The sequence below is a fragment of the Diceros bicornis genome, chromosome 2, assembly GCF_020826845.1.
Source record: "Diceros bicornis minor isolate mBicDic1 chromosome 2, mDicBic1.mat.cur, whole genome shotgun sequence".
Classification (NCBI taxonomy): Eukaryota; Metazoa; Chordata; class Mammalia; order Perissodactyla; family Rhinocerotidae; genus Diceros; species Diceros bicornis.
Genome location: NC_080741.1, coordinates 63,672,024 through 63,960,381, shown reverse-complemented (window position 1 = coordinate 63,960,381; position 288,358 = coordinate 63,672,024). Strand labels below are relative to the sequence as shown.

Below are 288,358 nucleotides of genomic sequence, written 5' to 3'. Positions count from 1 at the left end.
GTTCCTTAGCCAAGATAGTGGACATTTGTAGCGTTTGCTTTCATAGCATCTATTCCCCCTTCTTTGGGTGTCAGCGTCCTGAGTTTCCTTTGGAGAATGACTCCTCCCCCACTCTCCTTCTCTGGGTTACTTTGGAGCCATCTCTATTGCAACTCCAGGAGTGCCCATGTGACTCAGGCTTAGCCAATCAGAGTACCCCCTCCTCCCGGACTCAGTGATTGGCTTGGGAATGGGCCCATGACCAATCATAGCCCATCAAGGCTCATCCTTGGACTTTTGCTGAAATGAGCAAGAGAAATGAGTTGGTGGGGAAGAGGAGGAGAGTCTTTCTTTTCCTTTTATTTTTTAGATTTGAATCAGATAATATAAAATCTGAAGCCACCATGTAGAGAAAGCCTGTAGTAGTGAAGTAGCCACAGATGAAATTGGAGGAAAAAGATGCAAAGAGGCCAAATCCTGATGATATTTGCTTGAACTGCTTGGTGTAGCCAGCTCTGCTCCAGGTTTTCCAAGTATACCAGCTGATACATTTAAGTTTTCAGATACTTGCAACCAAAAAATCCTAACTATAACTACCTAACAGAGCATCTGATATACTGGAAATGCTTAGAAAACATTCATTGAACTATTTAAATGGAATCTTTGCAAACTGATATTTGTCCATGTGTCAAAGTGCTAAAACTCAAATCAAGAAGATGATCAGGTTTCACTCTCTTCCCTTCAGTTTTAAGACAGTACTTGGCACGTGTTTGCTAAAGACAGACAGAACTTGACGTTCTTCTCTAGCACATAACACAATCGGGGGAAGATGCATTGTGGCTGAATAATGCATGAGGTAGCCAGGGCCAAGCCTGATCTTTTCAAGGTGTTGAAAACTTATGATGAGCCTGCTGATTTTTTTCAACCCATCTGCTAAGCTGCTCCTGAGGATCATTTGACAGTTTCTGTGAAGAGGAAATGTCTGGAATACTGTTTCCTACTCTGCAGGAAAATGAGATTCCTTTCTAGTATCCTGTTATTTTCCCTTATCCATACCCATCTGTCCCCAGGCATTCTAGTAGACACTTTTTGGCGTTTCTGAACTGCTCACCATCATTCCCTTAGGTTTCACTTAATCCAAAGCAATGGGCTGACAAAAGCCATGGTTGGGAATTTCACAGCCAACTGGACCAGGGGTGGGGAGCCTGAAGTGAGCTACGTCAGTTTTTCCTGGGAATCTGGAATTAGAGCAGAGAGATAGAGAATGGAATTGATTCATCATTCCATGTGCCTGGGATACAACATGTGGCCTTAGGAGCTGTGCATGGGCATCTTTCTCCAACCATGTGGAATGAGGAGCAGAGGTGAGTCTGCTGAGACAAAAAAATGAAGCAGATGTGCAGATATAAGCAGAGATGGAGAGTGTGTACTTCCTGGTTCCTGCCATCTCTCTAGCTCACTATTCTAGTCTTTTCTGAGCCTTCACTGCATTCCTGATCATAATTCCATTGCAATACCTCTGCATCTTTATACTAAACACTCATTTTTTGATTAAGCTAACCCAAGTTTATGTCTGTTCCAAGCAAAAAAAAAAAAACACCTCATACATTAGCCAAAAAGTTCTTAAGATGGAGAATTACCTAGGCAAGAAGAAATATCCCAGTTGAGAGAAACAAAACAAAAATCATCAAGCTGAGTTGGCAATAGTTATTCCAATATCATTTAAGAGACATCTTTCAGCTCAGCTTCAGAAGAGAAAAAGAAAGATTCTGTGCAGAACTGAAATAGAACGGGCCTACTGCATGGATTCAGATAGTTGCTGAAAGTGAATTCCTTTCTGCAGTCTTTAGCCTGCAGCTGAGCCATGAAATGTATTCCCAGTTAAAAATCCCTTCCCAAGTCCTATCCCATGACTTCACAAACTTGTCTGCACACAAGAGCAACTCTCAAGCTAAGAGATGTCATGTTTGCATCATCGCTGACATGTAGGCAAGTGTTTAGATAGTCCATTAAGTAAATGCCCCTTACAAGTATGGGGCACATCTGGTGGTTTGACAGCCCTACCCTGCCTCCATATGGCTGGAAATTCCCAGCTTGACTCATTAAGGAGAAACAGGCATGATTATTGTGTTGAAACACATTAGTGTATTTTATTACGCCATTGCAGTTGCCTATTGGCATTTGATGAAGCTAAAGAGATTTTAGGTTATGAAATCTGCGTTTCCTCCTTGTCTTTGTTTTGAAAATATGTGTGGCATAATGTGAATGACGACTATCACCTAAGCTTTGGGCCAATTCTCCCCAACCAACAAACGGATTGGCGACCTCATCAAAAAATCTATCCGTGTTCCTTTTTTCTTGTCTGTTTTCTGAGCAAACGAGCTATTAAAAACAACAGAAAGCATGTTCCTTTTCATCCTCAAAAAAAAAAAAGAAATTACCTTTCCCTTACTTTAATTGTAAGGTGATTATCCATATTATTGGATAGCCTTTGGAAATATCTGGACAAAAATACAAACAGTATGTTAATGAAATCTGCAGATGATACTAAACTGGGAAATGCTGTTTTCATTATTAATGACAATGGATCAGGCAGCCAGACTCAACAACAGCATCAGCGAGAGGGGAAGGATGCAGTAGAGAAAGTTACATTTGTGAAAAAGGCAAAAGGAGCTATGAAAAATTAAAATGAATCTGAAACCCAGATGCAGTATGAGTGGTGGGCGAGTGAGCCTTGAAAATTCACTTGTCAAGACAACGGGGACATGAGTGGACAGTCAATTAGAGATCCCTGGATTCTGGAGAGTGAGAGCTGAGCTATTTTTAGTTCCACAAATAGAGGCATTGTGTCTCAAAACAGATAGCCTTTTCTTCCAAAACTTTAATAAGACCGCACCTGGCATAGGGTGTTCACTTCTGGAACTGCACCAGAATGATGTTAAAAAAAAAAATCTCTTATATGTAAAATTTCAGACTTTTTTTTTTTTTTCCAAGAAAGAAATGCAGCCACCTTTGTTTTTTAGCAATTCCTAACAATACATCAACTGCTTTTATTGATTGGGATCATCCTTGAGTGTATCTGTAAGACATGTGGATGCCTAGGAGGCATCCCAAAATTAACATATTCAAACCTGAGCACTGGTCTCCTCCCACCACTCCCACCACACCTGCCCTTTCCGCAGTCTTCTTTGTCTCAGTTATTGGAATTCCATCCCTCCAGTTATTCAGGGTTTAGAGCAATCCTGGACTCTACTCTTTCTCTCAAACTACATTCTGTACATCACCAAATGCTATTGGCTCCAGCTTCAAAATAGATCCGGAATCTGACCACGTGTTACCACCTCCATTGCTACCAACCTGACCCAAGCCACCAGGATCTCTCACCATGTTTACTGCAATAATATCCTAGCTGGTTTCTCTGATTTCATTAAAATGAAGGTCAGATGATGTCATTTCCCTTCTCAGAAGTCTCCAGTGGCTTCCTAAATCAGTGTGTAAAGGCCAACAAGACCCTTTGTGGTTTGGCATCTCTTCTCTTTCTGATCACATCTTCTTCTACTCTTGCCTTGCCCACTCAACTCCAGCCACATTGGCCTCCTTGCTGTTCCTGTAACACATCAGGAAGATTCCTGTTATGTCTTTGCACCTGCAATTCCCTGTGTCTGGAATTTTCCTGCCCAGATATCTACATGGTTCACTCCTTCAGGTCTTTATTCCAAAATCACCTCTGCAGTGAGGCCTTTCCTGACGACCCTAATGAAAACTGCAACCCACATTCCCATCACATGCCTTCTCCTCTCTCCCTGCTTTACCTTTCTTCATTGTACCTATTATCGACCAACATGCTATATATTTTTATTTATTGTTTGTTTGTTTTTCCCCTGATAGACACATCCAAAACATACATTCCTTCTATAGTTTTCTTTTGTCTGTTTTATTTCCACACCTAGAAGAGAGCTGATCACACAGAAGGGGCTCCATAAACATTTACTGGAAAACGGAATGCAACTTGATACCTGTTGGCATGTTGGCAATGCTAACTTTCATAATCAAAATAGTTGATCAGAGTCAGTCAATTCTAAAAATTATCTAAGTTCAAATCCAAAGAGCACCTCTAAATCTAGAGCAGAGCTAGGTATGCTTTTAAAATAACTTCCTTTGTCTACACAGTGCATGAAACCTCCACTCAGAGGCTAAATAGCATTGTTTTCTAAACTGGCACCTTTTCTAGCTAGAAAGCTGCGGTATTTTACTTTTAATCAGTAGGGAATATATTTGTAAAAGCATGCAATGGCTAAGCTAAGGGACTTTAAAAATAAATCTCAGAAATAAGGGAAGTGATGCTCAGAAAAGTGAATCAGGTAGAAAGAACACTGACTCTGCAATCAGACAAGAGCCAGCACTGTCAGGCAGTGTTCTCAGAACTTATCTGTATTAACTTGCTTAGCATTCACAACAACCCTAGGAGATACGAACTATTGTTTTTATTCTCATTATAGAGATGGGAAAACTGAGGCAGAGAAAGTGGGAATAATTTTCCCAAGGCCCTTCATCTCTTAGGAGATGGAGGTTAGGATTTAAATTCAGGTAGTTCTGGCCCCAGAGTCCATGTTCTTATACACTGTGCCAGTGTTACGCAAACTTTTTGGTCTCAGGACCCCCTGACACTACTAAAATATATTGAGGACCCCAAAAACCCTTGTTTACGTATGTTATATCTATCAATATTTATTGTGTTCAAAATCAAAACTGACAATTTACAAATATTTCTTTATTTCTTTGTTAACTCATTTAAAAATAACAATAACATTCATTATATATTAACATAAATAACATATCTTCAGAGAAATAATTATATTTTCTAAAACATCTGTCAAAAAGAGTAGCATTGTTTTACATTTAATGTCTGACTTAATAGAAGACAGTTTGATGATCATATCTGTTTCTGCCTTCAATCTGTTATATGTTGTTTTGATTGAGGTATACAAAGAAAATCCAGCTTCACACAGATACGTAACTAGAAATACTTTAATAGCTTTTTCGGATAATTGTAGCTTTTCTTTGATAGTACACAAAACTCAACACATGTTATTTTTGTAAAGGTTAGTTGTGATGTGGAATCTGAAACCCTATCCATGAACTTTTCATCCTCTGTTATAATCAAATCCATGGGTCCACTTTGTATTTTCATTGGTTCTTTTACCCACGTGTGATTTTTTTTTTTTTTTTTTTTTGTTTGTGAGGAGATCAGCCCTGAGCTAACATCTGCCAATCCTCTTCTTTTTGCTGAGGAAGACTGGCCCTGGGCTAACATCCGTGCCCATCTTCCTCCACTTTATATGGGACGCCGCCACAGCATGGCTTGCCAAGTGGTGCGTCGGTGCGCGCCTGGGATCCGAACTGGCGAAGGCCGGGCCGCTGCAGTGGAGTGTGCACACTTAACTGCTTGCACCACCGGGCCGGTCCCCATGTGTGATTTTTTAATAGTATGCATTGGACACTTGGAAGATACTAGTTCAGTGAGTTTTACAGATCTTCCAAAAAAATTTTTTTAAAAACAGGTTCATCAATGTCACCACTCTCCTTTCAAAAAGGCTTTAACCTGACAAGCTCATGGTGACAGACACAAGTTTTCCAAAATTCTAATTTTTGCTTGAAATTATTGGCAACAAATTATTGGCAACAGATACGTTCAGGTTATTGTCCCAGAGGCCTTTATGATCATTGATATAGGATATATTTCTAGGGATTAGCTTCCAGTTATGTTTTTATCTTCTGAAAATTTATTGATTTATGTGAGTGTGTTTATCAGAAGTCCTCATATAATATCTCTAGGGAAACAGTTACATTAACTTATACAATTAACATCACTAATAAAAATTTAATATTTTGCTAAGACACCAACAGCTTTCCTCACCATTGCTTTTGAGCTATCTGTGCAAATGTCAACACAATAAAAAAGGTAAATAATGTGTTGGTGTAATTATGCAAATAGTTTTGACCACACAGCCCCCTGAAGAGGCCTTAGACACGATGAGCAGTCCAGAGACCACACTTTGAGAACTGTTGCACTAGGCTGACCAGTCTTTCATATCCAAGCCCTACCTCTTACAAATTGTGCCACTTTAGCTTCTCCAGCTTCCATTTCCTCACCTGTAAAATGCATATATTAATACACAACTCTGATCTTACACAATTATCTTGACAATGTGAGATAAGCATATGGCAAAATATCTGGCATACAGTAGGTGCTTGAAAAGTGGTAGCTGCCATGACCATCGTCCAAGCCCACAGCAAGTTATTGACAAAGCTAAAACCCAAACATATTTTCTGATTCCTGCCCAGAGCTTTCCCTGCTACATCACATCAACAGGAGCAGAACACATCCCTCTGTGGTGGTTACAAGAAGCAAAGTAGTCGATTCGTTGATGCAATTGATTCAGTGGTCTCCCTGGTTAATGTCCTTGATGATAAACGGAAGCAGTTAAGTGGAGTCGTTAAAAATATGTATGACCTGCGATTGGGTCACGAATTAGCTGTGTACTAGCTGAGTGACCTTGTGCAAGTTCTCCAAGCCTCAGGTTTCTCTTTCCTATTATTGGATAATAATAGCACCTAGCTTATGAGACTGCTATGAGAATTAAATGAGATAATGCACAGAAATAGTAAAGTACCAGCCCAATGTAAATGCTCGATAATGGTTAGCTGCTTGGTACCATAATAATAATGACTATTGCTATTATCTTCCTCAGCTCAGATATTGACTTCCTCAGGGAAGCCTCTACAGACCCTCTAATGAAGACACCCCATTTTCAGATCTCATCACTCCTGCACCTCTCCTTCATTGGACTTAATATCATTGCAAAATTATATTTTAATATGTGATTATTTGATTAATGTTTATCATACACACTAGGCTCTAAGCTCAGTAAGACAGGGATGGAGGTCTGTTATGCTCATTTTATCCCCAGCACCTGGCTCAGTGCCCAGCACAAAGCAGGTTTCTATAATTACTTATTGAAGAAATGAATGAAATAATTAATTTACCAGCTTGGAAAACATAGTTTTACTCCATTATATAATATATATAATTTATCTGACTTTCCTCTAGCACTTGTTACTCAAAGTATGATCTGTGGACCAGGAAAGCAGCCTAACCTGGAAGCCTGTCGGAAATGCAGAATCTCAGGCCTCACTCTAGACCTACAGAACCTAAATGTGCACTTTAACAAAATCCCCAGGTAATTCACATGCTCATCAAATTTTTAGAAGTACTGACCTCTGCCTACTCTTCCCCAATCCCTATGAGAGCAAGCGAGAGAGAAGGGAAGAGGAGGGGAGGGTTGGGAGAAGAGACAGGGAGAGGGAAGGAGGGGGAGGGGAGGGAGAGGGGACAGGGAAGGGAGGAGAGGGACGGAATGAAAAAAAACCACAATCACTAAATTTCCTGGATAAAGCAGTGTTCCCTTCCACAATTCCAGATCTCATTACATTCCCAATACAAACATTATTACAAATATTACCATTTCTAAAATCAGCTGCATTCTTATTTTTTTCAGCCCCAGCCTGGCTGCTCTTATTTCCTGTTCACATATGATTTTTTCCAGAAGACTATTTTGGCCTCAGTTGAATAATTTGTTTCAGAAACTTTACATCCTAAAATATTCTCTGGTGGAGACAGAAACACCATCTGTGCCCACTCCTGGAAAAACAGCCCCAAACCATGAAGTAGGAGCATCACTTTAGCGACAGAGTTGCAAAATTTGAATGGCTGCTTGTCCACCACAGCTTCAGAAAGAGGAGAGAAAAACACACATCAAAATCCCTCATCAAAATCCTATAATAGCACCAAACCAGTCCCACTCCAGCAGTCCAGAGAGATTATAAAAATATGCCTGGTACCCAGCTGACCCCTGGAAAAATTACAGTCTAGCTTTTTAATAAAAAGGTTATTAGTTTTTGAATTGATTTCCCCCTTCGAATGGTAAAGCACATTCATCATTGGAAAATGATACAAGAACTCAGAGATTCAACGAATGGTTCATTTGCCTGTGTTTAATCTTACACATTTTGTGGGACCCGACTTCAAAATTCTCTTTGCTGCAGTGTCCTCTGCTCCCAAGGGAGGAAATGGGCCTGGCCGGAAGCAACACACATTTTGCTCAGTTGGGTCCTCCCTCCCATCAGTGCATGAACCTGGCAAGACCTGAACCTGAGAGCTGATGATTATCAAATGGCATTTGAATTTGCTGCTGCATGTTCTCCCATAGCTTCTTGCTTGCCTGGGACTCCCCTCTCTCTGACTCTCTCCCTTCTGTCTCCTACAGATGTAAGAAATGCCTGCCCTGAGAAATAAACAGGCTGCAGAATCTAGAGCATTAACCCCTAGAGTAAGTCTGCCCCTGTGGTCATGGATCCCCTCCCCTAATTCTTCATTTGGTTTCCTCCAGGGTCACAGGCACGGACACATGTTGAGAAGAGGATGACAGGAGTTAGGGTACAAGACAGAGATCTAAGCTGAAATGATAACTGTCCCGTGGGTCTAGTCTAACGAGATGAGCCAAAGGGCCCAAATAGGGACTTTTTCCCCATCCGTAGACACACCAAACATAAGTACCATTGATTACTTGGAAAGGGGCAGTTACTAACCCACCCCAGCCCAGCCCAGCCCAGTGTAATGTAAAGAAATTGGGCTTTGGAATCATAAAGCTTAGAGTTTGAATCCTGGCTCTCACATTTGCTAGCTATGTGTCCTTGGGAAAATTGTATTTTATTATTTGACCCTCATTTTCTTCATCGTTAAAACTAAATAGGTATGTAATATCCCTTTATGGGGTTTTGTGGGGATCAAAGGAGAATTTGTTACATAATGCTCCTGGCATGTTGGCAACTCTCAAGAAGTGTTAGCTGCCCTCTCTCTCTTTTACATTCTCTGCAGAATGTACCATGAGATATGTCCTTGACCCTGAAAATGCTCACGGGAGAAGAGCAAGGGAAAAGGAGAAAAGGAAGAGAAGAGTGAGTGAGCTAGTACTCATCTACAAGCGTGACTTAAAGAAAACTTGGTTGTCAAATAACCGTAGTTCTTGAAGTCATGGTTAAGAGGAAATCTCTTTTCAACATAAAGTCTACCATAAGCTTGTTTATTGTTTATTTTTTCCCATTAGCTATTCCCATTAGCATTATTCACATTTTAAAAGCTATTGGTGCCTCTCGTTATTGAAATAAACTCTTTATGCCACCCAGACACTTCATTATTGGGCTTAATCAAAGTTTGGGAAGAGGATTAACGTGCATCTCAGTCAAAGCTTTGAGCCTTGCCCTGGTGGCACTGGGACCTGATCCCCTTCTTGCCATCGTACTTGGGCTTCTTTATGAGAGGAGAAATGTGGAGGAAAGGGAAACACTTGGAGACTGATGGGGAGTAAGGAGAAGGAGTCTTAATCCATGGAGCTCTTGGTGCCAGGCATAAGACAATCTCTGAATCGTAGCAGAGAGAATAGCAGCTGCATGTCTGTTGGATGTTTCTGCAGCTAAGTCTAGGCTGACATGAAGGGAATCCTACAGTCCTTTTGGGGGTTGTTGATGGATGAAGCTGGTTTGTCTAGAGTGAGGGCATAAGGGGTGAGACTAAATTGAAAGTTAAGGGCAGTTCAGCAACTACGAGCACCATCGATGTGCTATTCCTGATGCCTGCTGATTTAGGCATCACTCTATTCCAGAAGTTTCTACCCACCTTGAATGTTATGTTACTTAAAACATTTCTGTAGATCCTTCACTTGTTTTACTACCCTCACACCACCAGCGGCAGTCTCATCATACTTTATGAAAAATGGCCAAACCTTTATAGTTACTTAACTATTATTCACTATGAACCACAGTTGACTTTCTCTGTAAGATTTCTGACAGATGGTTAGAAACTGTGGCGGCACGTTGGAATCCACCTAGGAGTCCCGATGCCCAGGCCATACCTCATATCAGTTAAATCTGAGTCTTTGGGAGCTAGACATAGGCATCAGGATTGTTTTTTAAAAGCTCCCCAGGTGATTCTAATGTGAAATCAAGTCTGAGAACCAGTTCATAGTTTAAAGGTGCTGTGAGTGGAGGCAGGGGGCAGTTGAACAGATCTAACTTGACCTTGAAATAACTCAAGCAAGACACTCGGTATTGTGATCTATCCTTACACTGGTCAACTTAGGAAGGCAGTGCAAAAGTTCTCTGCACCTTTTTGCATACCTTGTGAAACATTTTATGTAAAGTCAGATTTGCTGATGATGAGTGTCAAGTTCCCCAGGAAGTAGAGTAGATAAGCCTAGAACCCTGATCTTTTAAAAATCTTCATAAACATTTACCCCCACATTCTCTGTATCAGGCACAATGCAAGTTGCTAGGGATGTGATGATGACAATGATGATGATATTAATATTACTATAACTAGCAATAACAACTAACATTCACTGAGTGCCTACTCTGGCCAGGTACCATGCTAAGTGCTGTACACGTATTGCTAAGTTAATCATCCCATAGACACTGAGGTACATACTATTCCCATTTCCTTACTCCGGATGGGATTCATAGAGGTTAAATAATTTTCCCAAGATTACACAGCTAGCATGTGTCAGGGTGAGACTTGAAGCCAGGGATTTAAACCTCATTTGGCATGCAACGATGAATTAGGTAAATGCGGCAGCATCCCACTTTTTAATTAAGATTTTCATTATTTTATTTTGGCATCACCAAAGCAAACACAATGGTAGGCCCATGATATTTTGCATAAAATATTTGCTGAATTAGACATTTTTCTGCCCTCTCGGCCTGGTATGGAAAACGAGTATATGATGATTGTAATATAATGCATTAGTGGATGCCTGAAGTTTTGTCGGAACACAAATAAGGGGCAATTAATTCTGCTTAGGTTGAGAGGATGGTGTCAGGGGAGGCTTACAAATAGGACAGAGTATTTATTGGAGGGCTTTAAAGACTGAATAGGAGCCTGCTAGGGCAGAAGAGAAAGAAGCATGCCAAATGGAGGGAATAGAGGACCAAAAAGGCATAAAAATGTGAGGAATTCTGGAGAAATGATCAGCCTATACCTGTGGTTCTCAAAATTAAGTGCGCATTGGAATTACCCAGAGGCTTGTTAAAACGCAGATTGCTGGGCCCAATCCCAGGAGCTTCTGATTCAGCAGGACTGTGTGCAATCAAGAATTTGCATTTCTAATGAGCTCTCAGGGGATGCTGATCCTTCTAGTCCAGGGACCACACTTGGTTGGGAGCCCTGGTCTACAGGGAAGGATCATCTGGAAACCCCTACAGCTTGTGCATGTATGAGAGGCATGCCAAAGTCAGCAAGACTTGCACCAAAAGAAAATTCCCTGAAGAGATGAGGATTTCTTCTTTTCCTGCATGGAGTGGTGGTTAAATTTTACTGTTGGTTTTGGGAGCAATTCATACTGAAGCAGTCCAGTGGGAGGAAGCAAAGAAACCACAACTTGGGACTGAAACGGGGAAACCTGGGATTTTATTGCATTTCTGCCCCATTGGTGCCCCTATTCACGCGTTAGTGAGGGCCTGCAGCTAGAGGAGTGAAGCACACTAGCTCTTTTGTTGGCGAGCAAGTGTTAGTGTCCAATTCACAGGGAAGATGGCATTTTGCTCAGCTCTTCCTCCAGTTTTGGCCATGTCTGCTGACCACAGATGAGTTCCTGTGTTTATCACCAAGATGATCTGTTGACCGCCAGCGGCCACAAGGGGAGAGGGGACGCACACGTGCTCTCACACGCAGAGGATAAACAGGGTGCTGGAATGCCAGGCTCAGTTGAATGGGGCTGGGACAGATGATATTCTTGTGAAATTCTTCCTTTCCCTCCACTTCTAATTCAATTATCAGCTTTGCTTCTCTCATTTTCCAGGACGGAAAAACCTAGGTTGCATCTGCCATTGCTCTCCAACCCCTTCAAATGGGGTGAGCAACTCTGAAAGGCCTGCCTCCCATACTACTAGGCTCTCTCTCTCAACTCCTGACCTACTTAGGGCAGATACCAGCTAGATGTGGAGGTCATATTTGTCCAATAATTGGGGAACATGAGGCATCTAGCTCCAATCCCTGCTTTTTTCACTAGGCTGCTTTGCCAGCTGACGGCCAACAGCTGTGTGTGTTACATTCCTGGCAGGGGTCTTTCTAAACCTCACCATTACTGCCAGGATTGACAGAGAGGAGTGGGAATCGCCTGCCAGAGAAAGAGAAAAGAAACAAAATCGTGTTGTTTGGATTCTGTGTTCCATGTTTGTTTTCATTTCTAACACAATTACCCATTACTCTATTGCAATCTTCTGGAAACTTCTAGAAGCCTACTTAGTAGTCTACTTAGTTACTGGCCAATATGGTGCTAGAGACACTCAGTTTTCATTTCAGGATTTTATTTTCTTGCTGTTGACCAGGAAGGAGGAGAAAGAGAATGATGGTCTAAAAGACAAATATTACCTGAGCCAGGGTGAGCCTGGTGTCAGGGGTCACACCGGAGGCCCATGCTCCATTTCTTTGGGGGACAGGAGCTTTATTATCAGAATTATTGATGAGACTCTGGCTTCTTTTCTAGAAATGAAGTATTTTTGTCATCATGTCTATTATTCTTCACAGGAACCCAATTAGGGGAGATTGCCTCAACAGAAGAGGCTGATTAAATTCACAGATTTATTGCAAAACCACTTTGGGAGTTGTGCAAAATGAGTTTCACTGCTGAGTTTCCTTGGGTTAAAAAAAAAAAAATAACCAAGCTGCAAGCCTGTACCTTGGATTATCCATCTATAACAGATCATAAAACACCATAACCTTGCATGCAGTTTATTCTCCTCCAGAGAAGCTCAAGATGCTTCTTCCAGGCTCACAGTACCTCCCCAAGGGGTAGGTGATGACTTCTGTGTTCATGGGACACCAGGGGAAATTTGGACCCAGAGCAGGAAGGGGAGACAAAGGCCTGCTGCCAGGATATAGGTCAAAAGAGAAGACTTTCCTTTGCAAAGCTTGCTACCAATTTGGGCAGGCAGTCCTTGTTCCTATCTGGGTCCCAGAAAAGCTGCTGTCAGTAGAAATGATGTAAATGAAATCTGATTTTCCATAGAATGAAGATAGCATTGAGGATGCATTCCTGACCCCAAACCTGATGCCCCAAATGTTATAGAAATAACCACAAGAACCACTTTAAAACTTTTAACTTTCTAATGAGGATATTCAAGACAAACATTGCCCAATCCACCCCCAAAGTCTTACATTTTTTTATTTAAGTCAGTATTTTCCAAATTGTTTTCTGCAGAACATTAACCTCACAAGATGCCCTGGAATAAAAGGTTTTATGGTGGTAAAACTGGGCAATACTGCCTGCATCGTGTCTCTTTATTCACAATCCTTATTAACGTATTTAAAATAACAGCTAACTCTGATTGAAAGTCTACCCGAGCAAAGCAGATCGAGCACTTTTATATATTTTATTTCATCAAGTCTTCAAAAAATAATCCTCTGAGGTAGACACTAGTTTATCCCATTTTGCACACGAGGAAAGTGAAGTTTGAGGTAGTTAAATGGGTTGCCCAGTTATAGGTAAAAAGGTAAAAGGTGGGGCCAGGATTCAAATCCAGTCTCACTCCTAAGTTAAGGCTCTTAACCACTAACCTTCATCACTTTCCCATTAACTATATAGACACTTTCTCACATTGCCATTACTGTACTTTTTTCATTATTGCTTTTTTACACAATTGAGTCTATTCCTAACTGTAACAGTTGGTCATCTTTTGTTGGTTTCTTTAATTCTTATTCATGTCATCACATAGTGCCAGCTTGGTATCATTTTAGGCAACATCTTCCCCTAACATCAAGCTTTTATGCTGTGATCTCATTTGGCCTTCATGTAACTGCTTCAAGCACGCTTTAGTGGATTTTCATCTGCATCTTTGACAGTTTATGGATAAACAAAGATGTAAGAGAGACAGGATGTGTCTGAGTTTATTTACCATGCCTTTGGCAAGGGAGTCTTTGTCCGCACAATGAAAATGAGTAAAAAGTAAAAGCAGGATAAAAAATGATGCCCACGGTGTATAATTAGCTCTCTTGTTGTGTGAGATTGAGATTTCTTGCACCATATTGGCATCTTAATAACTATTAGAAGATCATTTATTTTATCGGAGAGGTGTAGCGGGGTGAGGAGAGGGAGAGACAGAGAATGATTCTGTACCATGCAGTTTCACCTAAAGAAATTGTTCATTAAACTTGGGAACCAGATTGTCTGCTAATCACCCTACCAAAGCATGCCCTTGCTCAGGAAATGGGTTTTCTGAGGGTGGAGAAGAGAAGAATGTGTGTTATTAGCAGTGGCCCTATCTCAGCAGAGGCAGAGCCAAAAGGTACTAGAAGTGATGTCCTTGGTTCCATAAGATTGCACAGGGTACCTAATCTCCTCCATCACGCTTGACCCCAATTAAGCATCCTTCTATGTGTTTGTGTTCTCTGAGAGCCCACATGTAATAGGATTTACCCTCCCTTTGCCCCCTTGATCAGTCAGGAATAATTTAATGAGCACCTACACTGTACTCTGCATTTCCTTTATACACAGGCCAGTTGCCTGGTGTGGCCAGGATGATGTCTGAGGAAATTTTTTGTTGAAACTGTGCTTAATGGACTATCTCCATGGATAATCTCCTTCCATATTCATAACAGTCTTATAAGGGAGAGCCTATTATTGGTTGTGGTTTACAAAGTAGAAAACTGAGGCCAGAAGAGGAGAAATGACTTGTTAACAGACACACATCTAGTGAGGGACAGAGCCAGGACACTAACCTGGAATTTTAAAGCCTGTACCTTTTACAACCATCCATGCCAGATATATGAATGGAAACTCCTCCACTACCATTCTTCACGTGGTGGGTTCTGTTTAGGAAATGTAAATAAAGAAAAAAATGCTTGATTCATGTATTAAAAATAAATTATTACTAATCAGGTAAGTGGGACCTCTGATGGTGATAGGAGAAAAAAAAAATCAGGAGATCATTTATTTTAGGGAAAACACTAATTATATGGATATAAATTCTTCTGGGTAAAAATGCCAAGAACACCAATGTTGCCTGCAGCCTAAACAGACCACCTCTAGTTTGGCTGTGATTGATATATTAGAATTTGCTCTTTATTTCTCCAGCCTTACAAAAGGTACTTGAAATTGTTCTGAAATGTTATTTAGTTCTTCCAAATAACACATATAATAAGCTCACTTTTTAAAACTTAGGTGATGACTACTAATAGCTCATGATTGTGAAAATGCCAGTGAAGGGGGAAGTGAGAGATGGGGACAATTATACCACTCTTGTATATGGAAAGCTTAAATATTAAATAGAAGCTATTCAGCAATAAAAAGAAATGAATGAGCTATCAAGCCACGAAAAGACACGGAGGAAACTTAAATGCATATTGCTAAGAGAAAGACAATATGCAAGTGAAAAGGCTACATACTGTACAATTCCCGGTATATGACATTCTGGAAAAGGCAAAACTATGGAGACAGTAAGCAGATGGGCAGTTGCCAGGGATTGGAGGGGAGGGAGGGATGCACAGGAGGAGCGTGGAGAATTTTTAGGGCAGTGAAACTATTATGTATGATACGACAATGGTGAATATGGGTTATTATACTTTTGTCAAAACCCATAGAATGTATAATGCAAGGAGTAAATCCTAATGATGATGGATTTTAGTTAATAATAATGTATCAATATTGGCTCATCAGTTATAACAAATGTATCACACTAATGCAAGATGCTAATAATAGGAGAATCTGGGAGAGGGCAGGGGGAGAGAGTAGATGGGAACTCAGTACTTTCTGCTCAATTTTTCTATAAACTTAAAACCACTCAAAAAAAGTTTTAATTTTTTATAAGCAGAAGAGAATCATGCTGTTTATCATCATCATAGCATCTCTGTAGATGATAGTGCCCTTGTGGAAAAAAAAATGATAATCTTCTCAATGTTTAATACTAACTCAGTACTCAGGTTGTGACAACAGAGGACTATATATGAAAGGTCAATTTAAACGTCTCAGTGGGTTGGAAAGACAAAGCGGACTTTGTGTCACAATAGAACTCGTCCCATGGAACCGTGGAGACGGCAGGAGATAAAACAATACTCTTTATCACCAGCAGATTAACCAGCAAGGACGTGTTTTTTCTATTTATCCTATAGGCTCCTAAGGACAATGGGTCTTTTGTCCTTACACCTGTTGAAGGGGAAGGAGCCCTTGACAGAGACCTGGTGAGGTTTATGTGAGGCCATGCAGTTCAGATTTCTTACCTGCGTCTCTGATGATACATCCCATTTCACAATATGCCTTCTAGCAAAGGAACTTGGAGACCGAGCCCTCAGTGTTCAAAGGGAAAGAAGCAGGTCCAAGCTTTACTTGAGAAGAATGACAGAATACAGAAATCCCATGCTTTTTGTTGTTAGTGCCCATCGAGTTGATTCCGACTCCAGAGACCCTGTGTACAGAAATCCGTGTGGGAGAGCAACATAACAAAGTTGTGGCATTTTTCAGCTCTCAACTACACACCAGCCACAAGTTCCATGAGGGTCCTGCTCTTCCTTTGTCTTCAGCTTCTAGCTCAGCATGAGGCACAGAGTCAAGGCTCAACAGAGGCGAGGCTCGCTGGAAGAATGAACCTCCAGGACTTTGCTAAAGACAAGAGAACAGCAAAATGATTCATTAAGATAGACAGCTGATTTTTCCAGCTACTTCACTAAAGTTTCCAGATAAACATCTGTCTGTGGGCACGTGTGTGTTGATGGCTTTTTTCCATTCTAAATCCTTGCTTATAATGGGATCTGTTGGTTTTGACTGCCTTCTTTTGGGAACAACACTCAAATTTTCTTTGGGGTAACCAATCTTTCCCTAATTCTTAGTATGAAAAGTTTGAATTTAATACTTCCTTTTGCCTTGAGAGAATTGTGTGTGGCCTGAGTCTAGCCAGTCAGAGCACTGTTTCTCCTTGGTCTCATTGGAATTCAGAGAAGGATGCATAACTCAAGCTGGACCCATGAGAATCCCACCTTGGTTTTTGCTGGCATGATTTGAAAATAAGTGCTCTTTATCTGCTGCGGTTGAGAAACAGGTAAAATGCAAGCCTGGAGTTACTAGTGGACTTCTTAGCCTCCACTTGGGAAAAATCTCCTTGAAAATAAAGCCTAAATAGAGGAAAAGTGAGCTGAAAGATGGAGAGAGAACAAGTCCTGGTGAAAATATATGAGCAACTTGAACCAGCCAAGTCTGGAATCAATATATTTCCCAGACCCTTCAGTGAAATGGGCCACTAAATTCCCAGGATTTCAACCACCTTATAACCTATTACAGTTCACCAATGTATCCATTTTCCCCCTTATATTGAAATTTCTGAGTCACTGCTGTTCTTTTATATGTCCATGTCCTTCAGATTAGAATTTAATAGGAAAACTGACTGGGAGATGTTCTACCCGAAGCCTCTACCACTTCTCTCAACCTAATCATACCTCCAGATGGAAAAAGATGATGTTGGAAATGAAGAGTCCTTGAAATAGCACTTCCAAATTCCAACAAAAGGTAGAATTCTCCTTTGTTGAACATCTCACTTCACCATAAACTCTAAATCTTTTGGCAGCTTAGCAAAAGTTGGCATGTGGCAGAGTCCTGCTAAACAGATTGAGACATCAGAGAATCGGCCCTTGGCCATGCCTGGCATAAGTTCTGAAGACATGGCCCCATGCCACCACTCCCCCTCACACTCAATGTGCCATTAACTCTGGGGGGGGGGGGCTCCAAGAGCTAGGACAGCTCGGACTTGAAAAATAACCTGAACTTCATGGATGGGTTTGAAGGATGAAGACAAATGCTCTACAGCTCTTCACCCTAATCCAGCCATTAAATATAATAAGAGCTAACATCTACTGAGTACTGCTGTACCAAGCATGGCACTAAATACCCTGCTTGCATAGTCCCTTTTAACCCTCATCTACTACAATCCTGTGTGGTAGACCCTATTATAATCTCCACTTTCCAGTTGAAGAAATGGGACCTAGAAAACTTACGAAACCTGCTCTGGATCACTGAGCAGGATTCAGACCCAAGTAGCAGGACCCAGGCTCTGCATCACAACATGATGTTGTGTGTTCAGAATAAAGCCTGAATCATGGCTTTAAAATTGTGAAAATGAATGTTATGACTGGAAGGAAGCTTAGACATCATTTAGCCTGATAGAAAAACTGAGGGTGAGGGAGAGAAGTGACTTTCCCAAAGTCACATAGTAAGTTAAAGAACCAGGCACTGAAATCTAGCCCTGATGCACCAGTTCTTCTGCAGTGTCACTTCAGGATGATACACACCGCCACACAGAGCAAGTAAGTCAACAGGCACCACCATTACAGATGCACCAGTTACTTAACATTCTAACATATGTACAGACCAGTTAGCAAATTGCACCATTCTAAGACTATTTCCCTCTCCCCTTAGGACTCCTGAACCTCTCCATAATTTAGAAATTAAAGGGCAAATGTCCGTCCCTATGGCCAGCTTCCATTCTGATTAGTCAATCCCCTCCCCCTCAGTGAAGTATTTTTAATATGAGCCCTTCAATAACACAAAAGCCAGCACACAGACTGTTCTCCCTCCAGACAATGTGAACTTCATGGGTGAATTGCAGGCCGCATCTCAGTCATTTGGGAGAATAGTGTTATCTCAAATATAAGAGGTAGCCAAAAGCTAATCATGCCAACTGTGCCCCCATGCCAACATGGGGGGGCCATAGAGGAGAGAGTTCAGCCCCGGCATTTGGGGACTCTAAAGAGGCCATCTCATCCCCTTCCAGTTGTGGGTTAAGACATACTCCAGCCCCCCACCTTGAAAGGAAGAGTTCAAGTCAGCTGAATTGTCTCTAGGAGGCAGGAAGGGTCATGTCCCTGTCTCTCACCTTACTTGTTTCTTTTTGGAATGGCACAGCCATCCCTCAAATCATGGAAGCCCTACTGACAACTAGTGGGAAATACAAGGAAAGTAAACCTTGCCAGCTGCAGAGACCCCAGGCTCAGGCTCCTTTTGAAGTCAATGGGAGGTAAGCTGTTCTTTTTGACTCTTCTCAGCTGCAGAGATGGAGAAACGAATTGCTCATGGAAGGGAGGCCCTGATGCATAGACTGCCCAGCAGGAGTCAACCTCTTGCACTGCTAGCCAGTCTGAAAACCATCTAGATCCCAATGGCCTGCCTTCACGAGATGACAGTTTGCAGAGGACTGCCTCAGGCCATTTAAATATCTGTTCTCTGGTTATGCCTTACTAGGATTTGCAGGTGACCAAATAATTCTTAAATATGAATCGACAGGCATATTCATATTGCATGCACCCCTTAACAACATTGTTTTATGGATCAGAAATCTATTTCAGTGGTAGCCACAACTTTCTCGTGTAATGTTTGAAGCATGAGATATTATACAGTGTTTGAAAGTCAATATACAAAAAGCTAAACAACTCCTCACCCATCTCCCCTTCATCTGGTGATCTCCTTCTCATTCTCTGGATGTTAGCTTCCATGTCATTCCCTGTTCCAGCCTCCGCCCCCACACTAAGTTAGCATTCCATAGCACTTTATGATTTCCTTTTTGCAGCATTTATTACATTTATAATTATTTGCTCAATGCTTGTCTTCCCTACTAGACCCATAATACCCCAGAGAACTGAGACAGCATTCCTCTTACTCACATATCCCCAGTACCTAGAAGAGTGTTTTGCTTAATAGTGAATATTTACTGAGTAATGAATGAATACTGCAAGATCGCGGCATCAAGTCCTTGCTATTTACGGAGTGGGCCTCTTAACCATCATTAGAACGTGTGGGAAAGGCATTTAAAAGGACATAAAGTCAGGGCGGAGTCAAGATGGCAGCGTAAGCAGACTCTGAACTCACCTCCTCCCGTGGACACAGCCAATTTACAACTACTCGTGGAAAAATTACCCCTGAGACAGAACTGAAAACTGGATAAGAGGAACTCCTGCAACAACGGACAATCCTAACTGAGGTGGAAGAGGCAGAGACTCCCTTCTGGAGAGGAAAAACGCCGCCTTCACAAGCCGCCAGCTTCACGGCCGCCGGGAGCAGCTCACAGGTACGCAGCCTCCCTGGAGGCGCGGGGCCCTGAGCCAGGGAGCAGCCCCGCTGCGGGCATATTGTGGACCCAGCACAATCGAGACCAGCGGCATAATATCTGACTTTGCAGCTACTAAAGCATTGGGGAGTACCCCCAGAAAACCCAGTTCACAAAGAAACTAAAACTGGCTCCTAAAGGGCCCCCGCGCAAACTCACCCGTTTCAGAAAGCATCCTAAAATCACCAGAAAGAAAGGTGCACAGTGCTTTGGTGACAAGAAACTCACCTAATAGGCCCTGAGTGCATCTCGGTGAGGGGTGAGACCTCTCCAGGGACTGGGACACTGGCGGCAGCCATTGTTGTGGCCTGGTGTGGGCATGCTGACACAGACGCCATTGGAGTTCTCCCTGAGGCCTGCTAGCGCAGGGTCTGCCCCACCTACTAGAGCACCGATTTAATCCAGCTCAGCCAGGGCAGGCAGCCCACCCTAGAGACTGGCCCCACCCAACAACAAGCCCTCAGGCAACTTGTGGGCCTGCATAGATTGGTGACTGGATTCTCTGCAGCCTGGCAACTGAGCCGACTTGAGCGGGGCAGGGTGTGCACAAAGAGCGGGTGGAGAGTGTGGGGCTCCCGCCGTGGAGAGACTGGGTCCTCTTGGGGAGGTCTGGGCGCTCACAAGGGTCAGGACTGTGTTGACCGTGTGTGTGGACCCGTGGGCGGCAGGGCTTGTCAGCTGCAGAAGACTTGTACTTCTCAAAGACCCACATAGGAGGTTTGCCCCACCTTCCAAAGCCTGAAACAATTGGGTGCTCCTGTGCCTGAGGCCAGCCCCACCCAGCTGCAATCCTCAGAGAGCTGACAAGAGACCTAATAGGCTAGAGGCTTACAGCAATTGTAAGGCCCTGAGCCTAACAACCTGCCACGCTGGGGGCCTACTCACTTAAAAGAAATACTGCAACACAAATGTGGTACTAGAACTTGCAGCCAACTGTGCTGGGGCTCCCCACACCTGATAAAGAGACTGAAGGGCCCACAACAACTACAAGCAGCTGAGCATTACAACAGCTGACCAGGAGCATAACTCAGCCTCCCTGGGCGCCTACAGGGAAAGCAAACAGGTCACAATAGAAGGACACACGTAGCCCACATAGGGGTCACCCCTGGAACATTGAGAACTGAGGAAAGCACACTGGAAGCCTCCTAAGACATCACTTACATAAGGTCACCTATCCAAGAGCAGGAGACGTAGCTGACCTACCTAATACGTAGACACAAGCACAGGGAAAGAGGCAAAATGAGGAGGCAAAAGAATACATTCCAAGTAAGGGAACAGGACAAAACCCCAGAAAAGGAACTAAGTGAAACAGAAATGAGCAACCTACCTGATAGTTCAAACTAAGAGTGTTAAGGATGCTTACTGATCCGGGGAGAAGAATAGATGAACTCAGTGAGAATGTCAACAAAGAAATGGAAGATATAAAAAAGAACCAATCAGAAATGAAGAATACAATACTGGAAATGAAAAATTCATTAGAGGGACTCAAAAGCAGAGTAGAGGATACAGAAGAACGGATCTGTGAGCTGGACGAAAGACTAGAAGAAATTACCCAAGGTGAACAGGTAAAAGAGAAAAGAATTAAAAAGAGTGAGGACAGTCTAAGGGACCTCTGGGACAACATCAAGCACACTAACATCCGTGTTATAGGTGTCCCGGAAGGAGAAGAGCGAGACAAGGGGTCAGAGAATCTATTTCAAGAAATAATAGATGAAAACTTCCCTAACCTAAGGAAGGAAACAGACATCCAGGTACAGGAAGCACAGAGAGCCCCAAACAAGATAAACCCAAAGAGGCCCACACCAAGACACATCATAATCAAAATGTCCAGAATTAAAGATAAAGAGAGAATCCTAAAAGCCGCAAGAGAATGTCAAGTTACGTACAAAGGAAACCCCATAAGGCTATCAGATGACTTCTCAGCAGAAACCTTACAGGCTAGAAGAGAATGGCACGATATATTTAAAGTGCTAAAAGGAAAAAACTTACAGCCAAGAATACTCTACCCAGGGAGGTTATCATTCAAAATGGAAGGAGAGATCAAAATTTTCCCAGATAAGCAAAAATTAAAGGAGTGTGTCACCAAGAAACCAGTGCTACAAGAAATGTTAAAGGGACTGATTTAAGGGGAAAAGAGAAGACCACAAATAGGAAAAATTATCTATTTCTATGATTAGAACGTAATGGATACAAATGCACAAAAAAGAGGTTAGATATGATATCAAAAACATAAAAGGAGGGAGGAGGGGAGTTAAAGAGTACAGCTTTCAGACAGAGGTCAAACTAAAGTGACCATCAATTCTGTATAGAATAAGAAAGGAACAGAGAAGGACTACTAAAACTCTAAGAAAGAAAAAAAAAAAGTTAAAAAATGGCAGTAAGTACATACTTATCAATAGCTACTTTAAATGTCAATGGACTAAATGCTCCAATTAAAAGGCATAGGGTGGCTGACTGCATAAAAAAACAAGACCCATATATATGCTGCATACAAGAGACACACTTCAGACCTAAAGACACTCACAAACTGAAAGTGAAGGGATGGAAAAAGATACTCCACGCAAATGGCAATGAAAAGAAAGCTGGGGTAGCAGTACTCATATCAGACAAAATAGACTTTAAAACAAAAACTGTAAAAAGAGACAAGGGCATTACATAATGATCAAGGGAACAATCCAACAAGAGGATATAACACTTGTAAATATCTATGCACCCAATGTAGGTGCACCTAAATATATAAAGCAATTATTAACAGACATAAAAACAGAAATAGACAGTAACACAATAATAGTAGGGGACTTTAACACTTCACTTACACCAATGGATAGATCATCCAAACAGAAGATCAATAAGGAAACATTGGCCTTAAATGACACACTAGAACAGATAGACCTAGTAGATATATACAGAGCATTCCATCCAAAAACCGAAGAATATACGTTCTTTTCAAATGCACATGGAACATTCTCCAGGATTGATCACATATTAGGCCACAAAACAAGTCTCCATAAATTTAAGAAGATTGAAATAATACCAAGCATCTTTTCTGACCACAACGGTATGAAACTAGAAATCAACTATAGGAAGAAAATCAGAAAAGCCACAAATACGTGGAGATTAAACAAAATGCTACTGAACAACAACTGGGTTAATGAAGAAATCAAAGAAGAAATCAAAAAATACCTGGAGACAAATGAAAATGAAAATACAACATGCCAGAATTTATGGGATACAGCAAAAGCGGTTCTAAGAGGGAAGTTTATAGTGATACAGGCCTATCTCAACAAACAAGAAAAATCTCTAATAAACAATCTAACAATGCACCTAAAGGAGCTGGAAAAAGAAGAACAAACAAAGCCCAAAATCAGTAGAAGAAGGGAAATAATAAAAATCAGAGCAGAAATAAATGAAATAGAGACCAAAAAAACAATAGAAAAAATTAATAAAACCAAGAGCTGGTTCTTTGAAAAGATAAACAAAATTGACAAATTTTAGCTAGACTCACCAAGAAAAAAAGAGAGAAGGCACAAATAAGTAAAATCAGAAATGAAAGAGGAGAGGTTACAACAGACACCTCAGAAATACAAAAGATTATAAGAGAATACTATGAAAAGCTATATGCCAACCAATTCGACAATCTGGAAGAAATGGATAAATTCTTAGAATCATACAACCTTCCAAAACTGGATCAAGAAGAAGTAGAGAATTTGAATAGACCAATCACCAGTAAGGAGATCGAAACAGTAATCACAAACCTCCCCAAAAATAAAAGTCCAGGACCAGACGGCTTCCCTGGTGAATTCTACCAAACATTCAAAGAAGACTTAATACCTATCCTTCTGAAACTCTTCCAAAAAACTGAGGAGGGGGGGAAGCTCTCTAACTCATTCTACGAAGCTGACATTACCCTGATACCAAAACCAGACAAGGACAACACACACACAAAAAAGAAAATTACAGGCCAATATCACTGATGAACATCGATGCAAAAATCCTCAACAAATTACTAGCAAATCGCATACGAGAATACGTTAAAAAGATTATACACCATGATCAAGTGGGATTTATTCCAGGTATGCAGGGATGGTTTAACATTTGCAAATCAATCAACGTAATACACCACATTAATAAAATGAAGAATAAAAATCACATGATCATCTCAATAGATGCAGAGAAAGCATTTGACAAGATACAGCATCCATTTATGATAAAAACTCTGAATAAAATGGGTATAGAAGGAAAGTATCTCAACATAATAAAGACCATATATGAGAAACCCACAGCTAATATCACCCTCAATGGTGAAAAACTGAAAGCCATCCCTCTAAGAACAGGAACCAGACAAGGATGCCCACTGTCACCACTCCTATTTAACATAGTACTGGAAGTCCTAGCCAGAGCAATCAGGCAAGAGAAAGAAATAAAAGGGATCCAAATTGGAAAGGAAGAAGTGAAACTGTCACTATTTGCAGATGACATGATTTTAGAAAACCCTAAAGAATCCACCAGAAAACTTTTAGAAGTAATAAACGAATATGGTAAAGTTGCAGGATACAAAATCAACATACAAAAATCAGTTGCATTTCTGTACACTAACAACGAAGTAGCAGAAAGAGAAATTAAGAATACCATCCCATTTACAATTGCAACAAAAAGAATAAAATACCTAGGAATAAACTTAACCAAAGAGGTGAAAGATCTGTACACCGAAAACTATAAAACATTTCTGAAAGAAATTGAAGAAGACACAAAGAAATGGAAAGATATTCCGTGCTCTTGGATTGGAAGAATTAACATAGTTAAGATGTCCATACTTCCTAAAGCCATCTATAGATTCAATGCAATCCCTATCAAAGTTCCAACAACATTTTTCACAGAAATAGAACAAAGAATCCTAAAATTTATATGGAACAACAAAAGACCCCGAATAGCTAAAGGAATCCTGAGAAAAAAGAACAAAGCTGGAGGTATCACACTCCCTGATTTCAAAATATACTACAAAGCTATAGTAACAAAAACAGCATGGTACTGGCACAAAAACAGACACACAGATCAATGGAATAGAATCGAAAGCCCAGAAATAAACCCACGCATCTATGGACAGCTAATCTTTGACAAAGGAGCCAAGAACATACAATGGGGAAAAGAAAGTCTCTTCAACAAATGGTGTGGGGAAAACTGGATAGCCACATGCAAAAAAATGAAAGTAGACCCTTACCTTACACCATACACAAAAATTAACTCCAAATGGATTAAAGACTTGAATGTAAGACCTGAAACTGTGAAACTTCTAGAAGAAAACATAGGCAGTAGGCTCTTCGACATCGGTCTTAGCAACATCTTTTCAAACACCACGTCTGACCAGGCAAGAGAAACAATAGAAAAAATAAACAAATGGGACTACATCAAACTAAAAAGCTTCTGCACAGCAAAGGAAACCATCAACAAAATGAAAAGACAACCTAACAATTGGGAGAAGATATTTGCAAATCATACTTCTGATAAGGGCTTAATCTCCAAAATATACAAAGAACTGATGCATCTCAACAACAAAAAAACTACCAACCCAATTAAAAAATGGGCAAAAGACCTGAACAGACATTTCTCCAAAGAAGATATACAGATGGCCAACAGACACATGAAAAGATGTTCAAAATCACTAACTATCAGGGAAATGCAAATCAAAACTACAATGAGATATCACCTCACGCCTGTCAGAATGGCTATAATTAACAAGACAGGAAACAACATGTGTTGGAGAGGATGTGGAGAGAAGGGAACTCTCCTACACTGCTGGTGGGAGTGCAAACTGGTGCAATCACTATGGAAAACAGTATGGAGATTCCTCAAAAAATCAAGGATAGAACCACCATATGATCCAGCTATTCCACTGTTGGGTATTTATCCAAAGAACTTGAAAACACCAATTTGTAAAGGTACATGCACCCCTGTGTTCATTGCAGCGTTATTCACAATAGCCAAGACATGGAAGCAACCTAAGTGCCCATCAAGGGACGAATGGATAAAGAAGATGTGGTATATATACACAATGGAATACTACTCAGCCATAAGAAACGATGAAATCCAGCCATTTGTGACAACATGGATGGACATTGAGGGTATAATGCAAAGTGAAATAAGTCAGAGGGAGAAGGTCAAATACCGTATGATTTCCTTCATTAAGTAGTAGATAATAACAACAATAAACAAACACATAGGGACAGAGATTGGATTGGTGGTTACCAGAGGGGAAGGGGGGAGGAGGAGGGTGAAAGGGATAATTTGGTACGTGTGTGGTGATGGGTTGTAATTAGTATTTTGGTGGTGAACATGATGTAATCTATGCAGAAATAGAAGTACAATGATGTACACCTGAAATTTTTACAATGTTATAAACCAATGTTACTCCAATAAACAAAAAATTAGGAAAAAAAAAAGACATAAAGTCATCCATGCATATACATCAAGCTCTTTAGCTTCACCAATTCACAAAATATTTTCTAGTTTGTCTTATCTTCTCTTCCTATTTCTTTAAGTCCATTCTCTCCTACACTATGATTTCAGAAAACCTCCATTCCATGTTATCATAATTGGTGCATAACTGAATTTTTCTCAAACCAGGGGCCACAGACCCGTGGGTGTTGGCTTACCTTGTCTTAGGGGTCTGTGAATTCCCTATGAGATCTATAAAGAGATGAAAGCATATACTGAATCATGCAGATGAACATTTTAAAATTGAATATGGCCACAATTTCAATATCATTTTTAAACATATTGGAGGTTTTTAAATATATTGCAAAATCTCTCACACTCCTCCCTTCAAAAAGTGGAGTCTAATTTCCCTTCCCTTGAATGCAGGACTTAGTCAATTGTCTAATGAACAGAGTGAGGTAATGTGACCTTTCATGACTTCCTAAGCTAGGTTAGAAAAGGAGATATGGCTTCCACCTGGCCTTCTCTCTTGGAGCATGCACCTGGGAAGCCCTGAGCTACCATATGAGAAATCGGGCTCTCCTGAAACTGTCAGGCTGCAGAGACCAAATGGAGAGATTGAACACAGATTGCTAGAGGAGCCCCAGCTGTTCAAGTCTTCCTAGCCCAGCTACCAGGCATGTGAGTGATGAAGGCTTCGAGGCTCAGCCACCATCTGACTTCAACCTCATGAAAGACCCCAAGCCAGAACTACCAAGCTGAGCCACTCGTGGATTCCTGACCCAAAGAAACCATGAAAGATAAATGATTATGGGTGTTTTAAGTCACTGAGTTTTTGGTATTTGTTACAAAGCAAAAGATAATTACTATGGTGTCCTTATTTTCAGTTGGGTTTATGATTGCATTGGAACCACATATTTATCAGAGGCGAATGAGAGGAGAAGGCAGAAAGACTTAATAAATGCATGTCAAGCAAGGGATAAGGTTCTGCAGTAGTTCAAACAGAGAAAAGTGACAGGAAAATGGCTCATCACACCCAACTTGGTGTTTCCGGTGGGCTGAACTCAAAGGAATCTTTGTTCAGTCAATACCATACTCATGTTGCAAGCAGTTACCGGGTTGCAAAACAACTTCAGCAATTACATTTAACAAATGTGATCAATTTTAATTGTATTGGCTCTATTTTGCTTTTATTTTTTCTATGATTCTATTTAACTTTATAATTGCTTATACCTAGTTTTATATGTATACGTTTGAGTAACATTATAATAAAGTAATTTAAGTCAACACCAGAGAATCACGACTATTTTCTTTAAAAATTTTTTTTATTTTAAATTTGAAAATCAGTGAAGGAGGATCTTCAGAAAGGCATATATATCTATAACACACTATCATCTCATTAACTGTTGTCAAATGAAGTAATAGCTACTACTATTTACCCTAGAGCATTCCTCATACTTGTCTATACATCTAACAGTTTAATTGTAAGGTTAGTGTATCTGCCTTTAAGTCTTCCAGTTTAAGCCTTGTGTTTGAAACCCCTGTTGATGATAATGATGTTTTCAGTCCATGTATTCTTAGCACACATGGCCTGACTTTTTTGATCAGCAATCGCTTAGTCCTCCTGCTGATCAGTTTCAGCTGGAAGATGGCCACCTGCCTTTGTGGTGCCCTCAACCTCCCCAACATAAATTTTTGAATAGGCACTTAAATTATATTTTAAATCAAACCATTATAAAAGTACCTTTCAAATCTGGTGAATAGTCATTCATTCATTCATTTTTATATTATGCTTAAACAAAAATACAGAAGCTTAATTTATAACTTACGTTAATATATTTAAATGTATATTTTTATGTGGGTGACAGATATAACACATAGCTTTCCATTATATGCTGTGACATTATATGCTGGAAGTAGTTTGATTTTTTAAAATAAAACAATAGGTTACTAATTATCATAATAACAATAATCATCATCTATTGCAGTCTTGAAGTACTTGCACAGTATGGTGTTAATCATTTTGTCTACATTATTTCCTTTAATCCACACAGTATTACCTAATGATTTAGGTAATACTGTCATTCTGCAGAGGCTCAGAGGGATGGTCATTTGTTCAAAGATAACATACCTGGAAATGGAGGAGCTAAGATGTGAACCCACATAGATCTGCCTTTATCAACCTTTCTAAATTCTCTTGACTGTTCGTACTTTCTTCTTTACCATATTCCTGTAAAGCTAAGTTGTCTTGTCATCAGTTGTAAGATGTTCCATTATTTATGTGCCAATATGACAAAGACTGACAAACTAAAACACAATGCTTTATCACTAGAATTTTTATTTTATATTGATTTGAAAGGGCTCTATTTAAGAAGTAGACCTAGTTAGACATATATTTTTATCTAACATTACTGTTGTATAGATATAAAACAGAAAGCATAATCAAAATAAATGGAAGTAGGTATGTTCTAGAATTTCCCAGAGTCTGGCTCTTCTGAATCGTTTTGCAGATGAGGGTCATCAGTGTCTGTGTTTTTCCACCATGTGATCCTCCATCAACGAGAGCATTGATGATGTAGCATTTCTTAAAAGAATGCTCTATTATTGGGTCTGGATTTTTCTTCCAAGCTGCTGTCATCCTTTCCACAACTTTTGATATGTATGTAGAGGCAGAGCCAATGCCTCTAATTTAAATATTTTGAAAAGCACATCTTAGAGTCAATGGATATGATATTATGTTTCCTGTAGAGTATGTTAAAAAATCAACCATCCAGAAATTTAAGTATTTTACAATGTTTTAGTTACACTAGGCATAAAGGTCTAATATCAAACTTCAGTCTGCTATGGATCATTAGTATACATTTATGTTGCTTTACTTACATTATCTCCATTTGTTGAATGCTTATGATGATCAGGTACTGGTCTAGATGCTTTGCATGTGTTAACTTATTAAACCCAAGGAAGCAGCATATTGTCCCATTATATCAATGAAGAAACTAAGATTTTGAGAGTTTAAATAATTTGTTCAAAGTCACATTGCTTCTTAATGTGGCAATTCAATGGCAAAGCCACGATCTGACTTCAATCTGACACCAAATTTCATTCTGCTAACTACTTTGCCATATTACCATCCACAGAAATACACGCACTGGCAATGTGAGAACTGGTAACTAACATTAATGATCCTTGTTAGGTGCTATGCAAACTATTTCTACTTCCCTTAGCCTTTTCTCTGCCTGCACATGAGTACCACAAACATAGATCTTTATTCACTCCTCTCCCCAAGGCCAGATATTAACAGAAACCCTCCAGAGACTGATTTGGAGGTAATGGGACAATATTTCTTAAAGTGGGGCAATGCGTCACTCCCATGGCTGTCTTGCTTTAGAGGTTTCTGGGAGAATTATCTATAAAATTGACCACAGTACTGGCTGTTTCACAGGACTCTCACACAATGCAAGTCCATGCATTCCTATTTTACCACTGATCAGAAAATTGCATCTTGGCAATCACTCTATAGGAAATTAATGTTGCTTCCTTTCATTGTTTATAGCCTACTGTATGAAGGGAAAGAATATGTGCAATTGTTTTATGTTGTATTTGAAGCAAAATATTTTATTATTTAGCTGCTTCCCAGTATAGCCATGGTAATTATGTTGCTTTCAAAAAGAAGGAAAATAATCTCAGAGAAACTCTCATTTTATAATCTGGAGGTGAGTGGCACAAATAGTTAGCAATACTCTTAAACTTCATGCCGTGCAAGTAACTAATCCAGGAATTACAAAATAAAATGAAGCAGCTTTTATAATGTGAGGCCATGGATTTTGGAAACCTTCCTTTAAAGATACCTCCCATGATACCTTGAGACAGTGTCTTTACCAACTCAAGCCAGGTGTTTGGAAACGAGAAGATCTCGGTCGTTTCTAGAGCTTGTGAGCCATCCTTTGTTAGAGAAATCTCAGCTTCATTTGAAAAGGCTTGTGCAACACTGAACCAGTGCCAAACCAAGTGGGATGAATTGTACAAGATATCCATGTGCTTTCTCCCATTTTCTCAAGTCGCAGCCTCCGGCTCCACCATCTTCCCAGCTATCCAAAGTCAGAATGATTCCTGACTCGCCCCTCTTATTTGGTCCCTATATCTAAGAAGGCTTTTGAGACCTACTTATTCCACCTCCTCAATAACTCCCTAATCTGCCTGCTTCTCTCTATCCTAACTGCCATTACTTCCATTCAGCACCATGGCCCACATGGACACCTGCCTCAGCCTCTCCCTAATCTAACTGATTCTTTCTGTCTCCGGTTCTGCTGTTGAGAAAATGAAAAGTCTACACATATCACTCTCTGGCTTAAACTTTTGATGGCTCCCCGTGGCTCCTGAGATAAGACCCCAAGCTCGTTGTCTAGCTTACAAGGTCCCTCATGATGAGGCCTCTGTTGATTTCCCAAGGCCCATCTCTCTCCCTCTCTCCAGCCCTCCCCCATTTCTCTGCTTCAGTCAAATAGAACAACTTTCAGCAGCTCAATTGTCCCACCTTCAGGGACACAAGGGATTTCTCTGCCTAAAATATCCTGCCCTTTCAAGTACAAAGTTAGATTTTACATCCTCTTAGGATGACTTCCACCATGCCCATGCTGGCTTCATGCCCCCCCACCCTGTGCTCTCTTACTTCTTTATGATTATCTTATCACTTACTTATCTCTGTTTTAATTATCCATTTGTTTACTTTCTCTACCAACCATGAATTCCTTGAGAACAGAAACTGTCTCTTGTTCACTGGTATATGTCAGGGCAGTGGTTTCCATACTGTGTATAGCACTGGTGGTACCAAGAATGATTTGAAGTGGTACACTGATGTTCTTTTTTTTAAAGTTGTAAATATTGTTCTACATTTTTTATGTTTATCTTCTCTTTATAGCAAGCAGTTTGTTTTCTTTGTTACGAGCCTCAGATGCACAGAACTGGATTAATTATAATCCTTGTTTCATGACACAGTCATCATTGATCCTTGCACGATGTACTTATATTTATTTGGCTAGTTATTTTATACCATAATAAGCCCCAAATTCACCGTGCAAAATAAAAGCTAAGATCTTCACAGTAGCCAACATCTGTGTATGGTACACAGATGCTACACCAGTTCTGTTCTTCTGCAACCTTCCACCCTGCATACCATGATCACTATTCTCTTGCTTTCTATTTAAATAGTTTAATTGCCTATTTCTAAATTTTATTTTTAATATTTTAATATTGTGGGAGATATTTAATAATTCAATTGTTTTGTAAGTTGTACTTTCCTTTTTAATAAGTATATACAATCATATATCAAAACAGAGTAAAAGACCATATTTCCTTTTTTTATTGAAATATAATTGACATATAAGATTATATTAGTTGCAGGTATACAACATAATAATTCAATATTTGTATATATTGTGAAATGATCACCATAAGTCTAGTTAACATCTGTCACCATACAGAGTTACTATTTTTTTCTTGTGACAATAACTTTTAAGATCTACTCTCTTAGCAGTTTTCAAATATGTAATACAGTATTGTTAACTATAGTCATCATGCTGTACACTCTAAACTTTATTTTCTTACGTTGATTGTTTTTAACCTTATAAAAAGGATATCATGCTTACACAATATTTGGGGACTTTTTTCACTTAATATCATGCTGCTGAGAGTCATCCATATTGTTGTATGCTGCTGTAGTTTATTTGGTTTGACTGCTATATTATAGTCCATTGATGAATATAACACAGTTTAACCATCCACTCACCCATTGATGGGCACTTGGGTTGTCTCCAGGTTTTTGTTATTGTGCACAGTGGTGCTCTGAACATTCGCGTACATGTCTGCTGTTGGACATGTGCAAGCATTTCACTGGAGTAGAACTGCTGGGTCATAGAATATGTGAATCTTCAACTCTCGGAGATAATGCCAAGCTAGGAGTCAATGAGATGGCACCAATTTACACTCCTACCAAAAATGTATATGAAACCCTATGGATCTACATCCTCTGTAATACTTGGTATTGTCAGCCTTCTTCATTTTGGCCACTCAACTATCAGTAAAATGGTATCTCATTGTGATCTTGATTTGTATTTCCCTGATCACTAATAATACTGAACATTTCTTCATGCATCTCTTGTGCATATGTGTTTTCTCTTCTGAAATGTTTATTCCTGTTTTCTATCCGTTTTTCTCTTGGATTGTTTGTGTTGTTCTGATTGATCTGTAGGCATTTTAACATATTTTGATACCAATTCTTTGTTAATCATGTGTACTTATTGCAGAATATCTTACTGAAGTTGGTAATTTTTCTTTGTAATATCTTTAAGGTATCCTAATGAATAAAAGTTCTTAAGATAATATGCACATTGCATTCAACAAAACCAAAGTAGACTTCTGGATAACACAGCAGGGAATGAAATTACCCAGTTTCTTAAGTCATGAAGTGGGTTGGGGTAGAGGTTTTGCTCTGGATTTGAGTTGTTTTTGAACTAGAACCTACTGATGTCCACACTTCCATTAGGTGCTAGGCATATCATAGGCTCTCAGTCAGAACTTGCTGGAATGAACTAAAATACGAACTAAAATACTCTGTGGAAACTGACACACTGAGAAGAACATTCACCCTCCAAATTGTTTAAACAGACGGCTTGTTTTTAAAATACAAAAAAAAATTGGTAAAAGAAACTGAAGAATAGGATTTATCTTCATTTGATCCTCGTGGTGTTAGGGAAATGGTATTTTTGGCAGACTACGTACGTCATGTGGTTAGATTGGGCAATTTTCCCCTTTTCTAAGACTGTATTTTGGAGATGCCTTGGTATAGATATTTTTTACTGACTCATCTAAAAGAGACTTTTGCATATATTGTGAAAATTCTCTTTGGAGCTAAAGAAAGGAAAGAAATAAGAATTAAATACTACTCATTGTTAAAAGCCATCCATGACCTCAAATCCCTCCCACTCAAATGGACCTACCTCTCTCTTTTTCTTCTCCACTCCTTAGCTTTCACATGGGCACAAAGCAGGACATACCAACATGGCCATTTTGATGTGAAATCATAACGTAAAAATGCTGATTTGTAATCTGCTTCTTTTTACCTGAAATAGGGGGACAACCAACCTGAGACTCTTCCTGTGACTACCACTCACCCTATACCCAGCGCTCCCACCCACCTCCCATGAGGCCCAAGGTAGAGGCAGCAATAAGTTAGGTCTGAGGGATGGGATGAGGATGTCTGTTTTATACCTCACCTGTAGTGTTTCTCAATACGAAAATTCAGTAGGGTATTTTTTAACTTTAAACTATATTATGTTATATTTCATAATACAGAAGACTGCATATTCATATGTACATATATAGTATAAGGACTATTGTTACACACACCCTGTGTACCCATCGTCCAGCTTAAGTAACATAACTTTACCAGTCCTACAGCAACTCCCATAGCAATCCCTCTCTCTCCATTTATTGTTTATTCAAAAATATTTATTTTGGGGCGAGCCTGGTGGCTGAGTGGTTGAAGTTCCATGCGCTCTGCTGCGGCGGCCCAGGGTCACGGGTTTGGATCCCAGCTATAGACCTATACCACTCATCAGCCATGCTGTGGAGGCATCCCACATACAAAAAATAGAGGAAGACTGGCACAGATGTTAGCTCAGGGCTAATCTTCCTCAAGCAAAAAAAAAAAAAAAAAGAGGAAGATTAGCAATGGATATGATGTTAGCTCAGGGCAAATCTTCCTCACCAAAAAAAAAAAATTTATTTGAGTGATTATTATGTGTCAAGCACTGTTCTAGGTACTGCAAAACAGTAAAATGAAAATACAGACAAAAAGCCCTGACTCATGAAGCTTACATTTTATAAAAGGAAACTACTATTTTGAATTTGGGGTTCATCATTCCCTTGTTCCCTCCTCATAGTTGTACTATATATATATATACATATGAATCTCCAAACAATATATTAGTTAGTTTACTATCTTCTAAGCCTTGCTTTTTTCACTTTATATTTTTGTGCATGAAATGCTAGTTCATTCATTTTCACTATTTGTGGGCTTCTATTACATGAATACTTCACAGTGTATCCATTTTCCTGTTTATGGATATTCGGATTGTCTTTAGATTTTTGCTATTACAAACAAAGCTACTTGAAATAGCATCATACGGCACATAATTTTGTATCTGGATTCTTTTGCTTAACCTTATGTTTGTGAGATTAATTTCTATTGTGTGTAGCAATAATTCATTACTGTTCATTGGTGTATAGTTTTCCACTGTATGTATATACCCAATTTATTTATAATTCTGTATTTCAACATTTCAGTTATTTCTGGTATTTGTTTAATGTCATGTTTACATACATGCCTTTGAAGCACATATTTGTGTTGGGCATTGCCAGGTCTTAAGATACACGTACGCCCAATCTTAGTAGATCCTGCCAAACAATTATGGGAAGTAGTTACACGATTTGCACTCCTACAGCAATGTATGAGAGGAACCATTCTGGTGGCTGTGTATCACATTGTGATTTAAATTTCCATTTTCCTGATAATTAATGAAGATGAGCATTTCTACAAAAGTTTGTTGTTTGCTTAATATCATATTTTATGAAATACCAGTTTAACACTTTTGCCCTTTTTTTCCTGTGTATTTCTTATTGATTTGAAGAAAATATATACATAAATACTCCCAAACGTATACAGGATAGGACCACTGGTACATCATGAAATAGAAGTGATAATAATAGGCAAATTTGTCTCACTCCCAATCTCAGAGGTAAAAATTCAACATTTCACTTAAATATGACATTACTGTAGGTTTTAAAAAAATGGTTTATCAGATTAGGAAAGTTCCTTTCCATTCCCAGCTTGCAAAGTTTTATCATGAAAGCATGTTGAATTTATCAAATGCTTTTTCTGCAACTATTGAGATAATCACATGAATTATCTTCTTTATTCTACTAATATGATGAGTTGCATTGATTAATTTTTGAATGTTAACCCAATCATGTATTCATTCCTAGAATAAATTCAGCTGTGTTGTAGTGTAGTACCCTTTTTAAATATTGCTGGATTCAGTATGCTAATATTTTGCTTAGAATTTTTTTGTCTATTTTCATGGGAAATGTTGGCGTATATGTTTACTTTCTCATAATATCCTTGTCAGTTTTTGGTACTAAGGTTACGCTGCCCTCAAAAACACACTGGAAAATGATACCTTTTCATTCTAGATATTTTCTTCAGATCCATCTCCCCCTTCACTAATTCTTTCTTCATCTGTATCTAATCAATCAAGCCCATCGATTGAGTTCTTCAATTCAGTTATTATATTTTTAAATTCTCAAGTTGCCAGTTGATCCCATTATATAATATTCAGTTTTCCACCAAAATTCTCCATCTATTTAATATTTTCACATGTTAATCTTGATTATTTTAATATCCATGTGTATTAACAAAAATATCTGGATATCTTATGGGTCTGTTTCTACTATTTATTATTTTCTATTAGATAGTCAATTCTTATCTTTTTGTGTGTCTCATTTTTTTTGTTTGAATGCTAAACATTGACTTTGAAAAACTGTAGAAATAGAGGTTCTCAACTGTTCCTTTAATATTATCAAATTCTCTAAGGAAAAAAGCAGGTCAGGTTTTGGGCCCACCTCTTTGGGATTCCGCCATCCCCCCAATCCTAGAATTGCAAGTTCTCACTGTAGTAGTATTATCATGTCAATGCTTTCAAAGAGATTTTTAAAAAATATTTTGTCAAGCTTGTCTAGTTATTCTTAGAGGAAGAGTTTGTCTAAAATAAGCTAGTGTGCTATTGCCAGAAGTAGCACTGTCTATCTTATTGGATTTTAATTTGAATTTTCCATATTTCAAATGAGCTGACCATTTTTTAGAAGCTTATCAGCCACTAGTGTTTTCACTTATGTCAAGTTTTCTATTTAATTATTAATTTTGGCTTATTGATCTGTAGAAATTCTTTATATCATTTAGATTTTTATTCATGTTATTATATATATTTAAATTATTCTTTATTTATTTTGATGAGCTCATATATTATTTTTTTTAATTTAATTTTTTTTTCCCCCCAAAGCCCCCCGTAGATAGTTGTGTGTCATAGCTGCACATCCTTCTAGTTGCTGTATGTGGGACGCCGCCTCAGCATGGCCAGAGAAGCGGTGCATTGGTGCACGCGCAGGATCCCAACCCGGGCCGCCAGCAGCGGAGCGTGCACACTTAACCGCTAAGCCATGGGGCCGGCCCTGATATATTATTTTTAATGTGGTCATATTCATCAATCTTTTTTGGTCTGTGCCTTTTTTCTTATTTAGGAACTCGTTCTCTATCTCTGTGTCAACGATAATCTCCTATATTTTTCCCTAATCATTTTAAAGTTTTTCTTTTAACTTTTGTCTTTAACCCATCTGAAATTTGTGTTTGTGTGTGGAGTGAAGTAGGGATTCAATTTCATTTTTTTCCACATGGATAAGAAGTTCTCCCACAACCATTTATTGAAATGAGGAACTGACTCCATATAAAAAGCACTTTAATTTCAGAACAACATTGTTTCAGGAAACTATGCTCCAAATATGGGTGGTCCTTATTATCTTAGTATTCATTATCTGTGTCCCCCAAAGAAACAACCTCTTTAAAAGCTAGTCTTCCCTCAAACAACCCTTTGACTAATTTTAGCTTCTCTACCCTCATTGTGTCAACAGTATTTGCTAGTCACTGTCTCAGGTTGTTAGCTGTTTTAAAATCCCCCAAATACAGTGCAAAAACAATGCAAATAGATGGCAAAGTAAAATTACAAATCTTGCAAAAGATGTGGGATTTTACCAACTGAGCGTAATTGCTCTAATCATCCCCAAAGGCAATGACAGATGGGGATGTGGCAGAATTAGACAAGTTAGTAACAAAAGAACAGAATATAAGCAAGTGAGATGACACTACAGATGCCTCAAAAGAAAATGACTTCAATATCAAAACTTAGGAGCCATCCTGGAGAAAAATGTATAAAGACCTTGTGTATTTTTGCAAATTGATCTTTATGATTATGATGCAAAGGTAAAATTAACAATGTCTTATAGCTCAATTTTTAAAAGTAGAATTATACACACACACCCATACAAGTAACAACGCTTGATTCTTGCTTTGATTGTTGTAAGACTATCTCACGGTTGGAATTATGACCTAAATTCTCTTAAACATAAAATAAGATTGTCTTCATAAGTTATATTTTTCAAGATAAATTCCCAATCAAACGTTTTTCACTGCTATTTATTATAAAACTTTGATGACAAGATTATGAACAATAAACAGGATGGGAAGAGTAGGGAGGCTTCAAACCTAATTTTTGACAAGAACCTACTTCTCCATGGACTTATTTCAGAGGACAAATTTAAATGATTATCAGGGCCAGTAGTAGGGTAAGGTGACTGAGGTGCCTAAGGCAAAAAATTTTAAAAAGCATTAACTCTCAGGATCATACAAGTGCAAACACTGATCTGATTTCTATCACTATACATTAGTTTGCCTACTCTAGGACTTGGAAAGAAATCACATAGTATGTTCTCTTTTGTGTCTGGTTTCTTTCACTCAGCATGCTTTTGAGATTAATCTATATTGTTGTTGCATCAGTAGTTCATTCCCCCTTATTGCTCAGTATTCTGTTTTATAAATTTTCATTTTATAATATACTGCATTTTATAAACATAGTATTTTATATTTTATAATAAACCTCTTTATATAACATTTCATAAATATACCATAGTGTGTTTATCTATTCATCTATTGATGGGCATTTGAGCTGTTTCTAGTTGTTGCCTATTATGAATAAAGCCATTGTGACACTAGCGTCCAGTTCTTTTTGTGGGCATATGTTTTCGTTTCTTTTGGGTAAATGCCTAAGAGTGAAATTACTGGGTAAAACGGTAGGTGTTTGTTTAACTTCATAAAAAAACTGCCAAAACGTTTTCCCAAAAAATTGTACCATTTTACACAACTGTCTGCAATGTATGAGAGTTCCAGTTGTTCCACATCCTTGCCAATACTTGCTATTGTTAGTCATTTTAATTTTAGCCATTCTATTGCTGTGAAGTGGTATCTCATTGTGTTTTAATGTGCATTCTCCTGCAGACTAATATGAGGTTGAGTATCTTTTCATGTGTTTATTAGCTATATATCTTCTTTTATAAAATGCTTTTTCAAGTCTTTAGCCTGTTTTTTAATTGAATTGTTTTTTATCTTATTATTGAGTTTAAGAGCTCTTTATATATTCTGGATTATGTATTCTAGACTCAAGAGCTCTGTCAGAGTCATGTATGGATAATATTTTCTCCCAATCTATGGCTTGCCTTTTGGTTTTCCTGTTGGTGTCCTTTGAATAGCAAAAGGTTTTAATTTTGATAAAGTCCAATTTATCATTTTTTTCTTTTACATTTAGTCTAAGAAATCTTTGCCTACCCCAAAGTCACAAAAATTTTCTCCCATGTTTTATTCTAAAAATATTGTAGTTTTGGCTTTTACATTTAGACCTAGGATTTATTTTGAATTTAATTTTGGTTTATGGCATGAGATAGACATCAAAATTCATTTTTTAATGTGAATGTCCAGTTGTTCCCACATCACTTATCAAAAACAACTTTACTTTCCCATTTAATTACTTTAGAATGTTTCCAAAATTCGATTGACCATAGGTGTGTGGGTCTATTTCTAGACAGTCTTCTAGTCCATTGTTCTATATGTCAATACTTTTGTCAATACTACCTTGTCATGATTACTGGAGCTTTATAATAAGCCTTGAAATCGGGTAATGTAACTCTCCCAACTCTGTTCCTTTTCAAAATTGTTTTGGCTATTCTTGGTCATCTGTATTTCCATATAAATTCTAAAATTAATTTGTCAATTTCTTCAAAAACATTTGCTGGGATTTTGACTAGGATGCCATTAAATCTATAAACAAATTTGATAGAACTGAAATCTTAACAATACTGAGTCTGCCAATCCATGAACATGATATATCTCACTAAGTCTTTTTAAATTTCTCTCAGCAGTGTTCAGTAGTTTTCAGTGTAGAGATCTTGCACATCTTTCATTAGGCTTGTTCCTAGATAATGCAATTGTTTTTGATGCTATCAATTTACCTTTTTTTAATAACTTTTTTATTTTAAAAGAGTTTTAGATTTACAGAAAAATTGTGAAGCTAGGACAAAGAGTTTCCATAAACCCCATACCCAGTTTCTCCTATAGTTAGTATCTTATTTTAGTATGGTACATTTTGTCACAATTAGTGAACCAAGATTGATCCACTATTATTTACTAACATTCATACTTTATTCAGATATCCTTAGTTTTTACCTAGTGTCTTTTTTTTGTCCCAGGATCTCACCCAGGATAACATAGTACATTTAGTTGACATGTTTCCTTAGGGAGCCGCTCCTCTTGGCTCTGATAGTGCCAATTTACTTTTTACTATGGTCATGATATTATGTGGGTTTTTTCTCCAAAATGGTAGATACCTTGGATATTCATATGCAAAAGAGTGAGGTTGTACCCCTACCTCATATCATGTACAAAAAATAACTCAAAATGAATCAATTACCTAAATATAAGAGCTAAAACCATAAAATTCTTAGAAGAAAACATAAAGATCAATCTTCATGACCTCGGATTTGGGTATGGATTCTTAGATATGACATAGCAACAAAAAAAACGTAGATAAACTGGACTTCCTTAAAATTAGAAACTTTTGTACATCAAAGGACATTACCAAGAAAGAGAAAAGATAACGTACAGAATGGGATAAAATGCTTGCTATTATATCTGCAAACAAAATATTATATCTCATAAGGGTCTACTATCCAGAATATATAAGGAGCTCTTACAACTCAACAACAAAAAGGCAAACAAACCAATTTAAAAATGGGCAAAGGATTTAAACAGACATTTCTCCAAAGAAGATACAACCAAAGAAGAAGAAATGGCCAACAAGCACATAAAAAGATGCTCCACATCATTAGTCACGAGAGAAATGCAAACCAAATCCACAATGAGGCACCACCTCGTACCCACTGTGATGGCTATAATGGAAAATAACAAGTGTTGACAAGGATGTGGAGAAATTGAAACCTTCATACATTGTTGGTGGGAACATAAAGTGGTTCAGCCAGTTTGGAAAACGGTTTGACGGTTCCTCAAAAAGTTAAACATAGAATTATCATATGATCCAGCAATTCCATTCCTAGGTATATACCCAAAAGAATCAAAAACAAGTACATGTACACGCATGTCCATAGCAGTACTATTCACAAGAGCCCAAAGGTGGAAACAGCCCAAATGTCCATTAACGGATGAATGGATAAACAAAATGTGGTATATACATACAATGGAATGTTATTCAGCCTTTAAAAAGAAGGAAGTGCTCACACATGCTACAACAGAGGTGAACCTTGAAAACACTATGCTAAGCGAAAAAGGCCAGACACAAAAGGTCACATATTGTATGATTCCATTTATATGAAAAATCCATAGAGAAAAAACACAGATTAGTGGTTATCAGAGGCAGGGTTCGGGAAGGTGGGGAGCAATTGCTTAACAGGTATAATTTTCCTTTCAGGTGATGAAAACGTTTTGGAACTAGACAGAGGTGGTGGTTGCACAACGTTGTGAATGTGCCAAATGCCTCTGAATTTTTCACTTTTAAATGATTGATTTTATGTTACAAGAATTTCACCGCAATTTTAAAAAGAGAGACTTAAAAAACGGTAGGGATATTTGTTTTGTCACTGCTGTATCTCTGGCTACTTTAGGAGTATGTGGCTTGCAGTAGGTGCTCAATAAAAAAAAAATTTCATTGAATACGTGAAAAACAGCACCTCTCTCAAGCCCAGGAATTGTCTTTCTTACCTGTAGCTGGAAAAATATGTCTAAATTTGCCTCCAAAAAATAATTTCTGAACCCAGCCACGGCATTAGTAGAAATTTACCAGCCACAATTTCCCCAAAAGATAGAAGATAGGCCCAGGTCCCAGAAAACAACATTCTCCATTCTCTGTTATCCTTACTTTTTCTATAAAGCTGAAATTGCTGACTGTGGCTAACCAAGACCCCTGACATCCCCTGCCTCCCTACCCAGTACACCCCAGCAAGAGTAAACTTTATTCACTGTGTTTACCTGACTATTTACTATAAAAAACACAACGTGCAGCAAAGCTGAGCTGTTATGTAAGCCACAATGAGTGCTGTAGGTTAACTTGGCCAAGAACTTCATGAATAAAATAAGGCAGAGCACAGCAAGATGGTTATTCAAATATGTAGAGATAAATACAACAGGAGTCTTAATTAGCCTCCATTCTTTTTTGGTTTTTCAGTATTTACGATGTATCAGGGACTCCAAATGGTACTTTTAATGCATTATGTAACTGAATTCTTATCCTGGTATTCCTATTTTCGGATGAGGAAACTAAGGCCCATAGAAGTGATGTAAGTACCCCAGAGTCACACAAGAAGAGGCAGAGCAAGCATCTGAACTTGCTCTGTGACAAGTTCACATGACACTCAGTGACACTCGAACACTGATGTTGGCTTCATTCAGTTTTTTGCCAGTGCGCTTCTTCACAAAGAGGAGCTCCTGGTAACTAGCAGCCCCCCTGCTCTTATACTATTGGTTCCTTAATCAGAGCGAAAAAGACTTCAAGTTTAAACAAATCTCAGCGAAGGTCTATGATTACATTAGCACGGGTCACATGTCAACCTCCAGGCCAGGAGTCACAGTACCGAGATTGTAAACTCTCATTTCCCAAAAGAAAGGGGGGACATTTCCCAAAAAACAAAAACATTATACTATCTACACGAGTTTCAGGCCAAGGTTTAAAAGACATCTGCGAAATAAGGTCATCCATTAAAAACACAATACAATAAGCATAAAAGAGAGGTAGTCAGCCTGTTGGTCAATACTTGTGTAATGAGGGGGGCACCATTCTGCTTGCAGGCAACATGTTGGAATGGGCTGAAAGTCAGGATGTCTTGGTTCTAAGTCCCAGCTCAGCACACCTCTCTCTTTCTCTCTCTCTTTCTGCCTCTGCATTCTCGGGTAAAGCCTACTTGAGTCTTGATTTTCTACCTATAAATGCAGCAATTGTCATAAATAGTTCCCAAAGGCCTTTCCAATTCTAGGTAGCTATGATTTTCTCAGTCTAATCTCAAATTTTGGAGAAAAATTCCTAGATAGCCATGTATGGTCAAAGAGAAGCATTTTATTGCTGTTTTCAATCCAAATATCTCTTTTCTAATCTTTGTTTGGCCTTGCAGTGCTGGTTTTACTTCTAGGACCATAAATCCTCTAGTTTTAAGGTCTGATTTTCACAGTGATTGCAGGGAATGTGTATATTCCGTGCAATGCCCAGCTTAACCCAGCCAGAACTTAACAGAAGGAAAATGAAAGACCTAGTCATTGCTCAGTGAGTTGACCCTATATAATGGAAACCAGAATAAAAATACAACTTTTAGCTTTTTCTGGGTCAACATAACTTTAAAGTAGTAGAAATTTGATAATTTTCTGTTTCGTTTGATTGGTGTAGACGAAAGTTTCTCAATCTTTACAACTCATGACCCCTCTTTCGATGAACCTAAATATGCCACACCAACCCCCAGCGTTTCTGAAATACACCCTTGGTTGGGGGGCAGGACCCACCACTTCCTCCCTCTCACCATTAAGAGTCACTGAAACTCAAAATATAGACTCTGTCTTCTGTATATGACCACATGGCAACATTTGTCAAACTTGACTTTCCTTCAACTATATTCTAAAAATTGTAAGTTGTTTTTAAATTTCCAACTATTAAATTACAATATTGACTATGCTTTTTTTTTAATTGATTATGCTTTTATAACCTCCCCATCCACTCTATCATCCCCCCCGGAGGAGAGGTTCTGATATGCTGCCCTAGGAAGAAATGTCGTCTAGTTGAGGACCACAGGTAGACCACACTTACTGATAATCCTCACTTATTGCAAACTCTCCTTTTTTTGTGATATGTTATCTTGGTCTAACTTCCTCAAGGTTGTTTCTGAACCTCAGTTCCCTCATGTGTAAAAGACACACAGTGAAACTTCAAAAGGTTGTTATGAAAATTCCTGAGATCATTTATGGAAAGTGCTTGGCACAGTGCCTAGAATATACTAAGTGCTAATGAATGTTAGACAATGGCAATCAGGGCTGCTGTGTACAGTCGTATAGGATGTGCACCACATAACTCCATTAATTTACAAATCAAACTATGATGTGAAAGATGGCCCCTGGAATTATGATATGTAGGAAAAATAGATAAATAGACACAAATATATATATATAGATTATATAATATATATAAAATATTATGTATCTATAGCTATCTATCTATTCCCAAGGAAGCCCATAAATTGCCCAAGCACGGAGTGTCTGATTTACCAGGACTCCTTTTCTGCTCCTGCTGTGTAGTATCACCAGCAGAGCCAGGAAGTTCCGGCCAGCCAAGTATGCAGTATCAGTCCAGCAGGATCAAATCCAACTGATCTCCCAAGCCAGCTCTTGAAAAGGAACAGCATTTGTGACCCAAAATGAAGGGGGGTATAGAACTGAAGCATTCAAGAAGGGCCATGTGAGGTCTTCTGCAAACTTTCCAGGCTCCCCAAGAAAAGGTTTATGTCATTTTAAATATTGGTTGTTTAGATTGGGATTACCCTGAGAGCAACATGCTGCTATTATTGTAAAGACCAATGCCCAGAGAGGAGAAGCTCTATCTCTGTTTGTTTGGACTTGAAGCAAATGCCTGCCCTGCAGCCTGTGGGCTGTAAGTGTTTCGTAACTGGGAGATGCTTCAGTTCGTGCCAGAGATGTGTGACCACGAAAACAATTTGAAAAGATGAAACGAGTTGAGGAAGTAGAGTCTGGAGAACTTTCAATTTGTCACAGGCTCCCTAACCATGTGTTTTATGGCATGAAACACTCAAGGCAGAATGTGACATTAAAGAAAATAAAGAGAATCTGTGACAAAATAATATTAGTGTGGACAATTCTAATTGGGCTACCTAAAGAAGATCAAATATCTCCAACTAGCAGGAAGAGTATTTCCCAGATGCATCACTCTATCCCCAAATTGACCTCAGGTAAAATGATACTGTTCATTTCTCTTTCCTACTCATCTAATTTGTTGCTACCCAAGGATCGGCAAGGTTGGCCTTTCTCACCAGGGAATTCCTAAACCATTCAATTGCATTTCAAAGGACGTTTATTGCTTACCTACTATGTGCTAGGTAAAGGGACAGGAAGAGGACAAAAGTAAAAAGAAGTCGATCCTCCCTAGAAGAGCACACTGTCCAGTCAGAAAACGACCAGAAAAGGGAATGATTGCAAAACGGGAACTATGTACCCTAATAGTGATGCTAATGTAGTCCTGCCAGAGTGATGGGCGATAATAGAGAGAAAATAAAACACAAATGACCACTTTATAGTTCTATTAAATTTAGACTGAAGAACCTGATAATACCAAGAAATTTTAGATTAAAGCAGAATCCTATTTGTTCAGAGAAAAGATATTCAAGGCATTTCCAAGGGAGATGATCATCAGTTGTTTTAAAATAGTGTTTTTCACTTGCAAAAAAGCAATTTGCATCTTGTAGTAAAATCACTTTGCCTCAGTCATTGCATCCCTGATTAATTAATTGATGAATTAGAAAATCACACTTTAGTGAGATCTAATTTATTTAGTAAGATCAACTTATTTGGGAGGAAATGTGTCCAAATGGAACCATTTTAAAAATCTTTCCCCAAATCTTATTCTCTAGCCACTCAATTGTTTCGTCCTTCAAAAATAATCACCAGTTTCAAATGAGAATAGCAAAAATGGCTGAATTCGGACCTGAGTAAATGAAAGGTTATCCTCTTACTTTAATATGCCTGCCATATTTTAAATGATCTAGTTGGAAAGACAAGGTTGGAAACTTAAAAATAAATCTACCAATTCCAGGTTTGGATAAGGAACTGAAAGCATAGCTCCTTTGTGCCTCCAGGACATTCATTGATTTGGCCTGTTTTGTAGACGATCCCTTGGTTCTCAACTATGGCCCCCAAATGGTCCTGAGAAGTCTGGGTACAGTTTATCCACATACTCTCAGAGCTTGCTTCCTTTTACCTGGACAGAATAGCAGAACCTAGTTCCTTCTCTGTGAACTCAATTTTGTACTTTGTGATCTGAAGAGATCAGAGTGAACCTCAGGAAATCAAACCTTCAGCTGGCCACTTTAAATAAAAATGATTACAGTAGGTATTTATCAAGTACCTACTGTAGGCCAAGAAGTTTTACTCATTTAGTCCTCAGGTAAAGCTGTGGAGTATGACTAAGTCCATTTTACAGATAAAGACACTAACTTGCACAAAGTCAGATGGTCAATAAATGGCAGAGCAGGATTGAAAGCCATGTCTGCTAACTTCATGAAAACATAATTAAACAGGTGAAAGCAACAGGATTTAGATCTAGGTCTTTTTCACCCAAAAGCCTGGCACCTGAAGGAAATAAACACCTCAACTGCATTGAGTCCCTTCAAGATGCTACTTAATAGAAAATATTTGCTTAGAACAAGACTTTTCTGTTATATGATAGCGAAGACTCTCCACTAACATCTACACGCTATCTATTAAGTACAAGGTCTCATGCCGGGAAATATGGGATACAGAGATGAGGGCTCCATGGCTCATAATCTAGTCAAAAAATGAAATAATCATAGACCAATGGCTGGGTATCCACATACACATACATCAGAGATGGGTATATTCATTTACTCATTCAACAAATATTCATTGAGGGCTACTTTTTGAGCATCTAAGCCTGTGTTCACTCATCTGAAAAATAAGGACAATAATTTCCTTGCCTGCTTCCCCAGGCTGTTGCAAGAATTCAGTTAAGGAATGTGTGAAATCATCTGGATAGCTGTAAACTGCCCCACTGCCACACACTTATTATTACTGTGAGGCAATACCACACAAGGGTTCAGAACTTCCAGAGTTTGAATTCCACTTCTGGGTGATTTAGGGCAATGTGTGCCCTTGCTGTAAACCCCCATCTCTTAAGCTAACCTGAGTGAATGCTTGTTCCTTAACAACAAAAGTGCCTTATCAACACTATCATCATGGGGTGTATGGGCTCTGGACCCAAATACAGCACCAAAAGTGTCCTTCTTAAGATGAAAGTCCCCCGGGGTACAATGAAAAGAGCATGCACTTGGACATCCAGTAGACTAAATCCTGGCTCTGCCACTCACTGGCGTGAGACTATGGGTATATCATTTAAACTCTCTGAACATTGTTTTTTTCACCTGCAAAATGGGTGTATTAATATCAATCTCATAAAGTTGTCATAATAATCAAATGAGAACATGGATATCATGCTCTGGTCTATTGGAACTGCTCAATAAGTAATGTTAGTGGTAAGTTAGAAAAGCATAGCTCCTGACGTTAATAAAACACAATTCTATTTCAGTTTTTCACTGTCTCTTTAAACTTGAATCAGTAAAGGTAATCTTGGGAAAGCTGGAGAAAATGGACAAGGCATGGCTAGCTTTCATCGCCTCTCACCTTCCCTGTCACCCTCTCTTCGTTAAGTGCTGTCTCATAGCAGGAAAGAAAGGCTTGTACTTGGCTGGGCAACTCCTGGGCTGGCAGAAAAGCAAAGTGTTGGTGATTTCAGATGGTCTCTTGTGACCCCTTCCTCACACCCTAGGCCTCCAGCTGAGCACATCCAACCACTTCCTACTGAAGTCCCCTCCAGGCAGCCAAGAAGAGTCCATACCAGCTCTCTCTCAATATGTCTCATGTGTGATGCTTGGGAAATGCTCATACATCCATTCCCCAACATATTCTGGAAATACAGGCCCGAGCCAGCACAGCAGCACTCTCCCAGAGCTAGCACCAGAGCAGCTGGTTGACCCTTCTCTGGCATTCAGTTTCCCTGGAAAGAGGAGGCCCCTGGGCCACAGTCCCCTTAGTCAGGATTTTTCAGGCCTGAATCACACACTGGTCATCTGTTTCCCAAGCACAGGAGACACATTTCAAAGTTCTCCAAGTGCCTCTCGAAACTTCTTTTCACCAGGCTTGTAGTTAGACTAGGGGTCGGCAAACTTCCTCTGTAAAGACCAAGATGATAAATATTTCAGGCTTTGCAAGCCAGTCTCTGTCGCAACTCGCAACTCTCCTTTGTAGCGCCAAAGCAGCCACAGATGATATGTGAATAAAGGGGCATGGCTATATTCAATAGTATTTTATTTATGGACACTGAAATTTGAATTACAGTTAATTTTCATATGTCACAAGATATTTTTTTATTTCTCCCCAGATTTTACATTTTACAAATGTAAAAACCATTCTGAGCTCACGGCTGTATAAAAACAGCCAGCTGGCCGGATCAGACCTACAGGCTGTAGTTTCCTGACCCCTGGGTTAGTTGGTAGTATCCCCCAACCCCAGCAAAAAAAAAAAGCAAAATAAGGAATCGCACAGGACGCTTCAACTCTCACCCAAAAAACCTCTTCACCAACCTGTTCACACAATCCCACACTCCACACTCTGGCCTCTTTTGATGTCCTCAAAGGCGGGGCTTGAGGTGGGGGTGGAGAGCAGTCTGTCAAGAGTACTAGATCAGTTTATTGGACATTCTCTTTAAAAATCTGTGTACGTGCATTTGTCTTACTTGCCTTATTATTTTGAATCTGTCATATTGACACCTCAATTGAAACTGAGACAGAAAGAGTTCTGTTCTAAAATCTCATTGTAATAGCCATTACCATTATTCTCATCATTACTGCCTAGAATCTATGGTTAAGAGGCAAAGAAAGAAATATAGCCAAATGGAGTAAGTGGTGGCAAATTCTTTTTTCTTCCATTTCTATGCTAAAGTGCTTGACCCAAGCGATCAGGAAGAAGCAAATTTATTCTATTTACCTATCTTGGCTTATCTTCTCTGTCCTAGAAGTATGTCCAAGGTGAGAGCTGGGCCACTTTTCCCATTGTCGATTCAGTCATTCTTTGGAATGTTGGCTTTGGGGAATGACATGACATCTTTCAAGTTCTGACTTTGTCCACAGGAATAGAATCTGGCACTAGGATCAATTGTCATAACGATTTATGGGGCCAAGATATTTCAACTTCATGTGGACTCATTTTTGCATATTTCCAACAGCAAGTTGGTTTTAAGTGTACTTAAGTAGTTTACGTATATATACTCCTGTAGATCTATATTCCTGGGGAGGCCATTTTTGCCAAGTGGACTATGTCTACCTCAACACCAAGCTTCTTTCAGCTTTGATCATGTTTTAACCCTGGAGACTATAGGATTTACACTAAGGAAAAGGAAAGCTCAACTTGAAAATGATAAAGTCTAGGGACTTTTAACCAATCTTTTTCCTTCTGGCAGCATTACTCTGTTGCAATAAAGCTGAGGTACATCAAATGGATATTAACTTGCATCACATCAGGGGTGCAATTTCTGGGCCACATTTTTTTTTTTTTTTTGGTGAGGAAGATTGGCCCTGAGCTAACATCTGTTGTCCATCTTCTTCTACTTCATCTGTAGGACGCCGCCACAGCATGGCTTGATGAGCAGGTCTGCGCCTGGGATCTGAACCTGCGGACCCCAGGCCACTGAAGCAGAGTGCGTGAACCTAACCCCTACACCATCAGGCCATGGGCCACATTTTTATACGAACACTCATACTTTAGAGTCACATAAGATCTGCCTTCTGACAGGTTCAGAGCTCTGAGGAAGTATGACCTCATTAATGTGCTCCACATCTCAGAGAGTCAGGAGGAGACAGAAATAATTTTACTTCCATTTTTGAGGTGATGAAACTGAGGCCCAGAGAGGTTTTGACTGAAATAGGAGCACATAGCAGGTAAGAGAAGGCCTCAAACAATGCTTCATTTACTGACCTACGTACCCTTTCACTTAGGTGATGGTGGGTGTTCTTCAAAACAGGGCCATAGGACAAGTTCTCATATGTCAATGTACTTAATACAAAATGTTTTTAAAAAATTTATTAACATTCCAAACCTGTGAAGCAGTGAATGTTTTCCAGATTAGCATCAGAATTTTAAGACTCAAAGAGATCTTAGAAATCATAAAATTCTGCTCATTCATTCTACATTGGGGAAAATGAGGCTCAGAGGGAATAAAAGATGTTCCCAAGTTATCCAGCTAATTGGAGGCAGCAAGACCAGGTCTCCTGACATTTTGTGACCTTTTCACTAGACTCAGGATGGTAAATGCACTCCCTAATTTGGTGCCAGTAGTAGACATCAATAATCGATCTCACTCTTTCCTGTCAATCGCAGTCACCGTCTCACAGTCATTCTAAACATAGCACTCCAGGCAGTCATAACTAATTACTTAAAGCTGACACTGGAAATAAAACCTATTTGCCATCCATGATATTAAAATCCTGAATATACTTTTTAAAGCTACAGATTATTGATATGCTTATAGTATATACCAGGCACAGTACACACAGTATTTAATTGCAACTTCACAACAACTCCATGAAGTTGGCACTATTGGAGATACGGAAACTGATGTTCAGAGAGATTATATAACTTACTCAAGGTCATACAGCTAGCAGGTAGCAGATTGAAGATTTGAATCTAGGTCTTTAAAAAATTCATATGTATATGTAGATAGATAGATAGATACACATACATATACAAATTTCACTTAAAGGTTCTCTATATCCCATATCACTCACTCCCTTTTTAATTATTTTTTAATAAAAATTGTATATATTCAAGGTATACAACATGATGATCTGATATACATATACATGGGGAAATGATTGCTACAGTCATGCTAATTAACATATCTCCTCACATAGCTAACATTTTTTGTGTGTGATGAGTGCCCCTGAGTCTATTCTCTTAGCATATTTCTATTGTTCAATACAGTATTAAGTATAGTCACGACTCTACATTAGACCTCTGGATTTATTCATCCTACATAGCTGCAAATTTATACCCTTTGACCAACATTTCCCCCGCCCTTCCCAGCCCCTAGTAAACACTGTTCTACTCTCCGCTTCTATGAGTTCGATCTTTTTTTTTTTTTAGATTCCACATATAAGTGAGATCATACAGTATTTGTCTTTCTCTCTCTGGCTTATTTCACTTAGCATAATGTCTTCCCAGTTCATCCATGTTGTTGCAAATGGCAGGATTTCCTTCCTTCTCATGGCTGAATAATATTCTGTTATATATATGCCAAATTTTCTCTATCCATTCATTCATCAACAGATAGTTGGATTGTTGCCATGTCTTGGCTATTGTGAATAATGCCACAATGAACGTGGGAGTGCAGATATATCTTTGAGACACTGATTTCATTTCCTTCCTATATATACCCACACGTGGGATTGCTGGATCATTTGGTAGTTCTATTTTTAATTTTTTGAGGTATCTCCATACTGTTTTCCATAGTGGCTGCACTAATTTATACTCCCCCCAACAGTACACAAGGGTTCCTTTTTCTCCACATCCTGACCAACACTGGTTATCTTTTGTTTTTTTGATAATAGCCATTCTAACAGGTGTGAGGTGATATCTCCTTGTAGTTTTCATTTGCATTTCCCTGATGATTAGTGACGTTGAGCACGTTTTCATATAACTGTAGGCCATTTATATGTCTTTTGAGAAATGTTTATTTAGGTCCTTGGCCCATTTTTTAATTGGGTTATTTTCTTGCTGAGTTGTTTGGGTTCCTTACATATTTTGGATGTATCATATGTATGGATTGCAAATACGTTTTTATCATACGTATGGTTTGCAAATAGGTTCTTCCATTCCACAGGTCGTCTTTTCACTCTGTTGTTTCCTTTACTATCAGAAGCTTTTTGGTTCAAGGTAATCCATTTGTCTATTATTTCTTTTGTGGCTTGTGCTTCTGGGGTCATATCCAAAAAATTACTGCCCAGACCAATGTCAAGGCTATTTTTCCTTGTGTTTTCTTTTAATAGTTTTATGGTTTTAGGTCTTAACATGTAAGTTTTTATTCCATTTTGAGTTGATTTTTGTAAGGGTCCAATTTCATTCTTCTGCATCATATCACTTCCCTTTGAATACAATTTTTATATCATCTTCATCCTATTTTTTCTCCTTCAATTATCTTAATTTTGGATAGGTGGATTTCTTTTTCCTTGCTGAATTTAACAGTAAGATCAGATGCTCCAAGTTCACTGAATTAGAAATGCAAAGCAATTCCCTATCTTTGCAATCTCCCCTCAGTTATAACTTGCTGCAGGTTAGAAATGGCCTTTTCCTAAAAGGCATACTTGGTAGAACAAATAAACCCCCTTTTGTTAGGGATCTGTTGTGGCCCTCTGCCGCGCCACACTCATCACCGCATCCATTTCCAAACCCCTTACACAACTTCCTCTGCCTCCCTGTCCTCAAATGAACATGAACAAATTCAGTTCTGCTGTGTCTGGCATTTTAAATGGAGCTGGGCCAGGCCAAAATAAAGTATTCTAGTATTTTCTAACAATTCACCAGCAAAAAGATTAAGAAGGATTTATAGCAATTTTCAGTTATATGTAAATACCACCAGGGTAGCTTAAGAAACTATGCATAAATTCTAGAAACTTTTGCCTTTATCTTGCTAAATCAAAAAACAAAACCAAGAAAAAAAACAAAGACCCAGGAGAAGTGAAGGCTATACTGCCTATATAGTTTTTCAGCTGTCTCTAAATTAGTTAATGGTCCACTCAAGTCTACAAGGGTAAAGTTCAGGGAAAATCACAACAAAATGTCCTTTTCTGGACACAGAAATAAATCCACTAAGATGATCTTTCCTCATCAAACATGGCCAGCCTCTGGTGACCCAGCCTGGCTTCTAGATTAGAACCTGGGAATTCCCATTAATGCCTCACAACATCAGCACACGGCCTTAAGCCTGCTTACTAACAAATTGGAGCCAGTTTTTAAACACCGTTGGTCTCTCTCTGTAGCTTCTATTTGAAGTCAAGGGAAATAAATGGCCTCAAATGATCCTCTTGAAAGAATAAATTACATTTATCTTCCTGGTAAAGAGGATGAAAACAAACATCCTTAGTGTTTGCAATATTGAGAGCTGAGATTCTAGTCCTGCTGGCAGAGGCCAAACACTTGGCCTGTTTCTGGACTGTATTTGAACAGTTTCAGATGCCTGGTTGTACCTGGTTTCTTAGAAAGATAAACGGACTCCAGGCCCCCAAGGGTGATGGCTGTGATTGCTTGCTTTGCCAATGTAAGCTACTGAGAAGAGTTCATCCCAGCTGAAGGCGTAGGTTTCGTCAGTAAACAGTTTATTCTGCACCTTGTTAATACTGAGAGGTATTTAATGTAAACTCTGAATTATTCAAACCCTGTGAGGCATTTAGAAACACAGCTGCACCTCCTGGTGTCATGTTCAAGTTCCCTTTTTGGTCTCCATCAAAATCATGTAGCAGCAATGTGTTGGGAAGAAAAGGTAAATAGTTTTTCATTTCATAATTTATATACAGCTGTGTTTGTAAGCACATGGTTGTTGGAGTAGGCGAATGCCATTTGAGATTCTCTGGTTCCACTGCACGGCTGCCATCACTCAAGAAGCGCTGAGTCCACACAGACAAACTGCAAGTGACATCTGATCGACATAGACAGCCCATCTAAATAATCAAAGTAGTTTATAATAAGTGCCATAGGAATCCTACACAGACAATGTATTAACACTTACGAGAGAGAGCGATCCCTTCTGTCTGCCTTCGACGATGCTGAAAGACTTCTCAGAGGATGCGGCATTGGAGGTGGTTATTGGATAGTATTTCACCAGGCAAAAATGACATAGAGAACATTCCAGGCAGGATATTTTATAAGCAAGGCCTGATGTCTAACTGTACGTAATTTATATGCCTGCATCTCTATCTGCTCCATCCTAGTTTTTATCTGGCTTTTCTTTCTATATCTGAGTATCTTTCCTACACTCTCATATCTTTCCTAAATCCTAATTATAAGAGTTCTGTCTTTGTGGGCAGGGGTCATATGTGTGTCCTCCATGACTTTTTACACACTATCATTGTGTCTGGAGTATGGTATGAGTTTAGTAAATATTTATTGAATTAAAATTCAGTCCACAGTCTACTTCTCTTCCCTTCCTTTCCCTTCCATTCCCACACTGTGAACTATTCATGTCTGCCTCCTCTCTGCTGTCATTCACCACAGCTTATACGTGAGAGGTGGTCCACCAACACTTGATGGAGGGATGGATGGAGCCACTTGATGACACTGGTGGCAGGAACAGTGCCCATAGCTCTGTAAACATGCTCACCTTGTTATATCAAGAATTGTTGTATGCAAGGTATTTGATTTTTGGCATAGAATTACATACAATACCTAGGCACCTGGCTGAACCCTTCCTGAGTTTTATCTGATTGGATCATCTCAACAACACTATGAAGTCAGGACCATCACCTCATCATGCTCTCCATGAGAAAAGTCAGGCTCAGAGAGGGGATATCACTTGCCCAAGGTCCACTGAGATCATACGCAAGGGACTCGGGAGTTGCCCCTCTTCACGTCTCCCTTCAGATCCTGAGTTCTTAAGTCTGTTCAACAATGAAGCCATTATTTCATTCCATGGCAAACAACAAAGTACTGGCTAGACCTCTCCTTAGAGATACCCCCAACCCCAACATAGTATAGAGGAGGAGGAGCAGAAGAAAGAAGGTAGAGGCAAGGGGAACAGAAAACAACCCTCAGTCAAGGGCTGAAATGGGCCCACATATGCATTAATTTTCTCTGGGCCATGCTGTTCCTACTTGGATTGCTTCCTTACACTTCCAGCTACTTAGTGAATAAATAGTGCAGGAAATGTAAGTTTATTAAGTGAAATCTAAAAGGGAAGGCAAAAGCTGCTGGGAATGTATTATAGAGTCATCTCTGAAGGACTATTGCTGATCTGCTGTGTGTGGTTATTCCCGCCACTGCCTGCCAACCTCTGAGCATATAATTGAGAACTGACTATAAAATACCTTCCCTCTCTCAGTTTCTAATAGGGCAGTGGTACCACCAACAGTGCTGTGAAAATAGGCTTAGCGAATAACAAGTTTTGGCCTCAAGTGTCAGCCAGGTATGCAGCCAACTATGATTTAATCCCCTCTGAATGCCCATTTCTTGGAAACTGGACCATCTTCTATCTTCAGGAGTGGGTTCAACTCCATATTTGCTAATACCTTGGTTATCATGGAACACTGTCAGGGGTTATTATCAGAACCAGATAGCTGGGTGGAAGGCCTGGCTTGTAACAAAGAGGGAGGGAAGGAGAGACGGGAAGGTGCCACATACCTGTCTGGACCAGGCTTTGCTGCAAAGGCCTGCCTGCAATTAGAAACTCAGGTTTTTGAGGTCTCTGTCTGGGGAGACGAGGATTTTAAAAGTCTCAAAGAAGTAATTTTCATGAATTTAAGTTTGGAAATTTTTTAGTAAATTTTCAATTTAGTAACTTTATAAATGAAGGGACCAAAAATATGCCTCTAGCAAGAATGTTTTGTTATTTTAAATAAGGAAGAGGAAATAAAGCCCAAAATACATTAAGGAATGATCTAATTCCAACTTGGAAATAGGAGATAACTATTAATTATTTTGGAAAGATACATCTCACTTTCAGAAACAGAGAATGCATCTTTTTCCCCTTCTGCTTCCCTTTGACTTCCCCCACCCCAGGCCTCATCTATCTCTACCATTTCCGTGTTCCTTTCATAGCACGACTATTAGAATTGCTGCTTACAGTCTGACCTTCTTGCCAAGCAAAATCAATCCCTTGTATTTCTCTGCATCCCCAACGGCCTTGCTACATCATAATGCAGAGAAAGGAAAGTCGCTTTGAGAAAAGGGGAATGAGATTCCTTGCACTGGGCCCAGTCCTTCTGTTACTATTAGATTAAACCATTTATCCAATTACTGCCACTCAAATTTCTGTCTGGAGGCTGAGGGGGCTGCAAGCACCATGTGGAGAAATGGCCTCCTAAGTCTCCCACTTCCCCTACTCCTTCTACATTATACTGCAGGAGAAGGCAGCCTGGAGAGGAAAAGGCCCAGGTCGTCACAGAATGGAGGGGCCATGAGGTCATGTGGGCATCTCAAGGTCACCAGGGCAAAGACTAGATGGTTTTGGACATTTATGCTGGCCTGCTTTCAAGAGGTTACATATTTGGAGAGGTAGAGGAGGGGAGGAAAGGAAGCAGTTCTAGTTCAACCCATCTGCTACGCTACTGCAGAGCGAACTTCCAAAAAAGCAAACCTGATCAGCTCCTCCCCTGCTTAAAACTTTCAAGGCTCCCCTTGACTTCTGAATAATCATAATGTGGCCACAGCCTACATCTCTAGTCTGGCCATTCTTGCAGTTCTGCACACCCGTAGTTTACCAGGACTCACTGTGCTCTCTCTTATCTCCCTGTCTTGACATAAAGAGTCCTTCTGCCTTGGCTTCCCCAGACTTCTCAGCCTTGTTTGGTTAACTCCTAGGCACCACTCATGTCTCAGCTCTGAGACTGTCTTCCCCGGGGTTACCTCCCCAGATCCAACACCCTCGTATCTGGGATAGGTACTACGGTCTATGTCAGAGATTGGAAAACATTCTATAAAGATCCAGATAGCAAATATTTTAGGCTACTCAATTCTGCCATTGGAGCAAGAAAGCCTACACAAATGAGCAAGTCTATGTTCCAGTAAATCTTTAGTGACCAAACAGATGGTGGGTAGATTTGGCCCATGGGCTGTAGTTTGCCAACCCCAAATCTATATTCCCATAGTTTCTTAAGCTTTAGTCTATCAAGACCCTAATCAGAGACCATGAGCACCTTGGCGATAAGGAGTAGGTCTTTCATCTCTGCAATGCCAGTGCCTGACACAGGGCCTAAGCCGTGGATGATATACAATGACAGCTGAGAAGATCCATGTGTGGATAAAGGAATGGGGAAGGTCCAATCAATCAATCTTCTGTGACTACTTCACTCTTCCACAATCAGACTTTTCTCTGTAACACATGATATAAGATGTTTTCTAAAACATTAAGTTGTCTTTCGATTATGAGGGGAATTATGAAGGGGGGAATAGATTAGTTAGTACGAAGCTTGTGTTTTAGTGTCTTCTGAGGGGGAAACAAGGATACAGGAAATTTCTTCCTTTCAAATCTTTGGCCCTGAATAACTGGCTCTTCCAAAGATTCCAGATTATAACTGGTAAGCCTTCCAGCTCCCAGAATGCTGGCAGGATCTGTTGAGCATCATCCCCTGGGCCTGCACACTAGGGCCATCAGCATCTGACCCCTTGAATATCTTGCTGAGACACATTTCTGTCCATCGCATCCTGCTACATTTCCAGCAAGCCTGGGCAGCAACTAGGCAAGCATTGCTGGCTGTTTCTCTAAAGCAGTGACAACTAGCTGTGGTGTTTGGACCGCTCTGGGTATCTCAAGGGACCTGACGGGGAGTGAGGGAATTCCCTCCCCCTCCCAGTAGTTCGCAACCAAATGAATTTTAAAATGCTCTAATTCTTCAACCACCACCACAAGAACAAAATCCATATCCTGCAGCTGTTTGGAGAGGTAGAGGGAAGAAGGGGGATTGGCAAAAAGACAGTGAACTTTTGTTCTTTTGTCCTGCCCAGTCCACACCCCCTTTCTTCTAGTTTAAGCATCTTTGTTTTCATGTCTAGAATCTCCCCTTTCTCTCTCTCAGTTCATATCATCTGGATGAGATAAGACCAAGCACTGTGATGCAGGCCCTGGCAGTCTGTGTTCCCTGTCTCCCTGGCTGTAGAGACTATCTCAGAGGGATGCGCCTCGGACTCAGGTCAGGCCAATCAGAACCACTGCTGGTACTTCTGATGGAAATCCTGGGAGACTTGGGTGAGCTGAGTGGATAATATAAAAGTCAGGAGCAACTGGCATCCACTTTGTCAACAGAGAGATGCAGAGCTGAGAGACAGAGTTCTAATGACTTTGCTTGAGCCTCTGATCCAGCCTTAACTGGTGCTTAGCATCCCCCCAAAATTTTCAGGATTGTGAGCCAATAAACTCCCATTTTTGCATAAGTCAGTTAAAGTCAGGTTTCCAGCTCCTGTGGCTAAAAGAATCCTGACTAATAGAAGGAGTGTTTACACACTCAGACAAAATACCTAGGACAGAATGTTACAATTCACAAAAGCTTGGGATTCCCCACTCCAAGAATGGGATTTTCTGCCACCAGTTTAGCTAGCACTTCATCCTGACACCTTCTCTTGTGATAAGCAGACATGTAGGTAATGACCCACTTCCTTGCATTGGGGGTTCTTTAAAGCCAAAGACAGACTGGAGACAATTTGGGTTCACGAATTTAAATGTGATAGAGTTGGCCTCCACCGATGGAGAGCATCTGTTATCAATGGTGAATACTTCCCTTTAAGATCATCGAATAGCAAAGCTGGAAGAGACCTCAGACCACCAGGTCTGGCCTCCTCATTTGATAAAGGGGGAAACTGAGGCCCACAGAGAGAACATTTACTGAAGCTGCATATGCGAGTTAGTGGTCAAGCCAGCATTAGAATTCAGTCTTCTGACTCCTATCTTTTTAAGCCACGGAGTCCCTGGCCCAAATGTTGCAACCTGTCTTATTTCTCCACTGATGAGGGAATATGACAATTTCCTTGAAGAAAGGTGGAGCCTGTAACTGTGTCCTTAGAGAGGTGCCGAGTGAGGTGGAAAGAAAGCTGGACTTGGAGTCAGAACAGGTATGCATGACCTTGGGTAAGTCACTGATCCTTTGAAGACTCAGTTTCCTTATTTGGATGATGAGGGACAGAACCAGCCCTTGTCACCTCACAGGGATGTTGTGATGACCAAATGATAAGATGCATGTAGATGCTTTATATACCGGAAATATGAGTCATTCATGTGACAAATTATTGGAGGCCTACTCTGCACTCAGTACACATATAACAGTTAACAAAACATTAATCCATGCTCATATGAAGCTTATGTTTTAGCATGCGGAGACAGAATAAGGAAAACAGAAAAATATTTAGTAAGTCAGAGGGGATAAGTGTTATGGAGAAAAACAAAGCAAAGAAGAAGTGCAAAGGATACAGTCATAACCTGGCTGAGCAGGGAAGCCTCAGTGAGGAGGCGACAGCTGAGCAACAACCAACTAAGGGAGAAGAAAGGACTGATCCCACAAAGGGGAGAAGTGAACTCCAACAGAGCAAACAACAATTGTTTGAGCCCAGAGGTGGAAGCCATCCAACACTGCTTTGTAAAACAAATCTTCCTTCTGTGAAACCATAGTTTCTTCAAATACATTCCAACCTCCAATCTACTTGGTCAACTAGTAAGCTGTGCTCAAATATCTATCTGGTTGCACTTACCAAGGTGGCAAAAAATAGCAGGTAGAGGTGAACCAAAAGAGAGACTTGAAGAGTGGGGGAGCATAAATTGGCATACTCTCTCTTGAGGGAAGTTTAGCAACATATCATTTATATCCTTCCACCCAGAATTTCTACTTCTAGGTACTTATACTAAGAAAATACTGTAATTAAGGATGTGTGCAATGACTTGGCTACAAACATGTTAATTTATCGCAACATTATTTACAACAGTTCAAAATCTGAAACATTCTAAACATCCATCTGTGTGGAATTGGCAATAAAGTGTGGTATTTCCACCAGAAATTCCAGGAATGGCTCAGTTTGGGCTGACTTGGTTCATGGACCTATCCTTGAACTAGTCTCTATGACCAGGAAGACAGAAATCATTGTTTAAATAAGGAGTAGTTCTATGCAGCTGTTAAAAATAATATTGTAGGGCTGGCCCAGTGGCGTAGCAGCTAAGTTCACGCACTCTGCTTCGGTAGCCCGGGGTTCACAGGTTCAGATCCCAGGCCCAGACTATGCACCACTTATCAAGCCATGCTGTGGTGGCATCCCATAATCAAGTAGAGAAAGATGGGCACGGATGTTAGCCCAGGGCCAATCTTCCTCAGCAAAAAAGAGGAGGATTGGCAACAGATGTTACCTCTGGGCTAATCTTCCTCAAAAAAAAAAAAAACCAGATATTGTACACATTTGTCCATATTTGTCAAAACACTATGCACTTAAAGTGGGTGCATTTTATTGTCTTTGTATTTTATTGTCAATAAAGTTTATTAAAGCAAAACAAAAAAGAAGTATATTTATTAACATGAGAGATTTTTATTGGGGAAAGAAATGAATCACAAAATGGCTGTACTACATTATCTAACATATGACATATAGGAGCAAAAGTAAAGTCTAAAAGAATATACTCCAAAATATTAAATCATTTTTTGAGTAGTGGGCTTACAGATGATTCTTACTGTCTTTTTATTAAGTAACTTTTTACTGGAAAAATTAAAACATGCTCCTAGTTTCAAAAAAATCACAGTACAATGGAATACAAAATAAAACAAGTCTATCTCCTTCAAATAACCAGTTTTTTTTTTTTTACAGTTTCTTGGGTATTCTTCCAAAAATGTTTTTGCATACACAAGCACGTTTGTGGGTATCTGGGTTTTTCTTGGTATAAGTAAGCCTTTTTTTTTTTTTTTTTTTTTTGCGGAGGAAGATTAGCCGTGAGCTAACATCTGTGGCCAATCTTCCTCTATTTCATATGTGAGCCGCCATCACAGCATGGCCACTAACAAGTGGTGTAGGTCTGCACCCAAGAACCAAACCTGGGTAGCCGAAGCAGAACATGCTGAACTTAACCACTAGGACACCAGGACTGGCCCAAGTAAGCCTTCTGAGAACACAAATAGAAGCAAAATAAATATACTGTTCTGCACCTTGCTTTTTTTTCCCCTTAATTCATCTAAATATCATTCAGTATCAGCACTTATAAATCTGTGCCATCTTTTTAAATGACTGCAAATCATTCTAATATAAGGATGTCCTATAATTAATTTAAGCAGTCCCCCTACAAATGAACATTTAGATGGCCTTAACTCTTTTGCAAATCTCAAATGCTGGCATTGTATTTCTTTAATGTGCCTCTTTGGGCACATATGTAAATATTTTTTCATGATCGATGCCTGAAAATGGAATTGCTAGGTCATAGGATAAATACATTATCTTCATTGCACATTCCTATATTTAATATTTTCTAAAATTACATGCTACATGAGTATCTTTTAAAAATAAGTTACTTTAAAATGGCATTGGTGAGCCCACAGTTCTTTCAAAAATCTTCATTAGGCTCAACTATTGTTCATTCAACTCTGAGGGAGAAGGGGCCACGTGCTGGACTTACTGTGGTGCCGTGCCCAAAGGACACATTCTTATTAGGTTGCCAGAGTTGAGAAGATGATGGCTAGGATCTGAAACAACAGCCTCCATATATAGCCCATCTTATCGTGCCAGAAAATCTTAGGGCTCCTTCCCAACGGTGTACATCCATTTAACAAAGCGGCTGGCAAAGACAAGCCATTGGCTGAAGGAAATGGTATCTCTGATATCTTTGGCATCAAAATGCCCTGAGAGAGGCAAAACGGTCAAAAACCCATAAAACTTTCATAGCCTATTAAGAGTGGCGTGGCAGGCTTGGCGGAGGCTAAGAACAGAAGAGGTAAACTTACCCGAAAAAGAAAAAAATGGTTAGACTGACATTCCATAGAGTTCATTGCTCAGATAGAACAGCTTAAAGTTATTATAGAATCTGATTGCCAAGCAATGTAAGTGAGGCAGGGTTGAAGTAACATACAAGCGACAGAGACAATTCTCATTGCAGGCAGCATCTTAGTTGAGATCTGTTAATTGTGTGTTCAGGGATAACATCAGAAAAGGTTATTAAAACAACTGTCTAAACAGAATGAAACGAAAGCATATTTGGCATGTTTCCTCAAAGGACAGGAGGGCAAATGTTGGCAACTTTCTCCAAATGGCAGGAGATGAGTTTGCTTAGAACACCCAGACATGGGATTAAAATAATGTGATCCAACTAATTATTTTCCACTCTCTGGTATGCTTCTTAGGCTGATAACCATTTTCAGCTTGTTTAAAAATATATTGTTTTGCTCTGTGATTCCACCTTTAAAAATTGTTTGGTTTGTAGTATGTTTACATTGAGACCAGACACTAATCTCAGAAGATTAATTTACATGAGGAAATAACCCAGATATTGGATAAAATACACTTAGAAGTCAAGGAGTAGGACAGAAGTAAAGTTTTCAAAACAACTGACAGAATGAAAAACTTCAGATATGTCTACATTTTCTGTGCTGTCCAATACAAGAGCCACTGGCTACATGTAGCTATCAATACTCAAAGTAATTAAAATTAAATTTAAAATTCAGTTCCTCAATCACACTAATCACATTGCAAGTGTTCAGTAGTCATATTGATGGTTACTGGCTATCATATTGGACAGTGCAGATGTAAAACATTTGTTTGATCATAGAAAGTTCTACTGGACAGCACTGGATTAGACCTTGGAAATAATTCTCAAAGACCACTCTTTGGCCTGCCCAATTTCCACTGGTTCCACCCATATTTTTGAATGCTACCACTAGTCAACTCTATCTTATTTTCTTGCTTTGCATGTCACCTGGTGAAACAATAGGAACAGCAATCATTTGACTAGCTGGAAGTTCTTGGAGCACAGAGATGATGTCTTATCTTCCATGCCTGACAAATGCCTGGAACATAGTTGGTGCTCACTAAATGTTTTTGACTGACTGAGTTAATAAAGAATGGAGAAAGCATCTTATACTGGAACTAAGTTTAAATTTCTAGATAAAACATCTTGTTGAAGGACACCAAATGATAAATCAGAGTTCAAGCAAGGGAATTGGACATTAAAGACAGTGTTGCTGTTAAGCCTTGGCATAGCCTGTTTAATTACACTCCTGTTTTCCAAAGGCTTTTCTATCTAAAAACTGGATAATTCTTCCCCCAGGGAAAGGAAGAAATATCAGCCCAGGAGGCTGCTCTGAATCTCCTTTTTTACCATCATCCTATTTTATTTTGTCCTTGCTATCAGCCTTCTTCACTTCAGCATACTTTCATAAGACAATATAATCTCCCCAAATTCCAGATTCTAGGTGGCATCTATGGAATCACCTTAATTTTATCATAAAATACTCTCCAAATCGCCTAATTAGGCAGGTTGCATTTACAATGCTGTCCTATACATAGATAATCCCATGCATGCTCTGTGGGTTTTCCCAGCAAGGAGGAAGCATGTGGTTCTGGAAATAACACAGGCCTTGCACTGTCCAGACATGGGTTTGAATTTTGGCTCTGTCACTAGCACCTGTGCAAGTTATTAAACTTAATCAGTGTTTCAGTTTCCTCTTTGGTGAAACTCATTTTGGAGAACTGTTAAAACTCAAAATAATGCCAGCAATGCACTGCCACCTTTAAAACTGGCTAACCCAGAGTAGGCCCTTAATAATTGATAGCTACTCTTATGATTGTGATTGATACATAACTTGGCTCAAAGAACATGGCCTTCCTCACATGAACATCTTTTTTCTAACCTTGTACTTAATTTTTAATTTTTTAATTCCCCCCCCGAAAGCCCCAGTAGATAGTTGTATGTCATAGTTGCACATTCTTCTAGTTGCTGTATGTGGGATGCGGCCTCAGCATGGCCGGAGAAGCAGTGCGTCGGTGCACGCCAGGGATCCGAACCCGGGCTGCCAGCAGCGGAGCGCATGCACTTAACCGCCAAGCCACGGGGCCGGCCCTAACCTTGTACTTAGATTTTAAGTGTCAACTTACTTTTAAACAATCCCATTGCCTACAAATGTATGAAATTACTAACTTTCATTTGTCTCTTATCCACTCTTTCTCATTAGATTTAGTAGCAGGGTGTGGTAGGAAAATTCTAAGGTGGCCCCAATGATTATAGATAAAGAGATAGGTCTTCGACCCCTAGTGTTACTCCCATGATTACATGGTAAAAGAGATTTTGTAGATGTGATTAAGGTTACTAATCAGTTGACCTTGAAATAGGGAAATTATCTGCAAGGTTCTAACCCAATTACCTGAATTCTTTAAAAGACTTTTTTTCCAGCTGGTGGCAGAAGGGGAAATCAGAGAGATTCAAAGTGTGAGAAGGATTCAATGCAAGGAAGATATTCTGTTGCTGGCTTTGAAGTTTGTGGGGGGCCATGTGGAAGGGACCTGGGAGCAGCCTCCAGGAGCTGAGAGCAAATCCTGAGATGACAACCAGCAAGAAAAATGTGACCTTGGTGCCACAGCTGCAAGGAACTGGATTCTGCCAACAACTGGAATGACCTTAGAAGTAGATTCTTCCCAGAGTCTCCAGATAGAACCCCAGTCTGGCTGACACCTTGATTTTATCCTTGTGAACCCCTAAGGAGAGGACCTAGCCGAAACTTCTGAACTATAGAACTGTGAGCTAACAAATTGAGTGTTAAGACGGTAAGTTTGTGGTATTTTGTTATACAGCAGTAGAAAAGCAATACACATGAGGTGGAGGTGGGACTTGGGAAGAAGGAATAGAAAGAAAGAAGCCTGGGGCCAGCTCAGAAATGAGTAAGGAGAGAAGAGAAGAGACTGAGACAGGGCAAGAGGGAATAACAATGATGCTGTAAAGTCTACATAGTAAATGAAAAAGTGTGCAAGTGCAGAGAAGCAGACCTGAGGAGGCCTGATATTGCCTTAGATTTGCCTAAGGAAAGAAAGAAAGTTAAGAAGTTTTCTTTATTTCCTAACATACAAAAGGAAAAGAGGTGAAGACATGAGGAGAACACCATGTGAACACAAAGACAACCATCTACATGCCAAGGAGAGACGCCTGGAACAGATCCTTCCTTGACAGCCCTCAGAGGGAACCAATTTCGCCAACATCTTGATTTTGTACTTCTGGAGACAAGATTCTAGGCTGAGAGACAATAAATTTCTGTGAAGCCACCCCGTCTGTGATATTTTTTTTTTTTTGTGAGGAGATCAGCCCTGAGCTAATATCCGCCAATCCTCCTCTTTTTTTTTTTGCTGAGGAAGACAGCCCTGAGCTAACATCGGTGCCCATCTTCCTCCACTTTATATGGGACGCCGCCACAGCATGGCTTACCAAGCAGTGCGTCGGTGCGCGCCCGGGATCCGAACCAGCGAACCCCGGGCCGCCGCAGCGGAGCGCGCGCACTTAACCGCTTGCGCCACCGGGCCGGTCCCCCGTCTGTGATATTTTTTACGTCAGTCCTAGGAAACTAATACCAAAGTTCTGTTTTAGTTTTCTAGGGCTGCTGTAACAAAGTACCACAGACTGGGTGGCTTAAACAACAGAAATTTCCTGTCTCACAGTTCTGGAGACTAGAAGTCCAAAATCAAGGTGCTGGCAGGGTTGGTTCCTTCTGAGGGCTGTGAGGGAAGGATCTGTTCCTGGCCTCTGTTCTTGGCTTGTAGATGGCTGTCTTCTCCCTACAATTGTTCACATCACCTTCCCTCTATGCATGTCTCTGTGTCCAAATTTCCCCTTTATACAAGGACACTAGTCATAATGGATTAGGGTCCACTCTAATGACCTCATTTTAACTTGATTACCTCTGTAAGGACCCTATCTCCAAATAAGATCACATTCTAAGGTACTGAAGATTAGAATTTCAACATATGAATTTTGGGTAACATATGAATTTTAAGAGTAATATGTCACCCTTAAAAATATTTGTGGCTATAAATGAAGGTTGTGCTGGGAAGAGCCTCATATTGGTATGGCATGACCTGAAGGCAGTCCCCAGAGTTCTGACTCTGTGACCTTGGACCAAGCTACATCTCCTCTCCATACCTGTCTCCTCATCTTTAAAATGATATCCTTTCTAACACCCAATTATTTTATGATATTTTATCTTATTCTATTCCTGCATTTACTCAGGTACCTACAGCTATGCAGAAATAAGACAACTTAATTCAACAATCACTTAATGCACACCTTCTATGAGCCAAGCACTGTGCAAAGTGACAAGGACACAGAAATGAGCCTGAAACAGCATCTGACTTCAAGAAGCTCCCTGTCTGGCAGAGGCTAGGTGTCAGATTTTTAAACTGACAAATAAGAGAAAGTCACCCAATTAATTGTGGGAACTGGGTATATATTAGCTCTCTTTCTCACTCTAAACTCAAATCATGAGTTTGGAAGGATTCTAAACCTTCTAAAATCAAAAAAATAAAAACATAGCTGAACTGTAAAAGTGGGAAGGGAACTGAAATGTATCAATGACTGACTATACATCAGGTGCTTTACTTCCATCCTCTTCTAAATCTCAAAATTATTCCAGGCAGAATTTGTCTAAGAAAAACCAAGTCCAAGAGCAAAACGCAAGGGGGAAAATCCAACTCCCTCAGCAGTAGTATTATGAGGAATTCCTGTAGAGCATTTTTACCTTATATCTCAGCATACTGGACCACCTATACCAAAATGACAGTGAAAAAAATACTTTTAAAACCTCCATCCGTGAACATAAAAGCTATGAGAAACCTGAATACATAATAACACCAATTGTGGCTTTACACTCTGTGAGTCAAAGTTTAAAGGCAAATCCTAAGCAGACACATAAATAAGAGCAGAACAACCACTGGAGAAGATCAAGATTAGATCTAGAACTGGAAGGGCTGAAATCTGCCTTGGACATTGCTAATAACTGCTGAACAGAAGATAAGTGATCTGTGTCTTAGTTACAGACTTGAAGGTACATTGGACCCATTAAAGGATAATTTGGGAAATAATAGTGATGATGATAATGTTAATGCAATAATTACAGCACTCCACTCTGACGTTGGGCTAGGTTGTGGTTCCAGCCAGCTTCTTCCAAGCCCAGCCATTTAGCTTGCACTAGCTTTCAACTGCTGATCATCATAGCATCTGTACTCATTCCTGGGGCTGACAGGCAACCTCCTACCTTTGAACTGAGTAAATAAACATGACAGGGAGCCCTTCAACAAATGCCCACCCATGGGTATTAGGAAGGCTTTGGGCCAGTCTGTTTTAAAACTGCAGACAGATTTAAGGGGCCTTTGCCATTTACTGGAAATCCATGTTGAACGGGAAGACTTATTGGGGCCAGTGATTCTAAAACAATAAATACAAAAGACATGGGAGTCAAGTCCAAACCCACACAAAACCGCCTGGCAGGTTGTAGAGCAAATCTAAACACACAACCTTCTACAGGAGCAAACGTAGAGAAAAACCACCAAGCTCTTGTCATCCAAGCCCAACTATTTATAAACACTCTTTTAGCCAAGGTTTGGTTTTAGCCCAGTCTCATGCCGATGTCTACAGTTACCTAGAAGTAAAAACAAAAAATGACCTATCAATGCATACAGACAAAACTTAGGGTCATTTTTTCACTGCCTAGGAACAAACCTGGGGTCAGAAGTTTAGAAATAATTTGAGTGGCAGTCATTTCATGGATGAGAAATATGACATAATAATGGCTATTTCTGAGTAGGAGAGAAATACAGCACTCACCCTTTCTTATCTTCTTTCTCTATTCCTGATTGTCTTCATTTTTCCCTTTATAAGACTTATTATTTGGGGTTGCATTCAAACAGATAACTGCTTACTGTCATATGCTATTTATCTTTGGTGAGAGGTTGAAAAAAGTAGAAAACACACCCTCCACAGCTGTATTTGCCAATAATTTCTGGATCTGTTTGGGGCTGATCTCATCCTTGTCCTCCCTCCAGCACCCATCAAAATAATGGATGGTGTAATGTCTCTCTAGCCATGCCGGTATGAACAGTAACGTGCTGTGGCAGGGATTTTTTTGCTTCTCTCTGATTAATAGGTATTCAGGGATCACAACCCTTTCACTGTTTTCTTTAGATTAGGGGGGAAACTTGGTGCATAGGGTTGAGTCTGAGAAGGAAGAAGAGGGCTTTTCAGATCATTGTGGAAAGAGTTGCCATAGTTTACTTTTCTCTTGCAATTTCACCTAATAGACAGTATGACGGGGCTGTTGAGAGCTTGGGCTTCAAGTCAGACTGGTCTAGACTGAATTCTTGCTTGGCAAAGAGGGAAAGCCACTTATCCTCTTCTCAGGCTCCATTCCCTCACCAGAGAATAGGAGTAATAGTAATCCCTATCCACAGGGGCAATAAATGCCATAATGCTGGAAGAGCCATTAGCAAAGTGCCAGCCACCTGTAGACCAGTCCGCTCATCAGATATTGCCAGGATGATTCTTACAATCCCCAGGGAGCTCGGTCAGTTCCCAAAGTGAGCTCTTCAATCCAGCTGTGGTTAACTGGACACTAAGAGAAGGGCAAAGAAGAGTTTCCAATTGCTTAAGGAAGGAGGGGGCATATATAGGTTTTAATACAGGCACAATTAAGAAAACACTTGGGTACATAGACATAAAAATGATCACGGGGGGCCGGCCCGGTGGCGCAAGCGGTTAAGTGCGCGCGCTCTGCTGCGGCGGCCCAGGGTTCGCTGGTTCGGATCCCGGGCGCGCACCGACGCACTGCTTGGTAAGCCATGCTGTGGCGGCGTCCCATATAAAGTGGAGGAAGATAGGCACAGATGTTAGCCCAGGGCCGTCTTCCTCAGCAAAAAAAGAGGAGGATTGGCGGATGTTAGCTCAGGGCTGATCTCCTCACAAAAAAAAAAAAAAAAAAAATGATCACGGAATTGCTGTCCTGGATTGAAATGATAACAGTGTTTTCAAATTTAGGGTCAGATTTTCAAAAGGGAACAAGATAAGATTTGGATGAATCCTATTCCCCACCCCCAAATTGTCAAACGAGATCATTGTGGTTCAGCGGTTCTCTGGTCTCTGCAGCAGCGGCAGTACCTAGGAACTGGTCAGAAATGCAGATTCCTAGGCCCTGTCCCTGACCTAATAAATCAAAAATTATGGGAACGGAGGCCAAGAATCTGCTTAACGAGTCGAGGTGAATGTGCTGCATGTAAGAGAACACTTACCTTTTCCTCTCCAAATGCGGTCCCTTCTCACTGATATTCTTAACTTAAAAAAAAAACTAAAAACCTCACTTTTCTAATTCTATAGTTGGTGGGATTGAGCCATTCTTGGAAAGAAGTTTTTAAAGTAAGTGTAAGTAAGCAGAGTTTCATATGTCTGCATGCTAGAAGTGATCAGTTCTCAAAAGGAGCTAATAAACCTAATCATTCGTCTTATTGTGATGGGCCTTCTAGATACAGGTGCTAAATGCAGTTCAACAAACTTAACAGCATGTTTATTCACCCTATGGTAGCCTTACTTTATTAGAGATCAGCTCTAGGAATTACTAGAGTATAGAGTCCCAGCAAACACTATAGCCAAAAATCAAAGATCCTGAAGTGAAGGGTGTTATTTTGCTTACTCTCAAAATCTGAGATAAGCACCGATGTTCAAGCCACGCACTGTCATGAGCAAACTTTCCCACTAGATTTGATTAAAGGGATACCTGAGCAAAGCATGGCTGCAAGAGACAAGGTTTTGATGTCCTTACCAGCGATCCCATCCATCTCCTATTGGGTAGTAGCCACAGAGTCAGATGTGGTCCACACCTAGCTCCAGGGATGGGCCCCAAGAAATGAAACGCAGGGTAATCCTCTCCCCCTTACCATAGCAATTGGCTTGGAAACCTAGCCTGGCCAATTAGAACAGGCATTCCCCTGGCCATGAGGATCAGGGTAGTCCACGCAGGGGTTTTCGCTAGGATACAGAAGCTCCTTGTTAACAGCGGGGGGAGCCCTTTGCCCCAGTGCAGGACCAGCACCTACAGACAAGGCTGATCCACAGGACCATAAATGTCAGTTGCTATTAATATCAATATTATCCTTCCTCTCCTCACCTCCCCAATTCTTGAAGATAATAAGATGTCTACAAGAGCTTCTGAACAGGGTGACCTAGAAGGAAGAAATAACTTGCAGCAGAGACCAAAGATAGAGAAATACTCAAGAATTGCCAAGAAAAAACATCAAGAAGAAAAATGGGTGGGAAATGACTATCATATGCCTCGTAGTGAAAAACATAAAAATAAAAAACCTTGAGATGTTAACTCCCAAGTAAACACCCCCATTCCTCTGAGAGGGAAGGCTTAGGAAAGGCTTTAGGAGGATATGAGGCTCTTGAGGTGAGATCCAAATAATCTAGACAAAGGTGGAAGAAAAAAATCTTCTAGACATGTGCAGAGATACTGTAATAAGCAGAAACACGTTGAGTATAAGGACCTGAAAAAAAAGCCAGAGTGACTGGAATAGAGAGATCAAGGAGAAACATACAAGACACTTGGGCACAAAGACACTAAAAATGATCCTGGAATTGCCCTCCTGGATTGAAATGATAATGGCTCAAGAGGTAGCTGAGGACTAGATCACACAGGTCTTTTAGGCCACATTAAAAGTTTTGGTCTTTATCCTAAGAGTAATAGGAAGCTACAGTTGAAGGGTACATATGGTATCATGATGAGTTTTGCAGGGAGACGAGTCATATACCTAGTTCTCATATACCTAGTTCTCAATCACAGCCTATTAGAAAAGGGATGAAGACTTGACAATATTCCATCCTCTTCGCAGAGTTCAAGGGTGCTTGCCATGGCTATGATGATTCTTTAGGCTAACCGAGGAAGATAAGAGACAAGTTAGCCTATCTTGGTTGGCATGGAAAGCCCAAAACAAAGCCCCACACCCCAAAATTTGATACCGGTCTTCCTTAACACCCAGACACTGCCTTGGGCATAAGATGCTCCCCATCTAAGGGAAAAAACTTTCCCAACTGAAATTTCCTCTCTGGGGCTCTAGTCCAGATGCATGCAGCTAGCTCACCAACCCTATGTTATGTCATCTAACAATACCCAAGTAATTCACTTCCGTTACGGCAAAAAAATTGAGGTTCTCTTGCCCAATGGGCATAAACAAGCCAATTAATTACAGCATCAGCCTTTGAGAAAAGAGATCAGCTTTATTCTGTGAGATCAATCTGCAGGGAGACAGGGGGCATGCGGCCTGAGATCTGTCTTCTTGATTCAGGATTTGGGGCAACATTTAACAGGTTAGGGAGAACAGGCTGGCATGAAGAAATGCTGGCAGGACAGGTTTTGATTGGTGGGCTTCTAAACATTTATGATGAGGTTCCAAACATTTATGATGAGGTTCTAAACATTTATGATAGGGTCTAAACATTTATGATGAGGTGGGGAAGGAATTTTAACATCAGATCTTCCTGAATGAGGGACCCCTCGCTTCTGATAAGAGTCCGACTTGTAAGTTCTGGTCGTGTCCCGGTCCTAGGGTTCCGTGGGGAGGAGAATCTTTGGTTCCGCAGTCATTTCAGGTCAAGATTTCTCAACCTGCACATGCTCTGGCTACATGACTTTGCAAATTTTCTGAAAAGGAATTCTTAATGACTCTGTTGATAAGAGATAGGGTCAGTTGAACAGGTCCTGGAGGGCCCGGGGTTACACTACCTCCGATGACTATTTTCCTCAATTGTTAGACAAGCCTCCATTTTTCTTGACATAGTCATGTTTCTGAGACTAAAATAGGTCTTAGAATTATTACATACATTTAATGTATTATTTCTTTTTACTTTGCCCCAGTGAAAAAGCTGACGTTAAAGGATGCATTGTGATGTCTTAATCAAGGAAATGCCACAGACTTGATGTCCTTATTGTAACTCTCTTCATTTTAATAACACTCTATACTTTTCATTTTTCTCACTGGAACATAATTATGTATTTAGTTCTTTTCTCTTCCACTAAGCAATGAATTCCTTTAGACATAGGACCTGTTTTATTCATCTTCGTATATTTCCTGCACCCTCCAGCAAATAGTACCTACTAAGGCCTGGCACATAGTAGGAGCCAAATAATTGTTGAATTTATGGATGAACCAAGAAACGAATAAATAAATATCATCAATATGATTCAAGGATATCCCTAAAAAGTTCCTTTGAAAGAAGTAAAGTTGTTTTTTTTAACCTGTAGTATGGGCTGAATTGGTAACATCCAGCATTTTTTGAGTACTTACAATGGACCAGGCTCTGTGCTAAGAGCTTTACATGCAATGTCTCATTTAATTTTCAAATGAACCCTCAATTGATGGTATGTTCTCTCCACATAACTGGTATATATATTGAAATCAGTGATTATCTGTCCAAAAGTACCAAGTTTGTAAGTAGAAACGTCATTTCTCAGCTCTGGCCTAGAAAGCCTATCCTCCTAGCCAGCATATTGAAACATGTTAACCCTACGCATTTCAGACCTAAATTTTGAAAGTAAGGAATAGAGTCCTCTGAAAGTCCGGTGTTTGTGCCCTTTCCCGTTCCTTCAGCAGTAATGACGGCATCAGGAGTTGCTGAGCCAGGAACACTCAAGGGTGAGGGGTGGGTTACTTCCAATTCGTTTGTTGCCTAAAGATTCAGCAGAGGAAAAGGTCCATATGTTAATAGAACTGTTTGCATATTTCCCTCTATTCAGAGGATTTTCTTTTATCCTATTTCAAGTGTGTGAGATTTATCTTCACATTTCAACTTTGAATGCAGAAATGCATTCTTGCTAAATCAGACACCTCTCTTTTTTTGGAAAGAAAAGTGGAAAGAATTACAAGACACCATAATGAGATGTTGGTGCAAAATATTCAGCCTAGATTAAATTTAGTGGGGAGGTACCATTACATATTTAGATACGTCAAGTCACAGTCCCTGTAACATGCTGTGTTAGGAACTGCTAGTTGTTCCCTAATACTCTCCCCTTACTCTGTAGAAAGAGACCTCTGATTTTTAGCTAGGTATCTGGCCACCTAAAACAAAGACTAAATTTATCAGTGTTGGGGCCATATGTCTAAATTCTGGCCAATACTCTGTCAGTAGAAGTATCATGTGGCAGCTCTGGAATCTTCTGGAAAAGTGTGCTTCTGTGCTTCCTTTGCTCCATCATCTTCATTCCTTCTTTCCTGATGGCTGGAATTTAATGTGTTGGCTGGAGGTAAAGTAACCATCTTGGACCATGAGGTAACCTTCAGAATAGAGGCCGTATACAGTGGAACAATAAGATAGAACAAGTCTGGGTCCCTGAGGTCTTCATGGAATAGAACCTTCATAATAACCCCACCCTGTCCACCTCCAGATTTTGACACGAGAGAAAATAAATTTCTATCTATAAGCCATTGTTATAAGTTTATTCATTTAAAGCAAACCTAATCCTAACCAACATGCCAATAGCATTCAGTTAAACCCCAACAGTAATATGATAGTAATAATAGCTAGCCTACAAATATGAATGTCAACCTTACACCAACCTTGAAACAATATCCAGTAATCTTTCTATTAAGATACGGGTATTTTATACAACTGCCACTTGGAATTATGATGAAAACGGTGGTCAATTTCTTGGGGCTGGGGAGTTACAGCATCAATAGAAATTAAGGGAAACACACACACACACACACACACACACATACACACACACACACAAATCAATAGACAGTTCAACTGCTGATTAAAAGACAAGAAAGAGAGTCACCTAAGAACTAGAGAAATAAGTGAACAGATAAAAATTTATATTGAACAGTTCCATTAGAAGTAGAATTTGTAAGCAAGCTTGGGTTGGCCCTTTGAGATCTGTCTAGAACAACTCACTCCTATACCTGAGAAGAGAGCGAGGTTGGGGCTTGTGAAATGATTCTTTCTTGCCCTACTCCATCCATTCTCTACAAGAGCACTTCTCAAACAGATGCTGCTTCAAGAGACCTGGGTGGTGCCCAAGACTCTGCATTTCTGACAAGCTCCCAAATGATGCTGATGCTGCTGGTCCATGGACCAGCTTTGAGTAGAAAGGCTCTACACAACTGCCAAAGAGATCTTTTTAAAACCTAAATCTGATTGTGTCAATCCCAAGCTTAAAATCCTCCAATGGCTTCCCACTACGATTAGAGTAAAATCCAAACTCCTTTTTGCATCCCTTGATACCCACCATAATCTAGCCCCTGCCCACATTGCTGGTCACATTCCAACCCACTCCCTGCCTTGTTCACTCTCCTTCAGTCACACTGGATGTATTTCTGCCTCTCAAATATGCCATCCTTATCTCAAGACCTTGTTTCATTTTTTTAATGGCACTTATCAATATCCAGAATTCCGATTTATCCTAAGCCTGTAGAATATGAGCTCCTGGAACTTAGTTTATAGTATGTACCACTGTATAGTCATGTGTCACATAACAACATTTGGGCCAACGACGGACCGCAAATATGACAGTGGTCCCATAAGATTAGTACCATATAGCCTAGGGTGTAGTAAGCTGTACCATCTAGGTTTGTGCAAATACACCCTATGATGTTCGCACAAGGACAAAATCGCCTAATGATGCATTTCTTAGAATGTATCCCCACTGTATTCTCAGCACCTAACAGAATGCCTGCTACAACTTAGGTGCTCAATGCAAACAACTGATAAAAACTAAAGGTTGGACCGCAAAAATAATTGATTATGGGGCACAAAAATCTTGTGGACGAGAGGAGCTGGAGGACTGAATGATAATGCCATTCTCTGCAATGCGCACACACATAGCCTAGTGTCCTAGAGGAACTGATTCCAATTTAAGTCAAATCCCTACAGCAAATAGCACCAGAACCAAAATCCCAGAGCCCCAGCAGATAGTTCATCCCCAGCAATGTCTGACACAACAACAGCCCATGACAACAAGTGCAGTTGGGCACTGCCTTGGTGTTTGTTGCAAGAGCCGGCCTTTAGGCTCCAGAGAAATGTTTTTCTGACATGGATAATTCCTGTGGCAAAGGAGATTGAGCCCAGGGTCACCCCAACTGAGACAAATCTCTGAATGTGACACCATTTCACAGCAAAGGCCTCCAGAAGAATGAGTACACCCATCTCTTTCTCCCAGTCTCTGCTTGCCACGCTATAAAATCTGAACAACATGTACACTCCAGAAAGGTTAGCCATCTCGTGCCATGGAAAACAACCATCTTGTGTTTCCTTTCAACTCACTCCTGATTCCCTCCCCAAGGGTGGAAATAAAACTCTGAAGGTCTGAGAACATTCTAAATAAGCCATCACTTAGAAGTAACGGCCGCTCGTGCTATGCACATAAATAAAAATCCACACTAAACTTAAACACATTTATAAGGTCTTTGTAAAGACTTTGCTTTTTCTCTATAAATGTCCAAAAAGATTAATTAAGAGCAGGATGACTCATCCATCTGGATTGATTAAACGTATATTTAAGGGTCAGACTGGAAACAATGCCTAGATACATTAACATGCAATCTGCCCACAGTGATTAGTCTATTTATTTTATTTGCTGACAATATTTCTGGAATTAAGTCATTGTTAATCTGCGTCCGGAAGGAGAGACAGGACCACCCTACTCCCCAACCAAGAAGCCATCTTCTCTCACCTCCCAATATTAGCATCCTGCCCCCCAAGTTCAAGACTCCTTTAAAGCTTGAGAAGGCGCCAAGACACCACAGTATACAAGGAGTGCTGCTAAAAGCTTTACCCAAACTCAGCCCACTGCTTCCCCCATTAGCCCTCTGAACAATGTCTCTGTCCTCTCAGAATTTCTTTCTCCTTTTTTACACCTTCTTTTTGCATCTGGGGACATTCTCCAAAAACCTTTTGGGAAGTGATGTACTCTTTCCACAAACAAAGCATCAAAATTATATACTGATGTCCAGGCCTAAAGAGTAATAGCTAACGTTGGGTGCTAACCATGAGCAGTATACTGTCTTACTTGTGTTGTGCTTTTTATTTCAATTAATATTCACAAAAAGTCTGCTAGACGTTTGGGATATAAGTATTCATATCCCCATCTCACAGGTAAGTGAAACTGGGATTCAGAGACACGGAAAATGTTGGCTAGGTTCACTGAGCTAGAAACGATGACAGTAGGCTTCACAGCCTGGTAAGTTGGAGCATCAAGCCTGTGCGCCTAGCTCTTGGGCCACGTAATCTCACAAACGTCATGTTGAATCTGTCAGTTCTGCTGCTCTGAAGTAGGACTCCTGGGCCTCAGTGTGAGCAGTGGAAGACTGAGACTAAATTTTGTTCCTGAGTCCCATCACCATCCATGTCCCTGGTAGAAGTCACACTCATCGTGTGCCCCAGACACAACTGTTGATAGAATGCAAATTATGTTGGTAATTTTCCTTTGGCTGTTCTTTGGTTATGGTGGCCAATTCTCTGGCACTCATCTAAGCCATGTTTATTAATATAACTGCTAGGAAGTTTTCAAAGAGCTGATCATACTTCCAAACTGACTACCTAGTTCTAAAAAGAGTCTACCAACACAGCTGTAAAGAAAACAAGGCACTTTGAGTGGAAAGTAAAAGGAAGCAGGATCCAATCTTCCGCACAAAGTGGTGCAAGATTTCGTTTGGTGGAATCGCCACACTACCACTGTTCTTGGGCAGGGTAGTTACCCTCTCTGAGCCTCCTTCATCTGCAAAAGAGAGTGATTAACCTATAAGGTCATTGATAATATTAAATGAGATAATAAAAGCAAAGCAAGAAGTATGATGACTGTCACATAATACACGCTTAATCATTGAGAACTATTATTAAGCCCTGCCTTAGGTTCCATATAACATAAATAATAATGATAATTATTGCTAGCCATCTATGGAAGATTATGTGTCAGGCACTGTTCGAAGCATCTTATATACCTTAACTCCTTTAAGGCTCACAATAGCTCTACGAGGAAGTGCTGTGTTATTCCCCTTTTATAGATGGGTATACTGAGGTCCAGAGAGGTTAACTTATTTGCCCAAGGTCACACTACCAGTCATTCTCCTTTGGACGTAGGCACTTTGGCTCCAGAGAATACTCTCTTAACCATAACGCTACATGGGCAGTAGTTACACATCCACAAATCCAGTGGAAGTCCTACATGAACTACTAAAACAGAAGAGGCGGGTTGCCTTAAGATAGTTTCCAGGGCCCTGCTTGTCTCTTCTTCCCCACTCTTCCCCCGCTCCCCTACCCCACTGTTTGATTTTTTCAGCCAATGTGTAGCTAAGGAGAAAACAGAGGAGAGGTTTGTTCCACCAGAGTTCATCCTACAAAGTGGAGCCTCTCCACAATTTTTAAGATAATATGATGATGTCATGGTTGTTAAGACAACCAGGAAAAATAACAGAGAAGCACTATGAAAGTAAAAGTGTTACACACAACGAACAGTGGCTCAGGCCCTGCATTTCTCCTAGGCTCCGGTAGCATCCCTCATAGTTTTGTAAGTGCTTAGTGCCTTTTCTGTGTCTCTCAATGGTCTGGAAACTCCCAGAGGGACGGATCCAGATCCAGCCGGTATTCCTCTACATCCCCAGAGTCCAGCACTGTGCCTGATATATACAGTAGTCCCCCCCTTACTTGTGGTTTTGTTTTCGGTGGTTTCAGTTATCCCCAGCCAATCCTGGTCTGAAAATAACACTACATCACAAGGCCTACATCATTCACCTCACTTCATCTCATCATGTAGGCAATGTATCATCTCACATCACCACAAGAAGGGTGAGTACAGCACAATAAGATATTTTGAGAGAGAGAGAGAGACCACATTCACATAACTTTTATTACAGTTTATTTTATAACTGATCTATTTTATTATTAGTTATTGTTGTTAATATCTTACTGTACCTAATTTGTAAATTAAACTTTATCATAGGTGTGTATATATAGGTAAAAACATAGTATATATAGGGTTCGGTACTATCTGCAGTTTCAGGCATCCACTGGGAGTCTTAGAACATATCCCCCACGGATAAGGGGTAACTACAGTCATTAGACACCTCGGCACATGTATGTCGAACGGGACCTTTGAGAACTACAAAGCATGCCACTTCTTTCAAGGTTCAGAATCATGTAATAAAATTCTTAAAGATCAAGTCTTTCATGACTTGAAGGGGATATAAACAATTTCAGAAAAGCAATAGGCAGTCTATTTTCTTAGGTCACTCAACAATCTGGAAACGTGCAGAAAGTTTAACAGTACTTATACAGGAACATTCTTTCCTAAAGGGACCCCAAATCCCTCCTTCTTTCTTTTAAGCTCATTCTACTTCATTTGGTCCCCTGTGAAGTCAATGTTCAGAAGCTTCATGATAATTATGATATTTCTCTTTAGCTTTCTCTTTTCTGAATTTAATGTCAGCTCCTTAAATTTTTCCCTATAAAAATCTATTAATAATTTTCATTGCTTTCCCACTTTCCCATATTACTCATATCTTAACTCTTATTGTTAAATCTCATAAAGAAAGAAAATAAGTTTCAGGTTCATTTTCTTACCTTTGTTCTCTGAGGCTTAAAGACAAAAAGTAAACACTCATTGATTATATCTACAAAGTGAGGAGTAAGATATGGGTTTAGTTAATGGTCATTTGGTCTCAGTCTACCTGATTTTTTTTTTCTATTTGAGGCTCATATTTTGAAACATGTTCTACAAAGTTCTACAAGATGGAGATGATGTGAAGTCCATGGTTTACTAAAAGTATATACATTAAGACATTAGAAATCATTCCACAGTTTTCAGAATAGTCCCATTTCAAATATTCAGACCTGCTTTTCCATGAGTAGAACTCATAAGTGTTCTGTTTCCTAATGTGGGGCTCAAAAACCACGGTCAACCTATATACGGCATATAATCTCTAGGTAACAATGCTAATATCAGCAGAAACATTGACTGCAGCCTCCCTCTGCAGCTTGTGCTATGCTAGTCATTCATAGGCATTTTCTCTTTTAATCATTAAAACATCTTTATGAAATTGCTGTTTTTATCTCCATTTTACAGATGAGGAAACCGAGGGTCAGAAAGACTTACACAGAATCACCTCCCAGTAAGTGGCAGGGCAGGGAACGCAACAAGCCTGTCTGACAGTGTACTCTAAGCTCTAGACACACTGCTTAAAGCTCTGGAAGTATTGATCTTTGGTTTTTGTTTGTCTGTTTGTTTTTTCGTAAATTACCTGATCCAGCATAATGCACACGGTAGCTTCATAGTAATTCTTTGATTTTTGACATGCGGAAACAGGAACTTTCATACTTTGTTGGCAAGAGGGTAAACTGGTTCAACCACTTTGGAGATCACTTTGGCAATACCTAGGAGTGTTGAAGATGTATATATCCTAGGGCCCAGTCATGATTCCCTGAGCAATATGGCAGATACAAATGGTCAACTGACCCAACCGCCTTCAACAGCCCCATGCCATCCAGAAATGTTCCTGTAATTGGCTGGGGGGTAAACCATCTGATCCTGTTGTAGCCAATGAGGTATAAGTAAAACTCTCTGAGTGGGGTTTCTAGGAAAATTTGTTTACAAGAACAGTGTGACTAGACTGCTTTATCAGACTTTTGCTCCTTTCCCTTCTTCCTGACTTGGAAGATGACATGATGCCTGGAGTTGCTATAACTATTTTGTGACCATGAAACAACAAACCTGAGGATAAAAGTGCATCCTCAAAGGATGGCAGAGCAGAGAGATGGAACAAACCTGGATCCCCTTGGCATCACTTAACTGCCCTGGCAGTCCTGGAATGCTTGCTGGCAGGCTTATTGTTACATTAGGAAGAATAACCTCCCGTGCCATTAATTCACTGCTAGTTGGATTTCCTTTCATAGTTCTCTAGAGAAACTCTCACATATATGCACAAGATAATACGCAAAAGTTTGTAATGTGAAAAATTACAAACAAAGCTTAATGTCCATCAAAAGGGAAATGGATAAATTTTAGCATATTCATGCAAGGAAACACCATATAGAAATTAAAAAGAAGTGAACTAGATTGACACATATCAACATAGATAATTCTTGAAACCAAAATGTAAAGTGAAAAAGAAAACTTGCTGAGTGACGTTATATTTTTTTAAAACACATGGAATAATTCTATATATTTTATGGATATAGGCATGTATACTGAACATGTTACAACATGGAAATGAAGGAAACACACGAACTTCAGGGAGGGAGGAAGGGATGACACTGGGAAGTGGTGTAGAAGGCACTTCAACTAAACCTGTAGTGTTTTATTTCATAAAAGTAATCTGAATCAAATATGGCAGAAATCTTAACATTAGTTAAATCTGAATGGTGGATTCATGGGTATTTGCCAAATAGTTCTCCGTATTTTTCTATAAATTTAAAATGCTTTACACATTTTTAAAAATTGGATAAAGAAAGGAAAGAGACAGTTTCAAAAAACAGTTGGATATTTACATAAAAAGTACTCTGCCAAATGTGAAATGACGTGTGAAGCAGTGTGCTTCATTATTATCATTACCATTGACCAGGAAGGCTGTGCGGAGGAGTGAACTTCCCATGAGCCATGAAGAAAGGGTAGGATGAGAAGATTAGTTAGCCAGTGGGCGTGAAGGGGTGCTATGGACTGAATTGTGTCTCCCCAAAATTCATATGTTGAAACCCTAACCCTCAATGTGACTGTATTTGGAGATGGGGCCTTTAAGGAAGTAATTAAGGTTAAATGAGGTCATAAGAGTGGGGCACTAATCTAATAGGATTGATGTCCTTATAAGAAAAGAAAGAGACACCAGGAGCACACAGAGAGAAAAAGCCATGCGAAGACAGAGTGAGAAGGCGGCTATCTGCAAGTCAAGGAGGTAGGCCCCAGGAGAAACCAGGCCTGTTGATGCCTATATCTTGGACATCTAGCTTCCAAAACTGTGAGAAAACAAATTTCTGCTGTTTAAGTAGCCCAGTCTGTAGCATCCTGTTAAGGCAGCCCAAGCAGACTAAGACAGGCAGTATCTCTAGAACTATGGTTCTCAGTACTGAGTGGTACTATGGGGAGAATTTAAGAAATTGAGGGGAGGGGCTCATTTTTGGTGGTCACAAAGCCTGGGGAGCACAAGAGCCATTTAACAGGCAGCAGCCAGGGAGGCAAAACCTTTCCCAGTGCCCAGGTCAATCCTCACAACAAAAAATAGTTCTGCATCCCAAATGCCTTTAAAATACCCCACAGGATGCATGTAGAGGAGAAACCTGTTTATAATTATCTAAAGCTACATAAAAACTAAAAAAAAAATTTTTTTGGCCAGATAATATTTTACACTGAATTTTCCAAGAAAGTAACTACTGTGTAGATTAAGGGAGGATTATACTTTGTTTTCATCAGAACTTTGCCAAAAGGTACTCAACAGCATTTTGGAAAATCATATCACTGACAGTAACGCCCCTAATGATGTTTGAATTGTCCACACAACATATACTTATCAGTCTTCGTTCACAGCTGTTGTGTATGCCAAGGGTCAACAAACTACAGTGAGCTGGCCAGAACCAGCCTGCCACCTGTTTTTGTAAATAAAGTTTCATTGGAATACAACAACGCTCATTAATTTACATATTGTCTATGGCTGCTTTCACAGTACAATAGCAGAGTTGAGAATGGCCTGCAAAACCTAAAATATTTACTATCTTAACCCTTACAGAAATGTTTGGCAACCACTGGTATAAACGTGATTCTGTGTCTAGTATTACCATTCAATTACTTCAGTACCTAACCTAGTTTAACCCTAGAATATTTACCTATTGAAATATGCATTATTTTATTATGTTACCTCCCCTTTAATTTCTATTAATTATAGTTAATGCATTATGTAGATTCTTTTGAAATCTATGTATCTGTGAAATTCATTTCATGAAAGAAATGGAATTAATTTCAATAAACATGGGAGAGTATTTCTAAATATTCTCAAAGAGCTAAGAACAACTATTCTAGACCTAGCAGAATAAAGACCATAAAGAACAAGAGTTATGTGACCAAGAAGAAAATTAAAAACAGGTACCATGCTGAAGATGAACTGACCATAAGATCCATGAGAGAAGCTCCTGGGTTTATTTGTACATCACTTAACTCAGGCACCGATACACCAGAGGAGCTCAGTAAACACTTGGCTGAATGATTTGATGAATAGAGGTATGGATGAGACACACAAGTGACTGGAGAAAAAAGGACTGGAGCAGTGAGCTTCCTGTGTCCAGGGGTCATTGAGCAGAAGTTCAATGGTCATTTGCTGGGCAATTTGCAGAAGGGATTCTTTCATACAAGGGGTAAGTGAGTGGACTAGAGAACTCTCTGGGTCCCTAAAACTCAATTTCTAATGTTGAGATCTAACACATCAAAGATGCAAAGCTCATAACCTGGAACAGCAAAGACCTTGTTAAAATTTTGGACTGAATATGATCTAAAGCTGTCAAGCTCTGCCTAGTCTCCTGATGTCATCCCTCAACCAGTTCCATAAGGCAATATAGAGAGTGAGTAGAGGGTGGTAGTTAAGTCTAGAGGACTCTGGAATCAGACAGACCTTGGGGTTGGAGGGTAGACTCTTGGAAAAGATGGACATAAAAAATCTTCCCATCCTTGAAGGCACTTCCCTTCGCAAAATGATGTTGCAGAGCCTTCCATCAAAAGGTGAAGTCTATTGCCCTACCCTTGGATGTGAGCTGGCCTGGTGACTTGCTTGGGTCAACAGAATGCAACAAAAGGGATGCTGTGTGACTTTTGAGCCTAGGTCACAAGAGGCCTTGTAGCTTCTGCCTTAATTCTCTCAAATCGTGCAGCCCCATGTGGAAGTTTGGCCTAGTTCAGGGACAGGCAGAGTATGGCCCATGTGCCAAATCCACCCCACCACCTGTTTTGGTAAATAAAGTTTTACTGGAACACAGCCACATCTATTTGTTTATGTATTGTCTATGACTGCCTTCACATTATAATAGCAGAGTTGAATAGTTGCATCAGAGATTGAATGCCCCACAAAGCCAAAAATACTTACTATCCGGCCCTTTACGGAAAAAGTTTGCTCACCCTCGGTCTAGCTGCTGGAGGATGAGACTGCATAGAACACAGAGGCGCTGTCCCAGCTGAGGTCTCTCTAGAACAAGCATCCCCCAGTTAAGCCACCAGATGAGTACAACCATATGAGTGACCCTAGGTGCAACTAGCAGAAGAACAGCCCAGCTGAACTCAGCCCAGATTGCAGACCCATAGACTTATGAACAAATATAATAGTTGTTGTTTTAAGCCACCAAGTTTTGTGGTGGTTTGTTCTGTGGCGAGAAATAGCTGAAAATGGCAGCCCTGGCTCTGCCACTCAATGTATGTAGAAGACAGGGTTTATTCCTGGCTCATATTCTTTGGGGCTCACTTCAATGCAGGCTGGCTGGCTTCTAACTACCAGTATCTGGATCTCTCTGCCTGGAGGCTTTCTCCAAAGCCCTGGCAGGGGCTCTGTCCAAGCTGGGAACTTAACACCCCACTTGCACCCCACCCGCCCTTAATCAATGACCAACAGCAGTTGGTGCAAAAATACACTCTAGTTTCCTCACCCTCTGGGAGGGATAACTTTGAGGCAAATCTTCTACACTGTTGTCCAGAGTTTCCCTTCAGGGTAACACTGTGATCTCCCACTAGCTTGATGTCACATTCTTAATTAGCAGCCATCCCATCCGTGTCTATCTTTCCCATGATCCTACTGGTATTTCTGAACATTTCAAGTAAGCTTTCACTCAAATCCTTGTCACAGGTTCTCCTTCAAGCCAGAAACCTTAGATTCCTTGTCTGTAAAATGGGAATAATAGGAGCACTTATATCATGAGGAGGGGGGTGTTGTGAGGACTTGAGATAATGTCCATAAAGCACTCAGCACTGCTCTTAGTGCTGATGAAGGATCTTAGCCAGCCCCAACTCCTCTTTGAATGGGCTCTGGTGATCACGCACAGAGCTCTGATGATTGGCCAAGGCCCCTTTAATGAGTCAGGCTACTACTGAAGGACTGTCAAATATGCTTGTAGAGAGGCAGAGGATGCCTGACTTCAGGCACAGTGTGCAGGGGCTTATTCTGGCTTCCCAGTTCAGAAGTCTGAGCATCACACCACAGATCCACGTCTGGAGGACACTGTGGCTCCTGACTTCTCAGTTGGCATGCTGGGCTGGAGCCTCCTGTGTGCCTGACCCCAGGAACCTGTCCCCGACAGGAAGGAGGGATGTAGTCAAGGAAGTGTGGCAGACCTGACTCCAGACAATTAGAAAAACATCACCTTGCCTCATGGTGGAGGTGAGCATGACTTCAACTGTGGCCTTAAAAAGTAACGGGGTGGGGGAGGATGTTTTCTTTTTTTCTTTAAGAGAGAAGTCTGTCTACCCAAAACCCTCCACTCCTTCTAACAGCCGATAAATAAACACCCAAACCTGGAAAAAAAATTAAGAGTACCCTTCCACCTCACGGACTACAAAACATGTTCCATTTGCTCTAGTACCTTCTGTTCTCTTTTGAAGGTTGACTCAACTCTCTTCCCTCATGACCCACGCTAAGATATTCAGGGATGTTTAGGGGAGAACTGGACTGCAAACCATGCTCAGAATGCTCAGCTGGTCCCCACATCCATACGAGAGGTTTCCATCAGACCCGAGGTGACTGTGTGAGATAATGAGAGCAGAGTTCTGGATCATGGCCAGGCCAGGAATAATGGCAAAGCTATAATTACACTGTAGGACATTGGATGGAAGTGACTATTTTAGAACCTGAAAATATCTCAACAGCATCTTAGAGTCACAATTGGGAAAGTCCCTTTTTATCACTGTTGTCATCTTGTCATGCAATAGGATGTCAGTGTTGGGGACATTTCCTACCAGAAAACCATCAAGGACTCGTGTTGCACTTGGAGGAGCTTAAAAGGGTGCTACAGTTTACAAGCCTTGACTCTGGTTGAAAACGCTATCATTTCTTTTTCTTTCAGAAGAAAATATTTTCATTCTAGTGTTTGTTGGGTGAGCACAATTAGGATAGTTTGTAGCCACGTGCTCTCCATTCACAGAGCATAAAGTCTCTGCAATATATCTTTGCACAGTCCACACATGTAATTCAAGGCCTTGTAATTATTAGATGTTGGGGATATCTGTGGTGGCAAATAGAATGTGCTTGGGTATGGAGCCAGAAACCTCCTCGTAGCTATCTGACTTTAGGTTACCCAGACTCTCAGAGCCTCTCAGAGCCTCTGTTTCCTTATCTCTTACTTCCACTGTGGGCTTCCTTCCTCCTCTCCTAGGACTTTTAGAAATGTAAAAGGAGAAAAAAGTGCAACAACAACAACAAAAATACCAGTATATAGTACATTCTCAAGGAATGTGAATTCCTACCATTAGAATATCTACTGAGGTTCTTCAACTTGTATGAAAAAGAAAATACAATAAAAAAAAAAGATGGGAAGTCAAACATAGGCTATTAGTTGAGTATAGACTCTGGAATTAGACTACCTGGGTTCAAATGCTAGCTTTGCAACATCCTAGGAGTATGATTGCGGGCAGTTTTCTTCATCAATTTACCTGCCTCAGTTTCTCCAACTGTAAAACAGTACAAGGACCCACCTCAGTAGACTTCTATAGAATTAAACGAGACAATTCATACAAATGCAGCAAAGTCTGTTATGCAGTAGCCACCAGCAGAGGGTAGTTGCTCCCACTAGTATCATAATAATTATTTTTAAATCATCATCATTATTAGAGGCCATTGTTTTTTCACGCCTAGGAGTGTGGGCTGTCAATCATGAAGCAGGTACTTGGCAGCCATTCAGAAGGACACAAGGCATGTGGTAGCAATTAGGGTGATGGCAGGAAGGCATAATGTACTAGGCCAGTACACCTGTATGAACTTGGTGTCATAAGACCCTGATGGGTCCCAATCAGCTGAGTGAAGCTTGACAAGAGAAATTTGCTAAAAATTTTAGTTAAGGTATCAATGTATACGAAGGCTTCTATTAAAAATAATAAATTGGCCTGAAAGTTATCCAGACCAACCACACTTTCATTTACTTGCATCTTAAATCATTTTTTTGAGCAGGAGACAAAGGGATGGATTTACAGCTAGCCACACCTGAAATTGGCCAAAACCTTGTGTTAATGATAGTGACAGATAATGATAATATGATAGTAGATAACATTCACTGCTGACTCATACCATGTACATTACCTGCATTTAAGTATCTGCTTTTATTTGATACTCATCAGCTTTCCCTGTGTTAGCTCATTTGATACAAGAAGGGCGGGTACTCTTATTGTCCCCATTTTACAGATGAGAGGATCAAAGCTCAATGGTCACCCAGTGGTATGTGACATCTGGGGATTTGAACCCAACCCTGTGAGAAACAGGAGTCTCAAGTTTTATCTATGCTGATGCCCACACTTATGGTGTGCCCTGACTGGCAGGGCATGGAGTGAGGAGACAGGATTTGTGGAGAGCAGACTTCATTCACGGTTTCCTTCCTGTCCCAGGAAAACTGTAAAGAAGCTGGGAAAAGCCAAGAAGTCAGTAGATCGATAATAAGCCAATTCCTTGGTCCATCACAATGAGGAAGCAGTTTAACAGGCAGAAGGGTAAAGCACACCCAGTGATGACATAGCAATTAGAAGCCCTCCATGTATATGGGGATTTTCACTTTGCAAAGGGTTTTCCCCATGTCCTGTCATTGGTCCCTTTAACTATCCTATAGAGGCAGAATGAACATAAACACTACTGGAGACATAAGCTATAGAAAGACCAGCTGGAAAAAAAAGGATTTGGAAACCCTAATATGCAGAAGTTAAATACAAATGATTATCCAACCCGGGGCTTTATATGTATGATAAGTACACATTGGTTCATTGAATAGTACAGTTACATTTACCAAATTCTACTTTATTTAAAGATCTCTCTTTTTTTTTTCCCTCCTCCCCAAAGCCCCAGTACATAGTTGTATATCCTAGCTGCAAATGGGTCTAGTTCTTCTTTGTGAGACACCGCCACAGCATGGCTACTGACAGGTGGTGTGGTTCCACGACTGGGAAGTGAACCTGGGCCACCGAGGCAGCGAGTGCCGAACTTTAACCACTAGCCATCAGGGCTGGTTCACTAAATTCTATTTTTTAAGCAAAAATAATTTTAAGGGACTCCAATCATCCATGAATTGTATGCCTGTAACACACTTTACAAAGTTACCCAGAGGAAACACTCCATCTCAAAGATGTTGCTGGGTTGCTCACACACTGATAAGCAATTCTTGGTGTGTGTTAAGGACATCCAAATGGGTATGAGCAATAATCTAAGAAAATTCAAGCTGAGAAATCTGCTAGACCTGAGGAATTACAATGTATAACGCATTTCAAACTCATTTAGCAGTAATGTTTTTAAAATATCCACTTTAAAAAAATAACATTGCTACCAAAACAGACATTTGTTCACCACCAATTACTCTGTCCACTAGCATAGGTAGTTTGGGGTAGGCAGGATGATGTAAATTGGAGGCAGAAGCATGGAGCGAGGAACGAGATCTTATGTGTTGGTCCAGTCCTTTTCAGAGTACTGACCAAGGGGCAAGAGCTGCCCCAGCAAAGGAACTGAGCTATGCAAGGCCTGCTGCATTCATTCATTAGACACGAGTGGAGTGTGCATGGTACGGAGAGGCAAGAGATAGCAAAGAGCCCTTTCGGTCATGCTAAGCAGAGCTTGGGTTTTGTCCTCTAGGTGCTGGAGAGTCAAGGAAGAGATTCCAGAACAGAAGTGGCAAAATCAAGATTTGTTTTCAAAAGATTGTTCTGGTAGCAGTGTGGCAGTCAAGGAAAGAGAAGGCTGTCTTATTGCCATGTTTGAAGACCATGGTCCCAGCACTTCTGGCAGCCACAAAGAGCTGTTTAAAACTGGGGACTTCTTCCACCGAAGGCAGATCAGGGATAACTACGCCCGGTATTTTTATAGGCCCTTTTACTTCTAAAAACCTCTCTTTCAGTTCATCAAACAACAATCTGGGGAGGTGGACCAAGTGGAATTATCCCCATTCACACATGGAGAAGCATGTCTAAGTAACTACAGAACCGCAGAACAATTTCCAGTTAGAGTAATTGCATTCTAGCTCTGCCCCATTTAAGATTGGAATTTGATTTGTGTGGCTAGAAAATGAAGCATGTTTAAATCTCTGAAAAAAAAAAAAAAAACAAGAAACAACTCAATGCCCATAAGTAGAGATCAATGCTAGATAATAATCTAAAAAATATTGGTTTCAAAAACAAAAGAACAAGTAACTAGCACAAAGACACACACTGCATACCAGAAAACCAGAAGCCTGCTAGCTAAGGATCTGCTTTGCAAAATTAAAAAGCATTTGATGGAAAGTATTATAATTTCATGCATCTAATATGCATAACTTTTAAATATGTTCGGATGTAGAATTTAAGCTTGCCTAATTGTGCACATTACAACCCTTATCAAACTGCACTTGGTTTTAGCTTAAAAACAATTCCAAAATGACTACATAACGCACGTTCCCCAAATTACAAGAGAACGTCCTTCATTCTCAACGCACCACCTCTTTTTGCATTTCCTTCAAAGTATACATATATAGTTATGAATTTAGGGACAGAGATAATCAAATATCATTAACATACAGTATAATGAACATCTTGAACTTCGGGTTTCAGCAGGAGGAGCCAAGAAAGGATTGGGTTAGGTTCGTAGCATGGCTCTGCACAGTCAAGAGAAATTCCTGGCAGAAAACACCAGAAAGTCTCTTAACCATCTTAAGCAGCTTCCAGAGCGGAAAAGCAGGCTCTTTAGATTGAGTCAGTCATCTAGTTTCCCTAAGTCTCCGTTACTTCATGGTAAAATGGCCCACAAGGCCGTAACTCATTCTGGCCCCTGGCTGTATCTCCAACCATCTCTCTCACCGTTCTTTCCCTCACTCATTCATCCTCTAGCACAAGGGCAGCCTACATGTCTCCTGGACATGCCAAGCACATTCCTGCCTCAGGGCCTTTGCACTCACTATCTTCTCTGCCTAGAAACAGCTCTTCCTTCAGGTATTTGCAGGCTCACTCTCTCACTTCTTTCAAGTCTCTCCTCAAACGGCCCCTCTGCAGGAAGGCTTCCTTTGGTCCCTAAGCAGCACCCGCCCACCCCTTTACTCTCTCTGTGATCTTTCCTATTTTCTTCACAGCGTTTATCTCTACCTGACATTATTTGTTTTCCTATTTATTGTCCCCATGCCTCACTAGAATGTAAAGTCCATGAGTGCTGAAACTTGGTTCTTTTCCTATTTCCCAACTCTTCAAAGAGTGTCTGCAAATAAATAGAAGCTCAATAAATATTTGTAGACGGGAAGGAGAGAGAGAGGAAGGGAAGGAGAGAGAGAGGAAGGGAAGGAAATCTTAATGCTCCATTTTTTTTTTTTTATCTAAAATTCCAAATTGGCACCATGGTTTTAAGTTATTTCTATTAACTGGTTTTACACTGGGCCATTTGATTAAAATGCAAAATAATAATTATCTCCTTTTTAAAATTTTTAATTGTGGTGAAATACACATAACATAAAACTTACCATCTTAACCATTTTTAAATGGAGAGTTCAGCACAATGTTTTGGATTGGGTCAGCTTCAAAGGGGGTACCCCAGCCCCAGCCTTCCTATTTTACTGCTTCTAAATCAGTGAAAGACTGCCTCACTATAAAAAATTGTGCTACATTCTTACATATTTACATTAACCAGCTTAATGCTTTTAAAGTAGAAGGAAAATGCAATGCAATATACATGTGTTAAAGCAAGATAATTACGGAATTTACAAACAACATATATTAATTTATAATGCACCATAAGCAGCGTGGTCTAATAATGGAACATATGTTTAAAGCAATAGCATCAGCTTTTTTCCATCTTGTCAGTGTATCTAAGGAACATTAAATGAAACCTCGTTTGGTGATTATGTCAAATATCTACATTTGAAACTCCTCATGGACATGAGACTTGGTCAAATGGCCCTTGTGACCCCACTGTGCTAGGCCAGGAGAGATATCTCTAATTTACAGATGGGGAAACTAAGCCCCAGAAATGTTATCAGTTGCTCAAGAGCAACACAGGGAACAGCAAAACTGGTACTCAGGTCCAGGTCTTCTAACGCAAGTTCTGAGTCTTTTCTCTATACCAGGCTGCGAAATGACAGTCTAAATGTAGCAGGCTCATTTTTCCATCTCCTTTTATTATCTACTTTGCTATTCCAAGTCATTCGATACTGAAATTTCTTCCTTCAGGACTCATATAAAAGGGTGGTTTTTTTTTTTTTTGAGCTCAGCCTATGAATTTTCTAGGTTAGCTTCTTAGCAATAAAAAACACCTTTCCTCACAAAGTGGCCCTACATTCCACCTGGCAGCTCAGACCTCACTTTAGGAGACACAACTTAATTTAATGGGGTGCTAGGAAACAAGCTTGGGATGCATCCAGCATTTTCATACAGAGTTTCTGACCAGAGCGTATTCACTTGTTCCTAAGCTTATCCTTCTGTTATTGAGACTACGTTTTTCCATTACTGTAGCAATAACCAAAGAGGCGAAGCTCATGGTTTGATCCGTGTAGGGGTTAGTTCCCTTTATTCAAACTCGAAGACGTTATTGCTATGATTGGCCCCATTCCATGGGCAGCCCCATTTCAAGTTACAGAGTGGAACTGGGTGATTGGCCCCATTCCATGGGCAGCCCCATTTCAAGTTACAGAGTGGAACTGGGTGGACGGGTCAGCGCAAATCCACTACCGGGGAGCTAAGCAGCAAACAGTCAAATCTTCACTCTGTCAGCCAAAGGTCATTGTGAAATTCCTAGAATATACTGAAGTACATACTAGGTGTCCAACACAGGGTGGGACACAGTGAATGGTTACAAAGTAAGCTTTAGTCCTTATTCAGTGTTAATCAACTGTTAATAATGAGTCCTTAACTATATTCCTGTCACTGTGCTGGGAGCTATGGATACAGCAATAATCGAGGCAGGCATTATCTGTGGAGCTCCTAAACTAGAAACTACAAGAAGTCTACTGCTATAGTAATAAGTTAATATCATCTGGTACATAGTTATTATGTACAAACGACTGTAGTGGCTACAAGCATAAAATGCCATTCCTACCCTTAGGATCTCCTGTCCAAAATAAAAAACAATAGGTAAACTCTTAAAAATTATATTATATGTGTATGCATATAAAATATTTAAATAATTGATTGACGTGCTCTTAAGAGAACGGAGAAATGTTCAATAATGTTAGCTACTGTTATACTAAGAGCATCTCTTCACAATGCCTTTTTGGTATGGGCTGTAGAAAGGCAGGATTTATCTCCCCAGCGTTGTTGAGTGTCAGATGTCTGAAGGCAGCTTTCATTTTATTTGCACCTGGGCATATACTGAGTCTGGTATCTTCTTTAGGGGAGTTAAACAGAACTATGTTTCATAATTTTACCTTTCTTAAAGGGTAAGTATCAGTTGTAAGCTCACTGGGAGAATCTAGGTCATAAGAAATTGGGTCACTGTAAGGTTTTCCCTCAAAAGACTTTATACTTTCCCACAATAAAGTTTTTGTTAGAAAAAGATAACCCAACTTTTGGACATAAGGTTAGCATAGAACAGAACCTGGCAGCCTCATTGCTCTGAGGTTAGCATACGCATGTAACTGCTGAGATCACGAACTTGGGGATCAGAGAGATTTGGATTTGAATCTGGGCTCCGAGACTTACTAACTGGGTATTCTTGCTTTTGCTACTACCTGGGTAGTCTCTAAGATCCATGGTTTTGTTAACTCTAAGATGAGGATACCTAAGACTACCTCAAGAGATGGCTGGGAAGATTAACTAACGTAGATAAAGCATAGCCCCGTGCCTGGCTCATAATAAGAACATGAGAGCAGTAATGATGTTGATGACGATATTGATAATGATGATGATGCTGATGATGACCATGAAGCAGAAGACAACTAAGATGAAAATGATGATAAGCATGATATTGATGAACTCAGTGATTCTCTTTCTCTCGCACCCAACCCCTACTTTCACCTGTGATACTATTCTAAAGGCCAAGTTTACATATATATACGAGCTTGAAAAATAACAGAACTCCATCATTACAGGACAAAACTCTTTGAATTGTGTTTGTACTTCTACAGACCAAATTGAAATTATTCTTCCAGAGTCCCTAGGCCAACCCACCCTGTGAATAAGAGCTTATGCTTGTAAGATGGTTGTTTGCTGTCACAAGGCTAACAGGCCCAGATGGGGATCCAACTTGGATAATATCTTAGCCTTCCTAGCACCACACTCATAACCAATTGAGCTAACTAGTCTGACATGAAGTAAGAATGAAATCCCAAACTAGTCCCTGAGTTATTTTCTTTGGCTCCACAAAAGAACTGTCTGCAAGAAATATTTTTATCATTTGGGTCTCATTTTATCCTAAGAGAATTTTCCTTTGGAATATTTTTCTTCTGATTACAATGGCTCCTTGGGCAAAAGCTTGGAATGGAGGTAACATGCCTTCCTGGGACTTAAGAATAACCACTCCATTTCATTGTGATGATCCAATATGCACAAAATTCCAAATGTCATAGAAAAATGAAGAAATCAGGGCAGTTTGAAAATCTAAAGGGAGAGCAGAAAACAGTGAAATTACAACTTCACTTTGTAACTACCTCTTCTTTGCAGTGTGAAAAATATCCATCATACTATAAATGACAGATATCTGCAAAACACTATTTTTTCACATACTCTCTGCCTAAGAGGTTTTTTTTTTTTTATAACTTTTATTTATTTATTTTTTCCCCAAAGCCCCAGTAGATAGTTGTATGTCATAGCTGCACATCCTTCTAGTTGCCGTATGTGGGACGCGGCCTCAGCATGGCCGGAGAAGCGATGTGTCGGTGCGCACCTGGGATCCGAACCCGGGCCGCCAGCAGCGGAGCTCGCGCACTTAACTGCTAAGCCACGGGGCCGGCCCTGCCTAACAGGTTTTAATGCCCTTGGATGGTAGAACTTCAGCGTACTGGATGAAAAGAAGGCAGTGTATAGCATGCAACTCAAAATATGCTGAGAAGAATCAGAGCAACACGTGAGCGCTTGACGCTACTGACACTTGGCTTCTGTCTTGGCAAAGAGAGACACTTAACCTGTAGCTATTTTAATTTAGCGAAATGTGTCATAAAATCCTCACTCAGCAATAGAACTTTCAAAAACCATAATAAATTGTAAATGGAGTCAAGACTGAATTTTCAGATAAGTATCTCATTATACGACATTTTTATTTAGGAATTAGAACACCAAAGATTGACTTAAAAGGAAGTCAATCTAATATTTTTATTGAACACTTTAATCTTCACATTTTAGCCATTCTGTATTTTAAATGTGATCATATTTTGTGAAGGGTTGAAAGTTACATGTTTCAACGCAAATAATGAAAACCCTGGGACTTGAAAATGGAGTTGTTTACAGGAAATACAAGTTAATAATGGTTCTCTGCTTTAAACTACTTCCCTAACCATTTTGCTGGGAAAGCTGATAAAAACTGAATTTTAAATAATTTAGTAGGTTAAAATATAGCACTTACTGAGTACTTCTAATTACCTGGCGCTATTATGCTAAGCACTTTGCAGGCATATCTCATTTAATTAGCACAACTCTTTGAAAGTAACAACTATTACGAAGTGAGAAGAACAATTTGTTGAGCTACTAAGATTAAATGGCATCATTGCAAAGGAATACCCAAACCTCCCAAATACTGTAAAAACATGTTATTTATTTTATTTGGCACCCCCTAGTGTGAAGAATGGGGAAAGCAATTCCCAACCAAATTTGCTTTTATATTTCATTCATTCATCATTCATTCATTCCACAAATATGCACGGATTCCCTATCATGTGCAAGACACTGTGATGGGTGCTGGTATTCAGTAAGGAGTAAAATAGACCTGCTTCCGCCTTCAAGAAACTTATAGTATGAAATAAACAACAAAAATAAGATAAAAAATGCACAATTGCAAATTGTGATGAAGGCGCTGATGGAAACAACTAGGGTCCTAGGTGATAGAAAGTCATAAGGGGTCCTACATAGATGAGTATTAACTCGGGCTGCAGAGCTCTCCAGGCAGAGAATAGCACGTGTAAAGGTGTTCAGGTCCACAGATGTTTGGTATATTTGGGAAGAATTCTACTGTGTCTGGAGCATAGTGAGGGAGATGCACAAGATTAGGTTGGAGAGAGGACCAGGACTCAAGAAAGATGGACATGGTTGGGAGTATTTGTTCCAAGTGTGAAGGAAAGCAGGTAAAGAGTTGAGGCTGGGAAGGGAACTAATGAGATTTATATGTTGTAAAGACCTCTCTGACTGCTCTGTGGAGAAAGGCTTTGATGGGAATGAGGGAGGGTCTAATCCTTACTGGCGAGAGACCAGTAAGGAGACTTTGTAGGAGTTGAGGTAGGAGATGATAGTAATTTGGGCTGATTAGTGGTTCTCAACTGGGGGAGATTTTGCCCCCCAGGGGATATTTGGCAATGTCTGGAGACATTTTTGGTTGTCTCGAAGGGGACATCCATATTTGGATGCTAATGAGAAGAGAACAGAGGTACTGCTAACAATCCTACAATGCACAGGACAGCCCCTAAACAAAGAATTTTCTGGCCCAAAATATCAATTGCAGAGGGTGAAAACCCTGGGCTAGAGGTTTAGCAAAAGTGATAGAGGTAAGTAAATAAATTTTAAAAATTTTAAATTATGGAATGAATGGGACTTAGTGATGGAAGAATATAGAGTGGAGGGAGAGGGAGGTATCAGGTGTGACTCTCCAGATTTCTGGCTTAAACAAATGTGGGGTATCATTTACTAAAATGGGAAGGACTGTGGGAGGAGCCAAATGACAATAGGGAAGAAATAAATAACTCTTCTTTGAATATGTCAAGTTTGAGGTGCCTAGGAGATAGCCAAGAGGAGATGTGAAATCAGAGTCTACAGCTTAATCATAATCATATAGCAATTAAACTACTGAGCAGTTACAATGTGCCAGGCATCATTCTAAGAATATTTTGTACATTGTTTTATTAATCCTACTGACAGTAAAAATCAACATTCATTCTTTGAATCCTCCTGATGTATACTTAAGTTTCCAAATTATGAGCAAAGGATGTCATTCTAGACTTCAAAAATTTTCCTTCAACATAGGAAACACATTGCTGAAAGCTAACAGTAAATATTATGCCTTCTCTAATAAAATAGAATGCGTCAGTAAGATAAAACATCCTAACCACCATGCCATCAAAGATATTCAAAATTATATTTATCATTTTTCAAAAAGCTTTCATCATCTTTATTTAAGAAAATATCCTGAAAGTATTTATCTTCTTTATTATCTCTGGTTTGGATAAAATAGCAAAATTTTACCCCAAAGAGGACACTATTTAGGAAAAATATAAGCATGAATTCTAGAAACAGTTAAGCATTCCAAAGAGCCTTCTGCCATTTAATATTCTTTCAAAGCCATCTGGCCCTCCATTTTCCTGGCCAAATGATACAATGTCTTCAAAACACATTTTCAACATTAGCAGAGGCAGCTAACTCTAGTCAGGAAGCCTGAAGGAAACGAACCACCCTGTTCTAAGTTACACGATATGTTAAGTCACTCTGTGATGCTCACGATGGATGTCTGGGAGCAGTTTTGCTTATTTAGTCTGAGAGAAAGAATCTTAAATAGCAAGGCTATGAAAGCTCATATTGTTACAGTGAGCCCTACTGCGGTTGTAAGGTTCAGCTAGACCTCAGTAAAAATGGGACTCCAGTTAGGAATTTGTTAACAAGGCCAACTCCTGGTAGGGTATATTTGTAACTCGGCCCAGGGCTAAAGTTTCAGGTCAACTCACACTAAAGCAGAAAATAAAGTACTTTGTTCAGTTGAGAAGGAATCACTCAGCTCAGAATCTCGGAATGCAAAGGATTCATGATCCTCATATGTCTTGGGGCAGTCTTCAAGAGATTTTTCTCCAGTTTCTCATATATCTCCATCGAGAATCTACTGGAATTATATCAGGTAAGAAGCAGTGTCGATAAGGCTGGATCCTTCCTGTCATATGACTGAAGGTACTCATCCATCTGCAGAGTTGACACATAAGGTTTCAAACTGCACACTGCAATCTATGTTCTGTTTTGTTGGGTTTTAGATCTCTAGGTACCTTCAGAATTAATCTAGACTTTCTAAATGGTGTAGTTGGCTAGACCATATTGAAAATCCCTCCCTTAGAGTCCACAGCATTTCCTGTGCCTCATTACACAACTTCCTTAACTGTTCTAAAAGTGGCTTAGGGATTTTCTTTCTCCCCAGGGAAGCAGGAGGGTGAGGAAGTTGAGTAGCAAGATAAGAAAGCACAGTTTGGGAGTGCTGGTCCCAGTTTCAGTGGCTCCACTGCAATTTGCCACATGTGCTGAACAACGTTATAGCACCTACAGATTCTCCCTCAATGTCTGTGTCAATGTGCAAGGGGCAGCTTGATCAGAGCAACGACTCACTTATCTCAAATGTTCCCCAAAGAGTATTTTACATACAGACTATACAATGCCCATAGAATGTTTTCTAATCAAAACTTCAAGGTAATGTGCTTTTCTAACTTGCAACGTGTTCTTTACTTTTCCACCCATCTTTCTGAACGAGAATATCCTTTTTTGGGGGGAGAGCCATCCATGATATTTGCAATTCCACAAAAATATTTAATTGATAAATTCTTAATAAACAATATGCAAGTCTACCATTGAGGACTATAAAATACTAATTCACTAAAAAGATTAAATTCTGCTTATTTTAAGACCTACATTCCCTCTCCTTCGACCTGCTACCCAAATTTTTAAATTGTGTCGACTCTTGGTTTGCATCTCTGGTAGTTACAATATATCATTAGCTACCTCTGGGCCACTTGTATCCTGTTGTATGGTTGGAAACTCGTCTGAGCCACGTGTAGAGAAAGAAAACTAACCTTGACTGAGCTGATAATCTGGACCAGGCACCATGCCAGGTGTTTACACCTGGGGGTTAGCTCATCCAATTATTAATGTATAATGAACTCATATACATTCTCAAACTGGTGGTGGATAATTTTCTCTAATCATAAAAGTGATACATGCTTATTAAAGAATTGTAGGCAAAAATGAAAATAAGCTGAGGGGAGGAGAGCAGTCATAATCCCATTCCCCAAAAGTAATCACTGTTTGGTGTATTTCCTCACAGTAATTTTTCTATGGTTAGGCTTTGAAAAAAAACCTAGGTGTAATGATACTATATGTATAATTATAATACACATACTTTACATATAATTATGCCTGATTGCAGTAATAATATACATAACAATGATTTCAAATTATTTTTTCAGTTAACACTAAAAATGCTTTTTGATATAGTGCTGTTAGATTCTTTTTAAACAGCTGCAATTTATTCCATCTACGGCTCTATCATATTTGTCTTAATTACTCTGAGGTTGAGCATCAACATTTTAAGCAACTTAAAAAGGTCAGAAAAAAACTTACAGTGTCATTTTAAGTTAAAAAAAAAAAAAGAAATCCAAGTTAAGTTATGCCAAGAAATCAAAAACCTTTTAAAAATACATTAATATTCTTTCATTTTAAAATTATCCCATAGGCCACACATGATTCAGAATTTTATGAAGCATATTAAATGCATTCAAATTAATAAATGTGACTGAAATACATTCTTACATCCCTCTCACTAAAAAATAACGTTACTGAAACCTGAATTCCCTGAGTTTTGTATGCACTTTTAAAAAATGGCTAAAAACATATAGCAAAGAAATAAGGAAAGCAAGCTGCTGTTTCTCTCCTCAAAAAAGGCCTTCTTGGTGGCTTAGTGGTGAAGTGCGCGCGCTCCGCTACTGGCGGCCCGGGTCCAGATGCCAGGCGTGCACCAACGCACCGCTTGTCTGGCCATGCTGAGGCCGCGTCCCACATACAGCAACTAGAAGGATGTGCAACTATAACATACAACTATCTACTGGGGCTTTGGGGAAAAAAAGGAGGAGGATTGGCAATAGACGTTAGCTCAGAGACGGTCTTCCTCAGCAAAAAGAGGAGGATTGGCATGGATGTTAGCTCAGGGCTGATCTTCCTCACACACACACACACACACACACACACACACACAAAAAGCCTTCTCATGCCCCACTGGCAACATCCTTTGGCAGAAATAGTCATCTAACTTCGTGTACTAGTTTCCTAGGGCTGCTGTAACAAAATACCACAGACTGGGTGGCTTAAACAACAGAAATGTATTGTCTCACAGTTCTGGAGGCTAGAAGTCCAAGATCAAGGTGTTGGCAGGGTGCATTTCTTCTGAGGCCTCTCTCCTTGGTTTGCTGATGGCTGCCTTCTTGGTGTATCCTCACATGGTCTTTCCTCTGTGTACATGTCTGAGTCCAAATTTCCTTTTCTTGTAAGGACGCCAGTCATACTGGATTAAGGCCTACCCATATGACCTCATTTTACGTTAATTACCTTTTTAAAGATATTATCTCCAAATATAGCCACATTCTGAGTTACTAGAGGTTAGGACTTCAACATGTGAATTTTGGGGGTGACACAACTTAGCCCATAACACTTAGCAAGATTAGCAGTGACAAGATCTTTCCTTTTTTTCTTTCTTGCTAGGATGTCCGATTAACAAAGAAACTTCCTTTAAAAAAAGAAAGAGAAAAAGGGAAAGAAAGAAAAACAGATGCAGCTCTTCTCTAACACTCCTTCACCCTACACCACCACCAAGAAAAAAACATTTTTTTTTTTTTGAACTTATTTTCTTCATTTGAAGTCTCAGATCACAACTGCATTGGGCATGTTTTCAAATCTTGGGCAAGATCTCAGAGTAGCAAGGGGCACAAATTTGCACTAAATTCCTTTAAGAAACAGCCACAGACTTGCTGCAATTTCAAAAAGAAAGAAACAAAGAAACAAACAAAAAGAAAAGAAAACGCTAATAAAAATGCTGCTGGTGACATACCCTAGAGGCCATACTTTCAAAGCAGCCTCGTGCTACTTGATGCCACAGAACCATTGTCGCTTGACAATCTCCCAACTGCCTGTCCCACCTGAGTCCCAAACCAAAAAGAAACCCTATTTTCTTCTCGGGACCTGTTCATAGGATTTCCTGCTAAATCCAAACACCTCAAAATCCTCCCTGAAATGTATCCTAAAATATAAAAATAAATGTATCCTAAAAAATAAAATAAAACACCAAACTTTGTAAAGATTTTGTTAAACACCAGCTACCTAAGCTTAAATGTAAGAAAGAAGCAGATTTTAAGTGGAAACAGCCCAGGGAAGGCTCTTCTTTGAAGAATGGCCGCTGGCTCTTTTGTTCTCTTATTTTTGCAGGAGACACGGTGAGGGATTTTGTATCCCCTTCCATATCTTTTTGTGAAATCTAATCCTGTTTTGCTAGAGGTTGCCTTCCCTCTTCAGTTTGCTATGCCGGTGGGGGCAAGAAGTTGCATTTTAACCCAGCATAGGGCTTTCTCGAGTTTATTAACACGGTACTGCTGAGCAAAGTCAGTCCCCCAGTGACTGCCCTGGCTCCCAGATGAAATATCCATTTTCCCTACGAAATGTTATCGTAAATATAATACCAAGAGATTATTATATTTTGAACTAGGTGACTGATTCTGAATTTCCTGGCTCTAGTGAAATGAAAATACAAGACCTCTCAATACTGTAATGGGAACACATTTGGAAAGCCCATTTTTCCTTTCTTGTGGATGATCAGAGTATGGGTTGAAATGTAAGACGCTCAGGTCTTTTCGTGTTTCGTGACCTTGGGCAGGTAAGTGCAGACCCTGTTCACCTGTGTGGATCAGGGAGGGCCTCCCCTTTGGTTAGGAGCCTACTGACTATGGATTAGTCCATGTGACAGAGAAGAGGATACCGTACTCCTTCAGTCTGCTGTTCCATGAAAATGTAAAAAGAGGAACCCTACCAACCAGACCAAATGTGGTCATTTCAGGATAATTAACTTCCTCCTCCTCCATGGCCAAAGGTTGTCCTGCAACCCCAATGTGTCCACTTTGCAAGAAAACACTCTCACAAGTGGAAACTCACAAGTAGAGTAGATGGATTCAGGAAAATCCCTAGAAAAAGAAATCATGAGCAATTGCCTGCCAAGACACTTAGCACAATGCAAGTTGAATCATTTGTAAGGTAACCATTTATTAAATGCCGTGTCCTCTTCTACTCTGCAAGTTCTATGAGGGCAGGCATTGATTGAATGAATGAAGAATTGAATGAAAGAATGAATAAAAGCACCACAGTAAAAGTACAGAATTTGGATTTAGAAGCCTTACATATGAAGCCTTAGGTTTCATTCTGTAATCATAATGGATGATTTTTTTAGCAAAATTCCTGTGTTCTGTATATCATGCTAAGTATTCTAATCTTCACTTTTCTCCCCTGAAATAAAAATAGCTAATATTTTCTAAAAGTTGTCTGAGTTCCTGACTTTTGGGTGACCAACTGTCCCAGTTTGCCTGGGACTGACCAGGTTCCCAGGATATGGGACTTACAGTGCTAAAACCAAGAAAGATCTGGGAAAAATGGGATGGGTTGGCCAAGCTGCAACACTGCAATAGTGGCTTTTTATTCATTTTTATCACATCCAATCTTCACCAAAGCACTTTTAGATAAGTAGATACTTTAATTATCCCATTTAACAGATGAGGCTATGGAGGCTTAGGCATGTTAAGCAACAAAAACCCAGGACTGTCTTATTTGAGAGGCCAAGGCCTAGCTATCATGAAGCTACACTGCCTCACATCAGAAAAATGGGAACTATAGTGACCCCACTTCATGAATCTCCCCTGGTTATTGAGATGACAATAATAAATTCATGTGTAGCACTTCACTGTCGGCAAGGCCCTTTCTCATTTAACCCTACAGTGAAAGGCCATTAAAACTAAGTGATGGTCAACCCAGGTTGACCACTGGGAACTTTTGTGACCCATTACTCTGGGCTCCAGTCAACCATTTTCTCACTTCTATCTTTAGAGAAGACACACAGAAAATAGGAAAGGAAGGGAGAGAGAAATTAATCTTCATTAGCAAGTTATTTCCTCCAAAGGGACTTTTTCATCATTATTGTAATGAAACATTTCTTTTTCCAAAGCCTGTGCTAAGGTTGATAGAAGAATTCAGTTTTAACTGAAGAATAAATGAGTGCCTTGAAGTGGTAAGGTTGTAAATTGCCCATTAGGTCTAAGGATTCATGGTTGGTTGCATTCTTTTTATTTATCTCCAAGAGTTCTCAGGTCCTTCACCTGGGATTGTCCGTGCTAATATGTATTCTTCAGTTTAGCCAAATCCCAAAGTTATAGGCAAGAGGAAATTTAATAAGCTGTGGGAGACAGATGCATTCAACAAACATAATGAACACTTTTCCAATAGTAGGTCAAGCAAGCTTATATAGTTTAATTGAAAATAAGTGCCTTATAAATGAAGCATACAACTACATACCAGACTCTTGCAGAAAACTGATTTTCAATTACACTTGATGATGTATTATATTTGTGATGATATTTTGGGTACCTCTTTGGCTCCCCACTGCCTTTAAAACTGGGCATAAATATCTTATCTTGATAGTCAAGGCTTGCTACAACACATTTCCAACTTAATTTTTCTCTCTTCCTCGATCTTCTTGTCACACTGGACCTTCCTATACTATCTTGCTTCCATGTTTATATTTAGGCTGTTGCTTCTACCTGGAACTCCCTCCCGATTCTCATCTCCACCTATGAAACTTGTAATGGACATCTGCTCTTCTTGACGACCTAGCATCCACTTCTCCTCTTTTTCATTTTAAAGCAAACTTTTCAATTTGGGGAACCACTCCTGCCCAAGCTCAGTCCATGGGTACAGTTGGCTGAGCCCATCTTTGACTCTAGAAGAGGGCATATGATCCAGACGTGGCGAAACAGAACCCTGTTTGTATATTTTGCTGGATTTATCAGGAGAGAGACACTCTCTTTTTGCTGGAATGATGGAGCTTGTAACAAGGACAGCCTGGGAGAGATGCTGTCCATCCTTACCTCCACAAGGAATAAGCCTGTCTGAAAACAAAGCCAGGACAAGGTAAAACAGCCAAGAGATGGAGAGACAGCTCTCTAATGGCATCATTTAGATATCCTGGATCCAACTGTGCCTGAAGCAGGATACCTCTGGATTTTTCAGTTAGCTAAGCCAACACATTTTTCTATTTTTGCTTACATTAGTTTAAGTTGGGCTTCTATCACTAAAAACTAAAAAAAAAAAAAAAAAAAATTTTGATTATACAAAACCTTACCCATAATTATGGGTTCATTTCAAAAGTCATCTTCAAATTCCTAAAGCTTTCCTGACCTCAAAAGAGGGATGGCCCTTTTTACTTCAAAATCTCCTAGTACTCTATACTTCTCATGATATTTCTTATCACCTACCTTCAGTTAAAATTATTTATCAATCCCACAGGACTGTGAGCCCCTTGAAGACAGAGGCTGGGATGTACTTGTTTTTGCTCTCCTCATGGTCTTGCATATAATGAATGTTACTACCCATTTGTGAATTTCATTAAATCAAATTTACTTAGCATTAAAACAATAAAAAAACTTAAGATCACCCAGAAATAGCTTTCACACCTATTTTGTTCAGAGGTCAGAAAAAACTGAATCAGGAAAGGTAGAAAAGACAAAATCAGAGAGAAAAGGCATAAATATGTTTATTTCTACGTCATTAGCAATGTGATTACTATGATTTATAATGTGTATAAAAATCTTATCACATAGTCAGCAAGGTAGAGATTTGAAAATTAGGTACCTATAAAGGACTATAAATTCTTCAGGAAAAAAAACAGTGAGAAAACATGGGCTTTTTCAAATCAGATACCTGGATTTGATCTGGACTTCCCTGTTATGTGTGATTCAGGGGTGAATTCCTTAATATTTGTGATCCCCCATTTCTTACTGTCTAAAATGACGCAAATAACTATCACCAAAGGATTGTTGTGAGGATGGAGAGAGCAGAAAGATATTGTGTATTAGTTAGTGTACAGGTTCAGCTGCTGACACAGAGATGAATAATATCAATGATTTAAACAAGAAAGATTTTTATTTCTCTCCCATATAACAAAGAAAGGTCAAGTAGTCTGGGGCTGGTATGGTGGATCCACAGTGCTATGGACCCAGGCTCCTTCTATCTTGTGGGTCTGCCATCCCCACTGTGTTGTTCTCATCTTTAATTGCCCAAGATGGCTTACCACCATGATCTCATTCCAGCCAAGAGAAAGGGGAAAGGCAAAGTGGAGGGCATGCCCCTTTCTTTTAAAGGCACAATGCAAGTTTTCCAACTGATTGCTCACATCCCAGTGGACAGAACTTAGTCACATGCCTAATATGGAACAAGTTAGGAAATGCAGTATTCATTCTCAGCAGCAATCGCTCAAAAAATGTTATGGTTTTTTAAAAAATTATTATCATTATTAGAGATGAAGGATAAAACCAGTATTAGGGGATAATACTGGGTTTATTTAAACCAGCTGGCAGATTTTCTGGCACACCTGATATTACCTTTTTCCATTCCATTTCTAGTTGCAGGTGTATTAAAAATTCTGAGTAGTATTTGCTCATTGTTGGTGGCTTTGTTAACTGGCAAAACCTTTCTGCAAAGTAGCATAGAAATGCATAGGAGTCATGATAATCCAACTCTTAGGGATTTATTCAAATACAATAATATAAAAGTAGAAGCTGTTCATTCCAGTGTTACCGGAAGAGCACAACTGTAAATTTTTTTGATATTCCACAGCAGTAGACGATAAGCCATCTTCCATTTCTGAGACCAGCTTTGAAACCCTCAGGTGCTGGTCCTAGACACCATGATGTTACCCCAATGCCTGAAAGTGTAAAATTTTGGTTTTATACACACATGTACATACCCACACGTATATACAGTTATATAGGTGCATTTTTGGCAACAAATAGTATTATACTGTACATGCTGTATATTTTCACTTATTAACGTTATGAATTTTTTGTCATTATTCTTCTAAAATAGCATTTTTAGTGTATAGCTGTACCATAATTTATGAAACTGATCATCTATTTCATATATCTGGTTTTTTCCCAATATTTCTGTAACCTAGTCTGCATTGTGTTCCATTATAACCATTCCTTCATTCATACTTACATCCTTTTTTTGGGGGGTAGCTTCCAATTTTCACTAAAATATTTCCGATTTCACTATAAAGAACAATGAGATGGAATTCCTTGTATTTAAGCCTTTTTGTGTATCATTGAATATTTTCAGATAGCTTTTTTTATTGAGATATAATTGACATATAACATTATATTAATTTCAAGTGCATGACATAATGATTCAATATTTGTATATATTGCAAAATGACCACCACAATAAGTTAACATCCATCACCATACATAGTTACAATTTTTGTGCGTGTGATAAGAACTTTTAAGATGTACTCTCTTAGCAACTTTCAAATATACAGTATTATTAATTATAGTCACCATGCTGTATATTACATCCTCTGGACTTATTTATTTTACAAGTGGAAGTTTGTACCTTTTGACTACCTTTACCCATTTCAATCAACTGTCACCCAGCTCCTCTGGCAACCACCAATCTGTTCTCTGTATCTATGAGTTCATTTTCTTTTGTTCATTTGTTGTTGTTTTTAGATTCTACATATAAGTGAGATCAGACAGTAATTGTCTTTCTCTGTCTCACTTATTTCACTTAGCTGAATGTCCTCAAGGTCCACTAATGTTGTCCCAAATGGCAAGATTTCCTTCTTTTTTATGGCTGAATAATATTCCATTGTGTGTGTATAGATATAGATGATTGACAGATAGATAGAGAGATAGATTAGATAGATAGATAGATAGATAGATAGATAGATAGATAGACAGATAGATAGATAGATAGCACAACTTCTTCATCCATTCATCCATCAATGTACACTTAGGTTGCTTCCATATCTTGGCTATTATAAATAATGCTGCAATGAACATGAGGGTACAGATAACTTTTTGAGTTAGTGTTTTCATTTCCTTGATAAATACCCAGAGGTGGAATTGCTGGATCATATGGTAATTCTATTTTTAAATTTTTGAGGAACCTCCATACTGTTTTCCATAGTGGCTGCATCAATTTACATTCCCACCAACAGTGCACAAGGGTGCTCTTTTCTCTACAGCCTTGCCAACACTTATTTCTTGTCTTTTTGATAATAGCCATTCTAGCAGGTGTGAGGTGATATCCCATTGTAGTTTTGATTTGCATTTCCTTAATGATTAGTAATGTTGAGCACCTTTTCATATATCTGTTGGCTATCTATATGTCTTATTTGGAAAAATATCTATTCAGATCCTCTGCCCATTTTTTAATTTGATTTTTTGGGTTTTTCGCTATTGAGTTGTATGAGTTCTTTATACATTTTAGATAACCCCGTATCAGATATATGATTTGCAAATATTTTCTTCCATGCCATAGATTGCCTTTTCATTTTATTGATGGTTTTCTTTGCTGTGTAGAAGCTTTTTAGTTTGATGTAGTCCCACTTGTTTATTTTTGCTTTTGTTGCTTTTGCTTTTTGTGTCAAATCCAAAAAATCATTGCTAAGACCAATGTCAAGGAGCTTACTGCCTGTTTTCTTCTAGATGTTGGCTGGTTTCAGGTCTTATGTTCAAGTCTTTAATCCATTTTGAGTTAGTGTAAAATAGGGGTCCACTTTCACTCTTCTGCGTGTAGCTGTCCAGTTTTCCCAGCACCATTTATTTATTTTTAAGATTTTATTTATTTATTTATTTTCCCCTCAAACCCCCAGTAGATAGTTGTATGTCATAGCTGCACATCCTTCTAGTTGCTGTATGTGGGACGCGGCCTCAGCATGGCCGGAGAAGCGGTGCGTCGGTGCGTGCCGGGATCCGAACCGGGCCGCCAGCAGCGGAGCGCTCGCACTTAACCACTAAGCCACGGGGCCGGCCCCCAGCACCATTTATTGAAGAGACTATCCTTTCCCCATTGTATATTCCTGGATCCTTTGTTGTAAATTAATTGACCATATATGTGTGAGTTTATTTCTGGACTCTCTATTCTAATTGATCTATGTGTCTGTTTTTTCGCTAACCCCCACTGTTTTGACTACTATAGCTTTGTGATCGAGTGTGAAATCCAGAAGCATGATGCCTCCAGGTTTCCTCTTCTTTCACGTCTTTCACCCCGACCGCTTTAGCTATTCGGGGTCTTTTGTGGTTCTATACAAATTTTAGGATTGTTTGTTCCATTTCTGTGAAAAATGCCATTGGAATTTTGATAGGGATTGCCTTGAATCTGTAGATGGCTTTGGGTAGTATGGACATTTTAACAACATTAATTCTTCCAATCCATGAGCATGGAATATCTTTCCATTTATTTGTGTCTCCTTTGATTTCTTTCATTAATGTCTTATAGTTATAGTTATATCCTTAAAAGTAAATTCCTAGGACTGGAAATATCTAGTCAAAAGGAAAATTTGGAAGTTTCCGATATATTTTGACAAATTACTTCCTTGTTAGGTTATCCCAGTTTCCCCTTCCAACGAGTGTATAAGATTGTGCCACTGTTCCACATCCTCGGCAAAATCAGAGCTCTAATAACTGTTGCCAAAAGTATTATTTTATATGTTTTTAAAATTTTATTTTTGATTAGACAATACACAATGTGGTTTAAATATCAAAGGAACCAAAGGGTGTACAGGGCAAAGTCTCTCTCCTGCCCATGTACACCATCCCCCTCTGGGGGCAACCAATATTGACAGTTTCTTGTGTATCCTTCCAGAAATAATTTACACATTCATAAATGGTAGCCGTCTAAGCACACTGTCTGTACCTTGCACTTATCTATATATCCTGAACATAGACAGTCTCTTCATTCTTTTTTACAGTTGCATACTTTTCTGTTATCGAATGTTATATACTTAGCAAGTCCTCTTTTGATGGGTATTTAGGTCGCCTTTAACCTTTTGCTGTTACAGACAAACGTATCTGTGAATCACCTTGTAAATCTATCACTTTGCACATGCACAAGTATGGTTTTTAAGGTAAATTTCTGGGTTACTAGGTTCAAGGATTTTTAAAATTTTTTGTTATCTTATCAAAAAGAAAAAAGGAATGAGGGAGAGAAAGAAAAGAAAAAAAATTAGATAATTTAGTGAGTCTGGTGGTTATTAAATGGTGGGAAATGCCACATATTTTTCCCAGATTGCACATCTCTGAGGTTTCTGGTTTTCTTTCAATAGTCTCCCTTGTCTAAGAGGTTAGAAATTTCAAAAGAGTAGGGGCAGGAAAAAGAATGGGTGCTAAAAACCCAATAGCTGCTTCCAATCCTACAACAGCTGTTTTACCCTCAGCTGAATTCCTATGAGGAAGAACAAACACCCTAGAACAGGGAGAGCTAAGCTTTAAGCCCTGGAGGTGATATTACACATTTTCTCTTCAGGAATAGAAAATGAAAACACGCTTTGGGTTGGAAAATAATTTTCCAGAGATGAGATCATCTACAATATAAAGGATTAAAACTTCAAAACCTCAGGTAATGTGCCTTTATTTTTTTTTATGGAAGAAGTTGCTTTTATTTATTTTCAGTAAACTTAAAAAAAAAAGGTATGTGAATAGCAAAGTGCACAAATCATAATTGTTATAGCTTAACGAATTTTCACAAAGTGAGCACATCCCTGTAACCACCACCAAGATCAAGCAGTTAGAACATGACAAGCATCCCAGAAGCCCCATTGTGCCCTTCCATATTACTACCCCCAAAAAGTAACCATTTTCTATCACTAATAATTAATTTTGTCTGTTTTTTAACACTATATAAATGGAAAATGTAGGATGCACTTTTCCATGTCTGGTTTCTTTTGCTCAACATTATATAAAATTCATCCATGATTTTATTTTTATCTTTCTTTTGTGCAGCTTCATTCATTCCACAGATGTTTACTGAGCATCTACTATACGCCAGGCATTATGCCAGGCGCTGGGGACACAATGGGAACAATACAAACAAGGTCCCTGGTCTCCTAGAATTTGCATAAGGAGATTGTCTTCTGACTCTGAAAATGAATATCCGAGGATTTAAAAGTCATTGCTTTCCAGGGAGATAATGAGGTTTGTCAACACAGGGAGCTCCAAGGTATCCATTTGTCTAGAAGGTCATAGGTATGGTCAGGCTGAAGTGTGCTTCAGTGGATTTCTATGCTGTTATCTACAGAATGTCCCATCATCAATTACCTGCTACGTAAGAGACAGATGCCTACAAAATAAAAATCTTGGTTGCCTTTCCAGAGTTGCATTCTAGAACAGCTCCTTGATTGAATAACTGTAACACGTCTTCCAGGCAAGACTCTGGGGAAGGAAGTTGTCTGTATCTTTGAAATGCTATTTCAAACATGCTTGTTTTGTGGAAAAATTCATAGAAGAGTAACAGCCAAGCAACGTGTTTTTTCCTTTGAGGTTATAGTTTCAGCCCTTTTCTCAGTTTAGGAAATAGGTTGGGAGATATTCTTCATACGGTCAGTGAAGATTTTCAATTAACCCCCAAATCAGGAGGACATAACAGAAAGTGTTATTTCAAGACCCCATACAAAGTCAAAAATTCTAAGGCATGCACATATTAACTTTAGATTTGATAGTAATTATTGACATTTGTAAATGACTTTCAAAATTTTAAATTAGTACAACATTGGGGTAATTAAATATGTGCATTCATCAAAAGCCTTAAAAATGTTAAGAGCATTACAAATAAATCTAAGGTCCCTTTACCCATCAGCCTCAAACTTGTCCCCTCTCCCTTTCTCCAGGTATGAATTTAGAGTGCATCCTTCTAGACCTCTTTTTATATCTTTATGCACAAACACATGTTACGTATGAGTTGGTTTTCACATAAATGGTATACACATCATGTTGCAACTTGCTTTTTGTCCTTCAACAATGTTTTTTGAGATCTCACCAATTGATGTCTACCTGGTTCACACCTTTGCACTGCTGTACAGCAGTCCACCATATAAATGTACCATTTTCTATAACACAGCCATTCTTCTGCTGGGGACATGTAGTCTCCAGTTTTTCACTATTACAAGCAATGCTGCCATGAACAGCGTTGACGTACGTTCTTGTGCATGTGAGCAAGTATTTCTCCAGGCACACATCAAGAAGTGGACAGATTATATGCCATTGCTTCTTTAAAAGAGCATCTTGGTCCTTAACACCAAGGAAACTCCTTGAAGGCCATGTAGGTCTTGTTTGTATCTGCGTGGCCAGAACCCAGCACAGAGCCTGACAGCTAATAACTGCCCTCCATGACACAAGTGGAGGTCCTGGTTTTCCTTTTATCTCTTCACTTCTCAATCTCTTAGCTGGTTCCTCCTTGCCTACTGATCATTTAAAAGGTAGCTGTCCTAAGGTCTTTGTTCTTGGCCTTCTCTTGTTTCTCCAGAGACTCTTTTCCTTGATCAGAAGCTCTTAGCCCTAGCCGCACATTGGAAACAACTGGGGAGTTTTGAAAATGTACCACTGCCCAGGCCCACTTCCCAGAGGTTCTGACTTAATTGGTCTGCCGTGGGATGGGTCGCAGGTATTTTTTTCTCATGGCTTTCCATGTGATACTAATGTAAGGCTAGAATGGAGAATAATTACGCTAGGCTAGCGGTTCCTCAAGTGGGGTCCCCAACCAGCAATATCAGTGTCCTCTGGGATTGTTAGATGTGCAAATTCTTGGGCCCGACCTCAGAACTACCGAATTAGAAACTGGAGGGTGGGGCCCTGCAATATATGTTTTAGCAAGCCCTCCAAATGATTCCGAAGCATACTAAATAAAATTTGAGAACAACTGCGCTGAGTGATCTCATGCATTTCCCTGACTGCAAACATGCAGAAGACTTGCTTTTTCTCATCTCCAACCTAGACTCTTCTCCTGAACACCAACTGCCTCATTGACATTCCACTAGGGTGCCTCTCTAGCATCTCCAATGCTCCCCACCCCACTCCCACCTTGCCAACCTTTCTTTTTCCCTCAGCCTTCTCCATCCCAGTGAACGGCACCAATATCCTCCAAGTTGCTGGAGGCAGAAATGTGGAATTCATTTTTTAAATCTTTTAAAATAGGTAATACAGTCAAGTAGCTTACAACCCAGAAGGTATAAAAGGGTGAACAATCAAAGTCTCTCTCCCACTCTTATCCCTGTTATGGACTGAACTCGGTCCCTCTCCCATCCTGAGATTCATATGTTGAAGCCCTAACTCCCAATGTGACTATGTTTGGAGACCAGGCCTTTAGGGAGGTAACTAAGATTAAATGAGATAAGTGTGGGGCCCTAATGTCATAGGACTGGTGCCCTTACAAGAAGAGGAAGAGACTAGTAGTGTGTGAGCACAGAGGAAAGGCCAGGTGAGAACACAGCAAGAAGGTGGCCATTTGCAAGCCAAGGAGAGAGGCCTCCCCAGACAATAACCCTGCCAGCACCTTGATCCTGGACTTCCAGCCTCCACAATCAAAAGAAAATACATTTCTGTTGTTTAAGCCACGCAGTCTGTAGTATTTTGTGGTGGCAGCCTGTGATGGTTAATTTTACGTGTCAACTTGACTAGACCAAACGGTGCCCAGATATTTGATCAAACACTGTTCTGGGTGTTTCTGTGAGGGTGTTTTCAGATGAGATTAACATTTAAATTAGTAGACTGAGTAAGTAGACTGCCCTCCTTAATGTGAGTGGGCCTCAATCAGTTGAAGGCCTGAAGAGAATGAAAAGGCTGACCCTCCCCCAAGTAAGAGAAATTCTTCCTGCCTGACTGCCTTCACACTGGGACATCGGCTTCTTCCTGCCTTCAGACTCAAACTGAAAAATAGGCTCTTCCTGGGTCTTGAGGCTGCTGGCCTTCAGATGAACTAACCCATCGGCTCTCCCACTTCTCAGGCCTTCAGACTTGGACTGGAGCTAAACCATCAGCTCTCCTGGGTCCTCAGCTTGCTGACTTCTCCCGCAGATCTTGAGACTTGGCAACTTCTATAATCACACGAGCCAATTCCTCATAATAAATCTCTTTACATATAGCATATATATACATACACATACACACACATCCTCTTGGATCTGTTTCTCTGGAGAACCTTGACTAATACACAGCCTTAGCAGACTAATACATCCCCCATCTGTCCAGTTCCCAATCTTCCTCCCAGGGTAACCAATGTGCTTAGCTTCTTATGTATCTTTTCAGAGATTCTTTAGAATATATAAGCAAATAAAAATATATAATACTATTTTTCTCCATTTTTTACTCCCACACACAGACACAGGCACAAAAGTATCATTCCTTTTACAGATGCGTGGTGTCTCATTGTATGCATGTACCTTAATTTATTCAATCAGTCCCCTATAGTTATATTTTCATTGCTTGTGATTTTGCGCCATTAGAAATGATACTGAAATCAATGAAGAATCTTGTGCATGTCATTTTCCATATATGCAAAAATATCTGATGTATAGAATGCAGAATGCTAGGTCAAAGGGTATATGATTTTGCAGTTTTAATAGATGTCAAATTGCCTGCTTAGGGGTTGTACCAATTTACACACTCAACAATGTATTACAGTTCCCCAAAGCCTTAGTAATTAACTGTATTTATCAGGATTTTGCCTGGTAGCTGAAAAACTGGTCTTGGTATAGTTTTAATTTGAAATTTTTTTGTTATGAGTAAGGCTGAGTATCTTTTCACAAGTCTGCACCATTTTGTATTTCCTTTCTTGTGATCTGTCAGCTGATACCTTTTGCAGATTTTTCTTTTGAAGGAAAGATCTCTTTGTGTTATGAGCTGATAATATTTTTTCTCAGTTTGTCATTTGACATTTGATTTTGATTATGATGTTTCTCGTCAAGCAGAATGTGTTTTTGTTTGTTTTGTAATGAAGTTAGACATTTCAACTTTTTTCTTGTATGTCTTGTGGATTTTGAGTCATAATTAGGAGGCCTTCCTTATGCCACAGATATAAAGTAGTTATTCCCTCCTGTTTCTTCCTAAACCAGTTTTGGTTTAGTTTTTACATTCAATTCTTGATCTATTTGATACGGATCAAGTGTGTATTTAAAGTAAAGTATATATTTAAAGTATGCGGTATAGATTCAACTTTATTATTACTATTATTATTATTTTTAAACCACGTGGCTACCAAGTCATCCTAGCACCATATGAGTGGTCCATGTTTTCCCAATCAGTTTCAGAAGCCACCTCTATCAGAAAGTAAATTCTCACAGCTTGATCTGTTTCTGAATTTTCTAGTCTCTTGTATTGGGTTTTCTGTTCATTTACAATCCAGTTATCACCCTATTTATTTATTGAGGCTTTATGTTATATTTTAATATCTGGCATTAATACTAGATTCTCCACATTGCTCTTCATTTTCAAAGTCTTCCGACCTGTTCTTTTTTGATTATCTTCCCAAATAAATTTTGACTCAATTTGTCTCTTTCACATAAAACAAAAATAAGAGAAATAAGTTGTTGGTATTTGTATTGGGATTCCAATCATTTTATAAACTATCTTAGGGAGAAGGGGCACTTTGCGATATTTAGTCATCCTAAGATATGATATCTTTCCATTTACTCACATCTCTTCTGACGTCTTCATTTGTATTTTAAAATATCACTCATATAGGCAGTGCACCTTTCTTGTTATTTCTACTCCCAGTGATTTTGTTACTATCGGATGTTGGCTTTTTATTCTTTTACATTCTCTATCTGGTTGTTATTTGTACATATAAAAGACAGCAGTTTCTGCATAATAATTTTGGGACTCCTTCTTGACACTCTTCTCTCTCATCCCTACTAGAACATCCTTCACCATGTCCTGTTGATTCTTCCTTTAAAATATACTTTGCATATTTCCAAATCCTGCCACCTCTGCTAACACCACCCTAGATCAAGCCACTGTGATCCTCATTTGAACAACACAATAGCTCCCTTGACTCCATCCATATTTCTGTGGCTTCCTTTTATGCTTAGAATAAAATGAAATCCTCACCTGAGAGGCCCTATATCACCTGGCACCTGGCGCACTCCCAGCCCCACTCTAACTCACCTGCTCCTCATTCACAGAACTCCAGCCACAGGGCTTCTGAACACTCCCACTTCTTTCCTATCTCAGACCTTGCCCTGCAGTTCTCAGGAATATTTTTTCTTCCCCTTCTTTAAGGGGCCTGCTCCTTCCTATTCTCTAGGTTGCAATTTCCATATCACTCCTCAAAGAGGACTTCTCTGTTCACCTAATCTAAACTATCTCCCGTTTAATCTCCTCTACAATACTTAGAACAATGTTTTATTATATACTTGTTCACGCATTTACTTATTTTGTGTTTCTCTTCCCCACTAGTCTGAGATGGTCAATAAATATCTATTGAATGAGTGAACTAATGTCTTCCCTGTTTATATAGTCAGGGGTTGGGAAAGCTTATATTTTTTTCCTGCTACTCGGCTATTATTCTCCATTCACGTTTTAAATCCACAATTACTGTGTATCAAATGCTTATGTATCTATCCAAGTCACCATCTCTCCTCAAAAGCCTAACTTAGCCATCACAAATCTTCCTAGTACTTGTTCACATACACACAATATATATAAGGTTATTTTCAAATAATGAAACACATATTGAATGTTACAGAAGCAGCTCAAGTTATGTATAATTTACGAGAAAAAACCTCCCTAAGATTGGTGATACCATCATATTTTCTTTATATATTGTCTCTTTACTAAAAAAAAAAAAAAACAAAAAAAACCTATTTTTCTCATTAAGAAGGTTATATATATTCTTATAAAAATAATCAACCAATATGGAAACGGGTATCATAGAAATGCAGAAAACGTAAAAGATCTCCATAATTCCCAGTCCCAGAGATCACAGTCATATGGTCATAGTTTGATGTAATCCATCTTTCTAGACTTTTTTTCTATGTGTATCCTAATCTAGCACAGGCCGAGATTTTGTTGTTTCTGTTTTATTTTGTTTTTACCACTATGGGACCCAATTAGACAAACAACACTGTGACTTGCTTGCTTAATGATACATCTTGAACAGGTTTATGTGCTAAAACACACAGCTCTTCCTTACTCTTTTGTAATTGCCTAACATTTCATAGCATTTACTGTCTCTTGAGGGTTCCCTTCCCTTTTCACCTGATCAGTGAAATGGGGAGGAGAGGGTCTTGAGTTGTGTCAGTCTTCTATTTTTAGGACCTCTGCCACTCCTGGACACAAGGACCAAAGTCACTGCTCAAGGAGTCATTTCTCTACTGTCACCTCTGTTTTGCTGGGAAAGGTACCTTAGAGCAAATATAAGTTCCCTGAGGTCCAGATTTGTGTTCAGAATTAATGAACTGAATAATCAACTATAAGAAGCGTTGATTAAAAATATTTACATGGGTGAATTTGTGATGCCTATTGTAACCAGAATTCAGGCACCACCACCACTATGGTGAGAATGCCTGAAAGAAAATCATAGCTCCAAATTCCTGCTTTGTGTAACTGCACCTCTTGCACAGAGCCGAACAGTAGCTGAAGTTTATTCCAGTTATGCTTGCCATGAATGCCACTGATGTGTACTGTTGGACCTGTTTTTGAGTGGGGGGAAAAAACTGCAAAACCAATTATTTTGCCAACATCTGATAGGGACTTGACAAGGGACTAATTGCTAGGCTTACATTTCAGGAAGCAACTTATTTTGTGTTATTGGTGCCAATTAATACAAAGGCGGTGCGTGGTAAATATACCATTTACAACTGGCATTTATTGGTTTAATGTCACATAATCTCATTACCAGGTCAAGCTAGTACATGCAACGCACCCATGGTTTTGCACCTTAATTTGGAAAATGAAGGTATTCCTCCTGCCCCTACCCCCTCTCCATTGTGCTTGGTAGTCACAGTAGCTGAGATATTTTGAAAAGTTCCTTGAAAACCTGCTTTGTAGTGGGCCCCCACATAAGTTTATCATGGGGAATTCAAATCCTGTACCACTTTTACAACTCCAAGGCAGGCATCTTGGCCATATGCTGTTTTTATAGCAAGGACCACAGCACAGTCTGAACGACACAAAGACGTTGGGCCGAACCGAGGGCCACGGGAGTTTACAAGAATGGTTGTGGCACTGAGATCACGGAAGAAGAACAGTGTCCCCAAGAGCCAGTCTTATTAGTTAAGTGAATAAGTGGTTTAGGGTGCTAGACATTCTCCTCCTCAATCCCCCTTAGTCTGATGTCCAGAATCTCACCATTTGTAATTGACTCCCTAAACCCGACCTCCTATTGGACTTCTCCCACAGTTGGCCTGATATCTGAATGGCTGCTAATGTCTGGATTTCCACTCTTTGAGATTGCATCCCTAAGCATCACAATTTATCCTGTATTAAGCTTAATAAGGCATAAATACATATGACAGTCAGTATAATGTCATGGTTTTAAGAGTACAGGTCTTGAAATCAGAAAGCCTGGCTTTGAATCCCCATTCAGCTACTTACTAGCTGTGCAACTTTGGGCAAGTTACTTATCCTCTCTGTGCCTTCATTTCTTCCTCTCAAAAGTGGGGCTAATGACATTCTATTTCATTGAGTTGTCGGGAGGATTGAATATGGTATTATCCATTGTACCTAGAAGCAGTAACCAGTCACTAAGGTTTACCATTATTATAATAAGTACCATTAGGACAGACAACCAATTAAGCATCATCTGGCAGAGGAAGTTACTTTTTTGCATGTGTCAAAATTGTTTAACATATAAAAACAGTTGGTTTTTTTTTAATGCTCTGAGGGAAAACTATGTTTTGGCTATTTAAAAAAATCTGCCAGAAAAAAGCCCAATCCTTGAAAAAGTGCTACATTGGACTTATATGAACTGCTAATTTAAGCAGTATAAGAAAGAGGGAGTAAAGGTGTTTAAAAAAATTAAAAATTTTTTGAGGCCAGCCCTGGGGCCCAGTGGTTAAGTTTGACATGCTCTGCTTCGGTGGCCCAGGTTCGGTTCCTAGGCGCGGACCTACACCACTCAGCGGCTGCCATGCTGTGGCAGTGACCCACATACAAAATAGAGGAAAGATTAGCACAGACGTTAGCCCAGGACGAATCTTCCTCAAGCAAAAAGAGAAAGATTGGAAACAGATGTTCGCTCAGGGCAAATCTTCCTCAGCGAAAAAAAAAATTTTTTTTAATTTTTTAAAGGATGAGAGGGCAAACAGCAAGAATGAGTATGAAAAAATACACAGTCAAAGAAATATAAGCACACACATGGCTCATCTTTTCCAAGAGGAGAAAGGCTCATAAATCGGTGGTGGGGTTGGACGGAAGTTAACTGGGAAAGGAGTGGCCAGGCTGCCAGCGCCCTGCTCTATCAAACAGAATCAGGAACTGCTTTCCTAACTAGCAGGTGCATTAAAGTGAGACCACTGATTTGAACACGTAGAGATGACTTACTCTGTGCCAGCCACTAAGCCAACACTTTCATCGGTCAATTCATTTTCTCAGCATCTCTATGAAGCAGCTACTAGATTACCCCATTTTCAGGATACAGAAAGGATATGGAAACTGCCCATAGTCTTGGTCTCTTACGTGTCATGCTCACGATCCTGAAGTGGCCAGTGCCGAAAGCCTAGCTCTGGAAATTTCTACTCCAAGAAAAAAGGAATCATGATAAGATTCTAATTAAAGCAAGAACTGCCTTCCATGATACCATGAGAAACAGATATTACCTCAATCATTCCTGGGGTTTTGTGGGGGGGGGGGGGTGCGCGTGCGTGTGCGTGCGCTCGCGCGCGCAAAAGACCTTTATAAATTAAAAGAAACACTGACTCTTAAAACTAGAAACAATTTTGTGGCAATAGTTAACTCATTCATTTAAGAAATACTTTTTAAGTGCTTGTTATGTACCACCAGGGGACTACAGTGGTAAGGGAGATAGATTTGCTCTTTGCCCTCATGTAGTTTAAAGTCTAACAAATGACACCAAGCAACAACAATAACAAAAAGTGTGAAACAAACTAGGACAGGAGAAGTTGAAGGTTCAGGGAGCATATAGCATCCTGGTGCATCTCAAAATACCCTCAAAGTTATCAGATTCCAGGCTAGCATATCTATAACAACTGTCTATGTTGAATGTGCACTTTTAGACAATGGTGAAATTGTATTTGCACACATGGTATTGCTTTCTAATTTGGCTTCAGTTTAAGCGTGGTTTGGATCTGAGCTAGAAGATCAGCACTTCTGAATCGTTTGTGGTTATGATGTAGAACCCCAGGTCTCAAGGTCTCATTCCACAGGATACTAGAGGGGGCGGAATAAGGATTTGAGGCCCAAAGAGTCTCAAGTGAATATTAGTGGGCTAATGTGGGGCTCCAAATCCTGGGCAATAGTGAAAGTATGGTCTTCTGGAATGACAAGTAAGCAAGGAACACCTCGTGAGTGAACAACTTTGTAGAACTGCCATAAGCTCTTCATGAGCTATCTAGAGCCACCTTAAAAACTGGAGCGATGACTTTCCAAGCAGGCTCAAAAGAAGTTGTTTAGAACTTTAGATTTAGCATTAAAAGAAAAAATAATAATAATGTTCTTATAGATCATATTCTTTATGCCAAGTATGAAAGCTGAATGATCAAGAAAAATTAGGTGTACATCTTTATGTTACTAGGCTGCTCTGATGGACAGAGGTGACCAGCTTTGGAGGTCAACTGTTGTTACAAGCCATCAGGTCAGCTCCGACTCATGGCGACCCTATGAATGAGTGATGTCCACAATGTCCTGTCCTCAACAGCCCTACTCAGCTCCTGTAGACTCACGCCTATGGCTTCCTGTATGGAGTCAATCCATCTTATACCTGGTCTTCCTCTTTTCCTGCTACTGTCTACTTTTCCCAGCATTATTGTTTTTTCCAAAGAATCCTTCCTTCTCATGATGTGCCCAAAGTAGGACAGCCTCATTTTGGTCTTTTTTGCCTCCAGTGATAGTTCAGGCTTTATTTGCTCCAAGACCCACCTGCCCATCTTTCTGGAAGTCCAGGGTGTCGGTAGAGCTTTCTTCTAACACCATACTACAAATGTATCAACTTTTTTCCTGTCAGCAGTCTTAACCATTCAGCTTTTGCACGGGTACATAGTAACTGGGAATACGAGGGTGTGGATAATCTTGGCTTTAGTCTCCAACGACACTTTCTTACACGTGATGATCTCTCCTAATTGTTTCACTGCTGCCCTTCCAAGTCTCAGTCTTCTCTTGATTTTTTTGGCTGCAATCCCCAGCCCTATTCAAATCCCAACTCAGTACATTCTAGCTCTTTAAGCTGGGCAAATCATTTAACTCTGCAGAGTCTTATTTTCATCATATGTAAAATGAGGAGAGTAAAACCCAGATGGCAGGACTGCTACGAGAATTAAATAGTTAGCACCAAGTAGGAACTCACTGAAGAGAATCTCCTGTCATTATCACTAACAGTATAAACTACTTCCTCTACATTACTCTTTGTTTGAAGTATTTGGAAGACTTTAAAAAATACACTAAGGTCATTAACCCATTTGGAAAGAAAAGATGACATACTTTCTCCCCATCTCCACTAAGCAAACATGAAACTGGATCAGAAAGGGCTCTGCCCAAGGTCACAGAGTTGGGCCACCACCAATTCCTGGCTTGGCACCTCATTCACCAGAATCCTGTGCTACCAGCATCATGGACTTATCTATTCCAGAACCCATCCACTGCTGACCAATCAGGAAACTATTCACTTTGATTCTGGCTCCTGGTCTCTCCCTATCATTCGGGTGTGGGTTTTCCTTCTCTGTGGAAATAGATGGCTTTGCCTCAAACCTCCTTCCTGCTGTTTTCAGTGGCGTTCTGTAAACAGAGTCATTCGTGATATCATCTCTCAAATTTCCATTGACAAGATTATCTCTCCCTAGTGACTAATGTCAATCATCACTCCTCTGGAATTCAGTGTTCATGAAGAATCAGCCAAAGACGTCTTTCAGTCAACCTATAATAACATTCAATTCCAGTAAAGCCTGGGAGAAGAAAATGGACTAAAAACTGTTACTTTGTTAACCCTACGTGACCTCAAAAAGCCCTCTTTCGTTCAGAGCACACTTTTGTGATGGGCCAATTTACCACAGAATCCACTTTTCCCCCTGAACTCGGGTAATTCTATATTCCTATTTATAGAACCAACCTCCAAACTGCACGTGTGTATGTGTGTATATACGTATATGTGTACATATATATGTATATATGTACACACATACCACAATTTCTTTATCCATTCATCCATTGATGGACATTTAGGTTGCTTCCTTATCTTGGCTATCGTAAATAATGCTGCAATGAACATGGGGGTGCAGACAACTTTTCGAGTTACTGTTTATATTTCCTTTGAATAAATACCCAGAAGTGGAATTGCTGGATCAGATGGTAATTCTGTTTTTAATTTTTTGAGGAACCTCCACACTGTTTTCCATACTGGCTGTACCAACCTACATTCCCCCCAATGATACACAAGAGTTCCCTTTCCTCCACATCTTCGCCAACATTTGTTATTTCTTGTCTTTTTGATAATAGCCATTCTAATGGGTGTGAGGTGATATCTCATGGTGGTTTTTATTTGCATTTCCCTGATGACTAGTGATAATGAGCACCCTTTCATGTACCTGTAGGCCATGTGTATTCTTCTTTTATCTATTCAGATCCTCTGCCCATTTTTTTTTTCTTCTGGTGAGGAAGATTAGCCCTAAGCTAACATCTGTTGCCAATCCTCCTCTTTTTGCTGAGGAAGACTGGCTCTGGGCTAACATCATGCCCATCTTCCTCCACTTTATATGTGGGATGCCTGCCACAGCTGGCTTGATAAGTGGTGCGTAGGTCCGTGCCCAGGATCTGAACCTGCAAACTCCAGGCTCCAAAGCAGAGCACACAAACTTAACCACTACACCACCAGGCTGGCCCCCCCTGCCCATTTTTTAATAGGATTGTTTGGTTTTTTGGCTATTGGGTCATATGAGTTCTTGATACATTTTGGATATTAACCCTTTATCAGATATATATGATTTGCAAATATTTCTTCCATTTGGTAGGTTCCCTTTTCATTTTGTTGATGGTTTCCTTTGCTGTGCAGAAGCTTTTTAGTTTGATGTAGTCCCACTTGTTTATTTTTGCTTTTGTTGCCTTTGCTTTTGGTGTCAAATCCAAAAAATCCTTGCCAAGACCAATGTCAAGGAGCTTACCCCCTACATTTCTTCTAGGAGTTTTATGGTTTCAGGTCTTACATTCAAGTCTTTAATCCATTTTCAGTTGATTTTTGTGTATGGTGTAAGATAGGGGTCCAGCTCCATTCTTTTGTATGTCACAATCCAGTATTCCCAACACCATTTACTGAAGAGACTGTCCTTTCCTCATTGTATATTCCTGGCTCTTTGTCCTAAATTAATTGATCATATATGCATAGGCTTACTTCTGGGTTCTCTATTCTGTTCCTTTCATCTGTGTGTCTGTAAAAGTGCTATATTTTGGGGTAGTTTTACAATGTAAATTCTAGAATATTTTCCACATGAATCACCTAATATTTTAATTTCTTGATATTTTTCCATTCCTTGCTAAACTCTCAGCAACTCCCAGACACTGTGATTGTGAGGAATTTTATTACATAATGAAAAGAAAAATTGTGTATTAGAAGAAACGTATTTTAGTGAATTATTTTGAAAGTTTAAGAAAAAGATTTAAATGTCATCCTTTAAAAATCTCTGTGTTCTTTATAGGTATTTCTATTTTCTCATCTTTACATTGCATATAAGCATTATAAATTCCAGTAATACAGTTAGACAATGGCAACACTGGTCCATTTGGGTTAACTTTTTCAGTAAATTCCAATCTTGCCAGGTCATTTTTCCCTCTACCAGGAGAAATATATGCATTAATATTTCCAGAATAGTGGACACTTGTAACATATTGCTATTCGGTCCCTAGTGTTGGCAGTCTTTGGTATTTTTAACCCTGAGTGCTGGTCTATCAAGCAACAGAAAACTCCAGCTCTGGGACACTTGGACAAATATACATTTGTCATATCTTTTACTGAAATTGCCATTTCCTTTCTCTTGAAATTAACACATCTTATCTTCCTGAGGGCTGGTAACAGAAAAAGTGTTTTTGAACCAGCCAAGATTAAACAATTCACACACACGCATGCGCAGGCACACACCCACACTCACATACTCATATCCTCCCTCTCTGGCATAATTTCTGACTTCCAAATTTGCATCCCAAAGCGAAAATAGGTGTAACTTGAAGCGTCAGCTTTGAGCCGCTCCTAGCATCTGTCCCGCAAAAAGCAAGTGTCTGAGAAATCCCTCCTGGGACTGGGGCTTCCCCTCGGGGGGTCCACGACTCTCCCTTCGCACTCCGCTCCGCCCCCCGCCCCTTATCTCTAAACCCCGCCCTCGGGAGTGCCGACGTCCCCGCCCCCTCTCGCTCGCTGCCAAGAGCAGTTCTTAACCTTTTTTGGACCGGGCACCTACAGAAAGCTATGGACCCTCTCGGGATGGGGGCAGTGGTTGGGGAAAGCAAAGCTTAAAAGCTTTTCGAAATTTTCAAGAGACCATGGATTTGAAACACACCCCCAAACAAGATTAAGAACCCCATCTCTAAAACTCTTGACTTGGGATGCTTAAATAGATAGCGGAGCTCAGACGCCAAATCTTGTCCCCAGTGAGAAACTGTAGAAAGGGAAGGCGTTCCTGCACTGGGACACTTTCACTTGTAAGGAACCAAAAGAAAGAGACAGTCAGGGACAGAAATCCATAGGGGGGGGAAGAGCAGAGGGAGAGGACTGTTGCAAAGAGATGGGGACAGAAGAGACAGAAAGAGAAAGGGAAACAGAGAAACAAGGGAAATACAGAGGGGCACAGTGGGAGGGGGAGAAGAGACCACAGGGAGGGAAAGAGTGGCAGAGACAGAGCGGCATAGAGAGACAAGGCGAGGAAGAGAAATGAGAAATTCGGAAGGGAAAAAGCAGAAAAGAGAGGAGGCGAGAGAGGCAGACTGACTGCGAGCGCCAGGAAAGGCAGAGAACTTTCTCTGCTCTCTCTCCGGGGCAGGGAGTATCAGAAAAGCCTATCTCCACGAGGTGGCGGGGACTGTGATCCGCTGCCCTGGCGCTCCCAACGCCTCCGGCCTCCGCCTCTTGTAGCCGGAGGCCGGCTGGGAGTCCCGCACCGGCCGCCCGAGGAGGGGACACGGTCTGGAAGGAGGCGGTCCCGCTCGCTTCGCTTTCTCCTCCCCTCTCCTCCTAGAGGCGGGCACCGGGGGTATTTGAGCGGCGGAGGACCCGCGGCCCCCCCGCCTCCGCCCCCCCAGCCCCCCATTCAAGAAGCTGCTCCGCTATCCCCGCCAGCACAGGGCGCCCGGCGCGCCTCAGAGCGCACGTTCTGCGCTTTCTCCTGCCCGCTCCCTGGACATTATGCGGCCGAGCAGCCGAGCCCCAGTCCTCCTCCTGCTCCTCCTGCGGCCCGAGCGGCTCAGCTCTCGGCAGGCGGCGGCGTTGCTCAGCCGAGCGCAGACGGGACCCTCGCGGCGAGATCTCAGCGACTCCTAAAGTCAAAAGTTGGCGGCGGGCGCCGGGCTCCGCGCGCTCTCCGCGGCCGCTGCCTCGCGTCGCCGCCGCAGCCAAGGAGGGCAGGAGGGAGGGGGGTGGGGGCAGCGGGGGAGGGGTGGGAAGCACCATGCAGTTTGTATCCTGGGCCACACTGCTAACCCTCCTGGTGCGGGACCTGGCCGAGATGGGGAGCCCAGACGCCGCGGCGACCGTGCGCAAGGACAGGCTACACCCGAGGCAAGGTAACGAGGCTTCGGCCCCCGGGACCCCTCTGCCCCTGTCACCACCTCCACAGCCGCCGCGCCCGGGAGCGGGCATCCCGCAGCGGAGGCCTCTTTTCCTTTTCCTAGAAAGAATTATCTCCCGCTTTGCAGCCTCTCCCTTCTTTAGGTCATTCCCAGCCAATTTCTAGAGAGAGACACTGTGGAACGAACTTAGTCCCCTCCACACACACACTTTGGTTTTAGCCTGATCTTTCCACTTCCCCACCCCCATGCTCCAAACTATAGTTACTTAGTAACTGGGGGCACCAGATAGCGGCATGCTTTATTTTATTCAGGGTATTTGTCAGGATCTGAATTTATCTTATGTATTTTGACTTGTTCATTGTCTGGCTCGGAATGGTGTATCCTCAGCGCGTAGCCCAGTTCCTGGCTGTTCCTGGCACACAGTAGGTGTTCAACAAATATTTGTCCAATGATTGAGGGTGAACAGATTGACTGGAATTGGCAAAAAAAAAAAAAAAAAAACCTGGAAAATAACTCAGGACAAAGCCCCACCTACATTTTAAATTAAAACCTGCGGAAAATTGAATTATTGGTTCATGTGCCTCTGCTTCTCTCTGCAGTGAAATTATTAGAGACCCTGAGCGAATACGAAATCGCGTCTCCCATGCGAGTGAACGCTCTCGGAGAACCCTTTCCCACGAACGTGCACTTCAAAAGAAGGCGACGGAGCATTAACTCTGCCTCTGACCCCTGGCCTGCCTTCGCCTCCTCCTCTTCCTCCTCTACCTCCTCCCAGGCGCATTACCGCCTCTCCGCCTTCGGCCAGCAGTTTCTATTTAATCTCACCGCCCATGCCGGATTTATCGCTCCACTGTTCACTGTCACCCTCCTTGGGGCGCCCGGGGTGAACCAGACAAAGTTTTATTCCGAGGAGGAAGCGGAACTCAAGCACTGTTTCTACAAAGGCCATGTCAATACCAAGTCCGAGCACACGGCAGTCATCAGCCTCTGCTCAGGAATGGTAAGTGGGCGCGCGCCCCCTCCCCGCACATCCCCTCCCGCCTCCTCACTCGCTTCTAGAAGATTTAATTGCTCTCTAGCCTATGACCCTTGCTGCGCCGAATCTCCGCTCTGGCGTTAAATGTCTTCTAGAAACTTGTTTGCGTCCTGCGGTTTGGGTGGCTAGCCTAGTGCGTGCGCTTACACTCCAGAGGAGCGCACGCAACCGCCCCCAGGGGATTCTGGATGTTTCAGAGCTTTCTAGGGCCAGAACTCGGCTCAGCTGCGCGTTGCCCAATGCCGGCAGGCGGCTTGGAAATCGGTTTCCAAACTCAGAGGGAGTTGCCCTTCCTTGCAGCAAACTCGGCCGCCCAGGAGCGGAGCAGCTGAGCGCAGGGAGAACCCGACTCCTTATTGGCGCGTCTTGAGTCGGGGGTGTGCGCTGAGAATCCCCAGCCTCGTACAGGGAGTTCCTTCTGTGTGTCGTGGAGGGCGGCGCGTAATCTAGAGTCCCCATGTTCTCTCAGGGCCTTTTTTCACGCGCCAGGAACCCTGAGGCTGAGCAGGATTGACAGGGAACAGGTCCCGTCCCGGGAACGGAAGGGTGGGCCAAGGCCTCCGGGGGCGGGAAAGAGGGCGGAGCCTGACCTGGACGCTTTGAATTAGGGTGGAAACTGGGCGTGGGGGGGTGCGGCGCAGTCCGACTCTGCACCCTGCTGGCGGGGTGGCCCCGAGAAGCAGAAATAATGAGAGAGAGCGTGGGGAGGCTGCCCAGACGAGATTTCGGTTCTTCTGGGGTTTCTACCACCCATGGCGGTTCCAGAGAATCGGAAGAGGGAGCCTGAGGCGCATGTTTCCCTAGAGAGGGAGGCGAGAGGGCGGGGCGGCCACCTCCCTGAGCTGCAAAATACGCACTTAGCAGGGGATCCAAGCTGGTACCCCGGCCCCCTGCTTACCTTCCCTCCTCCCCCCCACTTGCCCTCTAGTAGGTCCTACACGACATCCGCCCTCTTCCCCTATGACATTTGAGGACCCACTATAAAGTTCTGGCCCAAGCAAGAGTGGTCCTTGACTTTCCCAAGCGACGTGCGTTTCTGCCACGCGCGTATGACGCAGAAACTTTCCCGGGTCAGACTCTCACAGCCCACGGCGCTGTGCGCACTGCGCCCCCATGATGCGTTTACTCTGCCCCTGGGCACCCACACTCCCCGCTGCCACCTTTTCTAAGTGGGAGCAGGGATACTTACCCGGGGCGCTCGGCTGCCCCCTCCGCGCGCTGCTGTTTGTGGGTCCAGAGTTCCCCATCTAGATGTCGCGTCCATCTCCGCCTCACAATGGAGGGGTCGGGTGGGGAGCGAGGCAAACCTGAAGACTGGGCGGCGAGAGGGAGGGTTTAGCCTGCTGGGTTACGGGGATGGGGATGAGCCCCTTTAGCCCCCAGCAAAGCTCCCGGAGCCGCGGCGCGCCGTTGAGATTGTTTGGGGGTGGGCGGAGACGGCAGTTTGGCGAAGGGGGAGGGGGTGTTGCAGTGAGTCATCGCTGCCCCAAGATCTAGCGCCAGAGCGCAGGAATCCTTCTGTTCTTCGAAAGGTTATGGCCCGGGTGGCATAAGTCAGGCGTCAGAACCCAGAGCATCAGACCGTCCCCAGATCCGGAGATTGTAACCCCCAATTCCAGAACCTTAGGATAGGGCTGCGTGTGTACGTCAAGTTTGTAAACAGTCTTTACTCCTCCTCCATCTCCGCCTCCACACCCCGCTGAGTGGCCCCAGCACTTGTATAAATACTTTGCTGCGCAGGACCTTAATTTCTATTGGCAGTTTCAGGTGGTAACTCACACGTGGAACTGCGAGTGGTAACTCTCTTTGGGAACTGAGGGCCAGGACTTCAGAAACCACTGCCTACACCATGATAATACCATTTATATTGCGTATAATTTGCAGTCTGCCTGTTTTGAGGGGAAAAGGTTTGGCATATATCTTAAAGATAGGCGTGCTGGCTGTTTCTATCTTCAGCGATTAATCTAGCTCCCTCTTTGTTTTCCTTCTGGAATTTGTCTTTCCCGCCAAGACTTGCCTTTACCCACCGAGGAAATCTTTCACTCTTTCGAGATGACCATGCCAAACTTCCCTTCCCCGCTGCCCCAGCAGTCAGTTATCAGTTTCCCTTAATTCCCTCCCAGATGTGTCTCACCTCTTCTGTACATCCCTACCTTAATTCTAGCCTTTTGTACTTCTCTCCCCCTCATTAGGACTGATGTCTAAGAAATATTTCCATCTAGCTTCTTCTTCAGCCTTTTCTCTCTAATCCCTGCCACACACCACTAACAGATTAATGATGAGTAGGTGCAAGATCACGTCAGTACCCTACTCACTCACTTTACAGAGCTCTCCATTGCCTAGCGGAGAGCTATAAACTCCTATAAACGATCAACTCCTTCATCTGACACTTAAGATCATTTACCATATACCTTCTCACCTCTCTCACATCCACCCATCCAGTCTCATCTCTCAAGATTTTCTCTACAAACGGTGTATTTCCAGCAATCTGCTTTTGCTCCTTTCTCTGAATTTCCCTCCCGTCCCAGTCCTACCTCTTTGCCTTTGGGCCTTTGTATTTACTTGGTCATCTCCCTCAGCTTAAATCATACCCTTCGTTTAAAGTGTAACTTACTTACCTTCTTCCCCAGGAAACCATTTCCTAGTCCTTCAGACTGCTGTCATCTCTCTCCACCTTCATAGACACTTATCTGTATCTCTTACCATGCTTAGTATGCTCTGCCTTGTATTATAGTTCTTGGTACCCGTATTCTATCCATTTCTCCTTGCCAGCAGGGTCGGCATTAATTCATTTCTCTTCCATACTGGAGCTTTGGATATTCTAGATACTTAGTACATATGTTTGAAAAAATGGTCACCTTAACCAAGAAAGGATTACTTTTCAATCAAGCAACTGTTTTGTGAATTGAAAACAAAATTGAAACAAAATCCTGAATCCAGTAGATACCATTTATTGAGCTCTTATTATTTGCCTGTCACTATAATAAGTGCTTTATATGTGCACTGTCTCATCCAAATCCTCACAACAATCCGTTTTACAGATGAGAGCACGGAGGCTTTGAGAGGTGCACACTTGTTCAAGGTCTCACAGCTAGTAAGTGACAGAGTTGGGCTTCCCACCCATTCTCTCTGATCCATACTCTTAACCATGGGCCAGAGACTGAGTCTGTGTTTCTAAAGAGAAATTTAGAGTTCTTTTTTGAAAAGGCACTGGACTGAAGTCAGGATACCTGAGTTCTAGACTCAGCTCTGCCATGATTCTGCTGCTTCTGTATCGCTGAAGGGGAACTTTGGACAAGTCACTTCCTCCATCTGGGCCTTGGTTTCCCCTTTACCAATCCAACGTGGCAGATCTTCACCAGATGAGCTCCCAGGTTCTTTCCCAGTATCTATGGCCCATCTCCAGTAAGTTTCACACGTTGTAGTCAGCTTCCTGCTGTGATTAGAGAACACCCAAGTTGTGTATTGAAAACGAGGAGAAATGCCTGGGTGAGAATAAATTTGTTAAATCACTTTTTCTCTGGAAAACAACTACTCTGTCTCTTAGTCTGACCACACCAGAGCTGTCCTGTCTTTAAGTCAGTGGCTCATGAATCACATGGAGAGCTTTTTAAAAATAGCTTCTAGATTTTATCCCTGGAAATTCTGAATCTGCAGAGATAGGGTAATGCCACAAATCTAAAATTGTAAACAAACTTCCCAGGCAATTTTGATGCTTAGCTGGGTTTGGGAACCTCAGTGTCTTAGCCTAATGCTTCGCAAACTTTATCATACATAAGAATACCCTGGAGTACTAATTAAAATTGCAGTTCCTGGGCCCTACCCCCAAAGATTTTGATTCAGTAGATCTGATTTGGAGTGGAGCACAATTATTTGAATTTCTAACAAACTCCTGGATGATACTGATGCTGATGCTGACTTTCAAGGACGGTCATTTCCCGTGTGTCCAGGGGAAGGTAAAAGGCCTGTGCTTTTTCTTTTCCAGTGTGGGGAAAAGGAACAATGGAGGATAAACTCAATTTCTTCCTTTAAACACTGCCCACCGGCATGGCATAGAGAACTTTACAGTGTTCTTGTAATGTTTGGTTTGAGTGGCTCAACCTTGAGGCATCATTTATCCTTTGCAAAATTTGTGGATATGTGGGAAGGGGAAGAGAGAGATGTACATCTTTCAAGGTGCTTTGAATGAATGGCAAAAGCAAATTGTATCCTGGTGGTTACAGGCTAACAGCAGCAACACCAAAGCCACTAATGTGTTCTAAGCCCTTACAAGGTGTCACTTTGCTAAGTGCTTTACATGCATTATCTCGATCTTTACAAAATCCTTTTACAGTAGGTACTTTTATCCCCAATTGACAAACAAGGAGGCTGAAGCTCAGAGCAGTTAAGGATCTTACCCAAGGGGGGTGGGTGAGTGATAGTGCTGGAACTGGAACCTAGGGCAGCCTGACTCCAAAGTCTTGTGCCATGTCGCTCCCTGTTGCAAAAGGAAGGGATGTTGAGAGACTCATGTGACGGTGTCACAGGTGGCACCACCTTGAGTGTCTGTGGTCAATACACGCTTCCTGAATTAGAGTCGATGACAAGGCTTGCATGGGCTGGCTTTTCCCTGTGGAGCTCCAACTTGTCCCTAAGTTTCCAGGCTGTCTTAACACACAGAAAGACCTCTTCCAACAGCGGAATGAATATGATTAGAACTTGAGCACTGCGGACGTATTTCTTAGAGACAGATTTGGGTAGCAGGTGCAATAAACTAGAGTCAAATCAAGGGTATGGCAGAGAGTGAAAATCAACCGCTTCTCCAAATACGTCAGCAGCATTTTCACTTTGAGCAGCCCTCGTGGGAAAGGGATTGGGTGAAATGGTACCATCTCTACTTGGCAATGTTTCGTTGTTTTTTTTCCTCTCAATGCCTGAGTCATATTAAATCAACCTCTCATCTTTCTTCATTTGCAGCTGGGCACATTCCGGTCCCATGACGGGGATTATTTTATTGAACCACTACTGCCCATTGATGAACAAGAAGATGAAGAAGAACTAAACAAACCCCACATAATCTATAGGCGCAGCACCCCACACAGAGAGCCCTCAACAGGAAGGCATGCCTGTGACACCTCAGGTATTTGCTTCTTGCTTACGCAGAGATCCCAGCTCTGTGAGATGGGTTAATTGCCATGCTACAGAGATGTAGTTCTTTCACAGTCTACAAAATGCTTACTGTATACGTTATCTTTTATTCAGTATTCGAGTGAGGTAGGTATATCTCCATTGTACAGATGTGGAAGCTAAAGAGAGGTTTAGTAACTTGTCTAAGGTTGCACAGCTAATGTGACAAAGCCCTTGTTGAAGTTGCTAATTTTTAGGCTTAAGCTTTAGTAATGTCTTTAGGCTATTACACCCATCTCTTCAATCAGCAGTTGCTTGTGTTCTCTTGGTGTCTTGGTGTTTTCTATTCATTTGTTTTTTTTGTTGTTTTTTTCTTACCATGCAGGGTTATGAAACAGTCTTACAAATGAAATTCACAAAAGCTTGTGTGTGTTTATTGGAATTTTCCCATCAGGTTCGGTTTAGCTAATGTTCTGTGGCTTCAGGAAATATAGGAATGGAACTATAGGTTGCACTGTCAGGTTTCAATCAAATCCATATATGTCCACCACTAGATTTCCTTCCATCCTGGCCAGATTCTTTGAGGCTTTATCCTGACATGTTTGGCCATTGACAGGGATATGTCATTCTGGGCATCTTGGAAAGTTTATGCTTGTCTTTGTTTCTCAGTCTGCAGTCTTGAAGCAACCCTTCACTGTCTTTAAAGCCTGGTTACTTTCTCCCTGATATAACTTATAATTAGAAATCATCCCTCCATTTGGTCCTCTGTTTAGGTTTGTTAAAATACATTTTTTTATTCTGGGACTTCCTGTTTCTAAAACTTTATCCTTCTCCCTGTTCTTTGTTTTTAAAAGTTGCTTCTCCAAATTAAATAACTTCTCAGTCTTTCTGGCATCTCCAAATAAGACTAAAATTCAAGACCAACAGAGGATTTCCTACAATGCCTCCCAAATGATCATTTGTTTCATCTTGTGTCTGTATCAGTTCTTCCACTGTGATGGTGGTGTCCTATTCCCTCCTGGAATTATTATTTCTACAGTGAATCCTTTAATAAAAGATAACATCGGCTGCTTATAACCTGAGAGTAACCAAGTCTAAGGGAGTAGCATCATAGATTTTTTGGCTTTATCCCATCCAGTGCTGTGTTCTTACCACCAGGGCTGGATGGAATATAAATGAAATATTCTGCTGGTTAGACTCTCTATGAGCCAAGGAGTAGGGGTGGGAAGCTGAGGGAGGAGTGTACGCAGAAATAATAGTCCCAGCAGCTTTCATGGTGCCAAAACTGCCAGCCGCCAGCAAGTTTAATAGCAAGATGTTTATCACATTTTTTTGACTGTGATAGTAAGAATGTTGACCTTTACTTCTTGACTTCTCAAATCTGAATTAGCAAATGCATATTTTGTACATCTGTATAAACATTATATATAGCATGTAATAGAAAGGAAATATGTGATTTTCCCCTTCCATCTTAGTAATATATGTTCAAAGCATACTCAAATAATATATTCGTTGATTAATTTATTGAACTGTGGCACTTTTTGACATTCTTCTGCCCTAAAGTGGTTGCAAACCAACATTTTAAAAAAACCTACCAGTTATTATGCTCTTATTCTCTACTGGCATTATGCAAAGTACTTTACTTATTCTACTTCATGTAATCCTTACCACAACCCTGTGAGGTGAGTACCATTCTTCCTTCCACTGTAACCGGTAAAAGAGCTGAGGCTTTCAAAGATGAAGCAACTTGCCCAGGATTTCACAGCTAGTCCGTAATGACAACCCACGTCTGCCTGTCTTATTCCATGACCCATCTTCTTTGTGCAGGTGTGATATGTATACGTGTGTGCATTCGGGGGTGAGAGAGAGAGAGAGAAGTGTTACTTAATACTGTCATTTAAAAATCCTTGGTGTTCATTTTTTTAAATTAATTACCCAAGTCAGTGGACATTTGATTTTCTGGGCTAAAGGACAAGTCGTTGTCAAGTCCTGTTAAAAACACAAAGAAAAGAGAATCTGAAAAGGTGAAAATTGAGGACAATGGAAGATGCCTTAATTTTTCAAAAAAACTTAGTTGGGTTTTAGTCATTATTGGTATTGGGAGCTTTAAGTACCACCTTCCAAATCACCAATACCAACTTTTAGTTTTCCTTCTAGTTTTTGCTTGCCAGTGACCAATATGGCAGGCCCTTCCTTCACCCTATGTGATGAATTAGGAGCCCAGCAGTTTTGATTAGCTCTTCCAAATGTTGCTGCTGGACTGTGCCACTCTGGTTTCTCTCTTCCAGCTGCTTCTGCACCCCTTCTTTGAATTCAGATGCAGGAGGCTCAGAACAGTTGGAAAGAACTTTGGATTATGGCACAATTCACCAGCAACCATTAGAGGGACGAACCAGCAGGTCACGGAAACCTCCAAGACCAGGTAGCCTTTGCACAGGGAGTAAAAGTAGGTTGGGGGTGGGAGAAGTCCCTCTGGCCAGGGAGGAAAATATTCTCTCTGCAGAATATCAATCCCATTCAGCTTCAGGGATTTCCACCCCCCAGAGCAGTGGTGGGTAACCAAGAATAAACTTTAGAAGTACCTTGGGAGCCTCATACAAAGGCAGATTCTTTACAAAAAAACAAACAAACCCCTCTGCCAGGCAAGTGAGATGGAGCAACAATCAGTGGGTTTAAGTACTCCGGGTGATTCAGAAGTTCAGCTAAATGTGCGAGTCCCTGCTAACGTCCGATTTAAGGCAATAACCACTGTTCATCGCTTGCTGCTTGCATTGCCCTGGACCTGGCTTTCTCCATCAATGCTTTCTATGTCTTCTCACGGGATGACAGAATATTTGAGCTGGAGGAAACCTTAGTGGTCAGCTCTAGGCCAACACGCTAATTCTGTACAGAGGAGCAAACTGAAGTATGGGATGTTAAGTTATTTATTTCCAGGAGTGATACCCTATATATTCAACACCAACCCGTCAGAATTTAAGATAGCCCAAGCCTTGGAGCAGGCCCCTGGAAGCCCCCTGCTGAGCTGAGTGTAACCCTTTAGCTGCTGGGTGATGGAAGTCTGCCCAGGGCAGGACACTGCTGCTGTTAGACTGCTGAATACAGATGGAATCTAAGTCTTGGTCATTTCTGCATCTTGGTGTATGTCTAATTTTCAAAAAAGATTCTGAGATAACTCATATTAAAAAGACATGTGTAGAAGGCATCTGATAGAAGGATTCTGATATAGTGAAAACTACATGAGTTTAGAAGGAAGTCTACAACTTCATTCATTCATGTGTGTATTTATTCATTCAGCCATAAAGTATTTATTTAGTAACTTCTCTGTGCCATGAGGATAAAACCGGGAACCGTCCTTATTCCAGTTAGTTGTGTGACCTCAAGCACATTTGAGAGCATAAAGTAAGAATAACACGTCCCTTCCAAGGGTGTCGTCAGGAGTATGAAATAACGAAAGCTCCTAGGACAGTGTTTAGCAGATGGTAAACAATCTCTGAATGGTAGATTAAAAAACAATCATGAAAAGAGAAATGAAAACACCATTGCAAGGGAAGGAAAACTCAAAACCCAAAGCTAAGTAGAGCTTCTTGGGAACCTGATCTTAAAGGGCTTGTGGGACTTGCCCAAGGTCACCCTGCCAGCAAGGGGCCGGGCTGGGAGCTCTTTCTGTCTGCTTGTTTCCTCTGCGCCCAGTGCAGCATTTAAAAATTTTATTTCTCGAAAGTTTCTCTTGGCCCAGAGGCAGCCCTTCCGGGAATGTCTCTGTTTCGCCGTCATTGGTTACACCTCTGTATACATTTGGGCCACTTGAGTGTATCTGCCTTTATTTGTGGTTTTCATCCTGTTTTTAAGTTCCTCAGGATGGGGTGTGGGGCGTCTTCTCTTTCCTATGGTAGGCCCTTGTGACTACAGCGTCCCCTACACAGTGGGTCAGTAGTAAAGTTAGTCAAGCTGCCTGCCTGGCACACGCTAGGGGGGCCAAGTGGCAGGCTCATGGGAGCCATTCGGGAGAGTTTGTTGCTTATAAGACACTTCCTGCTGACCCTTCCCATTGCATTTCCAGATGAAACCCCAAGTTCTATCTCGCAGACACTCTCTGTTTGACTCTGCATTTTGCGCAAGAGGATTTAGTTGTTCTTATCAGTGAGATAGACGTGCTTCCTGGTAGGTGAGTGAGAGAGAAGCTGGGGAGAAGGCCAACAGAAGGCTGTTTTGTTTTCCTGTTACCAAAATGCTTTTCTCACCCTCCCATCTTAGCAAGGCCTGCTGTTTTTTGTTTCTTAAGCCATTTAAGAATTGTACACTCATTGATCCGTCAGTGCCACTTATAAGGAAATAATTCAACAGTTGTGTAAAGGTGTTTATGCAAGAATACTGTTTGTTTATTGTTATTAATAAACTCAGTATTACTAATAATATTATATTAATATTTATATTAGTATACTATTAGTATATTAATAATTATATTAGTATGTTACTAATATACTCAGTTTGTTTATTATTATTAATGCTCAGTGTTGTTTATTGTAGCAAAAGGCTAGAAACAACCTAAGAGCCCATCAGTAGGAGGATAGATCAATAGTTTATGGAGTATGCATTTGGTGAAGTCTTATGTAGCCATTAAAAATGGTGGCATAGGGGCTGGCCCAGTGGCATAGTGGTTAAGTTCACACACTCTGCTTCAGCAACCCAAGGTTTGCAGGTACACAGGTTCAGATCCCGGGCTTGAGCCTCTGCACCACTCTTTAAGCCATGCTGTGGCGGCATCCCAGATACAAAATAGAGGAAGATGGGCACAGATGTTAGCTCAGGGCCAATCTTCCTCAGCAAAAAGAGGAAGATTGGCAGCAGATGTTAGCTCATGGCCAATCTTCCTCACCAAAAAAAATGATGGCATAAATTTATGTTAACAAACATGGAAATATGTATATTAAGTAAACAAGCAGGTGATGAACTGGTATGTATGATATGATCTCATTTTTAAAAAATGGTAAAGTGTGTGGGGGTGCATATGTGTATGTAAAGAAAAAATCTAAAGCAATATGCACGAAAACGTGAACAGGGATTATTTCTGGTTGGCAAGAATATAGGCAATCTTTACCTTTTTATTTTATATTCTTATATTTTTTGCCATTATTCTATAATAGTCAGAAAATACAATTAAAAAAGGAAGTGGCATGTGGTTATTTTGTAGCCCCATGGCGCTTGTCACCAGAGACCAACAGCCAAGCCAAGATCCCATGCTTTTTTTTTTTTGGAATGAGACAGTCTCAATAACCAGACAGATAAAAATCCTGCCTTGTGGCTACTTCTTTGGGACACTGGGGCTGGTCAAAGCTGAGGCTCCATCTCAACCCAGCTAAGTTGTCTTGTGCCTGTTGGACTGACTGTGGAATTACTGTGGCTTATTCTCTGTTAAGCACTGGGGACTCTATCCATTACCCTTATTAGAATGTACTGTCACTTCTTGGTTGGGGTCCCAAGGGTGCGATCATAAAAGCTGGCACATACAAGATGATAATTAAAGCGATCATTTGTTGGCCTCTTATTATGTGCATATGGGAACACTGTGCTACCAACTTTCCATACATTATCATATATAATCCATTCATCAACACTATAGGATAAGTATCATTATCCTTATTTTACAGTTGAGAGAACTACAGCACAGAGAGGCTGAGCAACTTGTCGAAAGCCACATGGCTAGTAGGAAGTGGGCTTGACTCTTGAACCTAGATCTCATTCCAATGTATTACACTGTGGGCCAAACTACATTGAAAAAAATAAATGGAAGCTGGCAGCTGGAAAATCCTTTTTACTTAAGTTTTCAGAGCATCTTTTTTGACCTCAGTCTAATCCAATCCCTAAATGACACTAACAATGGCTAATGTTTGTTGAGTGAGTATTGTGTGGCAGGTACTGTTCCAAGTGCTTTACATGGATTATATATATATATATATATATATATATTTTTTTTTTCCCCCCCAAAGCCCCAGTAGATAGTTGTACATCATAGCTGCACAGCCTTTTAGTTGCTGTATGTGGGACGCGGCCTCAGCATGGCTGGAGAAGCAGTGCGTCAGTGTACGCCAGGGGTCCGAACCCGGGCTGCCAACAGCGGAGCGCGTGTACTTAACCGCTAAGCCACGGGGCCGGCCCTGGATTATATATTTTAATCCTTATCTCGACCTCCGTTTTGCAGATGGGAAAACAGACACACAGAAGTCCATAAAGTTGACTTGCCCAAGGTCACAAAGTTCATAAACATACTATTTTCCACAACCTTTTTGTCCTGGTCTAGTGAGAGGATTTTTCAGCCTGTCCCCTTATTTATTTGATTTCATTTGTATATGAATTACTTTTGCCAGCAGGACTTTTTAAATGCCTTCCTAGAATTTGATTTAATTTGAGGAGGGCTGCCTGGTGCCCGGAATTCCCACCAAGACTCTAATGACTCACTGAGGCCTCTGCGTCTGCAGCGTGCCTCTGTTGGAGTGTATACTTGTTACACATTAACCTCTGGGATCCCATTAATAATTTAGCATAGATTAGCTGATTAGATTAGCTGTTCTGAGAGTTGCGCCCAAATGGAGTGAGAGACAGAGTTTAGGAGCAGACTTCTGAGGGGGGCTTTGAGTAAACAGTTCTGGGACAGCTTGAGGGTTCCAGGCAGTGACAGAGGCTGTGGCTGACCTCACCGTCCTGCCTGGGCCCAAGCAGATCAGCGATTGTTGGCTGATTAGTGATTTCTGCGAGAAGCCAGCCTGCCTCCGTTTTCCCACACACTTTCTGTCTCCTCAGATCCTTTCCCCTCAGGCTTTCAGCCTGTGGACGTAAGAATAGGCAATAATGTGAAAGCACATTTTGGGTTATTGCATTTACTCCTGGAACAGCCCCTGGGAGAAATATGCCCCAGTTGTCCCCATTCTACATATGAGAAAACTGTACATATGAGAAAACTGAACTCAAGGACGTGAATGCTCGCGTCCACAGTGTGTAAGGGAAACAGCCGGCCCTCCCACCCAGGACTGATCTGGATCTTTAAAGACAGTTTCTGCCACTTGAGGTTTCTTGTTTTGGTTTAATTTCTTTTCACTTACCTTTTTTTTGTTCCTCATCAGTCTTTATACCTTTTTTCTCTTTTTTATATCCTTCGATGACTTTATGGCTAATAAACAGTTCAATATAACCAGTGACCTCTACAGTCCTTTGTAAATTATTAGAAAAGTACCATTTTAAATAACTGAATTCTTGAGCTTATTTCCTCAGCTTTATCTTCTTTGTGGCATTTATATAAAAATATTGCTTTTCTTTCTTTTAGCATTGGTATTAATAGTGCAATACTCCAATTAAATCATTAAAGGATAGTAAAAAAGACACTTCTAACACAGGAACTGTTTCTTCTTTCCTTTGTTCTCATTTATTCATTTAATTTTTTTGGTCATGTTTTTAAAAAAGCATTTTACTATAAACATCTTCAAGCCCACATAAAAGTATAGGCAATGGTGGGGCCAGCCCAGTGGCGCAAGCGGTTAAGTGCGCACGGTCCGCTGCAGCGGCCCAGGGTTCGCCGGTTCGGATCCCGGGCACGCACGGACGCACTGCTTGTAGAGCCATGCTGTGGCGGCGTCCCCTATAAAGTGGTGGAAGATGGGCATGGATGTTAGCCCAGGGCAAGTCTTCCTCAGCAAAAGAAGAGGAGGATTAACAGATGTTAGCACAGGGCTGATCTCCTCACACACACACACAAAAAAGTATAGGCAATGGTAAAAAGGACCACCATATGCATACCATCTATATGAACCACCATTTCACAATAACGAAGGATTTTTCCACATTTGCTTCTTATTTTTCATTTTGCTGGAGTATTTTAAAGTAAACCCAGGTATCATGACATTTCCTCTCTAAATAGTCCAATATACATCTCTGGAAAATGAGGATATTTTCTTACATAATTGTAACATTATTTATCATGGTGAGCAAAATCAACAGTTTTTCCATATCACCTAAATAGTCCTTATACTAATATTTCCCTAATTGTCCCCAAAATGCCTTTTTTATAGTCTATTTGTTTAGATTGTGTTCGAAACAAGGTCCATACATTGCAATTGGTTGTGATGAAAGTTAAGTAAATTTCTACTTTGTTGTCGTCGTCACTCTTGTTAAAATTGCTGTTTTCTTTCTAGTTTTAGTTTTCTCTCTGTTTAGTTTTTTCCTTTCCGCTTCTTCTATTCTTCAATTCATCTTTATCATCATAAGGTCGGGCTGCATTTGCAGTAATTTGAAAGAGCAGGGCCAGCCCCCAAACCCAGAGCAGGTACCAAGAACAAAGCCACCGGGAATGGCGCTGCTTGGAGTAATTTCCTTGAGCACAATGGGCAGTGTGGATAGGTTGGTTTTTGACCCTTTGTCAGGAGTACCTTGATAGCCCTCTTTTTTGTTAACCTCCCAATAGAAAGATCCTCAGTTTACAGTATTTGCTGAGATTACTTTCTCTACCACCGTTCATGGATTTTACTCACCTGTGTTTTGAAGCCCGGAGGAGCCAGTTTGCAATTGGGAATGTAAAGTGGCAAGTTAGTTTTGGACCTGAAATTAGGGCTCATTGATGTCTGACATGCTTTCCTGCCCCCTCTCACGAGCCCTTTTGGGAAGCTTCTGGATCCAGAGACAGCCTGAAGGCTGCCTCCTTCACCTTCAGCCTCAAATCAGGGCCTTTCCCTGTCGCCTTTCATCAAATCTTGGTTGTTCAAGTCACTTTGCTTCTGAAACCCATTCTCTGCGGAGGCAAAAGGTCACACAGATACTTGCTAATTTGTTCATCTTCCCAGTAATCTCCTGGCACAGGTTAAGATACACATCCCCCCTGAAGAAGGGACTGCGGTCAGGCATGAGGGCTGACAGAGGCAGGAGGTGTTTGCCGTTAATCTAAGGGCCCTTGGCCCCTTCGCCTGAGTGTGCTGACTTTTTGAAGTAAGACACTGTAGAATTTCTCCATTCTCTGCATATGAAGGAATAAACCCACTCATTTAATAAAGCGCTATTTTATCATACAATTGAGGTTTAAATTTTTTAACTTCGTATTTGCCAAAGTTACGTTTCTTTATGATAATCAGATCGTTACAGAATCATTAGTGTAGCCATTTCAGGTGACCAAAGTCGGCTTATGTCTGAACCAGACTTCTGCATGGTTATTCTGTAAGAGTGAAAATCATTAATAAATAGGAAGCATTCTGAACATCACAAAAAGAAGTGTGAGGAAGTACAAGATGTGACTGTTTGTGTTCGTGGGGGCAGTGGGCTTTGAGAAGGAGCAAAATCAAATGAGGGGCAAATGTTGGCAAAATGCTTCCTTTTTTCTTGATCCCATCTCTCATGTGACATTAGAATTAGAGTGGAGTGTTAGCCTGTGGTGTGTGTAAACAGTTCAAGTTGATGTGATTGGCCTTAGAATTTTTCTGCTAAGATTTTATTTTTTTTGTTTACAAGTCTTTTTATTTTCTACTAATATTTTCTAGCGTTTTCTTCCTATATCCTATTAAGCTATATAATTTACATGCAGTAACAGTCATCCTTTCTCGTGTACAGTTCTGCAAGTTTTAGCAAATACGTACAGTCATGTAAACATCATCACAATCAAGGTATAGAATAATTCCTGGTGTCAACCCCCTCTTTTCTGTCTTTATTGTTTGGCCTTTTCTAGAATGTCGTATAAATAGAATCATTAAGCAGAGTGCATTTGAGGTTCATCCACGTTGTTGTGTGTATCAGTGATTCATCCTTTTTAATTGCTTAGTAGTATTCCATTGTATGGGTATACCACAGTTTGTTTATCCATTACCCAGTTAGGAACAAAGTTTTTTCAGTTGTAAATAAAACCACTATAAACATTTGTATACAGGTTTTTGGATGAATATAAGTTGTCATTTCAGTTGGGTAAATACCTAAGAGTGAAATCTCTGGGTTATATGGTGAGTGTATGTTTAACTTTATAAGAAACTGCCCATCTATTTTTCAAAGTGGCTATACCATTTTGCAGTCCCACCAGCAGGGTATAAAAGTTCCATTTCCACTGTCTCTTCACCATCACTTGATATTGCAAATATTTTGTTTGTTTTGTTTTTTAATTTTAGCCATTCTAATAGGTGTGTAGTGGTATCTCATCATAGTTTTAATTTGCATTTCCCTAATGACTAATGATGGTGAGTATCTCTTCATTTGCTTATTAGCCATTCATGTATCTTCTTTGGTGAAGTATCTGTTCAAATCTTTTGCCCATTTTTTTAAAAAACTGAAATGTTTGTTTTCTTATTGTTGAAGTTTGAGAGTTCTTTGTATGTTCTGGATGTAAACCTTTTATCAGATATGTAGTTTGCAAATATTTTCTCTGAGACTATGTCTTGTCTTTTTCATTGTCTTCATTTACAGACACTTATTCCATACATGGCTTCCTTATTTTGTTGCAAACATTTCGTGCACCATAGATTCATGCTGTCACAGCACTACACTGTGGCAAAGCATAGTGGAGAGTGCAGTATAGTCTTTTTCCGAGACACAGGTGCAGAGAGATGGACTAGGAAAGGCTTATTTAGGAGTTGTTATTCAAAGTCATTGTCTATGCCAACAGAAAAGGCATCCTGTTGTTTTTATTTCTAATTGATATGTAGAAACACAACTTTCAATTTCAAGCCAGTCTACTTCATGATGGTTCTCTTGGCTCATGGGTGAAAACAGTTACAAAGGAAGCCCTGGATACCTCAGAATGCAACTATGTTCTTTTGCACATGTGTGCACACAGGAGAGAAAGACAGAGAAAACCATAAGGCAGTGAGACAGAGACAGACACAGAAGAAGCTAGTAGTATGAGATTCAGCCCTGTATGACCACGTGCTCCTGGGGGAAGAGAATGGGAGACATGACTCCATTATTCCCCAAAGTTCCTATTCTGTGCTTTGTGGGCAACTTAAGGGTTTTCCAAAGGTAAATTGGATTATGTGCTATTTTTTTTTCTTTTAGGCCAATTTCCTAATCCTCACATTTGATGCTATTCCGTTGTAGCAAGTCAGATTAGAGCGAATAGAAGTAGTTTTCAGAAACTATTATCTCTTTTAGCAGGTCCAAAATAAAAACTTCTTAATAAGTAGTAGAGATGCATACACTGTACCTCCCTCAATATTATTTCACATCAGCTACAGCCCACTGCTTTTCTGTCAGTCTCTCTCTGTTGGAGTTATTCTGTCTCCTTCTACCCACCCACCCTGCCTACTGTTTGGTTATTTCTTCGATACCTTACAGTGGCCCAGAGGAGACTCTGTTGGGTGTTGCCCCTTTAGAATCTTAGGACTTCATTTTTCAGCATTGTTCACTTTTATCTTATAAGATATAAGAACTCATAAATTTTTAATACTGGAAGAAACTTGAGAGAGAACTTTTACTCCAGTCCCTCTCTATGGATAAGAGGATCAAGGCTCAGAATTCCGAAGGGATTTATAATCTTGGTGCTGGGACAAATGGAAAAGTGGGCCCTGCGTATAGGCCTCTTACTTCGCAGTCCTGTGTTCTTTGTAGGCTGCAAATCAAGGAAAAGCTGTCTGTAGGTGGTCCCTGGAAAGAGGATGTTCAAAAGTGCAACTCAAATGAGGTTTGGGGCAGACCACTGGATTTATTTTAAGTGTGAGGATAATTAAGAATAAACTATTGAGGGCCGGCCCCGTGGCTTAGCGGTTAAGTGCGCGCGCTCTGCTGCTGGCGGCCCGGGTTCGGATCCCGGGCGTGCACCGATGCACCGCTTCTCTGGCCACGCGTGAGGCCGCGTCCCACGTACAGCAACTAGAAGGATGTGCAACCACGACATACAACTATCTACTGAGGCTTTGGGGGGAAAAAAAAGGAAGAGGACTGGCAATAGATGTTAGCTCAGAGCCGGTCTTCCTCAGCAAAAAGAGGAGGATTAGCACGGATATTAGCTCAGGGCTGATCTTCCTCACAAAAATAAATAAATAAATAAATAAACTATTGGGATCATCTAAGTTTTATCAAGGCTATAGAGAAAGATACTAGGCTTTAATTCATTTAAGGGATTAAGTTGTCACAGCAAGAGCTGAATATACAGCAACTAAGTATCTGAGCTGGGCCAGGGTGCTGGGGAAGGTGGCCTGTGGTTGGGAGGGTTCCTGGTGAGTTCCACCTGCAATCAGAGTACAGCATGCCGCTGCGGCCACTCATTTCCATGGTCACTGAAACATGGGTATCAGGACGAGAAAGGGTTTGTACTGCAGGCTGTGGTATATAAACTAGTCCTGGGTCGTGTGTCAACTGGGAGACTTGTGTATCAAAGGAATGTGGGAGATATGCTCCCTAGGGGTTGCTTAGAAGCCTTTTTAAAGAGCTCCAGCCCAACTGCTCTTTAATCTCTGATATGGGGATGATACCTAGACCCACCACAGGCACCACGTGCAGCCTCAGGCCACCCACTAGCAGCAGTGAAATGTCAGATAGCAGCAAGCCCTGGAGTGGCTTCCTTCCAGCAGCCTTAAAAGGGTGCTCATCCTCAGTGATGCGTGCCCACAGCCCATATCCCTAGAGCACTCACTATGCCCCAGGCCTTGTTCAGCACTTTATGTATATTAAGTCATTTGACCCTCCCCACCCTATTAGGGAGGAACTGTTATTCTCCCCACTTCACAGATGAGAAAACTGAGGCCCAGAAGGCTTCATTGACTTGCTCAAGGTCACACAGATTGAATTCGGAGAAGCTGAGATTTGAACTCAGATCTCTCTGACTCCCAAACCCAAACTCTTATCGACCGCATCACGCTGCCTCCTGTATTCACTCTGCAAACACTTACTGCCTAAATTGTACCATCCTCTACAGAAGCCAGTAGCCCCATGTGGCTCCTGAGCCCTTGAAATGTGACTAGTGCCACCTGTTGAAATGATAATATTTTGGATATATTGGATTAAATAGAATATATTATTAAAACTAATTTCAGTGTTTCTTTTGACTTTTTTTTAATGTAGCTACTGGAAATTCTAACCTTCCATTTTATTTCTACTGGAGAGTGCTGGTCTGAAAGATCCCAAGCCATGTCGCAGAGGGGCCTGAGAGGCGGCCATTGAAAGCAGACCACAGATAGTGCTGGATGGCTGTGCGCAGCTAGCACCCTGCCACCAGGAAGACCAGTCTCCTCTTACTGCTAAGAGATGGCATGAGTCAAAACCAGCATTTCCCGAAGAGTATTTTTTAGGAGATTAATAGCAAAACGGAACAGTCTCTTAGTAAAATACAAGCCTGGGTTTATCAGCAGTTTGTACCACTTCAAATAGATATTCTTTAAATATTTTCTCAAGTTATTTCCAGTGTGCCTCGGTTTCCTCATTTATGAAATGGAGATAATAGTCCTTACCCTGTCTGGTTGCTGTGGGTAATAATGAGGTTAATCCATATAAAGTGCTTAGGAGAGTGCCTGATACAGAGGAAAGCACTCAACAAACGTCAGCCAATATTATTATAGTGGTAGTCATCGTTTTTGTTACTGCGTTTAGGTGAAGAAACTGCAGGATTGTGAATGAGGAAGGGTGCAGCAGGGCCTTTGGGGGTGGTGCCCAAGCTTGCATACCTGAGTCAGCAAATTTAACTCCCTAGTTGGCTGGAAGCACCCACTCCTTAGAAGACAGTGTGATGACCCTCAGACGTGCCTCCTGCAGCCCACCAACCACCACAGCCACTTGAACTGCAAGAAGCTTCTCACTTGTTTTCTTCCAGTGACGTCTTCTCTCCCTGAGAGGAAGGCCCGTCAGTACACTCCTCTGCGTCTTGTTCTATCGCCAGGGTTGTTCAGTCCCCATCACCTGCCCCATAAACTAGCCAAGATCCCGTAAGTTTCCCAATTACATGGTTAAACAAATGTAGACTGGTTTCTTTCCTGCAAGGCTTCTCAGAGCTCATAAAATGCTAATGTGCGTGGAGAAAGTCCCAGATGTGGATGCGGCGTCAAGTGTTTTGCAAACCTACTTGATTTGTTTTTGGAAATACCTTCTGGGACTAATGTTACGTAAACCACTCTTGGGGAAATGTTGTTCATAAGGGTCCTGGCCAGCCAAAAAGAGTCTTAGCAAATCCTCTTCTACCACTGCCTTTTGCCCCCATTTCCCGTTAGTGCTGTGGATGGAGCACTACTAGCCATGGGCATGCCACTTTTCCCCCCACAGCTCACAGATAAAGGTGGGCTTAGGGACATGATCCTAGTGAGTATCTAGGGATTAACTGTTGCTTTTAAAGCTAGCAAATTGAGGCCCCTTTAAAATAAAATGAAACCTTGGTGAATTTTCATTCATACACTTTAGAGCTTTATATGTACAGAACAATTCCCCCCTCTTAGCTCCTTCCCCACCGGGGTTCTGGAAACACATCGTTCTTTATTATTAGAACATTCATTGGTTTTATGGCTGTTTTTGTTTTTATGTTTTCTCTTTTTTTCCCCTACATTATGCTTGTTTATTCATCTTCGTCTGATCTCAATAGACTGTTTCTCTTGTCCTACTGAGTCTGAGGCTTCATTAAGTAACTCTCTGAACATCCCGATTAGTGCAGACCTTAGATCTGACTAGAACAAAGACGGCCTGGCAACTGCCATGGGCTTCCACTCTCTGCTCCCTGTTTGTTATCAGCTGCTGGAGCCAGTTGAGAGGTGGAAGTGTTTGTGGCATTTGTTTACATCTAATTATATCTCAGACTATGTCTTCTCGCTATCAATCTGCATGTGCTTGTTACCTAGATTGGAAGTTCCATGGGAGCAGGGACTGGTCTTTCATGTCTTTACTTTGTTCCCTCCCTCTCTCCCTCCCTCTCTTCCTTCCTTCTCTCCTTCCTTTCCTTTAGGAGATTCTCTCTAAAATAAAATTGTTGTGTTTGAGAAACCCTATTGTCAACATGCTAATTCATAAAGAGGGGATTTTGCATACTACTAGTAAAACAATAACTAATCATTGTTATCGTGTTAAATATTTAATGGATGCTTCCTATGGGCCAAGCACTGCTCTAAGGGCGTTTTATGTATTATCTCTTTTAATCCTCACAGTTACCCTTTGACGTGTGTGCTGTTATTATCCTCATTTTACAGATGAGAAAACTGAGGCTTAGAGGCAGAAAGGGCAGCTAGAGTAGCACTAAGTCAGGCACGTGAGCCAGGGCTGGTCTGGCTCCAGAATCCAAGTGATTCCTATCCAGCTTCCTTCTGGCTGTCAGGCCCGTGTGGAGCAGGAAGGGGACTTGCTAAAAGGCTCGCTCTCCAGTCCTCCCTTTGGTCCTGTGCTGTGTGGGATTCCTCTGCCCAGTTAGACCATGAGGTCATAAGGTGGCTCAGTGCCTTAAGGAAATCCAGTTAAATTTTGATAAACCTTATGAAAATAGAGAGCAATAATTAACTTCCTAGCTGTTAAAGTTAACTTTCACATCTCCTTAACCCAGCCCCAGTGGGTGGGAAACACTCAATGAGTAACTGCTGAATAACAAGGCCTGGATGTTATTTTCTAAAATAATTCCACTTATTTAGTAATGTAATATGCATTTTATTGCATGGCAATGTGAAATGAAGCTCATTTAAAACATTTTTACCAATAAATAGGCAAATGTTGTTCAAGTTTCTGTGAGGCTTTTTAATAATCATACCATCTTTAATTTTTATGATGCTTTCATTTTAAGGATTGGCCCCAAGTTTTATTTTTGTTTCATTGTTGCTGTTGTTTATTTCAACTTACCTAGCCCAGTGCCTTGCACAAAATAGGTGCTTAAAAAATAATATTTTTAAAGTCAACTTATAATTTACAAAGAATTTTCTATATACTTTCTAATTCTCAAAATAGCTTATGTCTTTGAAATTATTATTGTAAGCCAGAAAATTGTTTTTAAGCGCAGTCTCTCTCCCTTAAATGGTTCCTTTTGGATCTAACTCACTGTGTGACTTTATAACTGATAAAAATAGAAAAAAACCACAATATTTATTGGTTTCTTCCTGTGTGCTAGGCACTTTACATGCATGATCTCCAATTATTCCTCGAATGAACTCTATAAACTAGATACTGTTCTTATTCAGCTTTATCAGTGGGAGAACTGAGGGGGAGCAAAGGTCAGTTATTTGCCCCAGGTCAAAGAGGACTTGAAGCTTGCTCCCTTCAGATTATGAGCTCCTAGAAAGCTGGCTGTTTGTTATGGTGTAAGCATCACTGCTTCCCCTTCCCCTTCGTAGTCATCAAGGCCGAGACAGTTGTAACAGCCAACATTAACTCACATTCTTGGAATAAAATGTTAACAACTGTAGTGCCTGTGACTTGGCATTGGGAAGTACACAACCACCAGTTAGAGCTTCTTAACGTGCCTAGCTTTGTTTCCATGTACATGTGAGGGTTCAGGTGCAAAATATCACACTTTTCTCTGAATACAAATGGTGCGTTTGATTCCTGGAGGTATCCCATGCTGTTTTTTTCTAATTAAGTCTGGTTTCCTAAAGAAGTTTTAGGTTCACAAAAAAATTGAGAGGAAGGTACAGAGATTTCCCATATATCCCCTGTCCCTGCGCAAGCGTAGCCTCCTCCGCTATCGACATCTCCCACCAGAGGGTACATTTGTTACAATTGATGAACCTATGTTGATGCATCGTGATCACCCAAAGTCCATAGTTTACATTACGATTCCCTCTTAGGGTTGTACATTCTGTGAGTTTGGACAAATTTATAATGACATGTATCCATCATTATGGTATCATAGAATATTTTCATTGCCCTAAAAATCTGAATGCTCTGCCTATACATCCCTGCCTCGCCTCAACCCGTAGCAACCACTGATCTTTTACTATCCCCATAGTTCTGCCTTTTCCAGAATGTAAAATAGTTGGAATCATACAGTGTGGAGCCTTTTCAGATTGGTTTCTTTCGCTTAGTAATCTACATTTAAGTTTCCTCCAAGTCTTTTCATGGCTTGACAGCTCATTTCTTTTTAGCACTGAATGATATTCCATTGGTTGGATGTACGACAGTTTATTTATCCATTCATCTACTGAAGGACATCTTAGTTGCTTCCAAGTTTTAGCAATTATGAATAATGCTATCCATAAACATCTCTGTGCAGGTTTTTGAGTGGGCATAAATTTTCAGCTCTTTTGGGTAAATACCAAGGAGCACAATTGCTGGCTCATATGGTAAGGGTATGTTTAGTTTTGTAAGATACACCCAAACTGTCTTCCGAAGTGACTCTACCATTTTGCATTCCCACCAGCAGTGAATGAGAGTTCCTGCTGCTCCACATCCTCATCAGCATCTGTTGTTAGTGTTCTGGATTTTGGCCATTGTAACCAGTATGTAGTGGTATATCATTATTGTTTTACTTTGTATTTCCTTAATGATATATGACGTAGAGCATATTTTCATACACTTATTTGCCATGTATGTATCTTCTTTGGTTCAACATGCTATTTTAAGATTTGAACTAGGTCGGGTTGCTCATAAGCTATTTAGTTAAGTAAAGATGATTAATTTTTGAGGAACCCTTAAAGAAGAAGAACCATGGAAAAATGATTTCTTATTTCTGAGTGTCATACTTGAACTTCAGGAAGAGGCATGAAAATGGTGCAGTCACTTTGGAAGACAGTTTGGCAGTTCCTCAAAATGTTGAACGTAAAGTTACCATTAAGACTCAGCAATTCTACTGCTAGGTATATACTCAAGAGAAATGTAAACATGGCCACACAAAAACTTGTACATGTCTGTTCATAGCAACATTATTCGATTGAGTTTTTGGACCCAAATATCCACCAGTTGATGAATGGATAAACAAAATGTGGTATATCTATACAGTGGAATGTTATTTGACAATAAAAAGTAATGGAGTACTAATACATGCTACAACATGGATGAACCTTGAAAACATTGTGCTAAGTGAAAGGAGCCAGACACAAAAAGCCACATATTTTATGACTCCATTTGTATGAAATACAAGAATAGGCAAATCCATAGATAAAAAACGTAAGTTAGTGATTGCCAGAGGCTGGGGGGAGAGGGGAGATGGGAGTGACCACTAATGGGTATAGAGTTTCTTTTTGGGGCAATGAAAATATTCTAAAATTAGGTAATGGTGATGATTGCACAACTCTATGAATATACTAAAAACCACTGAATTGTGCACTTTGAAAGTATTAATTTTATGGTATGTAAGTTATATCTCAATAGAAGCAATAATAAATGTAAAGCTATGTGTGAGAAAAAGAAAAGCAAAAATACAGAGACCATTTGTACTGCGCTTTCCACGGGGGATCATTATATAGCCCATTCTGATAAAACGATTAGCAAAATGACATTGCAAATTTGAAACTCTAGCCTCAGTTCCGTTATGCTAAAAGGTTACTAAAGAGGAATGTGGATGACTTTCTTTTTATCCTAACAGTGTGTGTCCCTTGGTGGAAATCCTTCTCTGTTATTAAAAATTTCTATTCAGAGGCAAGAGAGTTGAGTAGGTATACAACTTATAATGTCTATTTTTTCAATTCTCAGTAAAAATATTCATGCATGTGTAGTCAGAGTGACTATTTGAATCTTTAAAGCTCATACAAGTTTTAATGCTAAATTCAATATTGCTTGCTAAAATGGTTAAGGTGGTGGAAATTAGCTGGGCTAATTAGGTCAGTAAGTATGATTCTCACCCATTAGGATAAAAGATCAGATGGATAAAAGACCAGGAAATATTATATATTAGAAAATGTTACTTTCACTTCTGAAGGAGTAATTTTATTCCTGCATTTTCAGGCCACATCAAGTGTAATGAATTATTTCTTTGATACACATTACTTGTGAATGAAATGTCTTCCAGGCATATTAGAATTTACGTGGGTTGTTCTCTGTTAGAAATTGTAGCGTTTTAGTGGTTAATGCCTTAATTTCTTCAACTTTGTTATTTAAATAAGTGTACCTTGTTTCCAGTTAGTGCATTGATTCACCTTCAGGTTTTTCCATGCCCAAGTTCCCTCTGATGATTTTCTGAGAGCACATTTTTTTCCCTTAGTGGTCAAAGAGTGACTTATACACAGCATTTCCTGAGTGTTTTTCTCACTGTGGGTATACTTTTCTCTAAATAAACTCGATAAATCAAAATATTTACAGAAGACGTTAAGTAAAGATTATTTACTTTTCACAAACTGACATATTTCTTTTTTTATCAACTTTATTGAGATGTGATTCATATGCCACACTATGCATCCATTGAAAGTGTCCAATTCAGTGGTTTTTGGTGTGTTCACAGACGTGCAACCAGCATCACAGTCAGTTTTAGAATATTTTTATCACTTGAGAAAGAGACCCTGTACCCTTTAGCTATCAGCCCTTCATATGTCCCCACCCCACCTCCAGCCCTAAGCAGCCAATCTACTTTTAGTCTGTATAGATTTGCCTAGTCTGGACATTTCCGATGACTGGAATCATATAATATGTGGTCTTTTGTAACTGGCTTCTTTCACTTTACTGATGCAATAAAGTTTATCAAAGTATTTTTTTTTTTTTTTTTTTTTTTTTTTTTTTTTTTTTTTTGTGAGGAGATCAGCCCTGAGCTAACATCCGCCAATCCTCCTCCTTTTTTGCTGAGGAAGACGGCCCTGGGCTAACATGGGTGCCCATCTTCCTCCACTTTATATGGGACGCCGCCACAGCATGGCTTACCAAGCAGTGCGTCGGTGCGCGCCCGGGATCCGAACCAGCGAACCCCGGGCCGCCGCAGCGGAGCGCGCGCACTTAACCGCTTGCGCCACCGGGCCGGCCCCTATCAAAGTATTTTATAATTATAAAAGGGTCAATTCATCAGGAATATTTAGTAATTATAAACATATATGCACTGCATAACAGAGCACCAAAATACATGAAGCGAAAACTGACAGAAATGAAGGGAGAAATAGACAATTCAACAATAATACTTGGAAACTTCAATACTCCACTTTCAATAATGGATAGAACAGCTAAGCAGAAGATAAATAAGAAAATAGAAAATTTGAGCAACACTGTTAACCAACTATACTTAACAGATCTCTATAGAAAACTCTACCCTACAACAGCAGAATACATATTCTTCTGAAGTGCACATATAACATTTCTCCAGACTAGACCATATTCTAGGCCATGAAACAAATCTCAATAAGTTTAAAAGGATAGATGTAATGCAGAGTATCTTCTCGGCCACAGTAGAATGAAATTAGAAATCAATAACAGAAAAAAAAAATGAGGAACTCAAAAATATGTGGAAAGTAAACAGCACACTCCTAAATAACCAATAGGTCAAAGGAAGAGTTGGAAAGTACTTTGAGATGAATGAAAATGAAAACACAACATACCAAAACTTATGGGATGCAGCTAAAGCTGGACTTAGAGGGAAATTTATAGCTATGTTTTAAATGCTTCTATTAAGAAAGAAGAAAGATCTCAAATCACTCATCTAACCCCCCACTTTAAGACACTAGAAAAAGAAGAGAAAACAAAACCTAAAGCAAGCAGAAGGAAATAATAAAGATTACAGCAGAAATTAATGAAATAGAGAATACAAAAACGAGAGAGACTTTAAGACCTTTGAAATTTTACTGATTATAATAAATTAATGTCTTCTGTAAATATTTTAATATAAACAAGGATTATTTGTTTTTCACAAAATAAATGACTTATTTTCTTAATATATTAAAAAATATTTAATTTTCAATATGGTTTCCATACACCTGTTGTAAAAAGCTAATCTTTGTGAAAATATACACCAGACACTGTCCTTTTTTCTAATTCAGATTCAATTTAGAAACCGTCAACCAAACCATGAGTCCATTTCAATCACCAGCTCCTGAGAAATCATGCCTGATAGAAAGAGCACAGTTTAGGGTGTTGACCAAATTCATACCTGATTCCTTGTACCACCACTTCCTATATATGACATTGGACAAGATGCTCAATCTCTTTGAGACTTACTTTCCTCCTCTGTAAAATAGAGGTAGTTTTCTCATCATATGTAGAAGAGCCTAGTTCAATATCTGGCACATAGTAAATGCTTGATTAATATCTATTCTGTAATCATTTGATGATTTAAAAATGGAATGACAGCCTATTTACTCATATGGCATGGGTATGCAAACATGAATACACTCGAAAGAGAGACTGGAAGAAAAAGAACCTACAGTTGAATCCTACTCTGTACCAGACTTTGGGCTAGTCATGTTATCTATGGCTGGAGCATATATAACTTGTTTGACATTTTGGACTGATTTCACTATTTTAATAACTGCTGAAACACTCAACTTTGGAAAAATGCACATCCTGGCCTGAATTGATTGTTTCAGCAATAAGTTTTAAAGTTTAAATTTTTGAGCCCTTCAAATATGAAACCATTTATAGTTTAACTTTTTTGTTGTTGTTGTTACTTGTGTAATAAATTCTACTCCTTCTGTCTTAGGTAAGCATGCTTCTGGGCTGTACAATTCTGTTGCCTGTTTTAGACTACAAGCTAGTGGCATTCAAGCTTTAAAGCACGTTTATGAGCTGATAGGCACGATAACTGATTAAATGCTGTTTTTACTCAAAGCGTGATTGGGCAGGCACTTTTATGCTTATTCTGTTTATCGTGTGGTTGATGATTTTGAGATTGAATATTTTCACCAGCAATACAAGCTTCAAGCCAAGTTGGAGACTAGTGCTTCTCAAGACTTTAACATAAATATGAATCACCTGGAGATCTTGTTAAACTGTGGATTCTGATTCATCAGGTCTGGAGTGGGGCAGGAGGGTCTGCATTTCTAACAAGCTTCCAGAGGTTGCCAATGCTGCTGGTCCCTGGACCACACTTTGAACGGCAAGACTGTGTAGAATACAAGAAGTACCTGGGCAATGAGTAGAAATGAGTAGAGTTAATCTGGCATTATATATCATGGTCCCAATTGCTTATTCATACTCTCTGAGTTTAATCTACTCCCTTAGCTAAACCCTGAAATAAATTAATTAAAAATTCAGAGGCATTGAATAGCCGTGATTCTATTCTTACATTTCATGTATTACAGTGATTGAATACAGTAATAGAAAAATACCTTGTTGTGCATTTTCTATAGTTCCTTTGTATTGTCTGTTAGCTTGCCTACCTCTCAGACCTCTAGAGCTGCATTATTGGCCCTCGCTATTTCTATGGCAAAGAACAATGAATGGCAACCACTTAAATCCCAGCAAGACTTTGGTTACCAACTGAAAAGAATCATATGCAATTGTTTCCCTTAAATTCAGGTCTGATTTTCTAATATCTTAAGTGCACATTTATGAAAGCTCCCAGGGAAGATAATTTCAAGTCCTTAATCATTTAGGTGAGAGTGTAGATGGAGTTTCACCTGTAGAGTCCATAGTGTATAGAACTTGATTTTGTATGTAATTTGACTACAGAGGTATCATTTTAAGATGTGTCAACTTAAATTCTTAATATGAAATAGATGTGGCTTGAAATGTAATGCATGCCATCTGATTTGTTACAGAGCACAGACACAGTCACCGTAAAGACAAGAGGAAAACAAGAACAAGAAAACGGGGAGAAAGGAGTAGCTTGGCTGAGGATGTGGCAGTATTAAAAAGCCGCTTAGCAACGGAGGCGTTTTCTGCCTATGATAACAAGACGGACAGCACAAGGGAAAAGAGGACCCACAGAAGAAGAAAACGTTTTTTATCCTATCCACGGTTTGTAGAAGTGATGGTGGTGGCAGACCACAGAATGGTTTTATACCACGGAGCAAACCTTCAACACTATATTTTAACTTTAATGTCAATTGTAAGTACATTCAAAAGAAGGTGATTTATGAGGTCCCTAAATGTGCCATTGGGGAATGGGTTTCCACCCAGTGCTTTGGAGGATCATTCAGGGCTGGCATTTCAACGATTCAGGCAAGTGACTCAAGAGAACATAAGATTATTCATTGGTGGCCTTTTTATAATGACGATAATGGTTATCAATATTGAGTGTTAATTCTGTGTTAGACAATATGCTTCTTACTTAAAAGGCATCACTTCTAATCCTCCTGGCAACTCTTCTAGGCAGGATTATCATCCCCATTTGACAGATAAGAAGACTGAGGCTCAGAGGAGTTAGGTCACTTGCCCATAGTCAGGTAAAGCTAGTAAATGGCTTTGAGACTGCACATAACCTTTAGCTTGTCCACTTCCCAAAACCACTACTCTTTGTCTGACATATGAACTTGCACAGTCAAGTGTGGGTCTCCAGTAAGACTTTTTGGATGCTGGTTGTGAATTAGTCCCCCATGGAGCTTTTTAAAATGCAGCTGCCTGCCTCTATCTCCTTCCCCACGATTTTAATTAAGTGAGGCAGAGGAATCTCTCACTCTATTTTTCTACTCCCATTTTGAATCGAAAAAGCAATACATTTGTGTGATTTAAAAAAATCAAATAGAACCAAAGACAATTGATGAAAAATAAGTGTTCTTCCCTACCCAGGCTCCCAGGCCCCTTCCCAGAGACAAACACTGTTACAAGTTTTTTGCACGTATTTCTAACCAGCGCTGCCCAAGAGAAATATAACACAAGCCACATATGTAATTTTAAATTTTCCAGTAGCCACAGGAAAAAGTAGGAAACAGGTGAAATTAATTTTAATAACATTTTATTTATTTTTTTTTTAATATTTATTTATTCCCCCCCCCCCAAAGCCCCAGTAGATAGTTGTATGTCATTGCTGCACATCCTTCTAGTTGCTGTATATGGGACGTGGCCTCAGCGTGGCCGGAGAAGCGGTGTGTCGGTGCGCGCCTGGGATCCGAACCCGGGCTGCCAGTAGCAGAGCGCGCGCACTTAACCGCTAAGCCACGGGGCCGGCCCTAATAACATATTCTATTTTATATTCCAAATATAAAGGAAAACAATCATTTCAGAAATTGTTAATGAGATATTTTCCTTTTTTTTATACCAAGTCTTCAAAATTTAGTGTGTGTTGTACACTCACAGCACATCTCAGTTCTGACTAGCCACATTTCATGTGCTCAGTAGCCACATGTGGCAAGTGGCTACCATATTGGGCAGCATAACTCTAGACCTTTCTGAAGCAAATATGTATGCATATACAACTTTTTTTCAAACAGAAATGGAGCATTCTCATATACTGTTTTATATATTGCTATTTTCTTGAAATATTGGAGATTGTTCCATTGCAGCCCATGTCATTTGCCCTCATTCGTTTTAAGCCTCAGCATAGCATTCCTTTTATTGGATTGACTGTAATTTGTTTGAATGGGAATCTACTTTTAATAAGTTCCCCAGACAAACGTGGAAAGCAACCATGTTTGGGAATCTTGCTGTAGAGTTTCTTCTTCCCTCTCACTGGCCTGTGTTCTGCCTTGTCTTTTCCCTCACTGCTGTGAACCATTCCTCTGTGGTCCCCACTCCCACACCCTAAGCTGTCTCCCCTCCACCCTCCCCTCACCCCCTTCCCCCTGCCCAGTCCCATATGCCCCAGCCCTCTCCTGTCCTGGAGGAGGGAAAGGAAAACTTAATCAGGCCTTATACAGACTCAACTCCCTTTCCACCCCATAAATTCAGACTTGTCATAAGAATTTCGATTACGAGCATGGACTTTGGGTCAAATTGACCTAGGTTGAGAGTTCTGGCTCTGCTACACACTGCTGTATAGTTTTAGACAAGTTACTTAATTTCTCTGAGACTTGGTTTCTTCATTTGTTGAGCAGAGATTGTAGTAATACCTAGCCCAGAGTTTTGCTGTGAGGACTAAATGCAAATACGTATGCAGTTTTCAGCAGGGATCTAGTCCACAATAAGCATTCAGTGAATGCTAGCTCAATAGTAATGAAAAAAAAAATCCAAGTTGTCAAGGACAAACATGGGTGGTAAACACGAGGAACAGCAGTATCAGCAAACATAGGGTCAATGTGAGATTCCGTAAATTGGCAATATAGGACTTCAGCTGGAATGAAAGTGCTTGATCAAAAATTAATATCCAGTGTTTTGGCACAGAGAACTGTTAAATTGCAGGGCAATGTAATTCGGAGAAAAACACCTTGAAATTTAAACTTATTAGAAGTCATCATTATCTAAAACTGCCATCTGTGAGTTTTACAAAGAGACTTTTAATAAATGTTTGTTGAGTGAATGAAAATTCAAAACTACAAAATGCATATGTTGCATGAAATGTAAAAAGAGGAGGAGCCCAGCGTATGAAGTAAATTGCTTATTGATTACACAGAGTTCACAATTAACTTTGAAAAATTTATCTCGGTTGCAGGTAGCCTCTATCTATAAAGACCCAAGTATTGGAAATTTAATTAATATTGTTATTGTGAACTTAGTTGTGATTCATAATGAACAGGTAATAAAGTTGTTTCTTCTTTCTTCTATCTGTATCCGAAATGGCATATCTAATTGGTGTTGGTACAATGGACCAACCATAATTCTTTTCTGTATTTAGGAAGGACCTTCCATATCTTTTAATGCCCAGACAACATTAAAAAACTTCTGCCAGTGGCAGCATTCGAAGAACTATCCGGGTGGAATCCAGCATGATACTGCTGTGCTTGTAACAAGGTATATGGGTTTCTGATTCCTCAAGTCTCTCAGTTACTGGTCAGGTTGGTGGGATGAAGTCATATATTCCTGGTAGCCAGGCCCTAGTCCAGGGTTTTTCAGTCTCAGCACTAATGACATTTTGCATAGTTCTCTATTGTGCGGGCTGCCCTGTGCATTGCAGGATGTTTAGCAGCATCCTTCGTCTCTACCTACTACAGACCAGTAGCACTCCCTCCTCTCAGTCGTGACAACCAACAGTGTCTCCAGATGTTGTCAAATGTCCTCTGGGGGTTGGGGGACAGGGACAGAATCACTAACCAATAGGTGCCAAGTCGGTGATAAATGTGTTAGACAAGCCTGAAAGTGAATGCCCTTTTAGAGGGGCAACTGCTATTCAGATTGAGCTGGTTGTTACCATGCAGGATATGAGTTCAGTGTTGCCAGCTTCTGTGATTTTGTAAGAACTCAGAAGTATGGATTTTTCTTTTAAGTGAAATCTCCCAATTTTTAAATGGTAGCTACGAGCTCGAAAATATTTAAAATGCTGTGCAGGGTAACAGAGGTATGCTGGCTGGCCTAGCTGTGCCTCCTGTCGGCCACCTCTGATATGGTCATGAATGCTTACTCTTAAATGAACTTAAAAGAAAGCCATTTAGAGCCTTCTCAGGAATGTTCATTAAGAAACTAGAAGTACTTCCTCCAAAGTATGAGGAAAAGTCCTGGTGGAGACATTTCCACTTGCTCTGTGGCTACCCCTGCAGCAGAAGAAGATCTCTCTATGTAGCTTTTAATCTTTAAATCAGTGATTCCCAAACTTTTTTGAGTTGCAAACCCCTGGCCTTAATAGTTTGCTTTTTATAACCCCCCTCCATAAAGTGGGTGCTGTTGTGAACGCCTAGAAGACTCTAAAGTGTTTACTTGTATTGACATTGACTCTTTGGTGTCGCCAAGGCCCTAAGTCTGCTTTGCTTTCAGACAGGATATCTGCAGAGCTCACGACAAATGTGATACCTTAGGTGAGTCTGCTGTGCGTATCCTCTGTGGCTACAACAGTTTACTACATGATTTTATTCCAAGCCACAATTGCTTTTTAAAGTAAATCCTTGTATGTGTGTGTTTTTTTTTCTTTTTCTAATAGGTCTTGCTGAACTGGGAACCATCTGTGATCCCTACAGAAGCTGTTCTATTAGTGAAGACAGTGGATTGAGTACGGCTTTTACAATAGCCCATGAACTGGGCCATGTGTACGTTTGTTTCCTTTCTATGTTGTCATTTAATCCAGAGTGACTTCAAACTTTTGTTCCTTCACATCAGTGAGCATTCACTTGACTTTAGAGAGTGTGAGATGCTTCTCAAGTCATAGTAGAGTTTGTAGGGTTGAAGAGCTTTGAACCTAATTGGGACAAAGGACTTAGATTTCAGAAAGATGAGTACATGCAGTGTACCCTCTTCAGCTGTAGCTCATGTGTATCTTTGGTTTCACTGCACAAGTTTTCTATGTAAGGTCTAATATTCCCCTTTGTTACTGGGAATTAGGGGAATGGGGCCTTTCCAACCCATCCACTGAAGCAGAGGGTATATTAGCTTGGAGAACTTTCCTAACTTAACATCTTTGTCTAGGAGAGTCCCCCAACATTGCCCTGGCCCATAAGATTTTCAAAATCTAGATCCTTCCTGATTCTAGTTATATAAGGCTAGAATTCAGACATTTAGCCCCTGGGAACAGTGAGATCCCTCTTTTAGGGAAGAAAATGAACAAAGATACAGAGAATAAATCGTTTCCTAATTATGGTCACTAATGTCTGGGCGTTATGAAATTAACTTTTCCTTTTTGTTCTTTGGAAACAGAGCATGGTTAGAACATGCAACCAAACAGTGTACATTTACTAGAAAGTATTCTGATTTTTTGATCTTCATTATTTTCTTTCTAGAATGATTAAACTACTTATACTATATCTTTTTGAAATAATTTTCACAAAAGATGTCATTAATATCATATAGTTTGCATGTCAGATGTTAACTTTATTTAGAGATAAGATCATCTATTAAGCAAACTTTTTCATTTAGCAAATATTTTTTGAAGGCACCTATGTGCAGTGTAGTGTGCTAGGCATAAAGCAAGATGCGTATATAGAGGTATCTCCAATTCACTTCAACATTTAGGGGGAATATTTAAAACTAAGTGCCTTTCAAACATTTTAAAAGCACACCCCTTTTCTTTTTTCCAAAGATAAAATATTGTCAGATGCCCAATATTTAGAGAATAAAAGAGGCATGGCTTTCAATTAAGCAGTTGTGGTGGGCCAGAGTCCTGCTTTGTCAGCTGCCACTCTTCCCTTTGTTTCTGAAACACCTTTGTGAAACTCAAGGATTTCTTGGAACTCAGTTTGAAAACTGCTGGTCCCACCAGCATTTCTCAAGGCACAAAGGCTCTGACAGTAATGGCAAGAGAATGATCTGCGAAAAGAAAAGAGTTTTGTAGTCCAGTGATCTAAAAAAATTACTTTCTAGTCTAGCACTGCTTGGAGTCACAAGGCTAAATGGTATAAAATAAAGGCTCTGAGAAGACCTGTATTAAAGCAAAGTGTTGGTTTTGTTTCACTTAGTTTTCCCAAACTTATTTTAACAGAACTTTTGGGGGATTTTTTGTTTGTTTTGCATAAAATCTAGTAAATTTTTTTAGAATTTTAAATAGGAGATGTTGATTTGATCATGAAGAATAGGGTGGTATTTCAACAGGTAGCTCTTCCTATCCCAGGGAAAGAATGGGGAAAGTTACAGAGACAGGAATGTATTCAAAGGGCAAGAGTTTGAGTGATTAGCAGATTAACATTTCCCCCCAATATATGTCTGAGAAAAGTACACTATTTAAAGAACTGTAATTAATTTCCTGTTAATTCTTTTCCCATAAGAGCTTCTAAACTCCTTTTAGCCAGCCAGTTTATAAGGTTGACATTTTAAGGAAAATGAGAATTTTGAGTAGCAAAAACTAAATATTTTCAGCTATAGAGAAACTTCAATGCACAGTTAACAAACATCTCCCAGCAGCAAAAACCATGTTATGCACATTGTTCTAGGAGCTTTCATTTATATTATCTCCTTTAATCTTCATAATCTCCCCAAGGCAGATATAATTGTTTCCCTCTGTCTGACTTAGTGATATTAAATAATTTGCCCAAAGTCTATAGCTGATGCTGGGGTACCAGCATACAATGTTGGGTTACCAGCTTTAAGATGGAAATTGGCTGGGAGCCAGATACCTATGTCCAGGACTGAATTGCTCTATATTTTCCTTGACTTGAGGAAAACATAGGCTGTTTCCCTACCTATAAGGCGGAGATAATACATATATACCCTGTGACTCTATTATTAATACATATAAGACATACACATCTCATGTCAAAAGTGTCAGGAAGTAAAAAATGAAATAATTGGTAAATTATTTTTGTTTTGGTTCTCTGTCTCATATAGTTAGCTTTGCTCCTATTTTAAGGAAGGTGAAAATCCTTTTATAAAAAAATTTGCTATGGTACTTTGTAGCAGATTTTCTAATGAACTTTTTATAAATTAAATGTTAAGTTGTTACAACCATGACTTTATGATAATATAACACCCAGGAGCTTTGAGGGGACAAAAGCAATTGATCTTGTATTTGTCGAGAATCATTGGATGCTTCGAAAACAGCTCCTACCTTTTTGTACCAGCTTCATAGACACACAGAATCTAAGAGTTAGGAAGAATTTGGGAAGTAATTGAGTCTCTACTGGAGACAGAAATCCTTACAGAGTATTCCTGAAAGATCTTCCACACCTTGTCCAACAGGAAGGAATATAGTTTATATATATATGTATATATATATATACTCCAAAACACAGAGGTTTTGCAATCAGACTGAAGTGGATTCTAGTTCCAGCTTCCCTGATTTAGTAACTACGTGACCTTAATCAAGTAATTAAAACTCTCTACAACTCAGTTTCCTCATCTGTAAAATGTGTAATAATAGTACTATTCATTGGTTCAAAGGTAGTAAATGAAATAAAACATCGAACACATTTAATACACTGCCCCATGCATTGGGAATGCTAAAAATTGGTTATTATTTTTTAGTAAGTGCTCAATGAATATTTATTATTATCTAGCCCCTGCTATGAGCAAATGTGCCTGGCATTTGCATGAAAAGAAGTTTTCTTTTATGTGATGAAATAAACTGGATTTTATCAAGTCATGGTGGAGATGGGGAATAAACAACTCCTTTGCACCAGGAGAAACTAACAGCTAAGATTTGAATGCTTTGCTTGTCTATTAGGTTTGTTGATTTGTGTATTACACTGACTATGTAGCTGGGAAATGGAAACCTGAGCAGTTTTAAGAAAATGGCATTAAGAACTAGCATTAAGAACTACTAAGTTCAACCAAGACAGTTTGAGTCTTTCCATCTTATGGTTTCCATCTGGTAATTATTCCATCTGGCAATGATTGAGGGGACTGAATTTTTAAAAGAAAAAGAAAACGGAGCACAAGAGAAAATTAATGGAGTGGACTTCACAGACTTTTATCCCAGCTTTTACTTTTATATGAAGCAAGTCTACGTACTTCTGTCTGACTCATTTATTTCCACATTTCAAGATGAACTAGTGAAGAGAATGCCTCCCTAAATGCTAAATTAATGATATGCATCAATTTTGTGATTGGGAACAGTCATCCAGCAAGGACAACCCCTCTGAGCTTGTCATCCAATGGATAATTACCATGTGGGTCATAGAATTAATGTTTCTGGATTAAGAAATACTTCATATCATTTTTTTCCCCACTTCCTCTGGCTAAGCCAAGAATGGCAAATATGTGTTAAACCTGCTGCTGAGTTACCTCCCAGGCCCAAGAGGACGTTGGCACTCCATCACAGACTTCTCTCGGGCGGAACCTGGATTAGTTTAAGAATCCTTTTGTGCCCAACTTTTCAGGAAGCCAGTACCAATCAACTGGTGTTGGCATGAAGCATGAAACTATTTGCCATCTCTGAGTTAAGCCAATTGAATTGGTATGCCTCTGGTTTCCACGCTCGCAGCTTTCCTTAATGAGTCTTATTGCGCACGAACTTTGCATACCTGTATAATGATATACCTACCTGGTTGTATCATTTGTCAACCTGACCCAAAAAGGAGGAGATGCCAAGACCCATAGTGAGCCTTTTATTAGAAAGCTTTTGGCTTCAAGTTTTGACACTTGACCGACTCTTTATATTCACAACATTATCATAACCTGCCAAATTCTTGACTCTATAAATTGGCCTTTAACAGCTTATTAGGAATTCCAACTACTGTATTCTAGCACCAACTACAGCATATTCAGAGCCTCTGCACTTCCAAAAAGTGCACTTAAACCAAATAATGGACCAATCCACCACATCTTTTTTATATATATTAATGACACTTTGTATTAAATTGAGTGAGAATTATGTTTTATTCTCCATTACATTTTGAATCATCCAGTAATTGTTCTGCTTACCAGGATTCAGGTCCTTATCCGCAATGTAGTCAGTTCATTTTTTTCTCTTAAACAGATGCATTCTTAAAGCAATTATAACAGCTCTGTCCCTTGGTGTTTATTGACATTCTCATTGTCTCATTGGCCTTAGGTTTAACATGCCCCACGATGACAACAACAAGTGCAAAGAAGAAGGAGTCAAGAGCCCCCAGCATGTCATGGCTCCGACACTGAACTTTTACACCAACCCCTGGATGTGGTCCAAGTGTAGTCGAAAATATATCACTGAATTTTTAGAGTAAGATTTGAACTTTCTTTTAGCATGGGCTTCTAGTGTCTGGCCTCCATGTAGTGAACTAATTGTGGGAAAGAAAATGTAGAGTCAAGCATTCCTTTGAGTTGTTATTTTTATTGACATTCCTTGGAGGAGCAAAAAAAATACTCTCTGACATCTGTGCAGTTCATAGCCTCGCCCGAGTTTAGAAGATTACAGACTGAGCTAAAGAAAAGGTTGGGATCTTAAAGAGAGTATGTAAAGGCTGCTTCATTCTTGGGAAAGCTATGGAATCTGTTCAGGTCTTGGGGGAGGGACCATGAATGTAATTACATGATGAAGGAAGGCCACAAATATCTATAGGCTTCAAACTTAGTAATTTTGGCTTGGAAAGGGGTCGGGTAGTGAGATGAGCCCAAAGAAGGTGATGTGGGTGGATGAAAATTGCAGCAGACCTCTGTGTTGTTGAGCTGAGAACATTCTCTCTGTCTCTCCCTCTCTCTCCCTCTCTCTCTTCTTTTCTTGTTTTGTTTTTTAAGCTTCCTGCCAGGCCGCTCAAAGATTCAATTACATTGTACAATGTCCCTGTGTCACAGATTTATTGCTCCTCCCTCCCAGATGTGCAAAAGGTTAAGTGATTGTCCCAAGGTCACTGGGTGTATATTTCTCCAGCCACAGGGAAGAGGGGGCTTTATTAATCAGAACTCACCGGGTGTGAATTTTCCAGAAGAGGTGTTTGCAGAAAAGTCAAAGAACTGGAGGGTTGCTGTTTTTCTTTTTAACCAGATGATCTAAAGTGTTTCTTGCTGTAGTTGTTGATTCACCCACTCATCCCTTCAGCAAACATTTACTGAACAACCTTTGCTGTGGACAGGGCCCCATGCTTGGATGAAAAAGACACCATCTTTGCCCCTAAGAACTGAGTCTGTTGGAGAAGATGGGAAAAAATAAACAGATAATTGCCCGAAAATGTGATAAATGCTGTAAGAGATACATATTTCCTGCTGGCTATGTGGTTTGCATTGCCAGTGTTTCCATGAACAAGTATACACCAACAATATAACTTCAGCTTCTGGACTTAACCTCTTATGAAAAGAATAAAACAAATATAAAAAAGGAACTCTCCTCTCTACCATTAAAATGACGGGATGCCCTTCCCTTTCATCTGGAGCCTCGGACGGTCAGTCTCACGCACTGCTCTCACCATCTATATCTTTCTGCTTCCCGTAGCACTGGTTACGGCGAGTGTTTGCTTAACGAACCTGAATCCAGATCCTACCCTCTGCCTCCCCAACTGCCAGGCCTCCTTTACAACGTGAATAAACAATGTGAATTGATTTTTGGACCAGGTTCTCAGGTGTGCCCGTATATGGTAAGTGTTTGGGGGCCGTTTCTGCCCTCATGAATTGATTCTGGACTTCTTTATGGTCATAGTTTTCTATTGGATTCTCGCTCTAACATAAACCACTCATGGAAACGTTGAGAATGGTCCATTGACTATTCATGATAATAGTAATGATGATGATGGTGATAAACAGTAATGGTGCCCAGTGTCAGATGGTGCTTCCCCTACACTTCTCATTTCCCTCTCACGACAGCCCAGAAGGGACACGCCCTTATCATTTTCATTTTACAAGTGGGGAAGTGAGGCCCATAGAGGACACCGTTACAAAGCTGGTAATGGCAGAGCTCAGCCCTTTTCTCTCCCTGTCTCCTTTCATGCCCATTGACCTGTGCAGGTGACCTTTATTATAGGGACTCTTCTAGATTCATGAAAGGTCATTCATGAGACAAAGCTGACTCCCTGTGTTAGCTTGTCAGGGCTGTGTCCTGTGACCACCTGGGGCTTGAAATCATTTCTGGTGGTAGCTCAGCTGGTGGGTGTGTGATCTTTTGATGTATGTGTTGTGGACATTTGGACCAGTGGATATGATAGTGGTTATTGGGATGCAGAGGAGCGGAATTGTGCTTCTCTAGGGTACGCCATTCTGTTCCTTGGGGTGTTTGTTTATTTTGCTGGGAGAGTCTTCAGAGATAGCATGGTGAATTGGAAGTACAGTGATTCTCTGGAAATAATTAAAAATTTTGAGTAAAATGTATCTGCGATTATATCCATTTCTGGGTGACTTGAGATAGCAAACATTAGGAGTAATCAAATGCCCAACAATAGAAAAGTTAAATAGTGTCTCCCTTTAGTGGAATATTATACAACAATTGAAAATTAACTACACATGGAAACATGCTCCTGCTATAGTTTTAAGTTAAACTAACAGGATAAACAATTATTTTATAGAATAATTGTTTCTCTAATACAGTTCTCAACTGTAAAAGGGGGGACAGCTGCAGGAAAGACTGGATCACTTGAGGCTCTTTTCCTATGTTTTAAAAATAAATTGTTAGTACCTTTTGAATTTTGCTACTATGAGCATGCTTTGTTTTAATAATCAGGGGGAAAAATCTTTAAAAAGTATTTTCATAGACATGTGTCTCTTGGGCTGCTCTCTCTGTCCCTTGGAATATTTTATCGTACTCATACCAAGAAAAAAAGATCCCTTTCCAACCTACACTATATCATTGGCAAAACAATAGTTGAAAGCAATCCTTGCCTTGTTTTATACTGTCTAATCACATTGTCGCTGAATTGTCATTCAACTGAATTGAGCAGATGCAGTGTCGCCGGCTGTGGTGCAATAACGTGGATGGAGCGCACAAAGGCTGCCGGACTCAGCACACGCCCTGGGCCGACGGGACGGAGTGTGAGCCCGGAAAGGCAAGTAACGCCCCGACCCGTCCTTCTGTCTTGGGGAAATGGGCACGATTTTGCCTGAAGGCTCAGTCACCACTGTTTAGAATATAAGTTAGTGCAGTGTGTTTTAGCATGCATAATACTTTTTTGAGACAGGAGGTTTAGCTTTACTATTGAAAATTGTGAAAACTTACGTTATAGCCTAACACTGATACAAAAGATATAGCTGTCACTATTGCCTTCATTTTAAGACAGAACTTTTTCTCATTTTAACTTTTCTGAAATCCCAGTGTGCTTTTCAATTTATGAGTACATTTAATGTGAGGTAGCGTTTCTTTTTCTTCTCTCTCTCTTTTGGCGGTGGCAGTGGAAGACTATTATTAAGTTGCTGGAACATCTTAAAATCAAGGAAATACAGAAATACAGTAAACTTATTGTGTTCTCTACTGGGATGCCAGGGTTTTACCAACCTGTGTTGGTCCCTTTAAGCAGTTGTGACATCACCTGGGATATATCCAAGTCCAAATTTTGAGTTGGTTATAATGGTTCCCACTTATTTGTTAATAACCAAACAAAATCTGCTCCTTGTATGACCCATTGATCACAATGTCCCACACACCCAGAAGTATAATTAATGCAACCTTCTGCACCTGGTGTCCTTCTGAAAAAAAGATATTAGTGATATCATCATCATCACCCAAAAACTTTGGTTACAGAAATTTTTAGGTATAAACTCTGATTTTTTTTTTCCATATGGAAAACGGCATTCTGTGCCTTACCAATGATGCAATCCCTGGACTATATTCTGAGTCTCCTGTCATCCTCGCTTATATTTTTCCTGTTTTCTCTCTTCTTCACATTGTCCACTTTACTCACTTTTAATATTTTATTCTCGTCTCACTTCCTTTTCCTCCACTTTACCTTGTAGAATCCATAGCACCCAGAGTGTTTCTGTGGAAGCCGTCCTAAGAGATGACGGAGCTTAACTCTCCCCCAATTTTATAGAAAGAGAACAGAAAAAAGAAGCGGCTTGCCCAAGGTCGCTCAGCCCATTTGGGGCAGGGTCCCCCCAACACCCCAGCCCCTCCCCACCCCAGTTCCCTCCTTCGCTTTGTCTGAAGGGGCCACCCAGTCTACTGGAGCGGCTGTAACTCAAGCTTACTGAGCTCCTTTGGTTTCCCAGGGTCAAACTGGAGGACTAGTGATTTCCTCACTCGTCTCTCAGGGTGGTTATAAAGTTACATGAGCTGGAGGGCATTAAAGTTATTTGAAAAAGAGAAAATTCAATACAAAAATAAAACATTACAATGAAGACGATTTTATGCTTGACTTCACTTGGTGACTAAGTCAGCTCGTGATCTCGCTTCTTGATGGCGAGGACCTCGGCAATTGAGAATACAGCTTTCTCCAGTAAGAACCTAACCAAAACTGTACACAGACATAGACATAACAGCTTCTGTACCTTTCATTAGCTTGAAAAGAAATATATCTCCTTGGCCAGAGTGAATCTTTCACTTTTTAACGGAACATTTAACTCAATATGTTGATGGTCAGAGGACCATAGGTTTGAGTGGCAATATGGTTCTCAGGTTTCCATGGAAACCAAAAAGAATTCGCTCATTCTTGCAAAATGAAGATGTGGCCTCAGAGTCCTTCTAAACACAGTGACTGACCCAGACAGCTGCTACCAGGTGATGGGAGATGACAACAGACATGATACTAAGTTGACGACTTGGTTAGTTGGCTTGAGGTAGAGCCAGCCAACGATATTACTTAAATTGAATCTGTTTGATCTCAGAAAAATCACTGGTATTGTATCATGGTTCTTGGTCACTCTGATGCACCCAACTACTGTGTCTATTTCTGAGACATGTTACTGCTGGAAAAACGGTAACAAAGAAGAATTCTCAATAATATGCTGAACTGAATTATGTTTGGTAGAACTGTCATGAACGGGCCACCAAGCTCCGTGTCCTGGTGTGGTATCCCAATCAATCCTGGAACATTTGGGAGGATGTCTGTTGTGTCTTTTTCTAATCTTCTGTTTTTGTAACAGAAGTAGAAGATAAGGGATTGCGGGGTAATCTTACACCTGAGGGATGGAAAAATTTAGGAGATCTTTCAGAAAATTTTTTCCATGCATGCTCGTGTTCAGCAAGAGCAGGAGACTTCAAGGCATTCCAAGGGCAGGCTCCGAACACTTTCAGAGAAGCAACTATGCCGAGAAACTGATAGGTACATTTTTAGTTTGTTTTAGAAAAGTGGCCGAGTCTAGCAGCTTTTATTAAAGATGTGGGTATACGTGTGTTTATTCCCCTGAAGAGTATTTATGCATTTTACAAATGCCAAAGGTGGTGGATATGTTGGCATAGAAATTCTTTGTGTTTTTTTCATTTTGTTTTGTTTTCATAGAATTGGCAGTAAAACCATATGCCTTTTCTCTAGCAAATTCTGACTCCCTTTGCTGCTGGGTTAATTTTTTTTCTTTCTCTTCTTTCTGCCCTGCTCCCTCAGCAGTAATCTGTCTTGGGCTGCTGACACAATGTTATTTTGATGAATGACTCTCCGATGCCCTTTATTTTCTCCATTCTCTTGTTAAGTCCATTAACATTTTCATTTTAACCCTGTATGTGAGTCTGAGGTTTGAAACTCTTTTGTTTTAAGCCTCCTTGGGACAAAATTTGACCTCTAAGTCCCTCTTCCAACCTCCTAAAAAAGATGCATTTATGTAACATATCATTTAAATGGTTCTGGACACTTTTAGGAAAGACTGACTATATTTTGGCACAGGCTGCACCAGCCACTTACTGCTTTGTTATGTTGTAATGGCTATTCCAGTATGAAGCTGGTGCTTGTCGAATTTACCTGGTAAAATAGATGATCTTGGTACATATGTGCCATACAGTCCCCATGTCCAGCCTCTGTCATCTCAGGGACTTCCCCTGTTCCTCCAAGGTTCTTCCTCCCCTTTGAACACCCATCAATGGCCATATCGGTAAGAAATGTTTAATTTGCAGACCAGTTTTGAAGTAGAAGCTTTCTTTTAAAAGGGGACCATATGAGGACGTCTGAATGCAGTGCTGAATGGCAGCACTCTGATAAACCTGTGTCCTTATTTTGCTCTGAAGTTTATGGTAATGCTTACTGAGAATTATGGTCACTTTAGAGTTTGTTCTTGTGTGGAGGTGGAGTCTATAGAATAGAGAGATCAACAGGCTGAAGACTAAAGTGTCAAGCAGAAAAAAATGTATTTCCAGGCAACTTCTCATTATTAAAATCCATGAATAGTCATAGGAATTTTCTCCTAACTTTGTAGAATTTATAAAATGTGGATCTGGCATCAAGATTTGAGGGCCGAATTTGGGCATCAGCTATGACCTCAATTATATATTAGTTAGGAATTTTGTTCAGGTGAGACTCAATTACATCAGTGTAAGCAAATTGGCTCTCTTTCTGACACAAAAAAAACCTAGTCTAGAGCTAGGCAGGTTATGGAGCTGTTATGGCAGCTCCACAAAATCATCAGAGACCCAGGACCTAATTTCTTTCTGCTCTGCTATTGTATGTCAGTGGCCTCCATCCTCAAGGTCACAAATTAGCTGCTGCAGCTCCAACCATCAACTCTGAGTTCCAGAGAGAATGAAGCCAAAGGGCAAGGAACAAAGGGACAAAAGGACCTTCCCAGGAATCTCACCTAATGAATTCTGCTGACATCTCTTTGACCACTCCTATCTGTACAGGAATCCAGGAATATATAGATTCTGTTACCAAGGATGAAGGAGAGAATGGATATTGGGTGGACAACTTGGGAGTCTTAGTCTCACCTAACCATTCTCATTAATCTTGCTTTTGTTTTAGATTTCAGTCTTTAGATGTCAAAAATTGATCCCATTTGCTTACAGTTGAGAGGCAGCCTGTGTGACACTTAAAAGTATATACTCTGTTAAGTCGGATTGTCTGTGTTTCAGCATCAGCTTGGCCCTGTACCAGATGTTTAGCATCAACTCCTCTGCGCCTCCGTTTTCTTTTCTGTAGGAGTGGGGGTAATAATAGTGTATACTTCATAGTGTGCTGTGAGGATTAAGTTAATGTATATACATAATGCTTAGAACAGTGCCTGACAGATATGAAGTGCTGTGTAAATATTTGCCATTGTCATCACAAACCTTCTTGAAGTTTGGTCCCTTTTGTGCTCAGCTGGGTCCTAGGTGCTTTAGGTACATTGTCTCACGTTATACTCAAGACAGCTTTGGCCGTAGGTTCCCATTTCTCAGCTGTGGAAGCAGAGTTTAGTGACTCGCCCAAGGTCACAGAGCCACCACTTGCCACCAGACCATTTCCCTGCTAAGCTTTGTCCCTCAGTGACCTGCACTGTCCAGTATGGCAGCCACTAGCCACCCGTGGCTAGTGAGCACTGGAAATGTCGGTCTGAACTGAGATGTGCTTAAGTGAAGATACATACCCAGTGTCGAAGACCTAGTATGAAAAAAAGCATGTAAAAAATACTCATTTGTAATTTTAAGTTGATTACATATAGAAATAATAATCTCTTAGATCTTTTGAGCTAAAGAAAAGATATTAAAATTAATTTCAATTTTATTTTTCTTTTAATGTGGCTTCTAGAAATGTTTAAATTGTGTATTTGGCTCATGTTACACTCTTATTGGATAGCGGTGCGCTGGACCCAGCTGCCTCTCTCATTTATTTTTATGTGTACATGTTCCCAGAAACGTTGGAGACCGCTGTAAAGGCAAATATGAAATGATCTCAGGGAGTGATGTGGTCACCTCTGCCTCTGCCCACATTTTTTGGGTACAGGGTTACGCAGGGTTCTTTGAATGCAGAATCTTTTAAGCCTCAGCCAAACAGCCCAGGGAAAGGGATGTGTCCTCAGATACTCCAAGAGGATAATTACAAGGGAGAAGGCGCGGCAGGATAGAGAAAGTTTACTTGAGCTTTTTAAATAGTTGTTCATCAAGCCTTTCCTGGGGCCGGCCATTCCGACTGAGACGTTCACCTGCCTCTTATTTGTCCATCTTCCCCCACACCCCCCACCGCCTGGCCTCCGTGGCCCTCTGCCTCTTCCCTCCGCGCCTGTGTCCTCCCCGCCGATAAATCACGGCAGCAACCACCAGCTCCGCTCCAGAGATCTGAGCAAGCCGCGGGGCGTCACCCTCCTGCCGCCTCTGCTGCCACTCTTCCTTTGTCCACTGCTCAGTGACCTCGGCTTTGTGTCAGGGCCTCACACCCCAACAATGGCAGAGGGTCGAAATGGGCTTCTCGACTCCCTTGTCCTGCTGAGGAGTTTTATTTTGTTTAGTGTTGTTTTAAACATCATGACCTTCTTCCTGCTCCAGGCTGGAGAATCTGAAACCATTAGTAACAAAAAAGCAATAAAGTTTAGGGCTCGCTGTAATGTGTCCATTTTGCTTTAGTCTCAACTTGTGGGCTTTGGTGGAGTGAGTTCATAGGAATCATGTAACTAGCTTTTTTTCTCTCCCATTTAATTAAAATTGGGTTTTCAAATCCATGCGGAGTAGTAAAGCCTTATATTTTACCAGGCTTGCAGCATCTCTGGGGCTTGTTAATGGAGATTTGCTATGCAAATTCAGTAACTCATTTTGGCCCTGTCTACAACCATTCTGCCCATTTCCACTGCTCATTTTTCCAAGTAGACTAATTGAGCACTTCAGCGCTGGCCATCCGGACAGCTTGGAGCCACCACTCATGGGCCAGTTTTATTCAAGCAAGTTGTAAATAAAGATACAGCCTAGAATCAATAAGTACGAGGTTAAAATCCCTACACTTTCCGTTATTCACATAGATCATGGACTGCAGCATTTCAAACCAGTAAAGAACGGTGTATTTAAAAGGATGGTGGGTCCTACAATGTCTCAAGCTCCGAGCTCTCCCTCACTGTTCCCCTTATTAAATACAGCACTGCAAGTTTGGATTTTGTGTTCCCAAAGAAATGGAGGTCCCCGTGACTGATGGATCCTGGGGAAGTTGGAGTCACTTTGGAACCTGCTCAAGAACATGCGGAGGGGGCATCAAAACAGCTGTTCGAGAGTGCAACAGACCAGAGTAAGTCCTAGGACCTATCACTGTTGTTCCTGGGATGGGAGGAGTGAGAACTTCCTAGGGGGAGTAATTTAGCTGGAGGCAGGCAAAGAGCTCTTCCTGCGTTAGAGAGCGAGTGGACTTCTAGGGTTGCCTAGACGGATGGTGTCTGAGATCTTTATCCCCACGTGCCTTTCCTCTTTGTGATGATTTTTCTCCCATGATCCTTTATTATTAAAGTTTTGTCTACCAAACAGTAGATACTTCTGTGTTGGTTGGCCTGTTGAACAATTTTGATCATTAGGCATATCTCACCGCCCCCCGAGCTTGAGATAGCACGCCAATAAAATGAACAGATAGATTTTTCACGAGGAAACAAAGAAATTGGACATTTCCATCCAGATGGTCGTTAAATGTACCCTTTCCCGTTAGCTACTGAATTGCTACAAAGGGCACACAGATCCCCCAGGCTGCGTGAGCAGATGCCGAAGGACCTGGAAGCCCGTCAGGAATTACTTTTTGATTCAGTCTAGCTGTTTTACAGGAGATACCTGAAGTCTCCATCCTGACAGTTTGTAGACTGGGAGTGTCCTGCTCTTCGGGATAATTCTCATTAGGTGACCGTGGCTGTTTCTACCAGCCTGACCTTGTTGGGACTTAAACGTTCAAATAATGTTGATGGGTTTTTTTCCCCAGCATCTGTCATGGTAGACATGTGTTTTGGGGGGAGGTTGTTGATGTAAGTAGATTAAAAAATCGCTATCTTTAGGAATAGATCCAATTTTGTGTGGACCTAAGATGTATAAAGCTTAAAGGAATAGGAAAATAATACATGATATTACTGCCATTGAACCTGTCAAGGCTGGGGAGCCCAAGAAATCATCAAAGAACAGGGATAGTTTTTAGATGAATAAACCAACAACCATTTTTAAAAACCAGCTGCTTTGGGATTATGTACAATAATTTCATCCGGAAGTGCTCATTTATTTTTAACAGCCTACGTCAGGGATAGCAGACTGAATTGTATTGAGAAGCAAGCAGGTAAAGTGACGAAGTACGATCGAGTTTTATTGCAGCACAGTGGAGACAAGTGCAGAGCGCTGCTCAGATCTAGCTGATTGTTCGCAAGTAGGAGAAGGGCCTAGTGTTGACAAAGCTTCCAAATTTTTTATGAGAAAAATCTGAATTGTGTGAACCAAAAAGAACATAGCTAAACATGGCAAAACCTACTGGGTTGCAAGCCTTGGTCTAAATAAATACTCTGTAATATGAATCACAGATGATGATCCATTTATTTTCATTTATTCTTGTTCACAGTCCAACGTTTATTTCATGTCCATATAATGTTAGTCTCTATAGAAGACACTAAAGAGCTATAAGGTGTAGACTCTGGTCCATAAAACTAACACTGTAGCTATCAGTGTAAACTAATAAACATTAGATATTCCATAGAATCTACATTTTGTATTCTTTTTTTCTGTAATAGTATAAGTATAGTATATGCTTTCAAAAATTCTGACACAAAACTATATGATACAAAAAATTTCTCTCATCATTATTCTTACCCCCCACCTACTCCACACAAGAAGCAACCAGTGAAAAGCAATTTGATTTGTATCATTTAGGACTTTTAAAAAAGATTGTAGATGTTATATGTATTATATGAAATAAGTATCATATAATATGAAGGTAATACTATATAGTGTTCCACAAGTTTCTAAAATCAATTATATGTCCTAGCTTCTTGTATTGCTGACATTTTAAAATAAAACATTTTAAGCTAATAGCAAATATGATGAATTTTTTGAAAATTAAAAACGACATGGGGGGCCGGCCCGGTGGCGCAAGCGGTTAAGTGCGCGCGCTCCGCTGCGGCGGCCCGGGGTTCGCTGGTTCGGATCCCGGGCGCGCACCGACGCACTGCTTGGTAAGCCATGCTGTGGCGGCGTCCCATATAAAGTGGAGGAAGATGGGCACAGGTGTTAGCCCAGGGCTGTCTTCCTCAGCAAAAAAAAGAGGAGGATTGGCGATGTTAGCTCAGGGCTGATCTCCTCACAAAAAAAAAAAAAAAAAAAAAAAAAAAAAACGACATGGTAGCTACGTTGAGCCAAATTATTACTCTTATAATAAGAAGCAGTTGTTATCATGAGGGTATGGGTATTGCAAACAATGGGCACTTTTGAAATTTTGACTCAAGGATAGTCCATTCAAAAGAAGTGTTTGGTCTTTTTTTTTTTTTTAAGTCTTAGAGCAATTCTAGAAGTAATATGTAAAGTGGAGAGAGAGAAATCACTCCATAATGGGAATGGGCCAGACAAAGGAGATTACCCTGTGTAAAGATCTCAGCGGGAGAAGATCTTGAGCTTCAAAGTGCAACAGAGGCCCTCTCATGTAGAAGTTAGGAACCTATCATTAAAGACTTGGAGCAGAGGTCCTCGTCCTTGCTGTTTGCTGTGGGAGGTTTTAGAATAATACAGTCCACCTAGCTGAGTGTCCGCACTGACAGCATTGCACTAAGACTCCTCCAGGTTATTTGCACTTTGGGATGTCCCTGTGAATTGAGGAAGGAGTCTGCCTCTGAAAACTGAGGTTACAGTGGCACTGGGGAAGTCAACTGGACGAGAGGAAGGGACACAGAAAAGGGAAAATCAGATCCACAGCTCAGTATAAAAGCTTGTTCAGAGAAATGCGCAGACAGGTGGTTCATCATGTACAGTGTGGAAGTGGTTGCTGTCCTGATCCTCAAGAAGTTTGAGGGGAACGTTCCTCCCCTTTGCTGGCAACATGCCTTTGCTCAGTTTGAGGAGCCCTTTGAATATAATGCAGAGCTCCGTTTGTAGAATCCCAGGTATGTCTCTATTAAGAAACTGGATTGTTTTCAGTTTTTCATTGTATTCATGTGATTCAAGGTTGTATTTATTTAGCATCGAAACACTTTATGCTATATTTTTAGGTTTTTTTCCTTGAAAGCATAAAAGCTGAAAAAGAGAAGTAGCCTTGCCATACACCTGGGATTCCGCTGTACTCGATGAGCAAGCTGTAGAAACCACATGCTTTCTAAATCTGGTCAAAAAAATTTTTGGTTTCAGCTGGTGTATAGTGCTACAGGTTTGCCATCATGAGAATGGGGCCCTCGTATTTTGTCTTTAAATGCTTTGTGTATTTTTTTAATCCCATTTTTGACCCATGCCTTGCAGGTAAGATGGGCATACATTCTGGATCGCAAGGAAAGTTCCAGTTCGCATCTTTTGTCCTGGAGAAGTTACTAATAGTTCTCCTTCTTATTCACAAAGTGTCTTGGATTGGAAAATTAATTATATGATCACTTGATCAATAAAAAACATGTACTAGAGTAAAATTTAAAATCAGAACCACCAAAAACGTAACTTAGAATACCTAAATAAGACCAAGCATTGGCACTAGAAGTTGCATCATCAGGCCACTGGGCCCTGCACTTGCTATTTTGTGTGCTAAATGTGGCCCTGAGCTTCCTGGTGACTGGAACAACATGGTTTATAGAATTGTTACAATCCATCAAAGTAAAAGTCACGCCAGTTCTTTAGGAAAGACAAAGCATTTCCCTCTTCTAGTGCTTCTATTTTGCTTTTAAATTAGGAGATAGGTTAAATTGAAAAATAATAAACTCATAGATATGAGAAAAAGACAAGATTGTGAACTGAATATTTCCTGCTTAGACTTTCCTATAGCAACTGGTTATGAAATCTTACATAAAAGAGGATAGAAATGCGCCTATTTCATCTAAGAAAACTAATCTCTCATTTGATTGTCAAGAATTGCAACAGAGTTTTTTTGAGGCACTGAGTTGGATGAACTTATTTCAAAATGTCAAGAATTGATTACTGTGGGCGAGCCATGAACTAATGAATGAATAAAGATATCCAGTCCCATAGCCCACCCCATTTGGAAGGATCATTGATCATTGCTAATAAGCTCCCTGGCCCATCCCATCTAATCCTTGAATAGCCTTTCAGCATCCTCTGCAATTGGTCATTAGACTTCTTCTTAATACCCCCTAAGCATAGGAAACACACTACCTTCTGGGGCTGCCTGTTGTGTCATTAGAAATTTCTTCTTTGAGCTAACCCTGAACTGCCGGCCCTAATTCATTGTAAGTAAACATGGAAGTTGAGATTTCTGTTCAAACCCATTTGCAGACCAAAGTTTAACTTTCCTTGAGGGTAGAATGCACCTGTAATGATCTTTGCAAAAATTCCTTCATAGCTTTGGCCATGCAGCATCATGAATTTTCTTTGTAGGTATTAATAGGAATGGTTGTGTGATATGTGCTTGAAAGATAGAGTCAACTTGGCTGTGCTGAATATACTTACTTTCACAGTAATTAATCTAGCAATTTCCATAAGTCCTTTCCATCCCTTTGACGTGCAATGTGTTAAAACGATCTTAATAGTTGGAAAATGTGGTTAATATTGTTTTTTAAAGCCACATTTCCTATAATTTTCAGTATGTGCTTACATGGAAAAAATACTCCTATCCAGCTAAATTATTAAATTACAACATGAATTTTTTCCATGCTGAAAGGTAAGTTAGTTGGCTAAAGCCTTCCCCGTTACACAGTACATGCAAATCAGGCAGAGATTGCATTGTCTAAGATATAAGAAAAGCCACATATTTCAAAAGGGCAAATTTATATTTATGAATAAAATATAATCTGCCTTTACATAAAAAGTAAACTAAGTCACAGAAGAAGTTTTGATGTGGAAAGAGTCCTGACTCCAGAGAGGCAGCATGAGAGAGAGGCCAGATCGTGAGCTTTGGGACAGCGACCTGGTTGGTGTCTCAGCCAGCTCTTCTCACGTAGTGGGCATGTGACCTTGCCAGGTTACTTAACATTTCTGAACCCAGCTCAAACAAGGGTTCAGAAACAAGGAGGCCACTACCTACCCCACAGCATGGCCGTGCACAGTCACAGAAAGTGGCATGGTGCCTTGTGCACAAGAATAGCTCAGGGGTCAGCAAACTTTTACTACGAAGGAATATTTTTCTGTAAAGGAATATTTTTCCATAAAATGTTCTGTAAATATTTTAGACTTTGCGGATCATGGGATCTCTGTCTTAACTATTCAAACTTGCTGTTATAGTGAGAAACATACATAGAGGATATGTAAAGAATGAGTGTGGCTATGTGCCACTAAAACTTTCTTTATGGACACTGAGATTTGAATTTCATATACTTGTTATGTGTCTTGAAATATTTTTTTTATTTTTTCTTAATTATTTTAAAATGCATAAACTCTTCTTATCCCACTGGCCATGTAAAAACAGGAAGTAGGTAGGATTTGGCCCTCGAGCTGTAGTTTGAGGACCCTTGTGATAGCTAAACATTTGCTGAGTGGCAGGCCTTGTTCACTGGGTGTATTAACCCAGTTAACCCTCACTCAGCCCTGTGAGGTAGATATTAGCATCGTCTCCCTTTTACAGATAGGGACCCTTAGGTTTAGAGAGATTAAGCAACTTGCCTAAGATTGCACCATTATTAAGAGGCAAGGTTGCACCATTATTAAGAGGCAAGGCTGGGATTCAAACCCTCTATTTCCTCCATATCTGAAACCTTCAGCAATATTCCCTGTCATATAGAGTGTTTTCTTTGTGTTGTTAATAAAAATATTATTTATAAAAATAAATCACTAAATCCGATTTGCCATTTGATAGTGGTCAAAGGAAGCAAAGGTGGGAACTTTTGCCATCCTAAGGGGAGCCACCTACAAGGATTAACTCTCTGCAGCCCAAAGAGCTGCTGCATTTGATCAATTTCAAGAGTCAGTTAAGACTCGTTGTATAAGAGAACTGAAAGAAAAAAAATCAACTTTTAAAAGATTTTATTTTCAAAGGAAAAGAAATATGATTTAGGCAATAAATAAATGATCGATCCACCATAATTAGGACATTTAAAAAGATTCCATAAAGATCAATTTGAGGAAGAATTGAAAGGGTCTTCCTTGTAGCACCCTTAAAATAGATTTTACCTGAACAGCCCCATGGGGCTGATCTATTATTCATGTGTAATCTGTGATATTTTATGCATGAGACTAGGGTGCCTTGGTACTGAGAGAAGAACTTCGTGTCTGGGAAACCAAGACTGTATCTCTAAATGGCACCAAAAAAGAAAAAGAAAAGATTCTGGACCATTGCTCCTGGATAATGTAGCAGAAAGAGCATGGAGAAAGAACCTGGGAAGCTTGAATTCCAGTCTTGTCTCTACTCTTTTATTAGCTCTGTGACCTTGGGCAAAGTACTTAACTTCTCTGAACCTTCTGTTCTTTGGTATGAAAGTACCTCATCTGCCCTACCTTTGGGCAAGATATGAGTGAGTTTTGGCGAGTCAAGTGCACAGTGCAGATATAAAGCATATGAGTTTACTTGTGTTTAATGGGGAAACAGTCAGACGTGGATACTGCCGTGTTATGTGCCATTTTGCATCCCTAGATGCAGTCTTCTTCAAAATAAATAACAATAAATATTTATTAGTCTCCTTGCTGAGCTCCTCGTTTATAACAAGCCTTTCCGGTGCACAGTTTCATCTCTGTTTTACATGTGCAGGACAGAGCTCAGAGAGGCCAGATAGCTCACACAAAGCTGCCCAGCTTGTAACTGCAAAGCCCATCCTCTTACCTTACTCTACAAATCTTTGATCGAGGGAGCGTGTTTATAACAGTATCAGCACCAGAGAGCTGTTTCTGAGACTTGGGCACTCTGCGGGAGCGTTGAGTCTTGCCTCACAATGCAGACCACATCGTAGCTCAGGTTTGGTACCCAGAACAAACTGCTGAATCAGTAGTACTGACATGTAATATTGGTAGTGCTGACACATAATATTATAGTAGCTAACGTTCTTGGGCATCTACTGTGCGCGCTCACTTTAGAGAAGGGGAGAATTGAAGCTCTGGGAGGCTAAGAACTTTGACTAAGGTCACACAGTGAGGATAAGGCCAAGATTGGCACCCACATCCAACTCCAGTGCCTTTCCTGCTCTGCTAGACTGCCTCTCATTCTGTATCTTAAGAGGACAGATATATTTCCCATTTCCCCTGGCACTGGTTTTAACAAAACAAAACAAAAAAACACTTCTTATGGAGATTCATTCTAAAGAAGAAAGATGGAAACCTTTCTTGAATTTTTAGAGGTGTCCTGGGTAGCTGTGAAATCGGAGCTGCCCTAGCCCTGGGTGGGTGAGCCCAGCTTCCTATGACTCTGTGATCTTCCCGTTTCCATGATGAATTTGGCGAGCTGTTGACTGCCGGGAGATGTGATGTATAATTTACTCTCTGGGCCACATCTGGAAAATACATGTACAGAGTTGCATGCTGAGATTAAATTTGCACTGTGATGCTTTGCAAGGCATACTCCATACTCTTGTCACACAAAAGTTAATGAAACCAGTATGCTCTCTGCTGCTTCTGCTATTAAGTTAGTCAAAATATGGGTGTATTCCCTTTATTCCATCTTATTTGTAAAACAAAAACAAAAACACTGGTTGGGGTGGGCGAGGAGGAATAGAGTGAACGGAAGTGGAAAGGCACAAGTTTTAGCATGGTCTTCCATGAGAATATGTGGTACAGAAGGAAAACAGGGAGCATTACAACTATCATCTGAACCTTTCACCTTCTACATTTTTAAAATTAAAGGACTATGAATGTTCAGAAGAAAGAGGACAGAAAATGGCCTAATAGATCCCAGGCTTTGTGTTTCAAACTTTAAGTTAACATGCTCTAACATTTTATCCTCAGAACAGCCTTACCTATCTAGCGCTTTCCCATTTTACAGAGGGAGGGACTGAGGCTTGCAGAGGTTAAATGACTTGCCCAAGGTTATATACTTAATAACGTTGAAGGCAGAATGCAAACCCAGATTTCAGAGCCCTTGCCCAGTCTACTGTCATTGGCAACTTCAGATTTGCTTCCCCAGAAGACAGGAAGCCACCGATGAGAGAGTGATGGGGGAGAAATACATTATAATACAGTGCGTGTCTTCTTTACCTTTTCTCAGGCCAAAAAACGGTGGAAAGTACTGTGTAGGGCGGAGAATGAAATTTAAATCCTGCAACACAGAGCCATGTCTCAAGCAGAAGCGAGACTTCCGAGACGAACAGTGTGCTCACTTTGACGGGAAGCATTTTAACATCAACGGTCTGCTTCCAAATGTGCGCTGGGTTCCCAAGTACAGTGGAAGTAAGTGCATCCGGGGAAGGTGCCACGGTTGGCAGGCTGGCACGGGGTCCAGGCACGAAGGTCACCTTGCATTGTGTTTCTCCTCTCTAGTTTTGATGAAGGACCGGTGCAAGTTGTTCTGCAGGGTGGCAGGGAACACAGCCTACTATCAGCTCCGAGACAGGGTAGTAGATGGAACTCCGTGTGGCCAGGACACCAACGATATCTGTGTCCAAGGCCTTTGCCGGGTAAGTCCCAGGTGGCATTCTCATCACTGTGTTGTCTTGCTGCCGAGCTGCGGTTTGTGGCTTCCTTGATAAAAAACCAGCTGCTAATATCTGTGCACTATTTCCAGGGCAGTGATTCTCAAAGTGTGGTCCCCAGACCAGCATCAGCATCACCTGATTCTGATGCATGCAGAGTTGGAGAACTACTGCCCTAGATTTTTCTTGACATTCTCAGCATCTGTGAGGATCTGCATAAAACCTCCCCATAAAGATTTATTACAATAATTTACACACACACACACACACACACACACACACACACACATACACATACTACTTTACTGTAACCTCAGTGCTTAAGGTTAAACCCAGATACTTCCTTACAACAAGTTTTCTAGATTGAATAGCTCTGCTCCAGAAAGATGTCATAAGGAAGAGCTGGCCTCACTCACATTTCTCTTTCTGATTTTAAGCACGATAGCTTCTACCTGAGCCATACCTGTTAATTATTCTTGGAAGGGAATCAAGAAACTTCTGGCAGATGGTAAAGCATCAGAGCAATGATTTCTCCAGGGCTTGATACCATTTCACTGTTGTCACCAGTCAGAAATCATTCCTAACACAGCCAGGCTGTGAGATGATACATGTGTTTCTTGCACGTGGTCTGAGGCAAATTGGAGTTCCTAGTTGGTAGGATTTGATTGAAAGAGCCCCTGAGAGCTTCGCCCACTTCCTGACTTGCAGCTACAGAGCAGATTTCCTTGTCAGTCCGTTCTGGAGCAACACATTGACTTTTCTCCTCAAAGACTAGTTCATACAAAGGAACAGAATGGATGAGAATGGAATGTGAACTCTGTGCTCCTGGTCTTCTGGTCATTGCTGGTGTCCTTCTCAGACCTCAGTCTGCACTGCTGTACTGGATTAACGTGAGGAAATTCAATGGGTCACTTGGAGCCTAAGGCCTCCAATTAGCGGCCTGCAGTCATGCTTTGTCCTCTTTTTGTAGCCAATATTTAAACATAGTGGATTTCATGTAAAATCAAGTTTTCCAGCTTCTCTTGAAAAATTGGGAAATGTCAACACTGGGCTGCTGTTTCTGCATGACAGCAGTAGCCTGGAGTGGACAGCAGCTGCTCCCTGAAGATAGAGCATGAGCTCTTTAATTGGATACAGTCCTCACCATTCCTTTTTTTTTTTTTATTCCTGAGTGATTTTTTTTCGTTTACTCCACTTATCATAGACTAGTGCTTCTCAAACTTTAATCTGTAGATGAAGCACCTAAAGATCTTGTTAACATGCCAGAAAATCTACTCTGAGTCAGTAGATGTGGGTGGGGCCTGAGATTCTGCATCCTAATCGCATCAGGGATACCCAGGGATACTGATTCAAGGACCACATTTTCCATAGCAAAGTTATAGACAATTTGAGTTCTTAACTCTTGCAAGTTTAAAGAGACTTAACTTTCTTATCATTTTGAATGCACATCATTCCAAGAAATACATTACTTGCCGTTTTATAGTCTCCATAATGCTTACCATTTATTTCAAATGTTTTCTTTTTTAAAGCAAGCTGGATGCGATCATGTTTTGAACTCAAAAGCCAGGAGAGATAAATGTGGGGTTTGCGGTGGTGATAATTCTTCGTGCAAGACAGTGGCTGGAACATTTAATACAGTCCATTATGGTAAGAATTTGTTCCTAAGAACCCTGAGAAGGAACATGGTCAAAGTGTAAAAATTGTTAGCCACATGTAATACGTAAAAGTATTGATGTAGAGTGTAAAATCAGTCTTGTACATTACCCATCTGGCTATAAGGCCCCTAATAGTGAGAATTATATTATATTCCTTTGTTGCCGCCTTTTTATTCCATGCTTAGAGAAAGTGAAAACCATGCTGTGGAATACTGAATTTCTGCTAAATTCTTTTCAGGTTACAATACTGTGGTCCGAATTCCAGCTGGTGCTACCAATATTGATGTGCGGCAGCACAGTTTCTCAGGGAAATCAGAGGATGATAACTACTTAGGTGAGATGGGGTGTCCCCTGCCATTTGCAGGAACTGTGCTTCTCTGGAGCAGTTGGCAGATGCTACTTTCTTGCCCCTATCACATGTGGAGAGCTTTGAGATGTCATGTATTTTCATTGAAGAAGTTGATCTTGAAATTCATTATTTTATTTCTCCCTCATTCATACACCCTCAGAGTATTGATTTAAGAATCATGTAGTTATACTAGTCAATATCAGGGGATTTACTCCAGATCATAGGAAATAAAAAGGCCCTAAATCAAATTTTGAAGGTATTTACCTTTAAGTGCAGCATAAAATCACTGCTTTCTTTTAAAAAAAAAAATCTGTCCTGTGGGTACCTGACTTGCAAATGCTTTATTAGAGATATATTTGATTTAATTTTTATGTTATCAACTCTAACCAATAGCAGACCACTGGTGGACTTATTCAGTATTTCATTATGCCTGGTCATTCCACAAGGGTCTATAGTGGCAATATTTTTCTCATGTCGTTACTATAGTGGCCCAGACATTACTAGAATGTTAGTAGACATTTGAATTAGAATGTTTATAGACCCTGCCAACATTAGTAGAATGATGCCTCATGGATTCTTCATCCTTCTCTCACCATGTCCAGGCACACGATTAATTCAGATCTATTCCTTGTATTTAAACTACAACACAGCAGCAACCTTGTGTTCATTTTCAACAGTTTACTCAGCTCAGTCCTACTTCAATTTATTATTCTGTAGACTGCCATAAGTGATTATGAAATTTGCCCAACCGTTTTTAATTAGAAGGACATAGGGAGTGGGGTCATGACTGAAAGGGGCTCAGCTGGTCGCCTTGCACAACCAGACTTCTCTCAGCAGTGAAAAGCGCATGGCTTGCACTCAGATCTAGAAGAAATCAGGACAGTCTTGCTGGGCAGTCAATTATTAAAAGAAATGAATCTACTTTGTCTCTTACAATGTCCAGACAGGAACTCTATTGATCCATCTGAATACAGCCTCTAAGGAGGCTTACTCCAAACTTGGACGTATTGAGCTAGCAAATAAGTATTTATTGAATCAAATTAGAACCTGTATCTATATTTTGGGATGTCTATGTGAAATCCTTTCTAGGTAGATGATGATCCTTTAGCCAAGCATGCTAATCAAGTATAATATTTACTCATGACTCCATTATAGCATTTTCTGCAGTATATCATCATTCATTCATTCACTTATTTAATATGTGCCAGGCACTGTTCTGGGCACAATAAGCAAAACATAACAAAAAAATAAAAATAAACAAAAAATCGCTATCTTCTTGGAACTTACTTTTTAGTGGGAGTAGATAGATAATAACTTAATCGATAAGCAAACTACACACCATTAGAAGGTGATAAGTGCTGTTACAAAATAGAGCAACATAAGGGAAATTGGGACCCCCAAGGGTGGGCTGGGAACAGTGGAGCTAAGTGTTTGAAGTGAAGCAAGTGATAACAAATACCCGGGAGAAGAACATTCCACGTAGAGGGAACAGCCAGTGCAAAATGCTTGAAGAAGGAGCATGTCTGGACTGTTCCAAGAATAGAGGGAGGCCAGTGTGGCTGGAGCTGCCTAAGCACAGAGGAGAGTCCTGTGAGGTTAAATAGGTGTCAGGACTAGATTGCAGGGGGTCATCTAACCAGTGAAAGGACTTGTACTCTGAGAGACATGGGGAACTACTGAAGTGTTGAGCCAATCTAATCTAATCATGTTTATATTTTCAAAGGACCACTCTGGCTGTTATGTTGAGAATAGATGGTGGGTTAAGGGTACAGGGTAGAAGCAGGAAGACTGGTTAGGAAGTTATTGCAATAATCCAAGAGAGAGATGCTGGTGGCTTGGCCTCAAGTGAGAGCAGTGGATGTGGTGGTATGTGGTCAAATTCTGGATTTCTTTGAAGGTGGAAGCATCATGATTTGTTGATGGATTGCATATGGTGTGTGAGAGAAAGAGAGGAGTCAAAGGTGACTCCAAGGTTTTGACCTGAGCAACTGAAAGGATGAAGTTTCCGTCAACTGAGATGAGATGACTCTTTTCTTACTTATCCAAATGACCACTAGTTCAGAGGCTGTCTTCTTATCTTTAGCTCCTGACATAAAGCCTATACACATATGGGCTAAGTAAATGAAAGCTGAATTGTTGAACAACCATTGCTCATGCTGTCTTTACTGAGGACCTACTGTGTGCATAATGGGGGATGGGATTACCATGGAAATATACAGAATCATCCCTTCTTTTAAAGACCATAAAGTCTTACTTGGAATCAGTTACTCAGTGGGTGCATCAGCCTTTTCCTACTCTAAATATCCAAGTAAGTGGTGACTTTGTAGTATAATTAACAAAGTTGAAAAGAGGGGACTCTTTTCAAATTATTTTTTGGGAATCCCACATTTCTCGTTCCACCACTGTGCAAAATGAGTCAAGCCTTTTCCTTCATGTGCTGGGTTATAAATTTGAGCCTGTGACTGCTGTGGCCTTACTACTTCCTAAGTAAATCCAGCGGCATTGCACACAACCTGCTTGATTAATGAATTTCCTGAGAGCCGAAAGCCATGTTGAGCCATTCTTCTCCTTGAAAAGGAGAAGGATTCTCCACTAATTTTCTCCTTTTTGGAAAAATAATCTTCCAAGTAGTGGCTTCGGTTCAATTCAACATCATCAGCCAAGATCAGGTGCCTGAACTGGGGAGGGCCTCCTGATAACCTTTTAGTCCTCACTGGAGGTTTCTTAATCTCCTTGTAAAGAACGAAAGCAAAATTAAAGAAGATTTGTCATCTGGGACAGGCAGTCTGAGGCAGTCATGGCTTCTCAATGGAATCTTATGGTACAAGTCACCTGTTGGCAAAAGAACATCTCTCTGGAAGCACATGAAAAGTGTGCAAGCATAGATGGCAAGTCACAGTTCACTGAGTGAACGTCGAGACCTCAGAGCCTTTGGACCTTACAGTGGTTTCTTAACAAGTTGGGAAGAATATGATGTTGTCATCAAATCTGGCATGTGTAAATGTTTACTCTTGGCTTGAAGGAACGTGCAGCAAATACTCTAAGAAGGTTTTAAAACCCACAGTTGAGTCTTGCTTGAGCCCAATCACAGCTGTTCCGTTGCTAAGCAATCTTCATCCTTATCCCTCATGTTTTTTTTAAAGGTCAGTGAAGCCATACTCTTTCCGCATGTCTTGGTGAGGGAGCAATTTCCAGGAGAGAGGGTCTTTGTAGCAACCCCACTCTGATGGGTGAAATGGGAGAGAAACCAACCCAGGAAATTAGCTCCCTAATCGCGTTAGTGGGAGGTTGGGCAGTAGACTGTTGTTTTCAGGAAACTATTTGTTTCACAAAGTACCGAAGCAGAAAGTCTTCCTGTCAAAGGTCGTCCTTTCACACAGACCCCTCCCTCCTGTTGGGTTAAAGCCAAGATGTACCCAGTGCCATCATGTTCATGTTTCTTTAGGAGAAAAGGGAGCCATTTCTGTGATACTTATTTGTCTCCAGTACACTTAGCCCTTGATTAATTGTGGCAATGGGAGGACAGGAATCGATTCAGTTCAAGATAAAGCAGGAACTTCATTTCATCTGATGACTCCTATCTCATTCCCTGCTCACCATCTACCAGGATAGGGAGCATGCAGTGAGGGGTGAAATGGCTGAGTCAGCATAAGCATGAGAGGAAGCCTGGAGACATTAGAAGGAGCCCCAGAATTAACCTAGAATAAATGATTGCTCTTTGAATACAAATAAAACTGGATCGGTGTTTAATTTACAGAGATGGCCTTGTGACATCTCATTTCCCCTCGTTACGTGAAACATCAGCTGGGTAGCTAGCATGCGACTTCACTTGAAAGAACTGGGTGATTTTGTTGGCGGCACATCCTGCCATCACCATGTAAGTGACCCACATCAGGAGGCAGCCTCAGGAGGCCTGAGGTGCCACGGAAACAATCTCGTCTCCAGTCAGTGACCCATTGAAACTCCTGCATCTTGCATGGCTGGTGGCTCTCCCGCTGCAGGAGCTGCAGGGGAGACGAGGTTGTCAGAGGCTGACACTGGCAGGGAAACAGTTATTTGGCTGGAGGCACTCTGTTCTCCTTGTCATGAATGTCAGGGTCAATCAGTCACTCATTCTTTCAACATCATTTGATTGAGCACCTACTATGGGCTGGGATCTTTCTAGGGCTTATGAAAGTGCATTTTTAAACGGTCACTTTACTACAGGGGCTCATGCTGTCTAGCAAAACAAACAACTTCAGTTTTTAAAAATCTGTAGCTAAACATATTTGGTTTCTATTTGAACATACGAGAAAGATTGCATGAATTCATTCACTCATTTTACAGACGTTTGTTGACTTCCTTCTTGGAAAACTTTAGTGTTTAACAGGCTTTGGAGACAGACTTCTGTGATTAGAAGTTACCTCGCCAAGTTACTTGGGAAAGTATTTTAATAATATTTAAGTCTTGCTTTTCTCATCCGTACATTAGGCATCTATAAAGGAGACAATGTGTATGAAGGCATTATGATCTGCCAGGAATGAAAGCCTGTATGTACTGTCGTGTTTAGTGTTCATAACAATCCTGTGAAAAACCCATTATACAGAGGAAGAAACTGAGGCTTAGAGAGGTTAAGTAACTTACCCAAGCTCACACAAACAGAAAGGGGAAAGAATTGGAATCCTTATTGGTCTGACTTCAGACCCTATACCCTTAACCACTTTTCTTTACTGCCTCTATGTAGAAAAATGTGTGACTGACCTAGGGATATATATGACTAGAAATTGAGGTTTATTGGTGGGAGTGAATGGTGAGACTGGAAAGACAGGGTCAGGATAAGATTTGTAAAGATACAGGAAGGTTATGCTAAGGAGTTTGAACTACGCCATGGGGCCGGCCCCAGAACTAAACTCTGTAACATTGCAGGGTTTGTTACCTTTTTAAAAGCGTTTTCCCTGTGTCACCATATTCTTGCCCACCATTTCAAATGAAGGCATCTTATTCTTTCCTCGGGGCCAAATGGGACTTCCATGGGTGGGAATTCTGGTGAGTGAAGCAGTGGATTAGGGACAGAATTCAATGCAGTTAATTCTTGATCCTGCAAAGGGTAGTCCTTGCATCAGGACAGTGTCCAACTGAGTGAACTCTGTAAAGTCCCCATATCCAAGAAAACAAGGACCCTACTGAGCCACAAAGAACTTTCAGAGCTTCATCTCGGCCCTCCTTAATCTCCGCATAAGGGTATGATGCTTGCTTTCCCTAAGTCCTCTAGACCTCTTCTACATACACATTGCTTCTGGCCTGCATGGTAGAAGACAGTGCATCACCTCCATTGGTGGAAGACAGCTTAGGATCTGGCAAATACCTAAGACCTCTTGGCCGCTCCCCATCCCACAACCAAGACGGATATCGTTAAAATGATGCTGAGACATGATGCTGCCGGTGAATCCTGCTCTGCACTTTCTTAGGCAGCTACTACCAATTGATTGATATTGGCGCCTGGCGTGAAAACTATTTACTACCCATGGGTTAAATTTCCATCTTCCTTTGTTCACCTAGATACATGGCCCATGCATTTCAATGGTTCCCTTCCTGCTCAGATTTGCTAATAATGCTAAACTTGCAAAAGTTAAGGAGCCCTTTTCCTAGTATTTTGTTCAGGGCCCAAATGTTTAATAGCTCTGATTTATTGAGTGCCAGTTTCATGTCAAACCCAATATTCAGAAGGATTCATTATTCGAGGAGCAGTAGTACTGGAAAAAAAAGTGGTACTTAAAATAAAACCAAAATTTCATACTAAATACTAGGGGGAAAAGAAACGATTGGGATTTTAGCTTGAGAAATTAATCAAAAAGTATGAAAATAAATTTATTTTTTATTATATTCAACAAAATTATGTTTTAATTTCAATCATGCCCTGGTTTTTAGAATGGAGAATAAAGCAATTGATAAATATTTTTGCCAACTTTTCCAGTCAAGTCGTCTGATAGCAGAGTAGTACATTATTCACTTAAAGTGTGAATTTAACAGTCAACTCTGAAAGGAAGTCATTTTTATAAAAGCTTCCTGGAGCTTTATTCACTTTCTCAATAGTCTCTCTTGATACTTTGATAAATAAATTATTCTTTCTGAAAGCAACAGTCATCTCATCTTCCTTGTCAATTTTCTTAAGTCTCTTAACTGGTCTAACTCTGTCAGGTTCTCAGTTGGCCAATATTTTGGTGCTTGACTCAAGCAGTTCTTCAACATTATGTACTTTTTCAGCTTCACTGATTGTTTCATCTTTTGCAAGATTTACAGTAGCTTCATTCACTCTTCCAAAAAAAGTATTTATTGAGCACCTACCAATGTGCCCTTTTAGAACCGGGGATATAGCAGTGGATAAAGCAGTCCAAAAATCCTTGCCCTCGTGGGGCTTACATTCTTGTTTGGGGAGAGAGAGCCTAAACCAAGTGCTATGGAGAAACATTAAGGTGGGAAATGGGACAGGAAGGAGGAGATCTGTGCTGGCAGTGGGAGGGGGTTGTGGTTTTAAAAAGAATGGTCTGGGTAGGGGTATTAATCATCTTTTACTGTTTAACCAATTATCTCAAGACATACTGGCTTAGAACAACAAATATGTACTGTCTCCCAGTTTTTGTGTGTCAGGAATTTGGGAGCAGCATAGCTGGGTGTTTCTGGCTTGAGGTCTCTCATGAGATGGCAGTCAGGACTTCAGTTAGGGCTGTGATTGCGCCTGAACGCTTGACTGGGGCGGGTGGATCTACTTCCCAGCTGCCTCACACAGACGCTGCTGGCAGAAGGCTTCAGTTCTTCGCTGCTGTTTGCAGGAGGCTCCTCGATGGGGCTGCTTAGGTATCCTTGCAACATGGCAGTTGACCTCTCCCAAAACCAGCGATTCAAGGAAGTGCAAGATGGAGCCACAATGCCTTTGACCTGGCCTTGGAAGTCACACTCTGTCATTTCCACAATATGCTGGTGATTACAGTCACTGCTATGCAACATGGGAGGGGGTAACACAGATCGCGAATACCATGAAGCAAGGATCATTGGCGCCACGTTGGAGGCTGGCTACCACAGCGGGCGTCACTGGAAGAGAAACCTTTGAGCATCATATTGGCCATGGATTTTCAGATTTCAACATCTGTCAAATAAAGAAGACTAACAAAGATTTAATAGGCTCAACTAAATCTAGTATAAAGTAGAGAGGGATATTTGTGTGGGAACCAATTTTGTAAGGATTCAGTTCATTAGTATATATTTTCAAATCATAACGCTTTTGCTTCTATCTGTAATCCTGTAGCTGTGGGGCCTGTATAACAAACCCCAGGCTAATTAGGCCCCTTATATTATATTTCACTGAATTTTCACAGGCACCATTAGGGATAGGTGTTCTTATCTCCATTTTAGAGATAAAGAAATGGAGGCTGAGAGAGGGAAAGTGACTTTTCAAGGCCACATAGCTGGCAAGTGGCAAAACTAGGATTTGAGTCCATGCCTGTCTGGCTGAAAAGTCCACATTCTTTGCACCCTGACTCTCTGCCTATCAAAGTGTTATTTCACATTTCAAATAGCGAGCCTTTGGCAGCAAATCAGTGAATTCTCTTCTCTCATCTACAGCTTTATCAAGCAGTAAAGGCGAATTCTTGCTAAATGGAGACTTCGTTGTCACAATGTCCAAAAGGGAAATCCGTGTTGGGAATGCTGTGATAGAGTACAGCGGCTCCGACAATGTGGTGGAAAGAATTAACTCCACAGACCGCATTGAACAAGAACTTTTGCTTCAGGTAAAAACTTGGCCATGAGCCCACGACCCTTTTCTTCCACTTGGAATCTCCAAACCTGCAAACGTCCTCTCCATTTTGTCTGCACATCCCAGGTCCTGTCGGTGGGAAAGTTATACAACCCCGATGTGCGCTATTCTTTCAATATTCCAATTGAAGACAAACCCCAGCAGTTTTACTGGAACAGTCATGGGCCCTGGCAAGCATGCAGCAAACCCTGCCAAGGTATCTGCTTTTAGGTTGAGTTTGGGGGATTTGAGGTGTTCTTTTTATTTGTTTTTGTTCGTTTTTCCAGTTTTGAGATATAATTGACATGTAACATTGTATAAGTTTAAGGTATGTGACATATAATGATTTGCTATATTACAAAATGATTACCACCATAAGTTTAGTTATTCATCACCACACATAGTTACAAATTATTTTTTTCCTGTGCTGAGAACTTTTAAGATTTACTCTCTTAGCAACTTTCAAATATACGATACAGTGTTGTTAACTGTAATCACCATGCTGTACATTACATCCCCAGGACTCATTCATCTTATAACTGAAAGTTCGTACCTTCGACCACTTGCACCCATTTTGCCCACCTCCCCACCCCCTGCCTCTGGCAACCACCAGTCTGTTCTCTGTTTCTATGAGTTTGGTTTTCTTTTTAGATTCCACATATAAGTGAGATCATCTAGTAGTTGTCTTTCTCTGTCTGACTTATTTCACTTTGAGGTGTTAAAAAAAAAAAAAGAATTGAGGTGTTTTTTAGTTTTGTGTGTGTGTGGTTTTTTTTTTTTTTTTGGTAAGGAAGATTGGCCCTGAGCTAACATCTGTGCCAATCTTCCTCTATTTTGTCTGTGGGACGCCACCACAGCTTGGCTTGGATGAGCAGTGTGTAGGTCCGCACCTGGGATCTGAACCTGCATGCTCCAGGCCACCGAAGCAGAGCACGCCTAACTTAACCACTACACCACGGGGCCAGCCCCATTAATTTTTTTTTTTTTTTAAAGAAACAGCCAAATACCTGCAATTGATAAACCTTTCTATCTGCATGCATTCTCTAATCTCCTTGTCTGAGTCTGTCTGTCACTTTTGGCTGGCAAGTTGAGCTTTTTAAGACATTCAGGATATGTTAAATTTCCTCATCTAAGGAAACCTTCCTTCCTAAGAAATTCACACACGTGTAAAGCCAAGCAAAATCAGCTCTGCTATTTTGATTTTGCAGAGACATAGATTTAGTAATCGTATTATATGTTATTTATTTTGTTCCCTTTTGCCTAAATTAGGAGGTTGGCAAATTATAGCCAGTGGGTCAAATATAGCCTGCTGCCTGGTTTTATAAGTAAAGTTTTATTGGAACACAGCCACACCAATTTTTTATGTATTGTCTCTGAGCTGCTACTTGTGCCCTGTAATGGCAGAGTTGAGTAGTAGTGACAGAGATTGTATAGCCCACAAAACCAAAAATATTTACTATCTAACCCTTTGCAGAAAATGTTTTCCAATCCCTGGTCTAAATAGTTTATGGAATAGGTTACTTTCTCTGAATAATTTTTTTCCTCCCTGCGTAGGGGAGCGGAAACGAAAACTTGTTTGCACCAGGGAATCTGATCAGCTTACAGTTTCTGATCAAAGATGCGATCGGCTGCCCCAGCCAGGACCCATTACTGAACCCTGTGGCACAGATTGTGACCTGAGGTGAGGCCAGTGTTTCTTCATGGTCTTTACTACTGAGTTGTGAAGGTCTTGTAGGAGGTCTCTGCATGTGAGGAGCAGAAGGAGGGGATATTGGTCCCCTTCCTTGCGTTTCCGTGAAATAAGTTTTAGCCTCTTTCCCATCCCTCTGAAACCAGTTATCCAAGACATATGCCTGCAGTTGCTTGTTCTTTTCCTAAGAATTAAAAATAGCTAACAGAGTATGGCTCTTGCCAAAAAAATTTCTCATTTGACCCTCACGACTCACTGCATAGGTGTTATTATGATTGAATCCCATATTATGTAAAATTTGGTTTGAAAGGCAACAGAAAAGGGTGAAACTTCATCCCTCAAAGTACCTGTAATATTCTATATCCACCAAGAGTGTATATCACCCAGGAGAAGAACTCTTATGTACATGCAAGTTGCAATGTACTAAGGTAGGGTCATAGAAGGAACTGGAAGAAAATCTATATACAGATGTCTAGCTATGCAAACAATTGTGTATTTAAGAAAAGTATGAAATCCGAGGCAAGAAATAGTGGATGGGTGGAGAATTCTAGAGCTTTCCCATTTGCCTGCAAGGTTGACAGTGACGTGTTTGAATATTAAGTAGCCTAGGGGTTGCACTGTATAGTCTGCATGTCAGTTAAATGCAGGTAAGATTAGTTGGTGCTTTATCCTCCTTTTACGGAAGAGAAATGATCAGTAGAGAGTGGTATGGGAACTTGTTAAGGTCTCACCATTCATAAATAGCAAAGTGAATACTTAAGCATTTTACAGGTTCCATGTCACCTTGCCAAATCCTATCACGTGGTATTGGCAGCCTGTGGTGCTGGGGTGAAAACTGTAAGGCACTCTCAAGGTTCTGAGAAGAGAGGAGTGCTGTGATCAATTAGTAATGTCTGTCAGGGGAATAGGAGGGGGAAACATGGCATGAGTGCCACATCTTTGCTAGTCCTGACCCACAGGCTCTGACTTCAAAGCCCTGGCTCTTTTCACCACGCTACAGTCCTTTCTACCCAGTGTCACTGAGTGCTTGCTCCTTGGCTTGTTGAAAAGCATTGACAGAAGTCATTGTAGAAAGAAAAAACCCAAGACATTAAAAGGCAGACATTTTTACTAGGCAGTGTTAATTCCTGTTGTAGGTAATGTCCGTATAAACCCATTGCTTCAGCCAATTGAGTTAAATTAAAGTTAAAGGTCTTTTCAGGAAAATTATTAGTTAGTTAATTGCTGAACTGAACTAATCACTAAAGTTTAGAAGAAGAACATTGAGTTGGTGGGTGGGTTCCTTGAGGCACAACCTCAATAAACTGGGAAAGGTGACATTTTCAGATTAGCTTTATATGAAATTATCATTGATACTACTAATGTTATTATATTACTAATATTAATTAATAGTAATTAATATTAGTAATATTAATATTATGTAGAGTGGTAACCACTCTAAAAGTGATAATAGACTCAACCATTTACTAAGAACTATTTTAACAGTTATTTATTATCCTATTAATACTCTTATATTAATAGGATAGTTCTTATATTAGCTTATTACCTTGTATCTATATACAATCTTACCCTATCAATATAATTAATGTCCTATTATTAAATCTGTTCTCAGTGCCATTGAGTTGATTCTGACTCCTAGTGACTCTGTGTACAGCAGAGCAGAACCCTGCCTGGTCTTTTTGTGCCATCCTCTCACCTTCCGGCGCTGTATCAGACAATGTGCCGCTGCTATTCACGGGGTTTTCATGGCCAATTTTTCCAGGAGTGGGTGGCCAGGTCCTTCTTCCTAGTCTGTCTTGGTCTGGAAGCTCCACTGAAAACTGTCCACCAAGGGTAACCCTGCTGGTATTTGAAATACAGATGGCAGAGCTTTCAGCATCACAGCAACATGCAGCTGCCACAGTATGACAACCAACAGATGGGTGGTGTGGTTCCCTGACCAAGAAACAAACTCAGGGCATGGTGGTGAGATCACCGAATCTTAACCACTAAACCAATTAATTATATAGGATATATTATATATAATTATATAAAATTATATAAAATGTATATAATTATATAAATTATATAAAATGTAATAATCATATCCTATATAATTAATATCCTATTAACTCCTCAAACAATACAGTAACATAAGAATTATTATTAGCCCCACTTTACAAATAAGGAGAACAGAGGTCGACTCGTCAGTGAAGGATCCAAGTGTGGTCTGTCTGACCCTGGAGCCTGTACTATTAAACCCTAGGAGAAAGCTATTTTCATTTTTAATTCAGTCATAATGATGAGTGATGCTCATTGATCCCATTTTATGTAGCTTTTCTTCCTTTGTGAAAAGAAATAACTCCCAGGAGTTTTCTGCCCATCTCTGTTCCCTACCTTACTTGGACCCTTTAGCTGGCATTTTTCCACTGGCTGAATCAAACTGGGCTGGTAGAGACTCAGATGATGAATGCAGATATTGTGCAACTCCTGCCTATAGTGCTAGGCTTGCTCTTCTAATCACAAGGAAGACAAGTTTTTACAAAGGATTTCTAGTAATAGAACATGACCATAAAAAAATAAGTGGTCCTTTAAGAACGCTGTTTAAAGTTTACCCAGGAAGCACCAATTTGAGGGTGGAGATAATGTCTGCACTGTTACTTTGAGAAACTAATATTTTTCACTTCAAACAGAATTCCAAAATAAGCCACAATTTAGTTTGTGAGGATGCTGGCTGATCTGATGTTCTCCAAAGTTTCTCCTGCGTTGGAAGCTTTCAGATGTAAAACAAAAATTGAAGCAAATTTTACAAAGTGAATGCATTGAAAGGTACTTCAAATCCATGAGACTTTTATGTAGAATTATACAGAAGATCTCAACTGGATTTCTCCTCAAACTTTGTATTATTGGCTTATGTGGAGTTACATGATACTTAGAACTTGGTTGGAGAATAAAACACCAAGAGTAATAATAATTATGGCAATAGCTCCTTTCCTTGAGTGCCTGCCATGTGTGTTAAATGCTACACATACCTTGCCTCATTTCATCTTCTGAATAGCCCTGTGAAATGGATCCTGTTTTCCCCCATTTCACAGATGAGGAGGCTCAGGCTTGGTGAGGTTAAGTCACCTGCCTAGGGTCACTTAGCTAATAAGTGTTAGAGCTTGTGTTCATGCCCAGATCTTTCTGATTCTATAACTCATCCTCTGATTTTTATTAAAATTATTTCAGATTCTTTAAAAAAAAAAAATCATTTCACAATATCTAGGGAAAGCCAGGGCTTAAAGTTTTTTCATTTCATATAGGAGGTGTGTCAAAGGTGCTATTCTAAATTCCCCATTCACAGAAAGTCACCTTTTTTTAATACTTAATTAAAAAAAAATTACTTAAACTCTACTGAGACCAAAAGACAGCAGCTCAGGGAACAGGCTTGGATGATAACAGCACCTCTGGCTGATTAAAGAAAAGAAGGTGAAGGAATTGTAGCCATGTCTTTGGTAGAAATGTCTATGGTAGAAGTGACAGAACTTAGGGGTAAGAATTAACAAAGGAAAAGAAAACAAAGGGAGTTTAGGATTAGCTTATAAAGCATCGGAACTAGACAGCTGCATGCTCACATCTGAACTTAAACAGAAGATTGTGTTTATTTGTCATTATTCAGACTCACATTTTCATGGCTTTTATGCATTGTTGGAAAAATAAAGTTGTTCGTTGAAAAACATACAGAGACACAAACCTAGCCCAAAGAAGATGTTCTGTCTTTCTTCTGTCAACCTGACGGTCACTATATTGTGATTTATATTGATTATTGCCAAGAAGCTGTTGCAAAACTGAAAGACTGGAGATAGGATTGTAACTGTCATTGGTTAAACTCTAAACGGCTTTTCCCAAAGTATGTTTGTGGAACGCTAGTTCCATGAGATGATCCATGGCAGACCGGTATATTTGAGAAGCCTTATTATCTCCTCCCCTATGTGGAGATTCATAATGCTGATTAAGATTTTGAAGGCCCTGAGAAGTTCTGAAAAATAGAAACCTGCTTAAGTCAGGAGTTCCTGAAATTATTCAATGCTGCAATGTCCCTCACACGCACAGAAACATACACATTTTTTTCTGTTTTCACTTATTAACAAACACTTTGCTTTTCTGAAATATAGTAATAAAATACAATTGTCACATGAAATGAACTGAATGAATTCAGAACACTGAAGTTGAAACGACCTTTCAGGGAGAGAATATGAAGCAGATGACAGCATTTTGAGATGAACTTTTCTAAGGCAGTGCTGTGACCTTTCCGCAGACTCTTCCAGGTTCTTTGCTCAGATTCCGGGGATTGTGTGAATGTCAGAGAGAATCCACTATACTTTTCCAGGATGAGCTGCTAATGTATTTTCTTGTGGGGACAGGATTCCTGCCTCCCTCATTCAGGATAGAAAATAACCTTTCCACAAGGAAGTGGTAATGAAGGCAAAGAGCAGGTAGCCAAGAATCAAAGGACAGATGAAAGTTCCAGATGCCTGTGTTGAATTGGTCCACGTTTTTGCCTCACTTCCTTAGGGAAGTGAGAGTTTGCCCAGATTAAACTTTGACAGGATGAGATAAAGCATTGTTTTACAACCCCTCATTTAGCATGTTCCGGTTAGAACAAAATCCCCAACAGACTATATCACTCTAACGGAAAATCTCGGTAGCCCACTTGACATGCCAAATGTGAAAGGAGGTCAACTCTGACCTACTTTCGAGCATTTGTGAGAAATTCCAAGATAAGCATGTGTCGGGTGCTCCTCTTTTTCCTGAGTCCTCTCCTGGACAGGTGTGGATGGAAGACTGCTTAGGGCACTGGTATTTGGCAAACCCCCAAATTTCTGAGCAGTAGAGAATTAACAATCAAGAGGGAATTCAAATGAAGTTTATAAAGAAATTATCCTTTTTGGATTGCTCAATTTAATGCACAAAATACATTTCAAGCTCATTTATTTAGACTGTTGTATAGAGTTTAAGTATTTTTTTTTCTTTTTTAATTTAAGCACTGACCATGTTCCTGGGGCATTAAAAGAACCAGTCTATCAGCACATGCTGAGCACCCACTGTGTGCCAAGAAAGGCTTATTATATGTACCAAGGATACAAAGCTGCCAAAGATTTGTAGATTCAAACCTGATTTTCAACGTGTATAATTGTGGGGCAGGGAGGGATGAACAGGTGGAGCCCAGAGGATTTTTAGGGCTGTGAAAATACTCCATATGATACTATCATGATGGGTACATGTCATTATACATATGTCTAAACTGATAAGATATGTACCACCAAGAGTGAACCCTAATATAAACTATGGACTTCGGGTGATAATTGATGTGTCAATGTAGGTTCATCGATTGTAACAAATGTACCACTCTGGTAGGAGATGCTGATAATGGGAGGCGATGCATGTGGGGGGGCAGGAGTATATGGGAATTCTCTGTACCTTCCTCTCCATTTTGCCATGGACCTAAAACTGCTCTTAAAAAAATAAATTCTTTTTAAAAAATTGTATAGTTGAGTTGTATAGACTATGGTCCATGTTTTCAAGGAATTTACAGTCTTTATTCGCAGATAATAATGTACAGTTTAGCACACTTGAAATTCACAATTACAGTCAAAATTATCTATTCGTTTATTAATTCACAGAATGTTCATTGAGCACTTTCTAGCACAGACCCACATAAAGGAGGTTTCCAGGGAGTTTCCAACAGTGGTTCTCTGTTAGAAGCAGCCGACTTGATAAATGAAATGCTGGGTTGCATGAACCTTTTAAATATAAAATTGCTTTTTTTGCTCTGTTGAATTCCAATATTTTTTTCTTTTTGGTTGCTTGAATTTCAGATTGACTGTATCAGGGGAGAATCTTCACAAAAACAGAACCTCTGGCTATTACTCTATAACTTCCATGTACATTGGCAGCCATGAAAAATACATGGATATGTTGGTTTAAATTTGGATTTCAGTAACTGACTGTGGCTCTGGGTTTCCTGGTATTTTAGTTAAGGAAGAAAAAAGAACTCAATTCCTCCACCAGTTGAATGTAGATGAGACATATATATTTAACAGAAATGTTGGTTTCTCTCCATTGTTTATGCATAGGTGGCATGTTGCCAGCAGGAGTGAATGTAGTGCCCAGTGTGGCTTGGGTTACCGCACATTAGACATCTACTGTGCCAAATATAGCAGGCTAGATGGGAAGACCGAGAAGGTTGATGACAGCTTTTGCAGCAGTCACCCCAAACCCAGCAACCGGGAAAAATGCTCAGGAGAATGTAACACGGGTGGCTGGCGCTATTCTGCTTGGACTGAAGTAAGTTGGTTCTCACTCAAAGAGAATCTTCTTCTTGAACATTAAGTCTGTTTAGTTGATGGTGGCTAATCAACTAATTTGTTAGTTAGGGCTGCATTGAGAAGCCCCATTTAGACTGCATGAAAAAAAAAAGAGTACCATGATTGATTTATAATGCCTGACCCCATTCAAACTCTGTGGAAAAGAGTACCATGATTAATTTGTAATGTCTGACATGGGCATGGCATGTGGAGAATTGGGAGTGGTGGAATAACCCAACCAATCACTTTTTCAACACCCCACAGGCCATTTCCAATTTTATTTTCCTATGCCAATTTGCTAATATTGACTTCTATATAAACCTGAGAAATAAATTGATAACATGAACAGATACCCCAAAAATAACAACTAGAATTGTCCAGAGTGGGTTGGTTAGTTGGTTGGTTGGTTCTTAAGGGCTGGAAGAGACAAGCTAGCATAGCCAGAATCTTGAGCATGCTTGAGAAGAAACTTAGCAACAGTTGTATTTAGTATTTGTCCTTTCAGTGTTCTAAAAGCTGTGATGGTGGAACCCAGAGGAGAAGAGCTATCTGTGTCAACACACGAAATGATGTACTAGATGACAGCAAATGCACACATCAAGAGAAAGTCACCATTCAGAGGTGCAATGAGTTCTCTTGTCCACAGTGGAAGTCAGGAGACTGGTCAGAGGTGAGATGGGAGGGCTGTCCCCTAGGTTATGTCTGATCCTCTAATTCTCAGTCTTCCTTGGTCTGTTCAAGGCTAAACCTGCTGCGCCTTTCTCCCACCTCCCCTTGAAGAAACAACAGTCTAGTCCTCCACCTGTTCCGTGACTGTGGTACAGGATGTGATTGGTCCGCTGGCAACAGTGGCACAGTGGGTTTGGCTAGATCACCCACCATAGTAGCTTCTTTGGATGATTTTGAAGTTCTAGTCCCTCACCTTCACTCCTCTTTGAGCCTTAGCTAAGTAGATAGGAAAAGGAGATCAGGGCTTTATTAAGTGTAAAGCTGCATTGGCTTAGATCTGAAGTAAAAAATGCAGTTTCCTACTTCCTCATCTTTAACATAAGAGAATTAGACCACAGTGAGAGAGCTATCTGACTTACCCATCTAGTTGCTAGTGAAAAGCTTGGAAAAAAGAGAAAGGCCCAGGCTGAGTATTCCAGATTTATGCCTTTCTCATCCCTTAGGTGATGAAGCATAAGGCAAACCCTCCGTTGCTTAGCACAGGTGGCCCCAGGACAGCAAGAGAAAGAAGGTGCAGCTTCTTTCTTGCTTTTATGGCACAGTGTTAGTACTCACTCTTAACGTAGCCCACTGAGATTCTCACTGAGAAGGTGACTCCCTCCACCTTCCTTCCAGGAGAGCAGTTGGAAGGGAAACAGAAGTGCCCTTATTTAGAGGCCAAGTCAGGAATGTGGGGAAAGGGGTGTTTCCCTGCTACAGCTTCTACGTGCATTCCCTTGTCTCATCCATGTAAGGGAAATATTAACTGTTTACTTTCAACATCAAATAAAATCCTTTAAAGGATGCTATTGATGCCCCTGAAATGGCAGACAAGTAACAGTGCAAGTAATTAACGATGTCTGATTCCTGGACAAATTAACAACAAACCTAGTACTTTTGTTTCCTGTTAACAGCTGCTTTACTGTAAACTCTAGTATTTGGTTAAAAAAAGATGAAAGAAGTTATTGAGTTTAGGTTTTACTTAGACAGCTAATACTAGCTAAAATGTCATTTCAAATTAAGTAACAAACCTTTGCAAGAATACTTGATAAAATGGAGGCAGGGAACATCAAACTGTGTAATCAGTATGATCCCTCCTTCCTTAGATAAAAAGACTGGGAAGAAAACAGCAAAATGTTAATAATGATTATCCCTGAGTAGTGAGATTTTTGGATCATTATAGTTTTTCTCTTTTCTGTTATTCTGTATTTTTTAAATTTTCTACAATGAGCATGGATAATAATGATGGGTATATTTAACATTTATTAAATGCACGTGTGCTAAGCACTTTACTTGGATTTTTCTCATTTAGTTTTCACAGTTCTTTGCAGTAGGCACTATTGTTATCCCCATTGCACAGATGAGAAAATTGAGGTACAGAGAGATCACTTGACTTATTATCCATAGCTGGTTGTATTGGGATTAAAACCCAGGTTGGTATGACTCACAAATTCCCCACACTGAACTCCTCTGCTAGTAAACCGTGAATGCTGTTTTTCAATATTTCAGAGCATGGTGGTGTGTTGAGTTTATTCTATACTTGAAACTGCCCCAGAGCCTATATAAATACAGAATGAATGAGTGAATGAATAAAGGCGTGAAAAGAATGAACCTTGATGTATTTACAAATTGCTATGAGAAAGAGGCATTGCTGTGGGAAAAATCACACCTGTTCCTGCTAATCAATGAATAACCCCGAGGACCCACAGCACATTGTTCAGAAATGACTCTGACTGTTCTTTTTATTACAGTGCTTGGTCACCTGCGGAAAAGGGCATAAGCACCGCCAGGTCTGGTGTCAGTTTGGCGAAGATCGATTAAGTGATAGAATCTGTGACCCTGAGACCAAGCCAGCCTCCATGCAGACCTGTCAGCAGCCGGAATGTGCGTCCTGGCAGGCGGGTCCCTGGGGACAGGTATTTTGAATGATGAAGTTCTTGACTACATTCTTTCCTTCTTATCTGGAGAGGGCTTGCAGAGGGGCATTCCACAGCCGGGATTTAACTGCTGTGTCGTGTGGCTTGCGCTATACCTCCATGGCACTGGGTCAAGCACGAGAAACTGTAGCCGTTTTGCCCCACTTCCGAGGGTTGGAGTTTGCCCCCCTGGAACTGATTATTCCCTTTACAGACCCACGTGCATGTCTTCGCCCTTGGGTTAGAACTGTAGCTTGAGCACATGAGCATTTGAGCAAATTTACAACAGATCTCATTGTGATATCTCCTAGTGTGCCACTGGGGGTCTGTTACAGATTGTGATCCAGCGCCAGCGTCTTTGGCAGGAGGGTCTGGACTGGGATTTGGAAGGGATGTTTTGGCTCCTAACATCACAATTCCAAAGCTTACCTCTCATAAATAAGTCAAACTGTTCAAATAGAATTAATTAGATCAAAAGTTGCAGAAACATCTTGCTTTGAAAGAATCTTTTCCAAGTCCCTTAGTCTGCAGGTTCCACAGTCTTAACTTGAACCATGCTTATTTTTTTGCTGAGGAAGACCGGCTCTGGGCTAACATCTATTGCCTCTCTCCTTTTTTTTTTCCCCCAAAGCCCCAGTAGATAGTTGTATGTCATAGTTGCACATCCTTCCAGCTGCTATATGTGGGACGTGGCCTCAGCATGGCCGGAGAAGTGGTGCATCGGTGCGCACCCGGGATCCGAACCCCGGGCCATCAGCAGCGGAGCGCATGCACTCAACCGCCAAGCACGGGGCTGGCCCTTCTTGAACCATTCTTAAAGGAGAGAGTGAAAATCTCCCTTGGGCTTGCATTTGAGAAGCCACTACTCTTGGAATTAAGTCCTTCCTAATATAGAAGCAAAAGCGTTCTGGGTACTATTTAAAAAGTACTTGGAATTCCCAAGAGAAGCAAAGCAGCTGTCTGCTGTCACTTACGTAATCTCATGAAGAATGACCCTCCCTCCACCCTGTCTAGCCACAGGCACAGCCACTTCAGTCCTCTAGCTTGTCTTCATTTCCAATATACCTGAGATAATTGGCAGCAGCTTTATTACTACACACTTAGAATTTCTGTCATTAACGTTGACACATCTGAATCCTTCCCATTACACAGCATCCCTGGTCAGAATGGCTGATCACGTCTGATCATGCTGAATAAACAGGGAGAGTGCATAGGCACTTCTAAATCTTGCCCCTGTCCGCATCTGCATGACTCTTAGAGAATAGTAAGAGGAAGAGAGCACAGCTCAGCATCTTTTAGAACTGACGGACCTGTTTTTTATCCATGTCTATAGCAGTAGCCAATCCTAGCCAGAGATTTGTTCTTCCTTTGACTGAACATGCAATTCAGGGCAACAAACACTTTTTAAAAATATTATTTGGGAGTAATACATGTTCATAAGAGAAATTTTGCAAAATATAATTTAGCAAAAAGAAGAAAACTAAACACACTCCTAACTCTACAATGTAGCGATTACTAGTGTTAATCCGTTTATGATTTTCTTCTAATATTTTTAGAACTAATATTAGGATTGTACTTTGTCTATTGTTTTTTAATTGAAGTAAAACTCATATATCAAAATTAACCATTTTAAAGTGAGCAAATCACTAGCATTCAGTATATTCATAATGTTGTGCAACCACTACCTCTATCTAGTTCCAAGGCATTTTCATCACCACAAGACAGCCATTAAGCAGTTACTCCCCATTTCCCCTTCCCCTTAGCCCCTGCGGCCAACGATCTGCTTTCTACCTCCATGGATTTACTTATTCTAAGTATTTTGTATAAATGGAATCATCAATATGTGACCTTTTGTGTCTGCGTTCTTTCATTAGCATAATGTTTTAAGCATTGTAGCACACATCTTTACTTCATTCCTTTTTATGGCTGCATAATATTTCATTGTGTGGATATACCACAATTTCTTTATACATTCATCCCTCAATGGACATTTGGGTTGTTTGACCTCTTGGCTGTTGTGAATAGTGCTGCTGTGAATATTCATGTGTGAGTGTTTGTTTTAGTACCTGATTTCAATTCTTCTGGGTGTATACCTAGGAGTGGTGTTGCTGGATCATGTGGTAATTCTACAGTTAACTTTTTAACTGCCAAACAGTTTTCCACAGAACCTGTACCATTTTACATTCCTACCAGCAATATACAGGGTTCCAATTTCTCTACATCCTTGCCAACACTTATTATTTTCCCAATTTTTAAGTATGACTCTCCTAGTGGGTGTAAACTGGTATCTCATTATGGTTTTGATTTGTATTTCCCTAATGACTAATGTTGTTGAGCATCTTTTTGTGTCCTTGTTGGCCATTTGTGTTTCTGTCTTGGAGAAATGTCTATTCAAGTCCTTTGCCTATTTTTTTAAAAATTTGTAATTGTGGTAAAATACACATAACATAAAATTTACCATCTTAACCATTTTAAGTATATAGTTCAATAGTATTAAGATATAGGCATACCTTGTTTTATTGCGCTTTGCAGATATTGCATTCTTTACAAGACCCTCCACCAGCAAAAAGATTACAACTTGCTAAAGGCTCAGATAATAGTTAGCAATTTTTAGCAGTAATGTATTTTGTGTGTGTGTATGAGGAAGATCAGCCCTGAGCTAACATCCAATACCAATCCCCCTCTTTTTTCTGAGGAAGACTGGCCCTGGGCTAACATCCATGCCCATCTTCCTCTACTTTTATGGGATGCCTCCACAGCATGGCTTGACAAGCAGTTTGTTGGTGCATGCCCAGGATCTGAACCAGTGAACCCCAGGCCGCCGAAGCGGAGTGATGCACTTAACCGCTGCGCTACTGGGCCAGCACCAGCAGTAATATATTTTTAAATTAAGTATGTATGTTGTTTTTTTAGGTATACTGCTATTGCACACTTAGTAGACTACAGTATAGTGTAAACCTGACTTTTATATGCACTAGGAAACCAAAAACTTTATGTGACTCACATTATTGCAATATTACTTTGTTGCAGTGGTCTGGAACTGAACCTGCAATATCTCCGAGATGTGCCTGTATTTACATTGTTGTACAACCAATATCTAGAATTTCATCTTGCAAAGTGAAAACTCTACCCATTAAACAACTCCCCATCCCTCTTCTCCCAGATCCTAGCAACCGCCATTCTACTTTCTGCCTCTATAAATTTAACTACTCTGGGTAGCCCATAGATGTTGAATAGGCAATAGTGAAAGCAGGCATCCTTGACATGTTCCTGAACTTAGGGGGAAAGCGTTCCATCTTTCATCATTGAGTATGATGTTAACTGTGGGTTTTTTATAAGTGCCCTTTGTCATGTTAAGGAAGTTCCGTTCTATTCCTCATTTGCTGAACGTTTTTATCATGAAAGAATGTTGCATTTTGTCAAATGCTTTTTCTGTGTTAATTGAGATAATCAAGTGGTCTTTTTTTTTTCTATTCATATGGTGTATTGCATTGATTGATTTTCTTATGTTGAACCATATTTGCATTCCTGGGATAAATCCGACTTGGTGATGATATATAATCTTTTTAATATGCTGTTGGATTCAGTTTACTAGTATTTTTTGAGGATTTTTTACATCTATGTTTATAAGATGGTGGTCTGTAGTTTTCTTTTTTTCTTTTTGTGCTGTCTTTGGCTTTGGTATCAGAGTAATGCTCATCTCATAGAATCAATTAGGAAATGTTCCTTCTTCAATTTTTTAGGAAGAATTTGAGATGGATTGGTGTTAATTCTTCTATAAATGCTTGGTAGAATTCACCAGTAAAGCCATCTGATCCTGGACTTTTCTTTATTGGGACATCTTTGATTACTGATTCAATCTCTTTACTTCTCATAGGTCTGTTAAAATTTTCTATTTCTTCTTGAATCAGATTTGGTGATTTGTGTGTTTCTGGTAATTTGTGTTTGGTAAGTTGTGTGAAAATCCAGATTGTCTAATATGTTGGTATATAATTGTTCACAGTCCTCTCATAATCCTTTTTTATTGCTGTAGATTCAGTATCAATGTCCCCACTTTCGTTTCTGATTTTAGTCATTTGCCCATCTTCTCTTTTTTTTTTTTTCAGTCAGTCTAGGTAAAGGTTTGTCCATTCTGTTGATCTTCTTAAAGAACCAACTTCTAGTTTTGTTGATTCTGTTGTTTTTCTATTCTCTATTTCATTTATCTCTATTCTAATCTTTATTATTTCCTTCCTTCTGCTGCCTTTGTGTTTAGTTTGCTCTTTGTTTTCCAGTTTCTTAAGATATAAAGTTAGGTTATTGATTTGAGATTTCTCCTTTATTAATGTAGGTGTTTACAGATATAACTTTCACTCTGACCACTGCTTTTGCTGCATCTTTATATTTATTAATTCATAAATTTTAGGTTTTATGTTTGTTTTTATTCAACTCAAAGTATTTTCTAATTTCCTTTATGATTTTTTCTTTGACCTATTGATTAAGACTTTGTTTAATTTACACATATTTGTAAATTTATCAGTTTTCCTTCTGTTATTGCTTTCTAGCTTCACTCCATTGTGGTCAGAGAATATACTCTGTGGGATTGCAATCTTTTAAAATTTATTGAGATTTGTTTTGTGGCCTAATATATGGTCTATACTGGAGAACGTTACTTGTGCATTTGAGAGTATGTATAACATGGTAGAGGGTAAGCAAAAATGCCACAACACTTTCTTACTAAAATTTTGCAGCTTCTTTCTTCATTAAGCACTCACCTAGTTGCTATAAGTTTTTTATTTGATTCCAGAGTTCCAAAAAAGTTGATTCTGCCACTTTTGCCAGGTTAATGGTTGCTTCAGTGGAGGGATCGATTCTTGGAGCTCCCTGATCTGCCATTTCCGTGACATCACTACCTCTACTTATTGTTTTTTAGACTTCTTCTTCTTTTTTTTTTTTTTTTTGGTGAGGAAGATTGGCCATGAGCTAACATCCATTGCCAATCTTCCTCTTTTTTCTGAGGAAGATTGGCCCTGAGCTAACATCTGTGCCAAATCTTCCTCTATTTTGTATACGGGATGCCGCCACAGCATGGCTTGATGAGCAGTATGTAGGTCTGCACCTGGGATCCAAACCTGCGAACCCCATGCCACCGAAGCAGAGCGTGCAAACTTAGCCAGTATGCCACCAGGCCAGCCCCTAGGCTGCTTTTTAAATCTAACAATTAGTCTTTTAGTGGCTACATTGTATGCCACTTTACGACCTGTATGCCATGGTGCATTTAACTAACTTTTGATTATTGCATACTTAGCTGGTTTCTAATATTTTGCCTTTTATAAATAATATTGCAAAGACTATTCTTGTGCAAAAATATTGATGCAAACTCTGATTACTTCTTTAGGAAACTTTGCCAGAAATCAAATAAGGTCACAGAACTCTGTTGAGTACCTATTTTAGCCACAGCACTCTGCTAGGTATAGTGTGAAAGATGTAAAAATGATTGAAATGCACGCCCCTCCTTCCAGGAGTTCACAGCCAAGGAGTTGAACTCCTACAAATATAATTCCAATGGGAGGTAGAAATATAATTACACGCGTCATCATGATAACTGATCAATATAATTTGTCCAGAATAGGATTGCCCACTTTTATCTAATTTCTTTGGGTGCTAGCCCTTTAGCCCACTATTATGGAAATATTTTTTTCTCTTGTAGAATGTTATGGAGAAAGTAAAGGAAAGAGAAAATTTGCTGAATTGTACTTTTTGTTTTCTTTCTTTCCCCCAGTGCAGTGTCACTTGTGGACAGGGATACCAGCTAAGAGCAGTGAAATGCATCATTGGGACTTATATGTCAGTGGTAGATGACAATGACTGTAATGCAGCCACTAAACCAACTGATACCCAGGTAAGTCTCCTTCATCCAACTCAGTTATTGGCTTCGGGCAATAAGATGCCAAAATTTCCCAGTGGTTCAGTCAAAATTGAAGTCCTTTCATAGGTAAGTATGTAGGTAGAGAAAACAGTTGATTAACTAAATTGTTTCGGATTTACTTATTTATTACATTTGGAGTTGAATATTTTGATATACCGGTTTTGTTTTTCTCTAGTTATTTGGAATGTATGTAGGTTTGAATTTGATTCTTATTGGATGGCAAATGTTGATTGTTTCATCTTGTTTTCTTAAACTCGGATTTTTTTTAATTATTTCAATGTAGGGTTCAACAAATAGTGTCATATGTTCAGGCAGCAGTGTGCTGAAGCTGGCTTGTTCTAGCTCATAAGAGATGATTGGTAAATTTTCAGGAATTTTACAAGCTAGTTGTTAAAAATAGCCATTATTAAAAATTGGGAATATAAGTCTATCATTAAATAGATGATATTAAAAACTAAGTCGATAAATACTCAAAACTTATCACCTTCTAATTATTTTGCGATTATCTATGCTCTTGCGGTTATTTACATTTGTATGTGTCTGTATGGTGGAAATACTATCTAATGTGAGCTACTGCACATCTCTTCCCAACTCTGTGTTCATTGACATCAGGTTGGCCATGGTGAGAGTAGTTACACCACAGAAATCAGCAAATGCTATAATTCAGGGTTTAATTTATTGTTTTATTGATTGTTTTGACTTAAGAAAGTGATGGAGAAAACGTTAAGTGTTAATAAGCAGATTAAATTTAAAAGAGTATAGCTGTTACATTATGAATAACACAAAAATTAAGGAAATGTTTTTCCGGTATTTAAAAGTTATTATCTGGTTCAGCAAAGAAATCCTTCACGTCATTGGTGAATGAGTCAAGTTCTGACACATGTCTTCATTGTTTTACTTTTAAATGTAAACAAAGTATCAACTAACATTCATGTCAGAACTACACTTGTCCAGCAATTACAACCATAGTTGGCAACAGATTCACGAGTTCAGCAAAAAATCAACAAAAGTATTCTGTGAGAATCAATTGGCTAGATGGAATTTAAAATAAAGAATTGTGTATTTTATTATTATTTGTAAATTCTGTGCTACATATCATTTATATCAGTAAAATTTATAATAAACAAACACACATATATAGGTATGTATGTGCATGTAATATATGCGTGTATGTGTATACATACATATCTACACACACATGCACACTTTTTTTCTCAAGAAAGCTAGTTGATAACCATTGACCAGCACACTACTCTACATGGGCCTTGATTTTGGCATCATTTATGTAAAGGGCATATGTAAAGAGAAGACTTGGGTTTGCATACCAGCTTTGCTAATTGCTGAGGACGGGATTTGAACCCAGACTCTGCCCAGCATTCACGCTCTAAGGCCCCATCTGGCCATTGTCGTGCCTTGTTCTGTGTGCCCTCAGTCTGCTGCATTTCAGCGTGTCCTGTTGATGGATGAAGAGTGTCAAAAAAGTAAATGAATATGGCAGCATTGTTCATGTTGTTGTCGCTGATCAATTAAGCAAACACCGGTTGTGACTCGTGTCATCTTTATTACTTTACTGAAATGTTCCAAAGCCCCACATGATAAATGCCTGGGAAGTGTTAGCTGTTACATCTAAGCAATCATGCAGTGAGGACGTAGCAACTCCCTTAGAGATTCCAAACATATATTTCTCTCTAAGTTATTCTATAATATCCATTGGACTATAAGACTGCTACCATAGTTGCAACTTATGAATGATTTCTTCACTGTCTGAAAAGTTCCCTGTGGCTCTTTGGACCATGGGCAGAGGAATAGGCAAGGTCTGGAGGAAAGTAACAGAATTTCCCATTCAGTGTGTAAGCTCCCTAAAGTCCAGGCTGCATCAGTCAGTGAATCAGCACCGAGCCCCCAGCACTTTGCACCATGCCCGGCACATCTTAGGCATTTAATGGGTATGTATTTAATCAAAGAACATTTGCTAACCACTGAGGCTGAAAATGATTGTAAGCAAGTGTGTACTTCTGATTTCCCATTTGTAAATCTGAGAATATTATCTACACACGGATGGCCTCAATTCGTTATAGGGATTTCCTCTGAGTGACTGAGGGGTGTTATATAAATTTAGGCATTGGGATATTGAATATACTTCTTATATCTAGATTTGACCTTCAGGGACTTGGGAGTTATCTTTTGGTAAACTCAAAAAGCAAGTTCATGATTAGGAAACTAATTGAAACGTGAGAACAGAATTTTGGCCTTCACAATTTTAAAAAATTTACAGTTGATCATTTTTAAATGATACCCTGCTCTTTCCCAATTTATCTGCCATTTTACAATATTTTTCTTTTTATGCATGAACAGGTAAATAAATATGGTATTAAAAATCATTAAGTAGACCCCTGCCCTGTATCAAGGCACCCACAAAGTGATTCAGATTATATCGCATTTTACAGCTGAAAAAATTGAGGCTGAGCGATGTCATGTGATTTGCCCAGAATCACAGAGCAATCTGAGGTCTTGGAATTCTTAGCCCTTATATTTTTTTATGCCATGACCGTTAAAGTGTGCATTGACTTAAAGGTAACTTTTGCTTCCTTCCCCCTCTCTCACATCCAGGACTGTGAATTACCGTCTTGTCACCCTCCCCCAGTTGCCCCAGGGGCAAGGAGAAGCATACACGGTACACCGAGAACCCAGTGGCGATTTGGGTCTTGGACTCCAGTAAGAAATAGAATGGAAGAAGTAGAGAGGGTGGAAGGGAGGCAGATGTTCTCAACATGACTATAGAAAGTGGGTTACTGACCAGTGAGCGATCGTTTCAGATAACATTTCTGCATTATTTTACTCCAACACTCAGTGCTCAGCCACTTGTGGAAAAGGTACCCGGATGAGATATGTCAGCTGCCGGGACGAGGATGGCTCTGTGGCTGACGAGAGCGCCTGTGCGACCCTGCCTCGACCAGTGGCAAAGGAGGAATGTTCTGTGACCCCCTGTGGGCAGTGGAAGGCTTTGGACTGGAGCTCTGTAAGCAAGTGAATTCTTTGGAATTGGGAGAAGATTGAGGGAAGTCTAAGAGGGATGACTGGTGGCAGGTCCCTGAGTTCAATGGGTACTATTTTAGAATTGGACTGAGTTTGTGATTTAAATTCTTCTGCTCCATACATGTGCAGCTGGTATGAATCAGCCAGATGTGCAAGAAGTGGACAATTTTGAAGATGTGTAAATCAACTTACAATCTACTTATGCCCCTATCCCGTTGGGTTGATTGGAAAACTCAGTTTTAATTGAGTCAGACCAGAACGTGGTAGGCTTGTAGAGTACCAAGCATGGCAGGGAGAAGGGGGTGGGTAAGGAGAGGGCCTCTTAGTTTGAATCTGGGTGCCTCCAGCATCCTGTGGTCCCCTTGAAGCCCAGTGGCTCTTGGCTTCCCTGCCAAGGGAAATACTCATCTAGTGCTGTGGACTCAGCCTAGCATACCAAGCACCATCTGTGGGCTTTTATAAAAGTAGAAAAACCTTTATCTTCAGGCAGCTCCTGCTTTCCATCTTGCAAAAACCCCAGAGTCCAGGAAATATAAAGCTTTGGATAGCTGAGGAGATGTCATAAGGAAAATGGAGATTAATATTTCAATAAATATCATAACACAGATATGAAATTTGAGAAGTGGATTCAAAGAGAGTTGTGTAAATATCCAGACCTTGACTTAGTTACTGGCTGTATGACCTTGAACTGTCTGGTTAAAGTCCTTAAGCCTTCGTTTCTTCTGCTCTTAAAAGAAGACCAAGAAGAATACCTACTTTATAAGGTTATTGTGAGGATTATTTGAGATTATATATGTTAAGTGCTTAGCACAAAATAAGTGCTCAGTAAATGGTAGATAATCTTACTCTCATGCCTTGAGTCTCCAAACATCCATCCATCCAACTATGTATCCATCATCCACCCATTCATCTATCAGATACATATCTATTCACCAGCTGTTTGTGAAAGCTTACTGTAGAAAGATCAGTGAACAACAAATAATAATGTCCTTGCCTTCATGGAGATTATTCCAATGGAGATTCCAGTCAGTGAACAAATAAAGAAACAGACATACAGCAACAGATACTGATAAGTAATAGAAAAAAGTCAAGCAGAGTAATGGCGTAGAGAAAGATGGGATGTGCTTTTGGACAAGGTGGTCAGAAAAGGCCCGACATTGCACTGAGCAGAACTTGAATGAAGTGAGGGAGTGAGCCACGTGGATACCCATGTGGTTCAGCAAAAGGTCCAGCAGGTGCAAAGACTCTGAGATAGGAGTATTCTTGGCATGCTAAAGAAACATCCATAAGGCCAGTGTGACTGGAGCGCAGTGAGTGGAGAGTGATAGGGGATGAGTCAAAGAGGTAGCCAGTGGCCACATCATAAAGGGTCAGAGTAAGGACCTTTGGCGTTATTCAGAGTGAATTGGGAAGTCGCTGGAGGGAATGACATGATCGGACTTTTTTTTTGCAAGGGTCGTGGTTTGTGATATGTGGATAATGGACTTGGATGGGGGACATTAAGATTGTAATCAGGAGCCCATCTGAAAAGCCATTGCAATAGTCCTGGCAAGGGAAGGTGATGGCTTAGACTGGGGAGGTGATGGCTTAGACTGGGGAGGTGATGGCTTAGACTGGGGAGGTGATGGCTTGGACTAGGGAGGTGATGTTGGAGATGGTGAGAAGCAGCTGGATTGGGGGTATATTTTGAATAGTTAGCTGACAGAATTTCTTGATGAAATTGCTGTGGGGTGGGAAGAAAAGGGAGGCAAGGATGACGCCAAGGGTTTTGGCCTGAGCATGTGGGTGAGTGGCGGGCCATTTACAGAAAATGCACATACATGAATTTATGACTGCCAAATTACTGACCCTTTCTCTTTCTGAATGTTCAACATAGTGCTCCGTGACGTGTGGGCAAGGTAGGGCGACTCGGCAAGTGGTGTGTGTTAACTACAGTGACCATGTGATCGATCAGAGCGAGTGCGACCCAGATTATATCCCAGAAACCGACCAGGACTGTTCCATGTCACCATGCCCTCAGCGGACCCCAGACAGTGGGCTGGCTCAGCACCCTTTCCAAAACGAGGATTATCGTCCCAGGAGCGCTAGCCCTGGCCGCACCCACGTGCTTGGTGGAAACCAGTGGAGGACTGGCCCCTGGGGAGCAGTGAGTATTCACTGAGGTCTTTCCCTAATTTGTTTTCTTCTCTTTCACTTGAGGCAGCATTTGTAGGGAGACAGACTAGAAATACCTTTGGAGCGTTTTTTCTCACAAGGGATTGACATTGTGCATTTTTATTTGTTTGGGGTCAACCATAATGGGTTAATTGCAGTCCCTGAAAAGGTGTCACACGATGCTGTCTGCACGCACCTATAAGCTACCTTAACTTCCCTGCTGGGTGGAGGAGGAGGTGTCACTTTGGGTGCCATGATCAGGTGGCCTACTGGAAGGTATTGTGAAGGCCATGATGATTGATCCTGGAGCCACAGAGCAGTTCTTACCTGGAGGGAAATTAAAAGGGCAAAGGAACTTTTCTGAAAGGGAGCTCTTAATGAAAGTCATTTTCCGTCTTGCTATTTTCCAGATGAGTGCAGTGTCAAAGTGGCACTGTTGCTGTGTCATTTGTAGTAGTAGATAATTGTCCTGGATTGAGGAGGGGAACACTAGTCTAGGTAGTCTGTGCTTGAGGGAGAAGTACCATAACCTAACGGTTGTCAGCACAGGCTCTGTGGGAAGATGCCTCTGTTTGATCCAGGGACCAGCACTTCCAAATCTGGGGGTCTTTGGCAGGTCCCCTCTCCTCTTTGAGCCTCAGTTTCCTCATCTGTAAAACAAAGTTAACAATAATTCTGGCTTTCCTGGGTTGTTGTAAGAATTAAATGCAATGATGCAAATAAAGTGCTTTGCACTCGGCCTGCCACAGAGTGAGAACTTATTAAATGTCAACAATTATCCTTATTATCATTATCATTGTCCTTCAAATTAGGAAGACTTTGAAAAGATATTTAATATGGAAAGGAAAAATATGCTTTTGAATGTTTTCGATATTTTACTAAATAATTTTCCAAAACCTAATTATGTTGTGGAATTCTGGACACGTCTAATGGAACTGCAGGGAGGGGTAAGGCAGCACCCAGGGGACCCAGGGCAGGTGTGGGGAGTTAGGTGTTTACCAGTCACTCTGGGGTCTTCTTTTTAATTGTTTACTATTAGTTTCCTTCTAGTGCTGCTGATTGTGTTTAGTGATTTCTGAACTAAAAAACATTAGAAAGAAGCTGTTTCCCACCGTGGTTACGTTTCAGTCAGTTCGATTTACTTTCCTGTGAATACTGATTAGCTGCTAAGCATTTTCACCCACTGCAAGTGTTGGTTGTATGCAGAACAGCTGCCAAGCTGCCCGGGACCTTCCGCATCTTGTTCTCCTCGCTTGCTTCCCACTAGAAGGCTTCCTTCCCCTGGGTTAGAAGAGGTTTTGGTTCTGAGAAATTAAAGGGGATCAAGAGATGTCAACTCTTGATTCATTAAAAAGTGATCAACTGAGTGTGCCACGATTTTTCTGGTTGGAAAAATTCAAAACTCACATGTGTATTCTAATGATAGCACTAGAACTTTTTTTAAAAAAAACATTTTAAAGCTATTCTAATTTAGGACTACCTTTGGTGATGATGCATTCTTTTAGGATTGAATGATTCTGCCCTTGGGCAGAGTTCCCAATTAGGGAGGATTAGGTAACCTTTTTGCAGCAATGGGCAACACCATTCTTTTCCCCATTGTGCCTGTTTTTTGTTTGGAGATTTTTTTTCTAAGTTAAGTGAGGCTGGAGCTGGACAATGTGATTTTTCAGTCCTGGCTGGACGTGCCTGACCTACTCCCAGGAGTGTGCGGGATGTACGTGCATCGTTGCATGGTGTGGTACACCAACTATACGTGGTCTTCCTGCCTCCCATGGCAGGAAAGGCAGCAAAGACTCATAAACACTCGAGAATGGGAATCTAAAGTTCGCAGAGGAACCTGGAGTAATAACGTCATTTTATAGTAGAACTCTGCGTAAAATTGAACCCTGTGTGAGGTTTTCTGTGTGTTAGCAATTAGAGGTCCCTGGTTGCAAGCAAAAGAAAGGAAACTGACTCTTTCAAGTGCAAGCAAAACAAACCAACAAAACTGTTCCTTTAGCCCCAGTAGAGACGGAGACCAGAGCATCTTCAGGGATCTAGCTCAGGAGTTGACAAGTCTTTTCTGCAAAGGGCCAGATAATAAATATTTTCAGCTTTGTGGACCATACGGTCTCTGTCACAACTAACCAGCTTTGCTGTTGTAGCACAAAAGTAGGCATAGACAATACATAAATGAGTGGATGTGGCTGTGTTCTAATAAAACTTTGCTTATAAAAACAGGTGGCAGACCAGATTTGGTCCCCTGGCTGTGGTTTGACAACCCTTGATCTAGATGGAGCAGTAACTAAAGAATAATTTCTTTAAGGAGTTTCTATCTTAATGAATCCTTTTCAGCTTTCAACCACCCTTGAATTACTCCATTCAGGATTCAAATTCCCAGGAAAGTCTGATTGGCCCAGTTTGTTCCTCATGTCCGCTCCTTAACTGGGGACGGCAGAGTATCTTAATAGACAGTCCCACCAAGGTGGCATCCACTGGGGGAGGAATGGTTCCTTAAAGGAGAATTGGACTGCCAGACATAAGGGGAAGTATGCTAGGCAGGTAAGAAAAACAGACGTCCATCACTTCTTGCTTCTCTAAAGGCCATCCTCTCTTGTTTTGTCCACTGTGGATGATAAGTGCAGGGTTTGTTCAAAGAAATGTTTACCTAGGAAAATATGTCATCTAAAGAGGACAGGAAAATTGTTAACAAAAGAAGTTCAGAGTGAACTTCTGCAACATAGGAATTGTACTAAGAATCCCTGTTAATCAAAAAATGGCAAAATTGGACCTGGAGAAAGATTACATACAACACTTCACTTGTCTATGGAAATATAAAGACCCAAGACAACCATGGGTTCAGAACTGTGCAGGGCAAGTTCAAGACCATGCAGTTCAATTGCTTGGCCCCAGCTAACGCTATCTCCATCTCTTTGGTCAGATTCTTAGTAGGAAGCATCTGATTGGTCACTGGGCAGCCAATGGATTAGTTGGCCTTGGATCAGGTGTTCATCCTTGCTCCAGTCAGCCATATTGAAGGGAGGGTAGCATGTGGTTTATAAAGCTGTTGCTTCCAGAAACTTGAATTGGGCCAGGCAATAAGTCCTGTGACCAGTGGTAAGGGAGCTAATAGAAGCACAAGTTATGACACTGAGCCCTCCCTCAAGGAGCTTATCATTTTATTGGGGCAATAATGCTCACAGATGACATAATAAAGGAATAATACAAGATTGTATTATCAAGGGAAAAGCTCAAGAGTGAAATTATATATTCCAAATCTATTTACAATATGGAAGGTCCTTCTCAACATTTTAAATTCTGGTCCCCAAAGAAAGCCAATTAAAATAACAGTTCTCAGGGCCAGCCCCATGGCTTAGCGGTTAAGTGCACGCGCTCCGCTACTGGCAGCCCGGGTTCAGATCCCGGACGTGCACTGACGCACCGCTTCTCCAGCCATGCTGAGGCCGCGTCCCACATACAGCAACTAGAAGGATGTGCAGCTATGACATACAACTATCTACTGGGGCTTTGGGGAGAAAAAGGAGGAGGATTGGCAATAGATGTTAGCTCAGAGCCGGTCTTCCTCAGCAAAAAGAGGAGGATTGGCATGGATGTTAGCTCAGGGCTGATCTTCCTCAGAAAAAAAAAAAAAAATAGTTCTCTGTGTTTTTTTATTATGTACTAAGCTGTTTAAAAGTAGAAAACAAATATTTTCAAGTTCAGAGTAAGTATACCAGAACCCTCAGAGAATAGAGGTAGAATTTTTGTAAATCAAAAATTACCTAAATATTTTCTCAGACGGAATTCATAAATCTATTTTTCTGCTCTACATTTTAAAATTAAACCCAATATATTTTAAAATCACTCATAATTTGACCAGCATAGGCAGGGAAATTGAACTGGGGTCCAATGCAATAAGGAAAAAAATATATTCACCTCTTTGTATGGAAGAAGCTGAGCAGCAAGAAGCAGGATTTGCATTTTGGAATAACATTGGTTTGAGCTGGGGTTTGATAGAAAGCACCAATCAGCCATCAGAACCCGAAACTCAAAACATTGTTGCAAATGCAGTTTGAGACTTGATCATTGGTGGGAATTGCATTGCTCTGAGGACTGGATGGGTATTTTACAGGCAAACTGATTTTACAAGTTAAGGGTCAGAGTGAAGGATACTAGCAAACACATTGGGTTTCAAAAGATAAGGAATTTATGGAAAGAAGAAAACACTCAACATGTGGATAAATAAGAGAGCTATGAGAAGCTTATGTGGGAAATCAGCTGAAATGCAAATATAAATCTATGGCAGCCATGAGAGGGATCGCTTGACTGAAAGAGCATCTGAAGAGAGGTTTCTCCTCAGATGGAGGAGAATTATGGAATTCAGTTACATTCACTGGGGAATAAAAATAAAGAAAGAAAACAAATCTTGTTGCCATTAGCCACTGAAGTAGAAGCTATTGTGAAGGGAGAGAAGGGAACATTACCTGCGAGGAAATAATGTCTAAGTGACATTCCATGATGGTTTTCCTCGGGTAATTGAGTGAGTTAATATGGAAGCTTAATTTCAACAACTGGCAATTCGTTAAGCGTGTAATCTGACCTCTGTGTTGAAAAGGAAGTCAAATAAACACTTGGGAGTTTTGAAAAGAAAAGAATTTCTCAATAGACTGGGGTGTCAGTGAGCACCTGGGGACCTCTCAGAGATGCAGGGGCTAAAGGAGGACAGTAAATAGGACCACTTTGGAAATCACAAGCCATTTTCACTCATTAGGCATTTATTGAACACCTACTGAGGGCTTAAAGCATGGAAAGGAGAAGCCGTGTTTCTGCCTTCCAGCTATGTCCAGACGTGTACATTCAACAACCCCACGGAAGGAAAGTTCTCTCAATTGCTTTCTGTTTATTGTGGAAGACTCGAGAATGGTTTCTGTCACGTTTGTCTCTGACCGTTCAACCAGCTGGTTTGTGTGTCCCTAAGATGGAGATGGAGGTGGGGATTAACCTGTTGACTGATACCTGGTGTGTTCAGTGTTCCAGTACCTGTGCCGGTGGGTCCCAGCGGCGTGTGGTTGTGTGTCAGGATGAGAACGGATACACTGCAAACGACTGTGTGGAGAGAATAAAACCCGATGAGCAAAGAGCCTGCGAATCTGGCCCTTGTCCTCAGTGGGCTTATGGCAACTGGGGAGAGGTGAGAGTGAACTGTCCGTTTGTACGTCCTCTGGAAAAAAACACAGAGTAATTTTGCTGACCAAACTGTGCATTGTTTGTAGTTTTTTTTTTAAGGAAGAAGAACTAGCTCTAGTTAAAGCTTCTTGATTTGAGATTAAGTAGGAGACCTGACTTAATTCTGGACTATATTAAAAGTACATTTATTAGCATTTAGAGACAGCTTAAGTACATGGGAGAGGAAAATTAGGAAAGAATGTGGATAAATGCTCATTTAAGTTGTCTGTTCACCTCTCCTGATTGAAAAACGGACACTTAAAAAACAATGGACACTTTTAAAGTGATTTAAAATACGTGTTAAGTTAGTCAATGGAAATTTTGCGATCTTCTTCATAGTTTTGGGGTGTTTGTAATGCACTCTTGTTCATGGCATAATGTCTCCCAATATTTCAAGTCCCTGATGAAACCATAATGAATAGGTGCTATTAGTCCTATCAAAGGTGATGCATTTTAAACATGGAAGTGAATAATTAGCTGTATATTCTCAAATAATGAAATTCTCCAGCTGTTACCTTATTTAAGAGTTGCCTGCTATGACTAATGAAGGGCAATAGAGTATTTGGACTAGAAAAAACTGAGTACCATTCCCAGCCCTGACTCTTATAAGCTTTGTGGCCTTGACATATAATGTAACTTTGCCAAACGTCTGTATATCCTCTTCTATAAATGGGGATTGTAATGGCACCAACTTCATAGTATTCATGACTATTATATGAGATAGTGCATGTCAAATGCCTAGCACGTAGCCTTCAATCAAAGTTAACTGCTATGATTAAAAAAAACTATATTGGGGACTGGCTAGGTAGCGTAGTCATTAAGTTCGCACACTCCACTTCAGCGGCCCAGGGTTCTCAGGTTCGGATCCTGGGACACTGCTCGTCAAGCCATGCTGTGGCAGCGTCCCACATACAAAATGGAGGAAGATTGGCACAGATATTAGCTCAGTGACAATCTTCTTCAAGCAAAAATAGGAAGATTGGCAATGTATGTTAGCTCAGGGCCAATCTTCCTCACCAAAAAATAAATAAATATTATTATCATTATTATCATTAGTATTAATTATTAGTATTATTATTAGTAATTATTAGTATTAAGTATATCATTATTATCATTAGTATTAATAACATTATTAAGTGGAGTTTTGAGCCACAATTATGTATAGGGCTTAGATGTTTATTGTTTTGTGTTTAATTAACCAGGATTATATCTCTCTACTCTTGAATCTACAGGGAGAGCACATATTTAAAGCTTGTTGAGTTGTTCTGTTTTGACTGTAAAATTTATAAAATAAAACATGAGGATTAACATCTTGGAGATCCCAGTGCCAAGAGGGGGAAAAAGACAAATGAGATGGATGGGCACGTTAGCCCACACTCCTGGCTAACAGAAATCATGTGTCCACATTTCACAGTTTCATACACGTAACCTAGTAGTCATAGGCAGTCATAATGGAGATTTTTGTTGATTTTCGTTGATAGTACATCATTCTGGCGGGCTTTGCTGAAAGGCAGGAAGAGGGATTCAGGCTTTGAGGCTCGTGTATTGTGGGTTTCCCAAAACTGCTCTCAAAGTTCTGTCCTGTGGGGCTTGTGATTAAGCTTCTGTAATTGAATTGAAGCCAAGAGAGTACACGCATTCACTGGGATGCTTGCTGTCAGCACGGACCAGACCATTCCAAATTCTGTGGGAGATCTGGCCTTGACGCAGCAGGGAGACTGAATGTCAGTGTTCCTGGATGTGAGCACGGCAGTTCTGTCCAAGAAATACAACTTGTTCCTGCCTCAGAAGTTTGGGTCTAGCCAGGAGTCAGAACCTTGTCCAACATTCCCACCACACTGTTTATTCATCCTAGGGGAAGGTCATAGTTATCCTAGGATTCGGAGATAGCATAAAATATTTTAACGTCCTAAAGGTCTATGGAGATTGTAGTCACAGAATAACCAAAGATTGGTGACAACTTCTTAGAAGTTGCCAGAAAAAAAAAAAAAAAAACAGCGAAGTCATTATTTCCTTTATGTGGTACTGGGTGTTTTTTGGATTTTTGGTTTTTTGTTTGATTTTTAGTTTTGTATCTCTCAAAGAAATGGCTGTAATCTTATCCTGGACACTTGCTGTTGAATTGACCTTGATCAAGTTAATTAATCTCTTTTAAGCTCAATTGCCCCATATAAAATGGGGCAAATAATTGTACTCTCCTCTTGCTGAGCTAATGTATAGTAGAGCACTTAGTACGGATGAAGAGGAAGCACTCAATAAACGCTACCTAGCATTAAGGTAGAGCCTCCAGTCTGTTGTATAGATGCCTTTGGATAATTCAGCTTCGTTCCTTCTGGAGACTTACCTTGCCCAGTGCCATAATAGAGTTTTTGGCTAAGACATTTTTCTTATGGGAAAAGACAATTTGCCACTGGCTGTTCAGCTAAAGTAACTACAGCCTTTCTTTCCCCTTTTCCAGTGTACTAAGCTGTGTGGTGGAGGCTTGCGAACGAGGCTGGTGGTCTGTCAGCGGTCCAACGGTGAACGGTTTCCAGATTTGAGCTGTGAAATTCTTGATAAGCCTCCAGATCGTGAGCAGTGTAACACACATGCTTGTCCTCAAGACGCTGCGTGGAGTACTGGCCCTTGGAGTTCGGTACGGCCCTAACTATTCATATTTGTTAACCAAACTATCTAACTAACATACCCAATTCCAAGGTATTCTGGGGTACTCCTCTGCAACAGATAATTGTCGTGCTCACAACGGCGTCCCTGAAACTGTGCTATATACAGTTATTTTCTTCATATTGACATACAACAGAATTAATTTTTTATGATGTTACCAGAGTGACTTTACAGAATACGTGTACCTCATACTGGCCTGGTGCCAATGCCAAGCAGTAGCTTCCTTTCCTAGAAGAATCAGACTATATGTATTGGTGTTTTTTTTAGGCTAAATAACTTCATGTAGTTATTAAGCTCAAAAGTGATTTAAGCAGACAACTCAATAGCAGACATTCTTTCCTTTTCCAAGCTATGGTAGTTTTGACTTTTTTGGGATGATACCTGCTTATTGAGGCCAAAGCAGTTTTTTCTTCAGTGACTACAATTTGCCTCTGTGTGACTCGGGTACAGCTCTCAACACAATCACCACAAAGGCTGTGCACACAAAATTGGCTGAAATCATTTGGAAAATGCAAAAGACCAACAGTGGACTCATTGATCTGGTGCCTTTCGAGGTGTCTGAAATGTTCTCTGTGTTCCATCAAGACACGGAGCCCATTTGAGACGATTTTTTGCTTTGGTCCTGGGCTTCTTTTGCTGTCTGCTTAGCTGACGTCGTGAGACAGGTTTGCTACTGTAAATACTATGCAAACTTCTGGGGCAGCTGTTGGCAAACAGACAGATTGGCTATGTCAAAACAGTACTTTGGCTAAGTTGTGCCATAAGCTGTGGAACCATTAGGGCTGTTTCATGTAAATAGAGTAAACGTTCCTGTAAATACATTAATTGCACTGAAGCTGAATTTAATAGTATATTAAGTCATATCGAGAAGACTTTTTTATTCCATACGGTTCTGAGGAAAAGTCTTAACCATTCCTGAAACCAGCTAAAGAGCAGATTAACTGAAGTGACATGGCTAATACCTGTTGACGCTTCTAAGAGTCAAGGGTTTCAGTGTCTAAGATTGTGTCCGCAGGTAGAACACTAGCTATATAATCACTGTACTTTGTATTAAGTAGAAATCTAGAAGAATTTAGAGTATTATCTCAACTGGTACTATTTAGCTGGGCTGTAAGGATTTTATGCAAGAACTTAAGAAATGTCAGTCTGAGTCAGATGTTTAGTTCACCCGGAGCATTTTGTCTGCAATACTGGCACCCTCCCAAATGAACATTTTGAGAAAGATCAGAAATAAACTTAGAATATCAGGAACATCCTCTGACGTCCCCAACTTCCATAAGTCACCTATTAACATATTATTTTTCATGAAATTTTCCCTCTTGAGCCCATTATGCTTTCACCCTGTTCACTCAGCCAACAGCAACACCACACCAGAGTTATGTTTTAGAAAGTCTACTAGCTCTCTAAGAAGTTGTGTTTCTTTAATTTTGACCAAAACCTCAGAAGGTGTGTGTGTGTGTATATATATAATATAATAATATAACTTATATTGTATATAGTATTATATACTATATATATAATATTATACTACTATACTATAATAGTATACTATAGTAGTATACTATACTATACTACTATATATACTGTATATACAATACTATATGCAATACCTATATTACTTTCCACAGCATTCCCTCGCTTGAACACTTTCTATATACAATTCAGATTTTTTTACACAGGATCACCACCTTCCCCCACAGATATTTTAAGAGCTTAAATGCTTAAAATTTAAAATATGATCTGCTAATTAATTTAATTGAAGACTCTAAGTTTTTTTCATTGTAGTTGTTCTTTTTAGGCCTGCACACAGTTTTCTGAAACACGCATGGAGAAAAAGAGAAAGAAAGATTCTAATGCTCTGTTATGCACAGAAGCAAATGCATGGATTTAAAAAATATTTTTGCTGCCTATATGATTTTAATGCTGCCTTTATAAAGTGACCATTATTCTAATATATATTTAAATGCCTCTGCAGTCTAGGAGCACGGTCACTTCTGCAAGGCTTTCAATTGTGATTTTAAAAAAATTAAAAGCATTTTATTTAAATAGATACGTTTGTAATATATTACTTAAATATACGTGTGCGAGGGCAGTCTTTCAGATTCTTACTGTGGGGATTTTGGTTTTACTTTTAGGTTGATTTTTGTGGATGCTTTGGTACAATTTCTTAGTAATTCTAAATTTAAGCATACCTCAATGAATTGTGTTAATAGCCATAAAGCCACTTCTATGGTGCTTCATCATTGTATCTGACAGTGAAATTAACAACAAAAGGTATATTTGAGGTGCTAACACGTTGCTTTCGAGAGAAAGCAAACCAGATTTATTAGAGACCAAGGCTAGCAATTAGTCTTTGAGCTGCTTGCTTTCTCTCCCCAGTACTCCCTCGCTGGAGATCTTGGGGGGAAGCATCTGCTGCTGTGTGAGTAGGCTTTTTCCAAGGTCAAAATGGAGATAGCCTAAGTTCAACAATTGTTGCTAAGTAGCAATATTTAGGAGAGAAACTCCAAATCGCTGTTAGCGTGGCTTCCAGAGTCTCTACAATGAAGCTTCTGTGAACAGAGGGTTCAAGTACCCATTTTAGACCCTTAGTTCTGGCTCAAGTCATTGCAGATTTAGAATTATGATTGCGAAAAACATCCTCCAAAAAGTCAGCCTTTTCTGTCCTCTTTTTAATGTGTCCTTGCGCTCTTACTTGGCAATGTTTTGTTTTTGAAATAAGGTTCTTATGCTGATATGCCTTTCAGTCGGCTCTTGCAGCCAGTCCCAGGAGCAGACTGAGTAGTGAATGCGTGCATCCCGTGGCTCAAGGGATAAATTTGAAGGAGAGCTCTATACTGTCAAACGACAGCAGAAAGTAGGTTAAAAATCCACAGCGTTCCAGAGTAAGCTGAGTCATCGAGATAGTTAAAGTAAAGAAGGTTTCTAGGTGATGTCATCTACCCAAGATGATCCTATAGCCTTCCTTTTTGCATTGCCATGTGTCTCTGCTTGTTGATCCTCTTGGGAGCCTGTAGTTCTCCTTAGGAGAAATTGCTTGTTTGGGTTTTTCATGACAAAGCTAAAAGTGTTCTCTGAGCCTTGCTTTGAAATAATGCTTGTCGACCTGAATAATGAGAATTTATGAGCTCACGAAGGAAATGTGCTTTTGTTTTTGCCTGGCCAACTTATGAATTTGTGTCTACCTCATTTTCATGTTAAAGTTTGCAGCTTCTCTAGGTAGGAAGAGAAAATGTCTGACATCAGTATTTTATCACCTCACTGCATCTATCTCTAGCAAAAATGAAGATTGTAAATATTATTACCATATTTTCTGAATACGATTTTAAGCAGCCAAGCCTAGTATTATCTGAATATTTTGAGCAGTACAGATTTCTATGTGTTTATATAATAAAGCATATTTATTTTTTTCCATGTTATTTAATTTTATATACAATGTTTAAAATTAGTGTTTATCAGCAGACTGTAAAGGCAAATAGGTGATGTGAATTAGAAATGGCATGTATATGTTTCTTTCGGTTCTAAAAGATATTTTAATTTTGTAAATCCCCTCCAACCTGTACCATCCCTCTCCCAAATATGAGCAGCCAAGTGGCAAGCTTTGTGTAATTAGATAGTTTAAAATGTGTATTTTAAAGGGATACTTTTAAAAATATTTCTGAATTGGAAATGATGCTTAGTTATATAAACAAAAATATGAGGCTTAACATTTTGTTGTTTTTTTCTTCTTTTCTAATCCTGTTGTGCTGATTGATTGAGTCTCAACTATGAAATATGAATGCTCCATTTATTGACTTTGTAGTCATGATAAAACATAGCCAGAAGACAAAACAAGTGATTAGAAGAAATGGTTCTGAACACAGGAGCTAGGTACAGGAGAAAGCTAACCTAATGTGCATAAATTGGATCACACCTCATGCTTTCTGTTCAGATAACTGTAAAAGACTTACAATATTGGTCAATTTTGTTATTTGTTCACCTGCAACACATTTCAGAAAGCATTTCTTATTAAAGAAAACACTGTCACAATAAACTTGGAAGTTTTAAGAGAGCCTGCACTTTTCAAAAAGTTATTAATCATAAAGATGACCCCAGGTACCTATTGGTTCCACATTCCCTACTGAGCCTCCATTTTGCACTATAGTTTATTATGGTAATTGAGGATGAAAGGACCAAAATAAGGGAGACAATATATGAGTTTGAGATTTTTTTACAAGGGGCTGCATAAGATAACGTCTCCAAAGCAGATGCTGGTTGCTAACTCTTACTGAGTGTTTACTGTGTACCAAGCCACACTAAGCAAATACACATCACATTTAGTCCCCATGTTACCCCGTGAAGGAGGTTTTTTTATGAATCCATCTGACTATGTGATAATCTAGTGATAAGACTTCAATGTCAGTATACTGACTATATTAATCCTGCTTATTTTGGTAGAAAGAAGCAGCCCATGATCAGAATGAATTTTTTAAATTCGTGTTTATATTCAATAAAGGACATGCCTAAAACTCAAATTCCATCTAACCTCAACCTTATTTAGCTAATATTGACATTGTCCACTTGTCTCCAACAACAGAAAATCCAAATTTATTACTGTTATTGGTAAATTCCCATAGCCAGCAATTATGAACACTTCAAACAGCTAGTTATATTTAGGGAATGGCAAAACATCTTTCTCTTTCATTTTATAGATATCATATTAGCCAGATTAGGAAGATAATATAAAGATTTGACAATACGGACTATCCCATTAAATCCCTATGAATTTTTTAATAAATATAAGATTTTTTTACTAATGAAGACAAATCTTAAACATTCTGCGAGTGCCTTTTTAAAAATCAATAAGAAACACATTATTTGGCTTTTGTCAATATGGAGTATAAAAAATCAGATAGCTTTTTGAATCAAAACATTATGACATACGGAATGACAAAGTTTACCTGAATTCAGTGTAGATTAAGACTGTATAAATCACTCATCTCAAATGTGTTCAAAACAAGCAAAACACTGGCCTGCATCTATTTCATTAGAGAGAAAACATAGCGGGTTTTTTTTTTTTTTTTTCCTGTATTTACTATGTTTGTAGGCCTATCAGAGACTCTGTTCCTGCCTTCTAACAGCTGATATTTTGTGATAGCTTGATGGATTTCTATTTTTACAATTTAAAAAACTCCTGGCCGGCCCCGTGGCTTGGTGGTTAAGTGCGCGCGCTCCACTACTGGCGACCCGGGTTCGGATCCCGGGTGCGCACGGACGCATCGCTTCTCTGGCCATGCTGAGGCCGCGTCCCACATACAGCAGGTAGAAGGATGTGCAACTATGACATGCAATTATCTACTGGGGCTTTGGGGGGAAAAAAAAGAAAAACTCCAGAGGTGGTGGGAGCAGGGGTGGGAGGGTCATTAGACCCTGAGGAGGAGTGTAGGTCCTCTGGCTGGCTCACGTCAGCCAGTTGCCCTTCTGGAATGGAAAGGAACGGAAACTTTGGAATGTGGAGTGGGAGGCAGAGGTTGAGTCCAGGTCTAATTGGCTGGGAGCGAATCCTGATTAGTGAAGGCAGTTGAGGAAGATTTATTTTATGGGGAGGAAGTAAAAAACTTTGGGTCATTTCTTTAAAAAAAAAAAAGTCATTAATTTTTCAGCAAATACTTTTTATGTGCCTACTGTGGACCAGGCACTATTCTAGGTGCTAAGGACACAGCAATGAACAGGTCAAAGCTATTCACTCTAGTGGAGAAAGAGAAAATTTGGTATTAAACGAATAAAACAAACTATACACATAATTAAAGAACTGACGCTTTTTTTTCTCTAGAAGCCTCACTACAACCACAAAAACAAAAATACAAATTGCTGTTAGGTATATATATATATATGTATATCTTCATGGTTGCTAATTGTCTTTGTTCAATAAATATAAGTTATCGATCCTATCTTTCCTTTTAAATGTGCAATTGCCCAATCATTTTTCAGTGATAAATTCTCCCTGGCTGATGCCATGGAACCTTTAAAAACCTCCTATCAGAGAATATGCTTCTCTTCACCTTTACATTAGACCCCGGCCTGAGTTCAGTGGTCTGGAAGAGCCAGGATATGTGGAGGGCCCGGCTTTCTGCCTCTCCCTCTCGGGTCCTCAGCCTCCGCACAAGTGTGGGAAGTTGTGGCCAAGGTACATTTTCCCCTTTGTTATTTAATGGGTATCAATAAAAAGATCTGGAATGTGTGGATTGCCACACCACCACCTTTGCTTCTTGTTGTTGTTTCCTCTAAAGTGGGATCATTTTCAGGGATGGTTTTAATGACCACAACTTACCTTTCCAGAAATCTGTAAAATAGAACATTGGCAGCCAGGAAAAGAGTGTGCGGGAAGTAGTATGGAAGATAATATAGGCTGAACCTACAAAGCTGTTGTTCTTAGCCAGAGCTGCATACTCTAGCAATTAATACTCAACTAGCCAAGAAATCAATAAACTTAAAAAATTAAACTGGGGAGAAAAGTCATATGTTAGCATGTAAGAGTTCCCAATGTACGTTGCCCTTGTATCAAAGTACCATTCTCTTGTCTTTCTTCTGTTTTGTGCCTTTGTTTTGGAACACTTCAGTGGGTGTTCCCTGACAGCTGGGCATTAGAAAAAATGGGACAGTGAAAAGAGAGGCTATCAGAACCAGCTGTCTTGAGAGCAGTAACTCCAGGGCCTCAGTGCAAAAGCAGCTGTTAAAACAAACTCTCCTCCTGTGCATCTCAGAGTTCAAGTTCATCGTGGCAGTAAGTTCAGTTAAGGAGAAAGAATGTTTATGTGTGCAGTGGGCTGAAAGGGCAAGGCTTGATTGATGCTTTTTAGGAGAAGGCAAAAATGGAAAACACCAGGTAGCCACCTTGTAGAAGCTTGAATTCCAAGAGATCATTCCCTCTTTGAAGGAAAAGTGTCAGGAAGGCAGCTTTTCGCGTTCACTGAGCCCTGTAGGTGAAGGTTGAAAAGATTAGCTTTGTGGGGCTCTGTTCCAAAGACACATCAGAAGAATCAGAGTTGAGGCAATATCTCCTCCATCACTGTAACTTTCATCATTTAACTTCCCCAAACTTAGCCTCCGCAGTGTTAAGAAAGTGCTTATGGGTTCATTCACATTGATACCCTATACTGACACCCCCCAGAAATTAAAATTTATGCAACAACATTGCCTGCAAATTGACTGATGATGTCATCAATTCTCTTTTCCAGAGGCCAAATAAAAATTTTCTTTTTTTCCTTTAGGGCGACATCCTGAATTAAACTATAAACCATTTAGGTCGTCTGTCTTTTAGAAGCTCCTATTTATTTATTATGCTTACTCTCAGGTTGTCGTGCACTAAAATGGAAAATAATTCAAATAATTCTCCCTAAGCCACTTTCCTCTGAAATGTCTCAGAAAGTGGATGAATTGATAGCTTCAGTTATCCACAAAAGAGCTGTATTCCCCTTATTTAATTTTGTACAATGTACTTCCCTCCATACTTATAGGGAGGATTTTTATTTTTTATTATAACAATCACATTTTGGAGCATTTACTTTTTGCTAGGAGTTATGCAAGGAAATTCATCCACATTATCTAATTTAATGCCTTCTACTTGATGAAGTTAGCAGCATCAGAGAAGTTAACCAGTTGCTTCTAGGTCACACTGCTCGGAAGTGGCTGAATCAGGATTTGAACCCAGGGCTTTCTGACATTCAAGCCCCTGATTTTAACCAAGATATAATCCCCTCTTTTTACTGTTTAGTTGGTAAAGTGGTGAAATGCAACCTCTGCACAAAGAGGATGTCTACAATTTAAGATTTTTCTGTTCTCCCAGATTGTAACTACTTGAAACATTCTGGAATTATTGAGCCATTTACAAATTTTGCTCAGAGCTCTAAAGAGATGAATATGAGAAAATTGTTTCTCTTAAAATTAAACCAAGTAAAGAGAAGATTTGAGCCTTTTAGAAGATTGTGAGAAAAAAGCATCCAGTATTTATTAAGCACACATTGGGTGATATTTCTGACATTGTAATATACAAAGAGAAATGGGATAATGAGGTAATAAATCAAAGTGTTTTCTTTGTTCAGTAGATATGTAGATAATCAGGACAATAGATAAGATTTTGTTAAAGCCAGTTAGAGGATTTGCAGATGGTGGTAGTGATAAGGTTTGTTGTAGGATGTAATATACTGCTGCACTACAAGTGAATGAGGAAATTAAAATTTATTAAAAAGTGATCTCACACAGATAACTCTCTGGTTGAAATAAAACACATTAAATGCTTTGAGATACCTTCCAAACTATTTCTTGAGCTAAAACTCAGCTACAAGAGTTGAAGTCTTCTTTTGGCAATACTAGGTCTTATTCACTCCTATTGGTAGGACAGTCCACCACCTTGAGTTCTGTTCTTGCATTCTCTTCCTTTCTATACCACTCATTCTCCCAACTACTGGTGTATTCCTCTGTCCACGTGGCAAGCGAATGATAAGACATGGTTATGGTTTGGGAGCTGTGTAAGATGAAGAGGGAAAATATAATAGAAAGGGTTTGCTTCTTTTTTCTTAGCTAGGACAAAGGAAGAAATGTAGGTGTAGAGGCCATGTTTCAAGTGAAACATCTGCTAACCGAATCATCTATTTAACCCGCCCACTGTTCAAGCTTCGTGCTTATGCCTTACTCAAAGTAGGCATATCATAAACAGTATTGAAATGCATAAATGAATGAGCAAGCCCAGCAACTCAGGAGCTGAACTCCTTATCCCATTGGCCTAGAAATATGGAAATAAAGAGCTAACTTGTAGGAGAGAATCATTAAAAAGAAACACATAGGATTGGATGGCAGTGGTGTATCAAGAGTGGTTTCCTGACCTTGGAGAGTTGTATGGTATTTACATAGGAGAGCATCCTTGACTTGGGAAAACTAGAGTTTGGAGATGATGGGATAATATGTCTCAAATTGTTCTGGAAAAGATAAAATAATAATAGCATATATGTGTATATATATATATATGGAGGGAGAGAAGAAGGAGCAGATGTGGTGAAATGTTGGCACTTGGGGAATCTGGATAAGGGGGATGAGGGGGTTCTTTGTTATGTTCTTGCAATTTTTCCTTAAGTATGAAATTTTTCAAAATAAGTTATTTTTTAAAATTTATTAAAGAACCATAAATACGTTCAGAGTGTGTATTTTATTTCACAAAGAAGCAAAGAGCAGATCTGGATTTATTTCAGGACTTTAAAAATTCTGACACATTTTAAGAAGATGTTTTTAATCTCAGATTTACACTATAACATCATAATACAATTGGGTGCTCTAGCCAGAGCTCAGCATAAACAGAATCTTTCCTAATTTTTCCTTGGCTTTTTTCCCATGATTTTCTCTTCTCCTCATCTGCTTCTGCCTTCCTCCCTCTCCCCCCTCCCACCCATGCAGCTAAAATGAAAGGCCTGTGGGAATACTGGGTTTTTTTTGCTCCCCTTTTCCCAGGGAAATCCAGGCTTTCATTGAGAGTCTTGTCAGTAAATACTTGGCCGTATGCAGCCTCCCCTTTTTATCCACTGCTCTCCAGTCAAAGCCTAGATTCCTTTGAAAACTAAAGAGTTTTTTCAAAAATATGTGCTGTTTCCCTTGTGCTTAATAAAAAGCCCTCGCCCAACCAACTCACCTATTCCTGTATTGCAATTTGCCCATTCTTAGTGAAATCATTATTTCCTCGTCATTGCTTGGCTCTTAATCAAATGTGAAATATCCGAGAACCTCTTAGCCGTGGTGGGTCATGGACACGGTGTCAGAGAGGAAGGGCTGTCAACAAGAGCATGTTTGTTCATTGTAATTGGGATCTTCATTGCTGTCCCTGAGAACTGATTCCATGTTGCACATGTCGTGTTCTCTATAGACCAGGACTTCCTGACCATTTCAGCCTAGGTTCTTGACCTCGTTGGACTGACGTTCAGCAGGCCCTTGACCACTCCCATCCACAAAGAAGCTCCGAGTGCCCGGCCCCCATCAAGTCAATTAAAATCAATTCAGTTCTGAGAGCTTGTTAAAAGCCTTTCTAAAAACCTTGGGATAATTCAGTGGTTCTCGATTGGGGGTTATTTTTAGCTCCCTAGTGGACTTTGCGCAATGTCTAGAGACATTGTTGGTTGTCACAAATGGGTTGGGGGTGCTACTGGCATCTAGTGAGTAGAAACCAGGGATGTTGCTAAGCATCCTACAATCACAGCATAGCCCCCAACAAGAGAGAATTATCTCACCCAAAATGTTGAAATAGTGCCAAGGTTGAGAAACTTTGAGGAGACATCTGGTGAGGAGAGGGAGGACTCGTACTCAAAAGTCAAAGTTGAAGTCACAGTTGCAAGCCCCATGGAATGACACTGGTTAGCTATCCAAAAGCACTTCTCTCTGGAGGGTTGAATTTTCCATAAAGTGTTACGTGAGATTCCAGGAGGCCATCAAGGTCAGTCAACGATTTTCAAGGATGAGCTAAAAATGTGAGGTCTCAAAGTTGTCTCACTAGACTGTGAATTTGCAAACCAACAAGCAGTGTCACACATTCCTTTTTTTTTTTTTGGAGGGGGGTGTTGTAAATGTGTAGAGGTGTATACAAATGTGCCCCACGTGATCAATAGACATTCTGTATGGCAACTTTGGCAGGAGTGATCAGCTTTGGAAAGAAAGGCATAAATGAGGATGGGCATTTCTAAGAAAACAAGGGTTACTACAACATGTTCATACATCTGGATTTTTCTGATAGCACTGATACTTCATATGTATATGTTCCTTTTAATTTTATGTTTCAAACAGCACTTCCCTCATCCATGATATCATTTGCACATATGTAATGGTCCAGCTATATCTAGGAATTGGTTCCAGAGTAGAATATTTAGGTTTTTCTTTTGAGTACTTTTTAAAAAGTAGGATTAATTCTAGTGAGTGTTTTATCTAGGAAGTGGGAGACCATGTTTCTGATTAGAGACCATGACAGCAGTACAGAAAATATTCCATGGGTTGTAAGTAGGTATGAAGCAGGGTTTCCCAACCTCAGCACTATTGACATTTGGGACAAGACAATTCTTTGTTGTGGGGACTGTCCTGTGCATTGTAGGATGTTTAGCAGCAACCTTAGCCTCTACCCACTAGATGCTAGTAGCATACCTTCTTGGTTGTGATAACCAAAAATGTCTTCAGACATTGGCAAATGGCCCCTAGGAGCAATATCATCTCTCCCCCGTAGTTCAATGAATTTATTCCAGCAGAACTTTCCTTTCCATATTCTCATGGGCATTAGGTGGGTATAGTCTGCAGCATTTCCCAAGTCTGTTTGATACCAAATTCTTATTTTTTTTAAGTCAGAGAAGTCTTTGAGGTTATAAAATTGTTCCCTTCCTCCTCTCAGAGAATATAAATCATTATGTTGTAGAAATCAGGTTTTCACAGTCAGTTATTTCCCCACAAGTTTTGTTTTTTTAAGCTCATCAGAGAAAGCCATATGTAGGTGATCAACTTTTTTAGATGTGTGGCATTAACTTGGCTTTGCAGTACATGAACTTCTGCAGAAGAAAGTGTCTGAAGTTCTACCTCCCTATACCTCCCTTTTTCTACTTTGCAGATCTTTCCTGCTTTAGCAGATGGCGAATACTATATATTTACCAACCCCAACCCCCACACCACACAAACACACATATGTACTCTCAGAATGGCAGACGCAGCTCTGAGATCAGTGGCACAGAGAACATTTGAGATGATGAATCTCCTGGTCCTAGAAGGAAAATCGGTCTCAATTCTTCTCCTTCAAAAAAGTCACTAATGATGTCCATAAACACTCGTAGTGACTCCAAGGCTTTGAGATTGGAGAAGAAATCTATCGATAGAGGAAAGGCAAGCAAAATGAACCCAAGACCCTGTCATCAACTTCAGAAGTTTTATGGTAGGACCTAAGCTCTAATGAAATATTGGATTTTTCCCACAATGTTTAAACTTTATTTGATGGAAGACCACAGAAATTTTTATAAAAAGAAGACATACACACTGGTGCCCAGGGTAGAAGAGATCTTGGTTCTCCATAAGGCAAGTGGGTACCACCTTCCAGAATTATTTGGAACCTTAAATTACCAAAGGACTAACTATGTAAAAAGCCCTTTCAAATTAGAAATTGAGTTTTGCCTTTTACCTAATTATAATCTCACCAGTGATTCTAGGCTATAAATTGAGTGCATGCAAATCTCCCCTAAACAAATAAGAAGACACAGTCACCACTGAAACACTCGCTTCTCTGAATGAATGAGTTTCTCCACATCGCAGTCACCAATTGGTGGCCAATTGTCTTGCTTGTCTTGATGTGGCACATAAAAGTGCCCATCTGCAGCTGGCCAGATGGATTTGACTGGAGTGGAGAAATAATAACAAAGGCGCCCATTTACTGAGAATCTGCTATGAGCCAAGATGTGGGCCTGGTGCTTTGTGTGCATTATTGCTAATCCTCATATAATCCTTGCAAAACTGACCCTGTTATGTCCATTATGCAGGTAGGAAAACTGAGCTCCAGGGAGACTAAGCAAGTTTCCCAACATGATACAATCAGTAATTGTTGGATCCAGGCCCGACTCATTCCCAAACTCCATGCCTTCCCACTTGCTCTCTGGTAGAGCTTTCAAAACTTCTAGAAATACTGATTTTGACTTGTGACACAAGAGAAACAAGTTCTTGTCCTAGTGGAAAGCAGTTTAGCTCTCTTCTGCTTTTTAAAAGCCGTCAAAGCTGAGTCCTTAGGATCTGAATTTTTGAATAGACACTTCACTTGGTTAACACTTCACTTGGTTTTGAATGATTTTCAAAGGAACTCAGAAATTGACCTTGGTCACCCAGCATTCTCAGACCGGAGCTCTGAAAAGGGCTGGCTTCCCCCTGGACACTTACGGCACACTAGAACGAGGTGAACTAGTACATCTGTAAGGAAAGGTCTGCTGAACTAAAAAAATTCTTTGTGGACATGGCCTGATCCTAATATGTGGATACTAACTACCTCATTTAATCAAGAGGCTTGTGGTGGCTAGCTTGTAGAGAGTGTACAGGAGGGTGGCAATGATTTAATTCTATCAAATTCGCTCTCCAGTTACAAAATCTCAGACTTGATGTTGGTTTTGTAGTCCTGGATATCCTATAGTTTGAGAGCCTTTTTCTAAAGGAAAGGGAACTTAAAGAAAATCAGGATCAAACTTAGACACATTATTTTGGAACAGAAGTGTGAGTCTTCAATTTTTCGCTTTTGATGTTTCCAGCCAGAATGCAGATAGAGCCTAGATAGAGCCCCTTCTTGTCCATTACATCTCTTTGTACTCTATTTTCAGTCTCTGTATCTATATTTTTCCATCTGGCAAAGTGTCATTCTAAGGTGATGTCTTTGGGGTAGAGAAATAATGTTGTGTGACACCAGGGTATATGATAGTCTCAACGGCCTTGAGCCAAACTTTCAATGTTGGCCTTGCCTTTGCAGGACGGTGTAATAGTCTTAGTTCTTAGCTTCTGCCACTTGCTGTCTATTATCTTATATTACATTCTCAGGTAACCTTCCTGTTAGATGACCCCTGTGCAGTATTTAATTCTGTAACTATGAATTAAATATTAAACCACAAGAGTACTTAGCCAGTTTTGGACTGAATAGACACAGGAGATAGGAGAGAGCAGTCGTTATTTATTTGGTCCTTACAATGAACTGAGCATTGTGCAGAATGTTTGCTTAATCCTTAAAAATTCTTGTGAGATAAGTGGCTCTAGGTTCTATTACATACTCATTCACTCATTCCTGCATTCGTGTATTCCATAAGTATTCGAGTATTTTCTATAAACCAAGCACTGCTCTGACCACTGAGGCTATAGCAGTAAACAAAACAGACAGTCTTTGAACTCATCAAGATTTCATTCTAGTAGAGAGAGGAGATAACCTATAATTAACAAACAAAACAAAAAGGGTAAAATATATATCGTGAAAGAAAGTGATCAATGCCATAGATAAAAATAAATTAGAAAAGTGGCATAGAACATATCATGGAAGAGGAGGTGGGAACTGTAAATTTAAGGAGGTGAGGCAAGTCTCTATTAAGAAGGTGACATTTGAACAGAGATATGGGATCTCATATAGCCATATGGATATCCAGGAGAAGAGTATTTCAGGTTAAGACCTGGAGACAGGAGCATGCCAGGCACATCTTGGCAATAGCAAGGAGGCTAGTGTGGCTGGAGTAGAAGGGGGGTGGGTGGTAGGACATGAAATTAGAGATGAAATTAATAGACAGGAATGTGGAGGTTGATCATGGGATGGGGAGAGAAAAGGAAGGTTAGACTACTAGAGGGATTTTTGCTTCCATTAAGTGAGGTAGGAAGCCATTGGGGGGGTGAGGGAGTTGAGTAGGAACATGAATTTGTTTTAAAAGAATGACTCTGGCTTCTGAATTTAGGGAGGCTCAAGAGGAACAAAGATGGAAGCAGGGAGACCATTAGGAAGCCATTGCAGTAACTCAGATGAGACAAGACAGTGGCTCAGATGAGAGTGTTCACAGTGAAACTAGTGAGAAGTAGTGAGATTCTAATGTATTTTTAAGGTAGTGCCAAACGATTAACTGAGAGTTTGGATATGGGATATGATAGAAAGAAAGGAGTTGGAATGACTCCAAATTTTGTGCATTGGATAAGCAGAAGGATGGAGTTTCCATTGATTGAAATGAGGCAAACAATAGGAAGAAGAGATTTTTGAAGGAAAATCAGGACTTCCGTTTTGGACATGTTAAGTTTGAGATGCTTCTTCACCCTCGTTTCATACCTCTGTTGAAGAGAATTGGAAAGAGATGCTCACTGTGGTTAAGCATCTTGCATAAGATCACAAAGAAAGAGGATAGTACTAGTCAAACCAGGTCTGATAGATTCCAAAACTGAGCTCATAACTACCACGCTCTTCTTCCTCAACCCTTGAATTTCCATTTGAATAAATCTCAGAGTAGTGTAGGAATAATTTAAATTCACAGCAAACTTTAAAACATAATTTTAGCCATTTTTAATGCCAGGTCTTCCATGTTGGGAGCCTTTTACATTTTAGCTGGGTTTCTTCTCATCTCTTCCTCTCATAGTAGTACTTTTGAGCCACTTCTTTACTAAAAGGTGAGCAGGAGGAGGAGACAAGGAAAGCCACAAAAGACGTGAATGGTGCATACTGACAGTGATTTGGTCCTGTCTGAACTCCCAATAGAGCCATGCAAAGTTGGAGGATGAGCATCTAATTCAATAATGGTTAAGATGACCTTTTTCCCTCCTGCTGAGCTATATTTCTTTGGATGTAGGCTCAGATAGATATTCAGATCTCAATTCTGGGGTGGTATTAATATGTACCCTAAAACAAATTAATTACATGAACTACTTCCCCCAAAAAAGTTGTAAATTTTTCAGTGTAAGATATTTGACATGCTGGCATGGAAAGATGTTCCTTCCACACCTAGCTGATGGAGGAAGGGCCAGATAGGCAGGGAAAGCAAAACTGGAAGAGGCAATTAAATGAACTCTGTCCTGGTGTCTTTTAAATGAATGATACATAGAGTAGCTTTTTGGGAGGAGGAAGAGGCTCAAGGGCTGGACGTTGGTTAGGTGTATAAAAGTCCAGAGACAACCTGCATGGATTGCTTTTCTACAGAAGCATCCACAAAGGTAACTTAAGCTCCCCAGGTCTGTTCCTGACTGCTTATGGCAGAAGCGTAAGTCATGAGTGGGTCTTCCCAAGCACTGTCATCTTCTAGCAGAATGACATCTCTAGGTAGCCTTGAACCCTCCATCCTGGGCCTCAGTCACAGTCCACCTTCAGAGTGCCAAGAAACTTTGGTCACTGTTCCCACCAGCCATAACTTTTCCATCAATTATTTACTCAGACACTTCTTCACTCACCTTTGGAATAGCTGAGAATAAGGATCCTGGAACAAATATCTCACCCACTACCCTCTGTCTTCCAGACTGCCTCCATAAATAACGCTATGACAAGCACAGAGTGTGGGTCCTTGTACCTTCTTCACCTCTTCCCTGAAAAATGCCAACATCATTATTCTGCCGAAGTCAGGTTACAAATAATCATCACATATAACCTTGAAAGGGAAAAGAAGTCCTTTAAAAATAGGCATTGTGGGGCCGGCCCGATGGCACAAGCAGTTAAGTGCGCGTGCTCCGCTGCGGTGGCCCGGGGTTCGCCGGTTTGGATCCTGGGCATGCACCAATGCACCGCTTGTCAAGCCATGCTGTGGTGGCGTCCCATATAAAGTGGAGGAAGATGGGCATGGATGTTAGCCCAGGGCCAGTCTTCCTCAGCAAAAAGAGGAGGATTGGCAGATGTTAGCTCAGGGCCAATCTTCCTCACAAAAAAAAAAAAATAGGCAGTGTGCTTGGGAATGGGGACTCAGAGGGCATGTTGTGGGTAACAGGACTGATGACGTAATAACGCCTCACATTCCTGGGGACACCACTAGATGTGGCCACCATAGAATTCACCAGATGCTGCTTTTGCAAATTTTCTTGGTTCTTGTTTTCTGTCCTGATAGGCAGAAAAACTGTAATATTGCCACTCTTGCTGAACAAAAAGAACTGCAATTTGGGTCTCACAACTTGCATAGCTGATTTCATATGCTGCTATATTTAATGTTAAAATTTATTTCCCTCCTCTAATATGAAGTGCTTACATTATGAGGTTGGAGGGGGGCAGCTGGCAAGCCCTGTACTTCATAATTCTTGAGGGTAAAGGGAGGTGGAGGGCACCTCTCACTGTCTCCCCTTATTTGCCTGGCCCTGCCCTCTCCCTTGTGAGGCATATGCAGGGCCACCTACTTGGATATAGTATTGACAGCAGCCTTCGAGTGTGCTCCAAGAGTTGACGTGTGAATCTTCGTTCCTTTTCTCCCACAGTCTTAGACCTTTGTAGCATTGCAAAGGCTGGGGTGTTGGGGGCAATGGGGATGGAAGGATGGCCTAATGCCCCATCCGGCTGCGATGACCGTGACTCCGGCATCCGCTTTCTTCTATGGTGTTCCCTGCCAATCTCATGCTTTCTCAGCTCCTTTTCATGGTAATAAGTGCCATGGTGGTCCTGAATATAAACAGCCATCAGGCAGGCCTGTCAACACTGGCTTTACGCCCTGAAGTCACAGCCCTTGTTTCCTGGCAAAGCTTTCTCTCCTTCTCCTCTGTCATTTTGGTTCCCTTATGCCCCTGTTGAGAGCCATTCTTGTGTTGTGAGAAGCCCTATAAAAACTCTCCTAAACATGTTCACATCGCCAATAAGGAGATATGCTTTCTGACAAAGGACTATTACCACTCCCACAGCTGAGCTGAGCCGAGCAGGGAAGTGAGTGAATATGTATTTGGTAATGGTTATCACCGATGTTGTTTCTGTGTTTCAGGGCATTTAAAGAAATAACATAACAAAAAACAAATGAGAAACATAAGTAGTTCTTGAGATCATAAATGTGAGCAGGAAATTATGGAGCAGAAAAGAGATGTGGCATTCAGATGTGCTGTCTGTTTTTCTTACTTGCCTTTCTGTCTCCTGTAGTTAGAAGAGACGATATTAATAAGTATTAGTCTATAAGAATGAAAAGGGCACTACAGAAGAGAAGGAATCTTCAGCATTTATGTCTGCTCTGTGGATTTCTCTGTGACCTTTGGAGGGGAAAGCTCTTCACCCATTCACACGGGTGAGATTTTGCCAGATTAAGTCCCTCCTTCATCCAGAAATGCCTGTATTAGAATGTTAATCTTACACTCCATTAATTAACATATATTAAAAAAAAATACTCACCTTTTTAACTGCATGTTAGGAGATATTCTAAAAGACTCCTCTGAATAGAGGTAGTAGCAGTGATAGTAAACGTGTATTGATTTTTGCACTGTCTAGTTGAAACACCAAGAACTCTGTATGCATTGTCTCATCTAATCATAACACAACCCTGTTGAGTATAGATAGTGCTGTTGTCCTCATTTTACAGAGAACAAATCCGAGCTGAGATAGTTTAAGTAACTTGCCCCAAACGGCACTATGGTAAAATGGCAGATGGCATTCCCGCCTAGGTCTGTCTGACTCCAAGACCTCTGCCTTGAAGTGCTGAATTTAGAGCAAGGTAAAGACAGCACCCCGTGCTGTCAGCTGTGGCAGCCTGTGCTGGCACCCATGCACAGCCACCCCTTGGAATTTGTTCTTAACTGGTACCTTGTAACAAGAGGTCATTGAACTCACTCTTGTTCGTATTGTGTTGGCAGTCCCTCAAAGCCAGAGGTGTAGAATCTATGCCTGCCTTGGCTAGGCCCTGTCCATCATCCTAGCTCTATGTAAGCATGACTGACTTGGAATGGAAAGAATCAGGATGTCTGGTTAGCTGTGGTTCCTGAGCAACATGCGGAACACCAGAATCTGGCTACAAATCCCTAGTGCGATTGGCACCAGATAGTGTTCTGTGCTAGGGAGAGGAACTCACAGTCGTAAGCCTGAGTCTGCCCCTTCTGTGCTGTGTGACTAAGAGCATGCCATGTCTCCTTTTCTCTAGTGTTGAATTTGTAAAATAAATAGATGGACTGAATAATCTCTGAGATGACCTGTACCTCCGATATTTGAGAGCTTAGTCTTTGGTGAATTAGCAAGCCAAAATTTACAACCTGTAACCTCCCATTCATGACCGTGCGAAGAGCCAGTCACCAGTGAATGAAACCCATCATTCACTGTGTGGCATCAGGGCAGCCCCTAAGGGTGAATAAACCCTGAAAAACGGCCAAGAGAAAACCAGGGTGTGGCTTTGGCCAAAGGGAAATGTGGCCCTTTATTTATGTGGTTATTGATTTGCTTTTTACAGTGTCTTTCTTCCCAGGGTACTAAAGATGTTACGAAGAATGTATTAAAGTCAGAAATACTCACATTGCATAGCCACTCTCTTCCTGGGAGACTAAAGAATCAGAGGCCTCTAAAATAGTCTTGAGACATTTCTTTGAGGTCCTTGCTGTCTGTTGTTGCCATAAGCAGAGGTGAGCAGCCTGGTTTCTTAACCCAGGCCCTTGCTTCGGTATAGGGTAAGGAAGAAAATGGTGTTCTGGAGACAGACATGCTATATTTGAAGCCTAACTGCTGCTTCCTGGCTCTGTGGCCCTGGGCAAGTGATGTCACCTCTTTAATCCTTAGTCTCCTTATCTGTAAAAAGGATCCTGAGCCACAAGGTTGCTGTTGGGATTAAATGAGAGAAGCCAGTGTCCTTCAGCCCACTGTCCCACTCACAGTAACAGCTCAATAAACAGTAGCTAGTATGATTTCTCACATTTCTGCTCCAACTGAAAGAGTGCTCTGGGGGTGCTCTTTGAATCTAAATAACTAGTGCCAAATCAGTTCAGCCTTAGCGCTAGGGGTCAGATTCCAGGCGGTTCTTTCTCGCACCCGTTAGGAAAACATGACATTTAGTATATAGTACATTTCTGTGATGGCTGCAACTTTCATGTGTTTGTTCATTCCCATAAATATTTGCTGACTGCCTGCGGTGTGGAAGGCAGTAAATAAACACGTGTTAGTTGCAACTACTATCTTTTTTCCATGTGACAAGCGCACATGGTTTTCCAAGTCTTGCACCAAGCAGTGTTTGAAACTTTGATCCCTAAATCTACATCCTTGTGCTCACATTCTTGTTTCTGTAGAACAGTAGGTTCAGTCTGGTGTCCCTCTGCCTTTCCCAAGGGTGTGACACTCAAACAGTCCTCACTCCATTTGTCACTGTAAGTGGCAAAGGCAGTCCTAAACCTTGGGCACAAGCATGGCGTCCTTTCTGATAGCACACTTTCCAGATGAGCTTTGACTTTATGTTTCGTTAAACAAAGTCAAAATGAGAGTAGAATTGAGAAGAGCTTGTCGTTGTGAAAAGATACAACTGAACATTTTTAAATGAAGTGATTTAGATGTTATTTTCATATTTTTTAGAATCACAAGGGAAAGGCCTTGAATAATAATTAGTACAGTCTCTTATCTCAAAACTGAACTCTGCCCACCAGTCTCAGAGTTATGGTTAGCTACCTGATTGTCAAAAATCCTTAGATCAGGGGAGTCTTGACTTAACTTGGTAATAGCTTCCAGTATATGACCTTTCTCTTGGCCTTTCGGTTCTTCCTTATTTCTAACCTGCTGTCAGCCAATCCTGTGGTTGTAAATCTGGACTAGTTGATCAGCATCCTCCATGAAACGTTTCATATAGACAGAATCTCATGTATCTAGATCACATGGAGATGGGAGTCACCTGGCTATACAGAACCGTTCCCAGACACTCTGCTACGGCTGTCCTGGACCAACCATTAACCCTTATGTGTCAATCAACTGCTATAACTCAGGCAGTCCTGGTCCACACCCCACCTCCGCCAGTGCTTCCTCTAAGCCCCAGCATCTTCCAACCCCATCAAGAGGCTTCCTTCTGGCCAGATTCTGTGTGTATCCCTGACCTCCACCCTCCCCTTCTTATTCCATCCTGGTTCCTTATGGTGTCCTTACCACTTGATGTAGTCCTCCATCTTCATTTGGATGTCCAGGTTCTCAGCAGCATTGGCAATCCCAGGGATGCCATTCTCTCTAGGTCTTCAGCCCTTCTCATCCAAGCAGACGCACTGGGGTTGTTTGCTGGTTTCTCAATGACTGAGAGAACATGCCCCTCAATATAAGTGAAAGGACCGACGCAGGGCATCCCTAAAGCCAGGGATAGCACAGCAGACCCAAATCTGCACCGTATCCAGCACTGCCACTCGAGAGAGAGCAAGCCCTCACTAGACGTTATGAGCAGACTGCCCAAGCCTTGAGTTTCGTTTCCACCAGACGAGTTTCAAACTCTTAGACATTAGTTAATGGAAAATGTCAAAGCAACGCCTGAACAAAGCTCCACAGTAAACATCCCCTTTGAACGGCCTCACAGAAACAAAAGCCTGAAAGCCCAGTCATTTGGGATACTGACCTTCATGTTTCTTTTTTTTTTTTTTTTGTGAGGAAGATCAGCCCTGAGCTAACATCCATGCCAGTCCTCCTCTTTTTTGTGCTGAGGAAGACCGGCCCTGAGCTAACATCTATTGCCAATCCTCCTCCTTTTTTTCTCCCCAAAGCCCTAGTAGATAGTTGTATGTCGTAGTTGCACATCCTGCTAGTTGCTGTATGTGGGCCACGGCCTCAGCATGGCCGGACAAGCACTGCATCGGTGCGCGCCCGGGATCTGAACCCGGGCCTCCGCCGGGCCGCCAGTGGCGGAGCGCGTGCACTTAACCCATAAGCCATGGGGCCGGCCCCATCACCATGATGTTTCTAAGTAACAAGCAGAGATTACATTGTTTGGGAGTATTGCTCAAAGTTGGGGGAAAATCTATTCTCTTAAACAAATTGGGTTGTTTCCCGAGAGAAAAAATATCAGAGTCCTGTTGACAAACTAGGAGGCTATTTCAGCTGCAAATTTAAGAAATTAAATTCTCCCCAGAACAAGAACCCTCAGATATGTAGCCAATAAATAACATGTACTAGGTGACGCCCTAAATTTAACTACCATATCTCAGTGACACGTGTCGACGCAGAAGTCAGTGCCTGGGAAAGGACTGGAAATTTCCCTCAGAATATAAAAGCTGAAACCTGTCTTTCTTTGATTATAAAAATGAAAATTTCTTTATGAAATCATACTAGACCCCTTAATAAACCTGTTAGGTATGAAAATTTCCACTAGCAGCTGCTTTTCTTCATTGGTAAGTTAGAAAGCATGAAACAGAAGTGTTTGCTATCAGATTAGATACCTTGAAAATTTCCTTATCACTTTTAGATAGATCTTAATTGTAGGCAAATAATATGTGTAGTGAGTCATGCTGAAGTATTGAATTCTTTCTTCCAAGTCAGTTCCATTCAAGTCCCCAAATAAGAAAAATGCACCTAGGAATGGGTGGGATGCAGCTAATCCAGACATTAAAAAAAATTTTAAGGCATCAGACTTAGAAACTACTTCATCCATCTTCATTTCATGGGCAATAGATGTTGGTTGCCCCAGTGGTGCCCTCAGATGAATTATTAGCAATGACGTTGTTGACAATGGAACTGTTTCCATTGTGCTCTTATTGTTGCCGACAGTCCCCTGTCTACTTCTGTTGGAGTCACGTGGGAAGAGGTAGGTATAAGGATATGTGGTTATGCCGTTTTGAAAACACCAGTTGTCTCCAATAATAGTACCTATCTCTACGGTTATTGGAATGATTAAATGAGATAATGCATATAAAGTCTTAGAGCAGTGCCTGGCACACAATGAATGTGCAAAAGCTATGCCTTGTCTAATTCTGCCTCTGCCAATTGCTGCCTACTTTTAGGCTATCTCTTCTGATGACCGTGGCGGATTACTAAATCAGTATTTCCATCAACTCTCTTTTTCCCCTCCATATTAAGGGACAGCTTGTTTGGACTGTTTGTAGATTGAAATGACTCTCCCTAAGGGTAGACTTGCTTTAAGTTCACCCATGTTCCTCTGATTCCTCTAAGACAACTATATCTGTTTCTTTACCCTAATTAAGCACGTCACCACCTATGAATCAGTATCCTTTAAGTTCAGCCTATTGCCTACAAATAAATATATCCTTGATTCCCAATGCTGTTTTTCCCCATCTCCATGAATGTCATCATTTTCTATTTTGCCCATTCCATAAACCTGAGTCCTCCCTGACTCTGCCCTCTCCTCTCCAACCCACAGCTGATCCATCAGGAACTATCATTCCTACCCCCCAAAAATATGTCTGAAATCCACCAATTTCCCCCACAACACTCTGCACCCAATCTAAGTCACCATCACCTCTTGCCTGGACGAATGCAATAGCTTTCTGAGCAGTTCTCTTGTGGCTACTCAGGCTGTATTCCCACCTATTGTCCACTCAGTAATCAAAGTAGACTTTTTGAGACAAAAATCAAACCGTGTCTTACCCCGACTTAAAACTCGTCAGCGATTTTCCATCTTACGGAAAACAAAATCCAAATACACTATTATGACCTATGAGCTCTGCATGGTCTGTCCGAGGAATGCCTTGGGGAGCCTACTTGCAACCACTCCATCCTCTTTCCTTCATAGCATTCATCTCGATAAGCATATATTTATTTTTGTCATCACTTGATTGATGCTAGTCTCTCTCCCTGGTCTGTAAGCTCCATGAGGGCAGGGATGTTGATTATGTTCATCACTCTCTTCCCAGCATTTTGCATAATCCTTGGAACTTAGTAGGTGCTCAGTAAATGTTTGTTGAATAAACAAATGAACTCATCCCAGATACTAATTGTGCTCTTATATTATTTTTTTGTTGAAGTAACATTTTTAAATACTAAAATTAGTCACTAATAATAGGGATTATCTGTGTGAAAGTCATTAGACCACTGGTTTGTAGGGATATTTCTAGGAGCTTCATTCTAAAAGCCTTCTAAAATTATATCCCAAAATCTTAATATACATTAAAACACTGTAGGCTGAAGATGGATATTTTTGTTTTGGTATAGATATTCAAATTGGGGTCCTTCCTTCCACACTGTATACTCTATTAAGATTTCTAGAATGACTATTCCAAATCATAACACTCATAAGATGAGAGCTCAAATGAAAGGAGCAACGTTTCCATATCCTAAAGTAAAAAGTTATAGCAAAACCTATTATGTACATATTTTAAATTTCTCCATCAGCTACTGTTGAAATTTTTATAATGGTTTGTGTTTACTAGAAAAACATGTCTGGCACATTTATGAATGGTATCACTTTGAGCATGCTTGTTAACGGTGGTTGAATTAATATTATGCTACATGTTTTACATGGTGCTTTTTATCTATTAGGCATAAAAGGGCACTTAGCTAATTTAAGTTAACAAAATCACAAGTTAGTGGAGGAAATAAGAAATATTGAATAGAACTAAATGACACTTGAAATCTATTTTCATTGCGTTTTCACATTTTGTTCTTCATTCTGAAACTCATTTCCCTCTGAAAAGCAAGAATGTTTTATTGGGAAATAATATGTCTTGAAAACCTGAGCCAGCAAGCTTATGGTCCAAGTGGTAATGACTTCTGTAATCGCTAATGAGGCAATGGACGTTGAATATCTCAGTGCACTCATTGGGGCCAGCCTCTTGCCTGTTCTACAAGAAGCTGTCATATCAAATTTTTGTCCTGACTCCATGGTCCTTTGATTCCTAAACCTTTCTGAGAAACCTAATCTGAAATCAAAGTCAAGTTTCTTAGATGTGGTCAGACAAGGTCACATTTAAAACAGTTCAGTGAATCTGCAGATCAAAGTTGAAAGGTAATGCCTCCCTCCCAGAATTGGCACAGACTTACCTGCTAGCTTACCTTTCAATTTCTAATGTGCCTTTTCCACTTCCTTCCCGATGGACTGGGAAAATGAGAGCTTATCCTCTGAAAAATGGTAGAAGAGTTGCCTTAAATCATTTAATTAGGAAATTGGACACAGTTGTATTTTGGAAATACACGTTTATCCTAATTAATGAATCATGAGGCATGTTGTTGAAGAAATATCTTGATCAGAGATTGCATGAAGTGAGATTTGCAAAAGGGATCCTTACTAATTCATAGTAGGACTTCTTTAAATCGGAATTTCATGGTAATTTCAGTTTCATGGGCTTTATTTTTGGCCTGAATTATCAGGATTTACCCACACTCTTGAGTGACCCAAAATACCAATCAGGATTTCTGCTGTAATACTATGGGCACTTTTTTTTTTTTTTTTTGGTGAGGAAGATCAGCCCTGAGCTAACATCCACGCCAATCCTCCTCTTTTTTGCTGAGGAAGACTGGCCCTGGGCCATCTTCCTCCACTTTACGTGGGACGCTGCCACAGCATGGCCTGACAAGACTATGGGCATTATTTTCCCCAATGCTACCTTCCTTCTGTATTGAGCCTTGAGATACTATTCAAAATGGCGCTGGAAAAGGAGAGAATGTTGACTCTTGTTAGGCATGATCTTAACATCTCACGACACAGGTTTTTATCAAACTCTATGTGATTAAAAAAAAACAACAACCTTGCCATTGCTTTATATTTCAGTGTTCTGTCTCTTGTGGTCGAGGGCATAAGCAACGAAATGTTTACTGCATGGCAAAAGATGGAAGCCATTTAGAAAGTGATTACTGTAAACACCTTGCTAAGCCAAATGGGCACAGAAAGTGCCGAGGAGGAAGATGCCCCAAATGGAAGGCTGGCGCCTGGAGTCAGGTGAGCGATGCTTCTCCTCTACGACTGATTCATTGCCTTCGGCCACATGGCTGAGGCCAGCGTGTGGGCTTGTGTTTGCACAGTTTTTCAAAGGGGAGCTTGGGGGCAGGGAGGGAAGACTCTTTATGTCAGGATACCCACTAGCTGTGGGACCTTGGGCAAGTGGCTTCAGCCCTTGGCACTTTGGATAATACCTACAATAGGATTGTTGTGAGGATTAATTCTAAGTGGTAGCAGATGTAGATGTCAGACGTCTGGCACAGGGTAGCCCCTCAATACTTCGCTGATGGCATTTTTATTATCATTCACCACTAAGAAAACCACTAAACTATGGTCAACTGGCAGGAACTGAGTCTGAATTTACCTTTGAGGTTCTTAAAGGGCTGTCAATATAAAGTATTAAGAATATTTCTCTGCCCGTTTGCTAGTATACAACAGATGAGGGACAGAAGGGGAAGTTTTCTGTCATTTTCTAGCTATGTGACCTTGGGTGATTTGTTTAACCTTCCTGAGCCTACTTCACATGACTCTTATGAGGCTTTAACGCAGTAATGAATGCCAAGTACTTGGCTCAGAAGTCTTAAATCTAATAGGCTCTCAAGACTAATATTTTGTTTGGATGAGTGTGATGTGTATATTGTATCAGATGGGCAAGGGGGGTAAATACCCAAGAAACTAATTACAGGGAGACTCCACTAATTCTAAACATTTGGTAATCTAGTCAGGAATGGGTGTGAGAGTTTTCCTCTTGAATTCAAGACAGAACTTTAGAAGCTTCTATTTACCTATAAACAATTGATGTGTGAATTAAAGTTACTCGCATCTAGTCCTTAAAGTAGATCTCCTCACTCCACACTCGTGCATTTTCTCAGCTTGGTTGAAGATGCTTACTTAAAAGTAATAAGGCTCAATTTCTTTTCACATATTCTGTATTTAATGCTGCTCCTTCTCTCCAATGATTTGATTCAACGAGGTTTTACGGAATTTATGGTTCTCCTAGGCAGTGGAGAATCATGGAGATACTCCCAAGAATCAATAGAAACCTAGATTCAAGGTTGGCAGCCTCTAGAATTGATTCTTCCAGAGCCTGGATCTTAATTCCTAAGGCCTCAAAGAAGTTTTGGACAGCTGTGTTAACATGGGGAGGATTCGAGGATCCTCCATTTTAACATAACTAATGGAAAATTCCTCTAGAAATGTGAATCTTTCTTAAATGCCCTGAGCTGGCGTCATTGTCCCCCATACCTTCCTGCCACATTCCACTTCACAGAAATGTAAAACATGGCCACATCATTCCCTGGCAGAGTAGCCTCATCCCTCTCAAGGCCTTTATTATAATGATCATGTTTTATTTTTGTTTTACTTTAACAATCAAAGGATCTGTGCCCAGCCAGAGCTGGTTCCTCCCTGGGCTCTTTTAAGGGATCAGATTTCAAGGCAGTGTTTCATACTGGTCATCCTTAATGGTTTGTCTAAGCAACTACTTTATTTTTGGAGCTATTCAATTCATGTAAAAGCCTGCAGCTAACATTATTTAAGATACCACACTAATTAACTTGTCCTCTTGTAGACTTTCATGCTCTGTTACTTTTCTTTATGTTCCGTGGCCTCTACTTTTCTATTTGCATCTTGCCCTGAATATTAAGTTTAGAGCATGGAAATGATGTTCATTTTAAAGGCCAATTCATTCAATAAAAAGACGATTAAGAGAATCTTTCACTCTTTATTGGTAAACACAGAGTGAGTGTTTTACTTCAGTATCTTGTAATCTTGATGGGAAGTCTCAAAATTGCTCACAAAGCTGGGGTGATTAAGTTTGAACCCTAGGGGTTTTTTCGAACATAAGGTAATAGGATTATCAGAATGCCTCCTCAGAAAAGACTGCACCTGTTCAAAATGATTGCTTAGAAAAGTCTAGTCACCTCTGTAGAAAATGCAAGTAAACACAGTTATGTAATGGTCTGCAGCCAGCTTTATAATGCCTTAATTTGATTTGTAGAAATAAATTATAAAAGCAGGCAAGACTAGGTACTACATGGGTAAAATCCAATTTGTGCAATTTAGAATGTGTGCCTGAAAATGATCAGACCCAGCAGTTGATGGAGAAAGACGGTCTGCATGATTAAGGATTATTGGCTTTCTAATGATTCCATGGTAAATAGGAGTATTCCTAAGGCAGCGATATTAAAGAAAGAGTGATGATTATCCATTTGCAACAATATTTAGAAGATTTGGTATCTGGTCCTTCTGTTTTCTGCTGGTAGTTATATTCTAGTCATCTCATCTTCAAGGTGGGAAGAATAATTAGTGCAATTTCTCATCGTATCAAAATGTCTGATGATAAGACATATAGAATATTGACATGGGAGACTCAGGTTTCCAGGCTAATCTTCATAGTCTTTCCTCAAAATTGGTGTTTTGAGGTTTAAAGTGGAATGTTTTATTTCTATATCTTTTGAAAATCTTGAATTTGTAAAGGAAATTTTTCCAGTGAAAGAAAAACTATTATTGGAAAACATCGTCACTGAAGTTTTAAAGCATTTTTTTTCAAAAGTTCATGTTCAGTTTGTTCAGATGATTTTGATCAACAGTTAAGGGATGCCTATGAAATTTTAAGACAAAAATCAGCATCAAATTCTTGATTCAGCTTGATAAATGGGAAAGCTCTGTATTCCCATGATACAAGAGCATTCCAGGGTAAAATTTTTTTTAACTTACCCTATTCCTATAAAAAGACTTTTTAAAAAAAATGAAGATCAGAAATAAAAAGAATAAGTGATCAGATTAGAATGAAAGTAACATTTCATCATCATTCATGAATCATGAATTCATTCAATCGATTCATTCATCAATCCTGAGATGCATGTCTTTCTCACACTTGAGTGTCTCTGTGGCCAGGATGGGCTGAACAACCAATGGAATGCCACAATTTAATTAATAGCCCTTGTTTTCTTTCTTAGTAATACAAAATATAATGCTGTGTCTTGTGATCAGTGGTGTCTTCGAGTCAGGGAAATAATTAATTTTTAAAAGCTCTTCAGTGCTGATCCTGAAATCGAAACTGGCAAATTACCTGATGAACCTACCAGCCATTTTTGGTTAGGACTTTTCCTATAATTACAATGGGAGCAGCTTGGTTATGGTGTCTGATTCTGAAGCATTCTGCAAGTGTTTAACAGAGAAACATGGCAAATGCGTAGCTTGTGTCCTTTGAGAAATCAGGGGAACCATATGCACATGGTAGTGATGAGAACTGGAGTTGCTGTAGAGATTTGTGTTCTCTGTGATTTTGTTTGTATTTGAACCACAAACATTGCTATTGAATTGTTTGAATACAGGCTTCTCACCCACACTCTCACTGATGTAGTACAAGAGACTGCATCATATTAGCACCATATTTTAAAACTGGAAGCCACATTCTAACCCACAGTTGCTATGGTGTATTGCCCGGGACAGAATTTACTTGGACTGTTTTTTTGCTTGGGTTAGGATGATTATTTCTGTTCTTTGCTTCATTTGTGGAGTATCTACCCAAAAGGTGTATTAGAAAGTATAAAAGATATTTTATGTAAAAAGCTTAGCACAGAGCCAAGCTCTCAACTACGGGTGATTCTGTACCTCTCGGGACATTTGTCAATGTCTGGAGACAGTTTTGGTTGTCACAACTTGGCAGAGGAGGGAAAATGTGACTGACATCTAGTGGGGTAGAGGCAAGAGATGCTGCTAAACTTCCTACATTGCACAGGACAGCCCTCACCAAAAAAGAATTATTTAGGTTGAGAAATGCTAATATAGAGCCTGGCAGATAGTAAGTGCTTGGTAAAAGTCTGCTATGATTATTGTTACTGTTATTATTTATTAAAGTTGGTTCATATAGTGATTTTTCAAGCTAGTCCCTCCTTTAAATAATATCACCACCATAATTTCAGCAGTAATTCTGGAAGAAAGTGTGTAAAATTCTTTCCAGGTTTTCAAGTGTATATTATGATTCCCCAAATATCAGAAGTTCCATAGAGATTGTTTTTATCTATGGAAATAAGCATCAAGTTCCCCCTTTAAGTTGATGAGTTCTGCATACTACCATTGCCCAGTACGGACTGCAGAGAGATGATACATAGCTCCCAGCTCAGTAGTTGCGAACTAAAAACATCTACTTTCAGACCTGCACAAATAGACTGCCATGGTGGAATGATGGCTGTCCAGAGAACACGTCAATAGGGACTGCTCAACCTTTTTCTTTGCAAACTAACTAAAAGATGTACTAAATAGAACAAGAAGCATTAAGCACGCACACGTGCACACACCACCACCGTCACCACCCCCAGGGTCATGCAGAGGTCTTTCTGATGCTGTTTTATTCATGGAGCTTCTGCACAAATCTCTCAGAATTCACTGAGCAAACCTGGCTGGCTCTGTACGCAAACTGTTGTCTCCCCCGAGACAGCCCAGGAAGAAAAGTTGAACACAGAGAACTAACTCGGATGAAGCATGCTTCATTTTGAACAAAGATTACTGTGGAAGTGGTGTTCAGAAAGGCAGAGTTTGTACCTTGCTGTGCGTTTAAGTCACGTTGAAACTTTTGAATGTGTTAATTCAAAACTGGCTTTGGCATTATGATAATCAGAAGCCATAACGACATATTATGTAATTGAATTTTCCTGTGTCTTTATTTGCCTTTTGAAAAATTATCGAACATTGTAGGAAGTGATTTTTTAAATATTGGATACTATGGCTCTTAATACCTTGCCTTCGCTGAACCTTGAGTAATTTGCGCAGTAACAGCAGCTTCAAAAAGAGGTTTCATTTACTTAGAGCCTGAATAGTATACACTCTAAAAGTCTTTAAAATTTTTTCCTTTTTTTTTTAGGTTATTAAAGCGTTATGAGACTTTGAATATATATCAGCCCTATGCCGAACTCAAATTTGTTTACTTAATCATTCTTATTCTTTCTTTGTATTTCCACTTGGATACGTTGTTCCGGAAATGTACTTTTTTTTTATTTTTATTTTTTATTGGTTTTTTTTTGCGAGGAAGATCAGCCCCGAGCTAACATCCGATGCCGATCCTCCTCCCTTTTGCCGAGGAAGATTGGCCCTGGGCTAACATCCATGCCCATCTTCCTCTACTTTGTATGGGACACCGCCACAGCATGGAGTGAGAAGCGGTGCATTGGTGTGCACCCGGGATCTGAACCCAGGAAACCCAGGCCGCCGAAGCGGAGCGCACGCACTTAACCACTGCGCTACGGGGCCAGCCCCCAGAAATGTACTTTTTATGTTTAACACCCCAAATTCAAATAGCCAGATGGTTTTTTGGTTGTTCTTTGTTGTTGATGATGATGATGTTTGAACATTTCTGTCCTTCATCTGCTAACTCTCCCATGTTACGGTTCATTCATTTCCAGTGTAATCAATGGGAAATATCATACATGTCACTCCCATAAGTATTAAATGTCCATCCTCTGTAGACGGGGCAAACACTTGTGTTCAGGGACCCTCCCATTCCACCCAGGACATAATGACTTTAAAAGTCTGGTTTCTTGTGGGTCACAGACTCATTCAATCCAATTAATACAATTAAACCCAGACAATAATAGCTATGTTGCTCCAAAATATTTCCTTCTCTTTGGCTAGCTTTGGTGTGAACATCTGAGCTCCTGCCTGGCATAGACTCATCTGAAATGATATGATTTCCCAGGCTGTCTTCTAAATAATATCATCTATTTTCTTAAAATCTGAAATAGAAATAAAATTAATATTCAGACGAATCTGTTAGATGTGCTTCTTGATAGTAAATTCCCATCTGCCTCAGAGTGAGCTGAATCCTGCAGCAGGTTAATTAGACAAGAATTCTCCTCTAATTTAAAAAAAATGTGACTAAAAAAATGTGACTCTGTTCTTTAAGAAGACTTCCTCTTAGGAATATGGCTTTAATGGATGTTAAACTTATTTTCTCAATGCCTGACAAATTAATGGAGTCTGAGCTATCACAAATACTTGGTAATAATTTTAAATAGCTAAGTATAATAATATGCTGTTCTTTCCAAGCAGATGTTGCCTTTCATTTCTGACTGTCAAAACCCTAATAAAGACAATAATTCTTGGCCTGCTCATAAGTGAGATTATGAAACCCAGCAATGAGGAAACCATTAAAAAATTAATTTAGAGGAAAGTTAATTGCAGATTTAAAATGGTGTTTTGCAACTTGGTCAAGAAGATGTTTCAGCCTGATTAACAGTATTTTTCAAGGGCTGAAAACATTACATCCGAAGAAATGGTTTTTCCTTATCAGCTTTTATTCTTCATATATTTATCTCAGGTTGTAAATAGACACAAATACTTTAGTGAATTCCATAGTTTAAAAAAAAATTCCTCTCTCCAGGAACAGGAGCGAGAAAGGGAAGAGACTGGAGAAAATAATTCTGCTTATAAGGGCCTAAAAGCTTCAATGATTTATTCTCCTTAGTTTATGCTTCTAATCTGCCAAGAAATTCTTCTTGGACAGTACTGTATCTCCAGTTTTCAAAAACTTCAAATCCTCCAGGATAGAAATCATTTGGGATTTTCGTTTCACATGGCTGCACTATTTCTAGGTTGTACTAAATGTTTCATGATGATCTCTCCCAGCCTCGTCAGTCGTCCAAGAGTTTTGTTAACTTTAGAGATTTCCCAAAATTTGAGTCCCTTCATCCCTCACCAGCATTGATAGGCAGTGAGTCTGTAGATTTAAGACATTACCTTGGGTCCCTTTCATTGGAAATTAGAAAGCTTTGTGATAGCTGTGAAAGTCATTGGATTAGGAGCGCATTCCCCATGTCTGTGACCCTCCCCACCCCTGTCACCACCCTCCCACCTCCAATGACCCAAAGCTCCCACTTACACACTCTGTCTTCTTAGTGCTCTGTGTCCTGTGGCCAAGGCGTGCGGCGGAGAAATGTGGGCTGTCAGATGGAAACACACAAAATAGCCAGAGAGACCGAGTGCAACCGGTACGCCAGACCAGAGTCGGAGCGCGTCTGCCAAGCCCCGCCGTGTCCTCTCTACGCTTGGAAGGCAGAGGAATGGCAAGAAGTAAGTAGAGCCAGGAAGTGGGCACCTGCCAGGCATTTTGCTCAACCCCCTTGCTATCATCACATCCGTTCCCCTGTGAAGCCTTCAAGCACGGTGACTAGGCTGACTCCTTCCCAAAAGGTTCGCTATCAGACGGCGAGCAGTTTCCTCTGACCAGGGTGGGAGAGCCCCTCCTTTTTATGCAGTTCCTGCGTCTGTGTTCTTGAATGTTCCAAGTCTGGCTGCCTCCAGAAAAACTTTAGCAGGCCTTGGGCCAAAGGCATAAAGATAACTTTCACAGAAGGAGGGGGAGATGGAAGAAATATTTTAAATATGTGTATCCAGACTTGGTCTTTCTGTATTAGTTCAAACAGCTACAAGACAGACTCTAGGTGGGACCTACTCCATACTTTTCCTCCTTCCATGACTTCAACTGTCAGGCAGAAGACAGCACTCATTTGAAACCCTGATTAATTAGTGAAGGATTTCCAACATTTAAAAAAGTGATGGAATCTGAAGAATTGCTCAGTTGACGCAGAAATAGACAGACTTGTTTCTCTCTCACTCCAAGTTAATGTTTAGTTAAAGAAAACAGTAAGTGTCCCTGGGGAAAAGTCTGGCTAGAAAGGTAAGGCATTAGTGGGACCTAACTTCTGTTTCCTGAACAGAAGAGTAGATTGTAGAAAAGGGGGAAAGAGAATTGGAAAACAAAACCATGTCCACTGACTTTGGAATAAAATAGAAAGTGCGTACTGTAAAGGGTTCAGCGATATGAGTAAGACAGGAATTTCCCACCAGGAATGGCTCTCAGAAGAGGGAGAACAGTGCCTGGCCCTGGGCTAAGTGCTTTATGGTCATCACCTCACAATCTTTTTAACCACTAGGCAAAGTGGGTCTTATTATTATCACCCCATTTTGCAGTCAAGGAAACTGAGGTTTGGAGAGCCAATGTCATTTGTCCAAGTGTCACATACCTAGCGAGTGGAAGAAGCAAGACTTGATCTTAAATTTATTCTCTTAAGCCCTTAGGAGATACTATAACTGTATTCTCTTTTTAAATTTTATTTTATACAAGTGCTAATGGCAATGCCACTTAATTTTTTCCCAGTTTTATTGTGATATAATTGATGTATAACGTTGTGTTAGTTTTAGGAAAACATGATGATTTAATATATGTATGTATTGCAAAATGATTACCACAATAAGTTTATTATTAATAATAATTATGTTATAGTTAACATCCATCACCTTATATAGTTACACGTTTTTTTTCTTATGATGAGAACTTCTAAGATCTACTTTCTTAGCAACTTTCAAGTATGTGATACAGTATTGTTAACTATAGTCACCATGCTGTACATTACATCTCTAGGACTTCTTTATCTTATAACTGGAAGTTTATCCCTTTTGACCCCCTTCACCCATTCACCCACCTCCCATCCCCTGCCTCTGGCAACCACCAATCTGTTCTCTATGTCTATAACTTCTGTTTTTTAATATATTCTACTTATAAGTGAGATCATGCAGTATTTGTCATTCTCTTCCTGACTTACGTCACTTAGCATAATGCTCTCAAGGTCCATCCATGTTTGCAAATGGCAGGATTTCCTTCTTTCTTATAGTTGAATAATATCCCACTGTATATATAGACCACATCTTCTTTAGCCATTCATTCGTCGATCTTAGGTTGTTTCCATGTCTTGGCTATTGTAAATAATGCTGCAATGAACATGGGGGTGCAGATAACTTTGCAATCTAGTTTTTTGTTTCCTTTGGATAAATACCCAGAAGTGGAATTGCTGGGTCATATGGTAGTTCTATTTTTAATTTTTTGAGGCGCCTCCACACTGTTTTCTATAGTGGCTGCAACAATTTACATTCCCACTAATAGTGCACGAGGGTTTCCTTTTCTCCGACACTTCTTATTTTTTGTCTTTTTGGTAATTGCCATTCTCACAGGTGTGAGGTAACATCTCATTGTGGGTTTGATTTGTATTTCCCTGATGATTAGTGATGTTGAGCACCTTTTCATGTACCTTTTAGCCATCTGTCTTCTTTGGAAAAATGTCTATTCAGATCCCCTGCCCATTTTTTAGTTAGATTGCTTGGTTTTTTTCTATCAAGTTGTATGAGTTCTTTATATATTTTAGATATTAACACCTTGTCAGATGTGTGATTTGCAAATATGTTCTCCCATTCCGTAGGTTGCCTTTTCATTTTTTTCAATGGTTTCCTTTGCTGTACAGAAGCTTTTTAGTTTGATGTAATCCCACTTGTTTATTTTTGCTTTTGGTGTCAAATCCAAAAAATCATTGCTAAGACCAGTGTCAAGGAACTTAACCCCAATGTTTTCTTCTAGGAGTTTTATGGTTTCAGGTCTTATGTTCAAGTCTTTGATCCATTTTGAGTTGATTTTTGTATATAGTGTAAGATAGGGATCCAGTTTCATTCTCTTGCATGTGGGTATCCAGTTTTCCCAGCACCGTTTGTTGAAGAGACTATCCTTTCCCCATTGTGTATTCTTGGCTCTTTTGTCGTATTAATTGACCATATATGTGTGAGTTTATTTCTGGGCTCTCTATTCTGTTCTGTTTATCTATGTGTTTGTTTTTATGCCAATACCATACTGTTTTGATTACAATAGCTTTGTAATATAGTTTGAAATCAGGGAGTGTGATGCCTCCAGCTTTGTTCTTCTTTCTCAAGATTGCTTTGGCTATTTGGGTTCCTTTGTGGTTCCACACAGATTTTGGGTTTGTTTTTTCTATTGTTCTGAAAAACACCATTGGAATTTTGATAGGGATTGTACTGAATCTGTAGATCACTTTGGGTACTATAGACATTTTAACAATATTCATTCTTCCAATCCATGAGCATGGAATATCTTTCCATTTTTTGGTGTCTTCTTCAATTCGTTTCATCAATGTCTGAAAGTTTTCAGTGTATAGATTTTTCACCTCCTTAGTTAAATTTATTCTTAGGTATTTTAGTCTTTTGGATACAATTGTAAATGGGATTGTTTTCTTATAACTGCATTCTTAACCCCTGTGAGGCTTCAGCCTTCCAGCCTTGTCCTTCCCTCTCCCACACCCTCCTGATGGATCGGTTCCATTGTTTGCAGTCATCTCTTTTCTTTAGGGCTCTCACGTTTTTTACTTGTTTTCCCTCCAGCTTTTTTTTTTAGTTCCACCAGATGGTGGCAGGGAGGGATAGCTAAAGAGTTAAATTTTAAATTAATTGCACTTGAGCCATACAAATTGTTGGGAATTTAGAGAGTCTATAGAATTCTACAGGCCTGGTTCATATCCCAGCACTAGCCGTGTGACTTAGAACAAGGCTTCTTGATTGCTCTGAGCCTTGGGTTTGCCATCTGTAGAATGGGGATAATAATGACTATGAAGAGTTGTTCTGAGGGAATTAGAGACAATAGAGCAGTTTGGGGATTGACAGTGTCATATCTAGAAGGAACACGAGGCTCCCTCATCTCTCTCCCTCAGTTACCTCTTGATTCTCTCTGTGATTCTTCCTTCAGACCTTCCACTGCCTGTTTTCTCCCTCTTCCTCTTCATCTGCTGCCAAACTCAACCCTGTGTAACTGCTCCAAGGAGCAGAAAATAAGAGAGTGTTCAGAAATGAATCTAAGCTGACTGCTCGCGCTTTAGCCAGCTTTTGAAAATGCTAGAGCCAATCCGGAAAATGCAAGCTCCGTTTATAGTTCCTTCTGAATCCCCCAAAATAGAGAAACCTTGCCAAATATGCACTGAGGAAATCCTCCTCTCTGATCACACAACACATGCCTAGAAGTTTATGTCTTTGCATGTGTATGCAGATGGATCTTTTTAAATCCTCCCTCAAATATTGCTATCAAGCTCCATGTAAGAACAGAAGACCCAAGGAGATAGCCTGACCTGTGCCTGTCTTTAGAAGTTTACCAAAGGTTACCATTCTCCCAAAGAGAAAAGACTCTGTAAGCAATGAGAAAAGCAGATTCTGATAGTTACCCCCCTGTAGACGTGCTCTCTCTTCTGCCTGGACCTGGAGCAGAGAATTTGCAGAAGGTGGACCTGGGAGGTGAGGGAGAGTAGAGCACTGTGGGAGGCCCCCACGTGACGCTGAATTGGCAAAGTGACGCTCAAGGCAGCTGGAGGAGGGAGAAGCCCCATCAAAAGCCTTGGTTGCCCCTATGCAAAGCATGCTGGTGGCCCTCTCAGAATGTCCCCACCCCAACAAGGCTTAGAGTGAATGTTGATAGCAGTTGGGCAACAACCTCAATAGACCAAGTCAGGAAGAGGGTGGCCACTCGCCCTGTTGGCCTGGGGCAGTCCTGGTCTGTGCCTGGGGCAGTCTTGGTGTAATTACTAATTGCTCCCACTTTCATGATCACAAGTGTCCTTGTTAAAGAGAAAATTGGGTGGTCTCTAGAGAGTACAGCCCTTCAGGCTCCCCTCAGTCACAGCCCTCACTTCCTTTCTTGTTCCTACCTCCCCTTGCACCCACTCACTCTCCTACCGTTTTACCTCATATCTACGTGGCACAGGTACGTGTCTTGACTTTCCTGCCTTCATCTCGTGACACCTTGACCTGATGTCAGTAAGCATGCCACAGCACGGCCTCAGAGCCCACTCAGTGGGATGTGCTGGAGGCCACCCACCCGGTTACAGGAAGTTCTCTTCTTAGGAGTCCTTGGCAACCACCTCAGAGCTCTTGTTTGCTGTTTAAGTGTGCATTTTTCCCTTTTGCTTTCCCCTTGGGGACTATTAAAACCCATCTGTTTGTTGGCAAGATGTATTTCATGCTAGGCACATAGCAAATTGCCCCCTCCTCCTTTTGAGAAATAATCCAGGTATCCGCCTTGAGAAACACAAGTTCTGCATACTTACAATAGCATGATCATCAGGGACGTTTTATACAGTCACACAGGTTGTGCACTGCACACCTCTAGGGGTACCATTCCCATAGGCTACAATGTGAGGGGCACTCCCTAGATTCATATAGTGCAGTGGCCCTAATACTGATGATAATAAAAATAGTACAGCTTACTGTTCATTAAGCTACAGACCACGCACTGTGTTGAGTATTTTTATATGGAGGACTGCATTTAACCTTTTCCATAATTCTCTGATGTGGTAATTAAATTTTTATCCTCACTTAAAGATGAGGTAACTTGAGGCTTAGATAAGTTAATTCATCTAAGTTCATGCATTTACTAAGTATTAAGGCTGGACTGTGAAGCCCAGCAGGTTGACTTCTAGAACACGTGCTCTCAATCTTGACCTTCTACCGCCTCCCATGTCGACGTGCATCTAAGTTGAATTACTTTATTTCCTTCTTAATGGCTTGTCCAGCCTCTTACTGCGGAGTTGGCATCAAAGTAGAATTCCCTTTTCTGAGATACCATCCCCACCCGCTTCTAAAAATGAAATTCTTGGTGCAGTTGGTTGACAGTCAGACCTTAAACCATGTCACTGGGGGAGTCTGATGATGTTGGAGCCCCTCAGTGGACCTCCTCTGTTCGTTGTGAGGCCTGGTGCCTGTGCGCAGGAAAGGGGCATCAGTGTGCCTTCATGATACTGTAAGGGCTGAGCCTGGACTCTTAAGTGTCGGGCAAAATAATTGGAGAAGAGAAAAATGCTCTATCCAGACATTCATGTCTCCTTTTATTTATGCCCTAAAAGCACCATGTTGTAAACAAAAGACCATTCAATGTGTGGATCCGGGAAATTGACTTCCATCTCTGGGGTCCAATTAGCTCATCTGCAAAATGGGAATTGTACGGCAGACTTGCCTGAAGCGTCATGGTGAAGATTAAGGGAGATTTAGTGAGGGGTTCAGTGCAGTGCCCAGCACGTTTTAGGCCTTCCAAAAAGGCTACTTCGCTTTAGCACAGTGACCTCCTGATGGAGAGTTCAGATGACAACCAGCATGCCACCTTTGCCTGCATATCACAATGTTGGTGTTTTAATATCACCTGCCAACTATGGGCCAGTTATTTGACCTCTTAGTGCTGAGTTTTACTTACTTTGGAATTATAATGCTCATGAGGCTCTTTCAGGAAAAACAAACAAACAAAGCATGACTTTTTAATCCTTTTGAAAATTGCTATCATAAAAGATTTACTTATTAATAGTATTATAATCTGATATATGAATTTACTTACAGCTGCAGAGATCTTTTGATCAAATTTGGATTGTGAGTTTCTGGGTTATGCATCTCTTAGCATTAAGAAATAAAGCTCTCAGATTTCGCAATGTTCTTTTTTCACCTTTCCCTGGGGTACTCTCATTCCTCCCTAGTACCTACGTATCACAACAAGGCTGCCCTGCTCCTTCCCTCACTTCAGTCACCCTTGCTCACCCTTCAGGCCTCAACTAAGATGTTACTTCTTCTCAGAAGCCCTTGCTGTTCACACCTCCCCACTAGTAACTGAGTCAGATGGCCCTCCTCTCAGCTCTCATAGCACCCTGAAAATATTCTGCTTTAGCAGTTAGCCCTCTGAATTGTTGTTGCTTATTTTCCTTGTCTATGTTATCAGCTGTTTGCAATCAGAGAGCTTGTCCACCGGAGTTTTCCCCAGCACCTTAGCACAGTACCTGGAGCATTGATTGAAGACACTTGTTGAATGAATGAATCTATGAATGAATGGAGGAACAAAAAGATAGTTGGATGGAAGGAGAGACGGAAGGAACAAAAGACATTATAGAAGAATGCCTGCTAATTGATGGCCTTTTTTCTTTAACTCTTGAGAATCACGACATTGTAAAATGTCTTTTAGAACAGTCAAGCAAACTGTTTTTCATGTTAAGAACAGCTGTTTTGTTTTCTTGTCACATTGCCACGAACAAGCTGTGCTCAGATGTGTCTGGCCTCTGCAGAACTGCCCCCATGGCTGTTCGGCTCAGTGCAGGGACTCGGGTCACTGTAACACATATTTGGATTCTAAGGACTTTTATTGAGATCAGCTGTAGAATGATTCCCAAGTTCTCCTTAGGACAGAAAAGTTAGAAATGAGCAGCAGGTCCCTGGTCAGTTGGTGACAAAGATTTTATGAAATTCACCATAGGGAGTGATCAGGTTTTGATGTGTGTATGAGGGCCGGATATTAACTCTTTATTACTCATTCCCTCATTAATTTATTCAACAAGTCTTTATCAAGCCCCTGCAAAGTGCCAGGCACCCAGCATCGGGGATTCAGTAGAGAGCATGAAATGACTGTGGTGGGATTCGTTGTCTAGTGGGACAGGCAGACAGAAAACAAGCAAACAAACGTGTTCTATGAAATTGGCAATTGTGAAAAGTGCTGTGACAGAAAAAAAACAGGGTGCCGAGGTACAGACAGAGAATGACAGGCCAGTCCTGCCTTCTCCAGGTCAGGGGGTGAAGGGCAAGAGGAGGCGATTCCCGGGAGAAGGAGGAGGGAGGAGAGAGCCCAGCGTGTTTGCGGACAAAGCACAGCGTGGCAGGAGCAGAGTACGTGAGGGGACCAGGAGGCTGAAATGAGGCTGGGCCTGGAGGAGCGGCCGGGTTTGGCTTTTCTCCTAAGCAATTTAGGAGGTTCACGTGCCCCTTCATGACCCGGCCTCTGTCCGCCTTCTAGAATCCCCGTCTCACATCGAAGGTTCTAACAACCCCGAACAGCTGTAGTCATTCCCCTGCAACCTCCATGCATGCTAGCCCCCCGAGAGTGCCCCTTCTCCTCCTTGCTTAGTTCACTCATCTTCTCCTTCACTCCTCCTCTGCTGCCACCACTGCTTGGCACCCCTTTCAGCGTTGTGAACATTCCCGCCCCTTGTCTTTCCTCTTCTCTTGCCGTCACAGTTGCAGAAGACCCTGATGGCTTCTTACTCCATCACACTCTGTTATGAAACCCACATCTGCTCACACAGCTGCACAGGCGGCCCTAAGCATAGACCACAGTGGTCGCCAGTTAGCCAGCTGTCCTGGCACGTGCACCCCAGGGTGGGAGAAGCAGCTGCCCTGGGTGTCATCACAGAGAGAGAAGGTGAGTAGGAGGCCAGGGCTGCATCCCAGTGCCCAGCACAGAACTTGACCCGTCGTACATACTGGTTGAAAAAAAGTGAATGGCGTTAAAGTTATGAAATGTCTCTATAGTATTGTGTCTGCCTTTTTCCCTTGCAAATATACTACTTTGGGGCAAAAATGTCCGTACTCCCCATACCTGACTTTAAAATAAGCTTTGCGAATAGAACCCATTGGTAATTTAAAGACTGCTTTTTCTTTTCTTAATTTAAAACAATGTTGGATAAATTGATGTGTAATTACCGTTCCTTATCACAAAAAACTCTGTATAGCACACACAGAACACGGTGCTGTCAAGTTCCCCATTTGTTCTGGCTTGTCTGTCCACGCACACCGACAATGGTAGCCTGGCACTAGAAACAATACGACAAATTCTGTCATCCGTGAAGAAAATCAATGACCTGAGAAAAGTAGAACACGTGAATACGAAGTGATTTTCTTCCCCTCATGGTTAGGGCATCACACCAAAAAAGGTGTAAAGCAACTTGATTACAATCTTTAAGGAAAGACAATCTCTACCCATTGCATTACATGAGCCTTTTTAGCTCACCACCCTGTGGCCAACCTACCTAGCTAACTAAAATAGTATCTTAAAAGTTTATTTTAGGTCTTCTTCACCCTCCAATTTGGAAAGTTATTTTCCCCCTGTTAATTTCAGCACATTTAAAGGCACGTGTAGCCTGCGGGACAGTGGGCATACTACCCAATTTAGCCCAACGCTGTGATTATTTGCTTTCTGAATTACAGTGCACGCTGATATTCGGGGAGCCTGGTGGTATGACTTAAACACTAGATATAATTTTTTCTAAAAGCTGTAATGAATTTTGAGAAAACCTTTTGGAAATTAAAATGAGGTTTGTTGAGCTTTCCAACTGTTTTTCAGAACATTCTAGATCATATTCCAGGACAGAGGAAAGAGTCATAAATTCTAGGAGTTAGGGAAAGTGATATTACCGAAAGCTGACAAAATCCTATAGCTGGGTTTGATTTCTGATTACCCCGCCGCCAGGCTCTGGTTAGGGCTCCAGGAGAAAAGCCTGATCAGGCAATTTTCAGAGCTGCTGTTAACTAATTCCAAAGCACTGGGCATGTCACTTATTTACTTAGTTTAATTTTTCTAAAAGTTATATTCAAGGTAAGGTTGCCCAATTCCCTTGTCTACCATTGGCAAAATAGTCTTTATGGTAGTTAACCATTCTTCAAGACCGAGGGAGAAACACTTAACAAGCAGAAAGTATTGAGTAATCCTTGTGTTTCTGCTCTAAACTGTTACTTATTGACACAGATTAAAGCCCCATGGATTAGTGAAAATGAGAGAGGACACTGGAAGGTTTAGTCCGGGTTGGCTGCTCAATAATGATAATCTTCTCTGAGTCATTAAGACCTGATTTTCTAAGGAATTACTTTTTCTATGGGGAGTTAAGTATTTCTTCTGCATAAATCTACACATCACTTTTTAACCCTTGTTTTGTTTTGTAACATTCAGTGGCTCTCTAACTCATTTGGCTTTTTTTTTTCTTATGAAGAAACAAAAATGTTATTACTTCACAATAGTTCCCAGCCTCCTCCAGGGAAACAGAAAACCCCAAAACCGCTGAGCCAGAGTTGAGCTAGGAGCTGGGCTCAGCCAGCCTCCTGCGTTGGTTGGAAGGGATTTGCTCCTGCATGCTCACCTCACAGTGCTTTTGGTTCATATTTGTGCCCCAGAAAAACTATGAATGACTCCACATTCTAGATATTGAGATTTGCTTCCAAGCAGCAGAAATTTTGAGTTGTTTGCAAATGACAAGGGGCCACCAGGACATACCACATATCTCTTCCACTTCTTAAAAGAAATAAGCGGCTAACAAAAGACACAGGGTATACCATATGACCCAGCATTTCTATCCCTAAGGATATACTCAAAAGAATTGAAATCAAGTGTTCAAACTTGTATATGAATGTTCATAGCAGCACTATTCACAATAGCCAAAAGATGGAAACATCCCAAATGTCCATCGACATTTGAATAAACAAAATGTGGTATAGCCATACAGTGGACTATTATTCAACCATAAAAAGGAATGAAGTACTGATACATGCTACAACATGGATGAACCTTGAAAACATCAGGCTAAATGAAAGAAGCCAGACACAAAAGGCCACATATTGGATGATTCCATCTATATGAAATACCCAGAATCAGCATATCCACAGAGACAGAAAGCAGATTGGTAGTTGCCTACAGGCTTGGGAAAGGGGGAATGGAGAGTGACAGCTTAATGGGTACCAGGTTTCTTTTTGGGATGATGAAAATGTTCTGGAACTAGATAGTGGTAATGATTACACAATGTTGCGAATGACTAAATGCCACTGAATTTTACACTTTAAAATGGTGAATTTTATGTTATGTGCATTTTACTACCAAAAACAAAACCAAAAAAAAGAAGAAAGAAAGTTACGGGGTTTGTCAGGAAAGACATTTCTGAGTCAAGCTGGATCCCAAATTCAAATGCCTTTGGGACGGGACGAGGCAGGTAATAATAGGGAGGGAGGCCTGTGAGAAGGGAAAGAGAGGTGAGGACTCTGGGAAAGTTTAAACGTCATTATGCTAACGACAAAACCTCATGGCAGTGAGATAGGGCCTAAGGTGTGTAATCGCTGGTGTAAAGGAAAAAGCCGTCCTTGGCACAGGTCTTGGTTAGCTGAGGGTGGCTCTCCAACGTAGTCTAGAGTCTTGAAATGTTGGGTGACACGATGCTTTAGGTAGAACAGGCTTTGGCAGACCTTCAGCAGGGCAGATAATGAAGGTAAAACTTTTAAGGTGGGGTTTGCTGTTGGTTAAAGCAAAAAAGATAAGGAATAGATAGCCTAGAAATCGTCCTAGACTGAAACATACCACTTGTTCTATTTTCCTCCCGTGGTTTATGGGAATAAAAATATCTGTCCCGTCTACCTCACAAAGAGACGTATGACCTAGAACAAGTCACTTCAGCGAAGTCCCAGGTTCTTCATCTGAAAAGTGGAGATTATAGTCATTGCTGACTCTCACTACTGTCTCCATCTTTGCTACTAAAATATCAGCTCCTCTCTGAGAGCAGGGGCTGTGCTTCGTGTCCACTCCTGTTCACCCAGGACCCATCACGGGGCCTGACACTTCTTAGGAACTGGGTGACTGTTTGCCGCATGATCAAGGGGTGGGAGCAGTTCACCCTGGAGAAGGGAAGGCTGTGGAGGCTACAGGAAGGCTCTCCACAAGTCCCTGAAGGGGGATCATTTGTGAGAAATGAAGCTTGTCCTTGATGCTCCCCTGGAATCGACAAGTAGGACAAGAGGCTGGAATCTGCAGAGATGTTTAGTTCCGTGTTAAATGAGATGAAATGGGCCATCTGGACCGGGAATGACTTCCCTGACGCTCGAGGTATTTAGACATCAGTTTGATAATCATTTGGCCATGAGTTTTAAAGAGAGTCAGTGTTTGAATGGGTGAAGTAATCAGGTCTTACCTGAAATTGGTTCCTTCACGCTTTCATTCATTCAGACAGCCACATTTAAATGCTTATCGCTATTCCAGGAGTAGTGCTGTTAGGTAATTGGGTAAAATAATGAGTTCTCCAATAATCCCTGCTATCAGAGATCTCACAGTCTTCAAGGGTATATAGACAGGAAAACAAGTCATTACAGTAACAGGATATAATAAGTCATCTGTTATTCTGCATATCAACACCCGTTCTTTCTGTCTATAACAGTGCACCAAGACTTGTGGCGAAGGCTCCAGGTACCGCAAAGTGGTGTGTGTGGATGAGGACAAAGGCAGCGAGGTTCATGGTGTGCACTGTGACGTGAGCAAGAGGCCCACGGACCGCGAGAGCTGTAGTTTGCAACCCTGCGAGTATGTCTGGATCACAGGAGAATGGTCGGAGGTACCGTACCGGGGATTCTGTAACCACCTTCAGGTCAGCGATGGCCTGAGGGCAACAGAGGGAAGAGGGCAGAAATGTGGGAGACTCAGACCCACCTTCTACTTTTGCCACTGAGAACTGGGAGTTCTCAGACAAGTCCCTTAGCCTCCCAGGGCCAGAGTCCCACATGTGCAAATTGGGGAAGGTACGTGAAATGGTCTCTAAGCTCCCCTCAACACTACATTCTGTGATTCACCTTGATGTCCTCTTGGTATGATAAGGAAGAAATTATTACAGGGACTGCAAATTCATATAATGCCTGTAGGTGCCTGAAGAAAGTTAAGTATAAGAAAATGTCTTAGTGTCAGGGAGACAATAGGGAAAGGCGGGGACTATGACAAACTAGCACATACTACGTAAAGGGAACAGGCTCTCTTCCACTTTACCTAAAGCCATGCAGAAATGGGCGTCCAATGTTACCAAACCTGATTTTTCAAGAGAGGACAAAAATCTGAACTTTTATGTGAGATCTCCTAATTTTAAAATGTGGACTCAAATTATTTGTTTAAAACATTGTGTGGAGCAAACCAAATACTTTTGTGGGCTGCCTGTTTAACAACCTCTGATCCAGAGGAACAAAATAGTTTTCCATAATATTCAAGGAATCTCAAGTGTCTATTTTTTCTTATCTCCTCCTCCTATAAACACTTTTTATTATTAATAAACCAATAGTAATAATCCCATGATTATATTATTTTCAAACCTCATGATATCTTCAAATACTGAAAGATCTATAAAACATCAAAACCGGTTGTCATTTGCCCAGAAGAATTTAGACATGTGAAAGGGAAGTATCTGGGCTCTTAGCAAAGGTGCCAAAGATTTTCAGATAACGTCCTTGCTGTCACGGGGTCTCTTCAAAGTTTGATGGGACAGCAATTTCATGTTTTAATGGGATGAATATTTGCATTTAGATGACATGTGTGTTGGGTGTTCAATTGTTGCTGCACTAAGGCTGGTCCTAAAGTCTTTTCTATGTCTCCCCATCCATCACTCCACTCCAGTGAATCTGCCTCCCCCACCCTCCGGGACATATGGCAACATCTGGAGACATTTTTGGTTGTCACAACTAGGAGAAGTGGAATGCTGCTGGCATCTAGTGGGTAGAGGCAAGGGATGCTGCTACACCTCCTACAATGCACAGGAAAGTCCCCACAACAGAGAGCTATCCAGCCCAAATGTCAATGGTGCTGAGGTTGAGAAACCCTGCTCTACCTCAACCCGTGTTCTCAGTGTGCCCTTAAAGAGTGGAAGGGAGATGTGGTCCAAATCATTAGGAAATATATTTACTATTGGCATGAAGAGTCCAGATGAGTGTTCAAAATAGTCCTTGACTTTGGGTTTGAGGCATAGGTTCCAACCCATTCAGATCCCAAGTAAGGTGTGGGGAGAGGATGTTTGGGGAGGGCTCCTTCTTCTCTTCAGTTCAACCCTCCTGGTTCCTCAGAAGGCATAATCCCCAACTTCTGGTTCTCAGGGCTGCTGCGTGAGGCCACATCCTGGCTCTCAGTAGGGGAAAGCCTTCCTTTCTACCCTTTCTCCCTCCTCAGGCCTCTGTCCCTTGGACCATCCACCTCTCTGCCTCCTGAGGGCCACCTCGTCTTGGTTTCTGGCGTGGTTCTTGGTCATTTATCTGGCTAGAGTGTCTACACCTTTCATACTGCCAAGATTGACATCTTCGTCTTAGCCAGTCTTTGGTGTGTTGTTATTATTATGCTAAAAGAGTTTTAGTCTTTCTCTAAGACTTGGGTCATGTTGTTCCTATAGCTTTAATATAACCTTAATCTTAACCCCCAACAGATGAGATACGGAGAAGATTAAAAAAAAAAAAAAAAAGACTCCACACTTCTGCAAATTCTCAGGTTTATCATGGATTGAAAATCTGCAAATTTACAAGCTAAGATTAGAGGGTTGGAGACAGGAATTTGCACAGATACAAGGACCCTGGGGAAGGGAGCCTGCAAGGGAAGTGACGCTAAGGGGACTGGACCAGAATTCCCTCTAGAAAAGCTTCGTAAAATGCAAGAGCCACAGCAAGACATGGCTTCTCTTTGAGACCCCTCTTCCCTGGAGAGTTCTGTGTGCTCTCCTCTGGGCTCCACCCCACCTGAATTTGAGGAGGCCTGGGCCAGATGGGAAAAGAGGACTCCATCACCCCTGGCTGGCGCACGCATTCCCCTGGTGGGGCCTGAAGTGTATCGCTAATGCAAGGAGCCCACATTCTTATTATTTCATTTTGCTTTACTGTAATTTTCAAATTAGAAAAGTAATCCACACTCACGATGAAACAAGCACACGACCTCAAGGCACGGAGAGTCAGGCATAGGAGCCTCCCCACCTCGCTCTTCTCTCCTCTCCCCAGAGACGAGCCTCCTGTACTTCAGAACTCTGGTCTGAAATGGATTAAGGAAGCCAGAGGCGGTCAGCGTGTTCGTGACGCTCTTACAGCGTTACGTGTTCTTTACAGCTTCTTTTCAGAGACGTGGAGGCCTCTGAATGAAACCTGACCATATTTGGGCTCAGTTCCATCAGCAAACGCCCATCTCCCACTGCCTCCCCCACATAAATGGCCACTGGGCTGCTTTTGCCCCTGGTATGTGGGGTAAAGTGTCTCAGCACTTGCTTCTCAGACACACGGCTGTGTTTACATTAGTACCGACTGAGGTCGGCGCATGTAAGCGCTAGGTTAGACACGCTAAAATAGCCACAGGTCGGACAGACAGAGCGCTTGGTAGCCATCTGTCCACGCATGAGACACCCTGGACCAGCCTCCCACTCCTCTGGCCTGGCATCAACCGAGTCTTCCAGCAACTGAACAGCAACAGCCAAAGAAGGAAGAAACGTGCACAGAGCATTTCCACATCTCGAGCCAGCTGGAAGGGAAGGCCCAGGGATGGTCTGCGTGCCTCTGGCTGGGCCTGTTCCGTCCTGCCTCCAGGACCTCTTCAAGGGGAGCCTCCTTCCTGGAAAAGTTACAGGAGAAGAAAGCACGTGGCTTAAAGCCACAGCTCAGGAGACACTAGGAAAGAGCCACACTGTAGCTTTTAACAGCGAGTGAGAACTGATGGAAGCTGTGGTCCCTCAGCCCAGAAAAAGCATACCACGCCACATGCTGCACACTGTTTCCAGGGGTTCAGCTAACCCTTCTCAAAAAACCTTTGGTCTCAAAAATCCTTACCCTCTACCCTGATGTTACGTAGCGCTTTCACGGGGGATGGCCAGTTACTTGATGATGTTGCCTAAAAATAACTAAAATTCGTTATAATTCAGCTTGATGTTTTAAATAATATATTATGTAAAATAGTTAGCTAGGGAGGTTGAATATATTATAAAATCTTATGAATAATCAATTAGATGTCCCGTCACAGAAGGGAGCTGGGACAGTAGTAGGGTATTTGTTCTTTCTCCTTTTCTGTATCGTCTGGGTATTTTTAAATGCTATTTAACTTTGGTAAAAGGGTTAAATGACAGCATGATTTAGAGGGAGAGAGAGAGAGAGAGTAAAGCAGAAAGGCAATGTTTCAGTCAAGACATAGAGGCAGGAGAGAGAAGAGAGACAGAAATTGAGTGGAGGGCAGATGGGAAAGCAAACCCATCGAGTGGGCAAGGAAAACTGTCCCCAGGTGCCCGTTGGGCTACGTGTTGGGATTTCACCCTCAACTCAGGTGGGCTCAACTGAACCTGTCTCACTTGGTCGCTTCTCTGATGTGGTCATTGTAGGTTTGGAAAAGCATGAGTTGTCAGCCAGTGTGGTCGGGCTGTGGATGCTGTAGATGGAACCAGTGACAGCTAGGCGCCTCACACTCCTTCTCCCCTTGAAATCCAGAGAAGAGGTTTGAGGCGCCCCCTCCCGCAGTGGGGGCCGAGGGATGGCGTGGATGCACTGGAGCCCGGAAGGCGTCATGTAGGGCTGCATGTCTCCCGTGTGCTCTGGGCCTGCCGCTTGAAATGCATACATGAGCTAATCCAGTGAGAGCTTTCCGCAGCGTTGTCACGGGGTCAGCATTGGAAGGGGAGGTCAGGGGCCTGTTGTGGGCTGCCCCCAGGCACTGCTGCAGCCTCTCCCCTCAACCCCTCTCTTGTCAGTGCTCGGTGACCTGTGGAAAGGGCTACAAACAGAGGCTCGTCTCCTGCAGCGAGATTTACACCGGGAAGGAGAATTACGAGTACAGCTACCAAACCACGGTCAACTGCCCCGGCACGCAGCCCCCCAGCGTCCACCCCTGCTACCTGAGCGAGTGCCCTGTCTCGGCCACCTGGAGAGTGGGCAACTGGGGGAGTGTGAGTAGACCAGCGAGTTATCAAACGCGAAAGCTTTTGGATCTCACACCCCATCTTAGACACGTCCTGCCTGACCTGTCCTAAGTCATTCTCCTTGCAGGGAGACCCTGGTGAGAAACAGGAGATAGCATCTTGAACAGGGCTGCTGGGAAAAGAAGGTTCTCTTTTTTTCAAAAAGAGGGTTCTCTTCTTGTTTGGCGGTATCGCCTGGTGGTTAGAGCGTGGGCTCTGAAGCCAGACAGCCTCCATCTAAATCCTGGTTCTGCTACTTCCCAGTTGAACGACCTGGGGCAAGGTGCAAAACTTCTGTGTCTCCATTTCCTCATCTGCAAAATGGATGATTGTGAAGATGAAGTGAGTTACTATATAAAAAAGCACTTAGATTATAATTGGAAATTTTAAGTTACATATATTTTACCAAAATTGTTTTTAAAAAGCACCTAGAACTCTGTCTGTCACTTAATAAGACAGAAGAGTTCGCTGTTGCTTCTGTTGTTAAGAAGTCTATCCATTCTAGTCTTTCTGTGTTGGGAATACTTCATTGCATTAGGGGTATAATAAGTGAGAATATTTTAAACTAAGACCTCCCTGGAAAATTGCCACAGCCCCCTGGCTCGTCATCGCTAGGCTGTCAGTGTTGCAAAGGGATCAGGTGACGGTAGGAGACCAGTTGAACGTGGTTGGGGTTGAATCCTGGCCCCACCATGACCTTGAACAAATTTGTTAACATTTGAGCCCCAATCTCCCCTCTGTAAAAATAGAATAATGGTAGTACCATCTCATAGGGTTATTGTGAGACTTAAATGAGAAAATTGTGTATATATACATATATCTTATGTATATATAAGTATATATGTAAGATGGGTGGATGGATGGATGGATAAATGTGTATATATAAAGCTTAGCACAGAGACTGGTCCATAGTAAGTGCTCAGTATATGTCAGCTGTTTGCTTTTAGCAACAGAGGGTCTGAAATGACACCCTGTCCCTGCCAGCAGGCTCTGAGGTCCACACCACTAGAAGCCCATGCCTCCCGGGTTCCATAGCTGCATCACTGACTCTGGTCTGCCTTACAGTGCTCAGTGTCTTGTGGCGTTGGAGTGATGCACAGATCTGTGCAATGTTTAACCAACGAGGACCAGCCCAGCCATTTATGCCCCGCTGATCTGAAGCCAGAAGAAAGAAAAACCTGCCACAATATCTATAACTGTAAGTTGGCCAACTGAAACCATCTTTCTGGAGCATGAAGAATAGGGTTTCTTTGTTCGTTTGTTTGCCTGCCCCTTTTAGAAATAGAGAATTTATAAGATAAGTTCTGGGAATGTAATGTACAACATGATGACTATAGTTAACACTGCTGTACTGTATGGTATATTTGAAAGTTGCTAAGAGAGTAGATCCTAAAAGTTCTCATCACAAGGAAAATAACATTTTTTTGTATCTATATGAGGTGATGGATGTTAGCTAAACTTATTGTGGTAATCATTTCACAACATATGTAAGTCAAGTCATTATGCTGCACACCTTAAACTTTTACAGTGCTGTATCTCACTTACTTCTCAATAAAACTGAAGGAAAAATAAATAAAGCAAACATTTACCAACAAAAAAAAAAGAAAGAATTTATTTAAGAAATTGTCCCCTTCACTAAAATGTTTTAGCATGAACAGTATAATTCATTCCATAGGCAGGCAATGCACATCTTGGAGCATCCTCTCCACTTCTGCACTTCATGTTTTCTAGGTGAGTTACCCCAGAACTGCAAGGAGGTAAAAAGACTGAAAGGTGTCAGTGAAGATGGTGAATATTTCCTGATCATCAAAGGAAAGCTCCTGAAGGTGAACGTCGGATATCAGTCATTATTTCTAGAATGTTTTTAGAGTGAATGGCCCTGGCTCTCATCATCCTTTCTCTGAGCTGCTCTCCATAGGTTATTTCTGTCCTGTCTTTCAGGTATTCTGTGCAGGGATGCACTCTGACCACCCCAAAGAGTACGTGACACTGGTCCATGGTGACTCTGAGAATTTCTCTGAGGTTTACGGGCATAGGTAGGAGACCCCAGGCTCAGAAAAGCCCAGACCCTTGGCGATCCCTGGAAATACCTTCCCATCCTTACCAGAACATTCTCTCTGTAACGCAGGCTGCACAACCCAACCGAATGTCCCTACAACGGGAGCCGACGCGATGACTGCCAATGTCGGAAGGACTACACAGCAGCTGGGTTTTCCAGCTTCCAGAAGATCAGAATAGACCTGACCACCATGCAGATCATAAGTAAGTTCAGTGGGATGTCATGTGGGCCCGTGTTCATTCATCTCCCCATTCAGTCAGCAGACACTGGCCAGGGGCGAAGCACTGAGAATGCAAGGAGGAACAAGACGCAGCTTTTGTCCAGTGATGACCATCCTGGTCTGTGCTGCCTGAGGGCGAGGTTTGCTCCTTTTTTTTTTTGTTCCCTGCTTTACCCTCAGTGCCTGGAAAGTGCCTAGCACAGGGCGGGGCTCCATCAGATTTGTGAGAATGAATGAGTGGGGTAGATGGAGGCCACTTAAGGGGCACACTGCAGTGTGGGGAGTCAGGGCAGCATCTCCAAAAATATGACATCGAAACTGAGACATTAAGGGTTAAGTAGGAGTTAGCCAGGCCCAGGGTATCAGTGTCAGGGCAGCAGGGGTGGTTGCAAAAGTTTTTAAAGGAGAAGAAAGAACAGACACAAACCCCAAAGCTAAGAGATTCATGTGGGAGCCTTTGCCCCCACCCACCTCCCATGTGCACAGTGTACACACAGACATGGGCATAAAACTGTTTTATCTGATTGCCAATGTACAGAAGAAAAATGGAGCACAGAATTACCTTTTCTTAAACTAGCCTGCGCGTGGGCTGATTTCATAGTCTGGCCAACGCTGCGTTTTTGTTAGGGACATTAATCATGGGAGTGGTTAAAGACAGCTCAAATATCCAAACACGTTCCCTTGAATGGAGGAAAACAGAAATAATGAATAATTAATTTTTCCTCATTAACATTGTTCCAGTAATATTGGGTCGCTTTCTTCTGGAGGTAGATTAAACTTGACTGGTACCAAGATATTTTTAATTGCCGTCAGCTAGACTGATTAGGTCTAAAGGCAGAGGGTCTGCGGTTTCTCTGCTTAGAAAACACCCCAGCTAAGACTTTGGGCTTTTCTGCATGGTGAAGCGGGCAGGGGCCCCTTTCCTTGCAGCACTGGGGACTCAGGTTTCCCTCCCACCAAACTGTGTTAAGTGCAGAAGGATTAAGGCCTTCTTCTGCTGTGCCCGAAGGACCAGGCAGAAAGGTGGAGAGATGCTCCCAGCCTCCAGGTCCCTCAGCGATGCCTTTGCGGGTTTCCCCGTTCGACTCCTCCTGATCTGCCTTCCCCGTTTGCAGAGCTGGTCTCAGGAGCTACAAGAGGGTTAAAGACACAAGCATCATTTTGTTCGCTTTTTTTAAAGCTGCAAGTTAGCCCCAAACTTGAGAAACTGCCTTTAATACTTTCAAGATGTGGGTTCCGACTGCTCCACATTTTGGCAGTAATCGTGCCTAGGCCACGGGAGGACAAGGAAGCCTCGGGGAAGAGCTCCTAAGTAGCTGGCAGTGCTTTTCTGGCTTATTTCCCCGTCCTGAAGCCTGGGAGGCAGGATACAAAGACTCAGAGTCATCCAATCGCACTGCATTGACGCGAGGAGATTCACATATTTACTTCTAGGGGAATCGATTCCAAAGCCCTCTTGGGCTTCGGTACTCTGAGGAGACAGTCGGTGCTGATAACCCAGGGAACGGTGCCCTCGGGACCACAAATGTAATGGGGAAAAGCAAGTGCACACCTGGATCCATTTGCTCACTAATCGTCCTTCGGGTTGGTTTTTTTCTCTCCCGTTCCCTCTTACTACTTCTCTCACTCTTCTGTCTCCTTGTTACTATCCTGTCCCTTCCCTACCTCTTTTTCCTGCTCTCACCCTTCCTCTCCTTTTAACCCTTCCTCCCAAACCCCACAGCCACTGACTTACAGTTTGCGAGGACAAGCGAAGGGCATCCTGTCCCTTTTGCCACAGCTGGGGACTGCTACAGTGCCGCCAAGTGCCCGCAGGTACGTGCCTGGGGCCGTCCACCTTACAGGGGTCCCCAGCCCACCCTGCCCCCCGGGGACCCTCACCGCAGCTGTTCCTGGGAACGTCGTTAGAACAGCTGCTCTGGAAGGGAGCTGGCCATCTGCACCAAGAGCCTCACAGCTGCTCACAGCTCCTAATCCAGTAATTCCGCTCCGAAGAGTGTGTCCTAAGGAAATGATCATAGCTACAGGCCAAACTTCTGCTCAGCCAAATGCATCTATTATAATGGAAAATGTTTAGAAACAAATTTGATGTTGGATGGCAAGGGCTGGGCTAGACAAATCACGGTGGTTAATAAAATGAACCTTATGCAGTCGGTGGAGTGCTGGGAGATGTTTAATGACTGGCTCTCCAAGGGAAAAAAGAAAGCAGTGCTTTGTAGCCTTTGCCGATTTCTGTGGTGTAAATCTTCTCCCCATGACTGGTTTCAAGCTGTCAACATCATGTCACTAAATAGATGCACACAACTGACTCTCAGAAATCAGTCCAAGTGGGCTCCAACATACCACTGTCAGCCATGAAAAATTCTGGATATTGCATGATATTGAAAAACTGTCACCCCTGCTTCAGATGTATAAAACGTGCAGCGTTCAGACCAAGAAGTGCAAATTTATCACTTACTGGATTCGCACTTCAGCAGAGCAGCTGAATGGCAATCCTACCGCCCATTCTGTGGTTCCACACTTTCTTGCCTCTTTAGAGGTGTGGGAAGTTTTAACTTGCCTTTTGACACATGCTGTAATAATCGGCCGGGGCAATTTTTGCAAAGCAGGCATCAGTCTTTGCAAGAAGCTTCTGCAATGAGAAGGCAAGACAAACAATGAATTAGGTGATTCTGAACAGGAGAATTTGGCGCCAGTTTTTCTCTGGTTCGCATGAGGTCTTCACAAAGCTGCTGTTAAACGCTGTGTCAGGAATTTCCCACTTTGCCTGGGCGCCTTCAAAACTCGAGGGATGGGGACTGGGTGATGCATCCAGAATCCCAGGCACTGTCTCCCCAGGATGGATTTATGCCCAACCGCAGAGACCATCCGAAGACAAACATCTGAATTTTCTTTTAACGAAGTGTTTTCTCAGCCCCAAGCTTTAGAAAGCATTGCTAAACATTGCAGAGAAGTGAAAAGGAAGCTCTCAGGGGAGAAAGAAAATAAACAAAGGATGATAAGGGTAAAAAGGGCCTTTCCTCCATTCCCTAGGAATTGAAAACTTTTGAAATCCAGTTTCTTTTAAGCAAATGATGGCCTTCAAATGCCCCATTGGCATGCTTGGCATTTTCACAACTAATAGATTGGCCCTGTTCTGCCTTTTTCAAATGTCTCAGGATTTTCTTGTTTCTATATGTGTATCTTTGGGGAAGCTTAAGTAAGTGAAAAGTAATTTGCATTCATTTATTTTAATAATTCAGAGACAAATGAACGATTGGTTTGCTAAATCCTGACACTGAAGCAATTGGTAAATGAGAAAACCCAAAGCCAGTGAGAGGCTAATTTGTATTTTCTTTCTAGTCCATTCTTCATACCATATTGGATACTTTTAGAATTCAGTTCGTTAGATGGTTATTGAGCACCAACTGTATTGATGAGAGACGTGAGTTTTTCAGATCAGTTTCCCAGGAGAGGGTCTGTAGAAAGCATGGCTGTGCGAGCGACTTCGGAGTGGATGGCTTTTCCTTTGCCCGATGATTGCACAGAATCAAAGCAGAGGGATGCTCTGGTTGAGAATCTGTTTCTTCCTCCTCATCCATTGCTGTCGCTTTTGGGATTTATTTATCACTAAGGGTGGGTTCCCCAAGAGCCCTCAACTCAAGATGTAGCCAGAGTGTATTTTTTTATCCTGGTCATAGTGGATGCCACATTATCGTTATTGATGCTGGTATGAGTAGTGTTTATTGAGTGTTTACTATGCTTTAGGCTCGGTGCTCAGCATCTCTAAGTCAGTGTAGCATTTGGTCCCCACAGCATCCTCTGAGAATGCTCCCTTTTTACAGATGAGGAGACTGGGGTGTGGAGAGGTTGAGTAACTTGCTGAAGCCCACACAGCTCGTTCTCAGTAGGACCAGAATTGATCCCAAGTGTGTCTGAGTCCAAATCCATGATGGCAGACATGTCTGGCTGATCCTGGTTCCAGGCAGGATTTCTGCAGCCTTCACTCTTGTCCAGACAAAAAACAAACCTCTCTGTCTAAGGCACATCTTTCACCAACCTTTCCGGATCATCTTGTGTATGCAGGACTCTTAATTACCTTTAAGTCAGCAACAGCAGGTAGTAGCTAAAATTCTCATGCCCTTTGGACCCTGAAGATAAGACCTGTAGGGGCAGAGATGTCCCCCACTGGAGCTAGAAAGGACATGAGATCTTCACTGCTCTGGCAGCACTCAACTTCTGGAATGCTAATTATCAGCTAGGATGCTTACTGAAAATGCTGATCCCTGGACCAGAAAAAGCGGAAAGAGAATGAGGAGGAAGACCTCCTGTTCCATTCAGGCTTATCACCCGCTCTGAGAGGGCAGATCTAGCTGGATCTAAGTGTTGAGCATGCTCAGACACTGGACACCTAGATGAGCTGGGGGCATTCTCAGGCTAGAAGCCGGGTCAGCGGCCTGGACCTTCTAAGACTTTGATGTGAAGCAGATCAAGTCTCCCTTCTCCTGCTGTGCAGGTGGGACACGCAGTCTGTGTGGGAAGCAGGATGGGAAGGGAGAAGAGAGAGGAGTCCTTGGCAAAGGTGTGGTCTGGGCATTATGAACAGTGTGGCTGCCCACCTCAGGGCAGGAATGATGGTCAGATAAGAAGATGGCCAGGTGGGAGGATGCAGCACAGAAGCCAGTGTCGGAGGAGGCCAGCCAAGGAGGGCTCTGAGCCACCAGTGCAGCCACAGTCACAGGACACCTGGGTATTGAGGCCACTCAACATAAGAACCACTAACATCTCTAGAGTGCTGTCATAAAATAATTTTCAAAAATATTTTTTAAATATCAGCTACTCCCTTACAGTTAGTGAATTAGGTACATTATACCTTCTGTCTAATCCCCTTCTAGTCACAGGTTAGGTCTTACTAACCCATTTTAGAGATGGGCTCAGGAAGGTTAAGCCACTTGCCTGAGGTCACACTAAAAGTAGAGGAGTCGGGATTCTAGGTTAAACCCCTCCTCCACGCCAGGGTTTCCAAGTACAGCACTGTTGATGTTTGGGGCTGGATAATTCTCTGTTGTGGGGGACTATGCTGTGCACTGTAGGACATTTAACAGTATCTCTGGTCTTTACCCAGCAAATGCTAATAGCACACACACACCTGCCAGCTGTGACGACCAAAAATGTCTCCAGATATTGCCAAATTGCCCCTCGGGGGAAAATCGTCCCCTGTTGACAGCCACTGAGTTAGACCAGACTAAATCCTCCCATCACTTCTATAAATAGGAATCCTCTTTGTCCCCATTTTACAGATGTGGGATCTAAGGCTCCACAAGGGTTTGTAAACTCTTGTTAGTAAACATTTATGGAACTGACATGGACCTGCCATTTACACCTAGTCCTGGAAGTCTTAATGGAAGAGCTAGGATAAAAATATTCCTGAAGAATCTATCAGGTGCCTAGTCATACATGACAAACCGTAACTGAAATAAAAAAAAAACAAAGCAATACTAAGTCTGTCCCCTCAATAAGCTTACTGTTACATTGGAGAGATAAAAGGAACACTTACAAAACAATTAGAAAATGCAGGACTGATATCAGTATTTTTGAGTGTTTACCAGGTAACAGCCATACACTACATGGCTAATTCCATTCAGTCCTCACTACACTACTCTGAGGGAGGTACTGTTATTACTTCCCATTTTACAGATGGAGAAACTGAGGTTCTGAGAGGCTAAACAAATCTGTCCAGGGGACTGGCCCGGTGGCGTAGCAGTTAAGTTAGAGTTCTCTGCTTTAGTGGCCGAGGGTTGGCAGGTTCGGATCCTGGGTGTGGACCTTTGCACCACTTATCAAGCCATGCTGTCGCAGCATCCCATAGAAAGAAGAGGAAGATGGGCACGGATGTTAGCCCAGAGCCAATCTTTCTCAGCAAAAAGAGGAGGATTGGCAATGGATGTTAGCTCAGGGCTAATCTTCCTCACAAAAAAAAAAAAGAAAAGAAAGAAAGAAAAATAAGTCTGTCCAGGATCTAATCATGGTTGAAAGAGCTGAATTTACCCTAAGTCTGATTGGCTATGAGGCTCCACCTCATCGCTCTCCAGCTTGCTTTGTTAGAGACTGTTTTGACAAAGTACTGGATTGTAAGGTTCAGAGAGGAAGCATTCACCGTAAGCGTGTTCGTGCAGAACAGCTTTGATTCTGAAACTGCTCATTGTGGAGTAGGAAACCTCAAGGAACTGTTTCAGAGGCCTGTGGGGAGTCACTTTTGAGAAACAGAGAAGATGGGAAAGCAAGAGGAGCTCTGCTGCACCGCTACGTAGAAATAAATATGGAAACAGCCGAGGCCACGTTTTGAAAGGAATTCTGGAGCGAGTGGGGCGATTCAGGTCCCCTCGGCCTGGAAGAGGCGGCCCGGGTCCCCAGGCGGTCTAGAGCAGGCCACGCGCGCCCTCTGCTGGCCGAGCCGGAGAACGCGCCTCTCCTTTGAAGTTCCCGCCCCGCTGTGCTCAGTACGCAGAGTGCTCATCACTGCGGGGAGCTGAAGCCCAGGAAGCTTTGGCAGCGAGATCTTGTTAGAAAAATTACACTGTGGCATTTTGTTCCTGAAGGAATCTGATAATTGTGAGCAACATCAGGATTGCTGTTTTAGGGAGGCAGAATGGCGGTGGTGGAAAGCGAGAACTTGGAAGTCAGGAAAAAGTGAGTCGGACCCTCACTGTATCCTGGAGAAGTTCATCACCCCCTCTGGGCCTCAGTTTCCCTATTTGTAAAGAAAACCCCCTTCATAGAGCTCTTGCGAGGATGAATCAGATGATGCATGTACATTGCCTGGCCCAGAACAACCCTCCCTCCTCCCCCCCCAGAAAAACCCTCGATAATTAATAGCTATTGTAATTAATTAATATCTCTTTTCCAAGTTACCTTTTACTGTGTGGCCTTTGCTTGGGACGTCACCTGAACTAAAAATATTTTTCATTGGCTGTTTATTCCAGGGTCGTTTTAGCATCAACCTTTACGGAACCGGCCTGTCTTTAACTGACGCTGCCAGATGGGTATCACAAGGGAATTACGCAGTCTCTGACATCAAGAAGTCTCTGGTAAGGTTACCGACTGTTGGGGGATGGGTTTTGTTTTCTCTTCCTCCCTCCCTCAGTGGTGGTGCTGAAGGAACGAATGTGCTTTCCCACTTCCTCAAACCATTTTGTAACGTGTCAGGAAGAAAATTTAGGAAATAAATCGAAGAGGAAGCATGTATAAGTGAGTGAAGTGGAGAGAGGCTTGCTTCCCTTCCGGTAAATTCTTCCCGGAGATGTGCACCTGTGAACCATCCAAGTAATTAGAAGGATGCCTGCCCAGGAAGCTAAAAGCAGTTAAGGAGCCTCTAAGCGAGTGTGTGGCTCAGACTCCTTGCAATTAGCCAACGTTTGATTCAGTTTTGTGAACTTGGGGACAAGGATGTTGGTTTATTTAAGAAAAATTGAAATACAAACAGGGCTGGAAGAAAGCAATAACTTAGGAGAGTTTCTGGAGAGTTAGAGAAACACAGGTTCTACAATAATCAGTTTTTGATGCTCCAAATTCTTGCTACTAAAGGTGGGGCTCCCATAGATCATCAGACTCCCCTGCGAGTCCCAGAGCTTCTGAGTCGGGATCTGTAGCTGAACAAGGTCCCCAGGTGGTTCAGAAGCGCAGTACAGCCTGAGAAGCACGGGCTGTGGACTGTTGCTCAGCCTGGGTGTAATTAGAATCACCTGGGAAAGTTTAAAATGCATGTGCCCAGGCCCCAGCCAGATTCACTGAATGGGAATCGCTGACGCAGGAGTAGAATTTGAAATTCCCCAGGTGATTCTAGTGCATAGCCATGGCGGAAACCACTGCCATTCACAGCCTTCCCTCAGAAGTTCTGAGAATGTGAGGCAGGAACCTGAGCCACAGACAAATGGGAGACTTACAGAGTATGGCCTGTGACCCCAGTCCATTTCCACCATGACTTCTGCCTCAGGGGCCCCTCAGAAACATGAGTAGGAGAGGAAAAAGAAGAGAAATGGGAAGTGTGGTATTATTCCAAAGTAGGGTTGCCAAGCAACATACAGGATGCCCAGTTAAATTTGAATTTCAAATAAACAAGGAAGTTTTTTTTTTCCCCCTATCAGCATGTCTTCAACATTGCATGGGACATACTTGTTCTAAAAAAAAATTTGTTGTTTATCTGAAATTCACATCTGGGCATTCTATATTTTTATTGGCTAAATCTGGCAACCATATCAAAATCAGACTATAAAGAAGAAACTCAACCTGCTTCCCTCTGGGAAGGGAAGAAACATCCAATTGTGACTTCCCAGAAAAATCTCAGTTTCCTGATCCGTTTTTTTAGCTGCCAGGGTTAAATTTGCATCTGTGAATAAAACTATCTCACTCCCTTTTTTCTTTATCTAAGCAAATCAGCTACCTCAAATCTGATTAACTAAATGGCCATATCAATTGCTCATAAATTAACCATTAAATATTTTTCTCCGCACTGAAAGGAATAAAGATAGCTGAGAGACAGCACAATTGCTTTAGAACGTGTGCTTCAGAATGTGCCCTGAAATTATGATGTCCTTCCCTACTCCTACCCTTCAGGGTCCATATATTTTGTTTCAATGACCCAGAGGAACAAAAAAATTAACTGCCTAAATCATCGCACATGAAGCATGATTATGTAGGAAAGCATGATTATGTAGGAAACCATCTATGTAAACTGTGTAACATAAGTTTCAATTCTATGTTAGCCAGTGTCAATATTGCAGTTTCATCCAGAAACTAAAAATAATTACAGCCGCGAGTGCCACCTTGTGGAGACAATGATCACTGCCCTGCCAAGACGGGCTGGCCAACTGTTCCCCAAGCCTGTGCTGGAGGGAGTTGGTTCCACAATTGCCTGTCAGCAGTTTTTTTTTGTTTAACCTTAGTGTTCCATGACAGCTCAGAGAGCCTGAGCTCAAAACTAATCTCAAGGATCTGTCGAGCACCTTATGAATCCCCGGGAGCCGGGACTGAGCAATTTCTAGCTCCTGGCAGTCCCAAGAGATGCTGCTCTGTGTGCCTGACCTGCTGTGTGGTCCACAGAGCAGCATCCCCTAGGGATGCTCCATGAAAATAGGCCTCCTTGGCCAAAGACACTTGGAAAAAATTGTGTATTTTATTTCCTTCGTGAAGAGACACGGTAAGCATTAGTGAATTAGAGGTTGGAATCAAGAATACAGGAAGGAAACCTGTGTGACTTTATTCAAGCCAGCGTTCCCCTCAATCAGTGGTTTCCAAACTTGAACGAGCATCGGTGCTACCTCCAGGACTTGCTCAGACACAGCCAGCCTGGGAAGGCCCGACGCCTGCATTTCCAGCTGTTCCCAGGGGATGCTGATGCCCCTGGCCTGGGCCACATTTTGACAACCACTGACCTAAGTTAAACCAACCACAGAACCTTCTTTTCAAAGTTACACCTTTTAATTTTCCCAAATAACCAGTGTTCCATGGAACCAACTTTGGAAATTTGTGCAGTGTCCTGCTGCCGCCATTGCTGACCACCGTCTTGCCTCTGAAGAACTGAGACCTGGTCTCCTCTGTGGCCCTCAGATCCTGGCCAGTCATAATCCTCTCCTCTCCAAACAGCCCTGCTTGGATTCAGTCCTCAAATAATCATTCCTCACTTTCCTTCACTTTTCTGCTGGGAGCTACAGAGGGAAAAACAAAGAAAACCTCAATTTTCCAAACCTATTTGGCAATAAAATGTTTTCCCCAAGTGAAACTAAAGGAAAATCCAGTCATTCAGGGTAAAACTGAATGGCCAATACCATAGAGAGTGGGGATGCTATCTCACCACCAGGAATAACACTGGTAAAAATAAAATGCAGTGTCAGGTTCACTGAAATAGCTGCTATTTATTGGGCAATGTACATGTGTTAAATCCCATTCCTCCAGCTTTCTCATCAGATTCTTGGGAGGGTAAGTTGAGGTAGGTAGAGGGTAAGTGTGTGACATGGCTTGGGTGGTGGAATCAGTCTTCCCAACCACAGCGGGCCCAGCCCTTAGTGCTGAAGACAAAGCCCACGGTGGCTGCATAGTATAGAGGATAAGCACGTGGACTCTTAAGTCAGATGGCCTGAATCTACACTTACTATCTCTGCCATCTTGGGCAAGTTATTTAACTTCTCAGCGGGCCTCGATTTCTTCATCCATGATAGGGATGGTGGCGGCCCTCATCCCATTGCGTTCCTGTGGAGCATAAATGAGACAGGGCATGAAAGCTGTTTGCATGTCACGGGGCAGACAGCAGGCACACAATAAGTATTAGCTGTTAATGTTATAAAGTTTTCATAGCCCTGAGGCTTGCCATAAGTTTCCAAAGTTAGGTGATGAAGGAAGGTGATTCTGAGGGTGATGAAGGAAGCAGGCTTCCTTGAGGTTGGTGGAAGGACCAGCGACTGCGGCCTGAGCCGAGGCTGAGCCTGGACCTGGCTGGCATCCACAGCACCGTGTGGATTTTCTCCACGTGGGCCCCCACCCCACCCAGAAGTGAGGCACGTGGACAGCTCCTTGGCCCAGCAATGGACTTCTACGCAAATGCTTCAGTTGCACCTGCTTGGCTCAGGGCTAACGAGTTTCAACTCTGCTTGTGCATGAGGAGCAGGCAGACGGGGACCATATATGGGGTCAGAGAGAAAATGCTGAAATTCTGAGCTCCTCTGCCGGTAACATTCTGTGCACCCTCAACTCAGGAATGTGCTCCGGATATGAAAGGGCCCTCCACCCCCTCCGGAAGTCCCTACAGCTCCACGCCCCTGTTCTCAGAGCTGCTATCTCGCCCTCTGTCCAGGAGGAGGTTCTGGAACGGCCTTCAGAGCCAGGCAGAGTAAAGGGAGGTCCAGTTCAGGCCAGATGGGAGAAGGCCCACAGGTCTTTTTGCTTTTTGTGTGCCTGGGGAATTCGCGGTTCAGTGGGGCGATAGGGGCTGTGTTTCTAAGGCCTGGCTGCCAGGCCAGGGGGCCGACATTCCTTGTGCCGGGGGAAACGCTGTAAATCAAAGAATTGCTTCGAAATTAAAAACTAATGAAAATTGTGTTACCATAGAGGAGATGGAGTCAGTTCTTATCTTTCAGTTCATTTACAACCAGTGGAGTTAAGGTAACAAGAAATAAATACACACATGGGTGTGTGTGTTTATCTGTGGTGGACTGCCTTCTAACCCACAGTTCACTTATGAAAATCCAAATATCCACCAAGTATAAAAATCATACTACAGACAAGTAGAGTGAAACCACATTTTATGTGTGTATATTTTATTCTGTACATTCCTATAGAAATTAGGCAGCATTTATACATATAATCACATGTACGTAAGTGTCTCCGGCTATGTTTGAAAACAAAAACATAAATACTATATTTTATGGACAATTTCACCACCAGCACACGCCAAAGAAATGTAAATAGACACACTTCAGTCAAAGTTGTACTGGCTTACCTAAATCACATAAGCCAATCTCGCTGGTCATATTGTCCAAGAACGGCAAAGAAATTGGTGAAAAGTATGAGATATAAACTAATCTTAACGGAACAGAGTCATTCATTGTAATTATATGTAATAGCTCAAACTGGGCTAACAAAATATTCATTGAAAAGAGATTTTTATAGGACCTACTTTAATGAAGAAATAAAAATGATTTACAATTAGTGTTTCATTATATGTGAGTGGATGCTTCTAAGATGCTGGAAAACGTCCCTTTTTCTCTAAAATAAGCAATGTTTCCATGGCAATAATGTTTATGCTCTTCATTTTCTCGGTATTTTTTTTTATTGTGTAGTAAAAATAAGTTTTAGCTCAGGCTTTATCTAAATCACATTAACAGAGTGAGGAAATAACAGGAGCGTTGCAAAGCCAGTATTAGAAATTTTATAATTACTCAGACTTTCCCTCATCTCCATGAGAACAGGCTATGATGGAGAGCCACACAAAAAAAATACCTTTATGATAATGATAACTAATATTTATTGAGCACATTCATTAGGCCAATTAGTACATTACTGCTAAGCGCTTTACATGCGTCCTTTCATTTACAGCAAGTCTGCGAGGGGAGACTAATATTATCCCCATTTTACAGATGCACCAGGAAACTGAGACTTAAAGAGGTTACTTACAGATGCAGTACAAGCCTGGGGCAGTGTGACTCAGATTATCTCCACTGCTGGCTCAGGAGAGAGTTTGGGTAAAGCATGAGCTTTGATGACACAGAAGACAGTTACAGCATGTTGGCATCCTTAAGGCTGCCTGACCAATACTTGAGCCCTGGATGAAAGTTCCTGGCTAGAAGGTTGGTCTGGCATCAAATCCAGTTGGTGGAGTCAGACTAGCTCCAGAACTAACATGGGCCCCTAAAACCAGGACCAAGTAAAGTGATAGAAATCATTCCCCCAGCTCAATCTCACTCATAATCAAGGGCATGCAAATAGAAAGAAAAAAAGAAGAAACTCTTTTGTTCTTTTTATTTGTTAAATTGGCAAAGTTTTTCTTTTTCTTTTTTTTTAAATGAGATTATCCTTTATTTGCAAGAGACTTTCATAGTTTAGCTATATGAACCAAATCTTCAAGCCCTTTGAAGCCACACAGTTCTGGGAATGTAGCCCAAAGATATTCCCAGTAGTGGTAAATGTGAAACATCTAAGATGCCCAACATTGTGCGGGAGCGGAGGGGTTGGGGGTGGCTAATAGGACATGATAAATTTACACAATGGGATACGATGCCACAATTAAACAAGGACTTTTTCACAGCATGGTAAAGCTTTAAGGGAACTAACTAGCAGGGCCATCTGAATTGCAGTTCAAAAAGAAGAGGCACTTCAGCCTCATTCATTCATTCATTTAACAAGTGTGTATTCAGTACCACTATGAGACATACACTGTGCTAGATTCTGGATATTCTTAGATTTTGACAAGACATTGATCTTGCCATCGTGGGGCTTACATTCTAGCGGGAAGACAGACATTGAAGAAGAAATTACCCAATTTTACACTGTGCTATGCTGCAGGTAACTGGATCAGGAAGGTTTCTCAGAGGAAGTGTCCTCTGGGCTGGGTTCTGCAGAATCTACCAGTCAAAGGTTGGGGTGGTCTAGTGCACACAGAGAAGGAGAGGGAGAGGGGAGAGAGTTCCAGTTAGAGGGAATGGCATGTGCAAAGGCCCTGTGTCATAGGGGCATGTCAGAAGAACAACCCAAAGAAATGCAGAGGGGTGGGGATAGAGGGAAAGGATGGTGCAAGATGAGTCTGGAGAGGCAGGCAGGGACAGACTGCGCAACGCTTCGGACAAGGGGCAAGCAAACTTTTCCTGTAAAGGACCAGATAATAAATATTTTAGACTTTGCTAATCAGCAGGCAAACATCACTGGTATTATAGATGTATTTATATGACAAGAGAGAAAACAAATTTGCACAAAATTATTATTGATTAAATTTGAAATATGATAATGATAATTGAGTACGATTTTTTGTAACACAGATCTACCAGTGAGGAGAATGGAATATTGCTAGAGGATAACATTTTGCTTAATTAGTGTTCTTCTCTATTATCAAAACTGATTATAAATGTTTACCTGTTAATGCTGATCTGAAATGAGATTTTCTCTATTTCATCTCTATAAATGTCTTCTTACACGGATAGGTATTGCAAACACTAATTTCGTCCACAGCCATATAATTTTCATATTCCTGCTTTGGCAAGCATTGATAGCATTCTGTTGGATTTTTCTCCTGATATTTGCCTTTTAGCATGTCATTACATCATAGGTTAATCACTTGCAATTGAAGGTGATATGGAAGCTTCTCAATTGCCTCATTAAATGGATTTTGAAATATGAAAATTTCCTTTGTGTTTACAACTAAGACTAAAGAAGGCTGCCAGAACTGCAGTTCAAGCTCGGAAAATGTATCCACTATAAATTTATGTGGAATGGAGATGTAACTGCTTATTTTAATTTTTAACAGCATGGGCAGTATGTAAAGTGGCTTAGTACTTATGATTCAAACAATGTTAATTGTTATTGAAATGACTTGACTACAGTACAAGTCGTACCTATAAGTGCAGTTTTGCCCTGTAATTTTAGGTTCGATTCATTAAGAAACATTATCAAGTCCATAGCAAAAGCTAATGTCCAGCGCCATTGAATGTTCAATTACAGGGATCGCGAGCAGTCCTTCTTGTTCAGAAAAATTTTATTCCTGGCTCTCTGCTCAAAATTCACCGTAAAACTTTGCCACTGCTAAGTCATCAAACTGCTGTGTGGTAGGATAAGTCAGGGTGTTCAGCTTCTAGTTCTGACAAGACATTTTCAAAACCGATGATGGTTAAGTTCATGGTAGCGAAAGTGTCGTCATTGACGCTGCTGGTTCTGTAACACCTGATAGATTCGAGTATTTTCCACAAAGTACCTACTGATGAATAATACAATGCATAATGATAGGCTTCACACATCTTACATTTTCACAAGCTTTGTAAATTTGTCCAACTAAGGCTTTTTCTGCCCCACATACATTGTTTACCATTATCATTTGTCACCACATCTTAGCAGATTCCACGTCATTTGTCGGGCACTAGTGTTTTCTCAACCTCTTTGAAAAATTCTCACCTGTAGTTGTTCCACACAGACTATGCATAAAGGCTAATTCTTTAGTCACTTCAGACTTGGTATTATCTCCTCTAATAAGCAACTGGACACAGTATCAGTCATATTGGTCAACTCATCAAGAACCAAAGAAAACCACTCAGAATGATTTCCTTGTTTTTTAATTGATTATCGATGTTGCTCCCAGTGTCATTAATTTTTCAAACAACTGTTCTTGACAAAAAGGATAATAGTCTTAAACAAGTTTATCTTTTCTGGACACGTTTCTTCAGCTGTTAGAATGAAACAATATTTCACTAACTCACCATGGATAAACTGTTTTGCTTGCTTGTCTAACAAATGAACCACTTGGAAACTGACTTACTCATTTTCATTTTTTATTTTTGTGACCAAATCATGCTATGGTGAGATATTCCGTTTTTAATTTTTTTAATTTCTGACCATGGCTTTCCTGTGAGTTGGGAATATTGTGATGATGCTGAGTTTGGTAATGTTGGTGTGTATTGTATTCTTTCTGCACAGCTATAGTGTCATTGCATGGTAAACACAATGCCATCTAAATTTGATAACAGAATAATGCACACGCCTCTGTGCCTAAAAAGTACAACAGTCAAAGTCCACTTTTCTCTTCTTGTTTTGACATGATGGTATACACTGGTAATAAAAAAAATAAATAAAATGTTTTGATATAGCAGTACTCAAAACACTGTCAGGTTAAAACTGTATTTCCGTGATTTGTGGTGTGCTGAGGAGCAGTTTGAAGCAGTGAGAGTTGTCCCAACTACCCAGCCCTAACATTGTAGCGTGAAAGCAGTCATAGACATCAGGTAGAAGAACGAGGCTGTGTTCCAATAAAACTTTACTGATTGATGCTGAAATTTGAATTTCCTATGATTTTCACATATCAAGAAACATTATTCTTGGTTTGCTTCTTCTTAACCATTTAAAAATGTAAACACTATTCTTGACTTGGGGGTCATAAGAAAACACGTGGCAGGCCAGCTTGGGCCCACAGGCCATAGTTTGTCAACCCTTCTTTAGGTGAGGATGTGGGGCTCCGCTTCTGTTCAGAAGGCCTACCTACTGTGCATGCATGAATGATTTCCCAAAAAGCCGTGCAAGCCCTGGAAACATTAGCAAAGCAGATAGTCTAAGATCACGCATCTCCTTACAGGATGGCACCCGAGTCATAGGGAAATGCGGTGGTTACTGTGGAAAATGTACTCCGTCCTCTGGCACTGGCCTGGAGGTTCGAGTTCTATAGTTAAGGTAAGTAAATTCCGTGTTTCTTTCTCTCTCTCGCTCATTCTGTCTGTAGCCTAATGAGTAGCAAACGTGGGCAGGTCGGTTGCCCCCAGACAGGTGACTGTTCAGCATCTTGAGGCTGACTCAGTACTGCTCTACCCTTTTCTCCCCTGCTCATCTGCCCTCACATGATTGAGGCCGTCTGTCCTCCCCCCCGGGCGTGAGGTCCCTAGGCTTCCTGCGTCAGATTCCTCTACAGGGCTTATTAAAAATGCAGCTTACTGGTTCTCCTCTCTAGAGCTGCTGCTTCCTTGGGTCTCTTTTGGATCCGGGAATCTGTATTTTTAATACGGGGAATTCTGATGCAGGTGACTTACAGATCAACCTTTCAGAAGTACTGCCTGAGATTATTAGAATAATAATATTAATAGCATTCACTGAGCCCTGACTGTGTGTCATGCACCATGCTGAACGCTTTGCAGGCATTATTATTTCATTGAATCCTCACGACATAGCCATGAGGTAGGGCTGTTATCCTCTTTTTACAGATGGAACCTGTGGCCAAAACGATTAAGTAGCTTGCTTAAGGTCACGGTGCATTCCCTTGGCAGAACCCAGGAGTGTCCTACACCAAAGCCAGGGCTCTCAATCAATGCACTGTTCCCCACACTGGGACTCACAGTGTGCTCCGAGCACCAGCCTGATCAGCGTCACCTGGGAACTGGTTAGAAATGCAGAATCTTGGGCCTCACCCCAGACCTATGAAATCAGAATCTGCATTTTAACGAATCCATAGGAGAATCATGCATGTCAAAGTTTGACAATCCTGGTCTAACTATGTTATGCCGCCAAGTGCTCTCTCTGCTGGGCAGAGGGCTGAATCGGTCGCTCTTACTTGTCCCAGTGACTTCATCTACAAGGGATGAGCTCAGCCAACTCATGTAACCCTCTCACACTTCCCCCAAGCTTCCAGCAGCACAATACCCTGTAAGGCTCTTCAAGATCCTGACACAGGAGTACCTAGTTGACATTTACATATCAATATTTCAATGTTTAATTAAACATCCATATTCAAAATTATGATCTTAAATTGGAATTATTTTCATTGAAAGAGGCAACAGAAAAAAAAGGAAACTTGTCTTAAATAACTGAGATGTCCAAGCAGTGGATGAGCTTCTGGCATGGCTGGATCCAGAGGCTCAGAGTCATCAGGGCCTTTTCTTTCTTTATCAGTCAGCAATGCTTGCCTCTTTATTGGCTCCATTCTCAGGCAGATCATCTCCCCCACACTGTAGTCCCTGGAAGCTATAGGCTTACATCATCCTTACAGGTCATGGTCCCAAGTGAATGCTCACCTCTAGCATCCATTCTGCACAAGAACTCTGGGTCTGGTTGGGTCACATAGCCACTTCTGATCCAGGATCACAATATCCAGGAGACAGATCACATACCCACCTAGAATCGGGTGATTGACAGCTTCATTTGGAAGAGAGACGGTTCCTAAAGGACAAAAAGGAGTTTGTTATCAGAAAGGGGGAGATGGGATAGAGGCAGGCAAAGTCAGCGGGTGCCACTGGAAATGCCCATTTTATATTGATTTTATTTATTTTATATCTAGTGAAGTAAATTTTGCATTTTATATGTAGTAAAATTTGAGTACCTATATATCATTTTACATGTACGTATAGAAAAAAGACTAGAATGAAGTATACCAATATTTGAAGAGCATTATCTCTGGTAGGGGATGTCAGGCTAGTGATTTGTTATTTTATTCTTTATACTCTCCTGAAATTTCCATGTTTCTTATAGCAAGCATGCATTACTTTTAAAATCTAGAAAAAATAATGTGTTTTTAAATTCTATGTATAAAAATGTCTGTTTTATCTATTCTTGACTGATGAAGAGGTCCAAGATTGACATTTCCTGGTTGGTTCGTTTGTTTTCAGGTGCTCTGAAGAGGAAGCCATTATGGGATGGATGAAGGGTAGTAATGCAATACCTCCACCTTAGATTTGGGTGCATGCGTGCGTGTGTGTGGACTTGTACGCTTGTGTTTGTGTGTGTGTGTGTGTGTACATATGCATATACATATATATATGCACACGCACACATATATATCTGTATATATATGTGTGCGTGTGCATATATGTGGAATATCCTAATGATGTAAAGTTTAATATTTATGTTTGAAATTATTTATTGTGATGTAATATTTTTGTACGTAAAATGATTCTATTATGACTGCCTTTGCATTATTTTGTCCCTTGCAGTCAGACCACTGCATTTTACGTACTCTACATTATATGTAGTACTATGACAAAAGTGATTCTTCATTATCACGGTACACTATTGTTTACTTTCTCTCTGTAAATGTTTTATTGTTACTTTTTTAAAATTGTAATTTGTTTTTTAAAACAACCTAGCTGCCATCAAGGTGCTACAAGAGTCATATAAGGGTATTTTTGGCATTTCTAGGAAAGTATCTTTAGCCAATAAGTAATTTAGTGATGTCACAGATTGAACCAGCTGTTAATTACGTGAAGTATCTATTCAGTTTCATGTGATCTCTGGGAAAAAAATCGCTGCCTTGGTGCTAATATTGTATGTATTTAAGTGATCGTCAGACTCAGAAATGTAGACACTTTTAATAAAAGAGAGGAACAGGACAATTTCCAATGGACAGAATCACTTGGATAAAATCAAACCAGCTGTTTACCCTTATTTTTGGACATGCCTCTTTTAGAAGAGAGTTGGACTTTGTTCTTGTCATTGTTATTATTATTCATACTTTGCTTCAGTTCATGGTGCCTTGGTCTCTCTGCGGTTAAATGGAGGGACCCCCAAGCAGCTTCATTACCAAGTGACATTGAGAAAGTGAGATCCTCTCAGCATTTTGCCAGGATACTCTAAAATGGGGTCCAACTTTACCAGTTGCAAGACAGAGGATGCACAGGATGGGAGTGGCCTTCAGCACCCCCAGCACACCTGGAGAAGTTCAGAACCAGGTTCTTAGTCATCAGGATCGACTTTTGCATGAACACATTGTTTGGTGACATGACTTCTCTTCAGGCCACGAGCCTAAGACCCTGCCAATGTTCATGGCTGCTGCAGTAATTGGTGATTGTGAAGAGAAATGACCTGTGGAGTACAGGATGCCTGAGTCTTTCTGATCTTCCATTAATCCACTCTTTGTTACTTCTTTCCAAGATGGAAGTGCTGAAGCCATGGTGTTCTGCCCTTCCAACTCCGTTGAAGGGAAGTCGTCGTCAACGGCCCATGGTAGACGCTCGGTTTGAGTAAACCCTGCCCACTTCCAAAAACCAAAGAGATTAGGAAAAACCTGGCAGTAGTCTCCACCCCCACACAAACTCCAGAGTGCTCCAGGAAAAGTTATACTCAGTGTATGAATAAGTGTTATTCTCCATTATTAATACATTGTGAAAATATACTATGAATAAATACCATGACCACATCCAAGCATCTGTGTTCTGCGCGGTTTCTGGGCTCCTGATTCAAGTCGGAATGAAAATGTCTCTAGTTTTTAGGATTGCCGGATTGAAAAGAAATGCAGATTTTCTTAATTCCATCCATCACAGTTGCCATTCTAAAGACAGATACAGGATGGGGGCTGTCCCCAAGGTCTGTCTTTTCACCACTCAAATCAGTTGAAGTGGTTTTTCTGAAAATCAGAGACGTAAATCTCTCGTCTGCGTGATGAGGAACAAATGAGTAAACAAAGCAGGAGAATTAAGTGAGGTTTGTGGCTTAATTATTACTTTGAGGTTAACCGTGGTTTCTGCTCTATAGACTGGTGGTGTCCAGGGAAATGAGAGCTTCCCAAAGATGTCTAATGAGCAGCTAATAAGATAGTAAGTGGCCAGCACATGTGCCCAGCCCTTTACTACCTGTTTTATGTCGTCCTCACAATCACCAAGTAGAGCAGGTAATCGACTTACCGTCATTTTATGGATAAGGAGACAGAGCCTTCGAGATGCAAATAGGCCACAGTTCACAGAGAGAGACTAAGAGGCAGTCCCCAGAGAACTCTGTCTGATTGGGTTACAAGGCCACTTCTGGACCCATCAGATTGTCGAGGGGGCTGGGATCATGTGCCCGCCTAGAGTCCGGTGATTGACAGCTTCAGTTGGAAGAGGGACAGTTCCCAGAGAAGGGTTTTATTATCAGAGAAGGGTAGATGGTATGGAGACAGGCAAAAGCAGCAGGTATCCACTCTGGAGTCCCATTGTGTGTGTGTGTATGAATGTGTGTGTGTATTTGCATGCACATGCATGCATGTGTGTGTAAAATCTCCAAATCCCACTCACTCTACAGTCCCACCCCTTGTCATCCCTCAGCATCATCTGGGAACTGGGTTCTAGTCTGTTCTCTGACATCTACTAACCGTATGATCCTGAGCCTTAGTTTCTTCATCTGTAAAATGAGCCTATTGATAGTCCTCCCATCTACCCTGTGGAATTGTTTTCTGAAGACACTTTAAGCCCCACTCCAGTGGTGGTGAAATAGCTGCCCTCAAAATGTGCGCCAGCAAGTTTAAGCTCACAGCAGTGAAGGCAAGGGTTCTGTATCAGTTAGGAATTGTATTCAGTGCTAACTACAGAGACCTGACTGCACTGGCTTACACATTTAAAAGTGTATTTCTCTGTTATGGAAAAGAAGCCTGGAGACAGGCAATTCTGGGCTGGCATGGCAGCTCCACAAAATCATCAAGGACAGAGTTTCTTTCTCTCTGTCCTTCTCTCCTCAATCCTCCATATTTCAATATGGCTGCTAGAGCTCCAGCAATCACTCCCAAATTCCAGGCAACAGGAAAAAAGGAGTGGGGGGCCGGCCCCGTGGCTTAGCAGTTAAGTACGTGCGCTCCGCTACTGGAGGCCGGGGTTCAGATCCCGGGCACGCACCAACGCACCACTTGTCCGGCCATGCTGAGGCTGTGTCCCACATACAGCAACTAGCAGGATGTGCAACTATGACATACAACTATCTACTGGGGCTTTGGGGAGAAAAAGGAAAAAAAAAGAAGGAGGACTGGCAATAGATGTTAGCTCAGGGCCGGTCTTCCTCAGCAAAAAGAGGAGGATTGGCATGGATGTTAGCTCAGGGCTGATCTTCCTCACACACACACACACACACACACACACACACACACACACAAAG

General features: G+C 40.8%; 1 protein-coding gene across 2 annotated transcripts; it reads left to right on the top strand.

Annotated features, from left to right (window-relative positions):
- Positions 1 to 122,230: 122,230 nt before the first annotated feature.
- Positions 122,231 to 286,655, top strand: ADAMTS9 (ADAM metallopeptidase with thrombospondin type 1 motif 9). 2 transcript variants are annotated; one of them, XM_058562478.1, is made up of 40 exons: positions 122,231 to 122,345; positions 122,951 to 123,351; positions 128,344 to 128,506; positions 151,014 to 151,303; positions 153,782 to 153,865; positions 153,965 to 154,080; positions 155,038 to 155,078; positions 155,201 to 155,306; positions 159,698 to 159,844; positions 161,051 to 161,192; positions 162,486 to 162,590; positions 168,505 to 168,650; positions 176,652 to 176,833; positions 176,924 to 177,060; positions 178,605 to 178,722; positions 178,969 to 179,064; positions 186,679 to 186,845; positions 186,938 to 187,067; positions 188,405 to 188,531; positions 194,639 to 194,849; positions 195,375 to 195,539; positions 197,329 to 197,493; positions 203,255 to 203,374; positions 206,012 to 206,116; positions 206,253 to 206,420; positions 208,314 to 208,583; positions 213,600 to 213,761; positions 216,255 to 216,431; positions 241,546 to 241,713; positions 248,611 to 248,784; positions 260,529 to 260,702; positions 264,828 to 265,022; positions 266,100 to 266,232; positions 266,766 to 266,860; positions 266,976 to 267,070; positions 267,163 to 267,296; positions 269,037 to 269,128; positions 274,276 to 274,380; positions 283,113 to 283,207; positions 285,130 to 286,655. In XM_058562478.1, exons 1-39 carry the CDS (start codon positions 122,231 to 122,233, stop codon positions 283,200 to 283,202), a joined length of 5,811 nt encoding a protein of 1,936 aa, XP_058418461.1. In that variant the 3' UTR covers positions 283,203 to 283,207; positions 285,130 to 286,655. The 2 variants fall into 2 exon arrangements, with proteins under 2 accessions (XP_058418461.1, XP_058418468.1); XM_058562485.1 differs by lacking the exon at positions 241,546 to 241,713.
- The last annotated feature ends 1,703 nt before the right edge of the window (positions 286,656 to 288,358 follow it).

Bases quoted from the DNA above. Each gene is read 5' to 3' on its own strand.
- ADAMTS9 (XM_058562478.1), top strand. From the start codon at position 122,231: ATGCAGTTTGTATCCTGGGCCACACTGCTAACCCTCCTGGTGCGGGAC. The intron at 203,375-206,011 runs GTAAGTCTCCTT...TCTCACATCCAG, and splicing joins CTAAACCAACTGATACCCAG to GACTGTGAATTACCGTCTTG. The intron at 206,421-208,313 runs GTAAGCAAGTGA...TGTTCAACATAG, and splicing joins AGGCTTTGGACTGGAGCTCT to TGCTCCGTGACGTGTGGGCA.